We start from the raw sequence: 265,837 nt of genomic DNA, 5'->3' as shown, positions 1-265,837 counted from the left end.
CGCCGGCCCCGGTCCCCGCAGGGCGAGACCCCCGGGCACCCCCGGTCTCGGCGGGGGAGGTTTCAGCACCCAGGACAGCGCCCGGCGCAGAGCGCAGCTCCGCCCGACCAGCCCGGTACGGCACGGCCCGGTCTGGCACGGCTCGGTCTGGCACGGCCCGGTCTGGCACGGCCCGGTACCGCTCAGCCCAGTGTGATCCAGGGCAGCTCAGCACGGCCCCAGCGTCCGCAGATGCAGTGCCGGAGGGGCAGTGCCCGGCGGGTGCGGTGCCCGGAGCTCCGGCTTCACTGACAAGGGCCAGGGCCCATCTGGGGGCAGTTTGAGGGGTTTTAGAAATGTTACGGGAAGAGAAAGGACGCGCGTCCCCACATGCATCCCGATCGCTGTCCTAGACTGTGCAAGATTAGTCTCAAAACGAAAAACCTGGAGCTGGGGTGGGTTGCAAGCTCACGTGCATCCTGAGAGCCTGGCTGGAGTGTGGCTGGTAGCACCAGAGAGAGGTGGAACGGGCACCCTGCTCCTGCCATGAGCAGGATTCCATGGAACGGGTAAGATCCCGATGTCCCTTTGGGTGCACAAATCCTAAGGCCAAACCCACCATTGGCACCAGCACTTGAGCTGCACCTCACAGCGGGTCACAGCATCAGCACCTGTGCAATTCATACACCTCTCCTGAAAAACCTAAAATTCACCAGGGGGCCTGAGGGTGCCAAATTCCTGTCCTCAACACTGGCCTTAGCACCAGGGGAGGCACAGAGCAGACGTCACTCACACGAGAGTATCTGTATGCAACAGAGCAATCAAAAGGATATTATTTTCTCTCTAGATAAACAGAAAAAATTAGATTATTTCAGGTGTTTTCTGCTATGAGATGACAGATGTTGGCTACAAAGAGATTTTTTAAAATTGGATTTGAAAATACTGACTGTATTTCCTCACTCTTCCTTTGGCAGGGCTCCAGAAGAGGGAGTGGGGTTATTCTTCCCATTCCTCTCCAGCAAGGCAGGTCCCTGGCCAGGAGCTGTGCTGCCTCGTACCTGCGTTACTAATCAATAATTAAAAAAAAAAAAAAGTTGTACCTGCTGCAGCATTCGCTGCATGTCAGAATAAAGCCTGGCTCAGAGCAGAGCATTGATCTCTGCCCAAGTTCATTACTCCCTCCGGAGATAAAAGCTGAGGGAAGGAGGGAGCAGCGGTGACAGACAAATGGGTGTCACGGCCATGCCCAGCTGCATTCACAAGTTCCCATGGCTGGTTGGAATCAGAGGGTCCTGCTCTGGGGTGGCAACAGCAGCAGTGGCAAAGAGTCCTGAGGTAAAGCTGCCGGGAGCTGCGGAGCAAACACAGCTCTGTCAGGGAGCAGCTCTGGGCTGGATCCTGACAAAGCAAAAGCATCAGATCTCCCAGAGGCACATGTGGAGGCAGAACCCACCCACTGAAACAAGGAGATTCACATACCAAAGGATGGGGTTCATGAACCCCCCAAATAGGGGGTTCTTGCACTGAAAGACAGCGTTCATGTACTGAAAGAGGGGGTTCATGGACAGGGTCAAGTGCAACAGGAGAAGCAGCAAAGGCCAAGCACTCGTGTGCCCCGCACTTTGGGTGATTGGCCCAGTCTTGTGGCTGCTGTCTGGCCCAGGGTCCATCCTCTGCCATTGGCTAACAAGGAAATAAAAACAAACCCACACTGAAGTGGCAGCTACAGACTGTGGTCCCCCAGACTTGGCACCCCACTTTGAGAGGCACCCACCACAGGCACAGCCAGAGCAGGAGCTGGCGATGTCACCCAGTGGAAACTGCACATCCCAGGCATGGGCAGGGATTCCCGGCTCAAGCCCAGCTCCTGCACCCTGACACGAGGGCAGCACAGCCCCCACTGGAGGCTGAGGCCGTGCAGCTGCACCTCGAGGGCTGAAACTTGCCTGTGCACCATCAGAGATATTTAAATCATGCCAGGAGGAAGCAAAGAGCATAAATTCCTCCTGAAGCTGGGAACACCTCCAGAGGCAGAGCCTGAATTAAGTCCCATTTCCAGCAGATTTTTTGCCATCACAGTGGATGAAAAATGGGTACTGGGGCCGTGCAGGGCCCAGAAGAGAGGGAAGTGCCCGTGCCCACATCTTAAGTGTGCTGGGAAGGTTTGGTTCTCCTGCTCAATTTTAATCCATCAGTGAAGAGGCCTCGGGCAGGTGCTGCCTGCGGGTGCAGCCATGCGGCCCCAAAGAACCCCTGTGTGTCTGACAGGGATATGGGGGAGGTCACTTGCACACAGAGGCAGGAACAGAGCCAGCGGCTCCCGGAGCAGAGCCGGCACCTGCCGCCTAATAAGGTCCCTTATCTGCTCACTCGTTATTGCTCTGAACAGCCGGCGCCTCCCTCACAAGGGCTTCTCTTTCAGCAGAACGGGCCCAGGGACTCGCTCTCGAGGATGAAACACTCCTTATCTCCAGGTTCCTGCACTGCTCAGTCCGGCTCAGGGGGCACTCGGCAGATGGAGGAATCCAGCGGGCACTTCCATGCAGTGAAACCACAAAGATCCCAGTGGCACCGCATCCACGGTGATCACGGCTCGTGCTCCCACAAGGTTTGCATGTGAATTCCCTGGGACACCTATCCATTGGGCAAAGGCAACCTGCAACGCTGGAGGGTGCAGTGGAGCTTGGAAGAGCTGGATGAGGTTGGAAGGGGATGAGAGTCAGCCAGATCAGCAGCACCTCATGAGGCATCAGCCTCAGGGGGACCCCAGACCCTGAGGGGCACAGAGAACATCCCCAGGGACACAGCTCCAACGTGGAGTTGCCCAAGGACATCCAGAATGAAAGCAAGAGCATTGGTTCTTCCTGCTGGCTCCCGAGTGCTGCTCATGCTCATTCCAATGCCAACACCCCATGTTCCCTTTTGACAGCAAAAGCTGCCCAGCAACTGGAAGAAAAAAAAGCTGAAACCCCAAATCCCAGAGCTGCTGAAGCACTAGGGTCTGCCTCATGCATTGTTTTGAAATTCACCTCTTTAAGGGTTCATGTGGGGGCACCCCGAGGCTCAGCACTGAGCTCTCCTGAGGTCCAGGAGCCAACGCTCGAATCTGCGTCTGCCTGGGAGAGTGAATTGGGTTGTTCATCTCTCTGACGGGCAGAATAAACACCCTCCACATTGATACTGAGCTCATTTCTGATACTTGTTTAGAGACTTGACAATTCCTGTATAAAAGGATTTCCTTCCACAGCTGAAGTTTGACATTCCTGCATTATTAGATTATTTGCAAAGGTCTGTGTGCGCTGCAGGAAAACAATGCTCCCGCCAGGCAACATTAGAGCCTGCTCCTCCACAAATCATCCCGGGCGCAGCCAGCCATGGAGGCAGCGCCTGTCGGGATCCCCCGGTGCAGGGAGCAGCCAGGGAGGAGGCGAGTGGGAGCTCAGGTGAGCAAACATAACCCACCCACCCACACTACGGCAGCCACAACAGCATTGAAAATAACAGACCGAGCAGGAGAAGGGTTTTGGGTAAAGGGAACCCTGCTCCAGACACCATCAGCACCATGGGCTCCTTGTGTCACTGCCAGCACAGCCCTTCCCAGCAGCACAACCTGGCTGGGAGAGCAGTGAGAGCATTTCTGGGCAGGGACACGTGGCGTCTTTGTCCCCCCTGCCTGGTTTGGAATGGTCACAGCCCTGTGTCCCTGGCCCCCTACCCTGGGGAGCCCTGGGAGTCCCACCATGATGTGGGAAAGGCAGCAGAAACTCCCCCCAGCATGTGGGGCTTTGGGACTCAAAGGCCTCTGCCCAGAGCAGCCCTCACACAGGGAAGTCTCCAAAGCATAAAATTCAGAATAAAATGACTTGAAAAGAATTATTTCTTCAGAGAACTCAAGCCTGTTTCCACACCATTAACTCCTTCCTCTGCAGAACCCACTGCCAGGTTCCCAATGGAGAGGAACAACATCACAGGTGTCTGTCACTATGGAACAGTTCCCTCTTTCCAAACCATTAAGCACCAAAAAAATTAAATGTAAAAAAACAAACAAACAAAAAAATACCACAAACCAACCAGCCCTTCCCCCTCCAAATAATTTCCTGCCCCAGGAGAAAAGCTTTCCCTGAGAGCAAGGCCTTAAAAGAAAAAAAAAAAATATTAAAAAGAAAATCAATAGTGTAAGTGACTTATTTTGCAGCTGATGGTTTGTCCCCAGTGCTGACAGCCTCTCACTGTATTTAGCACAGCCTCAGTCCCTCCACTGGGATATCAGGAGATGTTCCTCAGCCATGATTTACACTCATTTCTCCCCGTTTAGGGAGGCTCAGCGGGGAGCAGAGCTCAAGATGGATTTGGACACACAGTGAGGACGGTTGGTGCCTGTCTCCTGTGGCCAGGGCGAAGTGCCATCAGCTCCTGCCACTCCCAGCAGGAGGAAACCAGTGCTCCTGCCCTCCCTGATACTGCCAGCACTGCCACCCCCTGCACGGATGGTGTCACCACCCCTCTCCCTCCCTGTTCCCACACCTGCTTCCCCAGGACTCACCCCAGGATTCTCCCAGCCCCAGCCAAACCCAGCCTGGCCTCAGCCCAACCAAACCCCACTGGGGCAAGCACCTCCCTGGAGCAGAGGAATCTGATGACCCCACAGACTGAGAACAGCATCTGCCTCATCCCTTGCTGCTTTCCTGCTTTTAAACCCTGCACTGGTGCTCAGCAGCCTCGTGCAGCTGGTACGGAACCTGGATCGTGCCCTGGCAAAGTCCAGATGTCTGGGTGATGGGCTCATCCCTGCATGCAGTGGCCACTGCCCACAGCTCATCTCAGCCTGGGGCAGCCTTGGGCATCCCCAGGGGTCAGACCTCCCACCACTGCATCCCGGGATTCTGCTGCAGGGGGAAGTGTGAAGCACCCCAGGTGCTCTGCTGAAGAACACCCTCCCAGCTCCTTTCTCCTGGAGGGCAAGTTTCCTGCTTCCCATCACCAGAGTGCCTCATCCATCACGTTCCCTCTAATTACCTTCTCATTTACCTCTTTAGTCAAATCTGTTTACAGTCAGACACAAGAAAACACAGCCCAGGGAGGGGTGCGATGGAGAGGGGTCTCTGTCCCTGCATGTTCCACTGCCCTGGGCAGAGGCTGTCCCGGTACCCTGAGAGCAGAGCAGGCACGGGAGTGTGGCTCAACACGCTCAGGGCTCACAGAGGAGCCAAGGCCACCAGGCTCCTGTCACCCAGTCCCTGCCATCACTCCCAGCAGCCGAGTCCCACAGGTGCTGCATGTGGGCTGTGCCACTCCCACACCCCTTCCCAAAACCCACATTTAGCTCAAAAGCCAACAGTGATGCTGCTGTTCCATGGCCACAGAACCAGCAGGGTTAAACCAGGACACAATTTCCCCTGTCTGCAGCCTATGGATGCTTCCTCAAGGAAATCTGTTATTAGCTCCACCTTTTAATCCTCCCTCAATTACAATAACATCATTCTCCACAACTGCCAAGACTCAGGGTGCCCATCCTCACACCTCCAAGGCTTTTCTGTGCTGCTCAGTATGACAGCACAGAGCTAGCCAGAAGCAGCACATTAAGCTGAATAATTACCTTAATTAATAATAGTGGGCCCAGGTGGGCCCCCCGCCCATCCCAAGGATCAAGGCAGAGGATCCAGTGTTTCCCAGCAGTGGGACATGGGGCTGGGTTGTGGGTGCATGGCAGGGCCTGGTGTGATCATGAGGATCACAACTGACTGGGCTCCTTTGGAGCAGTGGGGCTCTTCCCTCTGAAAGAGCTCGGAAATTAGAAGAGAATAATTCATCATCCACCTTGTAAAAGCCTGACTTGCAGGAACCATCTCTGGGCAAATTCCTCAGCAACATCTGGAGCACCCTCATCCATCACAGGGACAGTGGCTGGGCTGGGTGGGATGCACACTGCCATTTCCTAATCCCACAAATTCCTCCTTCAGCTGGGGAAGACAAAAACACTCACAGCAAGGTGTTCCTGGCTCCCCAGGTGCAGCACCATGGCCCCGAGAACCGTGAGGGACAGTGCAGTGGCGGCACCACGTTCCACGCCCTGCAGAGGGAACACCACCTCACAGGATGTTGCTGAGGCCCAGGCCCCATCACCAGCTGTGCCTGTTCCTTCTCCGGATCCAGGACAGCAGAATGCTGGCAGCTGGAGCAATGCCAGGACCCTTCCCTGCTCCCCAAGGAGTCCAGGGAACCCATACACACCACCACGCTTTTGTTTCCTCCAGCCCCTGTCCCTTGCTGCGAGTGCTTCCAGTGGAATTCACTGGCACAACCCACTGGGGCAGTGACCGACGTTTCACTCCCAGCAGATGCTGCAGGAGGTTTTCCCCATCCGAGAGGAGTCAACTTGGAGCAGGGATCATGCACTGCACACCCACACCAGCTCACCAGCTGTGTATGGAAACGATCACATGTACACACACATGTGGCAAACACAGTGAAATCAGGTTTAAAATGTACACTCAGATTTCTAAACTTACCTTGCCCTTAGGCAGTTTATTGCAGTTTTCTCAAGAATTTCCCTACCCTTTTCTCCCCCAGATACACGGCCCTACTTCTCAGCTGAAGCTGTTCCACATTCACTATGTCCCCCTTCTGCTTTGTCTCAAACCCCTCCCCTTCTCCTCAGCTCCTCCAACACAAGTGCAGTGAGGCAACAGCCAGTCCCCTTCCAGGGAAAACAAGAGACCAGCTCTGACCACAACTTCTGGTATGGAAAGGGAATGATTCCCAGACTCAAGTAAAAACCTAGCCACACCTAAAAGCTAAAGGAAAAACCACCTTTAAGGAAGCAGGTTGAAAACAGAACAAAGACATGAGGGATGTAACAAGTTCTGCACAAAAATACATATTTTTGTGGCTGCTGAAGCCACGACTTCCATGCTGATCCCCTCAACACCAGCGTTCAATAGCGCCAGGCCAGCAGTGTCTGTGCACTCAGGATTGAAGGAAGCCTTTAAGCTTCCCTGACAATGCATTTTTCTTGGAGATAAAAAATGAATGCTGCCAGCATGCAAATCTCTCTAAATTAGGCATGGCCCAGCTTGTGGGAGCCACGATGGTTTGTGATGACAGTCATTAACTCTAGCAGCAGAAAAGAGGATGCAGGAAAATATCCTCTGCTACCTCCTATCCCAGTTGGGAGTCCCGGCTCAGGGAAGTGCCAGAGTCTGGCACAATGACACCCAAAACCACACTGTGGTGCAGAGGGTGATGAGAATGAGCTGTGGTCCCTACCCCTGAGGCAGGCAGGGCTCTCCCTCTGCTCTGGGGACTCACTGCTGCTCCAAGAGCTAAGCTCCCTGTCTAGGAACCACAACACTGGTTTTCTACTGAACAACCACAGCCAAGACCCAAAGCTGACTGCGAAAGGAAGGCGATGAAATTTGGGCATGTCACTGCTTACCTCCCCTCACTCTTAGTTCTGGGTAAAACCCCAACAGACGCATTCCCTCTTTTCCCTCTTCAGCAGGGAACAGGGACCAGCCTGTGCCAGAACCTACTTTCAATTCCCACTCACCTTCAGGAAGATTTACCAAGAATGGCTGATGTGGCCGATTCCTGGATCTCTTCTGCCACTGAGGAAGGGATGAACTGGACACACATCACCACCTCAGCCTCCCAGGTTCCCGTCAGAGCAAGGGTTGTACATTTTCATTAACTGATCAGGCTGGAGTAACTTGCAAACAGTCTCTCCAGCCTTCCTCTCTGCCCTCCCTGCCACACATACATTTGTATTGTTTCACACTGATCCTTGGAAGCTTGATTTAGGGAGAAAAAGGAAAGAAAGAGAGGAACTTCATTCTGGCTTTGTGCTGGGTATGCAGCTGCAGCCCCAGTCCCAGAACACTGCTCAAATAACAAACCAGGAACTAAAAAAAAAGCAAACTATCTTTAATATCTCCCAAATCCCATTTAGAAGCAGTTTCATAGAAACATCACTTTCATCGTGCAATAGAGGCTGGAGGAGGGGCAGAAGGAGGGAGAACTGGTGCCACGTCCTTGTGGGCAGACACAGAGGTGTCTCCCAGCTCCTCAGAAATTCTCCAGCAGATCCAGGATCCTCTTCTGCTCGCTCTCCCGAAACTCCTGGTTCTTCCCGTCCCCGATGTTCTCTGCGTACTCTGCAGGGAGAGAGCAGAGGGACACAGGCTTTGAGTGCAACAGGAACAAACCAAGGGCAACAACTGCAGACACCACAGCACAATCTATACCCACAGACACAGCACACAGCCAAATGGGAATTAATGCAAGCATTGATGGTTTTCCTGCCCATCCTCAGGGTTAAAGCTCTGCATAACAAACACCTACTGACACTCATTAAAGCTTTTGTGGCAGATGGAGGCAGAGAACTCCCTGCTCTGGTCCAAGCAGACACCAGCATCCAGGAGCACCCATTCCCTGGCATGGGAATCATGGCATTATGTCCAGGAAATGCAAACAGTACCATAAATCACTGCAAATCACTGGCTTCCTAGGTCCCTTTGGACACTGAGTGTCATCAGGGAAGGTCAGGCCAGGTCTGTGACAACTGTTAATCATTCACAGCCCTGGGTTTAACCTCCTGCTGTCCAAGCATCCTGAATGAGGATTTTTGTCGAGGAGACCCCAATTCCTCCATCTACCACTGCTTTTAACCACACAGAAGAAAAGTCACCGGTTCAGATTTAACAACAAACCAAACTCCTTGTCATCAGGCAGAGGACACCACACCCTGACCATGGTCTTGCCCATCCATGCACATGGCCAAACACCACAGAACTAAACATTCCCTCTGTAGCTCTCCTTCCTGACATTCATTTGGAGCTGGCAGCTCTCATCCCCTACCAGCTCCCTCCTTCCTGCCACCAGAACCTGCATTTTCAAAGACGGTTTAAAAAGAAAAAATGAAAAGCAGGTTCTGAGCTGCAGAAGCAAGAAGCTGAACAAATCTGAGGAAATCAGGAGCAGGCTGATGGCTAAGACAGCGCTTCCCTGCCTCCGCCTGCTTGCATTCTTTTCCTTCTTCCAAACAAACAGAACAGCTTGTATTCAGCACTGAATGGTAAGTTGCTGTAGAAAGTTTGCTTTAATATTTATACGTTTAGCACTGCTACACGCTCTGAGCTCCATCAAAGACTTTGTTACAGGAGCACTGAAAGCACTGAGGACAGGCAGAAGTTAGCTGATGTGGGAGTCTTCCCTCCTGTGTGCACTCTCTCCATGTAAAAGCAGTAAAGCTCTTTGTCAGGCTTCTGGGAAAAATATTTTTAATATTTATAAACCGCTCCAGTACCTGGAACATGAGCAGGTGGTAACAGTGAGGTTTGCTGCAGGTGAATCTGAGCTGCCCACTGTCCCAGCAAAGGGACCAGCTCAGGACACCTTCCCTCGATGGAGGAGCTGCTCTCCACAGCTCTTACAGGCAGCAGAAAGCTCCTACAAGGACAGATTCCTTGTAGCTCCCTGTGTATGGGCTGATTGCTGCTGGGCAGCCTGGCCCGGCTGCACTGTGTGTGTGCTTTGGCCAAGGGCTGCACCAGGGATCCACAGGCAGGAGACAATCCCAGTGCACAGGAATCCTGGTCCCCTTCCCAGCCAAGGCTGGCACGTAGCTCAGGCTCCCCGTCCCCTCAGGCAGTACCAGAGCATCCCCGGGAGCTGGTGGAGGAGCTGGCTCTGTCCCCAGCAGCCTTTTCCATGCTCCATCAGGGTAAGTGCCTCTGGATCAGCCCCACTGGGTGCAAGTGCTGCAGTTTATTGCAGCCCAAGGGCAACATTTCCCACCTGCACTGGCCTCATCCAGCCCAGGTCAGGGACAGCCACAGTCTCCAAGGCTGGCACAGCCAGCAGCTCTGCCCTCAGCTGTAAGGATGGCCAGACTGCTTGGATGAGGGCTCAAGCAGGGAGCTGCTGAGTGCCACTAATGACACTGCCCTTCCTTTGTGCCAGGAGATCACCCAAACAAAAACAAGACAAAAATTCTTCTTATCTTGTCCAAATGCACAGCATTTCTCCTTCTAAACATCTAGGCTTTATAAGACTAAAGCCCCAGTGACTCCAAGGCAGAATGTTTACTGGGTTATGACAGCTACTAATGCTCATTTGAAGCATTAGCAGCTTGAAGACACCAGATAAAACCCCCAGAACCAGGCTTAAAAAAGTAAATCTCTGACTGAGATTTTATGTATTTACTTTTTTATTTAAAATTCCACTCCACTGAGACTGCTAAAAAAAATTTCAGATGTAAGCTGCCCCTGCCAACAGTTAACCAGAGCTTACACACTGCTGTAGCTACACAAAGGGAAAGGGCCCAAGATTGGTTTCTGCTTCATTAGACAAAATACAATGGTTACAGAACAGTAAAAATCAATCGGGAAATACTGAGGCTTGTAATAGATATTGGAAGCTCCAGAGCTTGCACAGATGGAGGCACCATGAGCCAGACTGAGCTCCATCCTCAGAGCACACTGACCCTTCCTTTGTGCTTACCTGTGCTAACAGGTTCGGGCTGGACTGTGCAGCAGACATTCCACATGCCCAGCTCCCAGCATGTCCACTCACCTGGCACCAGATGTGTCCTGGGGAGGGGCCTCAGCAGGAGCAGCTCTGACAGAGCTCCCGAGGCAGCCAGGGCCAATGGCTAGTCTCTCTGGATCAGTGAGGAACAGGGAGATCTGCCACTCCAGAGCCAAGTATAGCTTCAGAGAGGCCTGTGCCTCACTCAGTTCCCAATGACAGATGGAGACCAGGCACCTCCCCAAGATACAGACACTGCTGCAGTCCCGAACCCAGCCTCCATCCCTAAAACATCTCCATAGCCAAGGCACACACCACTCAGTGTTTTCTTCCAAAGCATAAACTAACTGTCCTGTTGCAAGAAATGCTTGATCTTCCAGAAAAAGGAAGTGTGGGAGGACTGGTCAGCCTGCAGAAATGCATTAATGAGCCTCCCGTTATTCCCTGCCCACTCCTCCCCCTTGAAAGCCCTACCATAAGAAAACAGTCTCGCTTCCTTGCTTGCATCGTAAGTAATTCTGAGCCACCCCAAGGGATCCATCAGCTGTCAGGTTGCCAGAGAAACATGGAGAATATGTAGGCCATAAAAATCAAACTAAAAACTGAGCACCTAATTAGTATGCAAAAATAGAAAATAAAAACTGAACAAGAGCAAAACACTGAACAAAAAGTAAAAATAAACCGATCCTCATCTGTCCTGAGAGCAAGTTGGGAAGTAGCCTGGAAACATTCCAGCCAAGGCTCAAGCTCCTGATCTCTCAGTCACTTGCAAAAGAGACTCGTACAGTTGAGTCCAGTGAAGTTTTGGAAGTCCCTTGCTGACCCCAGCAGCACACTGCAGGGTCCACATCCAAACCCCTGCTCCAACCCCTTTGCTTTCCTGGGAAGCTGTGTCCAGGGAACTGACTCCTTCAGAGAGGCAGGTGAATGTCCCAGGTGTTGCTGCTGTTACAGGCTGGTGAATCTGTGCTGACCACAGATGTGGACATAGGTGTGTAACTACTGAAAAGCTCAAATTTCAGAGCCCAGACTGCAGCTGAGCCCAGTGCTGCTCCTGCCTCCTGGGTCCCACTGCAGGTCTTCACAAGGACCCACTAACAAATTTATCACTGAGGTTTTGACTATTGTCTCTGAAGTCTCTAAAACTGGCAAGTATAGGAGATGGGGAGAGCTGCAGTCAGAGCCCAAACTCTGTACTCATCCCTGCATTATTAACAAGCCAATGTGCCCCTTCAGGCAGGGAATGTGGTGCTGCTGAGAGCATCCAACCCAGCACGACCCTGAGCTTGCAACACCCAATACAACCACGGAGGAAGTTTCACAATGCAAGTCACTGTCTGGGAAAGAAAGAATCGGATGAAATTTTAATGCAGCTGCCCTCCAATTCAGCTTAGTATGTAAATCAACAACCCAGAGCCGTGACTGTGAGGTGTGCAAATCCAGCGAGGTCTGCAGACAACTCCCTCAGAGACCCATGGCCCAGGGCAAGTGTAGGAATCTGAAGGCGGACGTGTGCCATACTCCACACTGGAAAGGGGTGGTTCAGAGGCAGGAATTTTCAAGTATCATAATTAAAATCAGAAAAGACATCCTATGCAGCCCCCCTGCTCACCAGCAGGCATTAACTTGCACTTCGTGGCCAAGGACAAGGGCCAAAGAGATTGCCTATACCTGCAGGTAATCTTACATTGTCAGAAAATCACTCTTAATTTTGTCATGCCAGGCAGCCTTCTGATTCCTTTTTTCCTGCATATGAGAAGGGAGAAAACCAACAGGTTCTACAGGAAATAAGCTGTGTGTACCCGCCAGTGTTGAAGTACAGGCAAGAAAAGCCCAGGAGAACATTGCTGCTCCCAAAGAAAGCAGAAACATTGAAACACATCCCACAGCCCAGTATCCCAGAAATGCTGCCAACCTTCCTCTCCCTCCAGAAGAAAAACAAATTCCTCGCCCCACACTGAAAACAACACAGCCCCTTTGGAGCAGACACACTCCATAAGGAAGCATGTTCTCTGGGCAGCTCTGGTCCCCTGCTGCTCTCACTAAGCCTCTCAGCTCCGAGGGGCCATGGGAAGAGGCTGAGTCCTGCCCTCCTCTCCCTCAGTTCCAGTGGCTGCTGCTGCTGAAGGACAGCAGGCTGCAGAGGAGGGCCACAGCTCAAATAGGCATTGCTCTAATTCACCATGAGCATTAAAAATAACAAGCAGTACTTTAAAACTGGGATTGCAAATCACAACAGCTACATTTTAAAGCTATAGAGGATACTTTAATGCTATAATCCATATTAATCTGACACTAAGAACAAGACAAATACACCACGGGTACTAATATGGTGCAGATGGTAAAGTGCAGGGCCATGTTAATGAAAGATGAGACTCCACTATTCTTCCCTCTAGCAGGCGTGTACACTTCCCTTAAATATTTACTCTCATGTTAATGTCAGCAGTGAATTCCAGCCAGGCTGGAGCTGATGGAAGCGTGAAGTGACGTGCTGTTCTCTGACAGCAGCTACAGCAAGTGTCCTAACTCGGAGGCAAAGCAAAGCATGCCACTAATCAGGGCGATTCCAGCCCTGCCAGGATCTTGGAACACTGCTCAGCTGCTGCCTGGAGATGCTCAGGAAGCCAAGGAGAATTACATGAGAAGGCTCATCCTGCACAGCGATGACCAAGCTGTCCCTGGTAGCGATGAGACACTTGCACAGAGATATCTCTACTCACCCTTCAGGATGTGTCGAACAATTTTAATGGAGCTGCCTCTCATGTTCAGGATCTGGTGGACTCTCTGACGAATCTGATGGGGAGTAGGAAAGAGAAGAAAGAGATCTTCAGTGCAACACAAGTCCATGCACAGCCCCACTTTTTCCCACTTTGAGGGATAAGCAGAGACCTGAGGACCACAAAATCAACTCAGTCTTGGCAGTCCTCACATCTGCTCAGGAACACCCAGGAAGGCACATGGCACAGAAATAAGAAGCCACAGAATGCATTCACAAACCCCAACGTATTCACAGAGGAGGCAGAGATGGCAGCATTTTGCACAGATCAAGAAAAGCTGTAGCTGTGCTTTTGCGAGACCTCCCAAGAGCAGGTCACTTTCCACTGCTCCCTCAGCAATGGCATCAACAGGGCCTTTCCATTTCAAACCTTGACCTTGCTCATATAGATTATATGAATGTAGTGACATCAGCTTCTGTCCCCACTAATGCCCTCCTATCTGCTGCAACTTGATGGAGCTGTATGGACACAAGTGCAATAAACAGGAGGTTTCCTCCAAAAAAGGGAATTAGAGACACAATTACTCAACACAGCAGCATTTGCAAGGATTTAGAGCCTTGTCTGCACCATGAATGGAAACACACATCATCTGCCAACCTTGTACACAGCTTTACCTGGGGAACGTTGGCATTGCAGATCTCTGCCATGATGTAACAGATGAGCTGCAGCACAAAGAGCCCGGCATCCAGACGACGGAGATAGAATTCATCTTCCATGTCATCGTCTATGATCTCTCCTCGACGCACCATGTCCTGTAAAGCCACACAAAGGAAAGGTGTGAGGATTCTCTCAGAGCACTTCCTATTAGGAGTGGCAAAATGTTGGTGGAATTTGTGGTTTCTTAAGAACTGTTTTGTTCCCCCAAACATTATCAGCTATATATTTCTTGCTGAAGAAGTATTTTTAATAATTCATTTAAATTCATAAAACATTTCATTCGGTTTTGAAGAAGTTTTGCCTTTGCTGGTCATGAAGTGTGTCCATCTGCAAGTTAAAATTTTAATTTAAACATACAAATCACATTTCTACATTGAGGGGTGAGAGTGCGTGACTATGGAACAGACCCATGTATCCGTGATTTACAAGTTCTTTGTGAGAATGGAACAAAACCTGCTCTTTTACTGGCCATCTGAGGGTGCTGTTCGGCAGTGCAGAACATGACTCCAGCACACTCAAAGACCTATCTAGCTTCCAGCTTCATAATTGACTGATAGATGAGAAAACACATCTGAAAATCCTGCACAAGGCCAGTTTTTTCATGCCCAGCCAGGCTCTTCCAGCTGTGTTTATAAGGGGTGCTGCCAGGGCAAAGCCGGGCCAGGGTCTTTTAGCCAAAGAACTCTCACTCCCATGGGAATGATGACCCACCATCCATCCTTCCTCTGTATACATGAGTTTCACCAGTGAGAGCTGCCCAGAGGGAGGCCAGAGGAAGAGTGCAAGAGGCCATTCCATTTCTCCAATCCATTTCATTCCATCCCTCATGTCCAGACAGCCCATCTTCTGCAAAACACTGGCAAGAGCTGCCTGGCAGTGAGCTCAGAGCGGCCTCCTCCGAGCTGGCCCCGGGACGTGCCTGCGCTCCATCCTCGTGGGGGCTGACGGGCCCAAACAACTGTGTCACGTGTCACCTCCTGCATTTTGGGATTTGTCTTCTGCTTTCGTTCTTAAACAAAGGAAGCAGCTCATCAGCCCGGCGAGCTCGCTGCAGCTCTGTGATTTATTCCGCAGCCGTCTGGCAGGTGGGCGCACGCCGGCGGAGCAATATTTCCTCATTAGAGCCATCACCTGCGAGCGCCCCGTACCTGCAACGCTCCACAGGACGCGCCTCCTCAGGCACACGTGCTCCAGGCACACGCAAGGTCACCGGCACCAAAGCTGACTGAGGCTGCCAAATGTGGCTGTTCTGTCAAGCCAAGCCCTCGCATCTAATGGTGAGTTGAGAGTTTTAGGCACAAGAAGGAAAATGAGCCCTGTGCAACTCTCCCTGGAGGGGGGCAATGGATGCTCCTTGGACAGAAATCTGATGGAGTGACTTAGACAGCTGATGCCCACTTCCTCTCGAAAGGGAGAGGAAAGCTCAGGTAGCGAAATACTTCTCCTTTCCTCCTAGAAATCCAGTCTGCCAGTAAAAGAACAAGTTTAAAAGCCAGTGCCTTCTTAATTGTGCCGTCAGATCAACTGCTTTGGCTACACTCAGATGTAACACTTTAGCATCAGATCCTGAAGACTCCAACACATGCATGATAGTCATTTACTCCATGTTCTCAAAATCATGGGCACAGGCATGACTGGGCAAAGCCTGCATGTGAGCTCTTGCCAGTAAATAGAAAAATCCAATTTTGTGCAGGGAGTGACTTCCCTCACCCTACATCCCTGCCAAATGGCTCAAATCTGGTCTCTAAAGCTAAACAATGATGAGTCTGGCTAGCAAGAGAGCTGAATAGTGACTGAATTATCGAAAAAAACATTCAAGAAAGACAACACACTCACTCCTGAACCAGCGCTCACACTATGCACTGCACACAGGCTCACTGGCTGCTCTGCTCAACAGTGCTAAATTCCTGAGTAGAAAAACAACCACAGGCCAGGACTCTGAATCTCCAGAGCAAGAAACAAAGGCCGGGTCTGCTCTGTATTCTGATCCGAGCACGGCGATCACAGGAGCTGGATCCAGGCAGCTGCGGTCTTGATTACACAGCGGCGGCAGCTCTAACAGCCCCTCTCGGCAGAGAAGATTATTCTGTGCCAGTAAATTAAGCAGATATGAATTAGAAGACAAGTACAGTTTTAAGGTGCCTTTTCACAGTCCTTTTTTTTTTTCTTAAAACCACAGCCACCCTTTCAGTGCTAATCTGCCTCCAGTACAGTAGCAAGCAGCCCCCTTCCCACTTGGTCTCTCTTTCAAAGCTGTCAGTCGCTAACCTCCAAATGAGCGCTCAGGTGCCATTTCTAATCTGCCAGCAATATGTACTGAGATGCCCCTTGCTGATGGGAGAAGACAGCAGTAAGATGGGCTTCTGTGAAGCTAAAATGAGCTTCTCTCACACTAATGAGGCAGGACTGACAGGCCTCGAGGTGTCAAGTAGAGACTTCAAGCCTAAAGATGCGATGGATGTGCCCGTGCTGTACCGAAGATCACACTGCTCCACACAGGCAGTGGAGGAGATTTCTGCATCCTCCTCCCTCCTCATCTATCACTCACCGCCCAGCATGCACTGCACAGCTGGGCAGAGCAAAAGGAATGGGTACTGATCAAGAACAAAGAACACCTCTAGGATCCTGGTTTTAAATCCTCACCACGTGGAACAGTGAGGCCAATCCAGGTGGGCAGAAATGAGCATGTTTCAAATAGCCATGCACCAAAACAACCACCACAACGTGTCTCTCACTCTGATGGAGCTTCTCCACTTACTACTTTCTGTCTGTAACACTGGGGACAGCCAAGGGATGCAAGATATGTTCAGGAGGGGCCTTCAGACTACAGGCTAAAAGCCACACTCACAGCCATCAGGTCCTGCCCTCAGCACAGCTCCAGGCAATTTGGTCTTTCTACACCAAACTGAAAGGATGGGCTGACACAAATCCCCACCTGTTATGCCCACCTGCGGATACCACGCTCATCCTAGGAGTTCCACCTCTTCCTTTCAAGGAATGGAGTGGCTGAACTGTAGCACAATTAGCATGTAATTTGTAAGTCATTATAGCACAAAGTGTCTGGTGAGAATATTTTATTGAATTAACCTGATGAGCATAATTTTCCGTGGAACTATAAAAATATTAAACTATCTCTTGTCACTTCCTACCATCTTTAGAGATCATCAAGGCTATCGCTGCCACCCATAATTATACCTCATTTTAGAGAGCGGTAAAGGCCACAGGATGTTGCACCATTTCCTACAGAAATAATTAAAGAAACTGAGAGGAGAACGAAGTATTTTCATTAACTAAAAACTCTGAGAAAAGTACTAAGACAGGCATCAGGTGTTGGAGACAACGCACTCACAGACTTTGCCCCTGGGTTTCACATGGCAGTTAGGATAATCACCAAGTTATCACCTCTGAACCCTTCTGAACAGATTTCACTAAAGCAAACAAGGGGGTAACACTGAGAAGGGGCTCAGTGACTCCATCCTGTTTCACAGTCTAGATTAGGGTGCAGATTATTACAACTGTTCCTCCTCAAAACAGCTGGCTTCAGAAATTCCTCCCCTCCCTTCCACCCTCAGCTATTCCCCCACCATCACTGCCGTGGGCTGAAAAACAGGGCTATAAACCAGATCACTAAAATAAGCCAAGCTAAAAGAAATAAAAAGGAGGAGAACTGCAAGAGCAGGAGCTTCTTATGCCAGCTGCACTACTAAAGATAAAGCACTCAGTCATTCCTTGTGTAATCAGCTTTTCACTCCTTGTAATGCAAGACTTACACCAGAATACTCTGTCCATCAGACTTGGATCTCACTCTTTGTCAGCATAGGCTGAACCTGTAAAATCTCACCAAGTATCATTTTTCTATGGGGCAGGGAGAAAAGTGAGCATCTGTATACCAGATTTTTGGGGTACTATGTCCTCTACTTCAAGGGGAAGGTCAAAAGCCCCTCAGTGACAGAGCACAGCTTCTGAAATGTTCATACAATCCACCTCAGTGATTCATGTGCCACAACAAGGAACATTAAAGTGCCCCATAAATCCTGTCACAGTCGGAGAGTGCCGTGATGTGACAGACAGAATGATGGCTTTTGCCTGCTTCTGTGTGGGGAAAATGCTTGAGCCACTTCAGATCTCAGGAGACCCTGAGATCTCCCACTGACCATCTGATGATGCTACAAAATAAAGCAAACCATAATTCTCCAAGAGTGTTCCAAGCTAGGAATGAACTTCAACATCATATTTTATACATGTTGTACCCAGTATGTTGCACCCATGAGATGCTTCTGCCAAATCCTATTATTAGTTCTAATAGCAGGTAAAGAATTGAGGTCCATTTACTCTGGATACAGGAGGAGAATCTGAGGTTCCTTAGTTTTACTTCTCTTGTGCATTAGTAGACACGAATGAGTTAATATTACTAATTGAAGAGCTTCCATAAAAGCTTCTTCACACTCAAATTCTATCCACTCCTGCTTTGTGCTGGATGTTTGCTACAGATGTTAATGTTTGCAGGCTGCTCCAGGGTGTTCCTGGATAAAGGGCACATACCCTCACTCTGCATGTGGTATTTTAGGGCTCTGTACAGCAGGCCCAACACACTACAAGGCTTCAACCAAACAAACACATTCTGGTTTTTGAGTTCTAAAACCCCCACACCAACACATAAAGAATAAATAATTTCTTGCCCTGTTTGAGGAGGAAGGACAGAGCACAGAAGGAAAGCAGGAAAGGGTAAATGCTGTTTTCCTCCAGGCCACCGCTCAGTGGTGATGCTGCCACTGTCCATATGGAGCCGGAGTGCTGGCAGCAAAAGCAGCTCCATTCATCACTCACTCCTGTGCCTCTTTGAGCAGCAGCAGCGCTCTGCTGCCCTCGGAACATTTGGCAGTGCCCGGAGAAGCAGCCTTGGCAGTGGGCAGGCAGCTGTTTGTCGGGGCCTGGTGGGGGGCTGCTGCCCGTGGCACGTGGAGCGCGCGGAGCACGGGACGGCAGCTGCAGCCATTGCTCTCCATCGGCGCTAATCAATCTCACACCCTCCCCAGCACTGATATAGATAATCTTGTGGGAAGCTGGCCAAGCTCACTAACAGCTCTGCAAGCTGCTTCCTGACTCCAGCCGCTTGTTCCCTTTCAAAAGGTCTGTTCCAGCTTCAGTTCCAAGAAAGTGCTGTGCGGTACCAAGGCTCGTGTCACTCACACATTCACTGCTGGTGTGCAGAGAGCACACAGCCCTTGGCTGCACCTCAGCTAACTCATCAACACAGACACTTCCTCGCCGCTGATCACAACTCTACAGACCAGGGTAAGAGGCCTCACACATTATCATGTAATTGTCTCTCTGCATTTCACCTGCTCTCCATCTGCCAAACCAAGCAGGACTGCAGCCAGGTGAAAGTGAAGGCAGATTGAATCACAGACTTAGGTACTTCTAGTAAAATTCACTCTAAGAGACAGCCAGAAGCACTTGTAGAGAAATTCTTGGCCCATTTTATCTGATGTTACCTGGAACTTGGAGAGTGAGGCAATAGGAATTAAGAGGTAACAGCACAGGTATGAGGGCACACCCGAGAATAGTGACTGGCTGAGCCGTAAATCCTGTGCAGATGACATGGCTGTGTAGAGGTGTTACAGACATGACCCAGCAAAACTTAATACATACGTGTTTCTCCCCATCAATCTTCTTATCAGCTGCCTGCATTGCATCCAGGTACTTAAAATACAGTTCCATCAGCCTATCAACCTGCAAGGGCAGAAGAGAGAGATGTAAGCAAGAAAAAAGAACAATGCAATCATCTTTAATCCTTCATGCAATTTTGTTTTCCTCACAGCTTCAGCCTTCACAAAGCAACAGGCAGCTCTGTCCCTCCCAGGAAGCAACGTGTTACAGAAGGAGGGTACAAGTGCTGGTCAGATGAGCATGCTGAGGCTGCAGGCATCTGGATGTAATCCCATATGGGAACACGGTCCCATCAGTGCCAGATAAAAGGCAGCAAACAGACATGTGTCCCCAGCTCACTCTCTGTACTGTGGTCCTCCAGGCTCCTGGTTTCCCCAGTGGACTTGTCTATCTGTGCTGGATGTTCCAGCTCTCCCACTCTCCTCTGAACTGTGTTAGGGCAGCTGAAATCCTATCTAGTAATTATCTACAATTGGTAGAACAGGTTATGAAAAACACCTTTAAAACACACTAATGAGGAATACTAAGGAACCAGTATTTTCCCAGTGGCAGAATTTACAAATCCCTTGGGATCCCCTGGTTTGCAAAAGCTGCTATTTCTTTCCTGCAAAGCTTTGATCTATCCACCACCATGTAAATATTTTGGGAAGAATTTCCCAGAGCAAACATCACTAAAGTGAAACATTCTAGGAGAGGAGTGGGGAATGTTAAATGTGTACCACAGCAACTCCTAAACTCTCTGCAAAAGAGCTTCACCACCACACACACTGGCACATTTCCACGCTGTCCTGATCTCAGAGCCAGCACGATGTAATACTGCATATTGTCTTTTATGGCCAGGTTTCAGCAGAGACACAACCCAGGACAGAATTGCTACTACCATATGCAAGAGCACCAGAAAACAAGAGCACAGGGGATGTGGAGGCCATGCACTAAATGTCCAGTTTTGCAGTTTGTAAATACAATGTGAATGAGAGAACAAAGGTCTGTGACAGCACAAGTCTCTGCAGGCAGGTATGAGGATGGCTTTTCATAACTCAGCGAGTGCACCAGGCACCCTGCCCTGAGCAAGAACCCTCCCAACCTGGCAGCCCAGAGACTGAGACACACATTCAGCACTCACCTTCTCACTGTCATTCTCTGTGAATTTATTCAGTAACCGTGTCCTCTGCTGCCCTCTCAGGTTTCGCAGAAGGGAGGCCAGGATGGAACAGACATGTTCTAGAAATACAAAATGAAAATTGCATGCTGAGATCAGGAAGAGGAGCTTATTTCCCTCTGTAACATGCCGTTAAATTTACTATTAACACCCCAGCGTGTAGCTGTTGATAAGCAGAACCCTGGTTCCTTCCCATCATGGTGAGAGGAGACAGAGCAGTGGTGAGAGCCACAAGACATGTTTGCAGGGAGCACAGATAGCCCCTCATGCTGGCCCAGCCAGTGAGGTCTCCTCCTCCTCTGCCTCAGGGAACTAAAGCAACTTACACAGAGCACAGGTTCCACTCTGGTTTCCTCCCCAGGACGTGCGCCTGCCTGGCGGGACACATGTTTTGGGACCCTCCATCACAGCCTAAAGGCACCACATGCTGCCTCCTCTTTTGGGCCTAAAGGAGTCCTGGCCAAAGCCAGCACCGTCACCCAAATGACCCTCAGGTCACCAAGGCTAGGACAGCTACGAAACAAGAGAGCTGTAGAAAGAATATGCTCCTGCAGAGACTGAAGTGGTATGAGCTAGTGGAAAAATTCTCAAACCAACCACTTTCATTTACAGAAAATCCCATCAATGAATATAAATAGGCCACAACAAACCACAAACGACCAAATAAACATGTTTACAGTCTTCTCAGTTGCACTTGGGCGTCATATTTTTCAGCACAAACCAAGGAGGCAAGTAAAAAGTCAAGGCTGCAAGCACACAGGAGACACCTGTGTCAATGTCCCACCACTCTGAGAGGTGACTGAGCCACTCGCCTTGAGCCCAAGCACAGCAATGCAAAGCAAAGGAGAAGGGCTTGAGTCTCCTTCCCTTTCCAAACCAGCCAGTACTACTTCCCACCTGCAGGTCTGCTTTAAACACAGACCTGGTGAAGACCACCTAGCTTCTCCAAGATGTCCTCATTGTAATCTTGCTGATTAAGACTGATGAAGATCAATGGCCAGAAATGACTTCCTCACTCATGGTGGTGGGGAGCAATGGGGCCTCAAGATTTGGTATTTTCTGAGGGGGAAACGGCGTGCAGAGGAGCGGGATCACCACCTTATTGCTGTCACACCATGCACTTCCCCAGTGCTGCCTAGCCTGAATCCAGGAGCAGCCTTGATCAGTCAGTCCGGCACAAAGAATGAGCAACACCGCTGTGTTTGCTAGGAGCTCCTGCTCCCACTGCCTGGGCCCTGGAAGGTGAAGGCACACAGGCTGCCTGGCCAGGGTGTCTGTGCTCCCTGCTGCACGGATTATCTGCATCCTGCACAAGGGCAGCACGAGGAGAGGCTGCACAGGCGTGCACGCACCCCCCCCATTTCATTAGCTGCTTATAAATGGAGCTTCCTTTTCGAAACAGATTTCTGCCTGAGGTGGTGTCAATTTTTCATGTTCCAAGGAGATTGGGAGCGCTGCCGGCAGGAGGAGCAGGCAGATAACAGGTTTATCGGGTGGCCGCACCGTGTGGCTGCTCCGTCATTCCGACAGGCTAACGGGGGTGAAGGATGGCTCCGGGGGTGTCAGCGCACGCTCTCACTGCACAGAAACTGTTACTCCACAAAAAGCGATGCCAAATTAAGTGTTGACATTAAAAGTATTGTAAAAACCTTCCAGTTCTTGCAAGATCCCATTTTCTTAAGGTGAAAGAAATTCAATAAAATGAAGATTTTTTTTTTTCCCCATATATGCCAACATATGCTCTGCTGGTTTAGGAAGAAGCCAGCATTCTGTATATGTCACACTATTTTTTTCCCCAACCTTTTTTAGGAAGTGTTGACGCAGCATTTTAGTAGCAGTATTCTCACCAATGATCTATCTTCATTGCTTTTTTCCAATATTCCTTTACTAGGAAATGTATTTTAGCCATCATTTTTGCTTTGGTGGTCATATGCAGATATTTATCCATTTTATCAATAAAATCTTTAAAACTACTGACAAGTCTAAAGGAGCTGACACACAGGTTTTGAGAACAAGGTTGTTCTTTCAACATCACTGCAGAAAATCCAGGAAATATTTAGCTGCCTAGCCAAAATGTTCAAATAAATATTTTACAGAGATATTTCTGAACGATCTAAACTGGTTTTTTATCAGCTTCCTGAAAAATAATGTACTAGTATGTTTTATGTCGCACCCCAAAATCAAGGTTATGTCGTAATGCAAGTCCTGGCCCAATAAATAACAACATCCATGGGCAAGGACACTGGCCAAAATGAGGGCAAAGCTTGATGGGATGAGAGGCTGAATCCATGATTCAGTGGATTAAAGTGTTTGCATGGCCATGGAAAGGGAGAAACGCTAACCTTGGGGTGCAGGGTCCCAAGGATGGGGTCTCACCATTTCCCCATGGACTGACCCAATCTCCATCTCACAAATGCAACACTTTAAAAGCCGTAACCACAGTATTTGCTCAGGGTCAGATCTCCTTTGGGAAACGGTGAGTAGCTGATGCTGTTCTGAGCCCCCAGAATGCAGAACCTGCAGCTGCCTGGCTTTAATCTCAGTGCAGACAGAGGCCACCAGCTGCGCACTGCCCCGGGGTGAAGCCACAGGCAGCTTCCCTGCTACGGAATATTCTGGGACCTTCTCCATAAGAATGTAAGACTCAGCCAAAGTCCACATCACCTGCACAAAACACATCACTTCCAAGGAGGACACAGACAAGGCCAGAGGCAGAGGTTGCAGCCGAGCCTCACTTCAAAGAATGACTAAATGTGATTCCTTTGAGAAGCAAACAGCAAACCGAGCCGCACTCAGCACCACATAAGTAACAGGTACCAGCTGGCAGCTACTATGCATCAAGAACAACTTGTTTCATGCAAACATCCCAAAATCCTCTCAATTCATGGATGTGGGAAGATGGGAGGCTTCTCTTTCTCTCATCTGCCAGTAGCACTGCTGCTGCCCCATGGACAGCTCCCCATGATCCCAATCCTGCAGGGCACCATGCCAGACACATCCCTGGCTTTAGGAGGTCATATCCCATGTGCTTCCCGCAGCAGCACCAGGGTCCTGCTTAGCTCAGGATCACCTCAAGCTCTCAGGAGCCTTTCCCTCTCCAGACAGGCACAGAGACTTCAGCATGCAAGCAGTGTTTAAAACACCCTAATTAGATCGATCTTGACTTCAGCTCGGTGTGTTGGAATACAGATTAATCTATTCCATGCCTGGCACTGGCAGCTGCAACAGCAGGAGGTCCTGTCAAATCAAGCTGTAACATTACACTCCTCTGCCTTTATTATCCCCAACCCCACTTTTTTTTTCTTTTTACATCTCATTATAATGGACATCTGCCTGGCAGGGGAGGAAGCTCCACAGTGAGGAAGAGGAGGCAAGCATAATCCTGCAGGAAGGGGACAGCAGGCAGTTCTGGATGCCAGGGACAGCAGCCCGTTGGAGGCCAAGCAGGATGAGCTGGTGAACCCAGCAGCACACATTTAAGAGCCTTCTGTCTTGTAAAGAACGCTTAAGATAAATTGTAGTTTCTAATTAGAAGCAGGAAAATACTAGAAAAAAGCAAGACAGTTCTTTGAGATACTTCTACCCCTCCTACACGCCCAACTCTGGCTTCATGGCTGCTGGGAAACCTGGATGAAGCCACTGGCCCATCCCAGTATTATAGGTGACACTGGGACATGCTATTCCAATGGTGTAGCATCTGATAACTTGACTTGCTTTCATGTGCATTAATAATCTGCATTTCAGAAAAGTAACCCACTCAAGTATCACTGCATTTTGCCAAGAAAAATTTTATCTTAAAACACTGATACAAGCAAGAAACACCAATTTTATGGATGGGTGAAGGGAGGCCTGGGAGGATTGGAAAAGCTCCACATGCAACAGCCCCGGTAAGCTGGATCCAGCATCAAGCTGAACGTAAAACAAAATTCTTTCTATTGACTGAGAAAGTTTATTTTTCTGATGTTCTTGCAACAGAGCACGCTCACTTTAATTGAGATAAATTTAACTCTGTTCTCAGCATCATGGCTCACTCAAATCACAGGTTCCTGTCGGATGGTGATGGTGAAATAACAAATTGGCATAATAAAGCTCTGTTTAAACAGACTGATGCCTTCGTCGGGTGCTCACTCCTCAAGACCACTGGCTGGCAGAGGGTGCTCAGTTAATACCGATAACTCCTTATCAGGCCACGTTTCTGCTGCTGCCTATTCACTTCCCCATGCCCAGGGATCCTGGTTCTGCAGCAGACATTCATTCCAAGGGCACTGCTGCCTTTAGTGCACATCACAAAGGAGTAAAAGTGTATTTACTAAGAAATGGGTTTTGTTGTTGTTTCTAAAGGTAAGGTATAGCTGAGGCTCTCCAAAAGAGGCTTCATTATTGATAGAGGGCAAACAACCAAAATACCCAGGCAACAGGAATTCTCCTTTGGAAATTCGCTGAACTAATTCTCAGGTTATCAAATTAAGCATTCCTAACTAAAACTGACATCTAAGACAAGAGAAGGCATTTAAATGAAGATGAATTGGACAAACATTCTTTTATAGTTCATTACACTCTCCAAGTGAGCAAAACTCGGCTGCAAATAACCATCCTGAGAAAGAGCAGGAGGATATACAGCCTGTCGAGCCAGCTATGATTGCTTCACTACAGACTCTCTAATTTAGGAGGAATTTGTGTTTTCTCCATTTTTAGCTCACTGAGACTGTTCAAGAATTTCAAGCCAGCATCCAACACTGTGACTTGACTGTGCTGAAAGCTACTGCACCCTCATGGACAGGGATGACACCCTGACCCTCAGCTCTGCAACACGAAGGTTTTGGGAATGCAGATAATCATACAGTACCCCCCACATTTCAGAAGTCACAACACTGAAGTGTTATTTAAAATCTTACCCTCTATTTATGCCAAGAACCACCCAGAGCCAGATTCCTGTCCATCCCCTGCAATCACAGACACTAAAGGGACGCCTCTGTTCAACCCACTCACAACACACAACCACGACACGGCACCCCCTACACAGCCAGGCTGGTTCTCCTTCTGGCTGTCCAACACACCTGGGCACTCACATGAGTATTACAGCCCCACAGACAGGAAAACTCTGAGCCATTTCTGTCTTCAGCTGCAAAATATTTCTGGTTTGAGTTGCTTCACTGCCTCAGAAAAAGGGAAATTGCTTCCAACGAGTTTTTTCTCCCAAACCTAATATCCTAATATAATGATCTGTACAAACACAGGCAAAATTCAAGTGTAGATAATGCGTACTCAGTTAGACACCACAGGCCCAATCTTCAGGCTCAGATCATCCATAAAGATGGTTAAGAAATTTTCTCTTTCTTTTTTCCTAATTACATAGTGTACATAAAGCATAAATACGTGCAGTTTGGATTTAAATTGTTCACAGGCTCCCTAGAGTAAAATAATTTTTAAACACTGACAGTGTTTAAAATGTAGCTAACCAGCACTGACACCTTTATGCTAGCATTTAGAAAGGAAGAAATACATTACAGAGAAGTTACTTTTATCAAATTTAATTTGGATTATAAATTTCTGCAATAAATAAATGCTCAGCAAGTCACGTTGAGATTTTTTTTCACCAAGGTATTATTTTGTCACATTCAGAACACTGCCTTAGAGACAATAAAACAAACATGGTTTTATAGACTATCTCTTATGTAAATAGCAACACTGCTATAAAATAAAGACAAGGGGATATTTTCCTGCAACCATCACATACATACAGAAGATTTGGTGCTCTAGAGATTGAGCACTGGATGTCCTGGGAAAGGTGAAGCACCTGGAGCCACAGCAGGTGCCAGGATCCCGAGCCTGGTGGCACTTCAGCCACTGCAGACAAAGGGACAGAGGGACAGGCAGAGCTGTTTGGTACCTCACCCAGTGCTGGAGCATTTTAGCAAGGTTGGTTTTTAGGCAGCTGTAATTAGGCCCCAGGTTTCAGAGTCCACTGAGGATTTCGTGCTTTACAGCACAGCCTGGGGTGCCCACCCCGAGAGCAGCACCCCAGCAGCAACGCAGAGAAGGCGAGCACAGCCCAGCTCCTCAGAGCTGCTTTAAATAAATACTGATGCCACTGCTGCAAAGCCATTCCAGAGAATCCTTTAAAGGAATCTCTTCCTCCATTTGGCATACACATGAAAGCTCTCCCAATAGAAGATTGTTCTAATTAATTTTTAAAAAAACAGATTGAACACAGGATAAAGTTTTTATGAGAAAAGATGACAAGAGCAGACTGAACAGTAGCGTTCTTTTTGATCAATAAACAGAGATAAGCAACAAGCAGCATGTTCCTAGGACCAGAACAGCACAGAGGGAACCAGTTCCATCATGCCACACCTGCACCATTTCCCTTAAAGCCAGAGGCACCCAGGAGCTTGTGCCATGTTCCCCCCAAGGAGCAACTAGTGCATGGTTGGGGCAACACTCAGCAGAGTAAAAGCACACACTGTGCTGCTTACACTGTGTCAGGACCACGGCGTGACAGGCCCCAGGGAACCCTGCTGAACATCTCTATTACCTCCTGTCATTAGAAATTCAGTAACTCACCTGCCCAGTGATGCAAAACAAAGAAAATTGGACTTACTACCACAGCCTTTTAGGGAGAGTTTATTTTAATAGAACTGATTTCTGGACTCATCTTAATGTTCTCCATTTCTTCTGCATGTTAATGAGACAGAGGTGTGATACAAAGCCGGTTTGCATGGATCGCTCCATTTTCCTGAGGGCAGATTGGCTTTTCACACTATCACAGAAATAGTCAGGAACTGACCCTGTCAGGGCTTTCCAGACTAATCCTCACAGCAGCCAGGACTGCACACAGGTATCAACTGCAGTCTCCAGAAGAAGCAGATGAGACAGAGATTAGCTCACTTTCCAAAACTGAAAAATTAAGTCAATGGCATGAGCCACAGACTCAGATCTCTATCCAGAATCTCCTATTCCCACTGAAGCTTTCTCTCAGTAAGAAGAATTAAACAAACCTCACTTCCACATTGCAAATGAAAATTTCAAAACATCCCCTAAATCCATCGAAGTACAACTACATATTTTATTAGATAAACCTGCAATTTTTATTACAAAACCTACAGAAACCAAACCTGTCCCTGCAAGTCCATTACATAAACCCCAGACCACACGACAGCATTTCCCCCTCACTATTATCTACCCAAGACAAACAACACAAGGCAGATAAAGTGATCAGAACTGTCAGCTGGTGCATGAACTGCTCTGGGGCTGGGTGACAGGTGAGCCCCTGCTCTCCACCTGTGCCATGAAAGCAGCCACTGCCACACATATGCCCAGCCCATGCCACTGCCCATTCCTTGTCCTCAGGAGGGAGGACAAACAGATGCCCAGGGAGTTGTCCCCAGTTCAGCAGCTCTGCCAGAGAAAGGAGCTGCTCAGTCCCAGCTGGTGCCTTAGCCAGCACCCAGAGAGCTCTGAAGGAACAGCACCTCCCTCCTGGGCTTGGGAGAACACCTGAGTCCCACCTAAGCTGCCAGGACAGTCCCAAAGCAGGGGATTTGGGTTTAGAGCTCTCATGTTGTTGCTGTTTCCTTCCACTTTCACTTGGTTTGCTGCAAGAGCTCAGGATAGATCCTAGGCATGTCTGAGACCCACTCACACCTCTTCAGCTTTTGACAATATTCACCCTCTGTAGAACTGAGCTGAGCAATCAAATGGCACAAAACCTTAAGCATCACTGGCAGTATTTAAAGTTTCTTCCAAGACAGTCAATGACCAACAAAATGGGAAGGGCAATGTTGCCAGGAGCAGGAGGGACTGACCACTCAGCTCAGCATAAGGTCCCACAGTAATCGCAGCTTTATTCCACAGCAGATCTCTGTTAAAGCAGAGTTTTCCAGGGTAGAGAGTTAAAAAATATAAAAAGAAAAAAAAAGCAACTTCAAAAGCAATGCAGTTTATTTCTGCAATGCCTGATGTTCATCCAGTCACACTTCAGTGCTCAGAGCCATGAAAACACTGCTTTTGAGGTGACATTTGTAGTTGCCTCATTACTCTTTTCAAAAGAGTTTTGCATCAGAGTAAGAGCTTCAAACAACAGACTCTACAGGAGTAAAATAACTTATTAACAGCACATGAAATGGGATCGCCAGGAGCTGCTGATACCAAAACAAGCAGGACAAGTGTGCCCTCAACAGCCAGCTAGCTGTGACAGGGAGCAGCAGGCTGGACATCCAGACCTGAAAGCTGCAGGAGGAGCCCTAAGAAGATGGGTGCTGTGCCTTTCCCTCCTCCCTGCAGGTACTTTTCAGACATTGGCTGTCCATTCACTCCCTCCATGGCAATAAGAAGGATCTGGAAGCACACCCACCTTCATGTTCTTTTTCAGTTGTTCCAACTTTCTTTATCTTTCTGGGTGATTTCATGAAGAGAGGGAAGATGGTTCTCAGCCCAAGGATGTCCACAAACTTGTGACAGTTGTCTGTGCCCTCTGGTCCGATCATGGCGTGGTCCAGCACCTTCAGGGCACTGCTGCGGGAAATCTTCTTCTCTCTGTGAAAAGAAAGAGGCAAATTAAATTGTATAGGGACATGAGGAGCTTTGGAGCACCCTACTTTAAAGAGACAAGGGAAAGGAACACGACAAGGAAAAGATGAAGAGTCCGAGCACAAGCTCTAAGCAAGATTTTTCTTCTAGAAGGCAAAACATTGTATCAACAATAACTCTTTTCAAAACTGTGGCTGAGAATATTGTCTTGGTTATTTCTTTTTTAATGTCCTTTATCTCTTTTTATTTTCTGTTTTTATTTCATTTTATGTATTTTATTGTCATGGTTTTATTTTCTTATTTCTTGGCTACTGAAGAAGGTATTTCTTCACTCCTTTACAAACACTGGCACAAAACAGAAGGGGAGGCTGGGTTGGATACAAAAGGCAAACACTATCACACCAAAAAGATCAGGATTTAGATCTAACAATAGTTTAATTTAATAAAGGAGTAAATTTGGTGAACATAGCTGTGTCATCTATAATGAAACCCCATCACCAGGAACCACACAATGGAAGGAGGCAGACAGACTCTGGGGTCTTCTGCTTTAATGCCAGTTCAGAATGTTGGTGGCAGTAACTCACACCAGTAACACAGGGATGCCCTGAAAATGATCCTCAAAGCTCCCAGAGAGCTGTGGAAAACAACTTCCCTGCAGAGACCCAACTTCATGAGCCCCTAACATCACACAAACTAAAACACCCACACATGAACACCCCAGCCTGAAAGAAAGTGACCCTGCCCAGTGCAGCCACAGGCACTTTCAACCCTGAGGTGGGAGGGCACCGTGTGGAGCTGGACTCTGAGTTTCCTCCACCAGCCAAGGGCTGTGCAGGAGGGTGGTTTGGCACCCCCACACCCCCACTACAGAGAACTAAAAATAAAGTACTCCTTAGGCCAGATGATACCAGAAATGTTTTCAGGGGAAGTAATTGCATATTGATCAGCATTTAGGAAGGCTGCGCAGGGCTGAGCTCTGGAATATTCATTGGGTTTAAGTTCAGGCTTTTAGAGATCAATAGCTGCTTGCCTGGACTGTCTGGAGTTGATTTTATTTGAAATATTTATTCTGCCAGAGGGCAAGTAGTTTATCTTAGTCTCATCTGTGCTTATTGAGGGAACTTTTAGCTGAACACTAATTCACATACAAGCAAACATAAGAATCACCAAATGGGGAGGGGCCTCAGTGTTCATGGGAACTCTGAATTACAACTTCATTCACTGACCATTGTTTTCCTCCTTTTAACACCTTTCCATCTGAGACACTTCTTTTGGTGCACCTATTATTTCAAAAAGAAGAGGTGCTGACATTATTTGGACTTTCCACATTAGCAGAACAGAGCCTCTAACTTTCCAAAATACCAGTAAAAGCAGAACACTAGACTTCCTGGGAAAAGTGTGCATAAAATGGTTCCGTTTAATTAACCAGAACATTTAGTAAAGAGACAGTTCGTGTTTCTAGGGGTCATTAGGAACAGCAGGACAAGAAAACATAAAAAGATTTTAAGAATCATTAAAAAATTTACCCTGAAATAGCTGCAGAAAAGCTTCAGGGAGCCATATGGAGTTGTCTGTTTTCACCTTGTTTTACTGTATAGGAAACAAAAGCTTTTCTTGAGGGTCAAGAAAAGTCCCAGCATAGCTGCAGGACAGAACACTGTGCAGCCCAAGTGATGCAGGTCCCTGTGAGCTCCCTGGGCTGTTATTTGTCTCTGTGCATACACATGCTCCTCAGTTCATGGCTGGGAAAGCCACACAACATTTTCCCTGAGCAAGAGAGAATCTCCCTGACGCATCCCCCGGGAGCGGTGCGGCTGCGTCTCCTCAAACCCAACACAGCTCTACAGCCAAAGCAATAAGCTGCCTGTCAGTGTGCACCAGGGAGCTGACAGGACAAGTCTGTTTTCCTCTATTTTGACCAAACTGCAGTTAGGTTACTAAGGCAAGACTGAGGGATTGAGCACTAAAAAGTACTTCCTGACCTAAAAAGAAAATTTAGTTTAATTCTACGGGACCCTTCTAAACTTTCCGCTGGTGGCTACTTCCTTGATAAACCATCTTGTTTTTTATAAAGATGCTACATAAATATAATAATTAAATAATTATATATAGCCCTGCTCTCATTCTGCTTCCAAATTTCCTCCTTCACTCCTGCTGTCACCAGCTTTATCCCTCTCAACCTGCTCTTCTCCCAGACCCTCTGCTCACCTCCCATGTACCTGCTTGGTGAAGCCCCAATTCCTTCAGGGCCAACTGCAAGTCCCAGACCACAGCATGAATCCAGGACCAGTCTGGCCATGGACATGCACATGAGGCACATCAGCCACATCGGGCTCATTTTCAGGCATTACCGCTGTCTCCCCATAAACCAGAAGTTCACACGATACAACATCACCTTTTGCTGTTGGCCACACATTTTAAGGCTCAGCACAACAGAAGCCATCCTGTTCTCATGACTATCTGTAGGAATATCACGAGCACATTAAATACTCATCGAAAGCTGCTGCAGCTCTCTGCAGGTCTGTGTGCACACAACCATCAATAATGGAACGACTTGGCTGGATGGATCGGGCAGCACCAGACAGAGAATGCAGTGTTCCCTACGACAGTAATGGAGATTCAAGCCTGATATCTTTATTCTCACACAGCTTATCTATCTCACATCATGTCAATACACTTTCAACTTTGCCTATTTGTCCTTTCATCTGCACAGGCTGTGGTACAGTGATTAAACACCTCCAAAGTAAAACCAAAAAATAACAGATCTCTGCGCCCCCAGCCTTCAGAGGATACCAACAGGAGAGAAAAATATTCTGCCTTGTTTGTGGGCAAGGTGGCAAATCACAACTGAATGGCATGTCTGTTCTCTGCTGTTTATCATGAAGGTATCAAGAAGATACAGCTGTGCAGCTCCAAATCACAGCTATCCACATCCACTCCCACTCACATATCACATTCACTATTTACAACAACAGATTGTTGTCACCTAAGTCCCTCTGTCCAAGAAAAACTGAGCACCTGTGAGAGCTTCTAAGCACTTGAACTAGATTAGAAAAGTTTAAAAAAATATAAAATAATCAGCTGTCAGTATAGTACATGCCTGAGGACAGTAGTGACAGAAGCTTATAGAACAAATTCTGTGAATTGTTAGGTTTTTTTCCCACAATCACTCTACCAATCCCACTCAAACCGTAGAATCCACAGATTGAGGCCTTGGAAACGCTGTCCATCAGGCAGAGTTGCTGCTGACAGATCCATCACACTCTGTCCCTCCCAACCCTTTTGCAACTACTGTGGGGGGCAAAATGCAGCCAAGGAGATATTTTCCTCTTGTCATAATTTTCCAGCTCAGATCCTGGTGCAGAGAGTGGTAAACAGTAGAGTCAAAAAATGGGTAAAAAGCTCTTAAAAATCCAAACACTGAGTCCCACCCACATGGCACAAGAACTCCAACTAATTAGTTCTGCAAGGCTGGTTTAGCAGCTTAGGACTCCAGGCAGAGGGAGGCCTCCCTCCTGTTCTTAGTTTTAGAGCTTTTCCTTAATTAGCCTCAAGAAAACCCAGCGTTCCTATTTGAATAATCCACGTTGGGTTATTTATTCAGTTCCCCGCTGCCGCACATTCCCCAGCCCTGAGCTGCAGGAGCTCAGCATTCCTGGCTGGTGTTTGCTAACCCGTCAGCACACAGCCTGGCACGCTGGGGACAGCCAGACAGAGCCCGCTGTGCCCTCCCGCAGCTCTGGGGAGCCAGACAGCCCAATAGACACAACTCGGTGCCAGGCCAGCAAGGAAAAGTGAAGAGAGAGCAGAGAAGCCCCAGAAGTTCAGGGTGTGACAAAGCACAGCACAAGAAATGCAAACTTAGGCCCCATTCACAAAAGTAATTTTTGTATCAGCATCCACAAAAATTCAGCAGCTAGGAGGCTACACAACACAGTGGAGTGTGAACTGGGGAACAAAAGGAAAAACGTTTTCACAAGGGACATCCAAAGGTCCTCTCCTGCCCACACAGAGGTTATTTAAATCCTTAGAGGGTTAGTGGCCTGACCTACAGCATTCTCTCTAGATGAAACATCTGCACTGCCACTTTCCAGCAGCCACTGTGGCAACCCGAGTTCTTAGGAAACTAAGTCAAAGACAAAAAAACGGAGATTCCATGCCTGAGAAGGTCCAAATCACTTACCTGCTGGAAAAAAAATCAAGAGAAGACGGACAGATATCCTAACACAGAAATTTTAAAATAAAACCATAAATATCTAGCCAGAGTAGGTGTTGGCACATCAAAAGCAGGAAGGAAATCACAATATTAATGGAGTACCTTAGCATCAGGTTCATCAGCTGCAGACCCTCACCCTTCAGGAAGCGATCACGATTGGAGCTGAGCATTAGGCAGGAGCAAAGGGAGTCAAAGAGGTTCTCCATCATTTCCTGTTCCTCTGCTGTACTTGGATTGTGCCGTTTAAACACCTGAATGACAAACAAAGCAAAATTACCCCCAAAGGTTGGGCTGTGCTGTTGCAGAACACACGTGAAGAGTTTGTATCAAAAGCTCCAGCACCTGACAGGTGTCAGGCAGTGATCACACAGGTCACTGCTGCATCCTCTCTGTAGCTGCTACCCTTTGCTGCCCTGACTGTGCACCCACAAATGTGCAGCAGCCTGGTGCAGGATTTAAAGGATAATACACAGGCCTCCAAGGGGAAGGGCAAATTCACACTCAGGTATGTGGATAAGCTGATTACCAGAGAATTCCTTTACAATTCATACCTGAGGGTGCTGCAGGCAGCACTACCTGAAGAAATACAGGTGAGCTATGAACACATTACCTTCAGCCAGCTCAAACATGGGCAGCCCTGTCCTTGGAGTAGAGCACACTGAAGATGGACCAATTCCAACCTTGCCTATCTCCTACTTGCCACGAAATGATAATGTAATAATTTAACTTCCGCGTACCTCAGCATTAACATCTTTACAAAAGGGATTAATCTCAGTGACCATGGATGACACACCCCATGGAAGGTATTTGGGGACTATGCTTCACCAAATATGAAGCACTTTTAGGATAGCACCTGCACCCCAGATATTTTCCACTCCTCCCACCCAGCCCAGCAGTCTCCCGATGGAAGAGAGGGCGTGTGGGAATTACTCACAGATAACTGCTGAAGCAGCACATCGATCCCATCCAGCTCCCCAAGCAATTCTCTGTTGTCTAGACGGAGGTGGGGGGAAGGGGGAAAAGAGAGAGAAAAATGAAGCTAACTGTCAGATTTTACAGCCATCTAACACTGATACATCAGCAAACAAAATCAATACAGCCTGACAGAGCACAAAAGCTGCAGAGAAAGAGGGTGGAGGCAAGGGAGCACATGGGGGAGAGCAAAGCGAGCAAAGGTGAGCTGGAGGCAGAAAAGGGCTGCTGTGATCTGAGAGAAGCCTGGATTCTGCCCTCACTGACAGAGACATGGCAGGCACGGCTCACCATCATTATTCTGGAGCAGAATCGCCAGCACCTCACTGCAGTACAGCTTGTTGGCATCAAAAGGCATCTTAGCCTGTGGGGGAAGGAACAAGAAACCCATCAGGGCATGGCCCTCAGCATCTCACTGATTTGAAGAACAAATTAATCAAATCACCAAATGTATGAGCAGCACTTAAAATAAAACACAACTGCAGTAATTCTGCAGTTTTCCTCAGTGACAGAACAGTAACAATTCTGATTCAGGGGTGATGGGAGGTGCATGTGGGCTCATGCAAACAGGCAGAAGCTCCACCGTGACCCTTCACTTGGCCCTACATCCGTAGGTTTGGTCAACTTGGCTCAAAACCCCTAAAACAGTCTCCAGTTGTTTGCCACACAGAATCTCTTTCCTGTGATTATTTTCCACAATGTTACGTGGGTGCATGGCACTTATCCCTGTCTGGAAGTCTGTGCCTGTCAGCAAAACCAGAATTTCAGAACATACATCACAGTAACATTGAATAGTAACTGCCAGAGTTTCGTATGAGAATCAGAGTGTCACAGTCAGAAGAATGTGAGATGGGTTTTGCCTGCACAATCACATAACTTCCATTTCAGATATTCCCTCCATCTTCAAATATGCTAAAGAAGTCACAATGAAACCAAAATGCTGAATTTGAATCCCCCCCCCCAAAAAAAAACCCCAAAACCCTTCATCTACAAAAGCAGACTGAACATTAACCAATCAGATAATAATGGAACCTGGTTTACTGAGGGATTCATAAAATAAAACAAATTTAAAAATCATCAGTTACCAGCTATTTATACTCCACTGCTCAAGAAGGGAAAAAGCAGAAGTCCTAGGCTTAAAACATAGCATTTGTCACCCAGTTTTTTCCCCAAACACACAACTCCCTGCAGCATGATGGACAGTCCTGCCTGTGTGGGGCTGCTGGGCCAATCATCCCACCCTGCTGCCATGGAACAGAGCATGGTGTGCAAGCACCATGCAACACACAGAAACATGGAAAGCAGGAAGACCACAAATGCCACCAAGTATTGCTTTAAATAAAGCTTTTCATTCCAAAGGATCCGCAACCACTCTGCAGAGGACATTATTTACAGCAGCCAGGGGAAACCTCCAAGTGGACCATGGAGGAGAGGGGAAAGTGCTTGGTGCTGTACAGCCCTGCCAGCTTCTGCCATGGGGTGACCAACTGCTGCCCTGCAAATCTTGGGAAACAACATTCTGATCTCCCAAGACTGCACACATGGTCAAACCCTGCTTATGTTTGCAGAATAGAGCTATAAGCTCTCCATCTGAGGCAGCTCTGACAGTCACAATACAATTAATTATAAGACCTGAAATGTTGTCAGGAAACAAATTCATCTACTGTGCTGTGTGCCAGATGTCCTTATCACTGCCCAGACAGAACCCTGATCTTAAAACTTATCCCACAGACATTCCACAGCAGCTCTACCCAGCTGCTGAGATCCTGGGTTAATCCCAAACACCACTGTTAGGGTGAGAGATTCAAGACCAAGCACTGCCAAGAGCCAAAGTACCTGAAGAGGGGTTCATTAGCTCCCCAGAACCCTGTGCAGGCAAGAGAAAGCCCTGCCTGGTCCCACAACCCAAACCCAGGGATAACACAGCCAGGAATACAACAGACACACCCTGCACAAGCTTGGAATGCCGTTGAGCATTCATGTTCTGTGGCACCAAGCAGGGGAATCCTAGTTGGAATTATTTTGCTTTCCCAAGTTTCTCATTCTTTCAGCTGCCACAGCAATTCCAAGGCAGGCAGCAGTACCTACCTGACAAGACTAAAATTAACTTCACTTTTTCTTTTTAAGCAAAGGACATAATTATGTTACTACCTGGAGTGAGAAATTACAGATTACTTTTGCTAACAAGGATGTGAAGTGCACAGAGGGGTACCTGCACTTACACAGCTGATGGAGAATTTCTGGAACTCAGGGGCTTTCTAATCATGCAGACACTTAAGCACGGAAGTGCTAATGCCTTACTGACAGGTTAGAGAACAGCCAGAATTTCTTTGCTGTATTTCCTTTACTATTTCTGTGAGACAGATGAACTATCCATTCCTTTTCTACAGCATTTTCCAGTGAATGTTTAGGCATATTTTCACACAAGACTGAGTTAAACTATGTAACTCACTGCCACAGGATGCAGTGTATAAAAAGCAGCTTTTAATTTAAAAGGCACTTAGTTGAGTTCAAAGCAAAAGCTGCCCTCAGCAGCATTTAAACACAGACATCACTTAAAACTCAAAAAAGTGTTAGAAACACAGGAAGCAAAGGCCATTAAATGGTTAATATTATTGTCCCCTCTCACTGGTCAGCTTTTATACTCCTACAGATCTCACACATAGAAATCCAACATATGGGAATCCAACATGCATGAATCATATGAAAAGATTAAAGAGACAATTTCTACCGCAAGACATTTATAAAGACAAGACCGAAGTGTGTCTCTTTAAACTAAAACTGCCGAGGACACAGACCCTGAACTATAACTTTTTGCCCTTAACTGGGCTTTTACAACACACACACAAGCAAAACTGGCTTTTCTTAAGCTAAATTTTGGGCTAACTGATCTGTAGTAGCAAAGTGGGAAAACAGCTCACCTTCAGCCTCTTGAGCAGCCACTGCATGAGGCCCTGCTGTGCAGCCTCCGTGCACATCTCTGGCCGGAACTCTGCCATGTTCTCCACGATTCCTGAGAAGAAAGACACAGAAAACAGATGGCTTTCCCCACCAAAAGTTCCTAACGTCATGTTTCCAGTCTCTCTCATTCTTACAGTCTTGGGAGATTTACAATCCTGAAGGACTGCAAGGAGTGGGTGATGGTCTGACTGCCAGCAACGGGAACACCCTGCAATGGTTCTGTGCTGTGCAAAGATCAGGGAGCAGAGAGGCAATTATGTCTTTCCATGAACTGCAAATGTTTTACCACCTGAAAGTTAAATATATTGTTAAGACAGAAACAAAGTATAGCTCGCAGATATGCACAAAGTAAATACATGGGCAGTGGAGCACTTTCCTGGAGGTTTTTAAAAGCCGTGTAGATGTGGCACTTTGGGACATGGTTTAGTGGTGGCCTTGGCAGTGCTGGGTTAACAGCTGGACTCAGTGGTCTTAGAGAGCTTTACCAGCCTAAACAGTTCTGTGATTGCCTCTGGTGCAGTGCAGTGGTCCACATACCTGCACCTTCCAACACAACTGGGTTGGGAAGAGGCACCTTTCATGCAGCTATGGGACAAACGACAAACTCTGGCTCCAGGGACGAGTGATTCCAAGCTGTGCTTGAATAAAAGCTGCACCAGATCCTGTACTGCAGTGCTGGCAGTCCAAGGGGAAAAGAGGAAGGGGGGGAAGGAAGGGGAGGGATAACTCACCACCTTTGGTACAAACCACAGAAAGAAGCGAGGGGCTGTGCAGCAGCCACTTACCCAGGGTGTTGTGGACACCATCAGCCTCCTCTTTCACACTTTCATCCAGGCGCTCTAAATTCTGGACCAACAAGGCCACAACCTGGCCCTCCACCTAAATCCCCGGGGTCATGGGAAAGATAAAAAGATAAGAAATAAGACTGAAAAAAATACAAAGGAGAAAGAATGGGTGGAAGGGTTAATAAATAATAAAAAATCAGTGAGCCCTACTGAAATACCCTGCCAGACATGATCTGAAGACATGAACAACCCTGCTGTAAAATCGCGAAGGAATCATCACGTAAATCTGTCGCTATGTTTTTCCTAATTAATGAAACAACTTTTGTGTTTCAGATTAAACAGAAAAGCATCAGGAGGTAAAAATGCACCTTGTTCACAATCTCATTTCCTGAACCAGCCCTCAGAATTCTGAAGCACAAGGCTCACAAACCACTGCAGATGGTAGAACTGTCAGCTCTGTGAGCAGCTCCCCTCCCAGCTGGTCACTGCTGCCTGCCTACACTGCTGCTGGACCTTCCACCTAGCGGGTACAAAAAGCTGACAGAACAATGCTCACACCCACAGATCCAAACCCAAGAGCTGAACAATCACCAGCTGAAATCCTCTGTTTAAATCCTGTCAAGACAAATGCACCAAGTTGACTTCAGTGAGTTAAGGAAAACCAGACAGGGCAAGGGGAGAGTCCCTGAATCACAGAGCTCACACCCGAAATACGCCTTTAAAACTGGAATTGGATAGAGTCCAGCTTGACTCTGGCAAACTTTCCATTGTGGACATGAGCTTGGACCAACAAAATAACATTAAACAAAATAACATTACCAATTCAAACACTCTTAACCAGCTTTGGGCCCAGTCAATATCTGGAAAAAACACAAATACAGGATGCTGTGGAATACAGTGCAACCATCTTCAGATACCCTAGAACCTTTTATCTACTTTCTTTAAAAAAAAAGTAATCTAAAAAGCAGATATCTAAACATTTCTCCCAAGATAGGCCTGACTTGTTTCTTTCAAGGAAGACAATGAAACCTCTAAACATGGCTATTATCAGTGGGCTGGTGACAATGAAAACAGAGAAAGAACTTCACTTGATTTACTACCTCTCCACATATTTTATAGAGAACATCTTCTCTAGCAGCTCCTCTCTCCCATTTCACTCACCCAGAAATCTCTCCACCAAGGCAGAGTAATTAACAACAGCCCAGAGGCCAGCTGGAGAACTGGGCTCTGAGCACCATCATTAACCTTTGGAAGGTAACATTATACTGACTGGACAAGAAGGATTGTAGGAGACAACAGAGCAGCCAAACAAAGCAAACAAAAGAAAACCTGTAATTCCCCATCTTCCAAATTCAACACAATAGTTACAGAACCAGACACAGCCATAGCAACCCTCAAAGGCAGCAATTCACCAGCTCCAAGGTAGGACAGACCTGTAAAACTCATGTTTGGCTGGGCATCACCTCTCTGGAGGGTTTGGTATTCCCCTTCTGCAGCCTGGAAGCAGGAGGCATCCAGCACAAACACCAGGAAAAAGGGAAATCCATCCTTTTCCAAGAGGTCAAGAGGTACTCAGAGAGTTAACTGTGCAGGGAACACTTAATACCAACCAATGCATCTTCTACCCACCTAGGTAATCTTCTGGGTTGGTTCACTCTCTGTGCCAAAAGAATTTACTTCTGGAGCCTCCTCCACCCTTAAAGTTCATTTGCTCTGCTACATGAAAACTTCCAAGTTTTTACTTCTTGTTAAGAAAAAAATCACACTGTCACCAACAGATGCCCCAGTTCAAGACCAGATTTTTGGGCTTGAAACAAGAGCTACTGGGTAGAAGACAACCAGTCTCCTGTTCAAGAGGTGAGACTGAAAGATCACAGCAGCATCACTGTCCTTTGGGTAACAGTCCCTGCCACAAACTTGAGTTTTCCATGGGTGAACGCAGGTCACCCTTTTCTGCAAGAGAGAAGGGAAATGCAAACAAAGCTCCTGTTTTCAATGGGACACTGTCCAAGTCACAAATATTATTACTTCATTCTCCCTCCCTGCACAAAAAAATCTCCCAGCCCACACAGACTTTGCAATATGACAGTGTTCCTTCCAAAAAAGAAGTGGTGCAACAACATGCAAATGGTGCAACTACCCACTCCCCAAACTCCAGCATTTCACTCAAAACACCCATTGTGGTCTCAGGTTCAGAACAGGCTTCTCCTGGCTATCTCCATCATGATGTTGGCAGCACAGACACCCAGAGCTGCAGAAAGCAGGATGGGTCAGTGTTCATTGCTGGGCTGAGGCAGATTTTGAGGCACTGAAATAATCTGGGGTTTCCTACTTACAAGAGCGTCTATGAGGACTTCGGCTCCTTCTTCACTCTCATGGAGAGTATCAATATCAGTCAGCTCTTGCAGCAAGTCAACCACAGCTATGGAAACATGTGCTGGGTGTTAAGGACAACCAACAGGGAGGCAGGCACATTTAGTACCAATAGCAGATGGCTCTTAGGCCAGCCAGTGTGTTCATGACACGACCCCAAAGCAACTGGCAATACATTACCAGTGAGGTGATACAACGCATTACAACCACAGCAGCAGGGCACGGGATACCAGACACAAGAGTACACAGACTACTGCAGCAGACCTTCCCCACAAGCACTAAAATTAGGGAATCCAAACAATTAGGAATGATAAAAAAAAAAGTGATTCTGTGCTTACTGGATCAGGCAATTTTACTTTTTCTTCATGGTAGCTACTTATTTTTTTCAAATCAAACATGCTGGAGTTGGTCTAACGAGGCACCATCCTGCATTGTCAAGACTGAACACAAGCAAAAAGAAATGAGTTATAATAATGTGATTTGGGTATTCTGCTCTCAGTGATAGCCCTGCTAACCTGCATACACACACACCTAACGAGGGCACTGCCAGCAGCAGGAGCATCACCCCCCTCTGCCCAGCCCAATTAGGGCAGCATGCTCCTCAAACTGCAGCCCTCACAGGAACAGCAGAGCTTCTGCCAGCCCAATTTTCACTCATTAACTCTGGGCTGCATAACACACAGCTCCCCTGCCTGCTGCACAGCTCCCTTGTACGACAAGACGTATTCCAGCTCATTAGACCTACTTCCCTATTCTCTCAGACACACTGATCAATCCTGCCTGCGTCCCAGGGGCAGAGCAGGAGACGTGGTTTTCTGCATGTCCTAAATAACCACTCTGTGATGGATCTCTCTCAAGTGCCCGGGCTGACAAACTGGCTCCCAGGTCTCCTATTTGTGCATTTGCTCAGACACACATGCAGCAACAGGAAAAGTATTTTCATCTGTCTTTTCTTAGCAAGGTTCAGCTGTGGGCTGGGGCTGGCTGGAGAGGTGAGTTCTGCAAGAGAGAGCCTGGACCCTCTGCTGACAAGCTGCAGGCAAGTCACCAGCATGTCACCTCAGCTAAGCATCATCTCAGCAGAGTGTCACTGCAGTGACAAAGGCTAATCACAGACTGCACTGCACCAGCAAGAGCAAAACTAGCAAGTCAACAGAAGGAATTCTTACCTTCTCTCTGGCACTCATGGGGCAACTTGCAGAATATTTTGTTCAGCTGTGGGCTCTCACAATAAAAGAGAGACCTCAAAATACTGGGCTTGGGAGAGCAGAGGACTACTGAGATGGTCTGGGGGTTAGTACATGATGGATGTAGAGGACAAATTGAGGGAATGAAGTTTCATCAACTCGTGGGAGAAAAAGCTCAAGGAGGAATCATTTGAAGATTTCTGTTTCTCCTGGGTGCTACAAAGACAACTGAACCAGGTTCTTTTGAGAGTGCACAGCAAAGAACTCTGCTGAGTTCATCATGCAGGGCATTCCTGTCTGGGAAGCTTCTGTTGAGGCCCGCAGTGAGAGTATCAGCTGTCCTATAAAATTTAGGAGACAGTAAAGCAAAGCCTCGCTTGAAGCTTTCATGTCTTTCATTACTAAAATCTTGTTGGTGATCATCTTTCATTCACATGCTTTGTGTAAAACTGTATGAATCACTCAGCAGATTATTTGCTCCCCCTGGACATTGCTTTTGTCTCCTTGCATTAGTCCCTCAAGACACCACATTTAAATCACATCTGAAGAGCCATTTGTTTAGTTCTCTCCTTGAAGAACTCATTTTAAAAATATTTCCCCATTTGTTTTAACAAAACGTCATTAGAAAACTTGAGCTGTATCAATTCAGTTTTATGTCTAGATGCTTCACTTTAATAGTGCTTCTACCCTGTATGTGAGCAGCAGCAGTCTCTGCTTCCAATGGAGCTCAAAACACTTCAGCAGTTTTATAATAAGAAATACAGTTTTCCCAAAATTGCAGTTCTCAGGCCAAATTCCTACCCGTAAACTCACTGACAGGCAAGTTGCAAACCAAATAAAAAGAGTTCACAGTGGAAACCCTGACAAGTCTTTGACAAGGAGCAGTGACCCCAGCACAAAGCTTTCCATGGCTGACAGGACAAAGCAAGCTGTACTCCTGTGCACTTCATCTGGAAAACAGCTCTGCTATCCCAATCAATATTCCCACAATTCCTTTTTTTCCTATGAATGAGAAATTCAGTATAAAAGCACATAGTACAAAAACGTCTGCGGTGTTTGGTATAAAATAAATAATTAAACTACAGTAACCACGAAATTGGTTTTGCACGGGAGGAGCCTCCCCCTGTACAACATAAATTGTTAACAGTTATTTGAGAGCCATTTCCTTGCAGATCTTGGATAAGGGAAGCTGTGGGGTTTACTGTTTTGTAGGGACCAGCATTCACCACATCAAGGTTCTACCTGATGCAAGTCAAAGTACCCAAACACATAAGCAGTGCTCTCTAATATAAACTGGCATGCAATAAAATATTTATGTTTTGGTTTTAGCTTCTGATCACTGCATCCACTTAGAAAGAATGAATTATGAATTCTCAATAGATGGTGCTGTAAAGAAAAGTGCTAAAAAAGAAAACCAAGATCTGTGCATCAGACCACAACATTCAGATTCAGCACTAACAGGCATTTTCACATTGTATATTCCAAAACACCTCAGGAAAGCTGGTAAGTGTTATCTCCTGCTTTACACATAAAGAAGCAAAGAATAAATTACCTTCCTAAGGCCATGGATCAATAAAAATGGAAAAAGGACTGCTTGAGTTCCAGGTCGGCACCCAGTGCCCTTTCCAGGGGGCTTCACTGCTCCCTCCACTCACTAATGTTTTCAGGACACAGACACACAATCTCCCAAGTCATGGAACAATTTTTCAGCTTAATCTGCTATAGAATATTTTACAAGCAAAGCGGGCTAAGCTCTGCTTTTACAGACTGCACAGTGGTGAGCCAGGCATAGTGCCAGCTCCCAGCTGACAGCTAAGCATCAAGGCACTAGGATACTCAAAAAACGACACTGTTTTTGATCAACACTACCAAAATGGGAAACTCTTTCTCAGATGCCCTCAAGAGCTTCAGAGGCACATGGGCCAGGTGCACAAAGGGATTAGGTTCAGTGACACTAGACCTCACTGAGCATGGAAATGGAATTGTCTCAGGATATGTACTTAACCAGAGGGGTCACCCATAGCCTTGAGCTCCACGCACACCAAACTAAAGGTATGGGTACACGAAGATGGCACGTTTACAAACTAAGGCAGGCATGTGGTGAGCTAGTCCAAACAGCTGACAGCCTGACAGCTCAGCTCTCAGCAAGAAGGGATAAAATAGTTTCATTTTCACTGGGGCTATCAGACGAAGTTTGCAGAATCTGAGATTATCGCTGCTAAGCCCAGGCCTTCACTTCTCCTCTGCTGCTCATCTGTTCACACTCTAACACTGACACTCAAAACTAGATGAAAGGGTCATAAAACAAAAAAGGAGAATAACAGCATTGGAAAAAAATCACAATCAATATTACTTGAACAAAGAAGGCTTTCACTGGGAAAAAAATCAAAAAAACAACACATAAATTCAGTGTGGTGGGAAGAAGAGAAAAACATCTACAGGAGCCTGGGAAAGAGGATAAGAGAGATTACAGAAAAGTCTGTAGAAAGCCTCTCCCATGAGAGCTGCTTTAACAACTGAAGGATATCTGTGTTGTCGTGTCCCAGCAGCCCAAGCAGAGACTGCACAGCGTTCAGCTCCACCAGCAGGTGATACAGGCCGGGCATGGTCGCAATCACGTGCATTTCCTGAATGATGTCATTTAAATCCAGTTCTGACTCCATGAACCTGAGGCAAGACAAAAAAGGGTAATAAAAAGGCAAGAAGAGACCACTACCTTCCAGGAGACACCAGGTACGACTTGTCACCCCAGGTGCACATGGCACTGGCATTTCTATCCTCCCTGTCCTACACCTGCCCCTTGAAGTTTAATCCTGTAGCAGGATAAGCATTTCTACTAGATAATTGACATGGAGTAAATAAGCAGATTTGTTCCAATTCTGTAAATCAGTTCTAGAATTTCAAGAAAAAATTAAAATTAAGATGCTGTAGCTACACATGAAAAAACCTGCTTATAAAATAAATTCTGCAGAGCGCTGCACCTTTCCTAGGTAGCACATATTAGTATGTGGGTTGCATGAGTCTGAAGTCCATAAAAATAATCTGGGTAATGGAAAGGACAGCAAACTGGACAAAAAATAATGGCATTGAAGTGTAGGAAGAAATCCTTTAGTGTGAATAACAGAACACCTTGAAGGGAGGAAGAGGCTTCTAGAACACAAACACCCCATGTGGCTCTCCGAGCCCATCCAGCCATTCTGCTCATCACAGCACTGGGTAACATGAAATTATTTTCTCCCCAAGACCTCTGGAAAGCACAACACCTTCACATCAAATGATGGGATGAAACCTTTAATTATTGCTAATCTGGTTTCTGTGCTGCCAGCCATATATTGGCCCCACCACAGACTCAATGAAGCCATTTTTAATTAACAAAGTCAGTTTCAAATAGAATTTAGAAGAACTACAAGGCAATAACTCCTGTTACATAAGCCTTATGTAACTGAAAACATCTCTACGTTCCAGTAATTCATTTAGGGCTTACATCTAAAATCAAAGGAAAAAAAAGTTAAGCATGGTCTTACTTCTCTGGATTGTCAGGAAACTTGATCCGCAACTCCTGGTTTTTGTAGGATCTCTTCTCAAAGGTTAGAATCATCTTCTTCACTGAACTTTCATCCAAAGGTTCCTCCTGACCAAATCAGAAAAGGCAGAGAGGTGAGCTTTGGATGGCTGGAGAAATACCAGCAAATGTGGTGGGACTGTAGCCAGGCCCAGGGCCCTTGGAATTCCAGCCAGTTCTGGAATATCAATGCAGAGAGCTGCCAAACACCTTACACACCATCACTACCCACTCCAGCTTGGACCTTGAGCTATTCTTTTACACCTCTTATTACCTGGCACCACCAGTACATATCGAGGTTTTTTTGCTTCAGACAGAGCAAACCTGCACTCACAGCCTGTGCCCACAGAGAGCTTCTCTGCAGAAGTCCCCTGTGCTATTGCTTTTTGTAAGTCTACATTTAACTGCCCTGAATTTATGTTCTTCCGCATTTTCCTCACTTGGATAAGCTTTCACTGCTATCTTAAAGCCTTTTCCTAAAAAAAAAAAAACAAATCAATATTCTATTCTAGCATTTTCTCTTTATTTTGTAAATGTTCCTAAGGTGTCTCTCAGCTGGAGTTGTATATCTACTGTACAGCAGCAATGTAACCTCAGCTGCCTCCCTGACACCTACAAACATTTTCCTTAGTTTATGATTTTAATGCACTTCTTTTATTAAAAAATTGATGATACAGATTTCCCTGTGTAGCCTCTTCCCTCTCCTCTGTTTGACTGTGTTACAACCACTGTTTAAGACAAGCTCTCAAAACAAAAACCAAACCAGATAACCTCACATCTTAAGCCAAGTTTCGTGTCCATCCCCTGCTCAGGATTAAATCAAGAGTTGCGACTGGTGTTGAAGATTTTTTGGTCAGTGACTCTAAGCAGCAATCTGGTATGAGAGAGAAAACCTCAATTTCTTCAGCAAACTCCATTACAATAACACCAGCTGGAGCCTTTAGTTATTATTGGATTTCCTTCATTCCTTTGCCCAACCTGTCTCATTGCCATCCCACTCATGTCACCACCCCATTCAGCTAATCAATACTACAGTGCCCAAAGCACATTCTTCTTGCAATAGGATTTCAACCCACACATGCTGACACTGCTTCCCTCTATTCTCTTTGATTCTTTGCTTCCTCTAACACATATCACTACAATATCTCCATTAGGATCAGCTTTATATCTTGTATTGAATTTGCATTCAGTATTGCAGTGTCCTACAGATTAGCCTCTTGCCATGAAATTTACTGGGACAAAGCACATTTTAATGGCACTTATATGAACTGCTATCCAAAGTAATAAACAAGAGATTTGAGTTCTAAAGAAAGCTTGGACTTTCAGCCTTTAAAATGTCTGGCTGGGAGGACTCCACTTGACAAAGACGAGGGACTGGCACACTGCAGGAATCCACAAGACTCTACCCAGTCAGAAGGACTCTTGGTTCTGTCGATTCATCCTCCCTGGAGCTCAAATGCTACAGAAATCCTGCATTATCCTTCCTTGCCATCAGCAACAACTGTCATGGCAATAGCTCAACATCAAAAAAAAAGAGGGAGATTCTTAGAGACAGATGCTGGCAGTGCTGTATACAAAGGACAATGATATTTTACAAAGCTACATGATTCTGCAGTGGTGAATATCACTTGTTTTTTTATCAAAGAGGACACGGGCAGCAGGAAGCAAATATCTTCTAGATTTATACCAATCCATGTGTCACATTTATAAAGTGATTTTTTCCCTGGCCCTTGGCAGAAAGGCCAACACAGCATTGGATTTCTGTCTCCAAGGCTTGAAATCATTTACCCTTGACAGCTGCTACCCCCCTCCTCTGACCCAAGACCTTTCTTGTACAGAAGAATGTTTGTTTATTTGCTGCTGCTGCTGCACAGCTACAAAGACGGGAAGAAGCTGCATGGTTGGGGGCACTGATGAGAACAATAGTTAGGAAATTGGTTAGAACACAGAAACTGTTTCCTAAAAATATACTTCAGAAGATGATTTGGGTATTCTCAGACTAAACAGAGATTAGACTTGAAAGCCTTCTCCTTTTTCCCCCCCTTTAAATCTTCAGCTGATGTATTTGAGAAATTTGAAATTAATGAACACCCTACAGGGCAGGAAAGCAAACCCACAAACTGAAGCTGTACGAGCACAGGAAAATCACGTTAAGTCTCACCACCTACATAGTAAGAAATGGCAATCACAGAGAAAGGGTTTGGTGTTTGGTTATTTCCACTGCCTCTCCCAGAGGACTTACTTCCTCATCTTCCTCTTCTCCATCCCTCTCAATTATCTGAAGGAGTTTCTTCTTCTCATCATCAGTTTCTTCCAGGGCAGCAGACTCCTCTTCCCTAGGACGACCATGTTCTCGGGCACTGGCTTGTTTCCGACGTGCTTTGATTTCCTCTTCCTCTTCATCACGGGGTCTTTTTGTCCCTCTGTTAGGCTGAAGTCAGAGAAATAAAAGGTGAATGAATACAAGTGTTTACTGACCCTTGCAAACCAGAATACCAATATTAAAAGCCATACTGTGGAAGTTCTTACAAGTTGTTTAAAAAATTTGCTTTCATGACGCTTAACAACTCTAAAAACTGGAAAGGAAATTAATTTAGTGAAGTGGAACATCACATGAGTAGATAAATGCCTCTGCCAAGAGCTGTGTCAACATCCTACCTTCTTTGATCTATGAACACGATTCATGGGAAAATATCTTCATAGACAGCAAGGACGAGGAGTGCACAGACAAGGAGTGGCCAAACAGCCCTGCTCAGTGGGGCACGGCTGCCCATCAAGGAACCCCAATCTGCTGACTCAGCTGAGACAACTCCCCATTTCACAGCCAGCAGACTGATATGCTCAGCAGAGAGTAGGGAAAGATAATTTTTTACCCACAACATATACAAGATTACATTGAATTCCGGCATGCATCCCATTTCACCCCCATCCTTCTGTCTGAAGTTTGCTGATGTGTAAAAGTAGAATCACCCAACTCAGCTGCATTCAGTATTCAGTCCTAGGCAGGACAAAGAGGACTCTGCAGCTCTGAAGGGGCTTGGCACTGGACTATACAGCACCCAAACCATCATGGTTTGCTTGGAACAACCTATTATTTTATTCCACTATTTCTAGCTGATTGTCAAAATTAAAGGTAATTTGCCAAGGACAAGAAAAAATCCATTAATCCTAATCCCTTGTTTTCATTCAGGCAGAAAGGGATAAAAGCCCTTGCAATAGAAGGAAAAACTTTCCCCTCAAAAATTACATGGACATTAAATTTGGTCTCTCGTATTTTTGAAGGACAACCAAGCTGGAACAGAAGTACTCCATGCTCTATAACTACAGCAAAACAAAGCTTAATTCTTTACTATTTAAAAGGAGTATATATATCAAGAATAATAAAATCATAACAAAAATACTTTTACTTTACGTCACCTGGTAACCTCACTAGGTCTAACATGCATCCATCTTAATTTATAAAACACCACCTGGCAGGCAGCCCCTCCCTTCTGCTCTGTGGGACCCTTTGTCTAAAATGGCAAAACTCACACCAGGCTTCCATGAACACAGGCCCTGCTTTTAACTGACACTGGGATCCTTCTCGTGTTCGATCCAAATAAAGGTGCAGAGGAAATAAGTGACAGTGTCATTCTCCTGTCAGGTCTGGCACGACTGTGAGCATCAAAACAGGGATTTCCAGCTCCCTGGCAGGTTAGGAACTTTTAGGCTGCAGAAGGCAGTAAACCTTCCAGGGTCATAAGGGAATCCCGCTGTGGTTCCAGCTCCGCCACACCATGGCACAGCCCAGGACCAATGACAAGCTGGTAAATGATCTGCTCTGCAGAACATGCTGCTTTCAGGAGATGTAAAAAAATACAAAGCCTCCCCCACGAAGCCCTAAAAAGCACATGAGGAGTTAATTATAGTTAAGAAGCAGGCCAGACAGCAGCCTGGCTGAGATCACCTTGTTTTAAGGGTTACCACCTTGTCACCGCTTTAGGGAAGATGCAGAATCAAGTTTCCCAGACAACACATTAGCACAAATCAAAGCTGTAGCTGCTCGCTCCCAGGCAGACCTGTTCAAGCTCTGTTATCTGTCTCCTTTCTCCCTATATCTTCTGTGCCATTTCCATTATGGATGGTACATTCCTGACTTAAAACTCTCCTAAAGTGCCTCCATGCACTTTTAAAGCAGTTACTCGGCTCATAATTCAATAGCCATGACATGGAAGCATACCCAGACATTCTGTGAAATGAAAAATTTATTTGCTTGGAGGGTTTTGTGGATTGAGGTTTTTTTTAAGCAGATTCCTATTACTTATCTTCTAGGTACATTAAAATATAATTTCACATAGATCCATTTGGAAACAAACGTGTCATTGACAACAACCAATAATTCAAACAACCCTGAGCAACCAGCAATCCACTAAAGGAAAGAACAAGGAAAAGGTGCTCTTTTAAATGACATCATTGAAAGAAAAATCTTCAGTAAATCCATACTCCTCATGGCACAAGGGTCCCTGCCCTTCCTATGCCCTTCCATTCACTCCTCGGTAATACCCAACTCATCCTAAACCACCTTTGACAGATTAATGTCACAAACACAGATACCGCAATTAGTGACATAAATCCTGAAATTTACATCAAAATCTCAACAAGATTTGCCACGGATGTTCCTAACTTGGAATTGGAATCTCATTCCTCACTCTTATTTCTAAACATTAAAAACGGCCAAAGCTCCTGGTGAGTCTGTAGTGTAATGAAAGGCTGAGGGAGCTGGGGGTCAGTCAGATGCAAAGTAATGTGTCATGGGAAGGGACTGCATCCCGGAACAAAACCTAAATTAAAACTGCATCATGAAACCCACCCCATTTCCTCTGAGTACACAATTCTCAAGACCAGAATTTACACCCTTGCTTCCATCTCAATTATTTTACCCTTTTTTGTATTTATGCATTGCTGGGGGAGGCGTCTCTAACACATAGCAGAATCATTATGATAAATCATGGAAGTGCCCCGCGTGCGATCATTAACGCTGCCAGCAGCCTGGCAATAGGCAGTAATTGAATTCCAGGCAAACGCTATTAAGCAGGCATTAAGGCTTTGCCTCTCCTTATTGATGTTATGCAAAACCTCGCTAAGAACGTTGCCGTTCCCAACCAGCACTATTAAAGCTACGAAACCAAGGCCCAAGTGGAACACCTGGGTCCTGCTCATTCCACAAGAGATGCACAGTCATGAACAACTGATTTAAGGCAGGCATTAGTTTCTGTTCATTGATTTTCATCTTGGGCTTGCATTTGTGTTTTCCAAAGGACTGTTACCAACCAGCGAGAATTAAGCCCATAGGTTGCTGCACTGAGCGTGGTGCATTTCGCTCAGCAAACACATAGATTGTGTCCAAACACATTTATTTAACCGATTCCACAGCTTCACACACAAGTGTGAAAGGCACAAGTTCTGCCTTTCTGGTAGGAAAGAGAAAGTTAATCATTTGATAAACAAAATATGGGTTTTTTTACTTAGTTGTGCTAAGGTGAATCTGGCAAGAAGTTGGGATTCATTAGAAAATGCACAAGAAAAGCATTTTTCAATTGTTTTGTTAGCTAAGCTTAATTCTGTTCCTGTTGAATGCAGAGCATTCACAGTAATTTATTCAGTAGGCATTTTCATTTAAATCTAACACTGATAGCACCACACAAAAACCAATGAATACAAAAGGGTTTAAAAAAAGCTACTGTTTATAAAATATGATAAAGTAAACAGAAGCTGGTAATTGGAAAGGAAGAATTATCTCTCCCTTTCTCTCCTAGTCCTCCTGTACTGGTTGTGTCAGTTAGCTGACATTCCCTAACCTGACACTGCTTGGGGCCAAGCCTTCGGGTACAGACTTTCTCCAGACACACCTGACACAGGTCCTGGTCTGTGCACAGCCAGGTAAGGCTGAGCCTGCCCTCGGTGTGGGCGGCAGGAGCAGCACCTGCCGCATGTGCCACGCAGGACAGGGAAACAACATCCTAAATCAAAGCACAATAATCTGCCAGCACCCCTGGGCTCCCTCCAAGCAGTGATTGCACATTAATATCAGGGTTAAGTACCCCACAAGATTGAAACACACATTTTTCAGAATCCTGATTGCTTCTGCCTTCGCCAAACATAAGGAAGGTTTAGAGAGGTCTCAGTAGTTTCATATTACTCAGGAAATACTCAGGAGTTTCATATTACTAAGGTATCTGTTTTGTAAGTAACCTCGTTAACTGTGAAGCTCACAAATTATTTGTTAATGAAATCTGAAATAAATCTTCATAAATGATGCAGCTTCTTCTGTGCCCACATCCCAGCCCGCTCCAAGGAGCCACTCAGAAAGCAGCACAGCAGCTGTCAGTCTGGGATCCTAAAAACAAGCCCAAATCTCCAGAGGAATCTTCAATAACCTCCTAATTTTGTTTCCAGTGTTTGTGATAAACCAGGCTACCATCAATCTCAGTTTTCCATGCTTTTTCTTCCTGAGGCGTGACACACAGCACTTCTAAATGGTGCAGGATCTGAGTGCTAAAAACTGGAAGAACTGGTACCCCAGGAAAATCAGAAATCTCAGACACTCAAGAGCTCCAAAATCACACACACTGAGGCAAATGCAATGACAGGTGCACACTGTACCCACGTGGATGCATATTATTAATTTCAGAGGGAATGAACCCTTGTGCCTTCCAGCCTCCCTTGTGAGGCCCTGAACCACCCAAGGAGCTCATCAGGGAGGTGCAGGACAGGGATCTTTCTTGATACACTCTGGTTTGGTGGCCAAATACAACACATTGGGAAGTAAACTAGAGATTCAGTCCCACCCTGTGAGAGCACCAAGACAGCTCTGGCAGCATGAGGCCATACTCCCAGGAGCAGAGTATCCCAAGGGATGAGGCAGACAGCTGAGCCGATGTCAGCTCCTTGTTTTACCCGCCGGCAGGAGGAGCTTCTGGGGTAATAATGATGTAAGCAGTCAACAACCAGCTCAGCTGAGCTGCCCCTACCATCAGATGCATCCATTACGTTGCAAATTGACAGTAAATTATCCATACCAGCAGTAGAAATGATGATTGCCTCCATGGATACCCGGAGATCCATCCCTGTACGCACCGCACTCAACCCCGACAGAGAACGGGGAGATCGCTCAGCACAATGAAGTCAGATCTCACCCCATTAGTTACGGCTTCTTCTGCTATTTGATTTTACTAACATTCCATTAAAAAATTAGCAGTTTGTAATGATCACTCACTGTGATGAAATCTGCCTTTAATTAGAATTCAAATAATCTCCCTTATTCCCTCCCAAGACAACTGAAAGAGGAGTCTGAATAGCCCCGGAGTTGGCTTTGTCCTCCTAATTACCCTCTGTAATCAGAGACCAAACATGGAGGATCTGGGCAAACAGCAGCAATATTTAATCATCACTTTAGACCATCTGCAACTGTTTTGCAGTAACACGTAAAGTTTATGGATTCCTGAGCTTTGTATAAACGGCCAGGTGCTGTTTAATTGTATTTTTTGTTGCAAGAGGTTTCTTTTCCCATTCTGGCAGACACTTGATGCTGAATTGGTGGCATGGTGCCTGCAGTCTTCCACGCCAAGTTTGGCTCTGAGGGAGAACATCTTCTTGTCAAAGCAAGGGCACAGATTACACATTTAGAGGAGAAAATTCAAAACAGTGTAAGAGAAAAGCAATTATTTTAGGTTGTGCTGAGGGAGGCTGAGAAGACCAACTCATTTGCAGCAAGAGATTAAAATCAGAGAGCTGAGGCACCACACCACCTCCCCGACAGCCGGTGCCACCCCTGCAGCGAGGACAACCAAGGAGACCTTGAGCCAGCCCACACCTCAGCCCAGAGGAGGGAGGCTCCCAAATCCAGGGCTGGAGTGGGCCAGGAGCTGCTGGGCGAGCTGCCAAGCCACCCTACCTGAAGGCAGAGCCTGACCCAAAGGATGGGAGGCAGCAAAATCTGCTGTTTCCAACTATTTCCCCCCACCTCTCAGCCAGAAATGCCCTCACAGAAGGGAATCTCATTTTCTCAGAATCAGAACTATTTGCCTGCCTTCTGCTCCTCCTCTTCTTTCACCTGTACTCACCACTGTACCCAGTTCTGCAGGTCTGAATTCAGCACCACTGAATTCCAATGCTCACTCTGAAGCATCACCTCAGCTAGTGACACAAGAACCACCTGCATTCAGGTGAAAGCCCAGGAGAGCACAGAGCTAAGAGAAATCCTTCAGAAACTATTTCAGCAGGTGGTTGAAAGCTGCAGAATGTTTTTCCCCACAAATAAGAACAATTCCAGCAGCAAGAAGTGAAATTAAAATTTAGATACCCTGCAGCTAAACAGCATTTCTGTACCTCAACAGAATACAGCCCCCACTGTCACAAGCAATCACTCCCTCGCCATGTGGAAAGCTCATCCAAGGGAAAGCTGTACAAAATCCAAGTGAGCAAAGCAAAGTGGATGGACTCCAGAATGGAGGGAATCCTGTGAGTTCACATTCTCGGAGCAAGAGAAAAACCAACTAACAAAACCCCAAACCTGGTTAAAAAATGACAAAGTTCAATCAGGTTTACCTCTCTGTGCCTTAACCTGCATCCCAGACATGTAAGGGATGACAATGCTAACCCCCAGCTGGGGTGGAGAAGGCCAAAGAATCAAAGGAATGTAAGAAATGAAAATTCTAATTCGATGTTGAGAAATTGCATTTTAAAAAGGCAGAGAAATACAGAAGTGGAACAGATCTCAGAGCAGCAGGGCTCTGCTGTTGGATGCAGCAGGATGCTTGAGACAGAGCAATCCACACAAAGAAACATCCTGGAGATTATCAAGGAGAACTTCAGTGGAGCTCTCAAAGACAGACTCCTCTCACAGCCATGCCTCAGACACTTCAATACCATTGGGAAAATTGCTGAGAAACTTCCCAAACCCAACAGCAACTTTCCCTTTTTCCCTGAGCATCTCCAAACAACATATTCCCAAAGAACAAACATGGAGTGAACAGCAAGACACTCCCTTCACCTTTGTGCCTCACAGAATGAGGGACACAAGGATGGCACCGAGTCCCATAAGGAATCCCGTGCTCTCAGCTCAGGAGCAGACCTGGCCACACTTACACGGCTGATGATGTCTTGGGGTGTCTTCCTCACCCAGGCAAACCCCACGGCTGCACCTGGGCTGAGAACTGAAGCAAAGCCCAACACTATCCCAGCCAAGGCATCAAAACGTTATTGCAACCCGTACCTTCATTCCCTGATCCACAGGGAACACCCTAAATCTGCTCCTGGGACAGTAAATCAACACACCTGGTACCTGCACACAACGAGCAATCAATGACCATAGGGCAAGAGGAAGAAAACGCTCCGAGTAAACGAAAAAGTCTTCCTTTTACAAGGAAAACTTTTAAAAAATATTTTGATAAAAAATGAAATAAAATGGGTTTTGTCATAAAACAGGGAGGGAAAGACATGGTAGAACAGCCATGGAACGAGCTCAGGCTTCGCTCCAGGCACAGGCAGGCACCCATCTGCCCATCTGTGGCCGAAACAACACCGGCAAAGCCGCGGTCCCGCGGAGCTCCCGGTAACCGGGTCCCACCGGGCACAGCTGCTCCGAAGAGGGGGAGAGACCCCCAAAACTGATGGCCACTTTAACCAGGCCCCGTGCGAGAGCACCGAGTGCGGCCGGGCAGGCTCCGCACGGCGGTCGCCCCAGGCCCGCGGCCGCACCGGAGCCGGAGCAGCATCGCTGCCGCCGCAACGGGGCCACGAACGAGGGCACCTCCGCGCTGACAGCCGGAGCGCAGGGGACCGCGACACCCCCAGCACGGCCCAGCCTCCCGAGCTCACCTGGTAGCTGAGCAGCTCCCCCACGTCCATCGCACCCACCGGGCCCCGCCACCGCGAACCTGTCGCAAACCACCGGGGCCGCGCGACACCCGCCGTAAGGCAGGGAGCGCAGGCCTGGAGGCGGGGCGCCACACTGCCGGAAAGCGAGGCGAGGAGGGGGCCGTGCCGGAAAGGGAGAGGTGGGAGGCGCCACACTGCCGGAAAGCAGCGCGGGGCTGTCGCGAACGGGGGCGGGTAGAGGGGAGCGACCCCCGCCCCACGGTGCGAGCGGCGCTGGGGCCGCCCCCGGCCCCCGGGGGTCCCAGGGCAGAGCTCGGGGACCTTCCGCCCGGCCCCCGGTGCCCCTTGGTACGGGGCAGGGAGAGGACGAGACCCCCGCGATGTACCCCCGGTGACAGGGGGACCGTCCCTGCCACGGGCGAAGTGGGGACCGGGGGTCCCGTCCCCGCTGTGCCCCGCGAGCCGGGGGCTGCTGGCACCGAGGGGGGGACGCGGCCCCCAGCAGAGCCCCCCGGGGACGCTGAGGAGCAGCGTTTTCTCGTGACGCTTTTTCCACAACCTTCTGAAAACGCTTCCCGGGCTGAGCCGCGCTCGGGAATGCAGGAGGCTGTTGGCAGCGTTTATTGACAACACAATTCTATTTATACCCGGCGTCATTAACCGCTGTCACCTTGAAAACAGGCCAATAACTGGGCTCTGAGTGCGGCAGCAGCGACGTGACGGCCCCTCTGTCTGCTGAGGTCGTGACAAATCGCTCTGTGATTCCACAAGATGCACAACCCCAGACAGACTGAGGCATTTCTCAATTTAACAAATATGAATAATTAGGAGAGAGTCAACTCGGCCAAAATCCTACTGAATTTATTTCAACTAGGCTTTAAAAACCAGTTTTGAGCTAAAAGAATTTTTCATACCAATCGCAGCTATTACACAGTTATCTCAGCAGGAGTCTGGTTTGAGAACACTCAGAAAATTAAAAAAATATATAATGTTTTTGAAGGAGTCCCTCACATCCCCCATTGTTTCAAGAAAATATAGGAGGTCGGTCATGGCAAAATTAACTCAACAAATCTGCATGTTAAAGATGAGATAAATAAAAGATAATTATTAGCTCATCCGGCTTTGCGGTATTGAGTGTTCAGATAATTCCCCAGCTGTGAAACCACCACATTTGGAGACCCTCGGGGGGTACTGGCACATACTGGGCACAGGATTCAGCTACTGGGAAGCCTGACCCCCATCCAGGGAAAACCACAACGAGCAGGTGTAGCACACACGGAGAGCAGTGGGGACAAGAACGGACCATCCACAGACACACACCGAGCATGACGCCCTGCTCCTGCCCCGAGCCTTCTCCTCCACCTCATTGCCCCTGAGTGGAACAGCTCTACGAGGAGCTGGGGGAAGGAAAAGGGAAAAATCTCCAATGAAGAGAGGAGCCCCAACCGGAGCACATCGAGTGAGGTCAGCGCCTTTGCCTCGAGCTTCTTGTAAAACAAAGAGATAGAAAATGTTCAACTCACCTCCCTGACAGGACTCAAAGGCCAGGGGGAACACTCAAAAAAAAAACAAAAGCAGGAATTTGAGGAGCCGAGGCACTGCATTGCTGCCTGGGAAACCCAATTCTCATCCAGTCAGTATTGAATCCGGGCAGGATTCAATAACGGAGTTTTTATCCAATAAGGTGAGTCAGAGCACAGGGACAAAATATTGAATTAAAAAAGCGAAACCAGAAGCAAAATCAAAATACTAGAAAAATTCTCAAGGAAATAAATGAAGGATGGAGACAAGCAGCTGCCCTGGGTGCTGGGTGCTGCATGGGGCTGGCACCAGCCTCTCCCAGGTGGAACAAGCAACAAAGCTGGGTGAGGGGCTGAAGGCTCTGGATAGGGTGGAGCAAACCTTGGGACCTGGCTTGGTCAGAAGAGCAAGGACTCCAGAAATCCTGGCTACCTGTTCCCAGGCACCCACCTTCCACGGGGGATGGGGTGCCACCCTCGGGGCTGACCATGTCCCCAGGCCTTTCCTGACGCTTTTCCCTGGATGGGCACAGAAGAGCCGGGACCCAGCAACAGCCGCGGATGAGGAGAAGCCCCAGCCACTGCAACGGTGCCCACATGGAAACACCAGTGCCTCATCCCAGCATAGCAGGGCTGCAGGGGATGCTCAGAACCGCATCTGGGAGCAGCGGTGGGAGGAGGAGGAGAGGAGGAGAATCCTGGCTTAATTTTATTCCGAGTTCAGGTTTCAACCCAGATGCCTCAAGATCTAATTCCGAATAAATAATTGTACTGAGTAACCCAGGTCCCCCGGTGATTAACTAAACACACTGAGGCTCGCTGAAATTGAATTAGTGGTGTGCACTCAGCCGTTATTACCCTCCCCACGTCATGAATATTAATGAGGGGTTATTAAGAAATGTAAATGATGCCTCAGGGGGTTGGGAGCACAGGGGGTGCAGGGCCGTGCGGGCTGATATGACAAACCATTAGGAAAACAGCCTGATTGAAGCCACTTTTTAATTATGTCAGATCTCGCTCTTTGGCGGGTGCAGCCACGTTTCCGGATGCTTTCGTCTTTATTAAAATGAGAAAAAGGGAACAAGTCAGAGCTGGAATGGGAAATGAGCCTTTGCATAGGGGAAGATTCAGCCACCCAACAGCCTGGCATGTGGGGGTGACTGGGTCCTGCACCCCAGAGGGTCCCCACCTGACTCAGCTCTGGCCAGGACACCCCTATGCTGCCAGAGGGGGACACTGGCATCCCCACAGCACCTGCACCCCGGCCCTGGACCCCCACAGCCCCCAGGTCCCCCACCACGGCCCAGCTGCCTGCAGCCCTTTCCCGCGGTTCAGCCTCGCTGGGCAGCGGAGCGACTGCCATAGGCTCATGCATTTTAACAGGCTCTCACAGGGCTCCCCGCGCCGGAATGGGAGCTGACAGGGCCAGCTGAGTTAATCAGAGTGGATAATGGAGGGAAAGAGAGAAATCTCAGCCCAAATTGCTGCAGAAATCATGAGCAGGGACTCAAAACCATCGAATTAAGCTGGGACGATGGTTAAAGGGGAAGGCAGCGCTTCTCCCAGCCTGGTGTCCCACCGAAGCAGGAAAGGAAAATTACCACAGAACCCCTGTCCTCCCACAGAGGGCAGGGGCCACCAAACATTGAGGAGACCCTGTTCCACAGGAGAAATGTGCCACTGGCACTGGGACAGGCATCTCGGTCCAGCCAGTGCTGCAGCATCAGTGGTTCACACATAAAACAAAGTGGGCCAGGGGCTGTTCTTGGAGGGCAACATCAGATCAGATGCTTTGTTGTGGTGACAAGTATGGCACAAGCCTGGACCTGCTCCTGGTCCTGCTGTGGTCACCATCCCAACGCTCACTCCCCTCCATGGTGTCTGTGTTCACCCTCCGTGAGTATCAAAACCGGGTGCCTGGACAGGGCTGAGCCGCCGGCAAGGGAACAATGGGCATCTCTTGGAATCAAAACCCATCCCTGAGACCTGCCGGCATCGCCGCGGTGTCACCGCAGACAGATGGAACAGGCTGGGATGGGCACGCACACGGAGTTCGTTGGGATTCAGGTCTCTCCGCCCTGATAGCTTCATAACACCAGGCTGCCGCTTAATTGCACCCGCAAGTGTTGGAATTACTGAAGGGTAAAATGCAAATGGTGTAACCTTTCCAGAGCTCACCCGGCACTGCTGTGCCGGCTCTGCGCTGAAGGGAGCTGCCTGCATCCCTTCCCGCTGCTTAATTGCTCAAAAGCTGCCGGGCGATGCCTTCCCCAGGCCCCAGGAGGGAGAGAACAGGCTCCTCGTCAGGGTTGCATGCTGGCTCCCCAGAGCTGGAGGCACTGGAGGTGCCGGGGAAGCCCTGAGAGCTGCCCCCACCCCAGACCATGACACCCACTCCAGCCCCACAGCACTGTAACCAGCTGAGCGGGGGCTGTGAAGGTTGAGCGTGGAGCAAAACACAGCCTATGCCCTCCATCTTCAGTGCCACCTTCCCACCTTGAAAGCCTGCGACAGCTCCTGGCCAGGGTAGCTGCTATCTTGGTCCTGGGGTCCCGTGATGCTGGATGCCAGGGCAGAGCACTGGCTGAGCCCGCAGCACGGCAGGAGCTGGAGGGGTGCAGTGCCAGCAGGGGAACCCAGCTGTGGTACTATGGTTAATGAGATTTTCATGAACCCGCGAATCATTTGGTGGGAGGGGTGGGGACAGGCCCGGGTAATTAAAGGTTGCTGACCTGTGAAATTAGGCTGTAAGAAGTCAGGCACGGAGCCACGGGTAGATGGGGCTGGAGAGGGGAGGGAAGAGGAAGGTGCAACGGGAGAGGGTGGCTGTGGTCAGGCTCTCTTGCTCCTCACCCATGCCGGTGCCACTCACTGTCCTGGTACAGCTGGAGCCTGGGTGCTGAAGCAGCACCTTATTTATGGCTCTACTTCCCTGAGTTAAACTCCACAAAGTGTGACAATCAAAATTAAAGATTTCTGCAGAAAGGCAGCCTAGGGGAAATCACTGCTGCGGCCAGTGGAGATTTCCCAACGGTGACTTTTAAATTAAAGGAGAAAAAAATTTCTTTAATTTGGCAGCATGCATGGGATGCAGCTCACTGGGCACGTTATTATCCAGTTCAGCAAATACTCCCAGAATTCACTCGTGCTCCAAATTAACAATCTATCTCTGAGGCTGTACATCCCCACCTGTGCCAGCATCAACCTGCACTGGGGGTCTGTGTCCCAGCCAGGACTGGAAGTGCCCGATCACCCCAGAGCTAAGTCCTGGCAGCTGCCCCCTCCCCACACAACCTGGTTTTTCTGCCCGGGCTGGAGCATGTCCCCGGTGTAGGAGCTGCCCAAGGCCATGAGGAATGGTTGTGCAGAGGGTGCAGGCAGATGTGGCCCTGCCTGCCCTGGCACAGCTCTTCCCCTCCCTCTCCCCCCGCCCCTTCAGGATGAAGCAATGAAATTATTTTTCTACTTGAGTAGTTTTCAATTTAGATTAAGAAAAATCTGCGCTCCGTTAACAACGCCGCAGTAAATCACACGCGGGCAGCACGGCGCGGCTGCAGCCCCATCGCTTATCGCCTGCAAACCTTTTTTCATGTTGACAGGCTCCGAGTGTGACATTGAGCAGGGCAGCAGCAGCCTGGCAGGGACACTGCCCAGGGTGGGGGACCCCCACCTGGCACTCCATCTCAGGCAGTGCACAGGGCAGGCAGACACCCCAGGAAGGATCAGGCTCACCACCATAGCATCCAATCCCTGCCAGTCCCAGCGTGGCTTGACAGCACACTGGGGTCACACCAAGTGCCCACTGCCAGTGCCACTCAGTACTCCAGCACCTCACCAAACCCTTGCTCTTGCCCGTCACCCAACACAGCTGTGACAGAGCCATTGCTGGCTGCTCTGTGGCCACACCAGGAGCAGGTCCCTCATGCTCAGCACTGCCACCATCCTCGTGCCAGCACCATCAAAAGGAGCATTTGACAGAAAACAAACCTTTTTTTTTCCCTCTGGTTCTTGCAGTCGTTTATCGCCGGCGTGGGGCAGGCGGAGCTGTCAGCGCCTGAACCTCACTCATCCGTTTAACCTTGGGGGAAGAAACACATTTGTGCCGGATAACGTGCATCAGATGATGGCACCAGGAGCGCCTGTAGCTGCTGCGCCTGATGGATGGGCTACAGGGGCCTCGCCTGACCTGTGCTTGTATGTTATCTGCATTGCTGTGGGAGGCTTTTCATCATGCCGACAGCTCCGGCAGCACCAGCCTGGCAGGAGCGACTCACCGGGAATGGCTGTGGGCACTGCGGCCATGGCTGTACTGGCATCGTGGCACCTGAGGCAGCGAGCCACTGTGCCAGAGGACACGTGTCAGGCTGTGCCCATGCCAGATGCCTGGCCGCGGTGGGGCTGGAGGGACGGGGAGAGCAGAGCTGGTGCCTGCCATGCTGAGGGGACAGAGGACACCCTCACTGCTGGCAGTGCCACCAGGCCAGCTGAAGGGAGAGGCCAAGCTGCTGCACTTGTCCTTTGGGTGACATTTTGCCAACAAGGGGTCCTGTGACAGTGACAGAGAGGGCACCGTGCTGGGCAGCCCGGAGCCCCAGTGACGGATGAGCGCTGCCAAGTGCCGGCACAAAAGCCATTTGGTGTAGGGAAATGATAGATGCTAACACTAATTTTAAGCACAGGCAGCCGAATTCCTCTAGACAGTCTTGGCACTCAGGATTTAGGGCACAGCTGCTGGGTTCAGATAAGGTGCGAAATCAGCCCAGCGTGCAGGGTGTTACTTGGTAATGAATGGCCGGTGATGGATGGGGGTGGCTCAGTGCTATAACCTCCACATTTGGAGCCTTTCAAATCTCTTGCCATCAATCCTGGTCACTGCCAGGCACCAGGAGGAGGAGCCAAAAACTGGCAGTGGGCCACACCGTGCTGGGTGGGCACCATGGCTTGGATTCCCCCTGCACCACTGGCAGGAATACTGGAGGGGTCTGGGAACAGATCCTGCCCAAGCTGGAGCAGTTACAGCTGGTTTCTCCAGTACCACCAACAGCATGACCACACTCACCACCTCTCCTTCCTCACACCATAGAGCATCACCAGCTGTTTCCATGTGCCAGCAGCAACCTGGTAAGGAAGGGGATGGTGAGGCATCCTGCCCTCCATGGGGACATCCCTGCTCACACGGCACTGCCATGGTGAGCAGCCTCAGGCCCACGTGGACAGCGCAGGGACAGCGCCAGCCAAAATATTTATGGTGAAAGTGATGCTGGAAATGGCAAATGCTGTGCTTGTCTGTAGCATTTAATCTTTCCTCTGACCTTATAAAAAAAATCTATTTGTGTTGAGATTTTAAATTCACTTCCTAAATCATTCACTACAGGCTTCACACTGTATTAATTCCTCCTCAAGCAAATGAGTTTGGTATTTGTTCTTTTCCGGTACTGCCAAAGCCAGAGTGCCAGAAGGATGGGTGCCATGCCCCCCCTCAGACCTGCTGCCTGTGCCCCAGCCTGTGCTCTGTCCCCCCTGCACCTCTGTGAGCAATGTCCTGTGAACACACTCACCCCCATACACCTTTGAAGGGGTCCCATCTCCTCCAGCTCACAGGAGAGCTCTGAGCAGGATGGTCACTGCTGCCACCTCCCAGGAGAAGGAAGAATCAGAGGTGGAGGTGAAGGCCAGGGTCTCCACAGAGCAGCAGCACCCCAGGTGCGTTCTTGCCTTGCAGGTCAGGGACTGCCTTGTGTCCGGGGGACATGTGGCACTGCTGCAGCTGGAACAGAGCTTCCAGAGGAGCATGCCGGCACAGAGCCATTAATCCAGAGGCACTGTCTGCCAGGGTGAGGCACAGGCAGTCCTAGTATTGAGCAAATCACTGGGAATGCAAACCAGGCACACCTGGAGAAATACATCAACGAATTACTGCTGGTGAGGGTCACAGGGTGTTCCTAGCTCACACACTGCACCTGGGCCCCTCTTCTCCTTGGATCTAAGGGGAGACGTTAATTTTGTGCCATGGGGTTTATCAGTCCCTGTGCAATGAGCATGAGCAGGGTGAGTGGACAACCTGCTGCTGATTTATTGCCCTGGAAATGCTTAATTTAGGCAATGTGTTTAAAGGAACTAATTAGAATTGTATTAATATTTATGGACCGTGTGGAGAAGCTGATAGCTGCTATTGGAGGGTATTAGCTGTTATCTTACACTAGGCAGGACTGTGATGTTTGGAGGCAACTTTAATGGTGGTGAAAGCAGCCGAGGTCTTGCCAGCAGACAGTGACAGCAGCCCACCTGTCACTGCATGGACAAACCATGCTGGAATTAAAAACTGCTCACATGGTCCCCCTGAACAGCAGAGCATCCCCCTGGCATCCCTCCACAGGGATGGGAGCCCCTGCTCTTCCAACCCCCTGGAGCAGCACCACAGTCTCCATGCTGGACACAATGCTCCCAGTCCTGTTGCTGCCAGTGCTCCCATCCATCCAGCCAGGAGCAGGGGGCCGGGAAGGGCCCGAGGGACAGACAGCCCCAGCAGTCCCTGGCTCATCCATAACCAGCTCCCTGCCCGCGCCTGACCTCTCACTATAGCAAAGTTCACATCAATTTTCCTTCCCCTCATTTGTCTGTAAACCATGAAGAAAAATCACCGCTGTCTGCCTGCATCAGGCTGCTGCCGTGATGTATGGCTGTAATAAAATCCCCATTTTGGGAGGCCGCCTTCTCGTGCCGCCAGCCAGGCGCCACGCGTGGCCATGCCACCAGCCAGGTGCCACGCGTGGCACAGAGCCGCGAGCAGCCAGCACCAGCCCAGCCCAGACCCTTGCATCTTGTCTTGGCTTCACTGCATTATGGATAGGAGCTATTAGAGGTGCTATGGAGCAGCAGTCCCTGTGGGTGTTCAGGCAGCCAGTGCTGTTAACCCCAAGAGCCAGACTGTGAGGGACAGCTCAAGGCGGGGCTGAGTGGGGCTGGAGCGGGCAGTACACTGCCTGTGTGGGGCACCCTCCTCACCCTGAGCTGGGGGACAGCTGTGCTCCTGGCTGATCTCCCTCAGCTCCCCAAGCTGTAGGAACAGGGTGCTGGGGATGCCTCCCCCACACAGGAACTTTCATGTCCGCACCCAGAAGCAGCCACGGTGCCAGCTAGGGAGCACATGGGCAGGGACACCTTCCACTGGACCACGTTGCTGCAAGCCCTATCCATCTTGGCCTTGAACACTGCCAGGGATGAGGCAGCCACAGCTTCTCTGGACAGCCTGTTCCAGTTCCTCAGTGCCCTCACAGGGAAAAATTCCTTCCTAATCTCTAATCTAACCCTGTCCTCTGTCAGTGGGAAGCCATTCCCCCTTGTTCTGTCACTCCACGCCCTTGTTCAAAGTCCCTCTCTAGCTCTCTTGGAGCATTTTTAGGCTCTGGAAGGTGTCATAAGGTCTCCACGGAGCCTTCTCTTCCCCAGGCTGAGCACTCCCAGCTCTCCCAGCCTGGCTCCAGGGCAGTGGTGCTCCAGCCCTCGGAGCATCTCCGTGACCTCCCCTGGACCAGCAGCTCCACATTCTTAGGCTGGGTCGCCCCCGAGGACGGGGACGGGGCGGTGCTGCCGAAGCCGGCAGAGCCCGGCCCCGCTCCCGGTGCGCTCCGGCGGAGCAACAGCCTCCTCTGCCGGCCGCCGCGCGGGATCGGCGCCGGGACCAGGACGGGACCGGCCCCCGAGCCGGGACACACGGCGGGAGGGGACCGGGGGAGCCGCCAGAAGCACCGGCACCGCTGGGAGGAGCTGCGGGAGGGAGGTGGGTGCAGGTGGGGAGGGGGCTGCCCACACCAGGGGGTCCATTCCCCACAGCCCAGCGGCGGAGGGCACGCCAGGCTCACACTGCCATGTGCCGCACGACTGGCACGGGCCATCGCTGATGTCGCTCCACGCCGTGACGCATCGGGCACACGGCAGCCGGGGCAGGAGGAGTGCAAGGTCCCCCGCAGAGCCCAGGGCTGCCAGCACCAGCCAAAGGGCCAGGGCTGCTAGGGAGAGACAGGTGACTCCCACACCGCCACCACGGCACTGCGGCACACGCCACATCGGGCCAAAGGTGTCACCCAAAGGGACCCCATGCATGTGACCAGGCTGCTCTCAAAGCCCCTGGTTCCTGCTCATGTTTCCTTTTGCTTCAGACCCAGAGTTCTGGCAGTAACAAATGCATTCGGCTGCTCGGAACAGGGGTGACGCACACAGGAATTTCCAAGTGGGGAAGTACGATCGTTGAGCTGTAAAATCCTGCATGAGGCCACAGAGGTCACATTGGCCTCAGCACAGATGCCTGCATCCTGGCAGGCTGGCCGTGTCACAACTTACCGGGCAGGGAGTGTCCCTGCTGTCCCTTCACACACACTGGGACCCAAGCTGAGGCCATTCTCCAGCTCCAGCACGGGACAAGTTTCTTCCACCAGCCCCTTAAAAATCCTGATCCTGTCCCTCTCCACCCACTGCAGCCCCGGCTGTCCCCTGTGCCTTGCTGCAGCCCTGCTCTGCCCAACTTGTCGGCAGCCCCTGCAAGTGCCCTTTGCCATTCAGTGAGGCACAGAGAGCTGTGCCTGCATGGCCACGGTTCAACAATGAGAGGAGCCACAGAACAGCCCCCTGGCAGGGCTGCAGTGCCCTGACCATGCCCCTGTCTGCATGGGATGGGATGCAGGAAGCAGAGGTCCTGCTTGGCAGGGTCTCAGACACAGCAGTGGCAGCACCATGGGGTCCCCAAGAGCAGGGAGCACACCTCACCCTTGGCATGGTCACCCTTCACGTGCTCAGCTGGCCTCCCTGTGACCTCCCCACACCTTTGACCTTGGGCATCCCAGGGTCACCTCTCACCAATCTGGGAGTATGGGGAGGTGAGAGGCAGCCCCAGTGCTGACCCCGCCACAGCACCCATCTGCTGGGACATGTCTGCAGCCAGCGACGTGTCGGCACCGAGCCACCAGCCTGTCCCCACGGAGGAATGGTGCTCAGCGACGGGTGCACCCAGCCTTGTGTCTCATGGAGGCTTCCCACGCTCTGCTCCCCCTGAGGCCATGCTTGCCCGTGAGGACCCAGCTAGCTGACCCCTGAGGCTCCACAGGCAGATGCGGCATGATGCAGGCACCAGGCCAGGACTGGGGCAGGCAGGCGCTGGCTCTCTGGGGTGGGCGCAGCTCAATGGACCCACAGCTGCTCTGTCCCAAAACACCCCAGTGACACACTGCCAGGACAGCAGCTCCCAGGGGAACATCCTCCTGGGCAGTCCCCTCTGGGTTCCTATCCCACAAACTCATCTAATTGTCATGGCTGGGCAGTTCTGGGCTCCCCATGGCTGTGGGGTGACCCCAGCCCATGGCCTCATTTCCCTTTCCCTATGAGGGTGCTGAGAGTCATTCCCCCTGCTTCAGCCTGGTTGCCAGGGCTGAACAAGGCCAGGTAAATCATTTCTCAGGCCGTCACTGCCTCGGGCACAACTGTGACACACAGCAGCAGTGAGTGTTTTGGCACACAAAGGTTGTGTGCAGGGCCCCTCCCCGGCCCCATACAGATATAAACCCTGCCGACCCGCACTGCCCATCCATACCTGTGGCATTCACCAACATGAAGACCACCATCATTTTGCTCCTGGGCATCCTGGCCCTGTGTGCCCAGCTGCAGGCAGTCCCTGTGGCTGCCGGGAGCAAAGGTGAGTGCTGGGGGGCTTGGGGTGGATGCCTTCTGCTAGCCCTTGGAGCACTGCCCGGCTGTTTGCGGCTGGGGTCTCACTGGAACCCAGTGGATGAGCAGATAGGAGCAATCCCACAGCACAGAGCCAGGCACATCCCAGGCTCTGGAGCATCTGTGCACCACTGAAGCTGCGGCTGTGCCACAGAGCAGGGCCACCGAGGTGTGCGCCGCAGGGTCAGTGTGGGCGGGGGGGGCTCGGCAGTGGCAGGATGTGGCAGGATGTAGCAGGAGCCCTTGGCAGGTGCGCAGCTGGACCTGAGGGGCCATGCACCAATCCATGCCCATGGTGTTGGGACCCTGTGCTGCTGACTGCGGGGCCCAGCGTCTCCAGAGGATGGGGTGTCCCTCTCTATCCCTGAACTTGCTGTCCCTGCTCTGTGCCAGCCGTGGGAGGCTGGCTCATTGCTCGGGGGCACCTCAGTGTGCCCCTTTTAATCATTGACCACGTTCCCTCAGCAGTCAGGAGACGTGACTCCAGTACTTTTCCGGCTGCCATGGAGGAGCCACGGTCACCCGTGAGGCTTGGGTGCAGCCACTGTGACCAGGCTCAGTGGTGGAGGGCACAGCTCCCAAGGGATGCAGCAGAGAAGAGCCTTTGGGGTCAGGCTTGGGGCTGCTGATCCCATGTGCTCAGCCAGGATCCTCCCTGGCCATAGGGACAGCTGGCAGGCCGCTGTACTCCCCACAGCCATCCTCAGCCTCTGCCGAGGAAGCACCTGGCAGAGCCAGGGTGGGGACACCCATATCCCAAATGCCATACACTGGGGACAGGAGCCAAAGCATTCCTGTCTCCCAGAAGGCGATGCCAACTGCGTGGGCTGGAGCTGCTGGCCCAGCTGCCAGCTCGCTCAGTGCCTCTCCAGGTGCTCCGGCTGGCTGGGGGCAGCTTCAGCTGGATTGTCCCCTCAGCAGCCAGCTGGGCACCTTGGAGCTGGGGCACAACTGTGGGCAAACCCACTGGCGCTCACACTGCTCCGCCCAGCTCAGTTTCCCCTGTTGTTTCCCCATGTCCTTCCATGAGCCTTCCATTTCTGGGCTCCCTTCTACTCCCATCCAGCTGCTCTTGTGCATCCTGGCTGCTGGCAACCACCCTCACAGCCTCCCAGTGCTGACTGCTCACTGCCAGCACCAAAGTCACCCCACACTAGGGTCACCCCATGCTGGGGCAGAGCTGTCACACGGTCAGACCAGGATGATGACCCTCAAAGACAGCACCAGCACAGGGTCACAGCCCAGCCACAGTGGGACACCAGTGACCCTGGTTGGCCATTGTGGGTCTGGCAGCAGTGCTGCTGCTCTAGAGAAGCTGCTGCTGGGTCCAGGTGGGCTCTGTCCCTGTGCGACACAGGCAGGTATGGTGCAGGTCTCTCCCCTCCATCCTGGTGGGCAGTGTGCTCACCTCCCAGCTGTTACCTCCCCCATCCCACTCTGGCCGACACAGCACTATGCTCCACTCCTGGTGCAGGGGCCACTGGGCTGCAACATGGTTGTTTCCATTCCTGGCATCCCGATGTTGGCCCTGGGTTAAATCCCAGTCCAGCCCAGTGGGGGCCACTATGGGAGCATCCCAGCCAGCCTGAGCATGGCCAGGTCCCGGCAGCTCCCCAGCAGGTCCCCATCCTGGAGGGCACAGGCGCAAGGGCTGCCTTGATGATCCCCCTGGCACCCCAGGCCTCTGCCCAATCCCCGTGTGTCACTCCCACTGCCCACAGCGGTGACATGAGGTGCGGCAATGGGGCAGGCGGCTGAGCCGTCAGCGCCGGCTCCTGTTCCTGCATAAACACCTGGGCAGGGAGGAGACCACAGGCAAAGGCAAACAGTTACTGATTTACTGCCACGCCACCGTGCCACATTGTTGACTGTGGGGTTAAATTACCTGGAGACGGACCCCGGCAGAGCCGCGCCAGCTCGTGACTCAGGCCAGGATCATGTCTCGGCCCCATGAACCCTTGGCCCATGCAAATTTGCAGGATGCTCCAGCCCGGAGCTGGGGCTGCTTCTGCCAGCAGCAAGGGCACATTACCAGGAACAGGGCAGGTTTCCTCTTCCTGCAGGAGGATGTGGAGGAGATGGGTGCTGGCAGACTGGCAAACGCTGATGTGAGCAGGGCAGCCACGCCAAGTGGGCGAGCTGGGCCCATTCAAACCATCCCCAGCTTGACATTGCCAGGGGCAGTGGAGTGTCCTGACCCACCAGACGTGCCATGGGAAGGGTATCCCAGACAGGCCGAAGGGACTGGGGTTTTACAGCCCCAATACCATTGTGCCCTGGAGCACTGGGAGTGCATGTCACTGGCTCACTCCCTGACAGCCACTTGCACAAATGGTGTTTTCGGCTGGTCCATCCGCATCCCCAGTGCTGTGGGAGGCTGTGAGGATGGCAGGGTCTGTGGGACAGGGCTGTGGCCAGGCAGGAGCTCCAGTGGCTGCGGGGAGGTGCAGGGCAGCCCTGGGGGAGGGCGCCTGCCCAAGGCACAGGCAGCCTGGAGGACCCTTCAGTTGAGGAGCAAGAGCTGGAAGAGAACAGTGTCTGGAACAGGAGCAGGAGCTGGGTGAGCAGTTGTAGAGCTGAGCCACAGCCCTGTCTGCATTGCTGGTTCCTCCCAGCCTCGGGGTACCAGCGACCCAGGCCAGGGGCTCCATTCAAGCTCATGGCTGTGGCCGTGGCAGTGCAGGGTGAGTCGGAGCAGGGACGGGTCATGCCCTGTCCCTGCTGCACTCACGCCTGCCTCGCTCCGTGCGAGCGGTACCATTTCATTCCCACGGCCGATCCCCACGCAGGGCCGTGGCGACCCAGCGCCCCGGTGGGCTCCGTGTGGGGCTGTCTGGGGTGCGGGGGCCGTGGCCAGGGGTGCTTGGGCTGCTGTTCCTGCCGGGCGAGTTCTCAGCATGGCCGCCCAGTCTGCTCGAGGCTCCCCCTCCCTGGTCGGCAGCCAGCAGCCGTAGATACCTGATACTCGGGTTGTGCAAGCGCGAAGGGGGAGCCTGGCCCTGCCCGGCCCTTGGGAGCCACCCGGAAGGCCGAGCCCGCCGGCCCCACCTGGAGAGGAGCTTAAAGGCCGGCCGGGCGGCCACAGCGCAGCCGCTTCCTGCACCATGCCCACGGCCCGCAGCGTCCTCATCTTGGCGGGGCTCCTGGCTCTCTGGGCAGAGCTGCCGGCAGCATCCGCCCAGAATGACACCAGTGAGTATGAGCGCATGGCCCAGCTCGGCTCGTCACGGCACGCCCGGCGAGCGGCCAGCATCCCTCCCTCCCAGCCCCAGGGCAGCCGGCGTGGGAGCCGGGGCGAGCACCAGCCTGTGCCCAGCGCGGTTGGGCTCGGCAGCATCCCTGGAGCCAGCCCTGGGGCCGGGGCAGCATCTCCCGGAAAGGGACGCAGCCCTCGCCCTGCCCGGCCGCCCCCCGCCTGCCCACGCCCCCACCTTTGCCTTGCAGCAAAAGCCGGCGTGTGCCCGAGCCCGGCGATGGATGCGGTGAACTGCACGGTGGGGTGCCAGTCCGATGGCGACTGCGAGAGCACCCTCAAGTGCTGCCCGGCAGCCTGCGGCAAGGCCTGCCAGAAGCCTGACGGTAACACTCCTTCCTGCTCCTGCCCGTGCTGCCCAGAGCCGGTGCCACTGCCACGAGCCAGCAGCCCATCCCAGCCGGCAGTACTGGTGCTCCAGGGTGCAGTGGTTGCCACAGGCCTGGGTGCCCAATGTGTGTCCGGCTGCAGCGCGGGGATCGGGGGCTGCATGGGAGCCCAGCATGCTCGGGGTGTGCTCCTGCTGGGCTATGCTCACGCCTTCCTCCTCTCAGCGATGCAGGGGCTGAGTGAACACCCCCAAATGATGCTGGGGCTTGGCTAGAGGGTGGGGGTCTGCACCACTTCCCACTGCAGCTTCTCAACCTTGTGGGCGGCTGCCAGCCCAGGATGTGGGCACTGCTCTGTGCTGAGCACACTCACCACAACAGTCCTTCTGGAGAGTGACCCAAGGAGATGGGTGCAGGAGTTGGAATCCACAGCTGCAGACACATGGATGTGCCCTAGAGGCTCCAGTGCCTCCATGGCTGCCTGTGGGACAGTGCTGGTTTGGCTGCACCACAGTGGAGGGCAGAATGGTGCAGAGCCAGAGCTCAGTGCCCATGGCAGGCAGTGGGACAGCGGAGCAGGGGCCCCGCACTGCCAGGCAAAGGCTGTTTGGGGGGCACATGATCCTGTCTGAGGCCTAGGCTGAGCCCCCATGCCATGAAGAAACAGCCAGAGCCATCCAGGGCAGTTGTAGAGGACAGCAGGGCCAAGGCCTTCATCACGTCTGCACGTGGCACCTGTGCCAGCCACGTGTCCCTGAGCGGGAACACTGGGCATAGGGGCTGTTGGGGACCACCATGCCATGTGGCCTCCCTGATGTGTCCCCATCAGGTCCAGCTGGCAAGGAGTGCCAGCAAGCAGAGCTATTGGATATGGGAAATACCAGGTACCATGGTGGTCCCTCCTCCATGGCAGATAGGGGCCAGGGCCATGCTCGCAGCTTTGGGAGCTGCAGGGTGGGCCCTGCCCACCATGGCAGGGCCAGCAGGTCTCAGCCATGTCCCTTTGCCTTTCAGAGAAGCCTGGCACCTGCCCACCCGTCAACCCGGGCATCCCCATGCTGGGCGTCTGTACCAACCAGTGCAAGACTGATGCCAACTGCTCTGGAATCCAGAAGTGTTGCAGGAATGGCTGCGGCAAGGTCTCCTGTGTGACGCCCATCCACTGAGGTCAGTTGGGTGCATCCCAGCCCCAGGGATCCCACAGCACCGCAGCACGGCACCCATGCACCCATCCCACTCACAGCTTCTGCTCCTTTGCAGGTGCAGCTGCCTCCTGCCAGCCCAGCCACAGGGAAGCTGCTGCCCGATCCCCATCCCACATGCCCTGGTCCTGGCCCTGCACCATCCCCCCGGCTTGGAGCCTTCAGCCTCAGTTTCCTCCCTGGGGTTCCCTGCTCGGGCTAGCCCCCTGCACTCTCACCAATAAAGCAGCTTCTCCCTGTCACGCCGTGGCTGCCTCTCCATCCTGCACCATGGCTGCCTCTCTTCCATGCTGTGGCCCCCTCTCCATCACAAGCCGTGGCTGCCTCTCCATCCTATGCCAGGGGTGCCTGGAAGGGCTCCAGACAAGCAGCAGCATTGACTGACTCTGTCATGCCTCCAAGGGTCCCCAGCCTGTGCCCTGCCTGAGGCTGTCCCATGGGTCCACAGCCCCAGCTGTCCCTGCACACTGGCTCCTCCACCTTGGCTCCTCCACCATGCTTGGAGCACAGCTGTCAAAGTGCAGCTGTGTCCGTGTCCCGTCAGAGCAGAGGTGCTCTCTGCTCCACGCTCTGCAATGGCCAGGGGACAAACAGGCTACATTGTGTGCCCGTACACAAGCATCACCCAAACTCCTCCTTGCCTCCACCTTCCCAGCCTGGCCATGGCACCCTGCCCACAGCAGAAGCCTGAAGGAGCTTTGGGCAGTGCAACCCACATGCCCTGGTCCCATGCCTGTCCCTGCCACATCCCTCCCCGCCTGCTCAAAGCTGGACTCCTGCTCCTGTCCTAATTTCCCCTGGCACTTTGTGATCTCCACTGGTCTCCAGGGGCCCTGTTCCTTCCAAAGCTGCCTGCTCCTGCTCCCAGCCCCTGGGATTGGAGCATGTCCCTCCTGCCTGAGAGGGGCTGGCACCCCCAGAGCCCTTGCCCATGGCAGGGGACAGAACAGAGCCATCCCCCAGGACTGAGTGAGCCCCACACCCTGCCCAGCACTGCCCAGTGTCTGGTGCTGGTTCCCCCTCTCTCTGTGGTGTAGGTGCAGGCTGTGCACGCCAGCACAGCACCACAGTTCCACAGCAGCTCTCCCTGCTCCACATATGCCAGGAGGGATCCAGTGGACACTGAAGACTGGGGCAGAACACTGCTCCTGTGTCCCATCCATGCTCGCAATGGTGGGGCTCTGGGAATGCTGCTTGCCCTTGGCCCAGCTGCTCACAGGTCACCAGTGACCTGGAAAAGGAGCTGCGGAGGATGCGTCAGCCATGGGCCACAAGCCCAGCACTCTCCCGGGAGTCTCCCCCAAGCTGAATTGTTCATGCCCAGCACTCCCACAGTCCCGAAACTGCCACCATGAGAAGGAGCAGCTTGGCTTGGCCAGCCCCCATTCCAGCAGGGTTTAAATCCCAGCCCATCACCCAGAAGCACATCAGTTGCAGCGCGATGCTGGGCCACTGCACCCTTCTTCTGCTGCTCCTCGCCCTGGCCCAGCAGCACAGGCCTGGGGACCAGGGCACTGCCCTCACCTTCCCTGCATCCCCACACCAGGCCCTGCAGGGACACTGGACCCCCACTGCCCCTCCCAAAGCAGGAGAGTGCCCAGCGGGGATGAGCGGAGCCCCTTGGCCCCCCAGACTGTACTGCATCTCCGACCATGGCTGCCCTGGTGCTGAGAAGTGCTGCCAGATTGGGAAGGTCTGGACCTGCCTCCTGCCCACCACAGGTACCGCTGCTCACTCCAAGGGATGCCAGCACAAGGATCGGGCAACGGGTGGGATGTGGGCTGGTGCCTGTGTTGGTGCCCCAGAGTGAGCCCTGCTCCCTGGGACACAGCTGCATGGAGCATCTCCCTCTGCAGAGAGCCCGGGCTACTGCCCCCATGCTGGCAGTGCCATCGGGCCAAGCTGTGGGACAAGATGTCACAACGACACCACATGCCACTCGGGGAAGAAGTGCTGCACCCGCGGCTGCTGCACCCGCTGCGTGCTTGCTGAGCCAGGTGAGGTGTCCTGGAGATCCCCACGCCAGGCTGAGGATGCCCTGGGACAGCCCCAGGGGTCCACAGCCCCTGTCGCACTGTAGGGGAGCCATGGGCAGTGGGGCCAGGCTGGCTGCATGCCAAACCCTGCGCCTTCCCTGCAGCCAAACCCGGGTTCTGCCCACGGAAGCGTGCCCAGAGGAGAGCTGCCGCCTGCCCCAACCGCTGCACTGATGACCGGGACTGCCCTGGGGAACTCAAGTGCTGTTTCTCTGGCTGTGGGCTGGCCTGCACCCCTCCGGACACAGGTACAGCTCTGCCGGCCCTCTCTGATCCCCATGTTCAGCCCACCAAGGCACTGGTGCTAGCCCAGCTCCCCCCTGGCAGAGCCCAGCATGAGCCCGGCCGTAGCTCTGGACAAGCCACAGCAGCTGTGCCTGGCCGAGTGTGCAGCTGGTGGCATCCATCCAGGCCCCAGGGAGCGTGTGCCGCTGGCTGCGGCTCCTGGTGCCACACGCCTGCCTTGGGCACAGCCCCAGCCCTCATGAGCCCCTTGCCAAAGCTGGCCCTCAGGGTGCTGTGGGAAGGGATCCCCATGCCCAGCTCCTCTGTGATGGGTGGGAGATGGCCCCGAGTGGGTGAAAGGCTGAACCCCCTCCTGGCCCTCCCTCCTGCACCCCCCTCAGACTGTGTGCTGCTGCAACCAGAGCAAGGGGTGTCCTTCACCACTCCAGCTACCAGCTGGCATCCCATATTGAGCTGTGACTGGTCTCACTGGGTGAGACTGGTGTGGGTGTGAAGCTGGTGGCTGAGGCCATCATGGTGCTCTGGGAAGGAAGATGGAGGCACAGGACAGAAACAGGATGGAGACGGAGGCTGTGCCAGGAGAGGGGCTGGGGACAGAATCCTGGCACAGACTCCTCACTGTCACAGCAAAGCCTGGCGTGTGCCCCATGGTGCTGCGGGGCTCTTTGGGGCCCTGCCTGGAGCTGTGTGACACCGACAGTGACTGCATTGGGGACAACAAGTGCTGCACCACTGGCTGTGGACACATCTGCAAACCACCCAGTAAGGGTAAACCATCGGCACCCTGTGCAGCCAAGACCCCTGCGCCTCCTCCCTACCCTGTCACCATGACCCTCCCGGGGGCAATGGGAAGCTGGGGGCCAAGCTGCTGTCCGATGGGGCAGGAGCTGGGTGAGGAGCTCATCCCTGCATGCAGGGCAGCTCCGCCATCCTGGAGGAGTGCCCTGAGCCCCTCACCCCTTCCTCTCTCTGAATATGCCAGCGTGGCCAGGTCTCTGTCCCCCTGCAGCAGAGGGTGATCAGGCAGCCGAGTGCCTCCTCCTGTGCCTGCAGGACAAGGATTGTCCCCTTGGCCAGATGTGCTGCCTGCAGGGCTGCAGCCGGCTCTGTGTCCGCCCACTGAGAGGTACAGCCCCCACACAGCCTGCTGCCTCCTGGGCCCAGCCTGGAGGGGACAGAGTGGGACCGAGGGTGTGAGCACCACAGGGCCCCCCATCCCTCATCCCCCATCCTCACTGACTCCCTCACTTGCCTCTTCCAGGTACAGTGTAGTCGTGGCCAGGAAGGGCTGCACCAGAAGCTGCCATTTCAGGCTCATCCCACACCCCACTGCCATTGCACCCATGGGCTGAGCAGAGGTGCTGATGTCCCCCACACCTATCCCTGCGCTGAACCCTCTGCACTGGCAGGATGGCACCAGCATCGACTCCACTGCTTCTGGTCAGGGTCCCTGGCACCCCCAGCCATGCCATTAAGGGCTGCATACTGCCTGCATGGCCAAGATTCCTGGCAACCCTGCATGAGGCGAAATCCCACATCCACATGACCCAAGCTGCTCCACAGCCCTGAGACAGAATAAACCATCCCACAGCCACGTGTGCTCTGGGTCACCATCCCTGTTCTGTGCTCTGGTTCTCAGGGGCGCTGGCAGCCTGGGCTGCGTGCAGGCAGGGAGGTGCAGGCAGCCATCCCTGCACGAAGGCGCTGCCCCAGGGCAGGGAGAGGGTCCTGGTTCCGTGCAGGTGACTTCCAGCCATCGTCGTTCCATGGTAACCATCCTGCTGGGCCTGGGGGCTGCATGATGTCCCCTCGGCAGTCGTGGACTGGAGAACCAGTTCCCTCAGATTCCTTGTGCCAAGGAAGGGCTCATTTGCATCCCAGAGTGTGAAAACCTGGTGGGAAAAGCAGTCACGGGTCAGGACAGATGGAGCACCCAGACAAGGAAGGGGGCAGGGAGCATCACCCACCTGCCAGGGTCCACAGCAGGACCTGCTTACTCATGATGCTGGATCCCAAGCAGTGCCGTGCACAGAAGCTACACCTGGCTGGGGGGCACCACCATGGCAGTAGAGCTGCGAGAACCCCTTGCGCTGCTCCCACTGCCGTGCCAAGCCATGGGGTCTATCAGCAGTCCCCTGGATATCAGCAGTCCCCACTCCAGGGAGTAGAGAGGTGAGTGAGGCTGGAAGGACACCCAGAGAGGGAGTGGCAGCCAGCTGCAGCAGGGATGGGGCAGTGCAACATGGGGGACAGCAGTGTCTGACCCCATCTGGCCTCCCCAGCCCCACAGGTCGCCCTGACCCCAAAGCAGGGCTTGGGCAGAGATAAGCAGGATGGCTGGCGGGGCGCCGGCAGGTTCTGGGAACTGCCCCTCCTCCTGCCCCTCCTGCCCACAGCACAACCAGCTGCCACAGCAGCTCAGCTTCAGCCGCCCTGGCACTTCAGGCATCCCTACCACAGACTTTAAACCAAGCCCCAGCTCAGCTCCAGACATGCACATCCCCGGCAGCACCATGAGCCCAGGAGTTTTCCTTCTCCTGGGCCTCCTCATCCTCAGGACAGAGCCAAGCGCAGCACCAGAGAAGGGCGGTGAGTACCAGGAGTCAAACGCGCAGCTGCCAACCACAGGCAGCCTGGGAGCAGCTCCTTGCATCCCAGCCTCCGTGTCCCTGCCATGTCCCCATATGCTGGCAAGGACCATGTCCCAGCTGGCTGCAGCACCTGCACCACAGCCCTGCTGCCTGGGGGACCCTGCTCCCACCCCAGGGTGCAGGGGCATGTGTGCATGCCCTTACCCCCGTGGGCACCCTCTGCACCCCACGGGCACAACAACTGTCAGCTCCCAGGGGAATCACATGCAGCAGGGTCCGGGCTGCATCCTGGCACAGACCCCTGCTGCCAGCACCCCGCCGTGGGATAATGCCTGGAGCAGTGGTGCCCAGCTGCGTTGTGGCTCTGCCCACACCTAGACCACAGCCGGTGCCTCTTTGTTTGAACCAAGCAGCTGCTGTTTGCAGTGAAACTCCGGCAGCGTCTGTTTGCAGCCCAAACACCCGGCCCCGCCGCAGCCGAGCGGGCTCTTGGCACAGGCGGCTCCCGCCGCAGCCCCAGCTGGCAGCAGGAGCCGGGCACAGGCACCAGCTGGAGCTCGCCTGTACCGGAGGCAGGGCTATCCCAATTTTCACAGCATGACCAAGAGGAGCACGGGGTGCCAGGACAGGAGGAGGAGAAGAAGGAAGAGGAAGAGACAGCAGCAGTGAGGAGTGTGCTGCTTGCAGTGAGGAAGCCCGCGGCAGCAGCATGCTCAGGAATAAATCCTGACCTCCAGCTGGTGCTGGCTCGGTGCTGGCTTCACCCCGACAGGGCCAGTGACACTCCTCGTGGCACTTGCTGCCCTGCAAGGGCACACATGAGCCTGTGCCATGCCACACTATGCCGTGCCATGACACTGTGCCACACTGTGCTGTGCCATGCAGGTCTCGATGAGGGGGCCCAGCAGCCCCAGGCCATGATGCAGAGAAGTCTCCATCCCCTGCGGCTGCAGTCCCTGCTCCAGTTCCCTGTCCCCTGCAGAGAGACCCACATCCTGCTTCTCCAGGGATGGAGGATGAGGGGCTCTGGCACTATCCTGACATTGCCATTCCACCGCAGGGGACACCCAGAAACCAGGGAGGTGTCCACGGGACTTCATGCGCTGCTTGCGCCTGGAGTCCCCACTCTGTGCCAACGACTCCAGCTGCCCCGCTGAGCTCAAGTGCTGCCCCTGGGAGTGCCGGCTGCGCTGCATCCTCCCGGCAGAAGGTACGGCACCGCGGTACAGCCGCTGACACCACCTCTGTCCCGGGGCAGCTGGCACCCTTTTCCCTGTCCCATTCCCTGTGCAATCCCCATTGCTATGGTCCAGCTCCCTGCGCGCTGCTAGCAGCCTCCTGACCGCCGCTGGGATGTGCAGAAGGCTCTGGGATGGGACACAGGAAGGGGTCCAGCCAGGGGGAGGCAGAGGGGTCTGGCAGGGGCAGGTTTCCCGGTGCTGCCCTAGGACACTGCAGTGCAGCCTCACCTCTCGGCCCCTCGGCGCTGCAGAGAAGCCCGGTGCCTGCCCGGCAGCAGCCCCTGAGCGGCTCATCGCCCCCTGCTCCTTCCCCTGCCTGGAGGACAAGGACTGCCTGGGAGCGCAGAAGTGCTGCCCGCTGGGCTGCGGCTCTGCCTGCCTGGAGCCGGCGCAGGGTGAGGACTCGGCGGGGAGGCTGGGAGCTCTGGCTCGCCCCAGGGACCCTGTGTGCCGTAGTTGTCTCCCTGACGCCCTGGCCACTGGGGCAGCACACGCAGCTTCCCCTGCTCCGGCAGCTTCTGGCAGCTGCCCGGAAAACCCAACGCCGGGACGTGGCCGCAGGCACCAGGAACTTGTGGGTCATGGCAGGAGCCAGGGACCCCCGGGGCAGGCAGGGCGGCCAGTGGGGAATGCTGAATCGTCACACCCATTCTACCCTGCCAGACCAGCCCAAGCCCAGCGAGGGCCCCACGGTGCAGCCAGGACCGTTCCGGGAGCGGTGCCGAGGCGACGGCGACTGCCCCGACGCGCAGAAATGCTGCAACAGCAGCTGTGGCCACCAGTGCCTGCCGGGAGTGCCGGCCGGTGAGGCAGGATGGGACAGGATGGGCAGTGCGGGCGGGGACATGGCTCAGAGACCGGGAATGATGCCGTGGGGCAGCAGCCACCATGGCACAGAGCTGTGGCACAAACGGGACCTCCCACCCCATGCTTGCCAGGGTGGCTCTGCCGGGCCTGGGGTGGGGACAAACTGCACAGCTCCCAGGTGGGCACTGGAGTGGGGAGGGGACAGTGAGACCACCCTCTGGTGAGGCCACCATCCTGCTCTGATCCTGCTCCACGGTGCAGAGGACACCAGCCCTGCCCCGGCCACTCAACGGCCGCTGCTGCACCAGTGGGGATGTCTCCAGGACCAGGACTGTCCCCCATCCCACGTCTGCTGTCACCAGCTGTGCAGCCGGCACTGTGTGGCAAACAGTCAAGGTGAGGGGGCCGGGAGCCACCCCAAAGGTTCAACAGCCCCACGTGCCCTGGTCCCCACGGCTGTGTCTCCAAGCAGTGGCACTGCAGCCAGTCCACACCGTGCCTGCAGGGAAGGACGGATTCTGCCCAGTCCGTGCCGGGCTGTTCCCCAGTTACGACTGCAGAGCCCAGTGCTGGCACGACGGCGAGTGTCCCCGCGAGGAGAAGTGCTGCCTGCATGGCTGTGACTATGTCTGCCTGCCCCCATCCCGAGGTGCCAGATACGGGCAGGGGTGTCCCCCAGCTCCAGGGACTGGGAGACTGGGTGGGGAAGACCCGCTATTGCTGCTTGCACCCCCAGCCCCACTGCCTCCTGCCTCCAGAAAAACCAGGTATTTGCCCGCTGGCTGAGGAGGCTCCGCTGGCCATGACCCCGTGTGGCACCACCTGCAGCAAGGACTGGCAGTGCCCGGGGGCTGAGAAGTGCTGCAGCAGCAGCAGATGTGGCCACGTGTGCTCAGCCCCCGAACCAGGTGAGGAGACGGTCGCCAGAACAGCGATTCCACCAGGAATGCTGTCAAAGCTCCTGGGTGCAGGATGCGGGACTGTGCTACCCCGAGGGTAGTTGTCAGGGCACCCCGAGGCTGCAGGAAAGGAGGTGCCTGCAACACAGGGTGGTCCCTCCTCCCGCTGTCTCTTCCTGCCCCTCTCAGACAAACCCGGTGAGTGCCCAAAGGTGAGGCCAGAACGCACATCGGAGCCGTGCACGGAGATGGACTCCTGCACCCACGACAGGGACTGTTCCCGGCAGGAGAAGTGCTGCTTCTCTGGCTGCGCCATGCGCTGCACCCGTCCTGCCCGAGGTGAGCGTGGCAGCCCGGCCACCAGCCCAGGGAAGTGACGTGAGAGCAGGGCTGGGACCTCCACCCTCACCTGGGTCCCCTCCTCTGGTAGAGCACCCCGGGGAGTGCCCCCGGGCAGAGCCGTGCTGGGATCCGCGGCGCCGGCGCGGGAGCCAGTGCCTGGATGACAGCGTCTGCCGACGAGAGGAGAAGTGCTGTGACACCGGCTGCGGCTGGGAGTGCGTGGCCGTGCCCAGAGGTAATGGGCACAGCCTGTTTGGGGGGAGCTAGCCCCTGCCCCCCAAGGGCAGCGAGGTGACGGCGAGTTGGTTGCTGTGCCCCTGCAGACAGTGGGGACAGAGCTGATGGCCGGTGTGTAGAGGAGTGCCAGGCTGATTCACAGTGTCCCCGGGGACAGCGGTGCACCAGCATCGGCTGTGGCCATGTCTGCATGGACATCCCCGGAGGTGAGAACCAGCCAGGCCCTCCGGGAGCCATGTGGGGCTGCCCTGGGGTGCCCCCTGGTGAGGTGCCCCAGGCCAGATGCCCCCCAGCTGGATGATTACCTTGCAGGCAGAGTGGGAGTGTGCCCCATCCCCAGGGAGGGAGTCACATGCTTGGACCTGTGCAACTTCGACGAGGAGTGTCCCTGGGGCCACAAGTGCTGCAGTAACGGCTGTGGCCACGTCTGCATGCCAGCCTCGCTGCCAGGTCAGCCCCTCACACCTGCCCAGCCCAGCAGGGACAGAGCCCAGGTCCCCTTGGCACCCACTCCCGGGGCATCCTGACCCTTCCTCCCCAATGAGGATCCCTCACCATGACCGCACTGGAACCCTGAGCTGGGTCTGCCAAGGCAGCTGTACCTGTGGGGATGTCACACACTCCAGGGATATGATCTGCCCCCATCCTTCTTTCCATGCATCCCCCTCTTTCTGTGCAAGTGATGAGCACACACAGCCTCAGCTCAGAGTCAGCAGGTGACCATCCTCCCCTGCCCACAGAGCGTGGCACCGTGGCTGTGCCCTGGCACGATGCTGAGCGGTGCTCGGAGGAGTGCGAGGCCGACTCGCAGTGTCCCTGGGGACAGAGGTGCACCCACACCTCCTGCGGCCGTGTCTGCGTGGACACTCCTGGAGGTGAGGCACAGGAAACCCAGGTGTTGCCCCAGGAGACATGGGGTGGCCCAGCTGGGTGGCCCGCAGCAGGGTGCTCTGCCCTGCAGGCAGAGGTGGAGCATGCCCCATGCCTGGGGGCCGTGGGACCTTCCTGGATCTGTGCAGCCTCGATGAGGAGTGTCCCTGGGGCCGTAAGTGCTGCAGCAACAGCTGCGGCCACATCTGCACGCGGATGCCTGGTGATAAGGAGGCCTATGGCCACTGTGATGGGGCCAGTACCTGGGCTAACATCAGGTCATGCAGGGTGCCAGCTGACCTGTATGAAGGGCACAGCCTTCAGCATGCTCCCAGCTCAGCATCACTGTGAGGCCAGTTCCCGCTGCTGCCCCATTGCTCTGTTCCCAGAAGATGCATTTGCAGGGCGAGGGGATCTGAAGTGATGTGGAGCAGGATGGAGTTCTCATGGAGCTGGCCAGCATGGCTGCAATCATGGCCACTGGCCCCTCACTCCTGCAGTCTCATTGCTCCCTAAAAGCACATCCTCCTTTTCAGATGCTGCGTGATGAGAGAGCAGCTCCTCTGCAGCAGGAAGATGCCTTCATTAGGGGACATGGGACAGTCATGGGCCCCAGCTGGCCTGTCCCCTCCTCACCACCTCCAGCAATAAAGTGTGTGCTTGGCTGCCCCCAGCTGCCCCATGTGGTCCTAGAGTGGCCTTGAAATCACCTGAGGCCCCTAGCACCAGGAGGTTCAGCCAGAGTTGGTGCCACAGGGCCAGTGAAGGGGTGCAGACACAGACCTGGGTCAGGGCGAGATGGGGACAGGCACCACCCCAGGCATCCATCGAGGTGGGAGCTGTTCTTCCTCCATTCAGTGGCTTCAGCTCCCAGCCAGGTCATGTTGGCAGCTTGAAGGCAGGGTTGGGCTAGGAGCTCATCTGTGGCAATGGGAGCTGCAAGGTGGTGGCCGGGTGAGCCCTGCCATGCCGTGCTGCTGGAGGCACCCACCGCCCAGTCCCCATGAGGAAGGAGTGCCCAGAGGGACGGGCACTGACTGCTCCTGCCAGCACACACAGGAAGGACCAGACCCAGACGTGCTCATCCAGGGACCTGTCCTTGTATTGTCACAGTCCAAGGAGAGGGACAGGCTCCTCAGGTCAGGCACCATGCATAGGAGGGGGCATCCATGCTGGCATGGGCACATGTCCCTGAACTTAGGCCAGTGAGCATCCCAGGCAAGCCACAGCCCCCAGCATGGCCACCCTGGCCCACAGGCCTCATTGCCACCAGCCCCACGAGGAATGTCTCCCTGTGGGGATGGGGATGCGGCCACCAGCAGCAGCTTCCCCCAGGCAGGGGCTGTGCAGAGGCCACCACTTCCCAGGCCAGCACTACCAGGCACCTGGAACTGAGAGATGGGGCATCAGGAGAGGGGCCAGGAGCAGCCGCCATCTGTGGCCCACGGCCCACAGCGCATTGCTAGTTACTGAGGTGGGAACAGGCCTGGAAGCACTCGCCCTTGGTCTCGAAGTTGTTCCTGTTGCCGCCGCAGCCGCCGTAGATGAACTCCTCGCACTGCTGGCTGGAGGCATTGAAGAAGAAGCGGCGGAAGAGCGCCTTGCAGTTCCCACAGACTGAGGGCAGGTAGCAGAAGTCTGCATGATCCAAAGGCGACAGGCTGAGTCAGGGCAGGGTGGGGACACCACCACGCTCAGCGTTCTCAGGCCCTCAGAAAGCTCTGCACAGTTCTGGTTCCTTCTTACTGCCATACCCTTTGTGCCAGCACACAGCTCTGAACCCACCTGCCCATGGCCCCACACACCAGCAGCTTCCCCATAGCACAGTGGGGTGACCCCCAGGGTCTGCAAGACCCAGCAAGAGCTCAGGAGCACCCCAGGGACCTCCCTTCCCAGTTTGCTATCCCAAGTGAGCCAACACCCCTCTTGTCACCCACTCCTGTGTGTGCCACGCTGCCACTCCAGAGCCCCACCACCACAGCACTGAGCCCTCACCCAACACTGGCTCCTGGCATGTGTAGCCACACTTGCTGGGACAGCACTTGGTGACTCCACGGCAGTCGGCATCGCTGGTGCAGTGCGAACAGGAGGCACCCGTGTGGCAGGAGCCACAGTCCTTGTCCAGCAGGTCCTCCACCTCTGGGATGTGGTAGCAGTACCCAGGCTTTGCTGCAGGACACAGTGGCCAGGACGCTGGTGAGACGCACAGAGCAGGGGCCTCAGCAGCCCCCAGCGCCCTGGGGTCAGACCTCAGCCTCCCACAGCCCCACACTTGTGTGCACCTGGCAGCACACAGGGCAGTGGGAAGCACTGGGCAACAGCGGCACCCCGAGCATCCCCATTCCCAGTCCATGACCCAGCTACACTCACTCATCCCCAGCTTCTCTCGTCCAGTTGCGTGCGGGGCCGGGCTGGACCGCTTGGCAAGGGGGAGCAGGGCAGCCAGGAGGAGAAGGCAGCCAGGCGGCAGCTCCATGGTGCCCTGGATGGCCGGGTCTGGCCCCGGGTGTGGTGGGCTGGGATTTAAGGTGCGCGGGTGGGGCGGAGGGAGCAGGGCTGGTGCCTAAAACCAGCTAATTCCTGCCATGCAGGTAACGAGCCACACCCAGGTAGGGCCTGGTCTCCCTGGTGGCATCCTGGCCACAGCCCTCGATCTGGGGGGACCGGTAGGACGGGACAGCTGTCCCGGCACAGCCCTCGGGGAGCCCAGCTGGGTGGCAGCAGCATGCCCAGGCTGGGCTGGGGACACCACCAGCGACTGCCGCAGCCTCCTGGGGGCAAGCATGTGTTGGGGACAGACATGGGAGGGTTGGCACTTGCCTCTCCGTTGCCAGGGATCATGACAGTGCCATGCCAGGGCATGGAAAGCTGCCAGCTCTGGTGCAGCCGTCAGCCAGGGAAGGGCTGGGGCACCGTTCTCCCTGTGCTTCCTGTGGTGAAAGTCCTGGGGAAAGGCTGTGCCAGAGCTGTATCCCTTCCCTTTGCCCCATGCTCCCTCATGCCCGACAGAGAGCATCCCGGGCAGGATGGGCCCACGCACAGGGCTGAGCCTGTGGGTACCACCTCGCCGCCTACCATTGTGGCTGTGCAAGGCAGGTCCCGCTGGACGGTGATTCTCCCGCCCATTCCCATCCTGTAGACACCTCTGTCCCTTTGCCGCCTCCTTCATCACCCTCGCTCGGTTTGGGGCCGTCCCCTTCACCCGCCCCCTCCCGGAGAACACCAGTGCGGAGCTGTGTCCTGTGCCCTCCGGCAGCCCCCTGCTCCCGGCAGCAGGTCGGGGTCCAGCGGCTGCATCGTGCCTGGGTGGCCTTTGGGGATGGGACACGGCTCGCAGCCCTCTCAGCTTCCAGCGCAGGGCTCCGGGCGCTGAGCCGGGCGGCACCCGCCGGTACTCGTGGGCGGGCGTGGGGTGAAACCTGCCAAAAGGAGGGAGAAACAGATTAAGATGTTCCCATTCAGCAAGAATAATTGTCTTCCTAATTACTGTCGTAATTACTGTCCCAAGGGGGAAGCGGAGGGCGAGGAAAGCTCCGTTGGGAGGGGCCGGGAAAGCCGGAGTCGGGGTGGGGTTTGGAGGGCGGTGCCACCCCCCGCCCGCGCCCCCCGCCCACGCCCCACCGCAGCTTTTCCTGCCTGTTCTCCGAAGGCCCAGGATGAGGTCCTGGCGGCGTCCCCGGCACGGGACACGGTGACGTGGCCAGTCCTGAGCAGGGGTGGAAGCAAAGCCGGAGAGAGGTGCCGAGGCGGTCGGGGGTGCGGAGTCAGGGTGGGCAATGGGAGAGATACCCTTGCGCAGGGACTTGGCGGCCGCCCTCGATGGCCACAGCGCCAAAATCCGCCGGGGCTGAATCTTTCCCGCTATCTCCCCGGGGAATCGCAGCGGCCGGGTGATCACTGGACTGACTGATGGCGTCTTCCAAAGCAGCCCCGCCTGCCCCTGCACCGGCAGCAACACCATGGCCAGGCTGGGACACCACCACGGCGGATGCAGGGACAGTCCCAGGGATGATGGGGGGCTGCTCCCAGGTAGATGTTGAGGTTTCACATGACAGAAAACCACTCCCAGAGGAGGACCTGTGTCGTACCCCCTTGTCCTGCCCTGACACCAGGGACCCGCAGGGTGAGCAATGAGTGCAGCCGTGAGGGCAGAGCCACCAGCCAGACTTCCTCTATGGGAAAGTAGTGACCGGGGTACCCAGGAACACCCAGGGATGCGGCACCTCCCAGGGCGGGCACCCAGCAGGGACAGGGACAGGGACAGAGACAGAGGCGGCGCTCTGCCACCGGGGTGATGTTCCCGGCCAGGCCAGGGCGCACGGCAGGAGAGGTGCCGAGGGGCAGAGCCGGAGCACGGGGAGCGTGGACTGCACACGCATTCACACGTGTCCACACCTGGCTCCCACGTATGCACACACACGCTCACACACGTGCAGAGTGCGCGGAGCCCTCCTGCCTCTCCCAGGGACGGGCGCTCCCGGAAGGGACTGTCAGGGAAAGTCCCGGCAGCTCCGGTGCCGTCCTTGCAACACTTTGCAATGTCCAGTGCAGCCAATCCCATGGAAGGGGCAGAGGCAGCTGGAGCACCGTGTAACGGGAATCTGAGCACCCACTCTGCCTCCGGCGAGCACACGGGACCCGTTGCTCCAGCCCTGCAGTCCTGGCACCCACACAGAGCCCCCGCGCCCCTGTCCCCAGCATCAGGACTCCATGGCCCTGGGCTTTTCCTGGCCGCCAGGTGTTGGGCCAGCTGGGCAGCAGCTGGCCAAGAGATGCAGGGCTGAGGGGCCGGTGGCAGCGTGGGGCTGTGGACCGTGTCCGGTCACAGGACGTCCCTCAGGAACCAGCGATTGTTCCCAGAGGCAGAACAATGCCCGGAGAGCTGCCAGGGCACCACGGGCTGCTCCACAGCGCCCGGCCCGGGGAGCCTCCTCCACTGATTCACCAGGCCAGCCCCAAGCGGGATCCCCCGGGCCCTTGCTGCTGCCTGCCCCGTACCTGTCTCCTGCAGTGGGAAGTTGCATTGGCTGCTCTTGTCTCGGGCCTGCACAGAGCCCAGCACCAAGCAGCAGCACTTGCCTCCCCTGAGGTTTGTCCGGCAGCAGCTGCCCGCGGGAGGGAGGGGACGGGAGGGTTCACGCTCGGATGGAGCGTGTCAGGTGCTGGGGCATGGGCCAGGTCATGAGCACCAACCTTCTGGCCCAGGAGGATTTAAACCCCTGCCTATGCCCAGAGAGGCAACCCTCATGCTGCCCATCCATGCCATGCGGCTGCTGTCGCTGCTCCTGCTCCTGGGGCTCTGCTGCCTCTGGGCCCGGCTGGTCTCCCCAGGTGAGTGCGGGTGGGCACGGGTGGGCACGGGTGGGGGATGCGGGAGCCAGTGGAACAGTGCTGCAGGAGGATGTGCAGCCATGGGCACACAGACCACTGTGACCATGGCTGGGAGTGCAGCATCCCACCTGTGCCATTCCCCCTGTGTCTTTGCATGCTGCAGAAGTGACCAGCAAACCCCCCACAGCTCCCTGGGAGAGCTGTCCAGGGTCTCTGGAGCCCTCACTCCCAGGGCCCCGCTGTGGGGCTGACAGATGTGCCCAGTCATGCTACAGAATGAGGGCCTGAGCATGGATTACCTGTCTTTCTCAGAATTCACCTAGCCCCCACCTGGACCTGGACCAAGGACCCAGTCTGTGCAGCCAACCTGCACCAGACAGCCAAACAACAGCTGGACAGATGGACAGCCAGCCATGGAGGGCTCCATCAGCTGCTGGATAATCACCCAGCCTCCCAATCCCACCTCAGCACGCCCAGCTCTGTGCTTCCCATGGTGGTCTCCATGCCACCCACCCCCCAGTAAACCCAGTCTGTGATGAACAATGTCTGGCTCCTGCTGCATCTGTCTCCTCACAAGCCCCCGCCTGCTTCTGAGGGACCTTCAGTCCCTGTGGGAGGGATGGGATCCCTGGCCTCATGGCTCCTGTTCAAGCTTTCAGAGGATGCTGGGGGCCTTAGGCATGGAGCAACTTGCCCTGGGGAGCCTCAGGGAGCTGGGGCCACAGACCAGGAGGTTTCCCCAGGTCCAGAACTGCTCTGTGGGTCCTGGGTGGGTGCCTGGCTGGGGCTGTCTCTGGGAGTCCCCCACAGGGAACAGAAGCATGTTGCTGTGTAGAGGGCCCTGCTGAGCCCACCCTGGGCAGGAGCAGCGCCAGAGCCTCCTTATGCCGGAACAGGGCTGGGGCAGCCACAATGACCTGGCTGTGCCAGGCACTGACCAAGGACAGCTTGTCACACCCAGCCAGTGACCGTTGTGGGGTTTATTAGGAAAGAGAAGGTCCTGCCCAAAACACCGCTGGTGCCCAAGACCAGCCCTGGTAGGGAGGCAGAGGAAGAGGCCCCTGCACCCACACACTGTGGGCTCTCCTCACCTCCATGTTCCTTGTACGCCTTGTGGCATCAGTCAACAAGTGTAATCACTGTCACCAGAACCATCACTGTAACCATCATCATCATATCATCATTGGCATTAAAGAAATTTTTGACACCACGCTCTCATCTCCATCAGATAAATTTATTGGCACAGATCAATCACAAAGTCTGGTAGCTTGAGCTGGAGCCTCAAAAGGAGGACCCCAAACAAAGAAATCTCTGGGCAATTATACCCTTATAACATAAACTCCCCATCCCTCATGTCTAGACCAAGAGTATTGTTAGGCTCTGGGGTCTTCTCACTCTTCATTGCCTCACTGTGGCATTTCCAAGTGATTGCCACGTGGTCATTTTCACACCCTCTAAGGTCAGTTTTGGTGGGGGTTTCACTCAGTTCTGTGGTCCATGTTATAATATGTTTGTTACAGTTCATACACCATGATCTATGGGCTGTCCATGCCAGTTATTAATTCTTAAGTAATATTGAAGCTACAGTTTTGTCTGTTTTATTATTAATGTTCACATTGTCAGCCCTGGGTTTCACTATTCTGTCTTTTACCTACAACACACCCAGTATGGTTCAAATAAAGTTCAACTTGCCCCTAACAAGTCCAGCTACTGACGTCAAACAAGCTCTTAGCTATTTTCAAATAATAGAAAAATTTCAACAGTCATGATCACCACAGCTGTCATCACCGTTGTCATCATCATCATCATCATCATCATCATCATCACTGCCATCATTGTCGTTGCCATCATCCACCTCACTGTCACTGTGGTCACATCCAGGATTCTTTCCCTCCTCAGGCTTCTCTGGCTTCCCCCCAATCTCTGGCTTCTCCCTCAGCACAGGTTTTCCCCAGCTGCCAGCATCCCACCAGCCACTGACTCCCCATCAGTCTCTGGCTTCTACTCAGCTGCCAGCATCCCACCAGCCACTGGCCTTTTCCCTGGCTGCCAGCATCCCACCAGCCACTGGCCTTTTCCCTGGCTGCCAGCATCCCACCAGCCACTGGCCTCTTCCCTGGCTGCCAGCATCCCACCAGCCACTGGCCTTTTCCCTGGCTGCCAGCATCCCACCAGCCACTGGCCTCTTCCCCGGCTGCCAGCATCCCACCAGCCACTGGCCTTCTCCCCATCTCTGGCTTCTCCCCCTGTCCATGTTTCTCCCCAGATGCTGGCTTCCCACCAGTCTGCAGCTTCTCTCCAGTCTCCAGCTTTGCTACAACCTCTGGCTTTTCCCTAGTCACAGTCTTCCCTCACATTCTGGGGTTTCCTTCCCTTAACTGGGTATCTTGCCAGGGGAATTACTATAAACATTCAGCAAATGTTTACACTCCTGTGGGAGTTTGTTAAAGGTATATTGTCCCTTGCCAAGGAAATGCAAATTTCTGTTTATCCTCCTCTAATAAGGGGGCTAAAAAGGACACATCTTTCATATCCCGTGCTGCCATCCATGGGTGTGTGGCTGCAGAAATCCCATTCTGTGCTGCAGCAGAAGTTGGGTATTGTGGTACATTAGTGATTGTCGAATCAGGAAGTGCAGGTGCTCCACAGAGCACACACACTGCAGCCTCCTGATTTCAGGGTTAGGGTTGGCATTTGAGCCCAAGGACCATACCCTGCCAAACAGCAGACACCAGGTTTGGCCCTTCAGAACACCAAAACCCAAATGTTTCCATTGTGATCTCTAACTGCAAAGCAAGTGGCTGACATACACTTCATGCCAACACGTGCTTCTTGCCCAGGGGCCATGAATTAACCTGGGTGGTTTGGCATTTGGTGCTTGTTCTGTTTATTCTGGTAACTTTAATTCTTTGCTGACCAGGTTGAAAACCCAACAATGTTCTGTTGTGTTAAAATTGAATCTCGTGCTCCCATGTCTGTTAAAAATTTCATTGATTTTTTATGAGATCAAATTGCATCAGAATGTCTGGACCATTATCATGTCTGCATTAATAGGATTTCACTTGCCAGATTTCAGTCTGGCCTGGCTTACAGCCATACTGCTCTTGCAAATCAGTCATCTAAATCAAATCAATGGGGTTAGTTTGGAGTATAATTTCCCACTTTATCCCAAGGTCCACTGGTTTCTTCTGTTTCTATAATGAGTCTGGTTTCATATTCAGGGGGATTTAAAGGAAACCAAGAATCTTCTTTGCCAGGTTCACTATGGTCAGGGCTACCCCAAATGTTTCCAATCTCATTCTTCAGGGGATAACAGTTAGTTTTCTAATCTATACAAGGTCAGGGGAACAGGGAGTCCACATAAACGTAATCTCCATCTTTTCTTCTGACTTTTATTTTTTCTCCTTTTCTTCCTGTAGCTTTCCTTCCTGTTTATGCAGCTTCTCAATTTTGAAACACAATAATAATACAGCTGCTTTCTAGCCTTATATTTCTCCCTCAGATCTTGTTTCTCTCTACTATGGTTTTCCCTATCCTAATAGGAAGCTTCTATGCAGGTGTGCAATATTTTACAAAAAATTCCTTTGGTCTTTTAATCTTTTATACAGTCCCTGGCCACCTTTAGCTTTTCCTCCACAGGTCTCCAATCATGCCAGTTTTCATCATGTGGAGCACAAATTTAAAAGAAAATCATTGAGCACATTGCTCTGCATCTTCCCTCAGCCCTGGCATGTTAGTAGCTCACAACACTAAATCTCCTGTAATCCAGGGCCAATGGATAGAAGTTAAAACAATTGTTGGCTGCCCATTTATAGCAATACTCACATAATTTGTCCAGATCAGATTGGGACAGTTGCAGGTGAAGTAGCAGTGAGCATAGAAAGCAAAGTGGCAGGAGCAGGAACAGCAACAGACAGTGGGAGATATTTTTCAGTGGGCACAAAGGGAGGAGCAGGGTCTGGGCTAGAATTTACCTCAGGATGTTATCATGTACCAGTCCCACTCCCGAGATGCTGCTTTTCCCAAGCTCAGTTATCCCATACATATCAATAGTCCATCTGCCCTGTGTATCAGTCCTATAATCTATGTTGTAGGCAAAACAAAACAGTCTCTTTGAGAGCCCTCTCTGTGGGCCACACTTCTGCAGGTTTTGCCCCGGCACATCAAGTAATATATGGCCATTCCTCCTGGCATAATATCACTATGGGCTTTAGAGATCAGTTAGAAGTGCTGACTTGTGTCTTCTCCCAGTTCTGCAATACCTCAGCTAAGTGCATCCCCTTCTTTATGCCAGGTACATTTCTCATCTTTCCCAAAACCCACGAAACTCAAACTTGTAGAAGGCAGGACTTGAACCTCCTTTAGAGATTTGACACTCACTACTCATTCCTTCCTTACTCCAGAGCTCCTGGGTGAAACCACCCACTGCTGAAAATTTGGGTATATGGAGCTTAGAAGAAAATGGGCAAGTGACCGAGTGCCCCATTTGGGTTGCAAAGCTGTTAAGGAAATTTTTGACACTAAGCTCTCATGTCCACCAGATACATTTATTGGCACAGATCAATCACAAAATCTGGTAGCCCGAGTTGGGTGCCACAAAAGAGGGACCCAAAAATCTCTGAAAATCCCTGGGCAATTATACCCTTACAAACTAAAATCTCCACCCCCTGTAATCAGCACTGTTTCATTGTCATTGGAGTGATCATTTCCATTGTCATTGGAGTCACCATCTTCACTGCTATTGGAATTGTCACTGCAGATGTCATCATCACCATCTCCATTGATATTGGAATTTTCATTGTCATTGAAGTCACCATCTTTATTGCTATTGGGATTGTCACCATTGACACCATCATCACCATCTTCATTGCGATTGGAATTTTCATCGACACCATCATCACCATCATCACTGTCATTGTCATCATGATCATGGTCATTGCCATTGCAAAGCTGATTTTTATTACCATCATCACCATCATAGTCATCGGCTACGACGGCTACGGCCATTGTTGCCATCATCACCAGTTTCATGGCTATTGGAGACACCAGTTTCGTCGCTATTGGAGACACCAGTTTCATCACTATTGGAGACACCAGTTTCGTCGCTATTGGAGACACCAGTTTCATCCCTGGTGGAGACACCAGCTTCATTGCTATTGGAGACACCAGTTTCATCACTATTGGAGACACCAGTTTCATCGCTATTGGAGACACCAGTTTCATCGCTATTGGAGACACCAGTTTCATCCCTGGTGGAGACACCAGCTTCATTGCTATTGGAGACACCAGTTTCATCACTGTTGGAGACACCAGTTTCATCGCTGTTGGAGACACCAGTTTCATCACTATTGGAGACACCAGCTTCATCCCTGGTGGAGACACCAGCTTCATTGCTATTGGAGACACCAGTTTCATCACTGTTGGAGACACCAGTTTCATCGCTGTTGGAGATGTTGTTGTCATTGTCGTCATTGTCGTCAGGCACCATGCTGGACTCTTTCCCAGGCTCAAGGAGCAGGGCGCTTCCCAGCAGTCCTGGTGGCGGCCACCCAGCTGGAGCTACTGCACGGAACTCTGTAGGAGAGCAGAAAGCACCAGCATCAGCACAAGCATGCTGGCCTCCCATCCACTGCTCCCACCCAGCGGCCCAGTTTACCACGATGCTGTGCTGTCTTCTGCTCTGCAGCTTTTCCTGGTGGGTTTTCAGGGCTCTGCCTGACCCCTGCTGCCCTCAAGGCTGAGGCAACTCGGCCCAAGGCCACGCTGGTGCCTCCCAGCTCATGGCAGTGTCATGGTGGGGCTGGTGCCTGAGGGGCCCTCCTGAGCACCTCTGCCCTGGGGCCAGCAGCCACCCATCGTTCCAGTTGCACTGGGGAGTCAGGGAGAGATGGCACTGTGCCACAGCCCACTGTGGCACTGCGGCGAGCCCCACATTGCCCGGGCTCATCCCACCCTGCTCCTACCACAGCTTCCCTGGCCCTCACAAGGCAGCAACCTGGCACCTACCAGCACCTGCAAAGCACCTGTGATTCTGTGAAAATAAGAAAAAATATTCTTAAATGTTCTTCCCACCCACCCATACTTGCCTGCAACGGGTGCTGCCTGCAGCTGTGCCCAAAGGGCGAGGAGCCCCAGCAGGAGGATGCTTCGTGTCATGCTGATGAATTCTATGTCCAGGGCTGCGCCAACCGGCAATTTAAAGTGCCTCGCAGGCAGCCCGGGTCCAGGAATGGGAGGAGGCAGCTCACAGGTCACTTCAGGAACCTCCCACATTTGGCTATCATTCTGTTTACCGAAGAACCACTCCAGCTCCACCCACAGCCAAGGCAAGAGCAGGATCCAGAGTTGGCTGCACTCCAAGGAGGACAGCACAAGGACTGCAGGAGGGAAGGGGAAACCAGGACTGCACAGAGGCAGATTCTTCACTGCTGCTCTCAAGAGTAATCCTTACAGTGACCTTTATCAACAGCAGTGGCCCCAGCACCGGGCTCTGCCCCAGTGCTGGGCTCTGCTGCAGGCAGGAGCCTGTCCTGGCCCTGCCATTCTGGATGGAACAAGAACAGGGCAAGAGCACCTGGCAGCAGCACCAGGAGCTCCCTCCTTGCACATGCAAAATGCCCTTCATTCAAGGCTGCTGTTTCACACGTGAGACTGTTGGCAGATTTTTGTAGGTCAAATATTCAAGGCTTCATTTGAGCACCTGTTTCTGAACCATCCCATTCCCAAGCAGAGTGCTCCAGCTCTTTCAGTGTTCCTACTGTCAGTTGCCAGATTTAGGCACGCAAATGAATGAGCTCAAAGTCTCCAGAGCAAGTTAAAGCTGTCCCCCAGCCCCATGGTCCTCCTGCTTCGTGGCCTCCCCAGGACCCCCCTTGTCACAGGGCAGCCCCACGCAGCTCAGCACTGTGGGCAAAGTCAGAGCTCAGTGTGTCCTTCCCCCAGACCAACTAGACTCCATCAGCATGGCCTCCATGCAGCTTTTGGGAACTTCTGAAGATGAATTGCAGGATTTAGTGTCCATGCATGAGAGCCCCACTAATTTGCACATGAGCATTCAATAACCACATGAATTCACAATGGGAGTGCACAGTTACTGCATGCACAAACACCTAATTAGTTACTGTCCAAGTGAACATCTGCTCCAAAGAAACAGTGCTGCACTACAATGGACCTCTCTGGAGGAAAAAGTCTTGGGACTTCAAGCACAGGAGCTCATGCAAGCTGCAGAGAGCACAGGAACCTGTCTTCCAACTGCCAGCCAAACTGCTGGCCTTCACCAGACACCCACAGTCAGAGTAAATGAAAATTAGATGCCCTGCCACATTGCCTTCCCTTTCCTCTGCATGTGATCTCAGGGTAAAGACTTATTGAATATGTTTGAGACAGCAGATTAAGCTTAATTAAGATCCAATTCTGTCAGTGCTAACCCATTTACACCAAGTTATTCTCCAGTCACCCAGGAGTGCTAGTTGGAATCTAATTTTCCAATTTTTTCCTTCTCTTTTTAATTATTTCTTTATGAGTTACACACAAACCAATGTGCAATCAATAGGATAGGAGAACTTAAGGACTGGTCTGCCCAGGACACATCAGCACCAGGCACAAATGGGTTGGAGTTTCTGGATAACAGACAAAGTTTAAATCTGCAACTGTGTGGTGAGTGAAATAATTGGTTTGAGCTTGACATTATTACTACAACTCTAAGCTGGCACTTGACAGGAGCACTGGAAAAGCAAAGTCATGCTCAAAGAGCTTTCCATCAACATCACGTCAAGATGATGCAGGGACAGTGCAAGGGAAGGAGCACAGCTCTGCACAAATCTCCACAAATCTGTGTGGGAAGAGGGCTCATGGCAAGAAAAATGCTTTAAGTACAGGTTTATTCTTCTCCTCCTGCTGTGACTCAAGGTGGACGCAATTCCTTCACGAACCACCCATGCCCACCAGAGCTCTGGTGCTCCATACCTCACGCTGCCTGGCGGAACCCGACAGCCCGGTGCTTATTGCGCGTTGCTGTGGCTGTTAATCACCACCAAGCCGGACACCCCAGAGCAGGCAGTGCTGGCCAGCCGGTGTCAGCAGCGCCAACTCCCTTCCACGCACCTGGCAAACCATCTGGAACAACCTGAGGGATCGCAGGCCTCCTTCCAACCTCAGGAGTGCCACAACGGAGAGCTCAGCACTGCCGCTGTCCCCGTGCTTGCCTGGTGGTTTCTCCTTTTGGGAACAACACCATAATTTTTAGCAGACTATAATCCTGGATAACATTTAGGGAACTAATGGAGGAGAATGTCTGACAAGCAAATTGCTCTGATGAAATAAACACCTAAGGACACTGAGGGTCAGAGGGACTTGTCCAAAGTCTCCCAGAGAATCAAACAGGAACGTGGGTAACCTCAGCTGTGAACCAGCTGTTTTTGCCTGGCAGACATGCACCTACAACACAGATCCATGGAAAAATTACCATTAAAAACCAAGGCCTGGAGGACACCCAAACAAGGCATTTCATCAGTTAGATTTAGGTGATCCCTGACAGATGTTGTTCTGACACACTCTTAAAAGATATCCCTGTCCCTGCAAAAGCGATGACTCCTTCATTGAGAATTTGTTCCAGGATTTAAGTCTTCTTGTTAATTGGAAAGCTTTCCAAAGATCTGATCCCAGCCTCACTTGAATCAAATAAACACAAGGGACAACTTGTCCATCAAGGTGGTACAGAACGCAAGCCAGTCTCACAGATTAACAGTATCAGTCTCCTCACTGTTCCCTGAGAGTTCCTACAGCTGCAGTTATTCTTCCCCTCCTCTGCTCAATGTCCAATTTTTGTTGCTGACAATTTGGAGCAACCAAAATAAGTGCACAAGCAGCCCAGTGCTGCTGATAATGAGGTTATGTCGATGTTGATGGTGACTCGGTTGGCTCCACATCCGCCACTGGGCTTGTCTAACAAACCAAAGCTTACTCTGGGCTGGTGCAGCCCCGGCCAAAGCAGCAGGAAGGGGACAAGGGCAGAAGCCTCTTCCAGCATGTGAGCCCATGAGTCAGCAGCCTCTGCTCCCACAGCCACTCCAGGCTTCCATGGGAGCCCAGTGTGGTCACTGCTAAGCCAACAGCTACAGCAGGAGAGTCACACTGAGGGGACACAGCCACAGGCTGCAGTGACAGGTGCTGAGAGACACCAGCACATCCTCTGGAAGCACCACCACAGCCCCCAGAACATTGGCACTTGGGATCAGAATGATTTAGGTTGGAAAAGACCTCTGAGGTCATTGAGTCCAACCTTTGACCGATCACCACCTTGTCAATGAGAGCATGGCTCCAAGTGCCGCATCCACTCATTCCTTGAACACAAATGAAACAAGACGAACAATCTGCCAAAGCTGGTGGGAAAGAGATCCCACTTTCCTCCACAGCGCGGCTCAGGGCTGCCCCACTGGCACAAAGGACAGGGACAGCACTTGGAGATGGCTGCAGGAGCACAGCCCTGCTCTGCACAGCGACACCCACCCTGCGCTCTGGCAAATCCCCTTTGCTTGGTTCATCTCACTGAATCATCTTGGAATGAGGAAGAATGTTACTAGCAAAAGAGTAAATGGTTCATCAATGCAAATTGTTAGCCAGCTGATTCAACAGAAAAGCTTCTCTTTGACCACAACATGGGGTAAGATTATCTAGAAAACGACAGAGAAGTTGTTTTGACTATTCTGCACACATCAGACAAGATGAAGAAATGCTGTTTTGGGCTGTTTGCTCAGAGAAACAATGAGATTCCAGAAAGATGAATGGTGGAAAATTACACGAGGAACACACAGATCATGGAAAGACCGGCATTCACACTCCAGCTGCAGGTACTCGGGTCGCAGGGGCAGAGGCCACATGTGTCCAGCTCCACCCGCGACAGGTCCTCCTCTGGGTGGGACAGGGTGAGTTTAAGACTGTGGGACTTAGGATGCTCTGCCTCGCCCTCCGGGACTGCCCAGCCCCGGGGAAACGGCGGGGACACCCGGGGGCTGCGGCCCGCGCTCCGGCCACACCTTCAGGGCGGGCATCGTGTGAGCCCAGGGCTCTCCGAGCACACACCGGCTGTTCCCCCGGGCCTCCTCCTCCCCGCTGCCGGCTCGGCCCGGCCCTATTGCCCCGGTACCGCGTCACATCCGTCGGGGCCCGATGATGCGGCCGCGGGATCCCTGCGCATCCGGCCGCTCGCACCGGGGCCGGGAGCGGGGCCATGGGCGCCGCCCGCGATGCGGAGCAGCAGCCGGGTCCGCCGGGCGAGGAGGGCCCGGGCGACACTGAGGAGCAGCTGGTCAGCACGGTGAGGCGGGGGCCGGGCCGGGCCGGGCCGGGCGGGCAGCGGGAAGCGGGCGGCGGCGGGGCCGCGGCTGACGCGTGTGTCCCGCAGAGCCCCTGGAACATCATGATCAAGCACCGGCAGGTGCAGCGGCGCGGGCGGCGCTCCCAGATGACCACCAGGTACGGCGGGACCGGGATGGGCGGCCAGGATGGAGGGGGAGGGTGGAACAGCGGGACCGGGATGGGCACCGGGCGGAGCGAGGATCGGGTTAGACCGGGCCGGGGCAGGGGGTCCCACGCACCCCGCCTGACCCCTGCACCCGCAGCTTCACGGACCCGAGCGTGTCCATGGACCTGCTGCGCGCTGTGCTGCAGCCCAGCATCAACGAGGAGATCCGGGGCGTCTTCAACAAGTACATGAAGGTGAGCGCTGGGGGCAGGTGGCAGCAGCACATGGGGTGCGTGGGGACAGCTCGGCTGCCACTGAGGCCATCCCGCCTCTCTGTGGGAGCTGAGCCGACACTGCCTGGCTGCGCAGGCTGTCACCCTCTCCTGCCTTTTCCTCTCCAGTTCTTCCAGACAGCAGCAATCAATGTGCGTGATAACGTTGGGGAGGAGGTGGACCCGGAGCAGCTCATCCAGGAGACCTGTAGGAGCTGCCTGGAGCAGGTGCGCACTGGCGAGGGGTTTCTAGGATGCCCCCAAGCAAAGCAGCCTGGCAAGGATGTGTCCCTCTTAAGAGCTTTGCTGGCACTGTGAGGGGACATCCGCAGCCCTTGTGTGGCTGCTGTGCTGGGATTCATTCTCACTGGGAAAAGGGGAGCAGTCAGGGCTGGGCAGCTCATGCTTCTTCTTCTCAGTGCTGCTGTGGGAACATGGCACGCAGCTGTAGCTCCCACAGAAACTGGCTCCCAGCCCCAGTCAGAGGGTCCTGCCAGGGTAGGGCAGGATTTTTTCCTTTCACATCTTGCTTATCTGCCAGTTCCCCAGAATTTATCATGCTCAGATTGTGCTTTTGCATCTGGCTGTCTGTGGAAGCATGGCCTGGTAGCACTCCAAAAGCAAAGCTGTTGCAGGGCTTTTAGGTGGATGTGTTGGGGGGGGTGGGGAGGGTTGCTGGTGGGACCCTCTCTGAGCCCAGAATCCATGGAACCTTCTTTGTCTTCCTGCAGGCCAAACTGTTGTTCTCTGATGGCAAAAAGGTGGTTCCCAGGTTGCCCCATGAGCAGGCAGTGCCAAAGGTAATTGTTGTGATTGTACACAGAGGTTTAAATGACTTGTGAGAGCTGGGAGAAGAAGAGTTGGAGTCACTTTGTTCTCTGACTCCTTTTGGCCACCAGTCCAGTAGTGCAGAGGCAGAGTGGGAGATGTTGGGCTTGAAGGGAATGCAGGGCAAGGAGAATCCCAGGTATGGGTGCTGCTTGTTGCAGTTCAGTGCTGCTCACAGAGGTGGGCTGGGGTCAGCATTCACCTGGCCAGGTAGGGAGAAGAGCCCTGCTCATCCCACTGCCCTTCCTCTTCCAGCGTGCCCGACAGATGGATGAGGAGCTGAGCCGTCGAGGAAGCCCCATTCCAAAAAAGGTAGGATGGTTTTCCCCACAAGAGATTTTATGTTTTGGGAAGCTTGGTCCTCATCCCTGGCCATTCCCATGGTATGAGTGCATGGAGGTGCACAGGCAGCCTTTGTGGGGCATTGGAGGTGCTCACTGTGGTCCCAGGCAGTGTTTCTGCCTGTGACAAAAGGAGCAGCTCCCTGGGAGACGGAGGGTTGCTGAGAGGGTTCCCTCAGCCAGCACAACTGAGTCACAGAAGGGTTTCTTCCATGCAGAGAAAGGGGCGGCCTCCAGGACAGAGCCTGTCAAATGACCGCGGAGTTTCAGGCATGGCAGCGTGAGTACAAACCCTGAGCTAGAGCCCCGGTTTTTGGAGGGCAGGAGGAATGAGGCTGCCTGTGGCAAGACAGAAACCCCACAGACTCCTCTCCTGCAGAGAGATGATGGGAGTTCTGGGTGTGGGCAGAAGCAGGGTTAGGTTCAGCTGTTCCTCCCAGGAGGCAAAGACCTTTGAAGAAGGGGTTTTAAACAGGCCCAAAGGGGTGAAAAGGTCCAGATGGACCACCTAAAGTGAGTGGTGAGACACGGGGAATGGTGGGATCTGGGCAGCCAGGAGAGGAGACGTGCAGCAAAGCTGAGGGTCCAAAGCTGCGCACTGTGGGGGAACGGAGGGATGTGAACAAGGGTGGGTCTGGAAGGGCTTGGGCTCAGTCCCTGCTGCAGGTGGTAACTAAGCTAGTCCCACTGGGATTCATTCTTGATGTGTTTTCTCTCCCCTCAGGTGGAAGCTCAAAGTCTCTGAGCCTGTGAAAAGGGATGGACCAAAGGTATTGGCTGTCTGACACTGCTGGGCTCCCCCTCTCCTCCCCTTTGCTTGCACCAGCAGAGCCCTGCAGCTGCAGGAGTGCAGGACAGTGTGGGCTGTGCTCTGCCCTGACGGGGCCCTGGGCAGGGGTGGAGCAAGAAGAGGAAGCGAAGTGCCCGGAGGCCTCAGCTGGTCTCCCCAGGCACTGTAGCCTGTAGCCCTGCGGCATGGTGCCGCTGAGGGAGACCTGAGGAGACCAGGAGTAGCCAGGAGAATCCCACAAGTGTTTCCCACGGGGGAAACTGCTTAGATCAGCCCAGACGGAACGTAATGTTCCTCCCCTGCGGAAGGCTGGAGGTCTGTGGCCAGCTCCCTCCCTCCCAGTCTGGAGGCAGCTCCAAGGTTCCCTGTCAGAGAGCCGAGGTCTGTGGAGCATGGCCAGCACCAACTTCCTTTCTAATGTTGCCCCTTTTCCAATTGCTCTGTAGTGGGATCCATCCCGACTGACTGAAACCACAACCTTTGTGCTGGGATCTCGAGCAAACAAGTAAGGAATGGCCCTGTTGATGGAGGGTGGTGTCCCCAGGCAGGAGCCCGTGACACTCCTCCCGTCACTTCGCTTCTCTGCCTCGAAAGCAGTAGGAAGGGCTTGGGGAGGAGAGGGGTTGTCCCTGTGCCACTGCAGCTGCCCTCCCCACAACCCTAACACCCCTCATGTTCCTCTTGCAGAGCTCTCGGGATGGGAGGAACAAGAGGGCGACTCTACATCAAGCATCCCCACCTCTTTAAGGTCAGGTGCCACAGCTGGATGGTTTCCCACGGGAATCGGGAGCGTGTGCTTCAGCTCCCTTGTTTACTTCCTCCCTGTGCCCTTGTTTGTTATCTCGGAGCACGCTCCCAAGGTCTGGCTAGCACATGGAACACGAGCCAGTCGTGTCACGTGCCCACCGAAGTGTCGGGTTTGCCAGCGCCAGGGCTGAGGCTGGAGCAGGGCAGGCGGAGCAGGGGGCAGAGCAGAGCGGGGCACAGCATCCTGGAGGAGGGGGCTTTTAGGGAAGGGTCTGTCACCCGTGCTCAGCTCGGTCCTTGCTGCTTTATTGCAGTACGCAGCCGACCCGCAGGATAAGCACTGGCTGACAGAGCAGCAGCACATGAGGGCCATTGGGGGCAAGATGGTGAGTACGGCCGGGCACAGGGCCCACCGCAGGGCCAGCACGGGCGGAGGAGCCGTGGGACAGGCGGCGGTGGCAGGAGGATAGGCAGGGTGCGGGGACACAGCGCTGCCAAGGTCCATCCCCTGCCCACAGGACTGGGGTGCAGGCCAGGGGGCACAGCTGGCTCCCACGGGGACAGTGCTGGCTGGGGTGTGGCACTGCCCCGGCCACCCCTCGCAGGCACCCTGAGGTGTCCCCCGCCTTGTGCCACAGGCCTACCTCCTCATCGAAGAGGACATTCGGGATTTGGCTGCCAGTGAGGATTACAGGTGAGGACTGAAGCAGACATTCTGAAGGTGCTGCCGTGCCTGGGGCCACTTCCCTGGGGACCCCTACCGTGTCCCCCCTCACTGCTGCATTGCCCAGGGGTCCTGTGCTGGAGGGACATGGCACATGGGGGGCTCAGTTATGTTTGGGGTTTGGTGCCCGGGGACCATGTTATGCAACTAAGGTTTGGACTTGGTGTTGTTTGGGGGTCCATGGTAGGTTTGGGCTCAGTGCTGATTGAGATCCATGGTGGGTTTGGTAGGTCTGGGCTTGGTACTGACGGGTGCCAAGGGACATGGTGGGTTTGGGGTCAGCAGTGGGTGCTGGAGTCCCTCCACCTCACCCTCCTTCCTCCCCAGGGACTCTGTTGATCTGCGGCTGGAAGAGCTAAAGCCCTTCATCCCTCCAGCCTGGATGACTGAGAAGATGCAGAAGCACATGGAGACGCTTCGCCGCGGGGGGGACGTGCCGCCCCCCGAGGACCCCCCCGAGCCCTGAGGCCCCCAATAAAGCCGCTTCATTCCCACCTCGCCGCCTCCTGGACTCTGCGGACGGGCGTGGCTGGCCCTTTAAGGGCCTGCGGGACCCGCGGCTCCGCCCCTCGCGGGGCAGTGGCCAATCACAGCGCTGTACGTCATTGGCTGGCGGTCAATCAGCAGCCGCTGGCCGTTACCGTGGGAGCTGCATCTTCGGCGGGCGCTGATTGGCCGGCTCGAACCGGGCTGCGCGCTGATTGGTGGAGGGGCCGCACGCGGAAATATTCAAACGGGGCGCGGGAGCGGGCGGGGCCGTGCGGGACGAGCGTACCGGAGAGCGCCCGGGATCGGGGCTGCGACCGAGCCGCTCCTGCACCGGAGAGTACCTGCGACCGAGCCGCTCCTGCACCGAAGAGGGGCTGGGACCGAGCCGCTCCTGGACCGGAGAGCGTTTGAGACGGGGGTTGGGATCGGGCTTACCGCCGCTGCACGGGAGAGCCCGTTCGGCGCTGGGGAGCCCCGCTAGGGGAGCCCGGACGGCCGCTCGGCACCGGGAGAGCTGCAGCGGGGCCCGAGTCCTGCCCCGAGCACGACTGCGGGAGGGAGGGAGCGAGCGGAGCCCGGTGCGGCGCCACCCGGGAGCGGGAGCCGCGTCCAGCCCGTGACCCGCCGGCAGCGGCGGCCGCAGACCGGTGCGTCGGTCCGTGCCCCCGGAGCCGTCATGGCCTCACAGAACGCCGACCCCGCCGCCGTGTCCAGCGCAGCCGCCCGCAAAGCGGCCGAGACCGGGGCCACGGCGGCCCGCGGCGCGGTGGGGAAAAGGTGAGCGGGGCCGGGGCTGCGGACGGGGGCTGCCCCGGTGAGCCGGCCGGTAACGTGCGCTTTCCCCGCAGGCTGCAGCAAGAACTGATGGCGCTGATGGTGAGTGGGATCCCGCAGCCGAGTCGGGGATTGGGATATCCTGGGACCAAGCCGGGGGTTGGGAATCCCGAAGGCTCCTGGGGCTGAACTGGGGCGAGGGGCGGGGGCGGTCTCGGTGTGTCCCGGGCCGCCCTGACGTGCTGCCCCCGCAGATGTCCGGTGACAAAGGCATTTCCGCCTTCCCCGAGTCCGATAACCTCTTCAAGTGGATCGGGACCATTGACGGCGCCGCCGGGACGGTGAGAGGCGAGATCCCGGTCTGGGGTGGGGTCTTGACCCTGCCCCACCTTCCTCCCTTCACCTGAGGCTGGTCCCAGCCCTCCACTTCCCCTGCGCCTCTTCTTCCCCGAGGCTTCCCCCTACCTCTGGGGCTACGGCCCCCCCCGACTCCTGTCCCCCTCATCTCCCGCCCCTAGCCCTACGAGGAGCTTCGGTACAAGCTGTCGCTAGAGTTCCCCAGCGGGTACCCCTACACAGCACCCACCGTGCGCTTCCTGACCCCCTGCTACCACCCCAACGTTGACACGCAGGGCAACATCTGCCTCGACATCCTCAAGGAAAAATGGTCAGCGCTGTATGATGTCCGCACCATCCTGCTCTCTGTACAGAGCCTGCTGGCAGGTGGGTCTCATAGACAAACTGCTGTGGAGTGCTGGGGAAAGGGGTGGTGGGGATTCCCAACCCAGATCAGGGCTCAAGGGTGTCCAGGTCACCCCACCAGCTGACCCAGCCCCTGTTTCTAGAGCCAAATATCGAGAGCCCTCTGAACACACATGCTGCCGAGCTCTGGAAGAACCAAGTCGGTGAGTACCTGGAACAGAACCCTCCTGCCCCCTCCCCACTGGGATGGGCAGCAGCGCAGCCCCCAGTGTATGTCTGGCCCCACAGCTGCCCTGGCAGCTGCCTCGGGACCCTTGGCACCATGTTCCCCCTCTCTCCTCAGCGTACAAGAAGTATGTGCGGGAGACATACAACAAGCAGACCAAGAGCCAGGAGACCTGACTGTCACCACCACCCCCCAACATACCCACTCCCTCCCGGCCATCCCCTGTGTTCTGTATCATAGGCTGTTTTTAAATTAATGTCGCAGTCCGAGCCACGGTTAATGTATAAATAAATGCACGTTTATAAGTTCTGCAGGGGATTCTGTGGCAGCCTGGCACACCTCACGTGCCCAGAGGCCCCTCTGCGAGTGTGGGCAGGGAGGGTGGAAGGCACACTGACCCCTGTGGAATAACAGGGGCTTTATCAATATTTGGGGGCTTGGAGTGGTCCCATTGCCTCCTCAGGGTGGAAGCAGCCCCCACCATCAACTGCAAAGGCAGGGGTTGAGGACTGTAGGGGTACACAGGGGCTCTGTCCCCCTGCTCTGTGACAGGGGTGCCACTTCTGCTGCTATCTCCTGCCCCCCCCAGCTCACAGCACCCCACAGCAGTGCCCAGCACAGCGGCCTCCCCAAGCTGCTCTCGCTATGGTGCCATCTGTCCCTGCCGGCTGTGTGGTCTCCGTGGCTTCCACTGTCCATGGCGGAACGTTGGCTCCACTCTCCATCTCTGCCAACGTGGTCCTCACCTGCTCAATCTCCTCCTCCAAGCACTGGGCTCTCGGGGACTGTGTGGGACCCCCTCCTCGCCGGCTGGGCAGCACCCAGCCCCCCAGCCCAGTGCGCAGTGGGGCAACACCACCCCCTTGCGCAGAGAAGAGCTGGCAGAGGTGCTGGGCTCTGTACAGGTCCTGCAGGAAGAGCTCCAGGGCAGAGAGGAAGAGCACCCACAGCCGCTCCAGCTCCTGCCGCTCCAGAGGGCTCGCTGGGGCCCGCCGCAGCCCCGCCAGCAGCACCTGCCGCAGCCCTGTGGGGTAGGCATGCTGAGCTGGGGTGGCTCTGGAGCCCCTCCTTGGCCCCAGTGTGGGTGCAGAGGTTCCCCGTGGCTGCTGCCCAGTTCCCTCCTTACCCGTGCTGAGCTCACAGGCCTCTGCGCTCCTCCTGCGTCGCTCCTCGCGCAGCCGAGGGCTGTCGCTGCTCCCCCCAAGCTGCAGCACCAGCTGCCGGTGTCCGGCCGTGGCCTTGCAGAAGGCAGCCTGGGCTGTGGCACACGTTCCCACTGCCCCCCGCCCACGGCACGCATCCCTTCTGCCTGGTGCCATTACACCCCGTGAAAACAGGGCAGGGTCAGGGTGTCCGCTGGCTCTCCAGGGGTCTCGGCTGCCTTGTGGCACAGTGCTGTGCTGCGGGTATGTGACAGCTCTGAGCTGTGTCTTGGTCCCATGGTCCCACCCACTCTGGCTGGGGCCTGTACCCCGCCTCATCCCCTGTGCTGTGCTCCACCCCAGCTGGTCCCCAGGGAGCTGTGATGCCCAGCAGGCTGGCACAGCCTCTTCAGAGAGAGACAGAGAGACAAGTGTCATGTTTCCCCTGTAGGGAGGGGGCTGCTCCTGCCCTTCCACCTTATAGCCAGGTCCTCTGGGTGGGAGATGTGGGCCCTAGTGTAGGGCAAGGCAGTGTGTGGTTCTCTAGAACCCCTGTGGTCCCACAGCCCTGCCCTAGAGCAGGACCCTCGGGGCTGGAGCTGTGCTCCCTCACCCTCTGGCATGTGAACAAGCTGCTCTGCATGGAAACTCTGAGCTCAGCGCTGGCTCCTGCCCAAGAGCCCGTGGGAACCACAACTCTGTGCTGCCCCTGCAGCACTGCTCTGTGGCACGAGCCCGCCCACACTCCCTCCCTGGGGAGCAAAGCAGGGGCACATTGCCACAGCCCCCTCCCTGAGTTCCCTCCCCCCCCCCCCCCCCGAGTCCCCCTGTGAAGTTCTGCACCAGCAGCTCAAGCCTTTCCTCTTTAATTGAGGCTCGAATCAAAGCCACAGGTGAGAGATGGGAGGAAAAGCTCAGCCGCCGATGGTGAGATGGGACTGGGCCCCTGGCATGGAGCAAGGTCCCAGCCAGTGCTGAGGGCCAGGTGCTGTGGAGCTGCTGCTCCCTGGGCAGCTGGGGAGCAGGGCTCGGTGCAGCAGCCAGCCCAAGGAATGTCTGGTCCCTTACTGCACACCCTCCATCATCTTCAGGAACTCTGCAAGAGAGTAGCAGCCTCAGCCCATGGCCCTGCCTGGGTGCACAGCATGGGTGCTTGGCTGGGGCCATGGCTCACCATCAAAGTCGATGCGCCCATCATTGTTCTTGTCTGAGTCCTTCATCATGTCCTCTATGTCCTCATCAGTGACAGGCTCCCCAGTGGCTCTCAGGATCTCACCCAGCTCCTCAATGTCAATGAACCCATCCGCATTCCTGCAGGAGGGTGAGGGAGGGATGGGACCTCACTTGCCCCGCAGACAGGATGGGCCACTTTGCCCCACCCCCCCCCCCACTCACCGGTCAAAGACTCGGAAGCAGTTGGCCAACTCCTCCTCAGACTTGCCTTTGGCATCCTCTTTCATCTGGCGCACCATCATGACCAGGAACTCCTCGAAGTCGATGGTGCCGCTGCCTGCGGGGAGGAAGCAAAGCCTGAGTCAGGCTGCCTGCCCAGAGCCCAGTACCTACCCCTGCCAACCACCACCAAGGGCTGCTCACCATCCTCATCCACCTCCTCAATGATGGCATCCAACTCCTCTTTGGTGGGGTTCTGGCCCAGCATCCTCATCACCGTCCCCAGCTCCTTGGTGCTGATGTCTCCACCACCGTCAGCATCAAACATGTCAAAGGCGGCTTTGAACTCTGTGGAGAGAGAGGTCAGGGCCAGGCAGTGGGGTGGAACCAGGCCCTGCACCATGGCCATGTCTGGACCCTCTCCCTGCTGTCCCCACACTCACCCGCAATCATCTCCTCGCTGAGGAAGGCGCGGGCTTCTGCCTGCTGGTCCGTCTGCAAGGCAAGGGAGAGGTGTCACCATGCCACCCATGTCAGGCCAGAGACCGCTCACACAGCATGGCCCAACAGTGCCTGGCTGTGGGAAGAGCCTTTGCCCTGCTGCAGGACGATCCTCTGCTGGCACAAGCCACAGATACCAGCAACCCCTACAGTTCTAGCGCCTTCCAGGCATCCATGAGCACGGTGGGCTGCAGGGAGCTGCCTGCCCAAGTCCCCCACTATCTGGGGGGCTCCATTTTGCAGGGGTCATGGTCCCTGTGTGCAGCCTTGGCATCCTAGGCATGCAGTGCTATTTTTGGGATCTCCTCAGCTCCCCTTGTAGGGATCGTTGGGGCTACAGCCGTGGCACCTGTCAACCCCGATCGAGTTTCTCCTGGAGGCGCAGGCCGGACGTGGAGCCGGCAGTAACATTGTGTCGCATGACCCAGCACTCGGCTTTCAGCCACCCCCTGCCACCACTGCCTCTGTGCAGCCCTGAGCTCCAAACAGGCACCTGCACCCCCCTGGCAGCCACACGGTCACCCTCAGTTCTGTCCTACAGGGACCCTGCACCACCCAGCACTTCCCTGCCCTCACCACCATGGTCAGCCCACCACTGGGGACCATCTCCCTGCTGCCCTCTGCAGAGGCACCTCCAGATCCCCCTGGTGCCTCCTGCCTGGTCAGGTCTTGTTCCGGCACACAGCACATGGCACACAGCACACAAGAGCTCTTACCATCTTGGGAATTTATGGTGCTTCCCACCCCCGGAGAATCACCAGCTCCTGCAGCAGGAACTCCCAGAAGCTTCGTGGTGCCCCTGGCACCCCAATTTGTAGTGTGTCCTCTGTGGGATGTGCCTCCAGCTACTGCCCCCTGGCCCCCGCAGCCTATCAGCGCCCTGACAGCACCCAGCCCCTCTCACTGGCAACTGGTGCCTTTACCTAATTTAGCCAAAGCTTTATTGACCAAGGGCTAGGATTAACGTGGGGCTGAGGCTGGGATGGAAATTCAAGCCCTTCAGGAGGGACACTGAAGCCGTGGCAGGAGTGCGGCTCTGCCCACCCCCAACACCCCCATCCAAGGCAACTCAGCAATGAGGGGGTTAAAAATAGCCCTGGAGCCGTCAGCATCACCCGGGTAAGGGGGCCAGGGTCCCCCTGCACAAGGGGCATGGACCATCATCCACTGCCCCCTGAAAACGCAGCCCTTCCTGGGGCAAGCTCCCAATACCAAGCTGGTTTTTCCTGGTGCAGCGTCCCCCCTGCACCCCCATTTTCTGCTGCAGGGGCCCAGGCAGAGCAGTGCTGCAGCCCACTGCCCCAGATAAGGAAGGGGTCCTCAGGGGGACCTGAGGCACAAAGTCCCTGGAGACATCTGGAGCACGAGCCCCATGGTTTGGGGTCCCCAGTGCTGTTGGCACCTGGGTCCGGAAATGGCTCCATCTTTTCGTGCTTCTAAGGAGCGGGAATGATGCCCAGTGCCACCTCGAAGGCTCAGTTCTCACACTCGCAGCCCATGCCAGCCACTGCTGCCAGGGCCGGCTGGGGCTGATGGCTCTGGGGATGCACTGGCCAAGTGGCCTGTGCTCTATGGTGCTCGGAGCCTCAGGGCTGCAGTGGGGTCAGGGTGACAGATCCCTGCCCCATAAGGTCCCAGTGCCAGGGACACACAGGGGTTTCCTGGCTCCTGGTTTTGCCAGGACCCACATTCCCCAGGTGGGAACTGGGAACAACACAAGTCCAGCCCCTAGTGCATCCCACCCTATCCAGGGAAGCTCAGGGGTCCTGTCTGAGCCTGGGTGGGGTGCAAGGTGCTGGAACAGGGTACAGTGAGCAAGCAGGGCAGAGTGATGGCAGCAGCTGGGCTGGTTCTTCGATATTTATAGACATTCCCAAGCAAGAGGTGAGGAGTGAGAAGGCAGGCACTAAAAAAGGCCGGGCAAGTGCTGGGCGTCCAGTCTGGCCATGGGGCACATGGCGAGGCCGACTGAGGCCAGGGTAGCAGGGTGCCAAGGTGGCCCAGGGGACATCCCAGTGGGATTGGGAGCCTGAGTCTGGGGTACCAGAATACACGGGTGTTGGGGAACCTGGCTGTCAGGGTACAGCGGTGCCACGGCATTGGGGTATCAAGACCCTGGGACACCACAGTGCCGGGCACCGCAGTGTGGGGCTCCCGTGGCCCCAGGGCAGATATCCGGGGCTCAGCCCGACCAGGACATTCCGGACAGGGGACAGAGGAGCAGACACCGGGAAGGGCCGGGTCAGTTCCCGGGCAGAGTCTGCGGACAGCGCCGGGCTGAGCCCTGACCCTGATCCGAGAGTCCCGAGCGGTGCTGCAGGGACCGATCCCGATTTCGGCCGTGCCGGGCAGCGCCGGTAGAGCCTATCCCGATGGTGCCGGGCAGTGCCGCAGGCGCCGACCCCGATCCCGATCCCGGCCGTGCCGGGCGGTGCCGACTCCACCGCCCCGATCCGGGTTCCCGGCGGAGGCGGAGCCGCGCAGGGAGGATCCCGGGACGAGCCGTGGCGGAGCGGCCATCGCTCGGCACCACCCGGCTCGGCTCGGCCCGGCCCGGGGCAGCGTGAACAGACCGGGTCGGGGGCGGCACCGGGAGGGTGTCCCGGGGCCGCGCTGTCCCCGCGCGGGGCCGGGCCGCGGTGGGCAGCCCCCGGCCCCCCCCGTGTCGCGGTGCCGGCCCGGACCCCCCGGCAGCGATGGCCGCCCGCATCCTGCACCGGCTGCGGCACGCGCTGGCGGGCGAGGGCGGCCGGGAGGAGCCGGCGGGCGGCGGCGAGGCCGAGGACTGCCCGGAGAGCTCGGAGCTGGAGGACGACACCGAGGGGCTGTCGACGCGCCTCAGCGGCACCCTGAGCTTCACCAGCCACGAGGACGAGGAGGAGGAGGAGGAGGGGGACGGAGCTAGCGAGGAGCTGGAGGAGCCGCCGCAGGCGCCGGGGGCGGCAGCAGGCACGGAGGACGGAGGCAGGTGCTGGGGCGGTGAGCTGGGGGGACTGGGGTGACTCCAGGGACTCTCATGCGATGGTGGCGTCCGGCAGCCCGACAGATGTCAGAGCCCTATCCCTATGGAGGGCACTGATACCCCTCTCCCGGCACAGAGTGGGTCTCTGCGGCGGAGCGTCCCGGCGGCAGCCTGCTGACCCGGCAGCTGCAGGAGCTGTGGCGGAGGTCGCGGGGCAGCCTGGCACCGCAGCGGCTGCTCTTCGAGGTCACCAGCGCCAGCGTGGTCAGCGAGCGCTCTTCCAAGTACGTGGTGAGTGAGCCCGGCGCGGCTGGGCGGGCACGGGGTGGGTACGAGTCCTGCTTTCCCCGGGGCAGGCAGGGATCCCACGGGGCTGGCGCTTATTTTTTTCTCTTTCCCCGTGCTGCTCGGATGGTGCTGGCGGCTCAGACGAGCCTCAGGTAACTATTGCTGATGGGTGCTGTGGCTGCAGCAGCCCAGTTCACTCCCTTCTGTCCGGGCAAACTCCCCCAGGCCCTTTGTGGCCGCAAAGCCGGCTGTGCCGGTGCTGGGAGCAGCGTGCCCACAGCACTGCCTGACACCTGCCTCCCCCGCAGCTCTACACCATCTACCTGATCCGCTCTGGCCAGTTTGACAAGGCCCCTGCCACCATCGCCCGGCGCTACTCGGACTTTGAGCAGCTGAATCGCCGCCTGCGCTGCCGCTTCAGCTGTGACATGGCCAGCGTTGCCTTCCCCAGGAAGAGGCTGCGTCGGAACTTCACTGCTGAGACCATTGCTAAGAGGAGCCGAGCCTTCGAGCAGTTCCTGTCCCATCTGCACTCCATCGATGAGATCCGCCGCTCTCCTGAGTTCCTCGAGTTCTTCTTCCTGCCGGACCTGCAGGCCGCGCAGCGCCTGACCTGCACTGGCATGTACCGCGAGGCCCTGGCCACCTGGGCCAACGCCTACAGGCTGCAGGACCGGCTGGGGGTCTGCAGCTCCGGCCGCTTCCTGCTGACACTGGCTGGGCTGGCCGTCTGCCACCAGGAGCTGGACCAGCTCAGTGAAGCCCATGGCTGCTGCGAGCAGGCGCTGCAGCTGCTGGAGGCTCAGGGCAGCCACCCTCTCCTGGGACCCTTCCTGCAGGCCCACATCCACCTGGCCTGGAAGGTGGGCAAGGACAAGCGGCGCTCAGAGGCCCGGCTGCAGGACCTGTGGGAAGCTGGGCTGCCCGTGCAGCAGCAGCCTTCCCTGAAAGAATGTCTGATCAAGGAGCCTCTGGAATGAGCAGCCTGTGCTCACATGGGCAGGAGGGCAGGGGCTGTGGGGGGCTCACACCTCTGGCAGCTGGGAACAGTGAGGGCAATGCCGTGGGTGGGAATGGGGCAAGGGAGCAGCGCCACAGTCCCATGGGCAGCACAGCCCATGCTTGGAGCTGCCTCCTAAATGCACTTTCTCTGTGGTTAGTCTGTCTTGCGAGGCCAGGGATTCACGGGGGTCCACCACCCACACTGGTGCTGCCAGAAGCTGCTCCCCCTCTGCAGAGGATCCTGGAGTGGCTGAGACTTTAGCTGGGATGTACTGGCACCTTGCAAGGGAACGGGAAGGCTTCTGGCAGGGTCCAGGGCTCTTGCAGGGAACTTCCCATGAAACTTACATAATAGAAAGGACTTTATTAAATAAAGTCTTGGCAGGAAGAAGAGCAAGGTCCTGCTATGTCTGTTCAGCCCCACTACCCCAGGGCACCATCAGTGGGAGGTCTCAAGCCTCCACACAGAGGTGGGAGCTGCCTCATCCCCTTCTCCTGGCTCCCAGCTGGGCCCAAGCCTAGTCCTAGGAAAGAGCCCAAGGACAAGGAAAAGCAGCAACTGAGGCGCCAGGGCACAAGCAGTGCAGAAGTGAGAACAGGAAGTAATGCACACCAAAGCAGCACCTGCCTCTCCTCTGACCCAGCCTGCGGTGAGGGCAGAGCAGATCCACTGTGCCCCTGGCACTGCCCCCCCTCAGGCAAGCATAGTCACGGTCCAAGGGGACAAACTCCAGGGACGGAGTCCAGCTCTTCACCCAATGGCTTTATTTCAAGGTGGGTGAAGGGTAGCTGATGGCAGCGTGTGGTTATATGCTGTACAGCTAGCAGCTGGTTGCAGCGATGCTCTGTTGGTCACTGTCTGTCACAGACACTTCTGTCACCAGGACTCCTGCAGTGCTGGATCCCACCTGGTCTCCTTCCTGTTCCTGTCCAGGTCTTGTCTTGATCACAGGATCCCTCTCTCGGCATGTCTCCTCAGTTAGAGCTTGCTCTGGTTTGGTGTCTCTTCCACCCTGATGACACCTTCCTGTGTGCAGGTGACAGCCAGGACCCCGTCCCTGCGCCACAGCCGTCCCTGCACCAAGCCCCGGCACGCACCTGCAGAGAGGGATTGTAAGACTGCAGCCCACTGCCCCCAGGACAGGCAGGGCTGGCCTTGGCCATGAAGGTCTCCCAGAAACGCACTAAGGACTTACCAGCCCAGGGGCTCTCACACTCGTACAGCATCCAGTGGTCAGCTCTGAAGGGTGCGTGGAACCACATGGAATGGTCAAGGGACACCATGAACTTGATGCGGTACTGCCGGTGCGGGAGCAGGGCCGTGCCCAGGAAGGCGTAGTCAGAGATGTAAGCAGCCACGCAGCAGTGCACCTTCATGTCAGTCTCCCCTGCAGAGCAACCAGAGCTGCCCATCCCGTGGGGGCCCATGGGACACGCCTGGGGTGCAGCGCAAGGCAGAGCCTCAGAGACTCCTCTCTCCAGGAGCCAGCTGCCAAGCACAGCTGAGATTCTTCCAGACCCACTCCTTTTGCCATGCCATGCCACAGCATGGCTCGTGGCATCACCTCTTCATCCATACCTGTGTTACAGCCTTGAAGTGCCAAGGCTGGGGCACAGGCAGCCCCCGAATCACAGTCCTCCCAGCCCACTCTGTCGTAACAGTGCTCCACAGTGTGAGCTGCTGCTTTAGCCCTTGGATTGGGAGACACCTGGACCCAGCAGGACCCACCTATGTAGCCTCGTGCTCGCACCCAGAAGAGCAGCTTCGGCTCCTGTGGCTCTGAGCTGAACATATCTGGTGGGTTCACGGGTTTAATGTCAATCGGCACATCTTCAGCTTGGATCTTGGTGAGATGCTTCCTGTATCTCTCGGCCAAGTTAGGATTCCTGCAGCCCAGCATAGAGAAGCGAGGTTAATGCCAAGCAGGCGGGTTGCAGGACATCCTACTGGCAGCAGCTCCAGATTAAGGAGACAAGAGAAACACACAGAAAGACAAGAGGGGCACAGCTCCTGTCATGTCCTGCTCCTCTGTTCCCCTCCTAGGCATATTTGGGAACTCCTCAGACAGTCCTCTCCTGCACCTCCCTATGCTCCAGGCAGAGAGGGGTGTTGCCAGCATGTCCCTTACACCCCACTCACTGCAGGAACTTCTGGATGAGCTCCTCCTGTGTCAGCAGCTCCTCGGGGGGCGGCACGGCCGGCATGGTGAACTGGTGCTGCACTGGGCTTGCCTGGGAGAGCTGGAAGGAGGCCTGGCAGGTGAAGATCGGCTTTCCATGCTGGATGGCCTTTACGGAGCGAACGGAGAAGCTCTTCCCTGTACGGGTCCGCTCCACCTCGTACAGCACCGGCACCTTGGGGTCCCCTAGGACAGGAATGGGACTTTCTGCCACTAGGCCACGGAGCACCACGCACAGAGGAGACCTGTCCTGCGGGGGCCGAGCCCGGCGGTGCCGCCCACATCCTCCCTGCTTTGCTGGGGCCGGGATGACGGCGCCTGCTCACTCCTGCTCACTTCCCCAGCCCCCCAGCCACTGCCGGGTTCCTCCCGAACCCCTGCATCCCGTCCCCGCCGCCCGGTTCCCCGGGCGCACCTGCCCGCACGAAGTAGCAGTGCAGCGAGTGCACCTGCTCGTCGCGGCTCACGGCGCGGGCGGCCGCCACCAGCGCCTGCCCCACGATCTGCCCGCCGAAGAGGCGCTGCGTGGCGGGCACCCAGTGGTGCCGGCCCCTGCGGAGAGAAGGCGGCCGCGGTGAGGGTGGTGGCGGAGGGGGAGGCGGCCCGGTCCCGCCGCCCCCGCGCCCGTGCGCACCTGAAGAGGTTGACCTCCAGCCGCTCCAGGTTCAGCACGCTGGTGATCAGCACGCTGCGCAGGTCTCCGGGCGGCGGCGACCCGGATCCCGGCCCCGCTCCTGCCCCGCCGGCGCCGCCCGCAGCCCCCATCACCTCCGCGACCCGGGACCGGCACCGCGACCCGACCCGCACGGCGAACCAGGAAGCACCGCCCACCCGCGGGGCGCGGACCGCCATGTGATTGGGCGATAGAGCCGTCAGTCACCCTTGTATTGTCAGAATTCTCTGGGCTGGTTGGTTCCCCTTCTGTCAATACGAAGAACAGGGCGCTGATTGGCCAAGATCAGGGTGTGGGCGGTGCCCGGGTGGTTTAACGGGGGCGGCGGGCTGGGCTTGGGCCGGTCCTGGGGGCTCGGAGGCGGCGGCCGGGCGGAGAGCGGCCGGGCGTCCCCCCGCGTCCATCCCTCGCCATGGAGCTGGGCGCCCGCTTCCTCTCCTACAAGGGCTGCCTCTACGGGCTGTGGAGCTGCGTCCCGGCGCGCAGCCACAACCGGCAGCACGGCACCGCTGTCCGACAGGACGTCAGGTAAGGCCCGCCCGCCGCGTCCGGCTGGAGCTCGCAGCAGCCCCTGTGGCAGGGCCGTGCGCCTGGGGTCCCCCGGTGTAGCACCGCCAGACACCGTGGAGCCGCCTGTTGGGCCCAGCCCAGCGCTGCCCCGGGGCACAGGCCCTGTCCTGTACCTGGCTTTGATAACCGGGCTGATCCCGGTAGTGTGATGCCCCGGTACCGGGATGCTGCCGGCTGTGCCACACACTTGCTGTGTCCACTGTACAGCTCCTGCCCTTTTCAGCTCAAGTATCAAGACTCCAATCATCGGCATCTGCAGCATTCTTCAGCTGTCCTTACCTCACTGCAGTGGAAAGGTGATATCAGGTTTCCCTCTGGGAGCACTTGATTCCACAGCCTTCACTTCTCCAAGCGGGTGTAGTGACGCCGTTTCCTTTCCATCTTAGCTGGTGGATCTGCTTGTGTGCACAAAGGCTGCAAGGTCACTCACTAGTTACACAACTGCTCCCTTTGCCCTTTTAAAATGTAACTTGCCTTCTTTAAATACAATTTAACCTCCTTCCTTGAAGCTTTTCTTGTCACATTCTAGCCTGCTCCTCCAGAGTTGCAGAACCGTGTGGTTTAGGGGTTAAGGCACAAACACATGGGTATCAAATTCTCATCATTGTCTTTGCTGTTTGTGGAGAGCAGAAGCAGAGGTGCTGTTGGGAGCAAGGTGCTGTTGGGGTTGCTCTGTTGTGTCTGGTCATGGCTATTGTAACTCTCTGTTCCTTTGTTTCTCCTTTGAGCTTTCTTACCCCAGACCTGAGCAGCCAGCCTGCGTATCTGAGCGGCAAGTGTGGGTTTGTGTGGCCACTAATTGAACACAGAATTGCACACAAGAAAAGGCAAAACTAAATGCTGGCAGCCTGCACCACCTTTGCTTCCCCCATGAATGCTTTCTTAACGTTTGCAGGTTCATACAGGTGAAGTTTGGAGGTGCCCAGATCCAAAAATACAGTGAGAAGAGAAAAAATAATCATCCCAGCTTGTGCCCAGCCTATTTTGTGCTGCAGTACAAGGAGGGCATAGACCAGCTCGTGATCAGTGAGGTGAACAACCACCATGCCCACACATGCACAGGGTGTTCCACTAGACAGCACCGTGACAAAGCCGCATTGGAAGCGGCAGATCGGGGACACCAAAAGTGGTGCCATGGCGAGCAAGGACTCACACATGGCCATGGGACACCGGTGGATAGTGTGCCCTGCTCCAAGCACGGCTCCCACACTCCCTGAGGCACCAGAGGAGAGCGCCTCAACCTCAGTGCTCATCAGGGTGGGTCAAGGTGATGAAAACTTCCTTGTGAGAGGACCAGGGCTTGCTGGCCTCCATCAGCGCAGAGAGTGCCTGTGGCCAGGACAGGCTGAGCTTCCACACCAGTGTGGTGAAGTGCTTCTTCAAGCAGTTCCTGAGAGTCTCCTCCTGTGCCGGGCAAGGGAGGACACGTCCTTTACGCTTTCCTTGTGTAGAGCGAGGAGTGAGGGGAGAGAGCGGTGCACTTGTTGCTGAAGAGAGAGACATGAGAGACGGTCCGGTCGCTGAGCCTCGAGCAGGTGATGGAGGGAGGAGGGGGAGACAGCCAGGCAGGAACCGGTGCCCGCAGGCCCCTCTGGGTAGCGGCCACACCGAGGGGCGCTCCCGGCGTCCCCGGCCCGGTGCGATGCACAGCGGCCGCTGCGGGCGGCGCCCCAGCGCTCCGGTGCCGCCGCGGCGGGCGGTGCCGAGTGCCGTGGGAGGGTGCACCGCGCCGTGATTGGCGCGGGCGGGGCAGGCGGCGGCGGAGCGCGGCAGGGACCGGGACGCGCCGCGATGTCCCCGCCGGTAGCGGCAGCCCGGAGCGGGCCCGCGCTGCCGGCCCAAGCCGCGCTGGTCCGCGCCTTCCCGGTGGCCGCGGTGCAGCTCTCCGCGTTCCCCGTCTGCAAGTGGCTGCAGCAGCTATGCCTGGAGCTCCACACCGAGTGCCTGGCCGTGACCGTCGCCAGGAAGGCCACGGGTGCAGGCACTAAGAGCCACCGGCAGGAGCTGCTCGCCGTCCTGAGAGACCTCATCACGCCGGACTTGCTGCCTCAGCTCCACCTTCACTGGCTGCTCGGGGATGGGATTTGGGCCACGCACAGGGAGAGCAGTGACTGCTTCATGGAGCTGGAGCTTGTCATCCAGGGGTTTAGCCAGATTTTTAGTGCTGGGCTCTCTCTGGATAGCTGCATCACTACCGTGGCCCAGCACTATAAAGAGTGTGTTTCTAAGATCCCTCCTGATGGCTTGACATTCTCTGCTCCCCATCCTGATCACTGTGCTGCTCAGGCAGCTCCCCAAAGTCTGCCTACTTCAGACTTGCCTCTTGCCCCTCTGGTGTGCCAGGGTAAAACATCCCAGAGCGCTGGCCAGGCTTCCCCCACTGTGGCAGCAGCTCAGCAGAAGCAGCAGCCCGTGTCAGCCTCTCTTGCAGCTGTTGAGAGTCGTGATTATTCTCCAGAGTCCACCAGCAGCCCTGCAGCTCCCTGAGGCCCTTCAGTGTCAGCCTGAAACACTTCATGCTTTTCTCCAGAGTGAGCCCGCAAGCTCTCAGTCTTTGTTAGATCCTGTCTCATGTGGTGAAACTGGAGGCCACAGAAACCTCAGAGAATGATAGCGAGGATGAGATTACCCAGAGGACTGAAGAAGGCATCAGGCAATCTTTGAGTGACATTTGCACGGAGGCTGCTGCCAGGCTGTGCCTGACTGAGATGGCAATGGTTCAAAAGTCCATGCAGCTGATTGGCACTGGGTAGGACACGCCCAGTGTACAGATCCTGGAGGATGCCCACCCTGTGGGCATCCTCCAGGAAGGCCCAAGCAGCTACACTTGCTACTTCAACCAGGCCTTCCAGCTGCCCTGCTGGCACATCTTGGCTGTGCTGCTGAATTCAAACAGGAAGCCCTTGCAGAGGGAGATGCTCAGCAGAGCATGGGAGAGGGGATGTGATCATCAGGCTGGATGAGACAGTGCTCATGCCCTTTTGGAGGTCCCAAAGAGGTCCTGGAACAAGTCTTTGGATATATCCCTGGTGGTGTCCTTCCTCATGGCAGAAATCAGCCAGCTCCCTGCCACAGTAGTGAGGAGTTTGAGCACAAGCACAGGACTCTGTGGGAGCTGGCTGACAGCTGGATCTGGCCCTACACTGAGTTGAAGCTCTAGCACTGAGTGGGAGCTGAGCTAGGCGCTTCCACTGTGTCCTGTGTTGCACCTTCATTCCCCTCAGCCTATCGTTTCCTCGGTGTGCAAGAGGCAGTTTGGGTCCTTGATCTGCTGAGCAAGCATCACCTCTTGCACAGGGCAGCAGAGGAACTGGATTGGGAGCTCCTGATCCTGCAGGAAGGGTAACAGTCGCTGACCTGGCTAACAGCTGTGGCCAGGAGCCAGCGCTGGGTGGTGCGATGTGGGAGGTCCTGGTATCGTAGAATCTGCTGAGTTGGAAGGGACCCATCAGGATCGAGTCCAACTCCCAGTCCTGTGCAGGACACCACAAAAATCCCACCATGTACCTGAGAACATTGTCCAGACCTTTCCTGAACTCAGACAGGTTTGGTGCCGTGACCACTGCCCAGGGGAGCCTGTTCTGTGCTCAAACACCCTTTAGGTGAAAAACCTTCTGATATCTGACTTCAATCTCCCCTGACTCAGCTTTATACCATTTCCTCAGGTCGTGTCACTGGTCATGACAGTGAAGAGATCAGTACCTGCCCCTCTGCTTCCTCTCATGAGGATGCTGAAGATGCCAATGAGGTCTTCTCTGAGTTTCCTCTTCTCCAGGATGGACAAACCAAGTTACTTCAAGTGTGTCTCATAAGCTTCCCCTTCACTCCCACCACCATCTTCACGGGCTCCTCTGAACGCTCTCTAATAGCTCAATGTCTTTTTTATATTGTTGTGCCAAAACTTCCCCCAGGACTCAAGATGAGGCTGCACAAGTGCAGGGCAGAGCAGGACGATCCCTTCCCTTGCTGTCAATGCTGTGCCTGATGCATCCCAGAACAGGGTTGGCTCTCCCAGCTGCCAAGGGCACTGTTGACTCATACTCAACTTGCCATTGACCAGGACGCCCAGGTCCCTTTCCACAGTGCTGGTCTCCAGTTTCTTGTTCCCCTGTCTATATATACAACCTGGGTTGCCCTGTACCAGGTGCAGAATCTGTCACTTGCTCTTGTTAAACTTCACACAGTTGGTGATTGCCCATCTCTCCAATTTGTCAAGGTCTCAAGGTCCTCAGCAGGGCCTCTCTGCCGTTGATGGAGTCGACAGTTCCTCCCAAATTAGTGTTGTCAGCACTAAATATTAGTATATAACTTAGTATTCCTTAAAGTCCTGTGTCCAAGTCATTAATGAAGATGTTGAAGAGAATTGGGCCAAGGATGAAGCCCTACGGAACCCCACTGGTGACTGGACACCAGCCTGATGTCACCCCATTCACTATAACTCTTTGTGCCCAAGCTGTGAGCCAGTTGCTCACCTGTTGTGTAACAGGGTTATTCAGCTGCAAGCCGGACACTTTGTCTAAAAGAATACTGGGACAGACAGTATCAAAAGCTTTGCTGAAGTCCAAAAATATTACATCTACTGGCTTTCCTTGGTCAACTAGATGTTGTAGAAGGAAATCACTTTCAACAAGCAGGACTTTCCCCTCATGAAGCCATGGTGGCTGTGACTGGTGACTGTGTTCTCCTCCAGGTGTTTCTCAATACATCCCAGAATGATCTTTTTCATTATTTTACTGGTCACTGAAGTGAGACTGTAGCTTCCAGGGTTCTCCTTCTTGCCCTTCTTTGAAATCAGGACAACATTTCCTAGGTTCCAGTCATGGGGGACCTCTCCAGATTCCCAAGACCGCTCAAAAATCATCGAGAATCTATGTGATGACATCAGTCAGCTCTTTGAAGTTTCTCAAATTAATCCCATAAGGGCCCAAAGATTTGTAGCCATCTAGGTATAATAGCATGTGACAAAACTATTTCATCTGTGGCCAGCATCTGCAGATCCTTGCAGCATCCATTTGTGAGGTGTTGTGCAACAAAGCCAATAAATCACCCTTGTGTGGTTTGGGAGCTGAGTCTGTCCCTGTGCCAGCGGCAGCCACCCCTCCCTGCCCAGGCAACAGGGCATGGGAAGTCAGGCAGGGCTTTGGGCAGTGCTCCTTGGTCGTGTCTCACCGTCGTGCCCCAGGTGGCAGGAGGTGGCAGCTCCTGAGGGTGGCAATCCCACTGTGCTGCAGCCCGCTGTAGAGCAGGGGTGTTGTTTATCTGGTTGCAGCAGCTGCTCTCAATTCCTCAAGGAAGAGGAACCCGCCCTCATGTGCGGGGGTCACTGCCGGGCAGATAACACTGCAGGGAGGTGGGGAGCAAAGGCTTCATGCAAGGGTGGGGGAGGGAAAGCAGGCTGGAGTGTAAACTCCCTGGTCCGTGGGCGCTGCTCTGGAGTGGGTGAGTTCCCCAGTCCCATCACAGCCAGATGAGCTCCAGCCCCAGCAGCTCCCAGCCTGTTGTTGGGACATAGCAGGGAATGTCAGAGACTTTGCTCTGTTGCTGTGGTTTGGTCACTGTCCATGTTTTCCCCATTTAGCAATTCCTTCATTAACACTTTGATGTTGATGGAGTTGGCTGTCGCTGCGGGCTGGGGATTTCCTTTGAGCAAGAGTTTTGTAACATGATCTGATACTATCGAGCCTCCAACTAAATATAGCATCCTGTTTCTTTAAAACACCTTTTTGTAAGCTTAGAGCTGCTTGTTTCCCCTTTGGTGGTGCTGTGGAAGAGGCCTCGAAGGCTTTGCCAGCCCTTTCATCTTTCTGGCTCCCGTGGGCACCCCTGTGATTTTCAGAAACCTCTACCCCCAAGCCTGTTCCTCTGCACAGCTCCCCTCCAGCCTGGCATAGGGACTGGAGGATGCCGGCTGCCATCCCCACCAGCCAGCAGATGAAAGGTCTGGCTGAGGGCACAGAGCCGAGGGCATGGAGCTCCAAGTCAGGATGGCTGGGCCCCGCACCAGGTCACTGTGACTGGCTCTGTGGCCACAGACACGTGCCCAAGCAACGGCTGCTGCCAGCGCTGCTCTCTGGGTGCTCCAGTGTCTGACTCGTCCCCCTCCAAGCTGAACACACAGGAAATAACTCATCATTCTCTGGGTAAACATCTTTCCCAAGAGTGAAACTGCCCAGCCGGGATGAGCGTCCGGCTGTAATTTACCTCCACGTGAGTGCTGTGCTGTGCCCTCCCACGCTCCACTCACCCCAGCACTCACTCTGATCCACTGACAGTCCCAGTGTAATTCCAGGGCTGGGGACACATCCTGAGCCCCACAGGGCTGTGGCCTGTGCTTCCTTCCTCACTGGTGGGGGAACTGCTCCCACAAGGGGTTGCTGAAGCACAGGGGGGTCTCAGCCCCGCAAGCCTCCTTTCACAGACTCTTGTCTGGAAGCACTTTATTGCTCTCTCTGACCCACATCATACCCCTCTACCCACGCTCTGGGCATGCCACACCATCAGTGTGGGGAAAATCCCAACCCCACTTTGCCCTGCTCTTATGTCAGCCCTTCAGCAGCACGTGCTGGGGCGACTGGGCAGGGAGAGGCACAAAGCCTGCTGGGCAGCCATCACTGGGTGGCTGTTGATGTGGGGGGCAGCCCAGCGGCACCCTCGATACCTCACTCATGTTGGCAGAAGCTCTTGAGCAGCGGGGGAAGGTCCAGGCCATCGATGGCCAGGCGGTGCACAATGTGTTTCTGGATAACCAGCCGGCACAGCGTCTGCAGGGAAGGAACTGGAAGAGAACAGAGAAAGTAGCTGAGCCGGGCAAGTTGGCAGTGAGGCTGAGCACAGAGGGGTGGAGGAGCTGGCGGAGCTTCTCGGAGGCACTGTGGTTAAAGGCAGTGGTGGGTGAGTTTGTTCTGTGGCATCGTCCTTGCCCTGGGTTCCAATTGGCTGTGCGGGGGCTGGTGCCAGGCTGCTCTGGCAGGGCTGGAAGCTCAAGGGCCCCAGGCAGCAAAACTCTTCCCATTATTAGGAGGAAGGCTGGGAGACAGTTATGTGCCCAAGCTGCGTGTGACTGTGCCTGGTTTGCATTTCTTTCTCTGGTGGCTGTCAAGCAACTCCAGGGGCTCACACACCCATGCTGTGCTTCCTTTCCATCCCACTCCCTTGGTCTGCCTGCACTGGTCCCAGCACCAGGCGGTTGGGTGGGTGCCTGTAGGCTGGGGCTGCTCTGCCTGCAGAGACAATGCCTGCTGTGCCTTTGGGGCAGACCACCGTGAGAACTGTCCCCTTGGGCACCTGCACAGAATCTGCCTGGTTCCTGCTCCTGTGACACAAACCCCATAGGATTCCACTTCCCAGAGCCTCAGGTGGCTCAGCAGTGTGGGTACTGTCTGCTGCAGCCAGCACTCTCCTCAGGTGTTAAACCAGGGAAAATACCAGGTTCCAGCCATGGGACAGAAGCAGCTGCTCTTGACACCAGCAGGCGAAGCAGTGGCTCCTGGTGCTGGGGGCAGCTGATTCTCTGGCTCTAGCTCTTCTTCTGGCTCTGTCTCACCTGATCCATCTCCTGATTTTTCCAGCGTGGTGCTAATTAGCACTCATTATCCTGGTCCCTCCCAGCAAGCCAAGGGACAAGGGATAATGCCCAGGCTCTGATAGCATCACAGGGTGTCTGTGCAGGGAACTCGTGTCTGGGGCACGTGGCAGGTGCGTGGGCGCAGTGTGCTGAGCCGTGGTGGATGTAGGTGGATGTTTTGGTGCCAGGGCAGGATCTTGGTTGGCTCTGGCTGCCATGTGCTGTAGGCAAGGCTGGGCACGGCGAGGCCTCACAGCCGTGGGGCAGCCCCAAACATCCACCCCCATCACTCTGCTTGGGAAGAGTGGCCAGGGGGGCTCTGCCTGACTGCTGCTGCCGCTGAGGATCTCTCCCCTGGCCCTGGCACAGCCACCATGGCAGGGCTTTTGGCAGACACTTCCCATCAGCAGTACTGTGGATCTCTCCTGTGATCCACAAGGACTAGAGGCTTTCCTGTGCCTTCTTACCCCCTGTATCCCTCTGTCCGGTGGCACACTCCAATATTCTCACTGTTGGCGAATATGGGATGACCCCACTAGAGCTCCCCCACTCCTGGCCCACGCAGCACGTGCCGCAAGAAGGAGCATAGGTACCTACAGCCATAATCCACCGGGATGACCCGAACACTCTTGGTGGAGGCAAAGACATCGATGACGGCGTAGAGCGGGCGGGTGGTGGGCAGGCCCCTGGCGCTCGGCCCCATGTCCTCGCCGTTGATGACGATGTGCATGTCGGCAGTGCCGTCAGGCTGCGGGGCATACAGCACCCCGATGCGGCTGCGCCGGGCGGTCGCGGGCAGCACGTTCATCTTGTACAGGTCGTCCAGGATGTGGCTGTAGCGGCCAGGCCGGCTGCGCCCCACCAGCGTGTCACGGGGGATGCGCACCCGCGCGACCAGCAGGAAGGGCTCCCAGGGACGCCCCCGCGTCTGTGCCTCCTCCCCCTCCAACACCACGCGGTTGTGGCTCCGGGTAATGGCGAACACCCAGGTGTCCCCCATGTTGACCAGGTCCGGCAGCGAGTACTCGGGCACTACCTCCAGGCTCTGGGGGTCGTGGGCCGTCAGCCCCACGCGCAGGTGCCCGCACCAGCCCAGCTCCTTCTCCTCAATCTCCACCAGGAAGATCTGCCCGGGTGCCAGAGGCTCCTGGCTGAAGCAGAGCCCGTTGGCGAAGCTCTCCACCCGTGTGGCTTGCGTGTGTGAGGCATCCAGGCGAATGTTGGTGCCGTGGATGTGGTGGAAGCGTGCAGCAAGCCGGCACCGGGCGGCCATTGCTGCCGGAGCTATTTTTAACTGTCCCTGTCACAGCTGCTGCGAGGTGGTGACAACCCGGTTGGGAGGGACAACCAGAGGGCTCGGGGGGGTTCTAGCACCATGGGGGAGGTCGGGGCGGCCCTGTGGCTGCTGGGCACAACCGGGCCCAAACCAGCCCCACAGACATTCCACGCTGGACTGTCCAGTGCTGCCACCTGGGCCAGGGTGCCTGGCTGTGCCCAGTGGTGCCCAGTGGTACCAGCTGTACCCAGCAGCGGCCAGTGATCAGCACACGGTGATGACTGGCAGTGCCTGGTGATGCCCGGTTTTACCCAGCGGTGCTGGGTGGCACCCAGCTGTGTCCGGTGGTGCCTGGCAGTGCCCGGTGGTACCCAGCTGTACCGGCTATACCCAGCAGTGCCCGGTACCCAGCTGTAACCGCTGGTGCCCGGTAGTGACCACCGGCGCACCGCACCCCCCGCCGGCTGCCCCCGTGGTGCGGGGGCTCCGTCGGTGCCCCTCCCACTGTCCCGGTCCCGGTCCCGGCCCGGGGCCGCTCCCACGTGCGCAGGCGGGGCCGGGCCGGGGCCGGCCGGCCCTGAGCGCTGATTGGCCGCCGCCGGGCCCCGCCCCGCTTACGTCAGCGCCGCAGGTCATATGGGCGCGTGTCATGTGCCCGCCGCCACCGCCGCCGGGGAGCGCCGCGCCGGGAGCGGCCGCGGTCAGCGCCACCGGGGGGCACCGGGATGGGACCGGGGGGGACGGGGTGGAGAGACCGGGACCGGCGCCAGGGCAGCCGACCGGGCCGGGCCGGGGGTCAGCCCCGAGTGGGGGTCCGGGCCGGGGCAGCCGAGCCGGGGCGCTCGCGGGGCGCTGCCGCGGCCGTTCCTGGCCGACAGCGCCCTGACGGTCCCTTCCGCCCACCGCAGATGGGGCCGGTGTTGCTGTCGCTTCTGCTGCTGCTGGGGTTGGGCTGGGCCGCCCCCCCGGACCACGAGGTGACGTACCTGCCCGGGCTGTCCAAGCAGCCCTCCTTCCGCCACTTCTCGGGCTACCTCTGCGCCGGGCCGGGCAAGTACCTGCACTACTGGTACGTGGGACTGCGCCCGGCGATGGGGGGGCATCGGCCGGCACCAGGCACTCACGGCTGCACGTCCACAGGTTCGTGGAGGCCCAGAGCAATCCCCAGAGCAGCCCCCTGGTGCTGTGGCTGAACGGGGGCCCTGGCTGCAGCTCCATGGAGGGCTTCCTCAAGGAGCATGGCCCCTTCCTGGTTAGTAGTCACTGCTGTCCCGCGGCCCGGGGAGTCAGGGGATGACCGGCTGCGTGGCACGAGCCATCCCGCTGTGCCCTGTACTGCTTTGCCCATCAGTCACCACCTTCTTCCTCAGATCCAGCCCGATGGGGTCACACTGAAGTACAATGAATACGCGTGGAACAAGGTACAGGCACAGGCACTGCTTCCCTTTGTGGCTGCGAGAAGGGGTGGCCCTGAGCCAGTTCCTCGGAACTGCCCTTTCCACGGAGCCGACCCTTCTGCTGCTCCCCTCCCACCCAACACACCCTCCTCTCGAGTCTGCTGTTGAGCAGTGCAGGAATGTGGCCACCCCAGTGCAGCCCTGGGGCGGGCCAGGCTCCTGTGGGTGCTGCCCTGGGCGAGGCCAGCAGTCCTTGGCCTCACTGAGCCAGAAGAGGGTCTCCCCTGATCGCCGGCTCCTCTGCTGTCCTCGCAGATTGCCAACATCCTCTATGTGGAGTCTCCTGCTGGTGTTGGCTTCTCATACTCCGATGACAAGAAGTATGGCACAAATGACACGGAGGCGAGTGACTGGGGTGCAGGGAGAGCCCTGCTGCCCTGCCTGCCCGCTCCTGGGCATGGGTGCAGCCTCACCACCTGACCATGCCACCTTCTCCCTGCAGGTTGCTCACAACAATTACCTGGCACTGAAGGACTTCCTCCGGCTCTTCCCTGAGTACTCCAAGAACGATCTCTTCCTCACAGGGGAGAGCTATGGAGGGGTCTACATCCCCACACTGGCAGAGTGGGTGATGCAGGACCCCAGCCTCAACCTGAAGGTGGGCAGCTTGGCTCTGCCCAGCTGGGTAGCAGAGGGCTTGGCACAGCTTGAGGGGCCCTCAAGCAGTGCTGCGGTGGGGACCAGCCAGGATGTAGGGCAGGCCTGGCCTTGCAGCCTTTCATCTCTTCCTGAGGTTCTGGCAGCAGTTACTGGTGAACGTGTCTGTCCCTGCTGCCGGGGGAGCGTCCTCAGGCACCCCCGACCCTCCCTGTTCCCTCTGCAGAGTAAACAGTTCCACATCTGCTTCCTGCCTGTGGCTGCTGTGCTGTGACTGCCCTGCAGGGAGCTGGAACACAACAGGGTTGTTTTCTTCTTGCCGCACAGGGAATCGCTGTGGGAAACGGCCTCTCATCTTACGAGATCAATGACAACTCCCTGGTTTACTTTGCCTATTACCACGGGCTGCTGGGGACCGAGTAAGAGCAGAGGGAATGCTGGATCCCTGTACAAGCAGGATAAGTGCACAGATGAGGCTGGGGCTGTCTGCATTGGTAGTGTTGGGACAAGGGCAGCACCTGGCCTGCTCTGGGCCAGCAGCTGAGCTGTGGAGGTGGCCCCTTGTCCCAGGCAGCTCCCATGGGTGCATTTGTTTGTGGGATACAGAGGGTACAGGGCCAAGCTGTGTGCCTTGTGGCCGCTGGACAGAGAGCTGCAGGGCAGCTGTCATTCGGTGTTGCCACCTGCTCCAAGTCATCCTGGTCTCTGCCCACAGGTTGTGGAAAGACCTGCAGGCCTTCTGTTGCTCCCAGGGGAAGTGCAACTTCCATGACAACTCCAACCTGAACTGCACGCTCAAGGTGAGGGGAGCCAGAGCCCCCAGACGTGTGCCGAGCAGCATGTGCCTCGCTCAGGGTGGGCCTACAGTTCCATGAGGGTCCTGCTGAGTCCCAAACCCTTCTTGTGGCTCTTTGCAGATGGGGGAGATGATTCAGATTGTAGAGGAGTCTGGCCTCAATATCTACAACCTCTATGCCCCATGTGATGGAGGTGTCCCAGGGAGCATGAGGTGAGAGTGGCCCCAGGGAAAATGGTTCCACAGGCAGCAGCTCGCTTTGGTCGCACTGGCACAGAGGAACATGGTGGGCTGGGGAGGGGGCCCCTCTGAGACAGATGGATGGTGTCTGGCTGCTGCCAAGGACTCCCCCCAGGAGGGCCCTGAACCCTTGTTCCCCAAGGTTTTCAGTCTGTCCTCGTACTTGCTCTGGCTACAGGTACGAGGGTGATTATCTCATCACACATGACCTGGGCAACTCCTTCATCCGGATGCCACTGAGGTTCTCTTGGCGGCAGGTGAGCTGAGGTGCCCATGCTACTGGGCTGTGAGCAACCTCTGTCCAGCCAGTTGTGCTGCTGTGGGCAGGAGGGGAAGAAAGTAGCTGCTCCATGGGGCAGGTGCTGCTGTGACAGCGACTCTCACAACTCTCCCAGAACCTGTTCCGGATGCCAGTAGCCCGAAAGAAGGTCCGGATGGACCCACCCTGCACCAACTCCACAGCCCCTAGCATGTATCTGAACTCCCCCGAGGTGCGGAAGGCTCTGCACATCTCCCCTGAGGCCCCAGAGTGGCAGGTGTGCAGGTGAGCAAGCTGTGGGTGGGGAGGGACTGCTCTGAGAAGGAGCAGACATGATGCCAGTGCTTCCTCCACAGCTTCGACGTGAACCGCAGCTACAAGCGCCTGTACATGCAGATGAATGAGCAGTACCTCAAGCTGCTTGGAGCCACGGTGTGTGCAGGGAAACCTATGGATCCTGGGAGTGTCTCTGCCAGCCCAGCCTCCTACCTGGCTGGGGCTGCTGCCCTGCCAACAGCTCACTCTCTGTCTGCTACACAGAAATACCGGATCCTGGTGTACAATGGGGACGTCGACATGGCTTGCAACTTCCTTGGGGATGAGTGGTTTGTGGATTCCCTGTGCCAGAAGGTAAATGGGCAGGGCTGGGGCCAGGCTGGTCACTGGCTCCAGACTAGGTGCTGTGGCAGGAGCATGGGCAGGGCCAGCCCCGGGCACTGAAGGCACTGCTGCTACTCCCAGGTGCAGGTGGCTCGCCGGCCCTGGCTCTACACTGAAAACGGCGAGAACCAGATCGGTGGCTTCGTGAAGGAATTCACCAACATCGCTTTTCTCACTGTCAAGGTAGGGCTGGGAGCCAGGGATAGGACTGTGGGCGGGTGTGCTGGACACAAAGGCTGCAGTCAGGGTGGGGTGGTGCTGGCTGGGCTGTGGCAGCATCCTAGCCCCACTGACCACCACTGCCCCTTTCCTACAGGGAGCTGGCCACATGGTGCCCACAGACCGGCCGCTTGCTGCCTTCACCATGTTCTGCCGCTTCATTAAGAACCAGCCTTACTAAGAGCTGCAGAGGTAGCTCCAGCTGCTCTCACCACCCCACCTGCCCTCACTGCCAGCACCTTGCACAGCCTGTCTTTGCTGCTGCTCGGCTATACCATGGACCTTTCACACCTGCAGCCTTCCCCCCCGGCTGAACGGGGCTGACTGCCATGGGTGGGGGGCATGGGCTGGGGGCCTATCCTGGGGGCTCTGGCCTTGTGGGAGAGGCGTGCACCTGCTGCAGCCACCCCCTCCCTTTTGACTTCCTGTTTTGCCTCCTCCCTGTCTGCGGTGGCAGCTGCTTCCCTCCCAGGCAGGGAGCAATCCCCAGCACTTCCTCTCGGCCCCACACGCACACGGCCTGAGCAGGCTATGAGAAGCAGCAGTGGGGGGCAGCTGGGGCCTGCTCACCTCTACCTTGCTCCCACCACCTCTGCTCCCACTGAAGGAGACTTACCACCACTACCACAACAATCCCACTGCCAGGGCACGCAGTGCTTCAGGAACTCGCAATAAACTCTGACCAAGGTGGTTCTGCTCCTCCTCACACCTCTGTGCCAGCCCCTGCTTCGATTTCCTCTGCTCTCTGAGGAGCACCAGTGAGTGCCAACACCCTGTGCCAGGGAGCCCTGGGCTCTGTGAGCTGTGCCCTGTTTGCAGGGGTCCCTGCATCCTGGAAACAAGTGACCCGCCTAAGCGACAGCAGCACAGTCACTCTGAGCCCTTTGGCACTGCACTCAGCTGCGTCTGCTCCCAATGACCTGCGCTGGGCAGCAGCACTGGCTGCCTCCTTTCCATCTCCCCAGCATGGACATGTCCTCCAAGCAATGAGGCCATGTGGTTGGAGTCAGGTGGTTTATTAGTGTAATGAGCAGGGGTGCAGCAGGGGTTCCCAGAGCACTCTCTCCACCTTGCTGCGCCCCACCAGGGCCTGGATGCCCTGACGATGTGCTGGTGGTACCAGGGAAGCTGCTTCCTACCTACAGTCTACGGGTCCAGCCCAGGATCTGCCCTTGGTCCAGGGAGGAGAACTAGAGCGAGCTGGGGTCCCGGCTGGGTTCTGCAGGCCGGGAGCTGGAGTAGGCAGCAGCAGTGGGCAGCGGGCGGTATTTCTCAATCACCTCCCGCAGCCCCTTGGAGAAGTGGAGATCAGCTCCCACTGTGAGGAATCCCTGCAGAGGGAAGAGGGTCAGTGCACAGCTGGAGGTGACAATGCCCTTCCCAGCAGGACATGGAGGCACACGCTATCCCATCCCACCACGTACTGCATGGTTGGTGACCACCTCCCTGGTGAAGTCCATGCCTTCGGGCAGTGGGATCTGCACCCCCTTCTTTGTTCTCTCTGCAGAGAGGGAGAGCTAGGATGAAGCTGAGCCCTGCTGTGCCCCTGCCCACACTCCCAGTTGTGTGGGAGCAGCAGTCCCTACCGTTAATGATGGGCATGATGGTCAGCTGCAGCAGGGTCTTCAGCGGGGCCTGCAGTGAGAACAGCTGTGGGAAAGGAGCTGGGGTCAGCGTAGCAGCAGAGCTGGCAGCCAGGGCAGGGAGGGCTGGAAGTGGGGATCCTGAATGGACAGCTTCTCCCCAGCCCACCCCATGCTGTGGCTGCATGTAAGGGATCCCAGGCCATCACCATGCTCTCACCGCCAGCGACTCCAACGCCGACTGCTTGGAATAGATGCGAAACCTGGACAGAAGGAAGCAATTGTGAGTAGGGTGTGGAGGGGACTCTCCCCATGCCCCCATGGGACGCCAGCCGTACCGTCGTAGGTCCAGCTGCACACGCAGTGCTTTCCCTTGCAGAAACACCTTGGCACTCAGCTTGGTTTCCTGGGGAGGGAGAGGGCTGACTCACAGCAGGCAGAGGACAACCAGGCCAGCTGCTCCTCTCATCCCCTAGGCCCAGTGTCCCTCTGCTCGGTGACACCAGTGCCTTATAACACAGGATGGGGGACACTGCTCCTGTATGCACTGGGGTGACTGCACAAGGAACCCCAGCCCCTCCCCTCACCATGGCCATGCTGGAGAGCTGGACAGGTGGGCGGTCCGGGGGCACCAGTGAGATGTTCAGGAAGGCAGAGACAGAGACTGAGGTCCCCGAGGGTTTGATGGTGCAGCGGGGGGGAGCAGAAACCTGCAGCACGAGCCGTAGCGGAGCATCCACGGAGGGGCTCTGGGGAAGGTAGGTGAGCTGGAGGCAGGGAGCAGGGCAGGGCCGTGCTCTGCCCTGGGGCTCCATTGTGCCTTCCACCCTCTATGGGGGCTCCTCACCAGCATGAAGATTGTCCCAAAGAACGTGGCTCTCAGCAAGACCTCCAGGTCCTTGGGCACCTGTGGAGAGCACAAACCACTGGAGGGGGAGCGAGCCACTGCTGTGGGTCTCAGCAAAGCTGCCCCCTGGATGGCACCTCTTCTGCACTCTTGACAGAGCCCACCCCTCCCTCCTGCCTGCACACCACAGTCCTTGTGTCTGGTGCTTATTACCTTCTCCCCCTGGAGCTCAATGGTCAGCACTCCTGCTTGGAAGTACGAGTGCATGGCTGAGTCGAAGAAGTACTCAGAGAAGGCAACATAAACCATGCGTTCAGTCTCCTTGATCACCGGCTCCACCGCGTGGTTCTCCAGCTCCTGGTCCTCTCTCACCCGGGGGAAGAACATGCCCTGGACCAAGAGTAGGAGAGGTTCCCACAGCCACACAGCAGCCCATCCCACCTGCTCTATGGAGCCCAACGTGCCTGCTGGCAGAGCCTTTCCCACAGGGATGGGGAAGAGCCAGCAAGGCAGGACCCAGTGTTCACCTTGAAGTCGAGGTCAAGAGTCTCAGTGGAGACAGATGGATCCCGTAGGAGGGAGTAGTCAATCCCAATGTGCTCATCCACATAGTTCCTCACTGCCAGGGAAGATGTGGTGGTGTGACTAAGCCTGGAGCTGCCTGGCAGCCCGATGCCCTGCCCTGTCTGCCCTACAGTGAATGGGATCCAGTCCCTTTCCCAGGGCAACACACACCAGGCACTGTGTCCAGCAAAGAGTTCAGCAGCACCAGGCTGGCATGCTCCAGGGATGGGCAGATCTGCAAGGCAAGGAGCCAGGCTGAGGGGAATCACTCCCAGGACTGGATGAGGAGCTGCAAAGGCAGGACAAGGTTCAGCCCCACAGGCTCCATCGCCTGTCTGCACTCAGCTGTACCTGCTGGCTGAGGAGGAAGCGCATCCCCGTGACGATAAAGGTGCTCAGGAACTCGTAGACCTTCCTGGAGGACACAAGAGTGGCTCTGCACTGTCTGTTCTCTCTGTGACTCCATGCCCATTTCAGCACACAGCTGGGCAGAGGAAGCACTGAGGGTGTGGGAAGGGGGTCAGGGAGCCAGGCACAGGCAGAGGGGTCAGGTGTACCTGAGTGTGCCAGAGAAGCCGGCATGCATTCTGGCTATGGAGGCGTTGCAGGTCATATTGGAGATCTTGAGGCGCCCAGCCTCATCCTTGGCCAGCTGGAGCACCGTGTAGATATAGACACCATCCGCAGAGGCATTGATGGACCCAATGTCATAGCTGGAAGCCAGGAAAGCAGATGAGAGGAGCACACAGCTCCTGCCAGCTGCAGGACAGCAAGGCACCTGTGGCACCCAGCAGGCACAGCTGTGGGGTGAGCTAGCACCCCAGACAGCAGGAGGGGGAGGCAGCTCACAAGAACCAGTAGAGCAGCTGCCTGCGGAAGCGTAGGCTAATGGAAGCATTGTTGATATTGAAGACAAGGTGCTGCTGGGGCTGGAAGTTCAGGTCTGAAAAGGCCAGCTGCAGGTCTGTCACCTTGACCCTGCAGGGAAAGGATAGGGCTGGTTAGACAGACAGATGGACATGGGAAGCCATGGGCAGCAGGCAGCACTCACTGGCTGATGTTGTACTGGAACTGCCCCTCATTCCCATGCAGGTCCGACACCGTGATGTTCTGCAGCTCCTGCTCCACAAAGCGCAGCCCCTCTTGCTTCACTGCGGGGAAAAACGAGGCTGGGTTGGGACGTGCCCTCCCGGCAGCATGGCCCCTGACAGCCCCCACTCTTTCCTGGCCGCCCCATGGGGGGCAGTGTAGGCAGAGCCCTACACAAGCACAGACTCGGGAGGGTGTCCAGCCTCCCTCTTTCCCAGAATGTGAGATCCTGGCCGGCCCCTTACCCAGGTCCAGCCCCTTGGAAGTAATCCGGATCTTGCAGCCAGGAGGGCTGTGCGAGGCTGTGACCAGCGAGGGCAGGAGGAGGAGAAGGAGGCAGCTGCCAGCAGCCATCTCGCACCTGGAGGCAGAGAGCAGGGTCAGCATGGACTGGCTTGGGGACGTGCACGAGTGTCAGCACGGACGGGCCAGGGGCACTCCCGGCTAGCCTGGAAGGGAAGCAGCTGCTGTCCAACCTGCCCGGGGCTGGGGATAGCTCCAAGGAACTCCCCACGGCTCCACTGTTCTCCCTGAAACCCCCCAATGCTGCCCAGGTCCCCTTAGCCCAAAATCCCTGGACCCATGAGGGGCATGGCCCCCACCCCAGGGTGCTGTGCACAAGCCCCAGCACTGGCCCTGCGGAGCCCGAGGGTCCCACATCTGGAAACACCCACTCCAGCCCTCCCCCCGCCCTGAACACACCCCGCTCCCCAAACCGCAGGGACAGGCGCCAGCCCTGTGTGTGCTGCTGCAGCGGGGAGCCTCAGCACTTCGCAGAGGAGCGAGCCCTTGCCCGTGGGGCCGTCCCACAACCCTCACAGCCCCCCGAGATGTGCCGCATATCCCCAGACTGGTTTGAGACGGGAGCTGGAGCCTGTCCATCCCTCAGCAACAGGCAGAGCTGCCTGCGAGGCTGTGAGATGGGACGGGACTTCCCCGCAGCTTCCCCCAGTTCTCTGAAAGAAGAGGATGGGGGACCCCCTCCCCGGGGCTGTGTGACGGGACGGGGCTCCCCCACAGCGTTTTCCTCCACTTCTATGAAGGGAGAGGATGCGGGACCCCCTTCCCCGGGGCCCGAAGCCACCGTCCTGCCCAGAGGCTGGGGGGTTTCTCCACACAATGCCGGCTCAGTTCGGGTACTTACAGCGAGGCTTGTCCTCGGCTCCCGACGTGGGGAAGCTGAATCACGTGAAGGCAGAAGGGAGGGAGAACACCACCAACTCCAAGACTTTCTTTTGAGCTGGCTGAGGTTTCCCTGCCTTTATATAGCCCCCAGCTGCCACTCCTTGCGGGCCCACAGCTGGGAGGAGACAGCGGGACAGACGGACGGACGGGGAGGATGCAGGTCTGTGTCCCGCCGAGCCCGGCTGGCTGCCAGCACCGGCACAGACAGCGGCTCGCTTGGCCACCCCAGCTTCAGGCTGGACACGAAGGCTTCCTCCCCCCGAAAACACCGCTCCCTGCGTCCTGCACACGCAGCCACGGCCGTGGATCTCTCCGGCACCCCCCGTGCGAGGGGCACATGTGCAAACGGCGTCCAGGAGGGCCTGTGGTATTGGGGACCCCCAATCTGTGTTATGAAGCCTCTGCCAGTGCTGAGCTACCCCAGCTCCAGCGCAGACTCCACGGCCCCGGGCCGGGGGTGCTTCTGGGGGCTGATTCGTGCCCATCTATAACATGAACCTGAGCAGAGAAGCTGCCGAGGCTGTGGACCCTCAGGGCTGCCCCCACAGCCTCTGACCCCAAGCCAGGCAGCACTGGCTCCGCAGATGCCTCTGGATGTCCTTGCCCCGTGTGTTACCGGCAGCTTGGCTGGCACCAGGGTTGCAGTGCCGAGATGGACACTGCCAGACTGTCCCCATCAGCACCCACGCTGCCGTCCTGCTCCCATCACGGCAGGGATGGGTAACTCCTCAGCCCGGGACTCCCTCCTGAAATCCTGCCTGGTCGAGCCATGCCGAGGGACTGCCCCTGCCCTCACCACCCCCCGCGGCCACTTGAGCTGCCTCGCTCCAAGGCTGGAATTTCACTGTCCCTTCACAGAGTCCTCTCTGCCCTCAGGGGTCGGTCTGAGCCGGCCCTTTGTGCCCCGGACGGTTATCGGTGTCCTGGGCAGCGGAGCCGGGCTGCTGGAAGCCCAAAACGGGAGCCTCAGTGCTTACACAGCACTTATCCCACCAGAACTGCTGCGCCAGCGTTAACTCATTAAACTGACCCCGGCGCTCCCGGAGCAGAGGGCAGGACTCCGGGAGATGGGAAACCCCTTGGAAAGCTGGGCAGCAGGGATATCCCAGAGGAAAAGGGCAGGAGAGGCTTCCGTCCCGTCTTCACCGGGGGCCGTAGGCCAGCACCGGCCATCGGCTACTCAGGGAGGTGGGGCCGAACCAGGACGGGTGCTCTGCTGGGTGGACGCGCCAGGAGCTCCGCCGGCTGCGAGAGGGTCTTGCGGTCCCCAGGGACTCCCCAGTAACAGCCGTGTCCCCCTTCCCCGTCCCGTGTCATCCTGCAGCACGCGCTGTGCAGCAGCAGCCACGGGGCAAGGGAGCGACCCCAGCGACCATCAGGCTGTGCCCAGCGCTGCACCGCGTCCTTCGCTGCCAGCGCCCGCCGCCTGGCACCAGGACCCACGGGCCAGGGAACGGCCACGGCAACACTGCGGAGAGGGACGTGCCAGCGCTGTGCCCGAAGGACCGCTGGGACAGGCAGCGGCTGCCAGGGCCGGCCCGGGTTGAAACGCAGCAGGAGCGACCGCTGTGCCCGGCGGGCGGCGGAAGCCCCGCGCCCGTACATCAATGCAGCCCCCCCGGCCTAGCCGCCGCCCCACCCCGGCGCCGCCGCTCTTCAAAGGCGCTTTGGCGGCGACCGCTGCTGCCGCGCCCTGTCAGTGCCGGGAACCGCCCGCGGCGGGTGAGAGGGCGGGGCCGGTCCGCACTAAGCGGCTCCGCGACAGCGCGGGCGGGACGGCGGCCACTCCGCACCCACCGCGGGGCGGTGCCCACCACAAAGATGGCGCCGGGCAGGCGGGGCGACAGCGCAGCCTTTGCGCATGCGTTATGCGTCTCCCCCGAGCGCGGGCTCTGCTCCGCGCATGCGCTCCACACCCGCGGCCCCGGCGCAAGATGGCGGCGGCGGGGCGGGAGAGGCGGAGGTGGGGCGGCGGCGGTGGCAGACGCAGCGGTGCCCGGTGCCTGCAGCCCCTGGCCTCACGCCCAGGTAAGCGGCGCAACCGCGTGGCCGCGGCCTGCCGTGCAGGAGGAGGCGACGGGGGCGGGCAGCGGCAGCGGGCGGGCGGCGGAGGGGAGGCGGCGCAGGCCCGCAGCCGCCATCTTAGAGCGCGGCCGCCGCTGCCGCCGCGCTCCCGCCGCCGCGCCCCCGCTGTGCCCTCGCCGCGCCTGCGCGTCCCGCGGCCCCTCCCCGCGGCGCCGTAACGGGCTCCTGTCTCCGCAGCCGCCCCCGCGGGCCAGGCGCGGGACGCCCCGCTATGAGGATGCGGCCCCGGCGCGCCAGCGGCGAGCACGGAGCGACGGCCACGCGTCCCGCCAGGCAGCCCGCCACCGTAAGTACCCGCCCGGCCGGCCGCCGCCCCGCTTAGGCCGCGCCCCCGGACCTCTCCCGGCCAGACTGCAGAGTTGTCGCCGCCGCCGCCTCCGCTCCGCACTCGCTGGGCGCCCGTGGCCGCCCGCCGGTCCCGGCCCGCCGCGCCGAGGAGCTCCGTGCCGTCTTCGCCGCCGGCAGGGCAGCCCCAGGAGGTTCCCGGCCGTTTCCCCGCGCAGACACGGTGCCCCGGTCCCCAGTGCCCGTGCTGCCCCGGGAGCGCTGCGCTGCTCAGCCCCGGGCCCGCCGGCCGGCGCTCGAGAAGGGGATGGGTACCGATGGGGGAGGCGGTGGCCTGGCTCCCAACCTCCTGGAGCAGCCGTGGTTCTGGAATGGGGGAGAACCGCGGAGTTGTCCCGGGGGGCTGTCGCTGATCTCCTTTGTCTGCATTTGCTGCTGTCTTGTACAAAATCCTACCTCGGTGAAATGGAAACAAATACCGGTCCTGTTTGCTGTACTTCTTTACTCTGTGTCTCCTTCCCCCTTGTGTGGTCTCTGGTTGTGCTGCTGCTCTAGGTTGTAAGCTCTCTGGGCAGGGACAGCGTTGTACCGTGTTTGTGAAGCACTGTATGCATTGCCATGGTGTATAAAAACATACCGTAATCACCATAAAATGCTTCCTCTGGATCCCTGTCACTGTCTAAGTCCCAGTGTAGTTACATAAAAGTAGAGTGGCTTCTGCCAGGATTCCTGTTAGTTTGGCTGTTTCCTTTTCCCAGGCCTTAAGGGTACTTGGATTTAATACTTGTTAACACTGATCAAGTGATAAAGCTGCTTGGCTACTTCCACCATTCCAGTTTATCCATAAATGGGAGGAGGCAGAGCCAGTGACCCTATCTGACAGCTCTTTTGAGTGATGGGTGATGAAAAACACTGGCAGGTCTCTGGAGCTGGCATGTGCCATCCAAGCTCCGTGCCCAGCGCTGTCTCTGAATCCTGACATACATCACTTTGGGAGCTCTGGTCCCCCCAGTACACATCAGTTCACTCCAGCATGTGCTCTGTGTAACGTGCAGGATAGCAGCAGCTGCATGTGCAAGTGTAGCTTTAGTTTGAGGAGGAGGGACTAAACATCCTTCAGAGGCTCCCGCACTCCTACCTTGCAGCCCCTCGGGCCCCAGGGTCCCTGTACCCACTGGCTGACACAAGCCTGAGCTGCTGCTGCTGGCCCAGCTCACCTTGGCACCTTTGTGAAGTGACTGTAAGGGCATGGTGGGGTTGGAGTTCAGGAGGGAGTGTGAGATTGCACAACGCTCACCTGCTGAGGCCGTTAAAGGTCCCATGTTGCATCCTGGGCTCTGCAGCAGGCACGGGACGTTATTTCCCTGCCCTAGAGCAGAGACCCAAACTCCAGGTGTCTCCACAGTGTTCCACACTTTCCCTTATGTACCCTGCCTGGAAGGATGGGAACATCTTCCGAGGGGCTGAACGGGTCAAGTTCCTCAGTGCTGATCTCACAGCCGATGCTGTGGGCAGCTGAGCTACTGAGCACTTGCTCTTGACCACTGTTTGCTCCTGCCATTCTCTTCCACTGAAGTAGCCAGTGGGCTTTGTGCACAGGAAGGGCAGTGAAGGTAACTAAATCCAACTGACTTAGCCCACAAAAATCCAGAGTTTTTATTGAAGAGCTGCTGTACGTGGCTCCTGCTGGCAGGTACTGTGGTGCTCAGGTGAAGAGCACGCTGTGCACAGCATTGTGCTGCTGCCGCCCTGACTGTGCTGGTGTGTGCTGTCGGGTGTCTCCAAAGCCTGAATATAGTTAAGTGTCTGAGGTAGCTGGGAATTATGTAAAATGCCTTGTTTCCCCCAGTTCATTGCCAGTGTGTTTTGGGCTGCCAAAGAAGAGCAATCTGCAGCACTGTTTCAGAAACTTCCCCAGGGGAAGAGTGGTGACTAAGAGAGGAAAAGCCTGGCTGTTTCTCTCCAGCTGGCAACATTAAATTATGATTAAGAGGAGCTTTATTGTTCCAACAGAACTTCTTTTGCATAACTGTTGTTATGCAGATGAAAAAGCAGCAAGGGCTGAAACAGCTGGCTGAGGCCCTGCTTGTGGGACTAGGACATGTTGGCCTGGGACATGCAGAGGGTGATAATTCAGGAGCTCCCAACTCCCAGCCTGTGGTTTTCTGAACCACAGAAGTTGTTCCTGAACCTCCAGGGCTATTTTATATAGCAGAATTTTTTTTTTAATTAAAGCCTTTTGTTGAAATGATGTGCAGTTATGTGTGTGTGAGTTGACTTAAACTGTCTCTGAGGATAACAGATCAGACATGGCCAGTGGTATTGGTGTAGCAGAAGGTGGCACATAATCACAGAGGAGTGTATGTTAATTTTTACAATCTGATGCCCCACTCTTTGGGGAGAGCTAACTGAAGAGGGAGTATTTTGAATGCTGGCCTGAAGAACACCCTGGTTAACCCCATTTAACACTGAGCATTCCTCATAGCTAGTCGTGTCCAGGATAACAGGTGTTTTTCAGAGCTGAGGTGCTGTTTGTGTGTACTGGTTCAATTCCTGTTTTATTGTCAGAATAAGCTTGTACTGCTACATCTGAGTGCACCAAGCAGATCTGGGACCTTTCCTGCTGTAACATTGGATGTTACTCTGTTTTTTCTAGTGTGGTTGCTGAGAAATGGCCAATGAGAATCACAGAAGCCCTGCGGAGGAAGCATCTCTCATGAGTCACTCACCTGGCACCTCCAACCAGAGCCAGCCCAGCTCCCCCAAACCCATGCGCCTGGTACAGGACCTGCCAGGTACCGACTCTGCCTTTGGGAATTCTGCAGGGCCCTGGCAGCAAGGAGGGGGTGAAGCGAGGCTGGCGGGGAACAATGTGTGTTTCAGAGTGTGCTGTGACAGTGCTGGGCACCTGCAGGGCAGGGCTGTCATGCAGGATGCTCCTCTCCTGACTCTCACTGTCCTCAGATGAGCTGGTGCAGGCTGGCTGGGAGAAGTGCTGGAGCAAGCGGGAGAACCGCCCGTACTACTTCAACCGCTTCACGAACCAGTCTCTGTGGGAAATGCCTGTGCTGGGACAGCACGATGTCATCGTAAGTGCGCACTCACCTTGGGGGGCTGTGCCAGGACTGGGGTGTTCATGGTCTATAGACCTCAGATTACAGGTGTGGGAGGGTCTTCTGTGCCTTCAGAGCTCCTTGCTCAGTCCATTGTCTGGCGTGATTCTGGGGAAGTGTTCCTGTGTCAGGTGCCTGTCAGGTGATGCTGTTCCAGGCGTCATGCACCGCTCAAAGAACACTCAGCGTGGGGGATTTGTGATGAGTTTTTCTCATTAAAGTCTTAAAAAAAGGCATATAGGCACAGATCTAGAAGAGAATCTTTCAGCTTTGTGCAGGTGTGACTAGTGGTGTCCTTATTTCCATCCACATGGGAGCCAGGAGCAGTGCAATGGGAAGTTAAGAGCTTTCCTCCTTCTTTTGGGCCGCTGCGGTGGCAGCGGGGGAGCTGACGTGTGCTGTTGTTGTTTGGACTCTCATAGTCAGACCCTCTGGGACTGAACGCAGCTCCAATGCCACTGGAAGGTGGGGTGGCAGATGCTTCTGTGGAGAGCAAGCAGAGGAGGAGGAGGTTCTCCGAGGAGGTTCCACCAAGTGGCAACAGTGTGAAGAAGCCCAAGGTGGGTGTGGTGCTCTGAGACTAATGTGTGCAGCCTGAAACCAAAGGGGGCTGGAGAGCTCACGGCGGTCTCCCGCGTCTGTTCTGGTGTGGGACTGTTTGGTTCATTGGGCTGCTGCTCCTTTACCTGTCTCTCTGGTGTAGTAATTCACATTTCACGCACACAGGCGGATGTCCCAGGGAACCCAGCTGCTCAGCCAGTCCCCAGCTCTCCCAGTATTCCAGGAACCTCTGTTTTGAAGGCATGGTGTGTTTCACCTGAAGACAAACAGCAGGCAGCTCTTCTACGACCAACTGAGTGAGTTGTCTCCATTTGTCTTCTGTTCCTTTCTCAGCGGAGTGTTAGAGACACACAGGTTTCCAGATATCTTTGAGGAACCTGAGGATAAATCACTGCCAGGAGTCTTGATAATTTGGTTTCCTGGCTGGTGAAACAATCCAAAAAACATCTTTAGAATATTTGATAATTAGCCAATGATCTGGTTATCCTGATGACATTTGCTTCTGCCACAGAGTATACTGGGACCTGGATATTCAGACAAACGCCGTGATTAAGCAGAGAGCACCATCGGAAGTGCTTTCTCCCCACCCTGAGGTGGAGCTGCTCAGGTCCCAGCTCATTCTCAAGCTGCGGCAGCATTACCGAGAGCTCTGCCAGCAGCGAGAAGGTGAGTTTCTGTTGGACTCCCTTGATTTCCTTCTCAGTCCTGCAGTGCTGTGGTGATCTGCCTTTTGTTTTATGCCTGTCTAGTCCTTGTGTTCTCTTTTTGTGATGGTTATACTCTGTGATGTTGTTGGTTAATTGATTGTGTGATGATCCTTATCAGAGCTACTGGGCATTTCTGTGTTGTATTGATTAGACCCTTCTGTGCATCTTCAGGGATTGACCCCCCGAGGGAGTCATTCAATCGCTGGATGTTGGAGAGGAAGGTGGTTGATAAAGGGACAGATCCTCTTTTACCGAGTGACTGCGAGCCAGTAGTGTCTCCTTCCATGTTCAGAGAGATCATGAATGACATTCCCATCAGGTACTGTTCACAGACAGGATACCTTGGCTGGGATGGTTCTGGGTCAGTCTGGTGCGGTGATTTACCTGCCATGGTTCTGCTCCCGTGCTTGCCTTTGGCTAACGAAGTGATTGGATGCTGGTGAAGGAAAGCTGGGGAACTGAACCTGGCCTCCACGCCTTTGTGATACTCATGCATATGAATTTAACTTCAGGTTATCCAGAATCAAGTTCCGGGAGGAAGCCAAGAGGCTGCTCTTCAAGTATGCTGAGGCTGCGAAACGACTGATTGAATCCAGGTGGGAGCTCCTCTCGCAGTGCTGTCACGTTCAGAAAAGACAAAAGAGCTATAGGGGCTGCTCATCCTGCCCTATCCAGCACTGGTCATAAGGTTATTGAGGAAGAGCAAAGTTAGGAACATACAGAAGAAAAACAGTGGTGCTGGAGCCATCTTTTGATAGTGACATTACTGTAAAATGTAATACTGGGAAGCTGAATGTGTGTGGAGACAATGAAGTACTGGGTATGGAATGTCTTCTGTTATCCCTGAGATAAAATCAGGAGTGCTTGGGCACTCACTGTTGTTGCAAAGCAACGAGCTTAGAGTGGTATTTTGTATACAAGGTAGGGTTTTTCTGACCAGTTCTGGAGACAGAACTGGGGAAGATTGTGGGGAGAACCTTGTGGGGAAAACGAAAAGCTTGTAAACAGGGTAGTTTTCTCAGAGTCACAAGCCCCTAGGAGTACTTGAAAGCTACAGGCAATATCAAAATGGTCCATTGCCATGACAAATAAAGGCTTTGTGGGCCTCTCCTGTTGCAGAGAGACAGCAGCCAGCAACACCAAGTTTTGGAGAGGGCGTGGCAGTCCATAGTCATGCAAACTTCTGGAAGCGCTTTCCAGAGAACGGGAGGGGAGTGACAGGGATGGGCCTTGAGGAAGTATCAGTGTCTACATTCCCCACTGACAAAACTTTGGAGGGGGGTGGAATATCTTCCACAGTGCAGCCGTGAGTTAAATTTTGCCTCTCTGTTTTTGCAGGAGTGCTTCCCCAGACAGCAGAAAGGTGGTGAAGTGGAATGTGGAGGACACCTTCAGCTGGCTGCGACGGGACCATTCTGCCTCCAAGGAGGACTACATGGTCAGTGTCCCGCTGATAGGGGGCTGGGCACAGGGAGCTGGGGAGGAGACACGTGGGGACAGGTACAGGTCCTTCTGGAGACAGCTGCCATTGCTTCCTCTCGCTGTGTGCCATGGGAGAGCAGCCTGGAGACACTGAGCACCCCTGGAGAGCCAGTGGTGGCCGTGTGAGAGACTCTGGTTCTCTGTTTCCCCAGGACCGCCTGGAGCACTTACGCAAACAGTGTGGGCCCCATGTGTCTGCTGCAGCCAAGGACTCTGTCGAAGGCATCTGCAGTAAAATTTACTACATATCCCTGGAATATGTCAAGCGCATCCGGGAGAAGCATCTTGCCATACTCAAAGAGAACAATATCTCTGGTACGCAGCCAGCTTTGAAGAGCTGTAGAGCTACAGCACTGCAATTAAAGGCCCTGTGCTCTGGACTGTCCCTGTTCAGAGGGTGTTACCTGTTGGGAGGATAGCTCTGTCTCCAAAAGTCAGAAAGTCTGTGTTTCAAAGTAAGAAGCAGCCGGTCCAGCATAGGCCTCAGCTGTCAGTCACAGTGTCTGTGCAGTGAGAGGCTGTTTTCCATCAGGTGCTGTGCCCAGCTGTAACATCAAATACTATAAATAATGTGATTTGCCAGGATGATGTAGCTTGTTAGGAGCAAGTCACACTGAGCAGGGCATTTGTTAATTTCTCTGAACCCTGCTTTTTTGCTCTGCTGTTTCATGAATTCTTGGGGACAGCTGACACCCCCTTAGTAATGCTGAGTGTTCTCCCTTTATTCTCATTTGCCACATTTCTTGTGTTCTGAGCACCTTTCTGCACCCTTCTGCCTCCCAGTTTCTCACTGTGCACCCTTTCCTGGCAGAGAGTTCATGTTCCTTGATCTTTTTTGTGTTCTTTTTTCCTAGTTCACATCTGTACATCTGCCTCTAGTTACCTTTTCATTCCTCTGTGGGATCTGCTTCTTTCTTTACCACTGTCTGTAGTCCTTTTCCATTTTGGGTCCTGGCTCTCCTCGTACTCCTTTCAGGTCCCAATGTCTGCCTTTTGCCATTGTATTTGATGCTTGTCTTCCAACCCCACTAAGTCAGGGATTCCTTACAGCTAATCTGTGAGCTCTCCCTGAAGCCGAGGCGATGAATAACCACAAGGTGGAGGGAGATTCCTTTGCCTCCTGCATTTGGCAGCCTGGGAATTTTTATTGTGCTTTGGATGAGTTTGGGGCAAACTGAAATAAGAAACAGTAGCAACAAAAAGAGTGTTTTTGTGTGTTTGGAACATGCCTCAGGATGCTGGGGTGGCTGTGTGCTGTCTGCAGTTCTGCTGGGTTAGAGGTGGAGAAATGCTTTCAAGTGGGTCCTCTCTGTGCTCTGGCAGTTGGAGACGGAATTAATTTGGGGAATCAGCTTTGAACCTAGGTAGCTGCCTACGAAATCTGTGAGGGACCACCATGGTGGTTTTTTGGGTGGACCACCCTGCTCTTCAGCCATGTTTGGGTCACTGTGTCTTTCGAGGTGGACTGCAGAGTGGTCCTGAATACCCTTGGCTTCTCACAGGCTGCCTTTCTGTTCATTCTCCATAGCTGAGGTAGAAGCTCCTGAGGTCCAGGACAGGCTGGTGTACTGCTACCCCGTGAGACTGGCCATCCCCTCCCCGCCGCTCCCCAGCGTGGAGATGCACATGGAGAACAACGTGGCATGTGTGCGGTACAAGGGGGAGATGGTGAAAGTGAGCCGCAACTACTTCAGCAAGCTGGTAAGGGCTGGGCACTGAGGCTGCTGCCCCTCAGGGCAGGGTCATCTCCATGTGCTCTGAGGGCAGGGCTGGGCCGAGGATGGCCAACTGACCCTGCAGGGCTGTTGGACACTGCCATGGGCATGAGGACATGTACTCTCACCTTAGCTGGGATCAGGCTCTGCTGGGAGTATTTCCCAGGTTTTGGGTGTGTGCTCTCAATAAGTGTGCTGCCAGAACATTGCACTCAAACCAAAGCAACCCTTGCTGAGAGACACATGCTGGTGTGGTGGTTCATTCATTTCATGATAGTGACAAGCTGGTGGCTCGTGCAGTGACAGCAGATGTGCTGACAACTCCCTGCAGAGCCCACCTGCTCCTCAGCTTCCCTCTCCCTGTCACAATATGTGTGTATCACCGTGGCTTGGCTGTTCCTGGTGTCTTCAATATCTGGGCTTTCTCTTCCAGTGGCTTCTCTATCGGTACAGCTGCATCGATGACTCGGGCTTTGAAAAGTTCCTGCCCAGGGTTTGGTGCCTTCTCCGTCGATACCAGGTACGGTCTCACGGCAGCTGTACATTAGAAAGCATTGGCAGCACTGGGAACTTGTCTTTGCTCTGGGAAAGGGCCATAGCCTTGGGAGCCTGGAGTAGCACAGGGTTTAGACTGGATCTGTAGTCTGCTTACGCTATGCTGAGGTAGGACTGTGTTCTGGGGAGCGGTTGTGGTCTTGACACGAGACCTCAGTGTGGGTAATGATTTTTGTGAAGGAAACCTTCAGTAGCTCTTGACTCTGAGGGGCAGCTAAAGGCTCACTTGGGTACAAGAAAAAGCTGATGGTTTTGTGGGGTCAGAGTTGGATAAAATCTCTAAAGAGCATTCTTGGGTACATGCAGGGACCTATATCAATTTGAGAAAGGATGAGGGGGCCCTGCATACCTACAGGAGTGGGTGCATGGACATGTGGCCCTGGGTCTGTGGTCAGTGAAGGGAGCAGCAGGAACAGCAAGAGCAGGCATGGCTCACTGGGGTTTGCTCTCCTCAGATGATGTTCGGTGTGGGGCTGTACGAAGGGACTGGTCTGCAAGGGGCACTTCCCGTGCACATCTTTGAAGCCCTCCACAAGCTCTTTGGAGTGAGTTTTGAATGCTTTGCCTCGCCCCTGAATTGCTATTTTAAACAGTACTGTTCAGCCTTCTTGGACACAGACGGGTATTTTGGATCCAGGGGGTGAGTATTATGTTCCCTTGCTCTGTGTGGGTGTGGGTGCATGCCCGTGAGATGACTCAGGATGAGCTGATGGGGATCTTTGCCTCTTTCTCCAGCCCGTGCCTGGATTTCTTCCCTATAAGCGGCTCTTTTGAGGCAAATCCTCCATTCTGTGAGGAGCTGATGGATGCCATGGTCTCTCACTTTGAGGTATGTCTGCTCACCAGTGGGGTTGTTTGGGATGGAGCTCTGCCATCCATCCTCTGCTCCACACCACTCCTGCGCCCTGAGGGCAGGGGCAGAGGACAGTGACAGCTGGGCACTGCTCTTGAAGCAGCATTTCCTTTCTGTAGGACTCATTAAACACGTCATTGCTCAGCCAGTGCTGAGATTGTTCCTTTTCTTCTTGCACTAGAAACTGCTGGAGAGCTCCAGCGAGCCGCTCTCCTTTATTGTCTTCATCCCTGAGTGGCGGGACCCCCCCACGCCAGCCCTGACCCGCATGGAGCAGAGCAAGTTCAAGCGACACCAGCTCATCCTGCCGGCCTTCGATCACGAGTACCGCAGCGGGTCCCAGCACGTCTGCAAAAAGTAGGCTTTGTTCTCAGATCCTTCTGGGAACACGGCTCTGAAGCTGTGTGACAGAAATATCCTCTCCCAAGCTGAAACCAGTGGGAAGCAGGGAGCAGTCAAGGACAAGCACAGTGCATCATCACCCTGGGTGTTTAGGATGGGCAGACAGCATGGTGAATTCAACGTCTGTGTAATGACTGCTAACTTTAGCTTGTGAGAGGTGTATGCCTTGGGCAGGAGTCCAGCTGGAACAGGTCACACCTGTGGTGCTGATCCGTGCCTCTGCCAGCCCTCAGGCCTGGTAGCTGCCTGTGCTGCAGCAGCTGGATGTCACTGGGAGAGCAGAGGCAAAGGGCAGCGGGGACTTGATCCCCAGCGGGGCCAGCTGGCCTCTGCTCTGCTGCTGAGGCAACAAGTTTGAGCAACAGCTTGTTTAAGCAACAGGTGCCTGAACACTGAAGTTCTCACCTGCTTAGGACTGATGCCTCCCTGTGCTGAGTCTGCTCTGCAGGGACAGCAAGGTTCCAGCACATGCGTGTACTGGTAGAGGGTGATGGGGCTCTGCAGCATCAGTGCTTCTTCCCTCTGTGAAAGCTCAGGAGCCTCTACTGTACTCAGAACTGCCTGAGGCTGCACTGTGCCTCCCTTCTCACAATAATGAGAGAAAGGACAGGACAAATGCTTGACCTAGTGATGGCAGGAAGAGGAGGAGCAGGTGTCGATGGCTTTGGGCAGGGGCCAGGGGAGGTGCTGATGCCTGTGCTCTTCCCTTGCAGGGAGGAGATGTACTACAAGGCTGTGCACAACACAGCCGTTCTCTTCCTGCAGAACAGCGCCGGCTTTGCCAAGTGGGAGCCCACGCCAGAGCGGTTGCAGGAGCTCGTTGCAGCCTACAAGCATTCGGGCCGGACCCTCAGCTCCTCGTCTTCCTCCTCCTCATCCTCATCCTCCTCCTCCTCCTCCACAGCGGACAAAGAGCGGGAGCTGGGCCGAGACCAGAGCAGCAGCCGAGAGACTAATCCCAACTAAGGCAGAGGTGCGAGGCAGCAGGGAAGGTGCCGGTGGCCCCGGGGGAGGCTGGCCGGGGCAGCAGAGACTGCTGGCTGCGCAGCACCGGCCCGGGACTCCTGTGCAGCAGCTCCATGGCACCTGCTCTCCTCTGCGAACTGCACGCCAGCCCCCAGGAGCCGGGAGCGCCCGGCGGCCGGTGGGAGAGGAGGCTCAGCCGTGGCCCTCACCAGGGGCAAGGGAGCCCAGTGTGGCGCGGCAGGAGGAGCCGGCAGCTCCGCAACGCCGGAGTGCCGAGGGAAGGGGCAGCCAGAGCTGGGACGCGCGCGGGCAGAAGGACGGCGGAACAGATGGAGGGATGGATGGCAAGCGCGAGTGCTGGGCGCTGAGCGCCGCAGCCGGAGGGGCCCCGGCAGGAGAGGGACGGGCAGAGCCCGGGGGCTCCTGCGGCCGGACTGGCCCCAGCACGGCTCAGTGTCCATAGTGTAAATAGTTCTGTCTGTGGCGCCCACGCTCCTCGTGGGGCTGCTCCCATCGCATCTGTGTTTCTTTCTCATGTGTGAGTCCCGTGTTCGCTGACATTGTGTCCCAGAGAGGGGAGGAGCAGAGGAGAAGAGTTTCTTTGGTGTGTAAAGATGTCTTTGCAGCTGTTTTGTAGTCGTCGTGGTTTTTATGCGGAGCCTCCGGGCTTTATTTAACCTCCTTGGGTTTTGTTTTGTAAGGATTAATTTAACACAGCTAACCATTTTATTACTTTTATCAAGAAGAGCAAAGTCTATTTTTGATTTCTGTTTCCTAGTTCTTAGGAACATTAAAACCAGCATACAGCTCTGCTTGTGTCCATAACTTTCCTTCTTTGGCGTCTGGGGTCTGTGTTCACCCCTCTCTGGTCTCTGCCTGGGTGGAAGGCAGAAAAATGTTGCTGTTTGGTTTTCCAGAATCATCTGGCATCTGCCCCCTTCCAGGCAGCCCTGCCCTCCTGCTGAGTTTTGTTTGAGCTGCTGAAGCAGCCTGACCACCCCCTGCTCCAGTGAGGTTTTGGTGCTCTCCCATTGGAGATGTGCAGGGAAGTTCAGTGCCTTTGGACTCCTTGGGGTGCCACAGCACTGCTGGTGCTGGACCATTGTCAGTGCCACAGTAGCACCGGTGCTGCAGCAGTGCTGGTGACAGTGCCACAGCAGTGACAGTGCCACTCCGAGGCGGGCAGGAATTGCCCAGCCCCAGATGCTGCCTGCTCCCAGAGGTTTCACAGCTCTCCAGAGATGCTTTCAGTGGGGCAAGGAGATCGTTAATGTCCTTTAAGTCAGGGCAATTGGGAATGTCAGCTGTGAAAGTGGCAGTTTGTAAAGCCTTTTTTTCCCTTTTAATCATTGTTTTTGAGCCAAGACTGCCTGCTCCCGAGGCACAGGTGAGCAGAGATGTGCTGATGCTGGGAGTGTCCCTAAACCGCTCCTTGGTCAGTCAGTGCACATGAGCCCTTTGCCTGCACCCTCAGGTGAGTTACCTGGTTAAGTATCCAGTGGCCGTGGTCTTACAGGGGACATGTAAACGACATCAGTGGCCAGAATCCCGGTGACATGGGCTGCTTTTGGAGTCTCCTTTATCCTAACAGAGCAAGAGATGGTGGACAGGGCATATCAAGTTGACACTGGGGGCATTTCAAGGGCAGATAACCAGGACTAGGTCAGGCTGTGCAAGGGGCTGTGGTGCGAGAGGCAGCTGTGGGAGTAGTGGATGGTATGGGCAGGACTGGGGGGAATGAGGCACACCAGGAGCTGGAGCCCTCACATAAAAGCTCCATCAGAGTGTACCAAACCTGGACGATTTGAACTAAAGCCCTCACTACCATTGTCCCTGTGGTGGGCAGTGCTGCTTCTCTCTTGTCTGGGGGGAAGGAGGGGGTCCCTGAGTGCTTTTGTCCCCCTGGGGCTGTTGTAAACGCTCTGTGAGGGCAGCAGCTGGGGGTGGATTTGACCGGCCTTGGGAGGCACAACCTGCAGCGTGGGATGTGCAGGGGGCTTGGCTGTACCCAGCCTGAACCTGTCAGGTGCTGTGTCCCCCAAGTGTCCTCGGCTCGGCTCCCCGGGAATGCCGCTACCGCAGGCCCCACGCCGGGAAGGAGCATCCTCAGGGCTGACCGTGAGCGGAGAACCCTGGAGTACCGAGAGCCGCACCGATCCCCCACCAAAACCCGCACCGCCCACCGCATCGACCCCTGCGCCTACCCCTCGCAGCCCGGCGAGGATGCTCCGCGGGGCCCCAGCACGGCCCGTCCGAGCTCCCCCCCCCCCCGTTCCCCGTTACCGGGCCAACGCCGCGGCGCTGCCGGCGGCCCCTGCGCCGCGCTCGCCCCCGCAGCGCGGCGGGCAGCGCCCCGCGCCTCCCCCCATGGGGCTGCCGGGCCCTCGTCCGCCGCCGCGGAGCCCACCGGTGCCACCGAGCCCGCCGGGGCCGCGGCTCGACCCGCCGCTGTGTCCCCGCCGGGAGCCGCGGCGCGGAGCGCAGGTACGGGAGAGGATGCGGTGCGGGCCGGGAGCGGGGGCGGGGAGTACGGACCGAGAGCTGCTCGCCCTGGGAGCCGGAGCGGGGTGAGGGGTGGGGGGTCCCCGCCGCCGGCAGAGCCGGCGTCCGGAGCCGTCCCCGCCCCGGGGCCCCAGAGAGCCCGCACGCACCGTGAGGGCCAAAGATGTGTCCGGGAGCTGCCCTCCCGCCGGTGCCGGCCCCTGGGAACGATTTTTCCCCCCGCAAAGCAGGGGCCGGGATGACGGCGAGTCCCAGCGTCGGTGGCACCAGCCGGGGGTTGGAGTCGGGCTCGGGGAGGGGACCGTCGCCACCACTCTGCTCTCCCTGCCCCTCTTTCCTACCGAGCCCCGGGGACTGACCGGGACAATGACCGTGGGGTGCAGAGGAGCTGGGACCCCACGTGTGGGAGGCAGCGGGCCGGGGATCTGCCCTCAGCCCTGGCTGACAGCGGTGCCCTCTCCCTGCAGCCCGGGCAGCCCCCAGCAGCCCGCGAGGAGCATGGCCCAGCCACAGAGAGAACTGGGGTCCCCGCCGGTGGCACCCCCGTCCCCCGAGCTGGAGTGCCAGATCTGCTACAGCCGCTTCGACGCCCGTGCCCGCAGGCCCAAGCTGCTCCGCTGCGGCCACCGCCTCTGTGCCCGCTGCCTGCGCAGGATTGTTCCCCCGGGGGACGCTTTAACCCCCCAGCTCCGTTGCCCCTTCTGCCGCCAGCACAGCCCAGTGCCGGGCGGGGACGTGCAGCAGCTGCAGGATGATGGTGAGGCGCTGGCACTGCTGACAGGTGCTGAACGGGCCAAGAAACGGGGTCCACCCCGATCTCCTGAGGTGCTCCTCTGCCCCAGTGTGCTGGAGCCCGCATCCAGCCCCGACTGCCTGGTTGTCACCATCCTGGAGGTGCCAGAGGATGTGGCCCCACCGGAGAGCCTGGGCAGGCTGGAAGTGGTGCGGCTGTACCGCCCCACCAGCCTGGGTGCACTGCCCTGCCACGGCCCTGGGCAGAAGTGGCGCTCCTGGGGGTGGCGAGCCATCCCCCGCTTCATCCTGGGCGTCCTCTGCCTCCTCTACTTCAGCTCCCTGCCCTTCGGCATCTACCTCCTGCTCATCGAGCACCACAGCCTGGGCATCATCCTGGTCAGCCTTGTGCCCTCCACCCTCCTTCTCTGCATTGTCTACAGCCTCTGCCAGTGCCTGTGCCTGGAGGTCTTTGGGTTCCCCCACTCCTGACCCTGCACGGCCAACCCCTGTGCCTGAGCCAGGGAGGATTTGGGTTCCTTGGAACATTGTCCCTTGAGGTACAGGTATCCTCTGACCCACAGCATGCTCTGCCTGGACCATGGGGAGAAGCTCAGTGCCTGGTGCCTTCCCATGCAGAACAGCACTGGCTTTTCCATGTGGGTGCTCACACTGGAGTGGCTGTAGAAGCTCGTTGCAGCCTACAAGCATTTGGGCCAGACCCTCAGCTCCTCATCCTCCTCCTCCACAGCAGAAAAAGAGCAGGAGCTGGGACACCAATTCCAACTGAGGAAGCGCGAGTGCTGGGCGCTGAGCGCCGCAGCCGGAGGGGCCCCGGCAGGAGAGGGACGGGCAGAGCCCGGAGGCTCCTGCGGCCGGACTGGCCCCAGCACGGCTCCGTGTCCATAGTGTAAATAGTTCTGTCTGTGGCGCCCACGCTCCTCGTGGGGCTGCTCCCATCGCATCTGTGTTTCTTTCTCATGTGTGAGTCCCGTGTTCGCTGACATTGTGTCCCAGAGAGGGGAGGAGCAGAGGAGAAGAGTTTCTTTGGTGTGTAAAGATGTCTTTGCAGCTGTTTTGTTGTCATTGTGGGTTTTTTGCAGAGCCTTCGGGCTTTATTTAACCTCCTTGGGTTTTGTTTTGTAAGGATTAATTTAACACCACTAACCATTTTATTACCTTTATCAAGAAGAGCAAAGTCTATTTTTGATCTCTGCCTTGGATCTGCCCTGCTCCCCAGGGACTGCTCTCAGCAGCACTGCCAGTGAAGTTACCCACATCTCTGCCCACCCCTGCATCCCTACCAGCATCCCCAGTTACATCAGGCATCCCTGCTGGCATCCCCCACCGGCATCCCCCACCAGCATCCCCACTGCAGACAGACAACACCAGGAGACCCAAGACAGAGTCATGTTTATTACTGTGCTGTGTTCCTCCCCACCCACATCTCCCACTCTCCTTGGCCAGGCAGCTGCTGGGTCCCATGGCTGTCTCTCCTGCCATGCCCTTGGGGACAGGACGCGATTTTCCCAGTCCTACACCTGCTCCAGCACCACTGGCACCTTCAGGGGACACCTGTTCTTGCTGGGGGGAGATTCCAGCATCTCTGCCACACTCCAGATCTTGGGTTTCTCGGGCTGCTTGCCCTGTCCAGGGCCTGTCCTCACCTCGGGGCTGCCCCCACACCCATCCTGCACGGGGCTGGAACTGGGAATGGGGACAGCAGCCGATGGGACCCCCTCGCCCTCGCTGTCCTCACCATCTGAGGCACTGCGTGTGGCCCAGCTTGCCTTGTTCTCCTTCTTGAGGCGCCGGCGGGCATTGGCGAACCAGGTGGAGACCTGGGTGAGGCTCATCCGGCTGACCACGGCCAGCATCACCTTCTCCCCCTTGCTGGGATAGGGGTTCCTGGGGTGTCGCGCCAGCCAGGCCTTCAGTGCCCCGGTGCTCTCCCGCGCTGCCGCCGCCTTCGCCCGCCCCGGCTCCGTGGGCAGCCCCAGTGGCACCTCATAGGGGGCTGAGACCTGGAGGGGCAGAGGGGTGTCAGGGTGGGACGGGGGGGGAGCATCACAGCCAGAGGAGAGGGGCTGTGGGATGTCAGGGCTCGGCCCTTTGTGTGTGGGAGGGCAGAGCTGTATCCTGCCTGTCGTCTTCCTATCCTGTGTGCACCCAAAGTGCCAGGTGCGGGGGGGGGGGGGGGGGGGGCAGGGAAATGCTGGGGACGGGCAGGGGACTCGGGACCAGTCCCGGTTCCAACCACCCCACACAGTCCCATCCTGGTCCTGGGAGAGCCCCACATCCCGTTCCTCCCCCAGAGCTGCAGCGCGGCACTTACCAGGGGTGTCAGGAGGCTGAGAGGGGGTGGCAGGAGGCTGTACCCGGCCAGAATGGGACAGGGGCAGGAGTAGGGGCAGGGCAGTAAGGCTTGGGGTGGCCCCCGCAGGGTCCCCCAAGGCCCCCCACAGTCCCCCAGCTCTTGTCCTGGGCTCTTCTTGCCCCGAGGTGCTGCCATACTGCAGGAGAGGAGCCGGGTAGCTGCTCCCCGGTGTTTTATAGCTGCTGGGGTCCGCAGTGACTGACAGCTGATTAGGGGGTATTAGCACCCACGAGAGCGGCAGCAGGATCTGGGGCACCTGATATCCCCCCCTTCCCCAGCTACTGTTGGGCAGGGACTGGCAGGGACCGTCCTCCTCGCCTGCCTGCCACCAGCCAGAGCCCTGGTCCCTCCCAGCCCCCCAGCTATGCACAGCCTACACAGCCCCCAGGGATGGGGTACAACAGCACCCCGGGGCTGGTGCATGGGGCCCACCGTGAGCCCCACGGCCACCCACAGCCACAAGCACACAGCACACCTGGGGTTTTACTGCAGTTCTGAGAGCTGTGTCCCATCTACGACCCCAGCCCTGACACGGGGCTGTGGTTGGCAGAGCCCCCTATGCTGTGGAGGGGCGGCTTGGAGGGCTAGGGACTGGTGGAAGAACTATAGCCTGGTGGGAGGACAGCAACCCTTGCTGCTCCTCCTCTGGCTTGGCCAAGCCCCAGCACTGCCATGCCTGTCGCTGGATTCCCGGCAGCAGTGGCAAAGAGGAAGGGTCCTGCAGCCCCATGGATAGTGGGGATCCCTGCAGGCACTGGGGGGTTTCTGTGGCTGGCACAGTGGGGGCAGTGGGTGGGCAAGGCAGTGGTGGGCAGCTGTGCAAGGGGCCCTGAGAGCCCGCGACCCCCTGAGCCGCCTGCTCCTGCTGCCACGCCTCCCTGCTAAGACTGGGATTATCCCACAGGTTGTATCCGTCGTTAAATACCGACTAATAACGCTCTCAGGATATTAAATATGTAACAAACCCGCTTAGCGCTGGCCAGGACAGGAAAGCGAAGGTCACCGGTGCTAATGAGCCCGGCCACATCCCTGGCTCCCTGCAGGCCCCTGGTGACAGCAGAAGGTCCCAGGGCTGAGGTGCCAGCGCCCAGAGGTCCCAAGCCCCTGCGTTACCCCATGGCCAGAGCCCCAGCAGCACCTGGAGCTCCCAACATGCAGCAGCCAGAGCTCTGGTCCCATCCATCCTACCGTGGGCTGGTCTTGTGCTCTGGACAGCCACAGGTGCGAAAGCCTCAAGCCAGCCAGGACACTGGTGCTGCTGGTTGGGACCAGCCCTGGCCACGGCCCCGCAGTGGCCCCATAACCTTGTCCCCACGGGACTCCTCCAGCCCCAGCCCTAATCAGCACCGTGGATCTGCTTGATTAGATAATGGGGCTGTAATCTAGGAAAGCGCCTGCGGATTGCGCGCAGCACCCTGACCCTGCACAGCACAGCTGGAGAGGGAGGGCCACGGCCAGCCGCCGGCACAGCGGGCGGACACAGCTGGACACCGACCGAGCCGCAGCCGGGCAGGCACAGCCGCGCACCAGCACTACCGGGCACGGGCAGGGCTGGTGCGAAGGCAGCGGGACAGAGCTACGGCCAGGACAGAGCGCAGCTGGGAGAGCCACGTCAGCCGCAGCCAACTGTGGGGAGGTGCGGGGCCACCCACACCCCACTGCCCGGGTGGTCGGGGGGACGTCCCACAGCAGCCCCGGCGCCAACGCCGTACCCTGCATGAGGGCACGGAGAGCCCAGCAGAGACCACCCCGCCCCGGGCCCGCAGCCGCGGGGCTCAGGCGGCACAGAGGCTCTCACCGAGCCAAGGGTGGTTCCCGGCCTTTTTCCCCTCCGCGATAATCAGTTTAATGCAGGAGCAGAGAACTAAAACTCTGCGATTAGCTGTTATAATCGCATGTAAATAGGCCCAGACAAGCCGCTCAGGAGGGCGCTGTGTGGCTCGGGACAGAGTTACACGGGATTTAGGCTGTTTACCACTCGATTAATTTCATGACTCCAGCCCCAAGCCCACCACTGTCCCAGCTGCCCGGCTCGCTTCCCAGGAGTCAAGGTCACTCGGGCGGGAAGCAGTTGATAGCCCAGGGCATCTGCCAGCAGCGACCGGCCCAGCACAGCGCTGGGCTCCAGGACTCCTGTGCCTCAGCCCCAGGCCTGGGCTGAGAAGGCTGGGCTATCCCATCCCTGTCTCCTGGTGTCTGGACCCCCAGGCAGGCACACACACGGGTCTCCATCCCTTTTTATTCATAAGCATAGTCAAAGCTCGAGAATGTCACAGCTGAACCCCTCCCACAACCACCAACGGACCAACACAAGAGTCCATCCCTCTTCAGAAGAAAAATAGAGCATCTTCCACCTCGTCCTCGGGTTCCTCCAGTCCAGAGCCCTGCTGCTGCCTGCCTGCAGGCTGGAGATGCCACAGGACTGGCTGCTGGCAAACTAGGAGCACTGGCCCCATGGCTGCAGGAGCAGTGGCTGTGGCTGCACACACCTCGCCTCTGACATTGCACCACACAGTTGTGCCCAGCCCTATGGCCTCCCCAGGATCCTCATGTGCTGGGCAGATGGTGATCCATGGCTGCCCACAAGGACCGTTCAGGAAAAGGGATTTCAGACCATCAAGTGCAACAGGCAAAGAGACAGTCCACACAAGGGCTGCCCCCGTGGCTGCTGAGCAGTCTCTGGGGGAATGTGCAGGACCCCCACGGCGCGGGGCCGAGTGGCAGCGTGTCCGTGGTCGTGTCTGTGCCGCCGTGGCTCAGGCGTGTCCTTCGCAGCCCCGGCACGATAAGGCAACTGCTGGCTGGGGCGGCTGCTGCCGGTGCGGCCGCCTGCCCAGCACGGTGCGGCCCTGGCCCGGTGCTAGTCCGACAGCGTGATGACATCGTAGTGGATGCCCGGCTGCAGCTGCTGGATCTGCTCGGCTGCTGCCTCGGTGGTGAAGACGCCCTGTGCCTGGGCCATCGCCGCATCCGCCACTGCTGCAGGGGAGGGGGGTCAGTGCTGCCTCGGACCGAGGGCAGGGGGAGCTGGTGGCTACTCAGGGCTCCCCTCCATGTTCCTCACCTGTCCCCGGGGAAGGGACAAAAGGCCCCCCTGCCCATGTGGGGCTCCAGTTAACCCTGTTCCAGAACTGACAGGCTGGGACCAGCAAAGGTCTGCCCTTGGACACCATGACTGGCAGCAAAACAGCGATCCAGCCTGGTCTTCCCATCCCTCCCACCAAGGGCTGCTGCATGGCTCCCTGCCAACAGCAACAACAGCACAGGCAAGACTGGCACCCCCAAACCCTGGGAGGACTGGCCCTTTTGGCACAGGGCCCTGCTACTACCTGAGACGGCTGAGTGTGCTGCTGCTTCCAGCTGTGCCTGGGTGATAAGCTGCTGCTCAGGTGACACAGGCATGTACTGGATCTACAGAGGGGAAAACAGGGAATCCCTGAGGGGAGGGTTCCTCCTGGAGCTGCTCCAGCCATGGTTGCTGCACTCAGGCACCAGCCCACGAGCTCCCTCTATTTCACATATCCCTCTCCAACTGCAGGCTCAGGGCCCACCCTCCAGTTCCCACCACCACACGTGGCTCCTTACCTGAGACTCTGGGAGGAACTGGCCGCCCTGCTCGTACTGGATGTGGGTAATCTGACCGTCCTGTACCTGGTGACAAACAGTGAGGCTGCGGCAGGGTCTGTAGGTGTCCAGGCCTCCAACAAGGCTGTGACCCAAACAGACTGAGCAAGAGGGAGCAGGAGGGGGCCCAGCCTCACACATGACAGCCCATGGAGCCCCACCCACCATGTGATGGGAGCAGACACTCTGAAGCTCACCTGGATGTGATGTCCCTCTGGGACAACAACATACTCTTGGGGAAGCAAGTGCGGGACGCCTTCCTGGGCAATAATGTACTGAACCTGCAAACATGGGAATTCAGACCCAGAAAAAGGTCACCACCCCAGTGCCTTCAGCTCTCTCTATGGAGCCCTGCTCTCCCCACTGCTGCCAGCTCTTCCCACCGGGCAGTCTCCCATCCATGGGCCATGTCCCCTTACCTGGTTGTCAGCAGTCACTAAGTGCTGTACTGTCTGTCCATCAGCAGTCGTGATCTCCTGGATGTAGGCTGCCTCCTCCTGCAATGTCAGCAAGTGCCCGGTCTGGTCAGGGGGGCTGGGCCTGACCACATTCCCCCAGGAGGCCCCCACAGTGTGGGGAGTGGCCACACAGGACAGGAGGTTGAGGCCGAGGGACCCAACTCACCTGGCTGGTGACGCCCTGCTCCTGTGCGACAAGGATGTGCTCCTGCCCCAGAGCCTGCTGCAGCCGCTCGGGAGCCAGCACAGCCTGGCCAGCCTGCAGAGCCGCTGCAAGACAGAGAGAGAGCTGGTGAGGATGCTGCTGGGGACATGCCAGGGCTGCCAATGGCCCCGCTCCCCAGTGGCCACTGGCTGGCACCTGGCCCAGTGAAAAGCACGGGGTAGTCTCTGGGCTCTGCTCACACAAGGTCAGAACTAAACCACTATGGGCAGAAAACACCCTCCACGTCAGATGCTCAACTCTGCTTCCAGCGTGAGCTGCTCCCACATGCACCGATCTACCAGGATCTGCCTGGAGGGAACACAGGCCCCCTCATTCTATGCAGCTGTCCGTGCCCAGCCCCTTGGTCTCTGTCTCCACTAGCAATCCCAACCATGGCAGAATCCTCCTGGCCCTTCAGCCCCACCTGACCCACAAGCTGGGTGAATCCCACATGGGGCTCCAGATGCAGGACACCCACAGGTCAGCCCTGGTCCCAGGGACATGTCTTACTGTGTAGGGTGGCCAGGGTGTCCTCGTCACTGTTCAGGATGATGGTCTGCTGGGCAGCAGCTGGCCCTGGCCTTTTGCCCTCTGAGCTGTGCAAACGCTGCATGTGGAACTTGAGGTGCCCATTACGGTTGAACCTACAGAGAGGCAGAGTGAGGTGGAGTGTGCACAGGACCCTGTGCTCTCTGCAGGCTACGGGCAGCACAGGCACATCCTAAAATATGGCCTGTCCCCTCTCCCAGCATGTTCCCATCTGTGGCCAGGGACTGAACCCTCCCATGCAGAAGTTCCTTGGCGACAAAGCTGGGTCCACCTGCAGCAGACCCCATTCCCAAGAGCACTGTCCCCTCTAATGGGCTGATTCTCGGGAAGGTCTGGGGAAGCTCTGCCAAGATTCTATCTCCTCTTGAGCCTTGTAGAGCCCTGTGGGATTTCCCAAAGCAGGAACAGCCCAGCTGCATCACTCACCTCTGCCCACAGACCTGGCAGGCGAAGGGCTTCTCGTTGGTGTGGGTCAGCATGTGCCTGCGCAGGTCCTTCTTGTTCTTGGAGGCGAAGCTGCAGTGGGGGCACTTGTGTGGCCGGAGGTTGGCATGTTGAACCATGTGGCTCTAGGGCAGGAGGACACGTGCTGAGTGAGAAACCCCCGTTTCTCCAAATCCCTTGTTCCCAAGGCTGCTCTGCACCAGGAAACTTACCCGGACCTCTGGCCAGAGGGTGGCAGTGAAGGGACAGTCGGGACACTTGAAGGTGCTGGGCCCAATGTGGGCTCTCTTGTGACTCTCCATCTCCGCTCTCCCTGTGAACATGGCTGTGCAAATCTTGCATGAAAACTTTTTGGCTGTGGAAATCTTGCATGAGAGCTTCTTCGCTGTGGAAACCTTGCATGTGAGCTTCTTGGCCATGCCTTGGATTGCAGGCCACTTGACCTTTGGGGATGAGACTTCCTGCCCCTCTGAAGCTGGGGATGAGTCCTTCTGGAGCTGCCTGGCGACACACTGCACCAGGGGCCACTTGACACTGGCAGGCTGTGCCTCCTGGCCCTCCGTGGGTGAGGAAAAGGCAGCATCCCCACTGAGGGGCTGCAAGAGAAACACCAGTCACACCTGCGCACACTGCTGCTTGGGATGGGGAGAAGGCTCAGATCCTTACCTCCATGGTCTGGAACTGGCTCCCTGGGACACCAGATGACATGATGTAGTGATTGCTATGGTCCTTCAGAGCCTCCTCTGTCATCACAGCTCCACTCACCACGACTGCGTGGGAGGTCTCCACAGGGCTCTCCTCCTCACTGCTGGAGAGTACAGGGTCAGGGAGGATCTGCCTCCTCCTGCTCACCACTAAAGCCTCCTCACTGGAGGCCGGAAGCGCCTCCACCTCCCCACTCCTCCCATACAGCTGACCTGTACAGCGTGGTGGGAGCCTGGATCTCCTCACTGATGGGTGCGATGATGCTGTACTCTGCTGTTCCGCTGAAGGGGATGGTGATCTGCTGCAGCTCTGAGCCACTCAGGCTTGCTTCCCCGTAAGCCTCCTGCACAAGTGTCTGCCCGGGCTCTGCCATGTGCAGCATCACCAACTTTTGCTGCTGCTCTTTGGAGTCCACCTTTGCCTCCTCCTCCTGCGTCTGCAGCTCACAGGGGCCTGGTGTCTCTTCTGGGTCATCTGGCTTCACCACTGCCACCTGTGCAATACAGCAGCTCAGCCAAGGGGGCAAAGCTCTGCAAGACACCCCTGCAACAAAACAGGGCTGGGAAGCCTCCCTGTGCCAGCCCCCAGCAGGCCTGGCTTCCCTTGACCCTGCCCACCTGCAGTGAGCCGGTGGCCAGCTCCCGCTGGGCACTCATGTTCAGCAGGAGATCCAGGGCCGTCTGCGTGGCCAGCTCTGCTGATCCAGCCACATCTAGGGGGTTGGATAGGGAGGGTCAGGCAGGAGCTCACTAATATCCTCCCCATCCCACCCCCTTCCCAAGAGCTCACTCACCTTGTTCATAGATGATGGTGGCCCCTTCTAGCGAACCCTGTGAGAGAACAGAGGGCTCTGCACCTGCAACAGCCTGGACCGTGTGGCAGGTGATGGGGCCAAGAGGTGCCTGTGTGAGAGAGGGAGCTGACAGCACAGTGGGCAGTGAGCACCAGGAGGAGCTGGGGCCAGGCACGGCACTCACCGGTGGGCTGGCCCCTGACTCAGCCGGTGCCTGCACCTGGCTGTGCTGCTGCTTCAGCTCCTCGATCTGCTGCAGGGTGAAGAAGGGGCGGCGGCGGCAGGGCGGCTCCTCGGGGTGCCTCTGTGCCCACTCCTCGAAGGAGTCGGCGTGGCGGCACTGCACGTGCAGGCGCAGATTCTTCTTGTGCTTGGTGGTGAAGTGACAGAACTCGCAAGCGAACGGTTTCCCTCCTGCAGGGCCCGGGAGGGGGAGTCAGGCAGAGGGTCCCCAGGGGATGGCAGAGAGAGCAGGCAGACTCTGACTGTCTCTGGGAGAACGGGGGATGCAGGGTATCAGTCAAACAGCTCCTCTCACCTGTGTGCTTGACTGCCATGTGCGAGACTAGGAAGTCCTCCCGGAAGGTGGAATACTTGCAGACGCTGCACTTGTAGGGCTTGTCGTTCATGTGCGACAGCTGATGGTTCAGCAGCACCTTCTTGTCCTCGCAGACATAGTCACAGAACTCACACTTGAACCTGCCAGGACAAAGCCTCCTGTCACACCTGCTGATGGGGAGTGGGACACGGGCTCTGCCTAGGCATGCTGGGCTCCTACCTGCGGTTGGCGATGGCCTGGATGTGCGTCAGCAGGTGCATCTTGAAGGTGTAACGCTTCTTAAAGGACTTCCCACACTGTGGTGAAAGAAAGCAAAGCAGCGCTCGCCTCCTGCCCTGCCTCACCCACTGCCAGCCCCTCCCCAGGCTGTGTCCCCCTCACCTTGTCACACATGTGTGGTTTCTCTGTACTGTGTGTCTTCATGTGCTGCGTAAGCCTCTTCTGCATGGGGTAGACACGATTGCAGACGGGGCACGGGAAGGAGTTCAGCTTTGGTGGCTGGATGGAGAGCATAAAGATGAGATCACCTGGATGAGGTCACCAGTTTCTTTACCCTCTCCCCACTGCAGGACCTGGGTTGTCTTTCCTCAAGAGATCCAGGAACAATGCCCTCAACAAGGCACCGAGGTTTTGTGGAAGACCCAGATGTGCCTCTTCCCATATAACAGTGCTGAGATTCAAGCCAACAGAGTATTCAAACTCACCGGATCAGCTCTCTTCTTCCTGAAAAATAAGTAAGAAAAGCCCCTTGCGTCAGCTACACCCTAAGTCCAAGCTGCCTTATACCTAGACACCAAAACTCTCCATTTTGGAAAGGGTCAGGGGACGGGGCAGTCACGGCCACCCTCCCAGAGCAGGAAGAACAGTGTCAGTGCTGTTCAGTCCCCAGGACTGTGCTGCCCTCACCTGTCCCGGCTGTGCACTGTGGAGTGCCGAATGACATCCTTCTTGTACACGCTGGTATAATTGCACTCCTCGCACTTGTAGGGCTTGCTGCCCACATGGTTGAACATGTGCTCCTGTGAGAGGCAGAACAGGGCCATGAAACCAGGGGCTACCAGGCTCCTTGTAGGTTCAGGGCAGGGCAGATGAAGCTCACCTTGAGGGAGGACCAGCGCCGGGAGCGGTAGCTGCACTGAAGACACTTGAAGAGCTGCGGGTCATTGGCCTCGTGTGAGTTGACATGGAAGCGCAGGTCATCGTGTGTGAGGAACCGCGAGCCACAGATCCGACACAGGTAGGGCCGCATCAGGGGCTTGGGGGACTTGTAGTAATACCTGTAGAAACAGGAACAGGGCTCAGAGCTGCGGTGGCAAACGGGCTGGACCGGCCCTGGGCACAGGCCAGAGGGCCCAGCACACCCCTCACCTGTGCCCCATGTACTTGCGGTATTTCTTGCCCAGGAAGCGGCGTGAGGGCCGCCCGCGCCGCCGGGGGATGACATCTGCCTCCTCAGCACCAGTGTTGGAGGAAGGGTCCTTGTTCTCTGAGTCGGACTGGCTGATGCTGGGCTCTGCAAGGCTCTCACCAGTCCCATTCTCCATGCCGGAAGAACTGGCTGCTTCCGAGTTCTGCAGCTCCTGGTTTGGTGTGCTTTGGGACGTCACCAAGGGCTCCACCTCCCCTCCTGTTCCACAGAACACAGCACAGCTCCGTCAGATTCCCGCTGCGGCTCCAGGAGCTTGTGTGCCACTCCCTGCTCCACCTCTGAATGGGGCTGCTGCCTCCTGCCTCCCTCACCTTCCAGCATGTCCTGAGGCATATCCTCCAGACGAAGCAGCTTGCGGGGTCTCCCTGGGCGTCGACGTGGCCTCTCCTCACTGGATGTGGAGACAGTGCGGCCGTACTTGGGCTGTCGTCCCCGGGGCTCATCCTCAGCTGGGTTGTAGTCACTGTCCTCTGCAGGCAAGTGACCCAAAACATCAGAGACTAGGAAAAGACTAAGCTATGTAAGATGTGGGGATGGCAAGTCCTACCTTCAGGATCATCAATAGCACCAGCATCCATAATATCATCATCTTCTTCTTCTGGGGCCTCATCCTCAGTCTTTGGAGCAGCTCCCACCTTTCGTGGTCGTCCTTTCTTCAAAGCCAGAGCTGAACCCACTGCCACAGAGAACAGGGTGAAAGCTCTTTACCAGACTGTGTGCCAGAACAGACCCTTATGCTCCAGCTCCTCTCTTGTTTCTTCCCTGGAGAGAGCAGAGCCTATCTGCAGTGAGATGAATTTCCCTCAGCCCTTGGCACACACCTGGCTGGAAGTGACGCTCTTTCATGTGGTTAATCAGTGTTTTCTTAGAGACACTCTTGTACTGACACATCTTGCACTTGAACTGCTGCACCACCACCACTTCCATCATCTCTTCCAGGGTCTCCAAGTCTGGCTGGTCCAGCTCCTCCCCACCATCTGCCTCTTGGGCTCGGTCTGGCTGTGCAGGCAGCTCCAGCACTTCCAACTGCTCGGAAGGCTCTGAAGGGCCGGGCTGGTCAAGGCACGTGGAGGTAGGTCCATCAGCAACAGCTTCTATCGCCAAGCTATTGGCTAGAGCAGAAGTGGCCATCTGGGACACCATGGGGGCACCTGAAACGCCAAAATCCACTCAGCCAAGCGGCAGACCCTCACCTGCATCCAAGGCTGCACCCGTACAGGGGGCACAGGGCCGAACACAAGCTCAGGAACAGGCTCCCAACAGGACTGTGGTACAGGCACCATGGCTGATGCAGCTGGGACACCCACTCCAGGCCACACTCAAGTGGCACAAGGCTCAGAGGCAGAGCTGGCCACCATGGACAGCCCAGGGAGCTCCCTCACCATCATCGGGGCCTTGTAGAATGAGGTACTGCGTGGTCTCTGCCCTTCCATCCTCTGCGCTGGTCACGGCGATGCAGCCTGGCAGGGAGAGGAGAGCAGAGTGGTGACTGCCAGATCCAGGGGCTGTAGAGTCACTGGGGTTCCCTGGGGCTCTCACAGTTCAGACAGAAGCCGTAAGGTGCGAGGAGGGTCTGGCTCTGGGCATGGAACCTGCCCTGGCCTGAAGGAGCAGCTAGACAGAAGGAAGGCTATCCAGCAATACAAGCTCCTCCCCAAACCCTCCAGTCACTGCAGCAAGGCATGAAGAGAACCCTAGTTGGACTCAATGATCTTAGAGGTTTCTTCCAGCCTTAATGATTCCATGTCCATATTTCCCCCACCTCCTGAGGTCTGGTGCAGTGGCAGCTCCCTCCCCAGCCCACCAAGCCATCTCCACATGGGAGCACACACTCACTCTGGATGATGTCAGGCCCGATTGTGGACTCAATGATTTTGTCAATGGCAGAACCCAGGTCCGAGGAGGTGGATGCAGTGGAGTCTGACACAACTGTGGCTCCATCGGTGATGACACTGGAGTGGACCAGGACTTGTGGGGACTCTGACACCATGATGGACTGGCTCACAGTGGAGACGCTGGAGACCAAGGTGGATTGGGCAATAGAGGATGAGTCTGGCAGGTAAATCCTTGGAATGGCATCTGTGCTGGAGCTGCTCTCTGAGACCTCTTCCTGGCAGATAAAAAGAGTCCAGAAGAGCTCAGATGAAACATCTTTGCCAGGCCAAGCCCTTGGAGCAGCCAGCTTATGCAAATGACCAGGCGTATCACTGCAAAACTCCCAGGAAAGGGATCAGAGCAAGTCTTTTAGTACTGACAAAAACCTGGACCTCCACGGCTGCTCTTGCTACGAAGGGGAGTTCTGCTCCTCAGCCTGACAAGCAGATGCCGGACCAGAGGTATAACAGTGTCTGCCCAGGCCGCAGAGCTCAGCTTGTCAAAAATGTCTACAGAAACCCCCAGGAAGCAGAACAACAGCTGCCCTCCCTGCCACCCCATCCTTCCCACCAGCGCCTACCAAGGAGACCCCGCTGCTGTCGGAGCTCTGCCCCACGCCGGAGTCATCGGCTCGGGAGAGGAGCCCGGGCCCCGCGGCGGCATCGCTGCTGTCCGCTGACACGGCCTCCGAGCTCCCGACGCCCAGCCCGCTTTCGGTGGGCTCCTCCCGCGCCGCCTGCGGGGTCGCGTCGCTGCTGCTCTCCACCGCATTTTCCTCCATGCCCGCCCTGCCGGGGCCCGCTACGCTCGACCTGCGGGAGGACCGCCGCCGTCAGGGCCGCCGCCCGCTTCCCGCTGTCCCCCTCCACCGCGGGGGTCCGCGCTGGGCGGGCTCGGGGCCCCGCAGCCGCCGCGGGCCCATTCCCGGGGGTCCCGAGAACCCTCCCGGGGGTCCCGGCGCCACCTGGCGCCCCCGGTCCCGTCATGCCCCGCGGCCCCGCCCGGCGCTCGGCCGCCATCTTGCCGCGGGGTCCCCCCCGCCGCCTCCGCGCGCGCGCACACGACGGGGCGGCCCCGGTGCCGCCGGGGCGGGGGAGACGCCGCCACGCCGGGGCAAGGGGGTCTCGCCGCCGCCGCCCGCCCGCCGACCCGAGCCCTCACCCGGCCTGCCGCGGCCCCGCCACGCCCCCGCCGGAGCCGGCACCACGGCGGCCGCCATGCCCCCCCGCCCTCTTGCCGCGCAGCGATACGGCCGCGCTGGCCCCGCGCCGGGACTACTTACCGGCGCCCAGCCCCTGCTCCGCCTGCAGCGCTCGCCGTGGCGGAGACACGCTCCTCGCCCCGGCCGCCGCCTCAGGCGCCTTCCGGCCCCGCCCGCCCCCCGCGCGAGGGGAGAGGCCTCGGCGCCCCGCCGGGGACTACTTTCCCCGCGGAAGGGTCGGCGGTGGTGAGACCCTGCGTCATGGCGTCAGGAAGCGGCGCCCGGGCCCTGAGCGTCGGCGTCGCGCCGGGTTGCGCTGATCACGTGACGGGAAGGCGGAAGTGGCCGCGGGGCTGGGCTGGGAGCGGGGCTGGCTGGAGTGGTCGGTGCGGTCGCACCGTTCTCTCCGCTCGCTCCGTTTCCCGCCCGGCCCGGCTCGGCTCGGCTCGGCTCGACCCGGTAGCGCGTTCCCCCACCTGCGGTCCGCACCTTGGGTGGACCGTGCAGCCCCGGCGCTCCGGCTCCCGTTCCTTAGCCCGCGGTGGGCGCTGCAACCGGCATGCCTCTGCTGATGGGGGCTGGGGCCGCCCATCCCCTTCCCTTCGAGGCCCGGGGCCTTGCCGCGTTCGGCCCCGGCGGCGGACCAGCCTGAGGCTGCTGAGCACTTTCCCCCTCGGTCTCTGGCGGGCAACGGCACCTACTGTCCGTTTGTTCCTTGAAGCCGAACTTGCCTCTTTCGATGGCAGCTCTGCGTCTGAGCAGTAGCCACCTTCTGATGGGCTCTCGCTCACCAAGTTCTGTCCCCCGGGATGGCTTCCCCCCACTCCAGATGGCGACGGGCACCCGATCTGGCTGCTGGCAGCACCTCCGGCTCCCACGCTTGGGGTGCACAGCTCTGGGGGGCTGCTCTGGCCTCACCGGGCGCTCCCAGAGCGCTGCAGGCAATGGGGCATTGCTGGCACCTTCTGATGCCACAGCATTCCCTGCAGGGATGCACTCGGACCTTGCTGCTGTCCCAGCTCCCTGTAGCACTGCTGATCGCGGTGCTGTTCCACATCCTCCAGCTGAGCTCAGCTGTGCATGGCCTGGGCTTGGCCTCTGTTCCCTGGTGATGGCTTTAACAAACCCTCAGGTGGCTCCTTGTTCCCACTGATAGTTTGTCATGTTGCAGTGCCCCATTGAGAACGGCTCTATCCCGTTTATTTTCTGGAATAAACTCAGCTGTGTTGTGCCTGTGCGCTGCTGGGGCTGGGCCATGCTGGGCTGGCTCTGGGTCCCTGTGGAAGGGACACGGGGTGAGGGGGGGGCTCTGCATCCCACCCGGATCCGGGGCCACTCAGACCAAGCCAGCCCGCAGTGCAGGTCGGGGCAGGCAGTGCCATGGTGTCACTGCCAGGACGGTCGGTCCGGAGCCGCTGCTGACATGGTGCCAGCTGCAGGAGAACAGACAGCGTCTCGTCTGGCGCAGTCTGCGAGCATGGACGTAGCCTGCCAGAAATCCGAGCCGATGGGTGCTGGGCTGGATCAGCACTCTGGATCAGTACTCTGCAGCGTCTGGCTGTGGTGCCCCTGCTCCTGGACGAGGCAGGCGGTGCCTGGGTCCCGCCCCCACAGCCCGGGGCTCTTCCTTGGGGCTCTAGGGGTCCCTTGTGTCCTGCCCCAGGTGAGAGTTCCCGGAGGCACCATGTGCCCGGCAGAAGCAGTAGAGGAGCTGCACCGCCAGCTGCTGCGTGTGCACCTTCCGGCTCTTTTTCAAGCTTAATTAAATGCATCCTTGAAAGGTTTATGCCCTCATCCATCATGGGCAGACAGCAGCGGTGAGAGCCATCCCCGGGCTGGCTGTGTGAGCTCTGCTGCCGCAGCGCTGCTGCCAGTGCCTCAGGGCTGAGTCCCCACATGCGCCCGGCTGCTGCCGTCGCTGTCACGTCAGAAACCCAGAAAGACCAAGGGCTTGAGCTTTTTTCTCCCACCACTGCTTTTTAAAGCAGCCCTGTGTAGCTCAGTGGGGGAAGTGGAGCTGGGGAGGATGGGAGGGAGGTGCTCCTATGCCTGATGTCCCCTCTCCATAGTTCTGTAGCTCACACCGGTAGAGCCCAGCACTGCCTGTGACCGGCTCTGTGTAGGTTTGGAATGCCCTTGTGCTCCCTGTTGGGGGAAGCCCCGTGTTTCTGTTGGGGATGGGGAGTGGTGTCAGAGGAACCCCTGTCACAAGCTGCCTGCCAGGTAGAGGAAGCAGGATGGATTTGTGTCAGACGAGCAGGTTTCCTCTTTTTGCCTTCAGTCAGCTGCTGTGTGAGACAAGTGAAGGGTTTTCCCAAGGGGTTGTGGCTGCAGGGTAAAACAGCCTGAGCTCCGGGGGCCTCAGGGGCTCATACAAACCCTCCTGGTTCTGGCTCGGCTGATGGAAAGTTGCATCAAGCTTCCCTCTCACCCTGGAGAGGTGCCCCATGTCCTCTGTCTCGGTGAATTGTCCTAGCAGAGCTTTGCTGTGATGGGTAACCTGCTATTTTTAAAAGTGCTGCGTGCCCCCAAGCGGGGTGAGCAGGGGATTTCCAGAGCAGGCAGAGCACGGCTCCCGTCCTTGGTTCCGGAGGCACAGCTCCTTGCTGGTAATTCTCTACTGTTGTGCCCCCAAGCCTGAAATCACTTCAGAGCCAAAGAAAACACAAAGAAATCTCAGCAAGAGGCTTAAGAGCATCCAAAAATGGCTGCAACACGTGTTGGATGTGTGTCCGAATACCTTAGCGGGGGGAGCAGCAGGTTAAAGGCCTTTTGGGAACGGGCTGAGGAGACAACACAGCGCTTGTGCCTGGAGGACAAAGCTCAGGCTCGGGCGGAGTAGGAGGCTGGTTTTATCAGGCTGCTTGATGAGCTGCACCGACAGGCTGTCCCAGGCCGTGGGAGGTTTCCCAGCTCCCTACTCTTCAGCCTGGATGCGGCGCTGGGAAGGAGCTACAGCCTGACAAGCTGCCGTTCAGGCGGGGTGAGCACACGATGATGGGTGACCCTGGTCAGGGACCTTGCTGGTGCCCCGTGGCCACACCGGGCTGCCCCCTCCCCGGTACAATTTGCTGAGCTGCCGAGCGGGCTTGTCCCGCCCCCACAATGGGTTCTGCATGAGCTCATGGCCCCCGTCACTGTCCCAAAATAGGAGATGGTTGCGCTGAGCACAGTGCCCAAGGCAGAGCCTCAGCCTCCCCCCGCTGCAACCCAAACCCTGGACTTCCACTGCCAGTGATTTTGTCATCCGCGCTGTTTGTTCCTCCTTGTTTTCTTTTTTCAAAGAAAACATTGTTGCGATGTTTGTGTAGCTGCAGGGCACGAATCCACATCAAGGCTTGTATTTATATCCCACCTGGGAAGGGCAGTTGCATCAGCACATTTTGTAAAACGTTGAGCAAAGCAGCCCTTGCTGCAGGAAATGGTTTTTCTTCACACCAGATTGCCTCACCACTCTGTGCCTTCCCAGCAATGCCGGCTCCTGGAGAAGGCTCCTGGGGCACTCCTGGGGGATCGCTCCATGCCAGGGTGGCCGTGAGAGCTGGGATAGCTTCCTGCTAGGCACTGCCTCGGCCCCTCTGCCCTGTGCCAGGGTGGTGCTTCTGTGGCGAGCAGCCTCCCCCGGTGCTGGCTGTTCCTGCTGGGATCCCCATTTCCCAGAGCGCTGGCGTGAGTGGGAGTGCCATAGGATAATGCCTGTGTTCTGTGGCCACCAAAGCTGTGGCTGAACCCGTGACCTCAGCCATAATGCCACCCTTGGGCTCAGGCGGGGCACTCCCGGGACAGGCAGGAGCCACTCCCCGCAGAGGAGCTCGTGGAAGTTGATGATGAGACCATTCAAAACCTCACACTGTCCCCTGGCAGGGGGCAGCTCACTGGCCCTTGCTGCTGGTGGCTGTGCCTTGGGCATGGAGGGGCTCTCCTGGTGTGTCCTGGTGCCTCTTGTGCCATCAGTGCCTGCCTTGACCGCAAGACAGAGCGACAACAGCACCGAGCTGTGCGTTCCCTCTCCCATACGTCTTGTCCCACACCCAGGTCAGCGCCATGGCTGCCATTCCTGAAAGTTTTTGGGGAATAACAACAGCCTTTCCAGGATGTGCTTGGATGTAAACAGCTGGCTCCTTTGCGCCTGCCAGAACTGCTGCTGCTGCTGCTGCTGTTTTTTTTCCCCTTCTGGAGGGATCCTGTGGCTTCCTTCCCAGACCCTGAGACCTTGGAGCCACGGTCCAAGGCCACCAGCTTCCACCCTCTCCCGTGCTGCTGATTCATCACTGCTGGTTAGTTAAAAAATGGTAATCAGCAAATTACTGAAATATAAGTAAAATAAACAAGGTGGGAAGAGAACTGTGTGTGTGTAGCAGGGCCCCAAAGGCCTCGGGTGTGCGATGTGCTGGGCTCTTTCTGTCGTCTGCACTCATCCCCTGCACAAACTGTGCCTGGACAAGTGCTCCTGGGGCAGGGAGTCAGTACCTGGTGCTGCAGGGGGTCAGAACTGGCTGGGTCCTGACCCTGCCAGTCCTGCATCCCTGCCCCTGGCTGGTCCTGCGAGGCTGCTCTGCTCAGTCCCCCTCGCTCCAGCCCCTCAATGGGAGGGGGTCACTACACCCCAGCGCAGAGCAGGCAGGCTCTGGGGCTGCTCCCCACCCTGTGGGGGCATGGCAGCTCCCACAGGTCTGCTGGTTCTTGCCTGGGTGCTCTCCAGCTCCTCTCGTCCCTGGGCAACACGGCAGCTCTGTCCATCCTGGTGTTCATTCAGCCCAGGGTCTGCCTTCCTCCGCTCACACGATGCCCAGTTTTGAAAGGTCTCAGGTCGTGTGGCCGGGGCAGCTCCTGGCGGACAGCCAGGCTGTGTGCCATTCCTGGGCTGCCTGGGCTTTGTCCATATGCCTGTGTTGACAACTGAGCTGCTCTGAGTTAATTTGGCAGCAAATGCTGGAACAGTTGTCAAATGTTTTACTGAAATCCGAACGTGTTGCATCCACCGCCCTTCCTTCTGCTTTGCGCAGTTTACAATTAAATACCACCAGTTTTGCCCATATTCCACCTTCCACAAACCCCCGCTCCTTATTCCCAAGCCGCTCCATTGCTGACAGCCATGGATTCCTGGTAGTGCACTGTCCCCTTGCACCCAGTCAGGTTCCCCATCATTGTCACAATTGCTGCTCTTCCTGTTTTAGCAGGCAGCTGCTGTGCCCGTGTCACCGCCGGGAACAAAGCGCTGCCCACCTGTCCTGTGCCATAGTGCTGATGGTTCACAGCGGCAGCTGTGCCCCCCAGAGCTGGCAGCCACCCAGCTTTGTCCTGCCCCGCTCCCCTCCCAGCTCCTCCCTCACTCCCGTGGTGCACAGGAGATGCTTCCATGGAGCTGATCCAGCAGGTCACCCTAGAGCAGATGCTGAGGGGATGATGGCCATGAGGCTGCCCATGGATATCCCTTCCCAAATGCTCCCCAGGTGACCTGGACGCTGTGCCCCTCTCACCTGTCTGAATGCCCTGTGGTCCTGCTCCCAGCAGGTGGGAAAGTTTGGTAGAACAAAGGTTGGTCAAAGCTGGAGGCAGAAGCTGAGGCAGGAGAAGGGTCAAGGGATGGGATGGAGTTTACAGCAAAGGAAGTCCTGAAGCACAAGAGCCCTGCGATGTTTGGAGCAGGCTGCTGGTGGCCTTAGTGTGAGGTGTGCCACAGTGCCAGCTGTCAGCCTCAGTGCCTGGTGAATGGAGCTCTGGGTGGGATTCCTGCTCCAGCATCCCAGTGGGACCCCAACAGATGTGGGGGGTTCCCAGGATGGACATGGAGGGGGATGTCCCAGCCCAATACAGGGAGGTGACTGTGCCGCCCACCTGGATACCGGGAGTCGGTGTGGCAGGCCAGGGATCCGTCATGTGTGGTTTGCAGCTGGGGTGGGTGGTGACACAGCAGCACTGGTTTCAGCGCCTGCAGGGAGGAGTGAGCCGCCGGTGACAGCGGCCACGTCATCCTCACCCAGACAAGAGGTGTGGGAGCCACAGCATCAGCCTGGGGGCAGCGGGGCTGGGCAGCAGTGGGACTAAGGGGTAAGGGGCGGGGGGAGGCAGGACACCAGAGAAGCAGGGGTGAAGGGTTGGCAAGAGGCTGATGCCAAGGGGTGGGGAGTTCCCCAGGTGGGGCAAGGGGCAGCCAAGGAGCTGAGCAGGTGCGTCCACAGAGCTTGGGGCAGGCAGGGAAGTGATGCAGGGCCAGAGACTGGTGGTGCTGGAGAGCTACGGGTCCGCAGCACGCAGGGTGGTTTGCCAGGAAGGGTCCTGGGCCCAGCTGGAGACTGCAATCGCAGCCCACGCAGGCCCCAGTGCTGGGGAGGAGATACGGGAAGTGTGTGCAGGAATGTTGTTTCTGTCTGGAGCCCTTGAGCAGGAGTGATGGGGCTCCAAGCCTCTGATGCAGAGCTGCTCCCTGTGTCCTGTCCTGCTCCCACGCCAAGTGTCCCCACGCTCCGGTCACTGCATACCACAGACTGGTGCTGGCCAGGGCAGCCGGTGCTGGGGTGTCAGCTCTGCTCCCTGGGCATGGGGTGCCGCAGAGCCCATGGGACAGGAGCAGGGATGGGTTTGGGGCACTGTAGCTCAGGGCAGTGGGGCTGGTGGCTGCCTGGCTCAGTTAGAGGCACGCAGTAATGCCCTGCCCACTGCTCAGGGTGTCTGGCTGTGCCATGGTGGCCATGGCACTGGCTCTCCCTGTGGCTTCTGCCGAGTCCAAGTGCTCCCTTCCCTCTGCCCAGGTCGTGTTCCCAGTGCAACCAGCACTTGCTTTCCCCGATCCAGTGCTGTCTCACCCGCACAAGACGCTGACTCTCTCGCACCCCACTTCCCCCTGCCACCACACTCCTGCTTGTGCTGGTAGGGCACCTGATGCCTGTCCTTTGCTCCTGTGTCCCCCTGCTTGCCTCTATGGAGGGAATAGAACTAGGGGGTGTCTAGGGGCCCTGGCTCCATTCAATCCCCCCAAACCTCACTACTGGCCCAGCCAGCGCCTCCCAGCAGACCTGCAGCCTCTCAGTGGTGCCACTGTGTCCTGTCAGCCTCTGTCCTGGGCAGGGATCTAGGCAGGCACCAGTCCCCTTTGAGGTCCTGGACCAATTTCTCACAGAGGGTCTACATGAGAGTGGCTGTGAGTAAGGGTGTATGAAGGGGCTGCGGTGGCTCTTCCTTCCCCTTTCAGCAGCGACGGTGGTGACCGGCAGCCTCGTGGCTTGGGCAGTGTCTGGGATGGAGGATGTCTGCGTGGGTTTTTCCATCTCACTCCTTTCTCAGGGGCTCTGGGAGTGACAAAGGCCATGGGCAGCCTGGGCTGGGCACAGCTCCTGGAGTCTCTGCCATCCACAGCCCTCTTCTGCCTATGGCACTGCCCCTGTCCCCACCGCCCTCCTCTCTTTCCCACCAGCTGCAGTGGCTGCCCCAAACCTCCCTCCACACATGCACTCTCTGAGGAACCTGTGCCTTGACCCATCTCCCAGACATGAGCTGATTGAGGCTGCCTTGCACAGGGTTCATGCCAGCAGCAATGAGCCCATCCCACACAATTCCCTGCTTGGCACAGAGGCTGCCAGCACTGCCAGACACGGGGGTTTCCCTGCTGCCCTGGCCCTGCTCCCTGACGAGCCTCCAGAGAGTCACCAGAAAATCCCCCGGGATAGTTCCAGGAGGAAACTGGTGAGCGGGGCCATGAGTCAGTGGGAGCGGCCAGGCTGGGGGCAGAGCTGCGGCCGGCAACCCCCGCTGGGGCTCCCACTGCCCAGCTCGAGGGCTTGCTGGGACTGAGGCACAGTGGGGCATTGGCCCTCATCTCCTTCTGCCAACACTTGCTCCGAGGCCCCACTCCCCTCCCAGCCCCATCTCTGCCAGCGCTACTCTGTTCTGCTGGGCCATGGCTCTGCCCACAGGCTGCCACAGGCAGCATGATGCCATGGTGTGGCCATGGCAGAGTGCCCAGGCTGTTGGAAGTGCAGCTTCTGCATGTGGTGGAAATGAGGGATGGGAATAGCATGGGGAAGGCTAAGGGATCTGCCACAGTTGCAGGGAGACCGGAGCTGGATCTGACTCTCTGACTACACCCCTGAGCTGGAGTCAGACGTCTCCTTGCTGGGGCTTCCCTGCAAGTGCATCCTGCCAGCAGTTATTTAGCACCCAGCTCCCACAACAGCTCTGTGCTGTTGGGCTGAGGTCCTGGCAACCTGGACAGTGGAGCAGCGCCTGCTGCCTAAATGCCTCAGGAGCCACCAGCTTCAACGGGCTCTTGGAGTACCTCTTGGGGTTCTTCTTGCCTTGGCTGCCAGCCAGACAGGGAGCACAGAGAGCCACTGCCTCCTGCCTGGCAAAGAGCTGGGCCATAACAGGTACAAGGAGGGCAGGCTGGACCCTGTGGGAGGGGGCTGTAGGGTCACCTGGATGCAGGGTCCCGGGGCTGTGTCCCATCATTAAGGGATGTTTGTCACACAGGGCACAGGATGGCGGCTGCTTGTGAAACAGTTTCCTGTACCAGGGAACGGGGGCTGCTCTTGCAGGGCTGTGGTGGGGGGAATGAGGCAACCCCCTGATTTCTCACTATTGCTTCCTCCCAGCTTAGCTCACGCTGCCCGTGAGTTTCTTGTGCCCAGCCAGCTGTGGCCCTGAGATGCATCCCACCAGCACAGGGCACCTGGCAGGTGGTACTGCCCCAGGGATGAGCCCTCCCTTGGGCGTGGGGTTTCCTCTTCAAGAGCAGAGGGAGCACAGCCCCAACCTCTCACTGTCCCCAGCTGTGCAGGGTACCACCATAACCTGCTTGTCCTTTGGCTCTGCCAGGAGCTGCTGGCTTGGCTCCGCCAGAGCTGGGGTGATGCTGGGAGGAGGTGGCTGCTGAGACACAGTCTGGTGCAGTTGGGAGCCAGGAGGACAGGCACAAACAGCACTGGGGTGAACAGGAGGATCCTCCTGATGAAGCCAGCTGGGGACCCCTTGGGCTCATGGGGTTTGTGAGGGCTGGGGCCAGTGATCTCTTCTGGGACCTGTGTCTCAGACAGCCTCGCTGGGCTGCACCAGTCCTCCCTCCCCCCCGCTGACGCTGCGCCTTGTTCTCTGCCATCTGTTTTCCCCTCGCTCCTCATCCCTGTTTGCTTTCCCCTTCATTGCTATCATTCCCACAAGCGTCGGCACTTTGGGAGAAGCAGGAAAACACCATCCCATGGCAAGGTCTGTGCTGTGCTGGGTGGGAACCTGAGTCAGCAGCACCCTGCAGAGCAGGGCAGCAAGGATAGAGCACCCCTAATGTCCCAGGGCCCCAGGTGGAGCATTCCCGTGCCCAGAGCTGCTCCTGGGCAGGCACTGCCCCTGGTCCCAGGGGTCTCCGCCATTCGACTGCTGGCATGTGGGCTTAGAGGTACTGTGGGGTGAGGAGCCATGGGCATCTCCAGTACTGAAAACACTCTGACCCACTGGGGTGATGCAGCTGTGGTGGGGAAGGATGCAGAGTCCTGGTGAGGGTCCAAGCTCCCAAATCCCAGGAGGTTCCAGGTGCTGGGGCTCAGGTGGAGGTTCCACTGCTATCTGCCCCCATGCCCACCTACACCCTCGTGGGTCTGGGTCCAGCACCATCAGCCCTTGGCCAGCAAAGCTCAGCGTTAGCCGGTGTGATGACACAGCTACAGGGTCCTGAGTGCTCGGCTGGCCTCCAGTGATGCCCTGCTGTCCCCACAGCTACCATGGTCCTGGGGCCAGCAGGGCAGTGCCTGTGCAGGGCAGCCCCAGGGTGGCCATGCAATGCTGTGGCCCAGTGCAGCTGCCCAGCCACTCTCCTTCTTCCTGTCCTCTCGTGGCTGCGGCATGCAGCGTGTTTAGTAAACAAGGTGATGAAACAGTTAAGGCAGAGATGGAGTGTGCGTTTCGTCACCGTGGGAAGGGAGAAGGGAGCGTGAGTCGGCGCTGAGGGGTCTGAGGGTGACTCACTGCCTTCCCACCCCATAAATAGGATCGGGTAGCCCGGCGGCACCCAGAGCAGAGAGCGGGGACCAGCACAGCCACATCCCTCCTGTCACCGCCGAACCATGGCACTCCTCCTGGCCCCGCTTGTCGTCGGGCTGCTGGCCGTCTCCTGCTGTGCGGCCCCTCTCCAGGGCAAGCCTCAGGCGGTTGTCACCTTCCCCGGGGACCTGATCAGCACCCTGCCGGATCTACAGCTGGCAGAGGTGAGGGGAGCATGGCCCCGTGGTGCCCTTCTGGCACCCAGGACCCCAAGGGGCTCCCAGGCTGGCAGTGAGGGGCTGCAGGCAGAGCTTGAGAGCTGTCTGTCTCCTTGAGCTCAGGGAGGTACCCAGGCTGAAATGGGTGCCCGGGGCTACCAGAGCCCCCTCCTGCCTCACTCATCCCCCCGTCTGCCTTCCCTCCACAGCGCTACCTGCAGAGGTTCGGCTACACCACGGAGGCAGAGGCTAAAATTGGTGGCAGGCACGTGTCCCTGGGCAAGGCACTGCTCAAGATGCAGAAGCAGCTGGGCCTGGAGGAGACGGGGGAGCTGGATGCCGCCACACTGGAGGCCATGCGAGCCCCCCGCTGCGGCGTCCCTGATGTGGGAACCTTCCTTACCTTTGAGGGGGACCTCAAGTGGGACCACATGGACCTGACTTACCGGTGAGTCTGCTCTGGAGATGAACCCTTGTGTCCCCAGGGTGATGGTCCCAGGAGAATGGAGAGCCTGAGCGACCAGGAGGGTAGCAGGCCCTGCTCAGCCCTTGTCCGGGCTTGGTGCTGCCTGTACAGCTGGGTCCCAGTGCTGCCAGGGCCAAGCTGACACAGCAGCACATCTGCTCCCTGGTGCCCAGAAGAGCATCTGAGCCCTGGGTGAGCTCAAAGGGGGTGGTGGCTGCTATCCCGTCTGGGGGTGGGAGTCTGTTCCTGCCCAGAACAGGGTCACTCCTGCATGAAGAGGGAACCTGGCAGCACTGACCCCCTGCCTCCCTGGCAGGGTGATAAACTACTCCCCCGACCTGGACCGTGCTGTGATCGATGATGCCTTTAGACGGGCGTTCCAAGTGTGGAGCGATGTGACCCCTCTCACCTTCACCCAGATATACAGCGGCGAGGCAGACATCATGATCATGTTTGGCAGCCAAGGTGATGTCCTATGGGCCAGCAGGGAATGAGGAGGGGGCTGGTGACACACCCTGCCTGTGGGATCCTCACCCCATGTCTCCTTGGGCCGTGCCCAGGATCCCCCTGCCCCCACAAGTGCAGGAGGTGTGCAGGGCTTGGGCATCCGTGTGCATGCTGGGGATGTGAGGGCTCCTCTGACAGGGCCAGCTGAGAGTGCTTGTTCCTGCAGAGCATGGAGACGGGTACCCCTTCGACGGCAAGGATGGCCTCCTGGCCCACGCCTTTCCCCCAGGCCAGGGCATCCAGGGTGATGCCCACTTTGACGACGATGAGTTCTGGACACTGGGAACCGGCTTAGGTAAGGGCAGGGTGTGGCGGATTGGGGGGGGGTCTGATGGTGCCAACCCCAGCCCAAGCACTGAGCCACCCCTCTCTGAGCAGTGGTGAAGACCCGCCACGGGAATGCCAATGGAGCCGAATGCCACTTCCCCTTCATCTTTGAGGGCCGCTCCTACTCCCGGTGCACCACGGAGGGGCGCAAGGATGGGCTGCCCTGGTGTGCCACCACCCCCAACTATGACCAGGACAAGAAATACGGCTTCTGCCCCAGCGAGCGTGAGTAGTGGCAACCGTAACCCCTGCCCAGCCCTGCAGTGCCTGGGGCCCTCCTCACTCTCCTTCACCCCACAGTCCTCTACACCAATGGTGGCAACAGCGATGGAGCCCCCTGCGTCTTCCCCTTCATCTTTGATGGCACCTCCTACGATACCTGTACCACAGATGGGCGCTCCGATGGCTACCGCTGGTGTGCCACCACCTCCAGCTTCGACCAGGACAAGAAATACGGCTTCTGCCCCAACCGAGGTGCCAGCAGGGAGGGGGGCATGCAGGGGAGGGGGCACACAGGGTGGGCACATGAGGGATCTGAGGGTTATCCCAGGTTCTGGCCAGTGCAGCCAGGGGCCAGGGACAGCCTCACTGACGCTTCGCTGCAGACACGGCGGTGATCGGCGGCAACTCCCAGGGGGACCCGTGCGTCTTTCCCTTCACCTTCCTGGGGCAGTCCTACAGCACCTGCACCAGCGAGGGCCGGCAGGACGGCAAGCTCTGGTGTGCCACCACTAGCAACTATGACACCGACAAGAAGTGGGGCTTCTGCCCTGACAGAGGTACTGGCCCCTCTGCCTGCACTCCCCCTTTGTGCCTCCCAGACCCGTGCCATATTGTCACACTTCTTGCAGGGGTCACAGTCTCTGGACAGCGTGTGCTGTCCTGTTGTGCCCCGACAGGCACTTAGGCCAGTGCTTTCCCCCAGGTTACAGCATCTTCCTGGTGGCTGCCCATGAGTTTGGACACTCACTGGGGCTGGACCACTCCAGTGTGCGTGAGGCCCTGATGTACCCCATGTACAGTTACATCCAGGACTTCCAGCTGCACCCCGATGATGTCCAGGGCATCCAGTACCTCTACGGTGAGCAGCTGCAGTGCAGCTGGGCACATTGGGTGTCCTGCAGCACCAGGCTGGCTCCAGCCTCACACCCTCCCTCGTATTCACTCAGGTCGTGGCTCTGGCCCTAAGCCCACTGCACCTGCACCTGCTCCCACTGAGGAGCCCCAGCCCGTGCCCACAGAGGAGACCCAGCCCGTGCCCACAGAGGAGACCCAACCCATGCCCACAGAGGAGACCCAACCCATGCCCACAGAGGCTGGCAGCACCTCCACCACTGAGGAGGAGGAGGAGGAGATGCCAGAGCCCACAGCTGGACCCATTCCTGTGGACCCAAGCCGGGATGCCTGCATGGAGAAGAACTTCGATGCTGTCACAGAGATCAATGGGGAGCTGTACTTCTTCAAGGACGGGTGAGTGGCAGCATCCAGCACCTCCTGCCCTGGTGAGCTGGGGTGTGGGAGAGCACAGGGATGTGGGACACGTAGGCTGTGTCAGACTGAGGTGATCAGGACAGCTGATCTTCCCCACCAGGAAATACTGGACCTACTCATCCTTCTGGAAATCGGGCATCCAGGGTGCCTTCTCTGTTGCTGATACCTGGCCTGGCCTCCCGGACACTATCGATGCTGTTTTCCAGGACTTGCTCACCAAGAGGGTCTTCTTCTTTGCCGGTGAGCTCTGTCCCCTCTGCCCTCAGCCCGGTCCCATGGGCAGTGGGAGGAGCCTGGTGAAGCCTGGGAGCCCTCAGGGCTGTCTGACAGCCCCATTATCTCCCACCGCAGGTCGGCAGTTCTGGGTGTTTTCTGGGAAGAGTGTGCTGGGCCCCCGGGGGATCGAGAAGTTGGGTATAGGGAAGGAAGCCGGCCGCATCTCGGGGGCCCTGCAGCGGGGCCGCGGCAAAGTGCTGCTCTTCAGCGGGGAGAGCTACTGGAGGTGAGCAGGACTGGAGAGCAGCAGCGCCTGCCCGAGCCCAGGGACTGGGAGGGGGGTTCCCAGCAGCCCTGAGCACGGCTCTGCTCTCCCACAGGCTGGATGTGAAGGTCCAGAGGGTGGACAAGGGCTACCCCCGTGCCACCGACGATGTCTTCACTGGTGTCCCCCTTGATGCACGCAACGTGTTCCTCTACCAAGGTGAGCAGACCCTGGTGGGTGGGCGCTGTGTGTTCAGGCCTGGGCTACCTGAGCCTCTCGTGGCATTGCTCCAGTTCCTGGCCTGGGATGCTCGGGTGTGTGGGGAATGGCCCCGGGACAGGACATGCCATCAGCCCCAGTGGGTGCTTGTGGTGGAGCTGGCAGGGCACCAGCAGGGTGCAGGGTGCCATGTGCCTGTGCTGCTTGAGCAGCCACCGGGATGGGTCTTTGGCCAAACTCCTGCTGACCCTCCATTCCCTCTGCCCCTCTCCTTGCCCAGGCAAGTATCACTTCTGCCGGGGCAGCTTCTACTGGAGGATGACACCGCGCTACCAGGTGGACCGAGTGGGCTACGTCAAGTATGACATCCTGCAGTGTCCCCAGCACTGAAGGCCTGACCAGCCACCGTCTCTGCCAGTGCTGCTCCCAACCTGCGGGCTCCTGTCTCATAATGGGCTGACCCCTGGGAGCCTTGTGGCTGTGGGTAGCCCCAGATGAGGTCACCATCTTCCTGGAAGAAAGGGGTAGGGGGTCCTGGGGTCACCCCCTGGGAGCTGCCCAGCCTGGGGAGCCCCAGCTGGGGAGAAGGACTCTTGCCACTGCTGGCATTTTGCCACCCCTGCCAGCGCCAGCTCCACTGCACAGAGGTGTTTGCCTGGTGCAAACCGCACATGGATTTGAGACAAATTTGTCTTTTTCCTGAGCCAACGATGCCAGGTCAGGCTGAGCCCCACTGGGAGCTGGTGCCTGGGGACACACCAGGGCGGGATGTGGGGCTCTGCCTCCTCCTGCCCACTCTGCCAACCACCCCCTCTGCCAATTGCCTGCCCATTTGTAATAAAGACAATTCTTTGGACATAGCCTCGAGTGCTCTATCAGCTATTGGGGCCATGGTTTGGAGAACCTCCATATGCTGGGGACATCATCCTCCCCCGGTCCGGGGTTGCCAGCACCAGTTGGGAAGGGGGCACTGGATGGGGGGCTGTCACCAAGTCCCCCTTTGCTAAGGGCTCTGGATCCTGCAGGGACACAGTCCAACGGGGGAGGATGTCCCTTGGTCCCAACGTTGTCCACCACCAGCCCTACGCCAGGCGCAGCACCACCCCTTCCCGATCCCCCGACCTCCTCAGCCCTGGCTTCACATAATCCTCCACCCAATGCCCTCCCCTGCCCTCCGACTTTGCACCGCGATAAGGAGCGGACGGTTGTCACCGCGTGTGACCGGGACACAGCGTGTGACCGGACTCCCCACTGCAGCCGAGACCTCGCCGCGGGCTGGCCCCGCATTTTCTCCCGGCCCCGGTCTGTCCCTGCGTGGCCACAGAGCCCAGCGGCAGGGCCAGGGCCGACATCGTGCCCGGGGATGCCCGGGTCTGCGGCAGGGTGGGGCGGCCGCAGCTCCGGGGCTGTAATTAGCTGTAATTAGCGGCCACGGCTCCGGACAGGGCGGGGGCAAAGCGCGGCCCCAACCCCTCCCGTCCCGTTGGGGCACGGTCCCAGCCCCCCCAGTTCGGCGGCGGCTGCGGGACCGACCGGGCGCGGCGGAGCGGTCCCGTCCCGTCGAGTCGAGCCGGTCCGGGCCGAACGGAGCCGAGCGGAGCGGGGCCGAGCCGATCCACTCGGACTGGAGCCAGCCCTGCGGCCGCGGGGGCGGCGCGGCGGGCGGTGCCGCGGGCACTAGGACCCCGGTCAGCGCCCGGCGGGGCCGCGCTTAGCGACCGCCGGGGCCGGAGCCACTTGTGGCGACGACGGGGCCATGAGCGGGCGGTTCACCGTCACCGGCGGCGGGGGTGAGCGCCGGGGGCAAGGGGGGCCCGGGGGGGCTCCGGAGGCGGGACACGGGCCGCGACGAAGATCCGCGGGGCAGGACAGGGTCCGCGGGGAGGGTGCGCGGGGAGGGCCGGGCCGTCGGGGCACCGCGGGGGGTGCGGAGCCACGGTCGGTCTGGCCCCTCGGAGGCGGTGCAGACCCTCGGAGTAGGGATGGCACGGAGCTGCGGGATCCGGGAAATGAGAGGTGCAGATCAGGGAGTGGGGCTCAGCTGCCCGGGCAGGACTCCTTGTCCCAGACTCTTCCCTGGGGCCACCTCCGCTCCTCAGGGAGCTCCAGTGTTCCGTCCCCATCCCGGGGGCTGTTGGAGCGAGGCCCTGCTGCTGCCGGACCGGCAGCGGGATGGAGCGGGGTTACGGCTGTGGGTGCGAGGTCCCATACTGCTAGCCAGGGAGCCCTGGTGGAGGGTGGCTGCTGCCGGGCCGGGGCAAGGGTGTGGGGAGGGCAGGCTGTGGCCAGCCTGCGGAAGCAGCAGTGCCCACTGGGCTGCCATGGGCACAGGCGCTGGAGCCGGCAGCCATCGCCTCGTGGTGCCCAGGGGACGTGGCGGTGGAGCTTTGCTGTCACCAGAGCCGTATCGATCCCAGAAAACCGGCCGACGGCAGCACCGTGCTGCTGGAGCTGTGACCTTGCACCCTCGGCGAAGGGCGCGGGTAGGAGGCGCGAGCAGCCGGACGGACACCGCGACACCCAGGCTGGGCTGTGCCTCCCTCAGTGGGCTCTGGCCTTTGGGGCCCTGTCGAGGATCACGCTGTCGTGGGTGATGTAGGGCTGGATCTGGTGACGAGGGGATGCAGGGCCACTTGTCACTCTGTGGCAGCTGGTCCAGCTGGGCCTGGCCTGTGGGCTGTGTTGGGGCAGAGTGGACAGTGATGAGCCAGGGCTGTGGCTGAATTCTGGGGCCCTCCAGGAACAGCTCCTCAGTTTGGCAGCCAGTCTGCTGGTGGGGGGCTGCGGGGAGCTGGGATGGGCATGCTGAGAGGCCACGGTGGGAATAAGGGACACATCCTTCTGTCTGAGCTGTGACCTTGTGCCCTCCCAGAGGACAGCCAGTGGCTGGTCCTGCTGGAGGTGCCCCTGTCTCATGGGGTGATCACGGCCGTGGCAGGGTCTGTACTTAGGGCTTGGCAGCGTTCAGGGATTCCTCACAACCCACATTGCTCCACAGCACGGGGTCCGTGGATCCTGCCTCGCGGGGAGATGGATGGGAGGGGGTGCGTAGGGCTGGCAGCTGCAGGACTGTCAGGGGCCGCACATGGCAGGCGGGAGCTCTGGACAGCGGTGGTTCCGGGAAGGCCTCGGCCCTGGGCGAGCGCTCGGTGCTGCTGGCCGCATGTCAGTGTCACGCGTGGGGCACAGAGTGACGGAGATCCTGGGGACCTGGGAGCGAGAGCCGCAGCCGGCCGTGCTGCCAGTGCCGGTGCGGTGCGGGAACCCCGGGCCAGCTGGAAGGCCCCTGCTCGTCTGTGAGCTGGTGCCGTGCTCAGGCCACCTTGTGGCTCCCGGGGCCGCCCTTTAGGAAGGCCCTGCCCGGGAGCGGCCCCAGGCGGGTGGCGCTGAGGAGGGATCTCAGCCCCTGGGCAGGGGCGGCGGAGGCAAGGGACCGCCCGGTGCCGGGCAGGGTACGGATAGCACGCCGCCTCGGGGGCCCCGGGGCCGGGCGGAGGTCACTGCTGCAGTACGGCCGGATCCGGGGCTTGGCCGGGAAATGGAGCCCGTGCGGGCGGCGGCGGGGGCGGACGGGGCTGCGCAGGGTCTTGGCGAGGTCTGTGCGGGGTCCGTGCGGGCGGCGGCGGGGGCGGACAGGGCTGCGCGGGGCCCGGGTGCCGCCAGGGGGCGATAACGGGACGGGCCGGCTCCGGTGGGGGTGTGCCCGGCCCCGCCCCGCCCGGCCCCGCCCCCGGGACTCGCCGGTGCCGCTGTCCCGCGGGGACCGGGTCCCGCCGCGAGCGCAACGCGGGCCGGACCCCGCGGGACCGGGGGTCGATGTGCTCCATCTGGGACCCACCGTGGGGCCGGGTGTCCGCCGGGGAGGTGCACGTGGGACTGCTCCCCCCGTGCCCGGTGCGCTGCCCGTGGAGCAGCCGCCGCTGCCCGAGAGGGCACCGGGTCATCCCCACGGCGGAACCCCTCTGTGTCCCGAGCGGTCGGGCTCGGCAGCAGTAGCCATGGCAACCAACCAGTTAAGGAGCCTCTCTCGTTGCCATGGAAACCGGTCCCGGTGTCACCCTTGCCACGACTCCCGGTGCTGAGGGGGTTCAGCTGCTCTCTCGGCCCCCCTGGGGGCTGTGGGGTCATGGGGCTGTGGCCATAAGCCATGGACATGGCTCTGTGGGGCAGTTGTGTGAGGCTGACCCCCGGTGTGAGGTGACACCCTGAAGGGGGCTGGGGTAGAGTAGGGACCCCACCAGCCCCGGCTGCACCCCCATGCAGGGGCCCTGCCCAGAGGGGCCACGATACAAGGGTGGGGGCAGGGCCCCCACTTGAAGCACCGTGCACAGAGGGGTACATGTGAGGGACAGGGGCTGCTAAGGAGGCTCCCCCAGACCCCTGTCTCCCCCAGCCCCCTCACAGGCACCCAGGTTTGTGGCAGACTGGGTGCCCTTGGGGTATCATTACAAGTGCCAAGGGTCTGCACGGTGTAGAGGCTGATGATATGGGGGGTTGGGATGCTACCATGGGGCTGGAGCAGCCAAAGCCCCATTTGCTGCCTGCAGCAGCTTCCCAAGGAATCTCCATGCCACTGAACCCACCACAGGTGCTTTGGTGGGGTGCCAGAGTGGAGGTCCTTGCACAGGCTGTGGGGTTGAGTGAGGAGTGCCATGTGGGGCACAGGACACTCCACTGCCTGCTCAGCTGATCCTGAACCCAAACCCTCCTGGCAGCAGCTGGCAAGTGGCCATGCAGCTGCTCCACGGCCATCACTGGGCCCTCTGGCCCTGGCTCAGCAGCGGCTGCCTGGTGTCCCCGGGGTACTGCGACTGGCACAGGGCTGCTTGGGGGGTGTCGCCAGGAGCGGGGCCTGGTGGAAAGAGGCTGCTTCTGCCGCTGATCCCTGTGCCAGGCTGCCCAGCCGCCCACTGCTGTGGCCCTGCTGCTGGCAAGACATCTGGGCAAGGGCAGCTGGGGACGCTGCGCCAGCTGCATGCTGTGCTGGGTTTGTGTGACGCAGGAGCTCACAGCCTTGCCCCATGGCCTCTGCCAGCCCTGCCCCACTGCTGCCCTTCTGCTCTCAGCCTCAGGCAGCTGCAGTGGCTCCTGTGCTCCCCTCCCAGCCCTACAGGACACTGTACCTCCCTCCGTGTCCTGTCCCGCCACTGGAGCTGGTGTCAAGTCCCAGCTGGTGCCCGTGTCAGCTCTGGGCTCTGCTTTTGTCCCATGCTGGAGGCAGGGCCCTGACCTGTCTGGATGGGAAAGAACAAGACCACTCCATCCTGCCAAGCTGCTAGAGGATGTGTTGCCCCTGGGTTCATGGGGCTGTCAGGGCAGATTGGTGAGGGCACACTGTGATGGACACTCCCCTCCCCCCCCCCCCCCCACTACAACATTTGGCATCACTGCCCTTCTGCCCTGTTGCACCTCCATCCTCTTGGGGTCTCTCCCACCCCAGCTCTTCTTTTCCTTGGGAGCTGCTTGTCCTTATGCCCTCAAGCCCTGAGCGCAGGGTGTCCCATCCTGGCAGGATGCAGATGGGCAGGCTGCTGACAGTGCCCAGGGATCACAGCAGGCAGTGCAGTGTGCTGACCGGCATCTCCACAGCACAGCCGCCCTCGCTGCCTGAGCGGCACGCTGCCAGGCTGCCCGCTCCCTGCCCTCAGGAGGTTTCCCAGTGACTCCAGCACGTGTCTGTCTCCTGGGAGGTTTGACCGCTGCTGGTAATAGGACAGGCAAGAGCTGTGTGGCCAGCAGCCAGGATTCTGGCCCTGGGAATGTCTGTGAGAATGGCTCCCCACACCCAGGCTCTACGCAGAGGGGTCTGGGGCATTCTCGGGAGCCTCTGCAGGGGTACAGGACACTTTGCAGGGATGCTTCTTGGCTTGGCTGCTCTCCGTCGTCATTCCTGGGCAGCCTCTTGCAGTTAAGTGGGGCACTGATGCTCTGCCTGGCCTGGTGCCAGGACCCTGCCTGCTACTCGGACTCAGGGGCCACTTGCAGTTGATCCCCCACTCCACGGCCAGGGAAAAGCATCTCTTCCTCTTTCCCCATGCCCTTGCGCTGCCTGCAGCAGGACTGCAAGCAGCGCAAGGGCATGGACGATGCCCATACCATGCCAGACCTCTCTCCTTTCAACACACTACACCAGATACCTCACTCCTGGACATTTGGGCCAGGGTTAAGGTCAGTGTTCTGCTGGGATATCAAGTCCCCTCAGTCTCCTCTGCCTCAAAAACACCCTCAGTTTGTCCCCCCATGCTGGTGGGACCCTGCGCACAGGCTAAGCCAATGCAGTCTTGATAGCGTAGCCCCCTGTGCTGCCGTCAAATCCCAACCCCTGAAATGGAGCCATAATCCAGGGATTAGGGGATTAGTGGTCTTTCACGTGCTCCCTCCCCCGCATCTGTTTTAGTAGGAAAATCCCTCTTGTGCCGAGCCCATGCTCTGTGGCCTCTTGCAAAAAAACACCCTCTGGTGCTTGGCACTCACCATGGCTGGCTGGACCCTGGCCCACTGCCCTTCTGCCCAGCCACAGTCTCCTTAGGGGGGTCGGGGAGGCCCTCTGCTAACCCCCCAGACCCACACGGGATGGTGGGGTTTTGTCCAGCACATCCTGTCTGCAGCCCCTTCCTTCCAGTCGCAACCCTTGGGAGTGGGCCAGCCCCTTGCTCCAGCACTGGCTCCTGCTCAGGGCTGAGGGATGCAGGTGTGAGGGGTTGGTGCTGCTGCAGCTGAACAGGGGCAGCCCCGTGTGGTGACTGCCACACATCATCCTGGGTGGGGAGCTGCCCACCCTGAACTGCCCACCCTGAACTGCCCATCCTCCCTGCAGCCATCCTGTGCCACTTGCCACGGAGCTGGGGCTGTGCTGGTGCAGCTCCCCAGGGATGCCAGGTCCCGGGGTCCTGGCTGCAGCCATAGGGCAGGGATCAATGCTGCCTGCTGGGTTGGGGTAAGGGGTCTGAGCCTCTCTCCTGGCAGCAGGGTCAGGCTGGGGAGCATCCGCGCTGCGGAGCAGCTGGCTCCGCACCAGGAGAAAGTAAACAATTAATTACAGCCGTCAAGAAGTAACGGAGGCCAGCGGGCTGTCATGATCTCAGCCTGTGCCGGAGGAGATGCCGGGAGCTGCAGCCAGCTCCGGCTGGGGGATCCTCCCGGATTAAGTGCATGAGAGAACAGGGGGCTGCAAGCAGCCCTGCAGAGTCCTTCAACAACCCCAGCTGGAGAATGGCGTGTGCCCCTGGCCCTGTGGGTGATAGCTGCAAGAGCTGGGGCCTCCATAAGTGGCACAGGGCCTGGGGGTTTCGGCCCCATTGCAACCCTTCTCCAGGTCTGAGAAGGTTGTTACGGGTGTGATCCTGGTCCCCTGGGCACCAGGGGAGGTTACATCAAGCCTACTCCCCTCTGCAGGCAGCATTCCCTGTGCTGCAGGTCATCTGGGCAGAGCAGGGTCAATCACCTCTGCCATCCCCCCAGCCCCACTGTGGGGTGGTCTGGACGTCCTCCCCTCCACGGGTGCCCTGGATAGTCCTGGTGCTGGGGCAGGGGTCTCCACCCACGGCTGGGACCCTGACACCCGCAGAGGGGTCCCCTGCATGACGTGGTGCTGCGCACCCGGGAGCCGCCCCCACCCGGGAGCCGCCCGTCGCGGGGCAGAGGCCACCCGGACAGGGGCTGCCTTGATCCCGGGCCTCAGCCGCCTCTGGGGATGCGTCGGTCCCGCAGGCACAGGTTCTGCCCCACTGTACACCCCGAGTGTGTTCCCGGTCCCGAGGCTGCGCCGGGGTCCGGTGCGGGAGCTGGTGTGAGGTGCGGGGGCTGGCGACGGATGCGGGGCCGGTGCGGAGTGCGGGGGCTGGAGGCGGGGTTCGGGGCCGGGGCGGGTGCGGGGTCGGTGCGGTTGCGGGGCCGTCCCGTCCCGTCCCGCCCGCGCCAGCCGGGCCCGCAGCGCTGCCCTAGTTCCCCCCCACGCCTGGCGCAGCCGGGAGGCGGCCCCGCTCTGCTCGCTCGTCTTTGTGCCCCCCCGCGCCGCCGCGTCCCCCCTCCCTGCCGCGGCGGGGGCAATGCCTCCCGCATACGTGATGAAGCGGGCGGCCGGGCTGGGCTCCGCCGGCAGCAGCCTTGAGCCGTGAGCCCGGGCGCCTCCGCACTGCAGCCCCCTCCCACCGGCGCGGGGGGCGGCGCGGGGACGCGGCTGCTGCGGAGCGAGAGCTCCAGCTCCGGCGGCAGCGAGCGGCCGCGGCACCGGCGCCATGCTGAACAACCTGACCGACTGCGAGGACGGCGACGGCGGCGCCAGCCAAGGTGAGGCACCGGCATCGGCACCGACGAGCGGGACAGCGGGACAGCCCGGGGCGGCCGCCCCCGCCGGGCCGGGGATCGGCGCCGGCGCGGGGCAGAAGCGGCGCGGAGCCGGGGACCACGAGGGATGGGGGTGCCCTGCCGCGGGGCAGGCGGGCGGCACCGGCACCGGCCGCGACGGCGGCTCTCGGCCCGCGGCCCCGCGGGGCTGCGGCGGGCGGTGCGGGGACGCTCCCGCTCCCGGCGCCTCCGCGCAGCCCCGGCCGCACTCCCGCTGCTGCGGCAGCCTCGGGAAGCGGCGGTGCGGTCGAGCCGTGCGGGGCTCACCGAGGAGCCTCCTCCCGGGCGGGGGCTGCTTGCTGTGCTCCGAGCGACCCTGTGGGGCCGGCCCCGCCGCTTCCCGGACAGCCCCCGCCAGTCGCCGCACCAGTCCCTCTCCCGCCCGCCCAGGACCCCCGCAAGGGTCCCCGCGCCCAACTGCCGGCCCCCCACCCCTGCCTCCCGCATCTCCGCTGCAGCCCCCCCAGCCCTCCCTGCTGCCGCCCCCCATCTCCGGCTGCCGCCCCCCCATCTCTCCATATCGCCTCTCTCACCCCCGCTGCCCTCCCCCCCATTCCCCTCCTCTGCCGCCCCCCCATCTCCGGCAGCCGCCTCCCCATCCCGGGCAGCCGCCCCCCGCTCCCTTCTCCCCTCCCGCCCCCCCGTCCCTGCCCCCCGCCCCCCGGGGCCGCCGCCGCTGTCCACGGTGCTGAAGCGGCCGCCCGGGCCCTGCTCCGGGGCCGCCGGAGCCGTTCGTCCCGGGGCCGAGCCCAGCCGACCCGAAGCGAGCCCAGCTGAGCCAAAGCGAACCCTGTCGTGCCGAGTCGAGCCGGTCCGGTCCGGCCCAGTCCGCGCCGCGCCGTGCCCCGTCCCGCTGCAGCCCTGGCGCAGCCCCGGCGCAGGGCCGCTGTTCGCCGCGGGCGAGGGGCCGCTCGGCCCCGCAGCGGCCCTGTCACTGCTGGCGCTTCGGCCTCAGCCCCTCCCGGCACCCGGCACTGCCAAGCTGTGTGAGGGTCCCCGTTCCCCCCGGGGCCACGTCCAGCACCAGACAGCCGGGTAGCACAGGCCCCGTTCTTGTGGGTGTTCCTGCCGGGTATAGGGATGGGCTGCAGCCAGGGCGATGCGATGTGTGCCCAGAAGGACTTGCTTTGCCCCTCTGACCCTCCCAGACCCCTCCAAGTCCCTTCTCCAGGCCCCCTTGTGGGGTCTTCCAAAGCCCCAGCCGGGAGCACATGGCTGGCTATGGTAGCGATTGTCCCGGCTGCCCACAGTGGGGCTCTGGGTACAGCCAGAGACAGGCTCTGTGTATTCCTCTGCTCTTCCGACCCCAGGCTGTTTATTTTCTTGTTTATTTGCGGCTCTGCTCAAGGTCAGGGCTGGCAGGAGACTTTTGGGGGCACCTTGCTGGGCTGGGGTTGTCGCACTGGCCCCCGGCCGTGCCCTTCCCTCGGCACTTGCCCTCCTCTTGCCCTCTGCAGCACCAGGATCTCTCCCACTCACCGATTTCCATCGCAGCAGTGCCGGCGGCATGGCAGCAGGCAGTTCTGCCATGCTGGGGTCTGGCAGGAGGGCTGGACACAGTGCCACTACAGATGGACCAGGCAGACTGTCCCTGGAGCTGAGCCTGGCGAGATGATGCCCTGTGGGACAGCGGATGAAGGGCTGGAGAAACCAGGGGCCTGGGTGGCTTGGGGGAGCAGGGATTGTCTGTAGGAAGGGGCTCAGTAGAACTCCCTACACCCATGACAAGGGTGGTTGCGGTGAGGGGGATGGGTTGTCCCCCCATGACAAGGGTCAGCTGAACTTCCATCACGAGTTCTGTCTTCAGGGAGCACGGAAAATCCAGTGGGTGGCAAAGCTGTTGCATGCCAGTGGGCCCCCTCCGCATGTCCTGGCTGCTCCAGTGCTGGCTGTCCAGCAACTTGCCGAGCCCAGCACAACCACTGAAGCCCTGGGTGCCACTTAGGCCTTATTTCTCAGAAAGGTCAGCAGTGTCCCCACTCAAGCCGTGCCCTGGACAGTATGCACGAGCCTCATGACAATGGCTGGAAGGGCTCCAGCCCCAGCAACCCAACGGGGGCTGGACCAGCACAGACCCTCTGGGGAGATGGTGGGAGCGGGGAGCAGGCAGGGCTGCTGCCTGCAGTGTCCGGGCTGGCAGCTTGCACTGCTCTGGTTCGGATGTTGGGATGTCAGCCGCAGCCCCACTGCAGGGTGCCATGCCGACACCCAGCCCGGGGGCACCGGGATGCCTGGGGAGGGCAGATACAGAGCCAGGAGCTTTGCTGGAACTTGTGTCCACGGCCATTTCCAAGACAGGGCTTGGACTGTCGGAGAATCTGGGAAGCTGTTTAAATGCAGCCAGCCAAAACGCCTGTGCTGGAAATCCTGCGCTGCAGGGCCGGCTGATCAAAGGGAGGATAATCCTGGGTTTAGGAAGGAAGAGGATAGGTCTGAAGTAGCAGTTGGTCCAATTTGGGTCAGGCAGTGAAGGAATCCAGCCCAAAAGGCCACTGGGTGTGCTTGCTGGCTGGAGGGGGAAAGCGCAGCCCTGGGATGGGGGGAGCATCCCACTCCACCATCCCACCCCTGACCCCCACCCCCGACCCCCACCCCCTGCTCCCCTGCCACACTGCAGCTGGAGCCGGCTCTGCCATGACACTGCCAGCACGAGCCAGCACTGCTCTGATGATCAGTGGTCTCTGCCTCAGTGGGGCTGCAAGGGCTGTGTGGCCCCTCCAAAGGTCGCCCTCCCCAGGGCAGCTGTCAGACACCCTTGCGCAGGGTAGAAGGAAGCCGGGTGGGCGCAGAGATGCCACTGCCATAAGAATACCTTGGCCATTCCCATCTGCCTTAGGCGCCCCAGGCCAACAGCCCAGGGCCAGGCAGTGGGTGTACAGCCAAGTCCCCTTGATAGCCGGAGGTGACAGAACAGCAGCGTGGCCTCCTTGGCCAGCAGCTCCTGCAAAACGGCAGCAGCTGGGGACATCAGCCAGGGCCACGTGCTCGCCCATGTGCTCGCTGGGTTGCTGGGGTCACCCTGGGGTGCCCCTTGCCGCAGGCAGAGCCCCGAGAGTCCAGGTGTCCTGTGGCAAAAGTCAAGGTGTCCTGTGTACCTCCAGGGGAGCCCCAGGGCACCCCTAGTGCCATGAGCAGCCATCGAATCACTGCTGCTCCAGGGCTGCGGGGACCGGAGTCGGGGGTGGCACAGGGGATTCCGGAGCTGCCAGCAGCCCTGTGCAGGAGCGCAGACGGAGGCACGGAGAGCTGTGAGGTTGGGGCTACCCCCGCCACGGCCCCTCTCACCCACTGCACCTCCTGGCCAGTGCCGCAGCCCTAGTGCCCGGTGTTCCTAGCTGGGGCTCACTGTGCTCTGGATGCTGCGGAGGGGACGGGCCGGCCGTGGTCGGGCAGGACCGGGTAGCAACCCCGGCAGCAGTTCTGGTTAATTAGCCCGTGGGGGGTGGCTGCTGGGGCTCCCCCAGCCAGTGCTCAGTGCCCTGTGCCGTGTAAAGCGATTAGGGAGGATTTGGGATAAGGGACATGACGCTTCCCAACCCAATTTAGGGCTAAGTAAAAGGCCATTAGAAGATCAAATTGTGGATGGCGCTTCTGTCTGAGCGCTGCCCTGGGGGGGCTCCGAGGGTGCAGTGACAGTCCTTTGGCGCTGCCGAGTTGGCTCTGGGCTGCCCCGGGCAGGCAGGTTGGTGGAAGCCCTGCTGAGAGTGGGGCTGCGCGATGCCCGCGGCGGGGCTGCGGGTTCCTGCCAGCGATCCCGCCGCCAGCCCTTCCAGCCGCCGCAGCAAATTAAAAGGCCGATTCATGTTGAGCGATCCCTGGGGAGGGGGGCGGCTGAGCGCCGGGATCGAAGCCTGGCACGGCTCGGCTCTGCTCCGCTCACAACTGTCTCTCCCGGCTGGGCCGCTGGCCTTGGTGCTGCTAGCCCCGTCCAGCGCTCCGGCCCCGCTCTGCTCTGTCCTGACTGCGCTGGGGGAGCGGGTCAGGGGCATGTGGCAGGGCAGGGGGAGGCCCATGGGCGTTGGTGGGACTGGCAATGTCCCACGTGTCCCCAGGGCCAGGAGGCAGCATCCCATTTGTGCCGCCGGGCAGGGCTGGCCGTGGCGGTGGCAGGTGAGGGACGGGTGCATTGCTGCTGCCCGCCCTGCTTGCCCTGCCTGCCCCTGCCTGCCCTGCCTGCCCTGCCTGCCCTGCCTGCCCCTGCCTTCAGACCACGGGTCTGAGGCTGCTACCGAGGAGAGGCTGCACCAGCCCCGCTGCGGCAAAATGGTCTCCGTCAGGAGCAGGAGCAGAAGCGGGAGCGCTTTGTCACCTGGGACCCTGCGCCCTCGTGATTAACTCCTTCCAGTCTGTGGGGCTGGAGCGACGTGGGAGGCTGAGGGTCTCCCCGAGCCGTGCTGCATCCTCATGTTCACCAGCCCGGGGCCTCTCCCAGTGCTGTTCCTCGCAGCAGCATCACCAGGCGAGGGGCTCCTGCGCCACGGGCCAGCCCCAGGAGCCTGGGTGATGTCAGCACGGGCCGTGGCCCCGGCGTGAGGAGCGCTGGCCAGAGGTGGGGGTGGAGGGACTGCGAGCTGTGGGTGCTGTTGTGGTGCCATGGGTTGGAGCGTGGGCACCCCAGGGTGCTGCTGGCGCCTGTCGTATGGAGCCGAGCAGGGCCAGTCCCGTGGGGTCGTGGTGGGCTGGGGCCGGGGGTCCGGCCGTGCCATCCATCAGGCTCCGTGGGGCGCGAGTGCCATGTGGGGCCAGCGTCCGGCTGCCTCCGCCGTTACATAAGAGCGGGAGCCGAGGCGGCCGTGGCTCGCCGTTGCCATGGAAACCTGCACGGTGATGTCGTCGGCTGGGTACCAGGCGGTGAGACGAGGCCCCCGCGGGCTCCGTTCTCCCGGAGGGGTCCCAGAGCCTTGCCACGTTTTGAGCACGTCTCCCTGCCAAACTGCCCGTGTCCCCCGATGCCACCCAGCCCTAAGGGGGTGGTGGGCTCCAGCCACCCCTGCTCCTGCTCCCTTGTGTCGCCACACTGGGGATGGCCACAGCATCAGCCTGGAGGGTGTCCTGTCAGTGTGGTGGACATTTCACATCAGTGTGGTCCCCAGAGCTGGTGCAGGTGGGCAAGAGCTGTGGTGAGTGGGTGGGTGCCAGCCCACACCACTGCTGTTACCTAATGAGAGCAGGATTCTTTGGGGCTTTAGATCAAACACAGAGCAAGGAGCACATGAGGTCCGTGTTGAGACCTGTTGTGGGAGATACAGGGCAGGGCACATGCCGGTGGTGTAACCTGGGGTCCAAGGGGACTTTGGAGTGAAGCTCCTGGGACCTGTGGGCTAGGGTGTCCCAGTGCCACTGCCATGGCCATTCCTGCACAGGGGGAACCTGCAAACTGTGCCTTGGTGTTTGGCTGTGCCCTTAGGGACAGTGCTGCCCTGCTGCCCCATGCTGGAGGAGCCATGGGATGGTGGGAGTTGGGGGGCAGCCCGCAGGTCAGTGTCACCTGTAGCACTTGAGACTTCACCTCCTGGTCAGCCAGGAGCACCATGTCTGCCAGGGAATTGCAGATGGTGAATCACCACTGCACGCGGGCTTCCAGGATCCCAAATATGAGTCAACTGCCAGGAGAATGGTGGCCTTCAAAGGACCGGGATGCTCCAAATGGTCACAGGGTCTGTCTTGGGGGTGCCACCATGGGTGGGTGACTACACTGCTAGGGCACCATCCCTCTGCCCCGGGGCACTCATCGGCTCCATGCTGAAGGATGGTGGAGGGGGCAGTTCTCTCCCTGCCCCCAAAGTGTGGAGCTGGTCTGTGACCCTGCCCATGTGGGCAGCCTGCCCAGCAGTGCGGTGGCCAATGGCAGTGTGACTGCTCTGGCTGCAGGGCCGTGGTGGTGGGATGGGTGTGTGGCAGGGAGCCTCTCTCCGCCCACTGAGGGCTGGGGACTAGCCCAGGTTTCCCTGTGCCATGGGTGCCATTGCCCCCTCAGCTGCTCTGCCCAGCACTGTGTCCTTTGGCTCCTGGCCCCCATGCTCTGGTCCCCCTCTGCTCTGGGCCCTCTCTTGGAGCTGTGCTGCTCCAGCAGCACCATCCTCACTGCTGCTCCATTTCCAGCTTGATTTATTTCTGCTGCTCTGCAGCTCAGCTGTTTTCATCGCTATTAAGCATCTCCAGGTTTCTTCTGCACTAGGTCATTAATGCAGTGAGTGCTTGTGGCCCCTATCCTGGTAGTTCTGTGGGCCCTGCACTGCTGTGGGTGGCTCCACTGCCCCAGGCATCACCTGCCCTCAGTGGTGTCACCTCCGGATGCCTTCCCACCCTGTGGCCCCCACTCCTGTGGTGTGTGTCTGGGAGCAGAACCAGACACCTGGCCACTTGCCCCACTCCCCGGCATTGTGCCGGGACCATCCCCTCTGCGCTGGTGCTGATCAGCCGTCCAGATCCTGCCCCTGCAGACGCAGCGCTGAGGGCAGTCCCAGCGCGCTCACCCGTGGGCACCCCGTGCCGTGAGTTATTGCTGCCAGCCATCCTGCTGGAGGGTTCCCCTGGATCCACTCCGCTCGCCTCACTGTGTGGATGCGCTCTGGCGGGTCCGCACATCAGCACGGCTGGGCAGGGCAGCGTGTGGCTCCTGGGGACGGCAGCCCCTGCACGTGTGAGGTGTGGGAGGTGATGCTGGTGGCTGGGATGCCGGCCTGCCATTGCCTGTGCTGGGACTGGGCATGAACATGGTGCCCACAGCTCCGGCAGCTCTCCTGCAGGAGGCACGGGCAGCCATGACCCCTCACAGTGGTGACCCTGTGGGGTGGGCAGGGCAGGGCTGCCTGACTGACTCAGTGGTGTCTCCACAGGCGATGGCAATCCCAAGGAGAGCAGTCCCTTCATCAACAGCACGGACCTGGAGAAGGGCAAGGAATACGATGGCAAGAACATGGCCCTCTTCGAGGTAGGGCAGGCAGGCAGTGGGGCAGGGGGAGGGGGCTGAGCTGGGCAGCTGTCCCATACAGCCGACCTGCACCCTAGGCACTGGGACATGCCAGAGCTCCAGGCCAGGGTTGCCACACTGCCAAAGCCATTCCTGGAGGGGCAGGCAGTGGGGTAGCATCTGGTGAGGTCTCCTGGGGTTGTCTGGGGTCCCAAGGGACTGTCCTCATGACTCGGGCTCTGCTCTCCACAGGAGGAGATGGACACAAGCCCTATGGTCTCGTCACTGCTGAGTGGACTGGCCAACTACACCAACCTGCCACAGGGCAGCCGGGAGCATGAGGAGGCTGAGAACAATGATGGAGGCAAGAAAAAGCCAGTGCAGGTGAGGACTTAGGAGGGAGCTAACCCTCCCTCTCCAGCCCTTGCCTGTGTAGTGCCAGGCCACAGACTACCCTGGGAACAGGGGACTCCTTGGCCTCAGCCAGGGGCAGTTTCACCCTGGGTTCCTGGCTGCTTTGTGGGAGGAGTGGGACCTGTTGCTCCCCTGCCAGCCAGGCCCCTGAGCCCTGATAACTGCTGTTCCCTCAACAGGCCCCACGGATGGGCACCTTCATGGGTGTCTACCTGCCCTGCCTCCAGAACATCTTTGGGGTCATCCTCTTCCTGCGTCTCACCTGGGTGGTGGGGATCGCTGGCATCATGGAGTCATTCTGCATGGTCTTCCTCTGCTGCTCCTGCGTGAGTTTTGGAGCCAGATGAGCCTTCACCATGGCCTGGGGGTCACCAGTCTGGCTGGCTGGACTATGGAGAAGTGCACTAGCTGCCAGCCCACCATGCCGTGCCCCAGCTTCTGCCCCTGCCCTAGCTCCTGCCCCACTTAGAGCAAAGAGAAGCCTTCAGCTTCCCAAAGGAATCAGCACTGGAATGGGGCTCACATGGTGACCCAGATTATAGCTGCCATGTAGGGGGATGTGCTGGGGGTCCCCTGCTCTGGCCCCACACTGTGCTGCAGAGAGCCACCTCACCAGGACAGTCACCCGAAGGCAGAGGTTGGGAAGGCTGGTCTTGTCCAGTGTCCTGGGCAGCCTGAGCCCCCCTGCCCCCCTGCAGTGCTGCCAGCCTCTCCAAGGGGCTCAGCCCTCTCAGCTGTGCTGCCAGCCAACAGCCCTGCCTGCCCACCTACCCATACATCTATCCATCCGTCCTCCCTGGGCATCCCTGCCCCGTGGCACATCTCAGTGTGGCCCCAGGGAGCCCCATGTCCTAGCATGGCCCCAGCTCTCCCTTCCACTCCCCTATCCCTCTGCCCAGCTCCGCCGGCTGCCCACACTGTGTTTCTTCCTGCAGACGATGCTGACGGCCATTTCCATGAGTGCAATCGCTACCAACGGTGTGGTGCCAGGTAGAGCCAAGCCCGCGTCTATGCGTGTGCCACGTGTGCGGGCAGCTGGTCCCTGCCGGGTGGGGTGCCTGCAGGGGCTTTTCCCAGGCTTTTCCCGGGGGCCGCCAGCCGCTCCCCAGCCTTCTGCCACCAGCCCGCGCGGGATCCCCACGGCCCGGGGGAGCGCAGTGCTGGAGCCGCCACCCGTCCCCAAAGCCGCGAGGTGCAGATGGCAGCGAGAGCCGCCAGCCGCGGCTCCTCCCTCCGCCAGACTGGAGAGGCCGCGGGGAGCCGGGAGACGCACGGAAGGAGGATGGGAGCGGGGCGCGATGGGTGCCACGGGCTGGGTGGCGGGGTGGGCTCTGCCACCGCCGGACACAGGGATGCTGCTGTGTGTGGGCTCTGCCCCCCGGGAGGCACCACGGGCTCTGGCCGGTGGGTGCCCCGGCTGCCTCCCCCAGAACACGCCAGCCCTGCAGAGCCCTGGGGAGCCGTGAGCTGCGCCAGGCTGGGCACGGCACTGACAGCTCAACACGGGGTGTAATTAAAGCTATTTATCATCCTGCTGCCGCAGCGGGACCATCGATCCTGGCAGCCCTGCTCTAAGGGCTCCTCTGGGAGGATGGAGCAGGGCATGGTCCCTGGGGCTACAGCTCCTGTCTGGTGTCCAGGGAACACCTGTGCCATTGGCCATTGCACCTGGCTGCAGGGCTCCTGGGGAATGACTCTGCCAGTGTGGTCATTCCTGCTGCTCTGCATCTTGCTCAATGCTGGAGCAGGGCCTATGGCTATCCTGGCTCCAGTCTGCCCTCTGGGATACCTGGCAGGGCTGAGGGTGTCACTGGGGTCTGGCTGGGACCCACTTTTGCTCTCTCTGACAGCGGGTGGCTCCTACTACATGATCTCACGCTCCCTGGGACCTGAGTTTGGTGGGGCCGTGGGGCTCTGCTTCTACCTGGGCACCACCTTTGCTGGTGCCATGTACATCCTGGGCACCATTGAAATCCTGCTGGTAGGTACCTAGTCCTTGCCTTGTGCAGTGCCAAGGGCTCAGGTCCTGGCAGGGCAGGGGGTCTGAGGACCCTTCCTTGGGGTCCCCTCTGCAGGCTGTTAGCCAGGCAGTGATGCCACAACTCTTTTCCAGGCCTACATCTTCCCGGCCATGGCCATCTTCAAGGCAGAGGACGCCAGCGGGGAGGCAGCTGCAATGCTCAACAACATGCGTGTGTACGGCACCTGTGTGCTGACCTGCATGGCCACCGTTGTGTTCGTGGGCGTCAAGTATGTCAACAAATTTGCCCTAGTCTTCCTGGGCTGTGTCATCCTCTCCATCCTCGCCATCTATGCTGGTGTCATCAAATCGGCCTTCGACCCACCAAGCTTCCCGTGAGTACGGGGTCCTGCAGGGCTGCAGCAGGGCTGGGGCGTGCAGATGCGCAGCTGAGTGCCTGTGTCTCCCCAGGATCTGCCTCCTGGGCAACAGAACCCTCTCACGCCATGGCTTTGACCTCTGCACCAAGATGGTGGTGGAGGGGAATGAGACAGTTGGCTCCAAGCTCTGGGAGCTTTTCTGCACCTCCCGCTTCCTCAATGCCACCTGCGACGAGTACTTCACCATGAACAACGTCACTGAGATCGAGGGCATCCCCGGCGCTGCCAGCGGCCTCATCCAAGGTGAGCACAGGCAGACAGAGGCATGAGAACACGGGCATGGGCATGAAGGCATGGGACTGGAAGCATGGAGAAGGAAGTGCAGGGGAGCTGTGGTGGGGCAGTGGCTCTGCCTGCTGGGCAGCTCCGCCAGCAGGGCTGGTGGAGGTGTGCTGTGGGAGGCTGCCCTGAGCAGGATTCCTCAGCCATGCCAGGTGTTGTGGGGGCAAACAGTGCTGGGTCCAGGTGAGAGGGCATGTGGGTGATCCCTGCTGGGGGCTGCTCTGCCCCTGAGGCACAGTGAGCTGTGCTCGTGCTGTGCCAGGCAGTGGGACCGACTCCTGCACTGGGTGACAGAGCAGGGCACTGCAGCCACCCGCATGCAGCCTGTGTCAGCCAACGGGGTGGCTCAGAATGATGCCCAAAGGCTGGGGATGAATAAATCCTCCCTCTGCTTCCTCTTGGCCTTTGGAAAGGCTGGTATTGATCTGAGGTTTTGAGAGAAGCGATCACCCCTTGGGGCCACTTAGCTGCTCTGGCTACAGCCCTGCTGGGAGAATGGCCAGGACCGCAGAAAGATGCGTGAATTTGCTGGGAGGAGCCACTTGTGACCCGTTTTTCCGGAGATGCTGGTACATCTGCCAGGTGCTCACGCTCAGCAGTGGGTGGCAGAGGCTGATGCTGTGTGCCACATTCAGAGTGTGTTTGCAGACCCCCATGCCAGAGTGATTGTCAGGAGTCAGGAGAGCAGCAGAGCCACAAGCAGGATCAGTCCTTCCTGGTGGCTGCGAGGCTGCCCCAGCCATCCTTCCCTGGTGTCTGCATGGACACAGGCATGGGAGCTCAGACTTGGCTAAGCACGTGGTGCTCAGGGCTGCAGCTGTGACCGTGGTTAGTGGAGTGCAGTTGCAGGGTGTTTGGGAGCCTCCTGATGGTATCCTACGCTGAGGTCTTTTGGGACAGATAATGAGTTCCTGGCTGCTGGGTGGAACCTGCTCCTGCTGGCAATGGTACTGCTGGGGACGGGGTGCAGACCCCCACCCATCCAGCTGGTCTCTCTCAGGGCAACAGGCAGCAAACACTCCGGCATTGGGGGCATTGGGACAGAGCCAGGACCCCACTCTGGGCTGGCTAGTGGTGAGGGTGACTGGGCCAGCAGCATCTTGAGATCGGTGGCACAGTTTAGCCCTGACAGAGATGACTGGACCTTGCTGTGCCCCAGGTGAGGGATCTCCCTGTGGGGACAAACATAGCTTTCTGGGAGGATGAGACAGGCAAGGCCAACAGGGTTGCCAGCCTCATCTGTCACCTGTGAGTAGCCATGAAGGGGGCTCAGTGCCAGGGGCTGAGGACTGGTGCCTGCAGGCCCCTTTGCCCCTCTCAGCAGCCCCCTGGCAGTGACACGCCAAGGGCAGTTGCCTCTGCCCGCCCTGCCCGGTGCTGGCTGCTCTCCACTGCTCCAGTTTCTGCTCGTGATCTGCAGCCAAGGCAGCACACGGAGGGACACTAAACCTGTTACATCAGCCCCGCACTCATAATCCCATCAAAAACATTATCAAGTTACTTTGACACGATCCACCTCCCTTAAACCTGTGTTGATCAGCATTAATTATATTACCCTCTTAATTATTTGCTACTGCAATCCCATGTCAGCTGCTCCAGTATGTTGTGGGAACACTGCCAGCAGCAGCACGGACCTGCTCTTGTTGCCCACCTGCACTGCCACCCTCACCCTCTGGATGCCCGTGGTCCTGTCTGCTGGCTGAGCTGGCTGCTCAGTGAGGCCGGGGAAGGGGAGGGAGAGCCAGACCCGCCCCCCCGGCTCCATCCCTGTGGGATGGGGATGCTGTGCTGGGTATGGGGGCTTGTGGGCATCTCATGCCGGTGGCACTGCCCGCCCTTCTCCCTCCTCACAGAGAACCTCTGGAGCTCATACCTGACCAAGGGCGTGATCGTGGAGAAGCGAGGGCTGCCCTCAGTGAGCTCCCCCGACACCCCAGTGGACATGGACCAGCCCTACGTCTTCAGCGACATGACGTCCTACTTCACCCTGCTCGTCGGCATCTACTTCCCCTCAGTCACAGGTGGGAGTCGCCGCCGGCCCCGCTCCGTGCCCCGGGCACACCGGGCACGTGCCGCCGGGCGTGCTCGGCGGAGCCCCACGTGTGCCACCCCCGCGGTGGGTGCGGCGGTGACAGCGGCGTCGCGGGGGCGGCTGGTCCCCATCGCCTCCCACGCAGCCGCCCGCGCTCCAGATCTGACGGTGCCGCCCGGTGCGCGCTGACGTCCCGCCGCTTTGGTATTTTTAGCTCTCCGGGGGCAGAGGAGCCCCCCCGCCCCAGTCCCGCTGCGGAGCCGAGCGGGGCGTAGCCTCCGGGGCTCCCCTGCAGCTCCGCCGGGGCCAAGGCCGGCGGGATCCCCCCCCCGGGCTGCCCCGGGCATGGCGAGCTCTGGAGGGTCCCGCGCTGCGGGGTCCCCGGCAGCCGCTCAGCCTCCGCTGCACTCCCTCCCGCTGCCCATTCAGCAGCAGGTCCCGGTTTCTGCAGGACGCCTGTCCCCCGGTGCCGGGGGCTGTGGGGTCCTGCCTCGGCTGCTGCTGCGGCCGGAGCACGGGTCATCCCTCGGGCTGTGTTGAACCCGCCGGTGCAGCCGTGTCCCTGCGTGACCTCCTGCCCTCCCAGAGCAGCGTCGGGGCTGGACCCTGTCCCTACCCCTGCGGCAGCCACCGTCCCAGCTTGAGCTAATTAAGGGCTAATGAGACGAGGCACTTGAGAGCTTTTGAGCCTAATCCTTGAGTGGCCTCAGACTGCGGTTTGGGGTAGGCGGGGCAGTACTGGGGGGATGAGAAGAGCAGGCTGGGGGCCCCACGCCGCAGCAGCACCTTCTCCGCGCTGTCCATCACGTCTGCTTCCCATCCTGGCTCACACCGAGCCGTGCCCTGCTGTGCCCAGGGCTCATACGGTGCCTGGCATGAGGTTTATCTGGGACTGGTATGAGCTGTAGCTCTGCTCCCCCTGACACCATCCCCTCTTTCCCCAGGCATCATGGCTGGCTCCAACCGCTCTGGAGACCTGCGGGATGCCCAGAAGTCCATCCCCACGGGCACCATCCTGGCCATTGCCACCACCTCTGCCGTCTGTATCCTTCAGGGCTTGCCTGAGCCTGGGCTGTGGGGCTGAGGACGGGTGGGCTCGCTCTGCAGGGCTGATCTGCTTGGGTGCTTCACTGGGCTGGGACAGGGTCCCAGCACCCCACTGGCTGGGCAGGCAGGACGCTGCATCCTCCTGGCTCTCCTTGACCACCTGGCAGATATCAGCTCCGTTGTCCTCTTTGGAGCATGCATCGAGGGGGTTGTCCTGCGTGACAAGTGAGTGTCCCAAGGCTATGTGGGGCATGGGGAGAGTCTGGCAGCCCCCTGGAACAGGCTGGGGCAAGGCAGCCCCAGGGGAAGGCAGAGGTGTGGGGAAGGCTGCAACCAGGACACACTGGGCAGACAGGGTGGCATTGGAGGGTTCATGGGTGTCACTGGGCAGGGGGGCCTGGAGCTTGTAACAGGCACTGGGGGCTTGTGTGCACCCCGACCGTCCACGTTTTGCTGCATTCCTCCTGCTCCGACGCTGCAGGCAGCCACTTGTTTGTCAATAGGCAGGGCTGCCTGTGCTCCTGCCTATCTGGGGCAGCCCTGCTCACCGCACGTGGCAGGTGACACTTCTGGGTCGCCAGCACCAACACAAACAGGATCCAACTGCATGCATCATCACTGCCCTCCTGGCACAGGGAGGAGGAGTCCTGTCCCACACCTGTCCTTGTCCTTGTCTATGCTTACGGGTACAGGGATGAGGACAGACCCCTGGCAACCTCTGACTCTGCTCCCTTGCTCACCCCCAGGGGGGCGGGCCCTTCCCCGGTTGTGTCACATCCCCCCAAAGTGGTGTCGTGTGGGGGGCTGGGTTGTGCCACTGTGGTGCTGGTGCTTTCGGGGCTCAGTCATGGGACGGAAGCGCAGGTGATGCTGATGCCCTGCAGGTTTGGTGAGGCCGTCAACGGGAACCTGGTGGTTGGCACCCTGGCGTGGCCATCCCCGTGGGTCATTGTCATCGGCTCGTTCTTCTCCACCTGTGGGGCTGGGTTGCAGAGTCTCACCGGAGCCCCCCGCCTCCTGCAAGCCATCTCCAGGGACGGGATCGTACCCTTCCTCAGGGTAGGTGTACCCTGAGCCCGGTGCGGGCTGCAGATGCCACCAGCACGAGTGACCGGTGGGAACCCACGCTGCCTCCTCCCGGCACCGATGCGGCCGGAGCAGCCCCGCTTCCCTGCCCTCATCCCGCCGGCACCGGCGCGGCGGTGGGCGGCCGTGGTGGCTCTGGCTGCGGTATCGGTGGGAGGAGAGTGTCGGGAAAGGTCAGGATCCCCTCCCCCCCGCTGCCGTGCCGCTTCATATTTTATCTGCTCTCTGAAGACGCGTTCCCACAACCTCATCTCTCCAAATCCAACCCGACAGCTCCCCCCAGGGAAGAGCGGGCTAATTTTATCCTCCCTCTTTCTCCTTGCCAGCCCCAGCCCGAGCTCTCACTCGCGCCGCCCGTACCCTCTAATGCGTCCGGACACGCGCCCCCGGCCCCCTCCCCGGACCCCCCCGCGCCCCCATAGCCGCAGGAGGGGCCACTCTCCCCCGGCAGCCTGTCCGTCCCAGGCACAGGGTGCCCGACTCTGCGCTGGCTGTGGCCAGGCTGTGAGCTGGGACTGGTCCGTGGTGGGGGTACAGGGGCTGCTGCGCTGGGTGTGGGGACAGCGACGGGATCTGTACTGTCAGCAGGAGCCAGTCCTGCTAGCCCTGGGACTGCTGCCCTGGCAGGAACCAGCATGGGACATGTGCCAGCTCATGGCACCCGGTGTTCCCAGTCCCTGTTCCCGCCAGGGCTGGGTATACGGGAGGGTCCAGTCTCATCGGGCTGCACTAAGTACCCTTGCCCAGGGCTACAGGGCACTGCGGAGCCTGACACGCCCTTCTCCCCCCATTTCCAGGTCTTCGGCCACGGCAAAGCCAACGGGGAGCCGACATGGGCCCTGCTGCTCACAGCCTGCATCTGCGAGATCGGGATCCTGATCGCCTCCCTGGACGAGGTGGCTCCCATCCTCTCCATGTAGGCAGCGTGCTGTCAACCCGCACCTTCACAAGCAGCGGGTGGCGTGTGTGGGTTTCTGCTCCTCAGGGTGGGGGGACACACCTGCTGCCCTGGGCCCTGCCTGGGAAGAGGGGGGCCCTGCGGGGACTCTGGGGTCCCGTCCTGGCCAGCACTGAGACTTGGTTACTCTGTGACACTGCTTCTCTGTCCATCAGCAGAGCCCGCTCCAGCACTGGCCACCCCAGGGCCAGGAGGTGTGGAGACCTCAGTTCCTCACAGTGCACCCACTCAGCCTCCTATTCTCTTCTGCAGGTTCTTCCTCATGTGCTACATGTTTGTCAACCTGGCGTGTGCGGTGCAAACGCTGCTGCGGACGCCCAACTGGCGGCCCCGCTTCCGCTACTACCACTGGTGAGCCAGCTGGGATGGGGCAGGACAGGGACACCCCAGGACACCCTGGTGTGGGGACCCCAGGGCACGCTGACAGCTCTGTGCTCTCTGCAGGACCCTGTCCTTCCTGGGCATGAGCCTGTGCCTGGCGCTGATGTTCATCTGCTCCTGGTACTACGCGCTGGTGGCCATGCTGATCGCTGGCCTCATCTACAAATACATCGAGTACCGCGGGTAAGGGAGGCCGTGGCGCCGCAGGTCCTAGCCAGCCCCCCATGGCCACATGGCCTCTCAGTGTGGCTTCTCAGCTCCCCGAGGCTGCTTGTCCCAGGATGCTCCAGGGTGCCAGTGTGGTGCTCTAGGGCCAGAGCCATGGGCATCCCTTATGTGCTGCCGGTTCCTGCAGGGCAGAGAAGGAGTGGGGTGATGGGATCCGGGGCCTGTCCCTGAGTGCAGCCCGCTACGCCCTGCTGCGGTTGGAGGAAGGGCCCCCGCACACCAAGAACTGGAGGTGAGGCTGGGCAGGGAGATGGGGATCTGAGGGTGCTGGGGCAGGGACCAGCTGGATGTGGGCACTGACTACAGGACCCTCCTTCTAGGCCGCAGCTGCTGGTCCTGGTCCGCGGGGATCAGGAGCAGAATGTGGTGCACCCGCAGCTCCTGTCCTTCACATCACAGCTCAAGGCTGGGAAGGGCCTCACTATCGTGGCTTCTGTGTTAGAAGGGACCTTCCTGGACAACCACCCTCAGGCGCAGAGGGCGGAGGAGGTGAGACCTGCCTGCACCGAGATGGGCTGTGCCAGCAGCAGGTGCTCCTGGTCCCCACGTGCCCAGGGTTGTGTCTGCCCCATGGCCAGGGCTGGTGGCCCCAAATGGCCCAGAGAGCTTCGGAGTGGCATCAGGCAGAGCCTGAGGACTCCATGCTTCACTGGTGCTCAGAGCACTGCAGGGACCTCCAGACCCCTCCTCCCCTCCAAGATACCAGAGATGCTGGCACCAGCCAAGCAGTGGTCCCAGTCCTGGCCAGCTGTTGCAGGACTTGGCACAGCATGGCACATCACAGCACAGCGTGGTGCCCACCCAGGGGCTGCTGTGCTGCTGGGCTGAGCGGACTCCACAGCCTCGACCCTCCCCACGGTCTCTGTGGCCCTGGTGCCAGGCAGGGTGGGAGAGGAGCCTTTCCCCGCCAGAGCGAGAGCACTCCCCACCCCCCGCACCCGCGGGGCGGCACATTAATGAGATTAAACCCTCGGAAGCAAACAGTTTCTCTCCCATGCAGACATGTTATAATTTCTCTGAGTAAATAACTCTAATTGCTGCTCCACCGCCCGTCAGAGCCCTGGCACAAGAACACCCTCCACTCTGCACGGTGCAGAGCCGTGTGCCAGCTCTGTGCACCACTGGGTATCACCCCCCCTGGCCCAGAGCCACCAGCCTGCCATGGGGCATGGAGACCCAGGCACCCTGCCAGGACCTGCACCCCACAGCCTGCACTTCACAGCCCTGTACCCCATACTCTGCACCCCGCATTCTGCACCCTGTACCCTACACCCTACACCCTGCACCTCATCTGGCCTGGGCTGGACCACTGCTGGGCCTGGCGGCTGCTGTGCCCATGATCCATGCCTGTCCCCAAGGCCCTGGGATCTCTGACTTCCCTCTCCCTTGCAGTCCATCCGACGCCTGATGGAAGCGGAGAAGGTGAAGGGCTTTTGTCAGGTGGTGATCTCCTCTAACCTGCGGGATGGCATGTCCCACCTCATCCAGTCCAGCGGGCTGGGGGGGCTGCAGCACAACACAGTGCTGGTGGGCTGGCCCCGCAGCTGGCGCCAGAAGGAGGACCACCAGACCTGGAGGAACTTCATTGGTAGGCACCGTGGAGGGCGGGTGCTGCTGGGCTTGGAGGGCTGCAAGCTGCCCTGGCTGACGTGGCCCTTCCCCTCCCAGAGTTGGTGCGAGAGACCACAGCTGGGCACCTGGCCTTGCTGGTGGCCAAGAATGTTGCCATGTTTCCGGGCAACCAGGAGCGGTTTTCGGAGGGCCACATCGATGTCTGGTGGATTGTCCACGATGGGGGGATGCTGATGCTGCTGCCCTTCCTCCTGCGGCAGCACAAGGTAGGCTGGGCCCTGCAGTGCAGGGCTGGGGCTTGGGCTGCGGCCGTCCCTGTCGAGCCGTGCCCAAACCTCCCCCTTCCCTTGCAGGTGTGGCGTAAGTGCAAGATGCGCATCTTCACGGTGGCACAGATGGATGACAACAGCATCCAGATGAAGAAGGACCTGACCACGTTCCTGTACCACCTGCGCATCACCGCAGAGGTGGAGGTGGTGGAGATGGTGAGTACTGGGAGGGGCACGTGCAGCAGTCAGGGATGCTGTGCATGGGAGAGCCAGACAGACCTTGACATGGGGGACACAGCACCACGGAGGGACACAGCACCACGGGGACATGCTGGGACGTGCTGGGCCATGCTGGGAGCAGTCAGTACAGTTTACCCTGCCCCAAATTTCTCCTGTTTCCCCCACAGCATGAGAGTGACATCTCTGCCTACACCTATGAGAAGACACTGGTGATGGAGCAGCGTTCCCAGATCCTCAAACAAATGCACCTCACCAAGAATGAGCGGGAGCGGGAGGTGAGCCTGCAGGACAGGCTGGGTGGGCTCTGACCCCTGTGGTGGCTCTGATGTGAACTGAGCTGCCCTGCAGCTCTGTGTGCTTGTCCTGCTGGAGAGCTGGGCTTCAGGCTAGGCTCTGCCCAGCCAAGCCCTCTTGTGCCCCACTCCCTTGGCTGACCCCTCCCACACAGATCCAGAGCATCACAGATGAGTCCCGTGGCTCCATCCGGCGCAAGAACCCGGCCAACACGCGCCTGCGTCTGAACGTCCCCGAGGAACAGGCTGCTGATGGCGAGGAGAAGCCAGAGGAGGAGGTGAGGAGTTGTACCAAGACAGGGTCAGGGAGGTAGTTGGCCCTAGGCCCTGCCCACCATTCCCCTCTTCTGTCTGCAGGTCCAACTAATCCACGACAAGAATGCCACCACCTTCTCCAGCAGCTCCCAGTCCCCTGGTGATGAGGTGGAGGCAGCCCCTGAGAAGGTGCATCTCACCTGGACCAAGGAGAAGTCTGTTGCTGAGAAGAACAAGAGCAAGAGCCCTGTCAGCCCTGAGGGCATCAAGGACTTCTTCAACATGAAGCCGTACGGCCCCCCATGCTGCCACGTTCTCCCACCCATGCCCTGTGTCCCTGGCTGCCCCTGCCCGCCCCAGCCAGGAGGGTGCAGGCAGGGCCTTGGCAGCACCAGCTTGATCCTTGCCCTGAGGAGTGGTCAGGCAGTCTGGGCGCTCTGAGTGCGCCCTTGCAGAGGGGCTGGGGGCAAGTGGGGAGGGCTTCCTGTGCAGAACTGTGTTGGCAAGGGATGGGTGCCCATGCTGGGTGTGCTGCAGGGAGTGGGGGTGCACACCTGGTGTTCACCACCTTTCTCTCTCTCTCTCTCTCTCTCTCTCTCTTTCTCTCTCCGACCCCATCATGCTCCTGGCAGGGAGTGGGAGAACCTGTAAGTCTGGGTTTGGCTGGGTGCCGGGGCTGGAGTGGAGGGAGCTGGGTGTGCTCATGGGGCAGCGTGATGGGAGCCGTTGGGGTTGCCCCTGTGCAGGAGGGCGGCTCAGTGAGCTGTGACAGCTGCAGTGCCAGACAGTTCACCCGAGCAGGCTGTGGCTGCCGGCCCCGTGCACTGCCCGCACCACACGCTCCTCGTCTGCCCTGTTATGCTGCCAGCAGCTCCCTGTGAGCCTCGGCTCAGGCACCCACGGTGACACTAATGCCAACTGCTCCTGCTCGCTCCCACGTGGCCTGGCCCTGAGCAGACGTAGTTGCCACTGCCTGTGGGCACTGTGTGTGGCCCTGTGGCTCATGGCCACTGGTGCAGGCTCAGAGTCACCAGCGCTGTGCCTGGCAAAGTTTGCTGCACCCCGAGTTTGTGCTGCAGCCCAGCCTGGACTGCTCTAGGGCAAGAGGCCAGGGTGCCCTGTTGCCCCTTGGGCCTGGTGTGGGGCTGGAGGCCAACTGTGCCCATCCCGTGCCCACACGTGCTGTCACCCACAGGAACCAGTCCAATGTGCGAAGGATGCACACAGCTGTGAAGCTCAATGAGGTGATTGTGAAGAAGTCCCAGGATGCCAAGCTGGTCCTGCTGAACATGCCAGGGCCTCCCCGTAACCGGAAAGGGGATGAGAACTGTATCCTTCCTATGGGGCCGTCCGTCAAAACCCCTCTATGCCGGGGGGACCAGGGTCCACATCTTCCCCAAAACTGGTGGGTCTTTTAGGTGAATGCCAAGAGGCACAGGTCTAGTTCCTGAGCTTGGACCCCCGCACACCTCCTGCTTCTGGCCGGGTCCAGCAGTTGTCATTCGCACCAGCCTGCCCCTCTGGCACCTGGTGGGGCCACATGACATTGCACCTACACCCATGAGTGCAATGGCACATGACAGGGGCCCGGGCAGAGGTCTGTGGGGCTCAGCCATCTGCTGGCTCAGCCACCATCCCCATCGCACAGCACCAGCATGAGTGGGGTCCCCTGGCCCCTTGGCTTGGGACTGCCGCACCAGCTCCTGGCTCTGGTGTGGAGGTGTCAATGCTGCAGGCTCAGCTGGGGCTGCACAGGTATGGCACAGGGCTGTCCCCATGTTCCAGTGTGGAGTCTGTCCTCCTTGACAGCTGTGCAGACATGGAGTTCCTGGAGGTGCTGACGGAGCATCTGGACCGAGTGCTCCTGGTGCGTGGTGGGGGCCGGGAGGTCATCACCATCTACTCCTGAAAGATGGCGCGAGAGAGGTTTGTCTGCACACTGAGAGCCCCGCCACCCCTTTGCATCGTGCTCCCGGAGGGGAGGAGGGAAGGCCGGATGGCAGCCGGTGCGCAGAACCTTCACCTGGCTTTGGCCGTGCCCCTGATCTCTCCATTCGAACTGCAGCACCAGATCTTCCGGGAGCATCCAGCACCAGAGCAGCTGTTCCTCATTGCAACACCACAGCACTGCTGTCCTTGTTTATATATAAATATATACAGTGAACCGCGGACTGAGCACCAGAGCTCGGCGCTGCCGCCACCGCCCGCCCTGGCAGGGCCAGCCCCGCCGCCAGCCCCGGCACTGCCGCTGCAACGCCTGGCCGGGCAGGAGGGCGGCTGTGCCGAGACGGACCTTGGCCCCACCGTGCTGCTACTCCTGCACAGACTCGGCTGGATGCGCCTGTGCCCCGTGCCCGCCGCCTGCGCCGTGCCTCCCTGCGAGGCGCTGGGAGAAGAGAGAGGCCCCCATCACGCTCCCCTCGCCGGACGCTCCTCTCCGCACATCCAGCACCGCCCGAGGCTGCCTCCCACGGCGCTGCACCCCTGCTGCCCCTCACCGCCATGGACCCGGACAGCCCCACCTCGCCGCTGCCTCGGCACCGTCGTCTCTGGAGGCCGCTGAGCTTGTGGAGATGCAGCACGATGGTTTGGAGGAGGCAGAGGGTGGGGGGCGGCTGTGAGGGGTCAGGTGCTGGAGCACAGCAAGGCCGTGAGAGCAAGAGCCCTGACCTAGGGTGGTTGCGGGTGTTCCGTGTCCCCCCTGCCTGACTCCAGGCTCTCTCTTCCCTCACGCTCTCCAGGTGCGCCAGTCGCGGTGCGGAGCTGCGGTGTCGGGAGCCGCATGTGCAGCGTGAGCCGGGGCTTCTCTCGGCGGCTGGAGCCGCATGGGTGCTGGGGACCCCCGAGGCACCAGTGCCTGCTCCTGCCTGGCACAGGGGTGTCCCGGACCCCCACCCTGCTCCCCCGCCGCACTAAACTGGGGGCTCTCAGGGCCCGGCACCAGCCAGCCCGGCTGGCCCCAGCGCCTGCACATATGTCTGGGTCCCCCCCGCTGCACTCCCTGCTGCTCCCCAGGGCTTCGCTGCTAACCCAGCCCTGGCCCCGGCTCCAGGCAGTCGCAGATGCTGCCGGGGGCTGTAGGACAGTCTGGATCTGTGTGTATTTTTAACATATGCAAAGGCTGTTTGCTAATCTGACCAGCAAGACCTCACAGTGAGGTGGGGGCTGTAGGGGTCCCACCGCCCCCCGGCATCATGACACTCTCTGACCCGGCTGGCCAGGGCAGCCCAGGCACCAGCCACACCACAGCCGTCAGCCCCTGCTCGGGCAACAGAGCCCCCGGGGCAGATCAAACACCTCTTATCTTTGGCAGCAGCTGCAGGGTCGCCCCCGCCGCCGTTCCCCCCCCCCCCCCCCCCCCCAGCATCTCTCATAGAAGAGAAACTGAGGCGCTTTTAACAAATGTGAACGGTTCCAGGAACCACGCAGGAAGCGGTGCGAGGGCAGCAGGGTGCCGCTGGCGCCCGCCCCAGCCCCATGTACATAGTGTACATAATACAGTACGTGTATTTTTAAAGTGATCATATTTATGTTAATAGAACCAGATGAAGTCTATATATAGAGATCTATATCTATTCTGAGAGATGCAGGGCTCTGCTAGCACCAGGCCGCAGGGACGGGGAGCTGAGCCGGGCTGCTCCTGCACAAACCAGGAGCCCATCCGTTGCACCGAGTGCTCCAGAGTGGTGGTGGAGGCTGCAGCCTTCCCCGGCCACCAGCAGCCCCTGGGAAAGGGCCAGGTCGCAGGTTCATTCTCTTCTCAATTTAGCTTATTAAGAGTTTTCAGGGAAAAGAAGTCACAGACTTTTCTGAACTTGTTTCACAGCAGATTTGAGCTTCCACTCAAAGTGCAGCCTGCTAAGAGTTGCCCTCTCCCGGCAGCGCTGGCGGCTTTGTGCCAGCCTGGGCCCTGGGGCAACAATTTGTCCCCGGCCAGAGCTGAGCCCTTGTGCTGAAGCACTCGCCCCCTCCGCCCCTCCAGATGCTCCCCAGTGCCGCTCTGCACTGCAGGAGGTGCGGAGGGAGCGGGTGCTGCTACAGCATCCCCGCGGGTGTCCATCCAGGCAGCAGCTGCCTCCTGCCTGGCATGGGCAGCCCTGACTGGTCCCAGCTCCTTGCCCACCTGACTCCCTGCCAACCTTGACTCCTGCCTCCCTGAGAACAGGAAACCCCTCCCCGGCACCAGCCACTCCAGCCCGTGTTCCCTTTCAGAGCACCTCTACTCCAGGTCCAGGCCAAAGCTATTTGGGGATGCTTGGATAAAAAGCGGTGGGTTTTTTGATGTTGGATTTTTTTGCTATAAGATACTACTTGGACACACTCCTAGACCAAAACCAAGCCCCAGCTGCACATCTGTGCCTGCTCATACCTTGCTCCTACATTTCCATCACTCCCGAAGTGCCTCCCTTCTCTCCAGAGCAGTCCCAGTCACAGCCAGACTTTCTGCCAGGGTAGCTTGGCTGCCTGTGTGGCTGCTGGTCTGTGTCACAGATGCTGCTGTGGAAGCCGGTCCCACAGGCATGGGGAGCTCAGCATTTACATGGGGACTGTCAGGCTGAGCTGAGACCTGGCTTCAGCACAGGAGCTCAGGGCTGACGAATTGTGCAGACGCACAGGGCAGCACTCTCCAGTCCTGCTGCTGCCTCAGCAGCCTGGGAGCTGTGGGAAGAGCAGGTAGGGGTCTGCAAGTGAAAAGTTCCTTTAGTTTTGGGAAGGGCAGCCCATGTGAACCAGGATTTGCCAGTGTCTAGCTGCTCTGCCCCTTGGAGCTGGCCCTATACCACCACACACAAGCTGATGGGCTGTTTCCAGCCTCCCAAAATTATTTGAGGCACTTCAGCAGCAGCGGGGGAGGCACAGCAGCCTGCCCACACAGCTCATGTGTTAGCACCATGTTGTTGGGCCTCGAGCACTTGCCAGCTGCTCTGCCTCTTCACAAGATGCCACTTGCTCCCTGCAGTCGCCCTCTAATTGCAGCTTGGCTGCTGCCCCCTGTGCTGCTGGGCCTGAGGCAGAGAGCATGGTCCCCTCCTGCCCTGGCACATGGCGCAGGGCAGAGGGCAGAGGGCAGAGGCAGGTTATACACAGCCTCTGCCAAGGCTGCAGACAGCAACCACCCTTGCAGCATCAGGGAGAGGCTCCTCCGTTGGCCGTAGGTACAGGGCAGCCAGGAATGACGTTTGCAGAGCAGTGGTGAGAGCAGCCAGGGCACATTTCTGACAGGTTTGCTTCATCCCCCCAGCATCACCAGTGGATCCCGTTCCCCTCAGCACCACTTCCACCCTGACGGCAAAGGCATGGTCCCGGCTCTCCCAGGGAGCAGGAAGGCCATTCCTTTCCATCACTACTGCTGAAAAAAGGTGTTCCCCTTCCCCATCCTTCAGCAAGAGCAGGGGCACAGCTCTGGAGAGTCAGGGCTGCTCCCATACCCCTGCCAGGCAGTTTGGCTGTGGCAAGACAGGAGCTGGTTTCCACAGTGTGTCCCCTCGCCGTCGGCTGGAGAGGGCCAGTTTTAGCAGACAGCACTGCATGTTAGTTTACAAACCCAGCCCTGCACGTTTGGCCTCTGTGAGTGTTCAGTTTCCCCATGGAGCACCCTTCTGCCGCTCCACCGTGGTGAAGACAGTGTCCTCCTCTGGTAGACATGCAAGTTCCTCCTTGGCACATGTGCAGACACGGTCCGGTTTTTGTTCCAGACAGGAAGGTCTTGACCCCCCAGTTTGTTTTACAGGCAGGCTGCTGCTGGAGCAGCACTGAGCAGCACAACCCATGGGAGGGTGGGCTGGAGTGTGGCCACAGCAGGCAGGGAGTGTTCGGCCAGCACACAGCGCTGGTGGCATGTGCTCCAGTCCCTGCTGCAGGAGGGCCAAGCAGCCCTGGCCCCTGTGAGTGGCAGTGGGCAGCTCAGGTCACTGTGGAGGGCAGCTCAGGTCGCTGTGGCCACCACGCAGCACAGACAGCAAGCCACAGGGCAGCAGGGACAGGAGGCACAGGCAGAGTCCAGCCTGGACGGGTGCTGGTCCATGGCTGGATGAGAGGAAGGACAAGAGACTGCACAAGGGCAAGAGCTGCACTAGAAGAGTCAAGACCCTCCTCTGTGTAGCAGGACTAAAAACTAGCAGAAAGACCGAAAGGTCTGAGATTTGCTGGTTACAACACTTTTTGTGCTACATGTGCAATATATTTGTTATGAATGTTATCACAAAGTCGGTTCATTCAATACTCTTTTAATCACTGTAGCTAGATGTTCTCTGTCCATTCAAGTGACTTTTATTCGAGTGCAATATTTCAATAGACATGTAGTGACCTAGAATGCTTTGTGTTTTAGAGAATCTGTGTGCAGAGCAATGCAATTAAGTTTAAAACCTTGTAAATAAAACAGGTTGCAAACCAAAAAAAAAAACCCTATTAGGCTTGCATTTAATTTCTGTGTGTGTTTCAGTGTTGTGCATTAGGCCGCCTCGGTGCAGACCCCGTGTTCTCTGTGCAGGTGTTCATGGAGGAGTGGCTCCTCAGCTGTTGAATGCTCCCTGTTACTGCTTTACTGCTTTACCTGTATTCATTTTTCTAGACTCCTGTCTGCACAAAATGCAATAAATGATTTTATTACACCCTTCACTACTTGCACGGGGACTTTTCACTTGCTTCCAGGTCTTCACAGCTACTTTGCACCATTTCCATAACACGTCCTAACTCTGACAGGGTGCAGATTGCAGAGGAAGCAAAGCACAAGGAGAGGAACAGCCTCTCTGAAGGGATGCAGTTCCCACATTTCACCTCACAAAGATTTCCAGTCACCCCAGCAAAAGTGTTCTACCTGGCTGCAGGATGGTAGAGGTGGAGAAAGGGATCTAACAGGAGAGACAGCACACAGACACTGCTGTCCAGACTCAGGCTGTGGGATGATGGCAGCATGGAGCCATGGGATGCCAGTGCTGAAGACACAGGGACTTGCAGCCCTGACCTCACACTGGCTGTGGCACTGATCCAGACCTGTCCCTCCCACCACGTGTCACCAGAGAGGTTCTGGACACCTCACATTGGCCGTGCCACACCACAACTCCCGGCCTGAGACTACCCCAGTGCTGTACAAGAGTCAGGACCTGTGAGGTCCACACACATTCTGCTCAGCATCCAGTGTGGAGCTGCCAGCAGAGCTTATCCAGGAGAGGAGAGTAACAGCAAACACAGTGGAATGATGTATTCTGGAAGTACTCAAGTGTAAAAAAATGCAACAAGTAATTTTTCTGGCCTTTTATTAGAAAGTAATGTCCTCTTGTTAACAGCACAGAGATAAAAGAAATGCTACAACACAAACAACCTGGGACAAACAAAGTCCTCTGCTTCAATCCACTGCTTTCTTAGTGTCTCTTGGTTCCCTGCAGGAAGCCCACAGACTCCAAGAAGGCCATGACAGGGAGGACCACACAGTTAAGTGATGTTTTGTGTTCTGGTATCAAAGTATGTTCCCAGTTAAAAACATGGGGAGGAATCACTGCCTGATTTACACTCCACTGTCTGCTGCAGCTACTAAAGTGTTGAAAAAACATTTAAAATTATGGTATCAAATCTTGGCACTGCCTCTCCTCCTCAGATGGACCGAACATCCATCAACAGCAATGAGATGTCTGATAGAGCAGCACCGCCCCCAATACCTGGTGACAGGTATTCCCAGAGAGAGCCAGCAGCATATCAGCATGGCTGCAACTAAGCTACACTAACAACCGTGCCAAAGATTGTAAGAAAAGGAAATTTACACGCCAAATTTACCAGCTTGATCTTAACACTGATTACTCAGGGTAGGAAAATTGACAGACCATTTAAAATCTCTGCCTTGGCTGGCAGTTCTTGCATTGCAGATGTGTGCTCAGCCCACAGCTGCCAGTCTCTGTGAGTGGGCTGAGGTGAGGAACACCAGCCTCCCTGCCTGGACAGGGCAGGCCAGCTGCGGACGGACCGCGCAGTCCTGGTTACTGAGGAGTGGTCAGGCATGTGCTTCGTGATTTTGGCTGCCAGCACTATCACTGGACTTCCCAAATGGCTTATATGCCATTAAAAGAAGGGGTGGAAAAAAAAAAAGGAATCCAAAGAAAAATAGTGCCCATTCCACAGTGGTGGGTGTCTAAGGCCCATCAGTATGCTGCTCTGTTCAGTCCCCTAATTCCTCAAAACCGACAATCCAAAACTACACTGAGACCAATCACTGAGCCCAGACTGCACCTCAATGGGAAGGTGCACCAGGTGCTGGGAGTAAGGAAAATGCAGCAGGATCAATAAGTGCGGCAGCTTCTGGGATGGGACAAGACAACCAATGATCCAACACAGTTCAGCACATCGTGCTGTGGAGAAAACTGAGCATTCTGCTCCAAACATTGCTAACCAGACGAAGGAGAGGGAGGGCAGCGCCAGCAACCGTTGGCAGCAATGCTGCAGGGGGTACGCTCTCGCCAGAGTGGAGAGGACATGCATATCCAGGGCATCTGTCCCGGGTCAAGGATGGGAGACTCCTTAAACAGCTATAAGTATGGAATGGCAAAGGGAAGGGGAATGGGCCCAACAGCTCAGCTCTAATAGTGTCGCTGGTAGGCACCCATCGGTTGCTGGGCTGAGGACCCTGCTCGCCCCTGGGCCACGGTTTGGCTCACAAGGTGGGAGAGTGCAGGACCACTCTGGATAAGGGTGTCCAAAGCTTTCTGTACACTGGGGTTGTCAAAGTTGATACCAGAAGACACCGGCCTTTGGGCAGGCACATTGCCAGGCGCAGGGAGGCGGGTTTGGTGCTGACCAAAGAGCGGCTGAGGTTGTGGAGGAGCCCCAGGTCTCGGACCTGCATTTCTCGAAGGGCCTGGGAGAGCAGGAATCTGCGTGTTTGGAGTCTGCAATCTTTGCTGAGGCTGGTTTAAATTTCCAGCATTCATCTGTGCTGGCCGGGGCTGCCCGCCGGCCAGGTTAGCAAAGTTCTGGTTGGGAGTGCTGCCCGAAGAGCCTGTGGAGGCTGTGGGACCACTGTTTGCCACGGCAGCTGCTGCCACCGCCGCCGCCCCACTGTTGAAGAGACTGAGGATTTTTGCTTGAAGCTCCTGTTGAGGAGTAGAAGAGGACACTGGAACAGAGGGAGTAGAGACCAGAGGCTGTGAACCTTGATGAGCCTGAGAACTTGGAAGGTTGGACTGACTACCCAGTGATGATCCTGAAGGTGCCCCCAAAGGCTGTCTTGACATGGGTGCTGGGAAAGAAAGGAAAGAAGGTTAAAGCTCTGCAAATGCCTTTGAAGGGACATCTGAAGAAAACTAATGAAACAGCTCCCAAAGATGCAACATCGGTGAACATCCACCCTCAGATTGGAGCTGCACAGCTCTGGGAACCCAAACCACTCTGCAGAACTGAGTGTAGCAGCCCAACCAGTTACGGCAGTCCTGCTGTTGCCCTGAGAGAATCCAGTATAAAAGGTCTTCCACATGAAAACTCTGAATTTGTCTCATGACATGCAAGGACACGTCCATCTCAGTAAAATGAGGTGCCGCATGAGGATATTATGCTCCCAAACTCCTCTGCAGTCCCAGGACTCTTTTCCTGTCCCAGCCCTGAGGGCCACAAACCACATGATAAACCCTGTCTGCGACTGAGGCACTCACCCTGCAGAGGTTCAGTGCTGCCCCGCAGCAACCGTTCCTTCCGGTCTCTCAGGTAATTAATGACTTTATCCATCTCCTCAGCAGTCACATAGCGATTGTCTGCCAGCAGGTTCAAGAGAGTTTGGATCCCGGGAGGGTGACCTCCTCTGACACCCTCCTCCATGGGGGGTGGGCGCTCCCGCTCCTGCAGAACAGCTTCGTCTGCCATCTTGGCAGCCTGCCGGGCGATCTCCTCCCGCTCCTTCTCCCGGGACTCTGTCTTGTAGCGCTCGTAATTTCTTGCCACCAGCACCATGGCATCAGCCTGGGGCATGTTGCGGTGTTCTGCATGAAGGAAGAAATGTTCTGAGTGACCCAAAGTGACCCTGACAGAGGTGCTGTTCCTCCTGCCTGCCAGCACAGCCCAGTCAGCGTCAGGCACTGCTCGGGGAGTGTGTGTGCAGGCACATGGGAACAGTTACATTTCCAAAGGCCAAAGAAGGCCCACGGCTATCACCCAGCAAGGCCAGCCATTCCTTCCACAGCTGAGGGCTCTAAGCAGTCATCCCATCAGCCCAGAAATGTCCTTCTTGTCTCTCACCAGTGAAAAGGAAAGCAGCTCCCTCTACCTCTCACATAAATCCTTGGTGCTCCGAGATGAGACGGTCCCAGTCATTTTACTGCTAAACACTTGGACAGATCCAAAACTTGCCCTCTGAAGGCTGTATGCTTCCCAGAAAAGGACAGCCATGGGAATAGTTTTGTTTCTGTACTGCCAGTGCCTTAACATCTCCTGTGCACACGTAGCTGTGGAGGGAGCAGCACTGGCTCAGTGTCACATGGTGCTCACATTCACCACTCTGAGGCAATAAGCAGCAATCAAATGCTTCTGTGATACAATGAGTAATGAGCAATTCCAGTGGTGAGTTTTGAGGTCATTATTTCCACCTCCCAAAGCACACACCTGAACATTCACCTGAACACAGATTTAAACTGGGAAATCAAAAGAGCCTTTACCTTCCCAAAAGTGCCCAAAGCTCTGGGCAGGGTCCTTTTTACAGATGCAGAACAACAAATCCTGCAAGCCTTTTCCTCCTAACAGGAAACTTGGGTTCATTTTAACATTAGGCTTTGTACAAGTTGTGAAGCACTTCCCTGAAACAAACATGCAGGCAAAGGTGGCCACGAACGGTTGAAGTGAGCATATTTAATCTCTGGAATGAGCTGTGGATGAGCTAAAGACTGGGGTTCCCATCAGGTCTGATACACTGGCAGATCCAGTGATGAAAAGAAGCTTTGGCCTCCTGCCAAAGGTTTAACAGGTGTTAAAGCAAAAGAGTTAAGAGTTAAAACTAAGAGCAGTGGGAAGCCTCGTGATAGTGTGTGTGAGCTGTGTGTCAGCAGGAAATGAGGGAACTCTCCTATCATATCTGCATCTGATGTTAAAAAGCTCGGCTTCTCCAGTCAGTGAGCACACACCAAACACTGACTGTGCACTCAGACATTTCCTCTCCCAGATGAACTCACAGAACATTACTTGGGAACACAGTAAGGGAGAAACAACCTTTGAAAGCTCAGCTGTCATCAAACCAGTCACCTGTGTTGACAGATTACATGAACAGGCCTATGATGAGAGCAACAGCTGCTTTCCCCAATCACATTCTGACAAGGCATTTTTAGTACCTACACCCACCCTCATGCAACAACTAAGTCACACCCTGCGGCGATGCAGAGTGATGTGACAAGTGTAAAGGTGCTAAGAAGGTGGAGCCTGTATACCCAAACACTCTGTTGTTCTATTTTTTCATAACTCTTCCCAGTTTCATTATCAAATCTCTACTTTTACCAAATCCTTATCAAATCACATTTGATTTTAAAACCTGTCCTTTCATTTGTCACATTCCCAACAGGCTCTTTCTGAGAGCAACAAGTGGTAGAGTGAGTTGGGCTGGTATTACTGAGATCTCCCAGAGCAGCGCAGCCCTGGGGTCCATGACTTGCCCTGAGATGCAAAGGCTGGCAGTGTTAGGAGCCAAGAACGCAGCCGAGATTCCCTCTTGGCAGGAATTAGACATTCCTTTTGACATGGGGAAAATAGAGTATTACGGAAGCTTGTAAATAATGATATTCACATTTATGACATGGTGTCAAGTCATTAATAACTACTTATATGACAGCAAGGATGAACTTTGTCCTGTGTGGTTCTGCCGGAAAGATAAGTTCAGAATGACCACACAGTTCCAGCCTACTGAGACCTCAGTACCTTGTGGGGTGCCAAACATGATGTTAACAGTGCAAGAACGGTGAACTTGATGCTGCTGGGTGATGACAATGGCAAAAGGAGACCCTCCTCTGCTCACATCGTCCAGGGCTTGCGTCAGTGACATCTCTGTGTTGAGGAAGATCAGGTCCACTACCATGCCCAGATCCCGCACCTTCCGCCCCACTGACTCCGCGTACTCCCTACCACAAAGCAAAGCCAGCAGTTTAACAAGTCAGTCACACACAGAAACAGAAACCTTGGCACTTGCACCCTTTCCACTGTCTCAGATTTGCTTTTCTGATTACTTGCCCAGTTTCATGGTGTTTACCAGGACAGTACTAAAGAAATCCCATTATAGCAATATAAAAGCCCTCATTCTGATCTGAATCAGTCATTTCAGTTCAGCTGAAATAAATTACAAATCAAGCCTTAGCTTAGCTGAGAAACACTGTTTGCAAAGAGATTTACACTATTACAAATTTGTTTACACATAAATGTGCTTCAACTGAATTCATTAGGGGAAGAAATTTATGCCAGGAGAAGTCCAAGGGGTACAGAGCAGAGGAGCCAACCTAGGGAACTCATTTACTCCTGCTTTGTTAAGTATCACACGTGCCTCATTCCTTATTGGCCTGCTCTTTTCTACTAGCTGCTTTCTGCTCTAACCCACTGCCAACACAGCATCTCCAGATCCACTGCTCCTGTACACCCTGCTACAGACTTCCCCTTCCAAGCACAAACCACAGCTCACAAGGCTGAGCTTAAATTACCAAGGGTGTTTTTTAAGCTTACTGCACTTAGAACCAAACCTGCAATACAGACTGCACAAAAAGCCTGAGGAATTCTGTCTGTGTGCACCCACACCTCAAGAAAGAGGGTAATTTTACTGTCTTTGGAGGCAAAGTCTCTAAGTCTGTAAGAGACAACAACTGTCCCCTCTTCAACCATCTTTTTAAGAGCTTCCAAGTAAAATGATTGTATCTAAGGCATTCAGGAGTCATCTTTCAACAGGTGCATAGCAGGTGATATGCAGTAAATACCCAAGATTTATGAGCAGGCTCCAACTCTTAAGGCTTGTAGCTGTTACAACCAAAATGATTCTTGGGACATTAAGCTGATCCTCTGACACAAAAAAATTCTTCTTGTGTCAAGCACAACAACTTGTGGTCTATTAGAATATCTTCCAAAGACTTTTAGCCACCAGGGGATAAAGTATCTAAAATTTCCTCTCAAGATTAGTTCCAATAGGTAATCAAATCCATCAGAAGTTTATTTCTAGTTTCACTGCTTCTGCTGTTCCCATTTCCTGCTCCGTTTTCTACCAGCAGATGAGGCAAGCGCCAGCTGTCTCTTTCTGCCCCACATGTACAGCAAAGTAAAGAAAAGCAACTCCTGCTATTTTCCCTGAAGGGTGAAGGAGACAGCTTTAACATCCCCCCGACAAACATTTTCCCCAGATTACAAGCCATATCTGTGATTTATTTACATATTTCCTTTCTTTAGCATATTTAATTGTAAAGATACAGACATCAGACTGGTGACATTGTTACAGCCCTCTACTACTGTGCCAGGTGTACCTCCTGTTCCCAAAAGAGTGCCTACCCCGTTAACTCATTAAGTGCTCAGACAGCCAGGTGATATCACCCTGGTTACTACTTATACCTGCTTTCCATTCCGTCCACAACTGCCTTCAGCAGTGATTTTGTATTTCTTGCACATTGGACTAAAGCAATGACTGGTGTCTGGCCTAGGAACCAATCTGGCAGGAACTCTGAACGAACACCCCCCAATCCACCCTGACCCCCGCTCTGTACTGTCAACTGGTTGGCACATATTCCTAAGTTCCATATCATGCTATCCAGGAAAAATAAGTACAGGCCCCTACAACCAGTTGTAATCGTAGGCTTATATGGAGAGTACATATAAAAGTATCAGGAGAAGGTATAGCAATAGATTACAAGGCAGAAATACAAGCAAAGCACAAGATACATTTCCTCATCTCATCAACATATATACCCAGAAGAAAAAGGGGAGCGGTAGCTTTCTGGAGACTCTAAAGCCACGCTCCTCAAGAGCAACCTTTAAGACAAACAGCCTCAAGGCAGGACTAAGTTTAAATCCATTCTCTTCTACCATGCAATAATAAAACTGATAATAACTATTTTCTTACTTTGTCTGTTTATTCACCACTATCACAGAACAATCCACGGGTCTCTCTGCATCAAAACGTCTCTTGATTTCCTCATAGTACTGACGGTACAGCTCCTCCCGGCGCCGCTCCTCGCGCTTCAGGCGGTCTGAAATGAGCCGCAGGGACAGAAGGAGTGACATCCTTCAGACCTGCTCAGAGCACCAGAGAGCACCACAACTGTAGCACTCCTGCACCCTCCCTTTGAAGCGGTACAGGTACTCACCCTCCGGCTCCTTGTAGCGGTCGTAGTAGGAGTCGTCCTTGCGCCGATAGTAGTCCTCGAGGCGCAGGTAACGGTCGTAAGATTCATCTCGTCTGCAACATTCAGAAGCAGCACAGGGTTTCCTCCAGCACAGTCTCAGGCAGCAACTTTGGCCAAGGCATCACACACAGACCTCCCCCAAGTTTAATTTCTGAGGTACCCATCCGCTCCCCACAGGACACGAAGCAGCACCCAACTGTCCCCAGCCAGGGTGATTTGCTTAAACACCTGACACCACTCAAACAATTGTGGCAGAAATGCCATAAAAACATCATTTTGGCAAATAGGATCCTGCAGAGTTTACCTGTACAGAGGGTCCCGAGAATCTCTCATATCCCGTGGATCCCTCACATCTCGTGCATTCCTCATATCCCGCGGATCCCTGTATCGATCATACAGTGGCTCTCGTGGGTCGCGAAGATCTCTAACATCACGTGGGTCCCTCAAGTCCCTTGGATCCCTGATATCCCGTGGGTCTCGCAGGTCCCGTGGGTCCCTGTGGTCTCTGGTATCACGCATGTCTCTAGCTCGAATGTCTCGAGTGTCTCTGGCATCTCGCCCGTTCCTGCCATCCCTGCCATCTCTGGGGTCTCTCCGTGGGCTCCCCCGAAGAGGGGAGCGGTCACGCCTGGCATCTCGGCCATCCCCGTAGGCATATTGCTCTCTGAGGAAAACACCAGGGAAATTCCATTAGCCTGCTAACAACACGAGTACAGTTACCCCTAGATCTCTTACCTGAGGTGCCAAAGTGACCTTTCACAGCAGCTGCATCCTCCCTCCTATCCCACAACAACAAAAATTGACCAAAAGTCGTATTTTTGAAGCAGTCTGGAGAAGGTTCTTAATTCTAATATTCAGCACAGCCAAACAAGACCCAGAAAGCTCCTTAATGGAGCATCACTAAGTGTAGAGCACCTGTCAATGAAGTGAACGAGCACTTCAGAAACCATCATTTCAAGGCCTCTGACCTCCAACATCAGCCATAGCTCATCTATCAATCATGTCTGGCAAATTCTTTGAGCGAATTTAAGGTGATGTAGGCTAATACCCACAAATATGTGATAGCCAGGAGTGTTCAAGGGATCCATTAAATTCACTCATCAATGACAGCAGAACACTTGAAGTAACATTATCGGCACAGGATTAAAAAAGGAGTAGCTTATGAGCAAAGCCATTGCAGGTTCCATGTTGTGGTTGGGTTTGTGCTGCTGACAGAAAGCAAAGACAGGTATAGCCTTGTCCTGGACTTGAGGGATAGTTTCTGTAGAAAGCCAGTCTTGTGTTGATAATGGCCCATGTTAAGAGGATACTAAACCCAACCAGCACTACATCCTCGGTGGCCACAAAAGGCTTCTCTGTTGGTTCTGAATGATCCATCTCATTCAGACTTTGTATTGCAGTCTTGAGAGGGAAGGAAGAATAATGCTCCAGTCTTCATCTTTTCCCAAAGTAGTGGGGTTTTTTCCAGGTTGCATTCTGTTTTCCAGAGAAGACCATAACTTCACCGTAGTCAAAACCAAACATTAAAAAAAATCTTGCAGAGAAACTAAGGAGCTCCATGTGTTTGGACTGGTTTTGCCCCAAAATATTGACAACCATCAGGAAAAAACCCCAGCTTTTAAAATCTTTTTATTTCCCATACTTGACATGACTTTTACAGTCCTCAAACAACCTAATCTAATTTATGAAAGATAAGCAGAACCTAAGTCTGCATCCACTGCAGTGCAGTCACATAGTGATCACCTGGAGAGAATGAGCTGGATGAGACCAAGTTTGGTGTCAGGCAGAGCAACAGGAATGAGACGGAAGAGCAGAGTCTGTGCAAGGATTCTGGTGTCAGACACCCAGCTGTGCTGGGAACACCTAACAGTGCTGGCATCCTCTGTTGGCATGTCAGGTACAAAGCAGGTTTTGGGAGAAATTAAGAGATGCCACCAAGAGCACACACAGGCTCCTCCTCAAAGTGACATAGTGAATTTGCAGACAACCAGGTGTAAACTCCTTTAGCCTCCTGGACATATAAATCCACTTTTTGTTTGTGACCTGCATTGAAACCACATCCTGTGAGAGACACATCATAGCCCCCTTCCCCCAAAACCTACAATGAACAATGGCAGAAGCTCAGGGGAAACTTCTGACTTGCTCTAATGGATATTGAATCACTGAACTTTCCATAGCTGTGAGACCATTTAGCAAAACAACCAGATGCAGGGGCATTGTTTGGCATATGACATTTATTCCAGCTGGAGTGGGGGTGACCAGAACAGGCCACGTTCATTATCCGCAGAGATAAATAGATCCGGAATGAACAACGCACAACTGCGACAGAAGTAGAGACGTGGCACAGGTACCCTCAGCTGTTGTGCCTGCACGGCTTCCCTGCTCGAGGGAGACAGCAGCACAAAGGAAAAGCTTCCACCTTCTTCTTCCACACCTCAGTCACCATGGTCCGACTCCTGCAGCATCAGCACCACCACCTGCATCTGCTGGGGACTCGGCCCTGCTGGCCCAGCACTGCTGCGTGCGGTGCAGCGTGGGGCTCTGCAGCACTGCCATTGGCAGCTGTTGTTCCCAGGCCACAGTGTGGTCCAGAGTCCATCGTCCACAGCCATGCCCAGGACTTGATGACCGTGACCCCATTGCCGCCTGTGCCCACAGTGCTGCTTGGGACCTGGTGCTAACCACATGGGATGGCCACAGTGTATGCAGTGCCAGCTGAAATCCAGTGCCTATCACAGCGGCACCAAAGCCTTCGGATGCTGTCCGGTCCACAACCTGGGGCTCACAGCACCACAGCTCATGCACCTCCAGTGCTCCTTAGGACTGTGGCACAGGCACTTGCTCTTGCACACAGCCAGGATGGCACAGGTTGCAATGCCCATGGCATCAGTGCCTGCTGTTTGTCCTTCTGCAGTGTGGTCCGAGGACCAACGCTCATGGTACAGATGCCTGCCCCTCACCCCTGCAGTATTGGTGGTACTGAGGCCAAAGATGTGCCATCAGTACCTGCTGCTCACATACTCCCAGGGTACTCCCACCAGCATCGAGCATACCCCAGGCCCAAAACTTGCTGCATCTGCCACAGGAATCCCAGCACTTCCTGGGCCTGATGCCCACACACTGGTCTCTGCAAGCACATTTGGCCCTGTGTAGGGTAAGTGCAGCATGTAGAAGTCCCTGATGGTTCAAGAATTGCAGCTGCTCATTCTCCAGGCTTTTTTTTTTTTTTGGTGTAGGTGTCTTGCTAGTTGCACTTTTTTCTCATTTTTGGTAATTTAACAGGTCAAGTTAGTAAAGCACACCAGATGTGGGACCTCGATTACCTTCAAGTCCAACAAGCACCACGGCTTTTCATGGAAAGCTTTACAGCAGAGGCACACAGGGTGGATGCCATGTACCAAGCTGCACTGGAGCATGTGTTTGTGTGCTTCCTAATGATGCTGTGGAAAGGAAACTGAAGTCATCTTCCTGTGACAGGCCAATCCATACCTTCTCCCCTTGCCTGTGGCTGCCCACACAGAGGAGATGAAGGAGCTGAACGTGCTGTGCCCACTGAGGGGTGGGAAGCCAGAAGCTGGAGGGTACATCAGTGACTGCACAGAGTGGGCTGGCTCCAGGCACTGATAACACAACCACATGGGCAGACAGGACCGCGCAAGAGGTGTTTGCTCTGTCTTGTGTGTCGCTCAAGCGATCTTTTCCAGTCTCATCGCAGCATTGGAAGCTTTCAACATCAGAAGAGGCAAGACCCCAAAATTCTCTGCAGCAGAGCACTGGAAACGTTGCAGCCCCTTGGCATTCTCTAGATATGCCTCGGCTTCTCTGATCCTTGGAGGCAGGAGCAAACATCAAGTGCATTCTTCCTCCCAAGTCTCTTACAGCCTGTGCTGCAAAACCAAATGCGGGGCTGCAGTAACGGCAGCAGACACAAGAGTTTCCCTCGTGCCTCCCAAGGTGCCAGAGCCAAAAGGGCTCTCAGAAGTGGAGTGGCCACTTTCCTGCTGGAGCATCACTGCTTGACTGGGGAAGTGGCAGTAGGGAAGAGACACAGACATTTAGCACAGGCCGCTGGGCTCATGCCCTGAAGGCCTGAATTCCTAGTATAACTCACTGCTTCCAGGTACTTTACCTTCGTGTCGGACTGGACCTTGATGAAGCCTTATTCATATTTCTTCTTTCCACTGCTTTATTAATATCTGTAAAGAATAATCAACCCATCTGTTCAATGCTATGAAACAAAAAAAAGATCATCAGAACAATTCAAATGAAAGCAACTTAAGCTCAACAACATCCAGATGGTGCAAGGAAATCCATTCAGCAGAGAGACATTGTCACTTTGACAATTTTTTATTAAGTTTAGATAGTACAACATAATGAAAATTTCATGGATTTCTCTGACTTCAAAATAGGGTGGACATCTTGGGTGAAGTTTTAACCCTGCATGTTCAGGCCTACATCCAGACTCTTTCTTCCATAAGAGAATCTCTTTCTTCTGCAGTCTATGAGCAAGCAGAAAGCGACTCATGGACTCTAGGAGAAAAAGCAGAGTCTGAAAACCTCCGAGAAAGGAATGATGGCCAGCACAGTCTTAAGATCACAGCCAGTCCTGTTCAGCGGAGCATGCTGGTACCCTTGTCAGAAATAATCCAAGGGTTCTCAAAGGGACACGTGCAACTGCCTTCCAAAGGACTGCTGCAGTGTTAAGGTGCACAGCCCCCACCACTGACAAACGGATCCGGGAGCCTGGAACACAGGCTCCTTATGAAGTCAACATGGTGCATTCAAAACACCACTGTTAATGGGATACAAACTGAGGCAACAGATCAGAAATTTGAAAATTGGTTGGCTTCTGCGCATCTCCGTGAAAAACACCATGAAGGGAAATACCAAGAAGTAAGAGAGCTGAAGAAACAGAATCTTGTCCTCAACCAGCAAAAGTGAAGTTGCCCAGATCTATCAGGGACCCACACTGTTCTCAAAGCCTCCCATGACAGCTGACTGGAGATTAAATAATGCACTGGAGGGGGGCAAGAGCAAACACATAAGTGACTTTTGACATTTTACTGAGAACCTTTTAAGGAAAAGAACCCAAACCTAGGCTCTATCTGCTCCCCCAGAATCTATCAACAATTAACATTTCTGATGAGTTATTTGCATTAACTACTTTCAAAGCTCTTGCATAAGAATATAAACATGCCATGATGTCTTTAGGCACACTCAGTCTTAGTATCTTCTGTAACATCCCAAACTATCCTTCATTATTTTCAAGATTAAAATTGTAATTAAAGGATCAGGTCTAATTTTTGTTCTTGATGTCAATCAAGCAGCATGTTGCCTCTCTGTGGGGACAGAGAAGCAAGTGCAATCTGAACATTACCTACAACTGCAGCATAACACCGCTCACAGGACCCCAGAGCACCTCTCCAGGATCACACACAGCTGCAGGGTCTACTGTTACAAACTACATCGGAAGGACATTTATTCTCGAAATGGTTTTGCTACTAAAGATACGAAAACACTTCCGTGCATTTGTGGAAATACTTGTATAATGCTACACTGGAGTTAAACTCTCCCAAAACTTTTTACCTTATTGTGTTACTAACGATTGTACTTACTACTAAGGCTGCATAACTGAAGTAACTGTTCTCTCTGCATTTCTTTTTTAGTTGATAATTTTTCCCCTTAAAGTCAAGTGTTATCTTTAAGCAAGACACTAGCTGCTTTCTTTGGTTTAAGATTATTTTTATTTTCTGTTTTAAGATGCCATTGAAGAAACCTATTATGATTTTTACACTTAGTATCATACATTTCTTTCAAATTAAAAATGTATTTAAACCTGCACAAAAATATTTTACTAGAAGAAAAAAAAAACTTTGACAGGGATCCTTCTCTTGTGCAAAATGAACACATTTAGTAACATTTTATTGAATGCCAACAGCATTTACAAGTTAAGTATTTGAACACTGACAAAACTTCGGGAAAAAAAAGCCCAAATAAAAAGTCTTCTGTCCTGTAGGATTTTGAGATGACAGAGCCACTGTAATCACACAGTTTAACCTTCTGAACAAACACAGGTGACAGGAACTTCTGGAATCACAATCCTATCTCAAGTGCAGCAGTGGCACTGAACTAGTGCTTATCTTTTAGCAAAACATCCAATTCCAATTTAAAAGTCTTCAGAGCACAGAAACCACCACAGGTCCAATAAATTACTCCAGAAGCCAATTACTCTGCTGTTAGAGAAAAGACTTTATTCACATTTAAGGCATTGTCGCACCTGTTCCTACTACACTAAAACTCCCTGATCTCCAGGTCTGTCTGTAACACACAGATCACATCACTCCTTTCTCTTGAGGTTTTTACTAGGGCTCATTTCTTTAATTCTAAACCTCTGTCAGGTTTTTCCAAGGCTTTTCCAATTCAGCATTATCCTTTTTGAACCAGGCATACCAAAACTGAGCACTCTTCCAGCAGCAAAATCCCACAGGTACCAAAGCCTCCCTACTTGCCCACCTGTGTTTAGCACAGCCGAGGATGACCAAAGCACTCTGGCAGGGTGCAGACCTTCCCTGTCAGCTTCACTTAAAGCTCAGGTCTGTCTGCATCCAGGATAGGAAGTCCAGGTCCTTTCACCATCAGTGAGTCAATCATCACTATTTCATCCTCTTTTTAAAACATGTTTTTCTCTCCAAGTCACTTATAAAAGCACTGTATGGCCAGGACCCAGTTTTTCTAGACCACCACTCAAAGCACTGAGAAATTCCATCTATCTTACATCTACTCCATTCTAGATTCTAAATCCATTTAACTCTGTTGTTTTTAACTGTTCTCGTTTCTTATCAAATCAAACACCTTACAGCAGTCTGTACATCAACACTGCTGCTTCCAGCCCTAGAGCTTGCAATACCATAACAGTAACTAAGACAGGATTTATTTTGATGGACATTAGTCAATTGCCTTCTCACCAGTGTCAGGTGAAAGAATCCCTTTGTTCCCAGGCACTGATGCCAGGCTCATCCCATTTACCCTGCCTATTGGCTCACCTGCAGCACTCTACTAGCTACCTGGAAACTCCCTAGTTTTCCAAGGCTTGTGGAAAAACACCAGTAACAGACTAGGCAGGTCAGCATTTCACTGAGCCTTACCGCTGTTAATTCTTTTGAGAGATCTGGTTTTGATAGCTGCAGTTTTACTCTTTTTGGTTTTGCTAATGAAATGGAAATTATATTAAACACACCTCCTGCCTCTCCAAAAACAGACAGCAGAAACATTAACTGGTCTTCTCCAGTTAGAAATTTTATCATTGCCAGTCAGTTACCCTTAGCTTCTAAAACAGCCAAAGTTGCTCTTATTTAAGCCTCTACACTTGGATAATGCTGGACATCATTTCTTCTTGTATCCTTCTACCCTTCTTGTCTATTTGCCTTCATTTCCATCTTCAGGCTCTTATTTGTTACTGTACATACACCTTCCCACAGGTTACTATTTATTCCTCCTGTCATTCTTTTTAAAGTCAAACTGTTTTTCTTCAAATTATCACAGGCTTACTTTGAAAGTAATTTTTTTCCTTGCATTTAAAATATTACTCGTGGATTTCTAACCATTCATTTCCGTTTAAGTCTGCTCCCAGCACATTTAGCAGAATTATCTTCATCTTTATGAAAATATCCTTTTTAAAGCACCCAGTATTTATAGCACTGCTTAAAGGCTGGCTCCACTTGTGCAAAAATCCCTGCTAAGTTTACTTAGCCAACCAGCTGCTAAGTGCTGTGACCAATTCCTTTGAGTATGTCAAGATGAAGCCCAGTTTTGGTTTACAAACGTTATTAAACTCTGTGCTAGAGGTTTCAATGATCCCTTTCCAAGGCTTACTTGTTGCACAGTTTCTTACACAGGCTAACAGAGCTTTCCAAATACTAACACATAAAAATTCAGGGTAAGACCCAGGCAGCAAGGTGAACCACACTGCAGGTGAAGCACACAGCAGGAACTCAGGAGGCAAATACATACTGAGTAAGGTGATTGAGACTAAGGCCAGACAAGTGTCACATCGTGACCTTTCCAGAGGGCTTTAAAACAACAGCACTCTTTCTCCCGAACGCATGCTGGGGTCAGGAGAGCGCGGAGCAGTTTTCCTTACCTAATCTATACCCTTTATAAAGGCGACCCTTCTCACCGTCCAGAGCGGCCTGGACATCTTCTAGACGGTCATACTGCACGAACCCATAGCCATGGTACATGCTGAGGGCTGCAAGAGTTAACAGCAGGGCAAGACCAGTTACAACCACAGACAGTGCTGACCCACACCCAGCCATTGCTAACCCCACCAGCTGTGCTCTACCCAGAAACCACTATGCAAGCTTCCTGGGAAAATCAAATCCACCAGGATCAAAATGCAGAGCTCAAAGACTCTGATCAAGTTCTTTCTAACAAGGCAGTGACCAAAATACAGCCCATGAAGTGACCAAGATTTAATTAAGAGGCTACGGAGTCACTTGAAAGAGTATTGTGACATCACACTGAGAGCTAAAAGCTAAAACATAGCTCATATATCTGCATTACGTTTGAGCTGTACTGAAGGAATCACTTTTCCAGAGAAAATGCAGGCAGAGGAAATTATCATTAAAAGGTCACTATTTAGGAACAACATTGGTCACTCCTCTCATCATCATCAAATAGCATTTGACAAGCATGAAGCAATATTTCTCACTGAAATCCCTGCCACAAAAAGGCATAAGATAATATACTAACCCCTGATTTTGCCATATTTTGAAAATATCTCTTCCATTTCTTCACGAGTCATGTGGTCTGTGGGCAAATTGCCGACAAAAAGTCTTCTCTCTAAATCCTGAGGATTGGTGCTGTTAGTGAAGTCGCTCTGTTTGATGCTATTGCTCTTGCGTCCTCGAGCCATTTTGCTTTCGTTCCAAATCCAACTCTTCGCAAAAAAAAAAAATGGCCATGCATATAATTTCAATCCATGACATTAAAATTAAACTGGAACAAGATTAAACTTAACAGCTTTGCAGACTAGAAGCCAACTGGGTCTGCTTGACGCAAACTTCACTCCAGAGAAATCTTAATACGAGGGACACAGAGGTCAGGCAAAAACACTCACTGCAGCATTTTGGTCGAGCTTTTCTGTAATACTGAAAGGTAGCAAACCTAATTCTTTTGCAGATAGGTTTTAATGGTTTAACTCCAAACTAAGATACAAATAAAACTAATTTTCCACTAAAATGCCTTAATTTTAAGCTTTTCAACACACCCATTGTTGTCACATCTAGTTCTTCAATCCACTGATAAGAAGTGTTGAAATTTATGCAATATTTTAATAAGCGGAAAGGAAACACTCATTGCAACATTGCATAACAGCACCCAAATATTCCAGTAGGGCTTGGAATGAGGCATCAGGAAATACTGCTGAAATACTCCCAAGTGACCATACCTGGATCACTTCACTACATGTGAAATCTCAGCTTTCCAGTCCCAGAAAGCACAGTTTCTCATCTGCATCTCTATTAGACAGCATATCCTTGTCCCCATGGAGATGTCAGCTCCCACAGCAGGCGGGTCCATAGCTGGGAATTTAACCACCCCCAGGTAAATGCTGCACCCTTCCCCACCTTCCCCATGCAGCAAAAGCACATTCCCTTAGCCCACACCCCTGCACACAGCTGGAGCAGTCAGCCACATTCACTGCACAAACTCACCCAAACAAGTGAAAAAAAGCCACCCCAGCAAACAAAAAATAACATAACACTGCCAAAGCTAACAAAAAACACCATCCCCGTGATTCTGACTCTCTGGTTTAAAATTCACCATTAGATAAAGCTTAAAGAAATTAATAACACTGAAACTTTCAAGGTGAACTTAAAAGTTTGAAAACTATTTAATAAAGTTGTTCTGCTTCCTAAACATTCACCTACAGGAATGCAGGATGGGATTTTCTGTTTGTAACATGCAAGAAGCCTGCAAAAAGAAAGATGATGAAATTGAGTGTATCAACAGAAACTTCTCCTTTTAATCATGCAATGCCTACAACCAACACACGCCCTAGCAGTACCCTAGAGTACATACAATTTAAAAGCAATCTCTAAATAAATAAATGTAAAAAAAAAGATAAGACGGCTCTATATAAATACTTTTGCAACACTTAACTGGCATGAAAAATAAATCTACTCCAGATTTGAGACATAAAATGTATTTATTTATCCTTTGAAGATCAATCAACTTCACATTTGTATCACTTTTCCCCCTTTTTAGGAAACCCTGTGGAGATGGGAGGCAGGGAACACTTTCCTATCTAATGAACTTTTTAAAATTAACTGGAGTGAGGAAAAAACCCAACACACAAACCAAAATCCAACAAAATTAATCTCCTTTATCATATTTGCCCCAATCCCTCTGCAAGTTTGTCCGCATACATACACAGAGTTTCATCTTCCCCATGAGAAGCACCAAGAAAACCAACATTTTTTACATGGAAGCAGTGGACTTCCATTACTGCAGCTCAAGTTCTCATCAGTTGAGGGTGGAGAAGCTTTCAAAATTCCCTCAAAATGATAAAGTGGCAATAAAACATGGAAGGTACAATCTAAACCAAGTTCCCATTCGGAGCAGGATGCAGTGGTCATGGCTTTCTCCAGTCTGGCTCCAAGCACCACCAGGGAAGGAGATGGGAACACAGAGCCCCTGTGCAGGTTGTCTCCAGATGCCACAGACACACACAGCAAACAGGTGTCAAATAGGCCTGTAACTGCTGGCAGGACACCTCACTTTCAGTATAAAAAGATTTAAGAAATTCCCTTTTGTCTTGCTGAGGGGTGGGGATAGCTGGGGGTGTCTGAGAAAGAGGCTGCAAGAACTTTCTACATTAAGAAAAACAGAGAGTTTTTTTCCCACTTCTAAACAATCAGTAAATCCCAAACAGAGGAGTTACTCCAGAACTCTCATCTAAGATCATTCACTGCCTCTTACCGTTTTCCACTAGGCAGATTACATAGTTAAGGGCTGTTTAGTGATCATAAGACCAGAACAAATGAATGTTGTCCCACCTCTGGGCATGCTACATCAGGAGAAAGCCTAATTCCCACATTAAGTCTTGTTGTATGAATGCAGCCAGAGAGGCACCGGGACAGTTTAAAAGTGCCAATTCCCCGCGCAGTTACTGTGGGTCCTACGACAGAACAGCCCACGGCACCTCATGAGCCAACAAATCCTCTGGAAATTAATTAAAGCCACAACTCTCTAAAAATCTTATATTTAAAACCAGAGTTGTTTATTAATAGCGCTACAGCTTCAGGAAGCAAGATTCTGCTAGAGTGCGATATTGAAACTAATTTGCCACAAGCGAAACACAACGCAAGTCTCCAAGAAGTTCGGGGGCAAAGCAGAAAGAGCCGGCACCGAGAGCACAACAGCCAGCACGGAAGGCAGAGGTGCCAAGGAGTTTCCCTCGGAGCAGACACGCGCCCTCCCAAAAGCCGGGAGGGTCCTCCTGGGGCAGCGCTGGCACCGCTCGTCCGGCCCCCCGCACCTGGGCAGACGCGGTGCCGCCCACACGGTAACCCGGGGAGCGCCTCCGCTTTCCTCCCGCCGGCAGAACGCGCCCCGCGCCGCCCTTGCCCCGGGCCCCCGCTCACCCCGGGCAGCTCCTGGGCCCGCGGGGAGGGACCCCCGGCCGGGAGCTTCGTCGGCGGCCGCCGCTCCCACCCGTGCCTCCCCCACCTCCGCCCGGGCCTGGGCGCTGCCAGCGCCGCTCAACCTGCGCACCGGCTACTCCGGGAGTGCGGAGCAGCCCCATTGAGCCCCACCGAATCCCGGTGGTCCCGCGCTGCCCGGACGCGAGGCGGAGGCGCGGCCCGCCCGCAGGCCGCGAGGCACGCCCGGCCCGGCCCCAGCCGAGGGCCGGGAGGGATCGGGCCCTCCGCGGGGCTCGCTGCCGTAAGCCTCTCGCGCGGGCGCTCCGCGTACCGGGGCCGCGGACCCGCAGACTCACCGCCGGTCCCGGCCTGGACCCGGTGCCCCGTCAGGCCGCCGCCGCCGCCAGGACAAAGGCGCCACCCGCCGCTACCGCACGGCGCCGTCGCAAAGAGGAGGAGGGGGGAGAACGGTCGCTATGGCGACGTACAGCACTTTACGGTGCGGCAGCCTACCGCCATGCCTGCCGAGGCAAAGGCCACTTGCCCTGGCTCCCGGCATGCCCCACGGTACGGCACCGCAAGGCAGGCCGGGAGTTGTAGTGCCGAAGAGGCCAGGCGGCCGCTGGGTGGCGCTATCGGACCTCACGCGGGGGAGGCGGCGGGATCGGGATCAGGATCAGGATCAGGATCAGGATCAGACTCTGATAGGGACAGGGATCAGGATCAGACTGTGACAGGGACCGGGATCGGGATCAGAGCGGGATCGGGATTGGGGTCGGGATCGGCATCAGGCTGCTGTTGGGACCGGAGTCGAGGTCGGGATCAGACCGGGACCGGATATGTGTCAGGATCAGGACCGGGGTGGGGATCAGACCGGGACAGGGACCGGAATCGGGGTCGGGATCAGACTGGGACCCGTGTAGGGGTATGGATCAGACCCAGACCGGGGCAGCGATTGGGATCAGACCTGGACGGGGACCGGAGTTTGGATCAGTACCGGCATCGGGATCAGACCGGACCCGGGGCCAGGGCCAGGACCGGAGTGCCCCTGCCCCGTTCAAGGGGCGGTGTCCCGGTGCTGCGCCGCCAGCCCCGGAGCCGCCCCGAGCAGCAGCTGTCCCGATACGCTGTCCCGCTGTCCCAGTAGCGGGACCGGGGGCTCTCGTATGGGCTCCCGCCTGAGCAGCTCCTGCCGACCGGGAGGACCGGGCCCCCGCTGCCTCCCGGGAGCAAGAGGCGCTCACAGCCCGTGGCCACAGGAGACCCTGCTCAGGCAGTGCCCGGCGCCGCGGGGATTTCCCAGGCCGGGCCCGCGGGAGTCGGGCCCAGAAATCCCCTTCCCGCCGCGGCTGCCCCCTCTGCCCTCGAGATTCCCCAGGGACCCTTCGTGCTCCCGAGTGAGTCAGTTCTGGGAAGTGACATTGGGCTGGGGAATCCAGAGCACTGGGTTCCCAATTCTCGCTGCCCGCGGGGAGCACGCTGCCCTTCTCTCCGGGAGCAGCTGTGACCTGGCGATAGCCGATTGTGGCCACCAGCCTCCGGCTGGGGCCGAGGCCGTGACCGGGGAGGCGGCTGCTGCGGTGTGTCCTCTCAGGCATCGCGGCAGTGTGGGCACAATGTGGCCGCGGAGGACGGGGCGGCAGTGCCGTAAGTGACCGGGGCACCGAGGGGTGCTGAGGAGCCACCGTTCGCTGCCCAGCCACCGCAATGCCAAGGGGAGCCCAGGGAACGTCTCCGGAGCGGGCAGGGATCCTGGAAATTCCCTAGAGGTTACTGGGAACCTCTCTGGGGAACTGAGACGGAGGTACAGCGAGGCCTCAGCACTGTTGCCCCTTCCCCCTTCAGGGCTGACGTGTCTGCGGGGACACTCCGCAGAGGCCAGGGCTCGTGGCGGCTATGGGGGCTCTCCAGGGTTGCAGCCAGAGGGGCTCTCCAGGGCGATAGCTCAGGGACTCTTAAAGGCTAAAAAAAAAAAAACAAATCAGAAAACCTCTCTGAGCTGCTGTCGGAAAGAAGAAGTGAAACCTGGAGCTCCTGCCGGGGGGCTGCACGGGCGCACCCCTCCCCGCGGACCGCGGCCAACCCCTCTCCCTGCTCCTGTCTGTGGCCGTTACCCCGGGCCGGGGGTCCCGGCTGGGGCAGCGCCTGCCCGCAGGCCGGGCGGGCAGCGCGGGGCTCGGGGGGGCCGGCGGAGAGCTGTCCCCAGCCGGGGCCGGTGGGGAAGCCCCGGGGCGGGCGGCCCGACGCCCCTTCCTGGGCGGGAACGGACCGAGGCGTTCTTAGGAGGGCGGCGGCGACGGCCGGGGCGCAGAGAAATGAACCGGCTGGGGCTTTTGGGACTGCTCTGCGCGGCGCTGCTGGGCGTGAGTGGGGCCGGGATCGGGCCATGGATTGGGAGCGGGACAGGGGCAGAGGCTGAGGGGATCCCTCCATCCCTGTGTCTGTGTCCCGCCGGGCTTTCCGGGAAGGAGCACGGTCCGGCCGCTCCGGCCCTTCCCCTCGGCGCAGCCGTCCCCCTCCGGGGAGCCCCGGGGCTGGGCGCGGGTGGCGTTGGCGGGACCCGGCAGCGATGCCCGGTCGGGTCCCTCGGTCCGGTCTCCTGGGACCGCGCCAGGGCGGAGGAGCTGTCTGGACTGCCCGGATCCTCTCCAGGTCTTCTACCCACGCGCTTTCGCTTTCCACCGATGGCGCGGGCCCGGCAGCCCAGCCGCGCCCTGCTGGCCCGGGGGTCCCCACGGGCGGGGACGGGCAGCGGCGAGCCCCGGGGCCCTCGGCCGGGACCCTCAGTCGGGCGGGTGTCGGCAGCCGGTTCCAGCGCCTCTTTCACTTCTCCTCGGTTCCATGGGGGCGGGTGTGACGGCTGGGACGGCCCCGCGGCCTCATCGCTGTCTCCGAGCCGGGGCTGATCGAGGTGCCCACGGGGGTGGGCAGCGCCCGGCCGTGCTGGCTGCTCATCCATGGCACCCTCGGCCCGGGCCTTTCTTCCCCGCTCTCTGCCGGAGCCCCCGTCCCGCTCCCCAGGATGGCCAGGCTCGGGCGGATCTGCCAGGAGCTGCCGGGCTACTTGGGATGGGCAGCGAGGGGCTGGCTCTGTGAGAGGAACGGTGCTCCGGGTGCCCTCCTGCATCCTGTCTGGCCCGAGAGCTCATTCCCTGCCTCCTTTTTACCCTTCCCTGTGCAGCTAGTCCCCTGCCAGGAGGAGCAAGGGCAGGCTCTGGCAAAGCTTGCATAGGTAATGCGCTTGGCTGGGGCTTTCCTGTCCCTCAGGGATGATGTGTCAGCCTTGGGAAGGGGCTGCCAGTGCTCTGGGCGTGAAAGCTTGGTGAACGCTGCTCCCTCTGTGTGAGGCTGCAGTACTGTTGGCAGGGGCACAGGGTGCAATCACCTTATGGTAGGAAATCTGGGGAAATGTGGAGCAACTCTACCAGAATCACTGCCACCCCACTTCAAAGACAGCAGTGATGGCATCAGGCAGCGTGGGTGGCTGCTGTGGTCTGTGGTTAGTGGAGGTGTGGGAAGAGTGGTGTGAGGAAGCCCTCACTTCAGGGTGCAGCGTCTGTGGAAGCGTGGTGGTGTGGGACCGTTGGATATGAATTCACAGGTCTTATTTCTTCCAGTGCTGGGAGCCTGGTGATGCCTTAACATGCTTTGATAAGCAGTATATGTACAAGGGCAGATGCTGCAACCGGTGTCAGCCAGGTATGGAAACCCTTTCCTGGGGACCTCGCAGCTGGGCTGTGCCAGGACCTACTGCCTGGCCACAGCGGGGCAAGCTCTGCTCGGTGTGACTGAGCCCCTCCACCCCATTGACAGCAATGCTGACAGCTTCACCTCCCTGTGTCATCTCAGTGATAGAGCAACTGGGACCTTGTGGGTGCTCTAGGGCACCCCCTGGACCTCACCAAACGTGCCGCAGCTCTCTTGGGACTGTTTGTGCTCTTGCAGCTGCAGGACCCCATGGCAAAGGCAGCTTTGCAGGGAGAGTGCTGCCACTGGCAGTAGCAAATTGTGATGGTGTTTGCCACCTCCTGCTGTCACTGTCAGGTCATCTCCCAGTCCCTGAAGTGCTGGAGTGGCCCCACAGCCCTCCCTCCCTTGCAATGTTTGTAGTCATCAGGCAAGCTGGCTCCTTCAGCCTTGGATACCATGCAGAATGCTGCAGCAATCCTGGCATCTACAGCTGCCAGCATTCCCCTGTCCTGCTGGCAGAGGTGCTGTCTGGAGAGAGGGAAAGCCCCCTTGCCCCTTCCTCACCAGCCTCTATTGCAGGGAAAAAGCTGGTCTCTGAGTGCAATGAAACAGAAGACTCTGTCTGTGCCCCCTGTGAGAGCGGGCACTATCAGTCAAGCTGGACCAAGGAGAAGCACTGTGCTCCTCAGGATATCTGTGCAAGCAGTAAGTGCTCCCTGTGCCCACTGACCCCAACCTGTGGGGACTGGGGGGACTGGCTTCCCTGCCCAATGTCTCAGCTTGCCCATGTTCCCTCTGCCCAGATGCTGGCCTCACTGTGAAGATGCAAGGAAATGCAACACACAACACGGTGTGCCAGTGCCAGGCCGGCATGCACTGCTCTGACATCAGCTGCCAGACCTGTGTGGAGAACCAGCCTTGCCAGCTTGGCTCTGGCTTCGTGGCAGGTAAGTCTGACAAGCTGTTCCCACTCAACAGGACTGATGCCCTGTCAGCACCAACCTCAGGGCATGGGGGCTCCCCGTGGCGTGGTGCCCCCTGGCAGGGCTTTGGGAGAGCCATGCTGTTGCCACAGGGCGTGCTGCACACCTTTCCTCTGCAGCCCCTTGCCCCCTCAGGCACTCACGCCCCACAGCCTCTACTGACCTTCCTGCCACCTCTGCTTCTCTTCAGCCAAGGCCATGAACCGGATGTCATCCCCCTGTGAACCCTGTGCAGAAGGCACCTTCTCCAACGTCTCTTCTAAAACGGAGCCGTGCTATCCCTGGACAAGGTATTGTCTGAGTACACGTCCTTCCACCAGCCCCAGTGAGCACATCCTCTGCTGCCAGTTTCCTTGGTGGCCTTGGGGACTGGACAGCTGGGCTGGCCTCTGAGGGATACAGCATCTGGCTGGTGTAGGGCCAGAGTGAGAGGAACAGAGCTAGGAGCATGGTGAGGTCCAGGGCAGCACTGACTGAGGTCGAGGCAGACATCCAGGCACTTGTGTCTGTCCCTCAGTATGTGCACAGACTGCTTGTCCCTTCAGGGGTGTCCATGTTGTCATCCATGCTGGAAGCAAGGGATCAGGATCTATGGGGATGCCCCATGCCCTGTTTAGGTTCTCCCTCCCAGTGCTCTCTGTAGCTGTAGTCATCAGCCAAAGCACAAGCCCTCTCCATGGGGAGTTTTGCTTTGAGGATGCCATGAACTGGCAGGTCATCCCTGTCTTTAGAAAGCTGCTTGAGGGTTAATTGCAGTTCCTGGTAGAAACATGAGCCTTATTTCCAAGCTGAATTAGTCTTGCTTCAGCTGCCAGCCATTGGATTTCACTTTGCTTTTATCCATGCCCAGAAATTACTTCCCCACAGAGCCACTTGTAGCCTATCTGAGCTTTTCTGTCACAGCTACAGTGCTCAAGCCCTGGGGCCTTCCCTGACTGGGCAGGTCTGCTCCCTCCTGTGCCTTGTCCCTAAACTTGTTCCCATCCTCAGCAGTTTCAGCAACTTCAGGCGAAGCTCCTGGGTTGGTACCCTGCTGTGTTCCTGCTGTCTGCATCATTCTGTCAGTGGGGGTCCCCCTGCTCACCCTGCTGGAGCTCAGCGGGCTCAGAGCAGGATGTGTTTTGGGGCAGCTCGGGTGCCTGCCCAGCCCCAACTATTCCCTGAACTCGGGTTACTGCTGTGGTTACATGGTCTTGTTCTTCCCTGCAGTTGTGAGGAAAAGGGGCTGGTGATGAAGGTGAAAGGGACGAACTCCTCGGATGTGATCTGCGGTAAGTGCCTGGTGCCCAGGGCTGATGCGGTGCAAAGCAGAGACCCCCCAGGGCTCCAGCTCCTGCAGCACTCAGAAAAGCTGGCCTGGTCCATGGTGTCTTTGGGAGAGGAAGGTCTGAGTGCGTGGCCAGTGTGATGCCTTCGTGTCCCTTCGTCTCTATGAGGGATCCCTGTGGGGCTGGAACAGAGCACTCTGTGTTATGCTGGGTGTCCCGTGGGTGCCTCACTGACCCCATCTTCTCCCACAGAGTCGAGCAGGCGCTCCTCGCTGTCAGTGCTGATCCCCATCACGGCTGCAGTCGTCACGTGCCTCGTGGGTGTCTGCATTTACTGCCTGGTCCACACAGGTGAGGGGCTAAAGCGCAGGAAGTGCTGACTTGGCTGAGGGAGGGAGAACCTTGGCCAGAGGGGGCCGTAAAGGGCTGAGGGGCTGAGCCAGGGAGGACAGCAGCAGCTCTGCTGGGAGTGGGGAAGCCCCTCTGGGGACATCACCAGGAAAGGGTTCACTGAGCCCTGCTCTGTCTTTGGGAGCAGGTGTGTTGGCACTGCTGCAGCCCGAGTTGGGTCAGCTCTTGGGGGACAGTGCTGGTGCCCCACGAGTCCATTCTAGCTCCCACTGTTAGGCCCAACCTGTCAGCAGCAGCAGGCATAATGTGAGCTGCAGGACCTGTGCAGCAGCACCAGCCCTGGTTCTGACCCCAGGAAGCTCCCTGCAGGGCAGGAGCACTTGCCCCTGAACATTGCCTTCTCTGTCCCTCTTTCCATCCAGATTCCAGGCGACGGGTGCCAAAGGAGGTGAGTCTACCAGAGCCCCCTCCAGCAGTGGGTTGGGTGGGTTGGGATCCCTCCAGGGCACAGCTGGGGATGTGCCAGCAGCAGAGCAGGGGCTGTGGCTTTGCAATGCAGGAGGGGTGGGGGCTGAACTAGGCTGCCTGGTTGGGGCAGGACAAGGGCTGGGGCAACCCAAGGGTGCTGCTGGCAAGTGCTGAGCATTTGGGAGGGACCCATACTCTGGCCTACACAGGAGTGTAGCAGGAACCTGTGGAAAGACATGGGTGCTGAGCGGGGGGATGTAGCTGCTTGCCCCTGACCCCTGCCCCTGTGCAGATAGAGGCTGGGGAGCCCGGAGAGAACCCAGATACCCAGCAGCCCACGGAGCAGGATGAGAATGTCTTGCCTGTGCAGGAGACCCTACTCAGGGGCCAGCCTGTGGCCCAGGAAGATGGCAAGGAGAGCCGCATCTCGGAGCAGGAGATGCTGTGAAGGCACAGGGCACTGCCTCCAACAGGAACACAGACTGAGGACAGCACCATCTCCTCTGTCCCCTCTCCAGCTGGGGAGGAAATCTGGCATCTGGCCTGCCTGCAAATGATGTGATGCTGCAGTGGACCATGGCACAACCACCCCATGGGAATACCACCACAACTCCTGGTCTGGTCACCTGCACAGGGCTGCTCTGGTGGAGCAAGGCTTGGCTGCCCGCATGGGGACATGCAACAGAACCCCATCCTGCTTCCTGCCCAGGTGCTGCAATGGAGCCCAGCTGCTCAGTGGCTGCTCGCCTGCTGAGCCCTGGCAGAACCCGGTGCATCCCCTGGCCACAGCAGTGTCACTGCTGACAGGAAGACCCCAGCACAGAGCCCGGTCTCCCTGAGTGCTGGAGAAGCCAGGGGTGGGAATGGGAGGGCTGCTGGTGTGAGACCACCACGGCAGACCTCAGTCACCTGTCTGAGGCGCTGTGGAAGCGCTGCCTGTGCTGGAGCAGGGCCCGGTGCTGGCACCCGGATAGGGCACCCCGTCCCGGCCCCGGCCCCCCATGCCGCCCAGCGCTGCCGGGCTCCGTGGCACGAACAAAGGCAGGACCGGCGGGCCCACGGCTCTGCTGTGGGACAGGGGCCGGGGATGGCGGCGGCGGGCCCGGAGCGCAGACACCGGCGTGCGGCGGCCGGGAGATGGTGCTGCGGGACCGGCGCGGGCTGCGCGGGGCGGGACCGGCACCGCCCGCCCCGCCCCGTCCCGCCCCGCGTAGGCTCCGGGTGGGCACGGGGGGCCCTGCCCAAGGGGTTGCCCAGCGCGGGGCCCCCTCCCGCGGTTCCCCCACACACCCACCCGTACGTGCGGGAGCGGCCGCGCTCCGTCACCCTCCACCCACGCTGGCGAAACCCTGTGATTAAACGGGATTGATTATCTGGCCCCTGTGCGTGAGCAACCCAGAGCCCCCGGTGCCCCCGGGACCGGCGCTCCCAGCTCTGATGTTCCGGGAAGGATGCTTTGGGAATGGGCGGGTGCTCCCAAGGCAGAGGCTCCCAGCGGAGGAGGGAGGGAAGAGCCGCTACCAGCTGTGCTGACCCGCACCGTGGCCCCAAGCCCTCCCCAGCACACCCTGGCTGGGCCCGTTCCCGTGCATGCGCGTCCCCTGTGGCTGCCCTCACTGACCCCCACAGCAGGAGCTGCCCCCAGCATAGCCGTGCCCTCCCCGTGTCCCACGCCAGAGGAGATGGAGGATGCGGGCAGGGCTGCCTGCAGCAGGTAGCTCCATGCCCCGCGCCTCTGGGCCTCTGCTCTGGCAGTAAAACGCACAGGTGGGGTCCATCCCACTGCAGGGTGGCGGTGCGGGGTGCTGGGGTGTAGCAGTGGAGTCACCACTTGCTCCAAAGCACTGGTGTGGGGCTGCAGTGGCCCTGAGCCCACTGCAGACTTTAGGTACTGGGAGCAGCCTCAGCCTGTGACCCACCACTACCTGAACACAGGCAGCATGGCATGAGAAAGGCTATAAATCCCAGAGCAGGAGCAGCTGGAGCATGGAGCAACTTTGCCTGTACAGGCAGTGGCACATTATTTAATGCTCCTCTTAAAACCTAATGTTAGGTTTAATAAGGGAGATAAAAATATGGCAGCAGCTTTCCCTCCTCTCAGGACTTGGCACTCCCGGCAGTGCTGGTGGGATGGTCCCAGGCTGGGCAGCATTCCCTTGGCACCAGCCCAGAGAACACCCAGTTCTGGGGCCAGATGTGATCCCACTCCGGTGGAGGAGAAGGCTGGTGTTATGTGGGCCACAGATGCAAAGCCTTTGGCCCCAAACATTAAGCCTTTGGCCCCAAACATTAAGCCTTTGGCCCCAGATGGTTTCCAAAGGACTGTCTCCCCAAGATGGCAGGCTGATCTCTCTGGGGCCATGTCCCCACTTCCCCCAACGCTGACCCTTCCCTGCTGGCACACAGCATGTGCAGTGCCTGCTTCCGTGTGTCACACATGTACCATCTCATTAGTGCGTCTGTCCCCCAAAGTGAGAAGGGAGAGTGTGTGAGGCCTAATTGAATGTAACTAATTATTCACTCTGCAAATGCTCTGTTTAAATGGGATTGTGAGGGACAGAATTACTCATTCTGAAAAGGGGAGAGAAAGAGAGAAAGACAGAGATAAAACAAATAGAGGCGGATGCTGGAGCTGCAGCTCGCTCTCTCTCCCCAGAATACCAATTACCGGATGAAGTGATTGTATAAATCTTTACCGAGTGAACGGACTGTACTAGTCACTTACTCCTGTCCTCTTATTATGAGGAAGCAGTGAAAAATCATCCCACTCTCCAGTTAAGGGTTCCCAGTCACTGTCTTGGGCAATATCTCACCAGCTGGAGAGCTCACCCTGGGGCTTTCCCAGGGTGGAGGTCGCATTGAGACAGGGCTGAGCACTTGGCAGGAGCCCACACCCCTCCTTCACCCCCAGTGCTGGGGAGGAGCAGTGGCTGTGCGTGCGCTGGGAAGGTGCAGGACTTCTGCCCCAGGAGGAGCCAAGCAATGCCATGGAGCACCCTGGAACATGGGGAGACGTGGGCTGGTCAAGGGCCCCAGTGTCACACATGTGACAGGTCACCTAGGGACCCCGATGCCTGGTGCAGTAGCACTCCAGGTCTTGAGCCCTCAGCTTCCTTGTTCTTCCCTTCTGTGAGTCCAGCCCTGCCAGGGCCCTGATCTCCTCCACTGGCTCCTGCAGTGCTCACTAAACAGGGAGAACATGGTGCTTCCCAGCCTCTTCCCACGCTGCAGTCAATGTTTCTCACTCAAGGTGTCTCTGCTCCACTGGTTGCCGAAATGCACTCATTTGCAGAGACCTCCATCACTCTTGCCTGCCATGTCTTTTAATCCCAGATCCCTCCAAACACTCACATTTCTGTTCTCGGTAGTGGTGTGGGATGGGAGAGGAGGTCCTGGCCATGCGGAACAGGGAAAGCTGACGGAGTCCGCCTGCACCCTGCCGTCAGTGGGGAGCACCCACACCCTGGGTGAGGATGAGGTGGTGAGGACCCATACTCCCTGCAGGCAACCCTGGACCCATGTCACCACGAGGGATCCAGCACGCCAGGGGCTCGTTTACAGGGACAAAGACCACCTGGTCTCCACATCCTGCAGCCAGAAAGAGAGGCACCCTGGGGCCCTGCAGGTGCTATTCCAGAGAAGCCACTGGAGTTGTGTGGTGGATTCACTGGGAGAAAAGAGGCTGGGCACATGTCAGTGAGGAGAGGGTAAAACTTCCAGTCTGTCCTGCCTTGTCCTGGTTAGGGATTTGATTGTTGCCAGCAGCAAGTTTCCATGCACTGGAGATGTGCGTGTGTGGGTGTGAGGGAAAGATAACATCATCATCGTCATAACAAATGCAGTTGTGCAGCTCCATTCTCTGCTTATTGGCTTTCTTCTCTTTATCTATAAATAATTGCGGGGACACAATAGACTTTTAAGTCTGCCAAAGAGTTTGTCTCCCTCCAGCAACTGTATTGCTACAGTGCTGCCACCTTATCTGCTTGTAGAAAGATGAGGGTGGGAAAAATATTTACTGTCAGGGATATTTGTCATCTGCAAATTACCTCTGCCTACAGTTTGCAGCAGGGATGGGACTGATGGCACCGATCTGTACTGTGGGAGTGTGAGCACAGGGAGTCTCCACACTGCCCCAGACCCACCTGAGCCTCATCCCATTAGCTGGTGGGGCGGGCAGCAGCGAGCCAGGAAATCCACCGTGTGTGCAAAGCCATGCCACAGGGATGAGGGATACAGCTGATGATGCTGAACAAGGTGGCCAGCAAGTGGCTTGACACAGAGGATCACCTTGATGGAACTGGGACATTAGGCTCAGAGGTTTGCCAAGTTTCCAGCCCCTCCCCAAGCAGAGGCCTGCACCCACAGGCTGTGCAGCAGCCCCCAGCACAGCAGCCCCACACACTGACCACCGTGAGAGCCCCAGGCCTCACTGTTCTCCTGCAAAGGCCAAAAGTGCTGGACACTCCACCACTGAGTACCCAACATCGCTGCCAGCCTCACTCTGCCTGCTCCTGCCAGCCCCACCAGGCTCACTCGCTGCTGGAATTCCTCACATCCTGCAGCCCAGAGGCCTTTGCACAGCACTTATCACTGCAGTATCCAAGAACTGATCTAATTGATGTGACACCAATTATTCCTGTATCACTAAATGCAGAATTAATGCATCTGTGTGTACAAACCTCCTAGACCCTGACCATGAAATTATGACTTTGACATGAAAGGAGATAGAGCTGGGAGCACCATCTCTCATCTGAGCTCTCATCATTGCAGCTCTGGCCAGCCCTGCTGAGACACCTCCCTGATGGCCACACAGACTACGCAGGATCCTTGCATCATCCAGCTGGCTGCATGGAGAGCTGGGGCTTTTGGCTCTTTGCAGACTGGGCTGCAGCCATGGTGGTCCCACACAGCCATGCCAACCCAGGCAGCACCAGCCCAGAAGTGAGTGCTGGCAGAGCTGCCATGGCTATTGTGACAGCCAGCCCAGCAAGCTGCGTGCTCTGCAGGGCAGTGCAAAGCCATTTCTGGGCTGCTCAGCACAGCCTATGCAGACTGAAAAGCTCTTGGCTTGGGCATGGACTGGTGCTGGGAAAAGCCATGCATTGCACTTGAAATTTTACTGTGAAATTAGGCTTTGCCTGGACATGCAGGGCTTGGCACAAGCAGAAGTTTGTATTTTGTAAATTGCTTTCTACAATCAATTAAAGGAAAGAGATGGCTGTGGCCAGAGGTGGCACATGAGATGGCTCCAGGTTGGGGCTGGTTCAGGAGCCCTGCCATACAGCTCCAGCAGCAGTCCCAGCCCCAAGGGAGCAGCCTCAGAATGGGGAGATAGCGAGGCTGGGCAGAGCTCACCTGTTGGAAAAGGAAGTGGGCAGCTGTGAGGGGGGAGGACGGCCCCCATCAGGGGCTGCTGCCTCTGTGCCCACACTGCCCACTGGGGTGAAGGGCTTCTTGCCGTCCCACTACGCCTGCTTGCCTTGGCACCCCACTTGTAGCCATGGTCACTGCCACACACTCCAGCTTGGGATGCACCAGCCACCATCAGAACCGTGTCCCACCACTGCTCCATATGCCCTCCTTGTGCCTCTGGCATGTCCCACAGCAGGGGTTTGTGGGGCATGGCCCCACAGTGTTCAGCACATGGCAGCTGCCCCCAGGCCGCACACCATGGTGCCAGCACTGCTGCAGGGCAGCAGAACAGAGCGGTACCATGTGAGCTGGGGCTGCAGTGAGGCACAGCCAACATGGCAAAGCTCTGGTACCCTTCTCCATCACATTTGGGTACAGCATGGTGAGCACAGCGCTTGTCAGGCTGCTCGGATGGCGAAGGGCTTGCCCTGGTTCTGGTTTGCTCAATGTTTTCATTAAGGACCTGGATGATGGAATAGAGAAAGTGCTTATTAAATTTGCAGATGACACGAAGCTGGGAGGGACTACAAGTATCTTGGAGGACAGGATTAGAATTCAAAATGATCTTGACAAATTGGAGAAATGGACTGGAAAAAATAGGATGAAATTCAACAGGGACAAGTGCAAGGCAGTACGCCGAGCAGGGGAACAATCAGCTGTGCAAACACAAGCAGGGCCAGTGGCATGGAGCCCAGACGGGCATGAGGCCACACAGGCACGGGGCAGGCACAGGGCAGGCACGGGGCAGGCAGGAGGCATGCTGTCTGCTCACTCTGAGCTGGGGGAGTAGGGCCATGAGGAAGCAGGAGGAATGGATGGAGGGAATGACAGAAACCTCTGTTGGCCCCAAGCACAGACTGACCCCTTGGAGCTGTGCCATTGGCTCCCCTGCAGTCCCACACACCCCTCCCACCTGGCCAGGAGCTACAGTGAGATCCAGCAGCATCAGCCCCTGTACACTTAAGGTGCGTGGCTGAGCAGAGGTTCCCTGCTAGGCTTCTCCATCCCCTGCCTTTGCCAGCTCAGAGCCCGGGCGCACACTGCCCTGCGATGCCCCAGGGAGATGCCCCTATGCCAGCTCCAAAAGATGCTCAGCCTTTCCTACAGAGCACCACTGAGGCAGATCCCCAGCTGCTGGCACAGCTTAGCACCAGGGGCCAAACCACCATCACATGTGCAGGAAGCTTTGCTCCAAAGGCACTTCCCATGCCTGGGGCTCAGCTGGAGGTCTGTCCGCAGCCCCCTGCCCCACAGCACACACCCCTGCAGAGATCCCCTGGAGCCCTCCAGCCGCCTTCCCTTCGCTCCGGCAATTAGAGCTCCAGCCAGCCCCCTCCGAGCCTGTGCAAACACCGAGGCTCATTTAAATAAATTAAGAAGACATAATAAATCAAAGGGAAATGAGGGGCTGTGCCTGGGGGCAGGGGAGTCACTCGAGTTTAATTACATTGGCAAGCCTCTCGCAGCAAAAGCACAGCAAGTCCCAGATGTGTCAAGCACAGATGTGCAGGAATGTGCAGAGCTTGGTGGCAGGGCTGGCGGCACCACCCTGACGCCTGTGCCCGGCACAGCACCGGTTCCAGTGAGTCAGGAAGTGAGGCACGTGCTGGCAGAGATGGGTCCTGGGCACTCGCCACTCCAGGGCACCTGGGCAGCGGTACCCATGTGGGCAGATGGCATCCTGGCAGTGCAGCACGGGCAGCACCTAGTGCCACATAGGACATGCTGGGGCAGCCTGCAAAGCCCTGTCTGCCCCATTCCCAGCCCCCTGCCGTTTGCTGTCCCTGTGACCACCCAGAGCCACCAAGTCAGGCTGAGGCTCAGGGAGTAGCACTGGCACCACGACATCCCTCTGCCACACAGGGGATTTACAGCCCGTCCCCTGTTGTTTAAGAACTCTCGCTCACGGCTGCATGAGGGACTCCAAATAGAGCTTTGTGTAGAGGCGGCAAATTTATGACACTGGCTCTGAATCCCCAGTCAGATCAGGGGCCAATTCGTCTTCCCAGGGCTGAGGATGAAATTAAATTATTGTAAAATAAATCTGTAAAAATGATGAAAAGACCATCACCCGTCGGCAAGGGCGGGGTGCAGAGAACCCACGCGTGGCCGTGACGGATGGGGCTCACCAAGTGATAAAGCGCCCGGGACCTGGGAGCTCAGGGATTTCTGCTGTAATCTCACTAAAGAGATGTTGTTTACAGGAAAAAGGATATTTGGGGGAGGAAATTGCATTTCAAGGTTAAAGGAAAAAAAATGGAGCAAATCTCCCAGGGAGCCACTTATGTGTGAGATGGCAGCAGACAGAGACAGGTGTGGGTGCGAGGGAGCAGCCAGGGTGGGATGAGGTGGGAGGCCGTGCCAGGCACACACATGTGCCAAGGGCCAGGTCCCCTGCCTGGCCTCACCATCAGTCCAGGCAGCCCAGAACTGGGCAGCGATTGCCCAGGCTCACAACAAGGGAGGCCAACTGGGCTGGTGGGTCCAGGACAACCTGAGGGGGCCGAGGGTCCCTGTGGATGCTACCAGCCCACCCTGACGGAGAAGCTGCTGCCACACTGCTGCTCCCCAGCCCTGGTGCTGTCCTGTCCCACCACAGAGGTGCCTCATCAGCCCGATAATGGCAAGCCCTCACTGCTTCCTGTGAGGAGCCCTGCAGGGGCCTGAGTGGCCCCCATCAGATGCTTCAGGGCAAGAGGCATGTGCCCTGCACAGGGGCTTGCAGCTTCCACGTTTCAGTCTTATCCCACAAGATGGATGCTGGAGAGAGATTTTTTCCCAGCGATGAGTGGAAAAAATAATGACTTCAGCTTACAGTGCACTGGCTGGCCATTTAACAATAGGCCATTAGCATGGCTCAGCATGGGGAAGGGATTTATTTAGGGGACACAGTTGCAAAGACAAACCAGCACCAGGTGCTTAATAGCGTATCAGAGGTATCGGAGTGTTGCAGTGCTCAGAAAATGCAGCTGTGGGAGTTCAAAGACTTTATCCTTCATGTCTGTGAAATCCCAAAATACCAGCAGATATTTCTCAACTCTGCTCCAAGTACAAAAGCTGCTCAGGGAAAGCAATGGGTCTGCAAGGGCAGCAGCTCCTACCACAGCCACCCTGGCTACCCCAGCACTGCCAGGACTGGCTTCTGCTGGCACAGACTATACCTGTGTCCTCACACCCACCCAGGGCCACTTGCAAGGCCTGTTAAACCTCGGGACTTCCCTCTGTCCCTGGCAAAGGCATCTTGAGTATGACACAGGGGAGGGACATGTTCCACAGTCCTGGGAAAGCCCAGTCCTCCCATCCCAGGCTGGGTTGGGCTCTGACATGAACCTCTCTAGCTCATCCCCAATGCTTGTGCCATTGCCCAGAGCAGCTCTGAAGCATCAGCAGGCTTTGCCTGAGCCCTCACTGTGCCTTGGTGGCCCGGCCAGGCACTGTCATCCACCAGAAACCTCCTCACTCCTGCAAGCACCATGGGTCAGCCACAGCTCCAACCCCTGTCCTGCCATCACCACCAGGGCAGCACAATGATCGCCAACATGTCCCTGCCCATGGATGGACACAGACTTCCTGACAGCAGGGATGGGTGCCAGGCAAATCCCCTCATGCCTGTGAGTGCTGCCCCAAGAGCACTCACTGCAAAGCCCACCAGTGCACCCCAGTACATCCCAGTGCATCCCACATCCCAGCCAGGGGTCGCATGGCTGAGACCCCTTGCACTGCTGTAGTGGAGCCAGAGAAAGGGCCTTTGGTGGACCCAGAGCCTGCATGGCGTGTGGGGCCCTGCTGTGTGCCAAGTGTGGCGAGGGGTCCCATGGCAGCAGGAGGGGCCAGGGGCAGGAGCTGGCGGCCGCCCCACGCAGGAGGCACGGCAGCAGTGTGCCGAGGTGGAAGTAAAGAGTTACTGAGCAAGCAGACGTTCAATAATTCATGGTCACTGAACTGTAACAGGAACAACGACAAATAATAATACAGGAAAATGGGGAAAAACCTGAAATCATTAGGCCAATGGTTCAAGCATGAAGAGCGCGTGCTGAGGGAGAGGGGTGCAGTCACGCCATGCCTGGGTGCAGGGGTTGGTGCCAGCTGCACTGTGACACTCTGCCCCCAGCCTGGCACCCTGGCCCAAGGGCTCCAATGGTGCCGCTGCCCCATGGGGGCTGTTCCAGGGATGTGCCCAGCCCAGGGGAGGCTGAGCTGTGCCACGTGCCAGCCCTCAGTGCCCTCCAAGCCTGGTCGGCATGCAGGGAGCTTGTTCACGTGTCTAAGAGGCAGGGAAGGCAGATTTGCTCTCCCTAATTATAATTAGTGATGCTTGCCATGGGAGTTTGCAAACATGGTTTAATTAGAGCAGCCGGGCTCCCTCCACATGCTGCACCCTCCCTGGGGTCAAGGACAGAGTGGAGTGAGGGAAGCAGGAGTTGGGGAATGCTTGGCAGAGTTTGGCTGCTGGGCCCACACAAGATTTATCCCTTCTCTTTGCCCACAGCCATGGGCCAGGAGGCTGTCAGTGCTTGGCTTAGTTTAGCTCAACTTGTCTCAGCTGGCAGGGATCACCCTGTGTCCCTGTATGCACCCTCTCCCCAGGTTCTGGCACCATCAGGATTGCCTGCTGCTCCTGGGGACAGGAGGACACCTGTGCACAGTGACTCAGCCAGAGGCCAACAGACTCTGAGCTGGGAAATTTAATCTACAGCTACAAGAAAGGGCTGTGGAGTCTCTGGATGCATGAGGCTGCAGCTTCTGTCAAGAAGAAAAATAGGAAAGGGGCATAGGGAATTAGACAAAGGCCATGAAGCAGAGAGGGAGGGTTGGGTGAATTCAGGGGGAGCAGGCAGTGGCTGGTGCAGCCCCAGAACGGGCTGATGGCCAAAAGTCCTTGGTCCCCAAAGCCCTGCAGAACTGGGACCAGGATGGTGAGAGACATCAGTGAGTGCCAGGAAGGGATGTGTGTGAGGGAGAACAAGCCCCTGGTAGTCTGAACCTCTGGATGCAGCCAAGACAAGCCCTGCCTAAGTTGCCCTATTGATGCCTTTTCCTGGTCTTAAAATCAAGAGTCATACACGATTAGAAGGGGAAAAGGGATTTTACCTTGGTATTTATTTTAAGGATCCTTAGGTGTACACGTCCAGGTCATATGCATTGAGATGCACCCCGCCAAGTTTGTGTCCCCCCAACCTCTGGTATAACATTATAGGTCTTACTAATTAGCAGATCTATCAAAGATTCCCCAATGAGAGGCTCAAGTGAGCCCCCCTCCCCAAGGAGCCTTCCCCTGGATGGTTCTATCTTGGTTTACAGAATGTGTTCTAGAGAGGACCTTGGGGTCTTGGGCACAATGATCCCTAGCTACAAAGCTTCTAAAATGTTGAGTCTCTCAGCTTGACAAACAAGTCCAAGAATGTAGGGAAAAAGCACTAGGAATACAGAAGTTGTAAAAAGGTATAACAGGGGTATAAAAGAAAAGGCAAAAACATCCTGGCATCACTATGACCGACCAGGTTATCTGGAGGGATGAATTTGAGATGAATGAGAGCATCCTGAGCTCAAGGACAGTCAGCTGTGGTGGCTGTACAGCAGCAGGCAGTGTGTCCGTGCAGGCTGAGCCACGGAGACGACACCTGGAGTCGGCAGCGTGGAAATCAGTGACCTGGTCAGAGCTCCCTGCACGGCACTGGAGAACCTGGATGACTAATTGCCATTGTCACCACACCTAATTAGGAGGCTGGCCACAGCCAGCTGGAAACTGTAGGTGTTAATTCTTTCTGGCGGGGGTGGTGTCCCGTCCAGAGGGGCTCCTGCCACCCAGCCTATCCAGGGCAGCTCCCATCGGCCCTGGCACTGTGTCCCCGTCCTCACCCTGCCCTGCATATCCAACATCCATTGGCGGGGCACACCCTACCTGGGCACTGGCCGGACACCCCCTCCCCGGAGCCGCACCGAGGGGACACAGCTGGGGCGCTTTGCAGGGAGAGGCTGGGGCGGTCCTGTCGCTCCGGGGTCAGGTGCGATGGCGAGGCCGCGCGACCGCTGTGGCTCGGAGCGGAGCTCGGTGTCTGGGTGACAGGTTTACAAATCACCACTGCTGCGTGCAGAGGGAGCTTGGTTGCCTCGGCATTCATCCCCGCGCTAATTGCTGCCTCCCCGAGGAACCCGATCCATCTCGCTGTAATTGACAAAAGGCAATTAAAAAGCAGTTGTGAATAAAGGGGGACATCTCCGGAGGGCCTGGCAGGAAAGATTTAGGTGCTTTGCTCCCTGGTGCTTTGGAGATGTTCCGGTGGCGTGGCCGGGCAGCGATGCTCGGGGCGATGCTCGGGGCGGCTGTACCCCCGCCTGCCCTGTGCCCAGCCCGGGCGCTCTGCCCGGCTCCCAGATCAGCCCTTTGCTCACCCGCGTTTCTCCCTGCCCTGCCAGCTTCAGGACCATCTGCTTGCCCCATGGTTGATCACCAGACAGACCTGGAGACCCATCCAGCTGCAGGTTCTTCGGACACCTTCCTGGGAGCAGGGTCCTGCATCCACGTGGGGCCAAAGCCAGCCCCCTGCAGAGAGCCTATCCCCGGGGCTCCCCTCAAGCCCGTGGAACTGGGAGAGCCCCAGCATCTTCCCCTGCTGGGAACTGTGGGTTCATGGGGAGTGGAGGGCAAAACCACACCACGGGAGTGCCATGGGAGCGCCCTGGCCCTGCTGTCTGCGCTGCCACCGAGCACGGCCTTGCAGGAGACAAAGGGCAATCAGCAGCGAGTGGCACAGCGAGTGGCACAGAGAGTGGCACAGCGAGTGGCACGGAGCTGGGCGTGAAGAGCAGCTGATTGAGGAAGAGATGCGTCAGCTGCCTCTTGTGCACAGCAATCTCCTGATTGAGGAGAGCAGCAGGTGCGAGTGCTGCCAGCTCACCTGCAGAGAGGAGCTCTTCCTGCCGAGGTGGAAGGGAGGACAGCGGGGAGGGCAGGGGGGATGTGAGATGGTGTGTGTCCTGTGTCCCTGCACTGCAGAGCCCTGTATCCCCCCACAGCAGAGCCCTTTGTCCCCAAATGGCAGTGCCCTGTGTCCCTGCAGGCATTTCTCTACCAAGGGCCGGGCAGGTTTGCCCCAGCCTAGCAGGGACAGTCCACCTGGGGACAAGGGCCAGGCAGCCCCATGGGCAGCAGCAGGCAGGGGCACTGTGCTGCGGTCTCCAGCTTTGGGGCAGTGCCTGTCAGCAGGGCAAGCTGTGCCCACCTTGACCAGTGCCAGCTGCTGATGCTGCCAGGAGCCAGCCTGTGGCATGGCAGAGCTGCCTTTTTGCCTGCTACTTGCTTGGGTCAGGGCTCAAGAGCTGCCCAGGGAGAAGCATAAAGAGGCAAAATGCCTGGGGTGTGGCTCAGGCAGTCCCAGCCCCTCCACTTGCCCCAGAACCTGCACCAGCACTGGCTGCATGACTCCTGTTGAAAGAATCCCACCTGCCTGTGGTCCACGGGGGGCAAAGGGTCAGAGCTGCTCTGTCCCAGGGGTGGCTGCCATGGGGCATGAGACTTTGGTGGGGCTGCCATTTCCAGAGGTGGCAGATGGCAGGATGTGCTGATGCTGGGATGTTTTTCGCCATCTGTTGGGTCTAATTGACTTCCTGCAGAAGTTCTTAAAAAAAATTAAACCAGTTGCAAGAAGAAAATTGTTAATTAAAAGGCCTTTTGATTAGATAGACAAATATTTACCAATTATGACTGACCCCCGGCCACTCTCTTTTTTGTTTGCAAACTCCACAATCAGCAGTTATCTCAGCAATTACGCCTGTGCCAGTGACTCCCTCGTGTAATGCCTCCCCCGGGGGGGGTCCCTGAGTGGTGGGGAGGCCAGTGAGAGGAGGGGGCCCAGTACTCACAAGGAAGGGGTGAGCTGCCCACTGTGCCTGGGCATGGCCACGCACCACCCCACCCACACCCCGCTGGTGTTACAGGTGCCCCGTTCTGGCCATGGTGGTTTTTGGTGGCAGCATCCTCTCCTGGGTCTGGTGCCTGTCCCCAGGCAGGCAATTTAGGCTCATGCCACACCGTAACCTGAGGGAACATGACTCCCAGCAGAAAAGCTGTTTGTGTTTTTGGGTGAGACTGAGCACACAGCAGGGCTTCCGGCTGACCCCAGTGCCTTGGGACAGGGACACCCTATGCCCAGAGGCTGCAGGACAGGGAACATGTGTCTGTCCTTGTGTTTGCCCATCTCATGCCAGTGGGTCCTGGAAAAATCCCATTGCCCACGAAGGGGCCAGGCCAATGTGACCACAGCCTGTGGCACACCAGTTCCCCTCTCTGCAGAGGGCACTGGTGCGGTCACACTGCACCAAGGGATGTGCTGGGAGGGAGTCTCGAGGTGCAGCACCAGCCACACACTCCCAGGGCAGGACGTGGGTTTTAATGTGGTACAAAATTGATGGATGATTCTGAGCAAGTGAATGTTCAGTGTAAATTACCCATGTTAGGCTCCAATCCGTGGCTAATTCATTAGACACACGTTTCTACACAAAAATAAAAAGCCTTCTGCATGCATTGTTCACCAAATGCTCTGAAAAAAAGATGTGGGGAGGCGAGGTAGTCTCTTGACCCACTGTTGAGGTTAAATCCTAATTCTCAGCCTCTCTGCTCCTGCTGCCAGGAGTGGGAACAGCTCCAGCTCAGCCTTTCAGGGAAGTGCTGCCAGCGCCTGCCTGCCCCAGAGCTGGCTCGGCCGTGGGGCTCAGAACCCCTCAGAGCATGGAGGCGATGGAGATGAGTGCACAGCATGGCACTGAGAGCACTGGCTGCCAGCTCTTCAGGGAGAACAAACCCTGGGCATCAGACCCGGCAGAGTGCCAGGATGGCTGTGAAGGCACATTCCCATGATGTAGCACCATTGAGAGTCTTATTAATGGAGTGGGAAGGCTAATTGTGATTAAAGTAACAGCGGTGCTAAACAGATAATTCTGCCCTGAACGGCAAGATAGATTTTTTTAAAAAATGAATGAAAAAGGAAAAGATAGAGTAACCAATCTTTAAAAATACAGAGATCAGTAAGTGAGGATTCATTTTTTTTATTAGCACAGGGCTCTCGGGGGAGGCATGTGTCTGCATCCCCAGTGCCCGAGACTGCTCAGCTCATAATAAATGGCACACTGGTGATGCTGGGCCTGCCCGCTGCATTGCCATGGCTACTGCACTCTGCCTCTGCAGAAACTAAATATTGAACAGAGAGCAGGTGTGCCAAGGATCCCATCCCTCCCACATCACTAGCACCATCCCTGTGGGCAGCTGGTCCCCCAGGAGGGAGAGGTTGGCCGGGGACCACAGGTCAGTCTAGGTGGCGACCATCCCAGTCCCAGCCTTCTGGCTTCAGGAGCCTTGATACCTGAGCCAAGGGCAGGCACAGGCCAAGCCTTGGGCAATGGGATCAGCAGGGACCCTTCTCCAGGGAACTTAAAATTACTGCCTGAATGGAGCAGCACTCCTTTCCTCACCAACTGCTGCAAGGAGAGCCCAGACAGGACCAACACTCTGCAGGCTGTCGGAGCAGGACCCTTCCAGAACCAGGGATCCTCATCCCTGCACTGGCCACAGAGAATATGTGACAGGGACATCCCATGTCCAGCCTCCCTGCAGGGCTTGGCTCCTGATTTCAGCAGATCCCAGGACCCAGGAACCCAGCAGACACCCTGTGGCTCCTTCTCCCTGCAGTGACTGGCGCAGGAGGCAGCAGGAAGGAGCGTACATATCAGGATGCTGGAGGTTATTGCTTTCATTAATAGCTGTGTGAGAGTGCTTGAGGTGAGCCAGGCAGGAGCAGAGCCCACGTCTCAGAACTGCTCCTGCCTGCTAACAGCCTTCGCCTCCCTTTTGCATTCCAAGGGCTCCCCAGGGCCAGTCTCTGCCCAGCGGCTACCAGACTTCTGCTCCTGGGTGCCCCTGGGTGTTTTGCACCCCACTGCTCTCCCACCCCCACTGTGCATTTCTGCTCACCCCTCTAAATATTCTAATACTGTAAAAGATCCATCAGAAACCTTCCACTCCAGAGGGATATATATTATCTAAATTTGATAAGACAACTTAATTTCTCTCCGTGTCTGTTACTGGCGATAAAACTGGGAGACTTTTATGACCCGGAGTCCTCTGTAAGATTGTCAGGAACTTATTATACAAGGTATAACTGGATTTCTCTCCACAGATGGCTCGCAGCCATGAGCTGTAACGCAATTCTGCAGCACATTTGGTAGAATAAATGCAAAGAGCTTGTTACAGGGAGTTAGATAAGAGAGACGGGAACACGGCTCTCGCAGGCTAATTCAGCATCTGATCTGCCTTTTTCTCACTGTGAAGGACGACTTGGAAAAGTGCATTTCACACTGAGGAAGGAGCCAAGCCCTTCCCAGAGCCACCTGGGATTGGTGCAGCAGCCAGCACGGTGCACTAAGAGGGACGGGACCCAGCGTGTCACGGCAGAGCTGCTGCCCTGGCCCTTTGTGCATGCCACTGCTGTGTCCCCAGCACCAGCAGGTGCCTTGCCACGTGGCACGAGGGCCAGCAGGTCCCTCTCAGAAGCCCTCATGGCAGGCTCATCCGTTATAGTTATCACACAGCCCATTCAGGCTCTGACCAGATAAAGACTGGTGATTTTTTATTTACTGATTTTTTATTTCAGCATCCTGCAGGCAGGATGCCATGCAGCACACTCATTTATCTCAATTTGCTCCCTCCCACCTCCCATCCCTAATTTTTCAGCAGAGCCTTGGAGGTGAAAGCCTTATCTCTGTAGCTCTCCTGCACATGGAAAGCAATCATGGCCTCTCCTTGTAGGGGCCCTGGTGGGGCTATTTGCTGTTGGGGCAGTAGCTTTGTGGACTGGAAATGAGACAAATCTCTCTGCAGCTGCTCATGGCCCTGGGCTGGGGTAGATCCTGCACTGCTGTGTGGGGCTGCAGTGGGGCTCACGTGTGGGGCTGCAAGAGCTCCCGGTCATGCGTCGGCTCTCCAGTGACCATCCCCAAACAAGAAATGCTTTCCCAAGCTCAGACCATGTTAGAGCAAATGGGAATTGCTGAAAACCATCAGGTGGTGACAGCATGTTCCTCTTGTAGCACCCATTCCCCTGCAGTCCCACTGGCTGCAATCCCTGGAGTGGGCAGAGCAGACCTGTGCACCTTCCTGCAGGCAGCACCCCGGTGTTACACTGTCCCCAGAGTGGAGGTTTGCCTGTGCCCTGCCTGTCCCTGCACCACTGCCAGAGCCCCTACAACCATTGGATAAAACAGAGCTGCTCCCTGGCCCTTGGGCCCCAGGGAATGGCAGAGTCAGGAGCCCAGCTTGGGGCAGAGGCTGCAGCCCAGCATGGCCACATTAATGCTGGGCAAAACATGTTGTTATGTGCATCAGGTTTTGTAATGGAACATGTTTAAAATTCAATAGAAAGAAAGATTAAAAAATAAGTTTCTTATCTAGAGGAGCCATAGAGCCAGTGAGGAAATTATGAATGTCTCGTTGTCCAAGGTTAAAGAGTGAGAGCTGAGGCATGAAAAGGCAGGAGATAAGATGAAATGTTTTCTGTTCAAATGAATGGGCTTCACTCTGCTCCCTAATAAACGATCAGTGTCAATATGACAAATTAATTCTGCATTGAGCTCCACTCAGGGCTCAATGTGTGCAGGGTGAGGAGGGTCCCAGCCACAGCCTCCACTGCCAGACCTGTGCCAGGGGCCAAGCCAGCCCTGCACAATCTACTGCTCCGGGAGGGTGGTGCAGGAGAGGCCCCATGTCCCTGGCTCTGCTTCCCCTCTCCACAAGGAGGGGATGGGATACCCCAAGCCCCAGCTGTGTGCTGCAGCCACCTGTGGGCTGGGCTCCAACTGGGAGTACTTTAGCCATGGGCAGAGAGGGGACCACTCAGGACCCCAAGGACAAGGGGACAGGGATGACGCATCCTGGACTGGCAGCTGCGGCGGCTGCAGCAGAGCTGTGCCAGCACGAGGAGCTGCTGGCAGAGCAGCCAGGTGACCCCACGGAAGAGACTGGACCTTTTAAAAGAGACAGTGACAAATGAAGCTCCGTTCCACTTGAGGCACAGAGGAAGGGGACAGGAAGGTGCTTCCAGGAGCTGCAAGCTGAAGGTCTCCCAGGAGCCAGATGAAGCTGCCATGGGGCAAGGGGGGTCCAGGAGGGGACAGTGCAGGACAGGAAGGTGCAAGAAGGGTGGGACAGTGGATGTGGCACCTGATGGACAGTGCCAGAGGTGCAGACAGTGCTGGGAGGAGAGGGCAGGGAGGAGCTGACCCCACTCTGGGAGCAGGGTACCTGTGGATGATGCTCCTCAGCACTGTGGTACATACCTGGGGCTATGCCAGCCCTGGCCAGGGTGGCCCAGCCAGACCCACTGTGGTCCTGGCAAAGCCCCCACACCAGTAAGTGATGCTGTTGATGGGGACTTGTTTTCCACTGCAGAGCAGGAACCCAGGGAGGGGAACATTGTTCCTCAGGGTAGGATCCAGGCTGTCTGGCCAGGCAAAGCCCGATGAACCAGCCACTAGCCCTGACACTTTCAAGGCACCATTCCTGCCAGAGAGCAGCCTCCAGCCAAGCCCTGGAGCTGCACCACACAGGGCAGGAGAAAGCCAGCCGTGCCAGGCCAGCAGGTGCCAGCGGAGGCAGGGCCGTAACAGCAGCTGTTATTACCCACAGGAGATCCTTAGTGCAAGACATACTCCTGCAGAAGACAAATCACAGCCGACACACAACACTGTTACTCTGTGTTTATCTCCAGCTGCCTGAGGGCAAGAGCAGGTGAAGTTACAGGAAATGTGGGGTGTCTGGAGCTTAGCATTGCTGCAGCCCTGGGGGGATCCACAGCCCTGTCTGCACTGGAATCACTCACAGCCAGCCTCTGTCCAACTGGCCAGGCACAGGCAGCGACAGAGCAGAGCCCTTGAGCTGGGGAGGCATCTTCATCACTACTGTGGGGCTGGATTTGCTTCTCTTAGTGCTCCTGCGTTGGAACCCAGGTGTCCAAGGAGGGTTCCCTTGCCATCGGGCTGCCCTGGCCCCAGCACCGTGGCTGGCATGGGAACGGGGCAGTGCAGCAGCCAGGCTGTAGGACCTGCTCTGGGAAGGGTTAACAGCCTTCCACACTGACACTGGAGCTGGAATGGAAAGAGTATCTCAACAGCTGAGATTAAAACAAGAAAATGAGTATAGAAATTATGTTTGTTAAAGCGAAATAGCTAATATAATCCTCAAAGGATTTTTCCTTTTGACTTAAAAAAAAATCTAATATCTTCATTTCCATACCTTTTTTAAGCTAATTTGTGGAAAATTAAAATGGTGAACCCACAAAGGCTGCAGTTTAATTGAATCTTGCATCAGCCCTTGGTGAGCAGTCTCTCTTGGATTCCTTGATTAGTTCCCTCCATTAAATCATTTTTGCATCGTTTAGCTGAGATACTGTCTTCTGGCGGGTCTGGGACTCAGGGACCTGGATAACTTAGTCTCCATCTGAGCAGATGTAAAATGACACGCCATGCTCTGGAGAACTGTCTTATTTGGCCTCCTGTATCCGTGGGACTCGCTCCTGTGCCTTGCTGCCAGGGCAGACAGCAGGCATGGGCTGCCCTCAGCACCAGGCCTGGCTGGGGCACAGCACATCCCCAGACACCAGGCACAGCTTCAGGGACTGGAGTGAGCTCGGTGGTGGCAGGATGGGGAGCAGAGGGAGCAGTGCTTGGCACTAGACAGCTTAGAGTGGCTGCACTCACCTGGCTGTGGGAGACGTGGGGTGCAGTAGGGACCACAGTGTGACATCCTGGCAGGGGCAGTCCTTCCTCTCTGCCTACCTGGAATGCCCTGAGCATGTGCTGCAGGCACCAGCCCTGGTGGAGCACCAGTCCTCAGCATGGGCAAGCACACAGGATGTGGCCTCAGTGCTGGCAACCACTGAAGTTCTCCCTCTCTCTGCTGAATCCCCTCTTTTTAAGTGTGGATCAATTATACCAATCATGGATGGCTCTTAATTTGGAGCATTTACAGCCTCCCTGTCCCATGGCACAACATGACAGGGACAGGGCCACTCAGTCTCTCTGGAGGCACTGGCAGCAGCTACACACCAGGACAGCTGGGCTGGCTCTGGGCCCGGTGAACCGTGTTCCAGCCCTGCCAGTCTCCTGACCCCGTTGCACTCAGACTGGTGGGTGCTGGATGAGCTCTCCCTTCTACATCCCCTGTGTAACTCTGGCACCCCTCACTGCCCCAACAGTGGCACAAGAGTGTTCTGATGGCCTTGTCAGGCTATCATGTCCCGTAGATTAAAACAGATTTATATAAAGTCCTTTTCACCCCATTAGATTACTCTGGATTAACCTTGATCTCAGTAATAGATGCTATAAATGTAAGTCCCACTCAGGGGGATTTTATCCATATGTTCTTGGAAGGCAGAAGTAGATAAATTCTTAGAGAAGGTCTTACTGAGCGATTAGAAAGATTTAACCTCTTCAGAGCCAGCTGGAGCTGCGTGCCCCTCTGCAGGGCGAGTGCTCAGCCCCACCTCCTCAGGCAGTGTCCCCCAGACCCACCACCCCCAGACCTACGCTGTCTCTCAGGGGTGGGGACACAGCATGTTGTGCTATGTGACCTGACACCCTGCTGCTGCATGGGGCTGCTCTGTAGAGCCTGGACTCTGCACCCACCCAAGAGTTCCCCTGCAGTCATCTGGAGAGGCTAGTGGCCACCAACACCTGAGCTGTGCTCATGAGCTCTGCATGGCCCCTTCAGAGCCAAGGGCTGCCTGATGCTGCTGCCCTTGATTTGTGGCCTGTGCTTTCCTTGAGAGCTTTGCGCTTTTCCATCAACAGAAGGGCCAAGCCTGTTGGGCAGAGTCAGCTGCAGCCCTTCAGTGTTTTGTGGCTGAGAAACAGTTAATGCAAGGAGGGATGAAGGCAGGACAAGGAAATTCAAGCAGCTGTTCCAGCGGAGGAGGGAGGGAGCCAGCACATTGCACTACCCAGCACACGTAGGTGTGGCCTGAAGGGGTGGCAGCAACCAAAATTAATTCCCCATCCCCTCCTGCTGCTGATATTAAATTGCTCTAAGCGCAGGCTGGAGCCAGAGCCAAGCTCAGCTCTTCCAGGAGTCTGACCAGCAAGTTGCCTTCTGCTTGCTGATGAGAGAAGCACCTAATGGAGGAAGAAGAATTTGGCACTGGGCTGGGCTGCAGAGAACTGTCCCTGCTGGAAGCCGCTGTGATCATGCAGCCCGTGCAGGAGAGAGGAACAGGCTGTTGACAGCAGACACAGGAATGAAGAGGAGTCAGCTCTGTGGAGGAGGGCGGTGCTGCAGAGCCACGACATTCAGGGTGCTCTGTGAACACTCCCGGGGTTCCCTGGTGGGGGCTGCAGTGCTGCAGCAGGTTGGAGCTGGTGGAAGGGTTTGACTTCAGCATTAATCACTGACTGCCTATCAGGCTCCTGGCAGGGCTGGGCAGTGGCAGGAAGGGGCTGCAGTTTCACCTGTTCACTCCCGACCCAAGGTGCTTTTCCTTGCTGGGGCATGAGGAGACAGCCCTGATGGACACAGCCCTCTCAGAGCTGCCCACCCCGCAGGTTGCACGGGCAGCCTGGACTGCAAATCTGTACTGCAAGGGCACCACTCCCTGGGCTGGGGGGAGGCAGGGAGGTTACCCAGACCGGCTTGCACACATGGTGGATGTACAGGAGGACCTACACTATTAGCAAAGTTTGATGCAAATATGCGTGGTCAGCAGGTCCCTGCGGCCGGGGCTGTACCTGATGAGCTGAGGCACAGGGAGAGACAAGCCAATCCAGCTGGCATGAGCAGAGCTCTCTTCAAGGCAGCAGGCACAGGGGATGCAGGGTCAATACTGCATCCCCTGCCCTCAAGGGCTGGTGTGTTCATTACTGCAGTGACCTTGCTGCCCTCCTCCCACCAGTAGCCACAGCCACACATATCCCCAGGGAGGGGAAGCCCCATGTCCCTTGCATCAGCCAGGACCCACACTCCTTCCTGGCTCTGCGCCTCATGCAACAGGAGACATTTCCTGTGCTGGCTCTGCAGGGCCATGTCCTTCCCATATACCACAGGGCCCCTGACCAGGATCTTTGAACAATGACTTTTACCATGGGAAGAAGCACCAGCCAAGTGATTGCTCCTCATAACCATCAGTGGGACCCGGGCTGATGCCAGCAGCTGTGGAAGGCATCACTGTCAGCAGTCTGCCCTGACCTGCTGCACAGCACTGCGGCACTGGCCCTGCCTTAGTGTTGCTGCCACTGTGAATCTGCAGAGCACCTGTGTGCAGCGCAGCAGGCACCCTGTTCCCTGTCCTGAGGCATGACTCTCTGGAGGGTGGCTCTGCGGGCTGTGCCGAACTCCATCTCTCTTCCCTGCTGACCCAGATACTTTGCATGCACAGCTGAGCCTGCCCCTGACTCTGCCCACACCCCTTGTACTGCCAGCCTGCCCAGATCCCTGCTCTTCCTGGCTCAGGAGCCTCCTTCACGCTGCCACTTGCTGGGCCTCTCCTCAGAATGTGGCTGCCATGGCTACAATTTACAAAGGGCTGGGGCGTGCCAACTCCTGTGTGGAGCTGGTGAGAGCCCCCTGGGCTCTTGAGACACCCCAATCCACTGGTGCTGACAAAGCAGGGTGGCTATGGGCAGCACAGGTGCTACCTGGATCCCAGCTCGCAGGGAGCAGCTGGAGCAGAACAAGCACAGAAGCAGCCTCCTTCCTGCACCACCACTGGGGCACCAGCCACGGGGAGCACAGGGAGCCCTGGCCATGCACACCACGGTCCCAGCCTGGGCTCTCCCCAGCCACTGCTGCAAGGTGCTGGGGTTTGTCCTGCTGTGCCCCCCCTCCCAGGGGGCCAGGAGGTCTTACCGAGACGTACAGAAATTCTGCCTGCTGCCATGAGCTGTCACCTCTGATTCTGCTGAATATTTAAAAACCGCCTGAATCTGAAGTGACAAATCCATCATTGACCATCTGCCACTCTGCACGGTCACCCTGCAGCAGTCCCTGACATTTCCAGCTCTGCCCTGACACGAGCCAGTAACTCGGAGATGGAAGGCATCAGCCTCAGCAGGCTGACAGGCGCTGCCCCCCGCCCGCCCCAGGCCCCTCGGCAGCCCACGCACAGGGACAGCCGGGTACAGGGCCCCTCCTGCCCTTCCCTGGCACAGACTCGGTGTCCGTCTGCTGCCGCCGCCGAGCACACGGCTCCACGCATGCTGACCCCTCCGCCAGCACAGTCTGGGGGACAGAGCCAACGGGACACCCTGCTGAGGGCACAGCCATCCCCAAAGCTGGCTGTGAGCATCCCCCTGCCATCCCTCAGAGAGGTGCTGTCCCTGGGGACAGGGATTGCTGGCAGCCCCATGGGCAGCACTGAGCCCCCCTGCACCTGTACCAGAGGTTCCCCCAGCAGAGCTGAGCGAGTGGGGCTCCATTGGGGGGCCCAGAAGCCTGTCCCTTCCTGGGGCTGCACAGGAGTCCTCGCCACATCGCCATGGCCAGGCGGGGCAGCCAGGCTGCCTCATCCCCTGCACAAGGGATAGGGCAGATGACTGCTTGGGCATGAGAGACAGCCCGTTCCTGGGCCCCCTCCTATTCCTTGACTGTGCCTGTCCTATGTACACCAGGCAGGACAGCGTGGGATAGGATGGTGCAGGAAACAGGCTGCTTTGAGGCAGTCATTCCCAAAAGAAGTGCACGTGTTCATTGCCACATATCCCCTTGGCAGCACAACTGCACTCTGCTTGGCTGTGGCTGGTTCTGCAAGGTGAGTCCACGCTCAGCCACCCCTCCCTGCCCCACAGGGACCAGTCAGGGGGTCCCCCTCTAAGAGGTGGTCTTCCCTATGGCTGCTCCCCATACAGGATGCACCCCATACAGGATGCATACAGGATGCAGGAGGAGTGTTACAACTACCCACTTTCCAGCAAGGCTGCTGCACCCTTCACACCTGGTTTGGGGACCTGTGGGTGGCACTGCTCGTTTGGACACTGAGCCAGTGGCAGTTCAGGCTCCAGCATGGAGCAGGGGAGGCCCAGGAGCTCTTCTGGAGAAAAGGATGCTCTGGGAAGGCAGCATGGCTCTTATACTTTGTGGCCCCAAGAAGGGCCAACAGCTCCTGTCTGCAGAGCTGCTCCTGGCAGCTCTCCATAGAGGAACTGTACTAGCAAGGCCACAGAACTCCCCACCAGCTCTCCTGTGTCCACAGCAGCTCAAGGGGAAGGTTGTGGGGCCAGGTGCCAGGAGACCCCACGGGGGATGCTGTGGGCCATGGCCCTACACCTCCCGTTTGGCTCAGACCCGAGCAGAGACAGCCGGGCTGCGGGAGAGCTCCCGCCAGCCATTCGCTCCGTACTTGTAGCTGGCACAGAGCTGCAATTTACAATCAACCTGCTGTTTGAGCTAATTGTGCTGTAATTGCTGAGCTGTGCTCCCTCCTGTTTCACCAGTGAGCGGCAGTTCTCACACTTCTCTTGGCAAGCTGGCCCATCCACGGTCAGCCCCGGCGCTCTGCTCGCATGCTTCCACCCCAGCCATGCCCCAGGCAGAGGCAGCTTTCCTCCCACTCCTCTGCCAGCAAACACCACCCCGTGCTTGGCAGCTGCTGGTCTCTCTACAAGCCCTCACTGGAAGCAGCTGCCAGAGGGCACAGGATGACCAGGACCACGGTGCCGTGGTACACGTGGATGGGCAGGCATCTTGCCAATGTTTCCTTTAGATTGGATAAAACGTGGGCAATCAGAGGAGCAGAGCAGGCTGTGCCTGGGTTCGGGGAGCGGCTGGATAGGGCCTGGGGTCCCATTGTCCCGTTTCGAGGCAATGAGCTGATGAGCACTAGGGAAAGGAGGTGCCAGGTCATCAATTGTAATTAAGGGACACTGTCACTGGCGAGGTTGGGCTGGTTCCCAGCAGCTCCTGTCACTCCCCCGTGCTGACACCGCAAAACTTGTACATCCTCTGTGCTATTTAAAAATCCCGTCTTTAATAACTCGGAGACATCAGGAACCTGGACGACAGGCACAGGGGGATGTCAGACACCAAGGGGACAAGCACAAGGGGAAGCAATTCCCTGGGGAGCAGGGCGTGCTGCAGGTAGTCCCAGCCCCACGTGAACAGGCGGGCTCCGGGCTCAGTGTCCCCTCCAGGCTCAGAGCCCCCGGGCTTGGTGCCCCGGGGCTTGGTGCCCTCCGCTGTGCCCTGGGGTGGCCCCCGGGACTGGTGCAGGGTCGTGGTGGGGCAGAGCTGGCAGAACTGCAGGCAGCACCGCAGGCAGCACCGCAAGCTCTCGCCGCTGCAGGCGGCGTGCGCGCAATCAGCGCTAATCAGGTCGCTCGCTAATTGCGGGGCCTCCCGCAGGGTGGAGAGGGCTGGGGGGCGCGGAGGGGGGCGGTCCCGCCCTCCCCATCCCTTCTCCTGTCCGGAGCAGGTGTCACATCTCCTGTCAAAGGCATCTATGGAGAGTGGGTGTTAAACACTCACAAAGGTGTTGGGATTCTTTCAAGTGAGAAGGGTTTGAAAAGGCAATTTTTCTGAGAAAATTTGTCCCTCTTCACATCCCAACAGTTTTTCTCCAAGGACACTGTACCACTGTGTTTTTCCCACAAAGAGTCACTTGTAGTCCCAGAAGTGGGCAGCCTCATCCTGCTTGCCTGGTGTCCATCCTGGCTGCCTGGTGTCCCCACGGGATTCCCTGCTGGGAGGCAGAGGAGGTCGGCTCGGCACTGACCCTCCTGGCAGGGAGTCCTGCCCAGCACACCTGGCTTGGCAGGATGTCTGCAGCTTGTCCTCATCATGGGTTTGTGCCTTCAAACCCATCCCCACCTGACAGGCTGGGGCCTAAGTAAATTCCCACCATAATCACACTGAGAGCTATCAAACTATCTAATTTAATTTCTTTGTGAAAATAAATAGCTAAAGTGGCCCTAGGTACATGCATAAATACTTCAGCTTTATGTTGGGCCTGTTATTACTTCTCCCAGCTCGTGCAGTTGTAATGCACACTTAATAAGTACATATTTATTGCATGTCTCGTCCTGGTGGAAGAGTAGGGAATTTTTGCTGAATAAGCAGGAAAACAGCTTAGTCTGTAATAAAAAAGGGAGGGAGTTAAACAAAAATATGCTGGGTAATTAATGATTGGGCTTTGAATGGCCATAATTTTTTATTAAGCAAGTATGCAAATATGGCGTAAGTGGCTGTGTTAGTATTCAATGGCTTTTTTTCAAATATTGATGGCTGATCTCTGGTAGCACTGTCTCTCTTTTCTTCCTGCCTGTGTGCAGGATGATGAGCTAACGTGAGCATTCCTACATGTCCATGTGGGAATTTGGGAGCACGGACCCAGGGAGGTGTGCTGCTCCTGTGCAGCCCTGGCCAGCTCCGTTGGTCCACACACCCACTCATCTCCCTCCTGCCTGCTGCCAGCCACTGGCTTGGTCTCTGCTGCTTTCTTTGCCTCCCCGATCCGTTTGTTGCACGCTTCATTAATCCTGATAAATGTGTGGGTTAGTGCTGGGAGAAGCAGCTCCAGGGATGCTGCCTCCATGGAGCTCCCTGCGCTCCGCTCCCGCTCCAAAAGGTCGGTGCTGGCACCCATCAGGCAGCCCCTCCACCAGCCCTGGGACAGTGTCCTGCTGTGCAGCTGGCACCTGTGGCTGCAGAGCAGGGAGAGCAGGGGACAGGCACAGGGAAAGGGATAATGGGCCCCAGCCCTGTGGAGCAGATATGTCCCATGCAGAGCTGCTCTGTCCTCAAGCACCCAGCACCGCAGCCATGCAAGCCAGGATGGGCATGCAGGCGATGTAAAGTTACTGAGCTGTGGTCAAACCATCACTCCTCTAGGTACCAGCAACTGCTGTGCCCTGTGCAGACCCTGAGTCACAGCGGGGCAGCACGAGGGGTGACACAGGCTCCATGAGTAGCTGGCTGCCCCTTCTCTATGAGGAGGGTCCCAAGGGTGCATGTGGCTGTCCTGGGGCTGCAGAGGCAGGAGGGGATATGGCAGCACTGTGGGTGTCCCAGCCACACGGCCAATCAAGATTTTGGAGCTGTTGATGCTGTGACACAAGGGAGCCCTGGAGATCCCGGGGGCTGCCCATGGAGAGCACTGGGAGGTGACTCCCTGAATGAGTCCTGCTGCTCTGTGGTCAGAGAAGTTGGCTTGGTGGAGCAGTTTTTGACATGCCACACGAGCAGACCCTGAGTCCCTCTTCCCATCAGAGCAGCAAGGCAGGGAAAGACACCAGCCAGTGAGGACAGCCAGGCTGCAGGATGTGACAGGGCCATGGCAATGCTGGCAAACAGCAAGCTGATCTTCCCATTAGCCCTCATTAGCACGTGGCTAAAAGACAACACGAATTTAAATTAAGAAGACATCACAATGGTCCCAACTGTGTTACCGCTGTGCTTGGGAAGAGCCCGACAGCTGCTATTTAATACACCTTCATGATCTGTCAGGGCACACACGCTCTGCACAGCGCAGCGTCTGCCTCAGCACACACATGCTTCTGCATGGCTGCACACCTCCACACGCAGACAGCACCTGCCTCTGCACGTGCCCAGGGCCCTGTGCATGTGTGTGCTGGGGCAGGACAGCCATGCTCAGTCCTGCTGTCCAGGACGTGTCCCTGGGGCAGGAGATGGTTCCTCCATCACCAGAACACCTTGCTGTGTCTCCATGTGTGTCTCTGTGCTGGGCAATGGGTGAGCTCCTGGTTGCCTTCGTGTGTGGCCATGACACACCTCTCTTGCACTGTGCACTCCTGAGCCTAGGGAGCCAGAAGGAGCCTGTGGAGCTGAAGAGCATCCAGGGTCAGGCTGATGGGTGCGAGCTGCCAGGGGAATGGCGTCAATCCGGGGTTGCTGCTCCCAGCATGGCAAAGTGGGATATCAGCACTCCATATTTACACTGCACATTCCCAGCGTGATGCCTGCTAATGACTCCCACTGGCACGGGGGAGCTGGTGGCTGTCATAAGAAGGAAGGAAAGAAAATCTTGTTTGTGGGCATGAAGGGAGCCAGACCGTGTGATGGGAGCTGTAGGGGGCTGATGCTGAAGGTGTGAGCTTGCCCCTCTCAACAGGGACAGAGCAACCTGCTGGTGTCCCACAGGGGTGTCCCACAGGGGTGTCCCACATGCCTATCCCACATGGGTGAGACTTGCCTGCAAGCTCATCTGCCAGCCCACAGCTCATTCCTGATGGCCTGCAGGAGCCCAGATCAAAGATTGCACCTGCCCTTTGTGCCAGGACTTGCAGAAGGGCTGGAGTGGTCTGACTGGTGAACAGAATGGGTGGCAGGTACTACACCATGGTGGGACTCACACCAGCTCCTACCAGCTTTGCCAGGTGAGTGAGGAAAGCTGTGCTGAGGGACAGATTGTGCTTCCAAGGCCACAGTAGCAACAAGCATTCTCAGCCATGGATTGTGAATTTCCCACACATTTAGTGACAGTATTGGAAATGCATTTGAGTACATTAAGCTATTTCAGATAGCATTAACTGTGCTGGCCATGTGCTGTCACAGCGAGACCTGCAGGTGCTGCCCTGGGCAGCTCTGGAAACTTCAGCAGATTGGGAAGTGGTGGGCACTGACAGCCAGGAACTGCTCCTGAGTCACTGAGATCACTGGGCTCCTCTGCCCATGTGCCAGGTTCTCCCCACACATCCATACGTGGCAGTACCCCAGGCAGGAGCCAGGCACTGCTCATGGCCCATAAAGGCAAGGTCTGGAGCCTGATGGTCTGCACTCACCTCGCTGCAGGGAGCAGCCCAAACCCCAGCCCTGGGAGGATGGCCTGCCAATGCAGCAGGGAAATTAGTGCGGGGACAAGGCTCAGGTGCCCCTTCATGTCTAAGATTGTGAGTGGGACAATGAGAGGTCATCTCCCAGGGCCCCCTCACTGGAGGAGCAGAAAGCTGCAGCACAGAGCTCAGGGCAGACCTGCTGCCTCAATTATTTATAGGTACCATGGGTAGAACATGTTTTAATGACATTTGTGCTGGAGCTCAGCAGTGCGGATCCGCACAGAGCCAAAAGGAATATGTCAGAGGCTTTATGGCCGGTAAAAGCAGAGTGTCAATCACAGTGGCATGCTCACCTCAGCCCCTGGATCCGCTCCCCCTGCCCTGCGGAGAGCCTGCTGCCTTGATGGATTGATGGGCAAACCCAAAGACACACCGGCATAAGTCACCGGGCTTTTTTTATGGGTAAATCACAAGTAATAAGCTTTCTCAGTAGAATTAGAATGACATCCTGGAAAATTATGCTCTGGTTTTACAGCATATGATGGAAAGACAACAGACTCGTTGGAAGGGGATGCCTGTCCAACCATCAGGCAGCCATGGCTCGAGGCTGGGCACAGATGAAGCAAGCCTGGCAGGTACAAACTTGAGCAGGATATGAGAGGGACAGGAGAGACCTGGGAATGTGATCTCTGCTGGACTCCACCAGCTCCGCACGTAAGACCCATCCCGGCCCCCAAAGGCCCTGGATGCTGGCTGGGTGCTGCTGTGCATGGGCAGTGCTGGCTGTGTGCAGCCCTGGATGGGACAGCCTGGCAAGGAGCACAACTGCCTCTGGATCCCAGCGATGTCTGTGGTGACAGGAAAGGGATGCGTCTCTGCCTAACCTTGTAATCTTGCAGCCAACTTCTCTCTGCAGCTGGTGGGCTAGGGGTCCACAGGTCAGGGCCCTGGCAACCAGACCTGGAAGCAGATCCGATTCCAAATCAAGCCATCTGGACACAACACGCTCCTGCACCTCCAGCGGCTTCCCAGAGAAGAACCTAGGACACAGAGCTGCGATGCTGAAGCACCTCCAGCTCACCAGTGTGTTTGACAGCATCTCTTGTGCTGGGATTTAAAGACAATTGGTCCTTGTGTCCAGGACCAGTGTGTCTCTTTGCATTTCTGCTCGCAGAGTGTCATTTTCTTCAGAAAATGCTCTTTTGCAATTACCGTGAATTACACATGAAAAGCAAGCGACCACATATCGATTGGAGCCCAAGAAAAGCACCAGAGCCATTTAGAGTAGATTAACTTTTTCTGGAAAACGGTTTCACAGTTATTTAAAAAGATTAATCAGTTCATTTTAGGTCATTTACCATTGTTTCTATGGCCTAGCCTGGAATATCCCTCTCTCCATTGTGGACAGAGCCGATGCCTTCTCCAGAGGAGGAGTGCCAGGAGGAGGAAGGAGGGGTGCAAGCAGACTGTGCTGCTCCCTGTGGCACAGCAGGTGCTGCACCATTGCTGCCTCAGGGCAGGGCACAGGGGAACCCTCCTCAGCCAACCCAAATACCTGCCTGCTCCATGCCAGGTGCAGCCAAAGAACAGGAGAGCAGCATTCCTGGGATACATCCTGGGTTATCGCTTGTGCACCCTCACTCTCCTCCTGCTCCCTATGCCAGCACGTTGCAGGCAGAGCAGGCTCCTGCCCTGGAGTATTTCAAAGCATTTTTTTCCTCAGGAAGAAAGCATTGAAGTCAAATGGCTCCTGTGGTGGAATACTTCCCAAATGTCAACACAATCTGTGCTACATTACGGGTAAATGTGATAATCTTAACGCCTGGCTTCTTAATGTCAGTGGCACTGAAGTCTGATGGATTGACAGCCAGCCAGAATGACACGCAGTCATAGCTGATAAGGGCTCTCTCCGGGGAAATCACAGCTTTTTAAAGATGTTGGCAGCTACGAGCAAGTACCTTTTTATTTAAAAGGATTACAAGCATTGATTGCACTTCCTGTTTTCTTTTTATCACATTCCTGCACCAAGTGAAGCTTGTGCTGCGAGCTGAGCTTTTCAGACAATTATTCTGGAATAATGAAGGCGTGTCATGTTGCCTGTAATGAGTGTTTTCAATGCCTAATTTGCGTGCAGTGTGAAGGGATTTCAACAGCTGCCTGGCTCCTGGCTAAAGGTGAGTGACTCCTGACCGCGGTGGAGGCTGCTGTGGACTGGCTCTGCCGGGGTGGATGGCAACGCGTGCTTCCCCCAGCAGAAGAGGGATTAAAACTCCATGAATTACCGTGGTTCAAACACAAGCTAAGGGGATGTGTTCTGCTTAGAAATGGCTGGTGGCTGTTCCCCCAGTGAACAGCTGGACCAATTCATGCTCACCTGAGCATCTCCTCCACAGCAGCGAGGGAAAGAGATGAAAAATGGATGTCTATAAACCTGCAGTGTAGCTGGACAGGGCAGTTAACAACCCCAAGCCACAAACACTTGCTGTCACTGACTACAGATGAGGGATGTCTAAGAATCACCACTTGGCCTCCCAAGCACGGCCGATGGGCACACACAGCATCAGCAGAGGTGGGTGGATGGTGTAACTCACCACAGCCCAGAGGAGGCAAACCCCAAGGCACTAGGCTCCTGCTCCTGCTTTTACCCTTTCTTGCTGCCCGATGTCATGATGTTAAATGCCAGATTTGACCCCTCCCAACTGGGTTCCAGTGTTGGGGAGGGCAGGTGGGATGGGCCATGGGAAAGCCAGGGCTGTGTGATTGCTGTGTGGGGAGCCCTGGTTGTGCTTTGCTGTGTATCCCAGCTACTTCAGATCTGCTGACCCATGCTGGATTCATCTTTGCAAAGTCCAAGGTGCTTCCCTAAAAATTTGAAGAACACTCATTAAATCCACACTCATTTGGAAAGGGATTGTGAGGCTGGAAAAAGCCCAGGCTGGGATGTGTGCGTGACAGATGATGGCCAGCCTGGCTGCTCAGCATGGCACCAGCATCCCAAGAGGACATAGTCCCACTGGCAGCATGAACACCAGCTCTTCACCACACTGCCCTGGCTGCTCAGCAAGGTGAGGGGTGGTTTCAGCCCTACTGACTGCCCAGAAGCACAATTCCAGGGCCAAGT

The 265,837-nt window shown here is 56.7% G+C and overlaps 23 protein-coding genes across 48 annotated transcripts; 13 read left to right on the top strand and 10 right to left on the bottom strand.

Annotated features, from left to right (window-relative positions):
• Positions 1-7,883: 7,883 nt before the first annotated feature.
• CTNNBL1 (catenin beta like 1) lies at positions 7,884-55,335 on the bottom strand. Its single transcript, XM_069033988.1, has 16 exons — positions 55,213-55,335; positions 47,597-47,785; positions 45,317-45,423; positions 44,320-44,459; positions 40,569-40,666; positions 38,233-38,326; positions 37,408-37,499; positions 34,778-34,850; positions 34,449-34,507; positions 33,617-33,765; positions 29,123-29,304; positions 20,734-20,831; positions 19,593-19,673; positions 13,898-14,035; positions 13,227-13,299; positions 7,884-8,132 (listed from the first exon to the last, which is right to left on the bottom strand). Exons 1-16 carry the CDS (start codon positions 55,240-55,242, stop codon positions 8,044-8,046), a joined length of 1,692 nt encoding a protein of 563 aa, XP_068890089.1. The 5' UTR covers positions 55,243-55,335; the 3' UTR covers positions 7,884-8,043.
• Positions 55,336-66,274: 10,939 nt separating this feature from the next.
• LOC138120861 (WAP four-disulfide core domain protein 2-like) lies at positions 66,275-71,475 on the top strand. Of its 2 annotated transcripts, none has more exons than XM_069033908.1 (4): positions 66,275-66,417; positions 69,894-70,028; positions 71,046-71,198; positions 71,292-71,475. In XM_069033908.1, exons 1-3 carry the CDS (start codon positions 66,333-66,335, stop codon positions 71,195-71,197), a joined length of 372 nt encoding a protein of 123 aa, XP_068890009.1. In that variant the 5' UTR covers positions 66,275-66,332; the 3' UTR covers position 71,198; positions 71,292-71,475. The 2 variants fall into 2 exon arrangements, with proteins under 2 accessions (XP_068890009.1, XP_068890008.1); XM_069033907.1 differs by lacking the exon at positions 66,275-66,417 and adding an exon at positions 66,440-69,641.
• Positions 71,476-71,569: 94 nt separating this feature from the next.
• LOC138120858 (perlwapin-like) lies at positions 71,570-75,130 on the top strand. 3 transcript variants are annotated; one of them, XM_069033904.1, is made up of 6 exons: positions 71,570-72,954; positions 73,090-73,230; positions 73,374-73,517; positions 74,143-74,277; positions 74,498-74,641; positions 74,777-75,130. In XM_069033904.1, exons 1-6 carry the CDS (start codon positions 72,585-72,587, stop codon positions 74,785-74,787), a joined length of 945 nt encoding a protein of 314 aa, XP_068890005.1. In that variant the 5' UTR covers positions 71,570-72,584; the 3' UTR covers positions 74,788-75,130. The 3 variants fall into 3 exon arrangements, with proteins under 3 accessions (XP_068890005.1, XP_068890004.1, XP_068890006.1); XM_069033903.1 differs by having other exon boundaries at positions 74,143-74,283; XM_069033905.1 differs by lacking the exons at positions 74,498-74,641; positions 74,777-75,130 and having other exon boundaries at positions 73,896-74,491.
• A 488-nt stretch (positions 75,131-75,618) lies between these two features.
• LOC138120857 (balbiani ring protein 3-like) lies at positions 75,619-81,194 on the top strand. The gene is made up of 14 exons (XM_069033902.1): positions 75,619-75,687; positions 75,912-76,104; positions 77,167-77,316; positions 77,599-77,742; positions 78,011-78,151; positions 78,416-78,550; positions 78,660-78,803; positions 78,913-79,062; positions 79,243-79,392; positions 79,484-79,630; positions 79,719-79,838; positions 79,945-80,082; positions 80,373-80,507; positions 81,039-81,194. The coding sequence occupies exons 2-14, from the start codon at positions 76,008-76,010 to the stop codon at positions 81,047-81,049; spliced, it is 1,662 nt and encodes a 553-aa protein (XP_068890003.1). The 5' UTR covers positions 75,619-75,687; positions 75,912-76,007; the 3' UTR covers positions 81,050-81,194.
• Positions 81,195-81,321: 127 nt separating this feature from the next.
• SPINT4 (serine peptidase inhibitor, Kunitz type 4) lies at positions 81,322-82,982 on the bottom strand. Its single transcript, XM_069033906.1, has 3 exons — positions 82,873-82,982; positions 82,498-82,671; positions 81,322-82,140 (listed from the first exon to the last, which is right to left on the bottom strand). The coding sequence occupies exons 1-3, from the start codon at positions 82,976-82,978 to the stop codon at positions 81,965-81,967; spliced, it is 456 nt and encodes a 151-aa protein (XP_068890007.1). The 5' UTR covers positions 82,979-82,982; the 3' UTR covers positions 81,322-81,964.
• Positions 82,983-90,373: 7,391 nt separating this feature from the next.
• Positions 90,374-92,390, bottom strand: LOC138120997 (uncharacterized). The gene is made up of 2 exons (XM_069034150.1): positions 91,920-92,390; positions 90,374-91,407 (listed from the first exon to the last, which is right to left on the bottom strand). Exon 2 carries the CDS (start codon positions 91,303-91,305, stop codon positions 90,478-90,480), a length of 828 nt encoding a protein of 275 aa, XP_068890251.1. The 5' UTR covers positions 91,306-91,407; positions 91,920-92,390; the 3' UTR covers positions 90,374-90,477.
• Positions 92,391-95,977: 3,587 nt separating this feature from the next.
• Positions 95,978-100,491, top strand: DNTTIP1 (deoxynucleotidyltransferase terminal interacting protein 1). 2 transcript variants are annotated; one of them, XM_069034250.1, is made up of 13 exons: positions 95,979-96,148; positions 96,236-96,306; positions 96,453-96,549; positions 96,697-96,795; positions 97,299-97,367; positions 97,651-97,707; positions 97,955-98,016; positions 98,461-98,506; positions 98,973-99,031; positions 99,214-99,274; positions 99,588-99,659; positions 99,912-99,967; positions 100,325-100,491. In XM_069034250.1, exons 1-13 carry the CDS (start codon positions 96,062-96,064, stop codon positions 100,461-100,463), a joined length of 975 nt encoding a protein of 324 aa, XP_068890351.1. In that variant the 5' UTR covers positions 95,979-96,061; the 3' UTR covers positions 100,464-100,491. The 2 variants fall into 2 exon arrangements, with proteins under 2 accessions (XP_068890352.1, XP_068890351.1); XM_069034251.1 differs by lacking the exon at positions 99,588-99,659 and having other exon boundaries at positions 95,978-96,148.
• A 253-nt stretch (positions 100,492-100,744) lies between these two features.
• Positions 100,745-102,497, top strand: UBE2C (ubiquitin conjugating enzyme E2 C). Its single transcript, XM_069034253.1, has 6 exons — positions 100,745-101,263; positions 101,335-101,362; positions 101,515-101,601; positions 101,779-101,983; positions 102,106-102,165; positions 102,306-102,497. The coding sequence occupies exons 1-6, from the start codon at positions 101,163-101,165 to the stop codon at positions 102,362-102,364; spliced, it is 540 nt and encodes a 179-aa protein (XP_068890354.1). The 5' UTR covers positions 100,745-101,162; the 3' UTR covers positions 102,365-102,497.
• Positions 102,498-102,582: 85 nt separating this feature from the next.
• LOC138121063 (regulator of G-protein signaling 9-binding protein-like) lies at positions 102,583-103,694 on the bottom strand. Its single transcript, XM_069034252.1, has 2 exons — positions 103,315-103,694; positions 102,583-103,212 (listed from the first exon to the last, which is right to left on the bottom strand). The coding sequence occupies exons 1-2, from the start codon at positions 103,667-103,669 to the stop codon at positions 102,779-102,781; spliced, it is 789 nt and encodes a 262-aa protein (XP_068890353.1). The 5' UTR covers positions 103,670-103,694; the 3' UTR covers positions 102,583-102,778.
• A 486-nt stretch (positions 103,695-104,180) lies between these two features.
• On the bottom strand, positions 104,181-113,263 carry TNNC2 (troponin C2, fast skeletal type). 2 transcript variants are annotated; one of them, XM_069034340.1, is made up of 6 exons: positions 113,178-113,263; positions 105,166-105,217; positions 104,927-105,070; positions 104,726-104,840; positions 104,505-104,641; positions 104,181-104,426 (listed from the first exon to the last, which is right to left on the bottom strand). In XM_069034340.1, the coding sequence occupies exons 2-6, from the start codon at positions 105,173-105,175 to the stop codon at positions 104,395-104,397; spliced, it is 438 nt and encodes a 145-aa protein (XP_068890441.1). In that variant the 5' UTR covers positions 105,176-105,217; positions 113,178-113,263; the 3' UTR covers positions 104,181-104,394. The 2 variants fall into 2 exon arrangements, with proteins under 2 accessions (XP_068890441.1, XP_068890440.1); XM_069034339.1 differs by lacking the exon at positions 113,178-113,263 and adding an exon at positions 105,940-106,008.
• SNX21 (sorting nexin family member 21) lies at positions 107,709-109,868 on the top strand. Of its 2 annotated transcripts, none has more exons than XM_069034334.1 (3): positions 107,709-108,187; positions 108,322-108,476; positions 108,782-109,868. In XM_069034334.1, the coding sequence occupies exons 1-3, from the start codon at positions 107,920-107,922 to the stop codon at positions 109,451-109,453; spliced, it is 1,095 nt and encodes a 364-aa protein (XP_068890435.1). In that variant the 5' UTR covers positions 107,709-107,919; the 3' UTR covers positions 109,454-109,868. The 2 variants fall into 2 exon arrangements, with proteins under 2 accessions (XP_068890435.1, XP_068890436.1); XM_069034335.1 differs by having other exon boundaries at positions 107,709-108,191; positions 108,322-108,469.
• Positions 110,224-113,266, bottom strand: ACOT8 (acyl-CoA thioesterase 8). Its single transcript, XM_069034336.1, has 7 exons — positions 113,178-113,266; positions 112,290-112,576; positions 112,071-112,207; positions 111,616-111,841; positions 111,205-111,362; positions 110,672-110,863; positions 110,224-110,573 (listed from the first exon to the last, which is right to left on the bottom strand). The coding sequence occupies exons 2-7, from the start codon at positions 112,505-112,507 to the stop codon at positions 110,455-110,457; spliced, it is 1,050 nt and encodes a 349-aa protein (XP_068890437.1). The 5' UTR covers positions 112,508-112,576; positions 113,178-113,266; the 3' UTR covers positions 110,224-110,454.
• On the top strand, positions 112,664-117,962 carry ZSWIM1 (zinc finger SWIM-type containing 1). 4 transcript variants are annotated; one of them, XR_011156088.1, is made up of 2 exons: positions 112,664-112,856; positions 116,564-117,962. XR_011156088.1 is itself a non-coding variant. In XM_069034338.1 (2 exons), exon 2 carries the CDS (start codon positions 114,690-114,692, stop codon positions 115,383-115,385), a length of 696 nt encoding a protein of 231 aa, XP_068890439.1. In that variant the 5' UTR covers positions 112,664-112,856; positions 113,794-114,689; the 3' UTR covers positions 115,386-116,555. The 4 variants fall into 4 exon arrangements, 1 of the variants encoding a protein (XP_068890439.1); XR_011156087.1 differs by lacking the exon at positions 116,564-117,962 and adding an exon at positions 113,122-113,406; XR_011156089.1 differs by lacking the exon at positions 116,564-117,962 and adding an exon at positions 113,106-113,406.
• Positions 117,963-119,240: 1,278 nt separating this feature from the next.
• NEURL2 (neuralized E3 ubiquitin protein ligase 2) lies at positions 119,241-122,257 on the bottom strand. Its single transcript, XM_069034337.1, has 2 exons — positions 121,060-122,257; positions 119,241-119,673 (listed from the first exon to the last, which is right to left on the bottom strand). Exons 1-2 carry the CDS (start codon positions 121,733-121,735, stop codon positions 119,558-119,560), a joined length of 792 nt encoding a protein of 263 aa, XP_068890438.1. The 5' UTR covers positions 121,736-122,257; the 3' UTR covers positions 119,241-119,557.
• Positions 122,258-122,367: 110 nt separating this feature from the next.
• CTSA (cathepsin A) lies at positions 122,368-126,674 on the top strand. The gene is made up of 15 exons (XM_069034332.1): positions 122,368-122,438; positions 122,647-122,807; positions 122,879-122,990; positions 123,109-123,159; positions 123,451-123,537; positions 123,638-123,793; positions 124,120-124,211; positions 124,508-124,592; positions 124,710-124,801; positions 125,007-125,085; positions 125,224-125,372; positions 125,444-125,519; positions 125,628-125,717; positions 125,829-125,930; positions 126,064-126,674. The coding sequence occupies exons 1-15, from the start codon at positions 122,388-122,390 to the stop codon at positions 126,145-126,147; spliced, it is 1,467 nt and encodes a 488-aa protein (XP_068890433.1). The 5' UTR covers positions 122,368-122,387; the 3' UTR covers positions 126,148-126,674.
• A 97-nt stretch (positions 126,675-126,771) lies between these two features.
• Positions 126,772-131,335, bottom strand: PLTP (phospholipid transfer protein). Its single transcript, XM_069034331.1, has 16 exons — positions 131,194-131,335; positions 130,295-130,410; positions 130,012-130,111; positions 129,810-129,938; positions 129,518-129,673; positions 129,312-129,375; positions 129,132-129,195; positions 128,924-129,015; positions 128,610-128,786; positions 128,397-128,456; positions 128,137-128,298; positions 127,888-127,955; positions 127,770-127,812; positions 127,553-127,616; positions 127,391-127,467; positions 126,772-127,297 (listed from the first exon to the last, which is right to left on the bottom strand). Exons 2-16 carry the CDS (start codon positions 130,401-130,403, stop codon positions 127,157-127,159), a joined length of 1,506 nt encoding a protein of 501 aa, XP_068890432.1. The 5' UTR covers positions 130,404-130,410; positions 131,194-131,335; the 3' UTR covers positions 126,772-127,156.
• Positions 131,336-133,156: 1,821 nt separating this feature from the next.
• PCIF1 (phosphorylated CTD interacting factor 1) lies at positions 133,157-144,770 on the top strand. 2 transcript variants are annotated; one of them, XM_069034005.1, is made up of 17 exons: positions 133,157-133,262; positions 133,497-133,605; positions 136,261-136,399; positions 136,569-136,693; positions 137,140-137,277; positions 137,444-137,574; positions 137,790-137,944; positions 138,157-138,304; positions 138,498-138,581; positions 139,324-139,423; positions 139,620-139,782; positions 140,996-141,168; positions 141,616-141,702; positions 142,193-142,377; positions 142,473-142,566; positions 142,772-142,947; positions 143,706-144,770. In XM_069034005.1, exons 3-17 carry the CDS (start codon positions 136,276-136,278, stop codon positions 143,956-143,958), a joined length of 2,136 nt encoding a protein of 711 aa, XP_068890106.1. In that variant the 5' UTR covers positions 133,157-133,262; positions 133,497-133,605; positions 136,261-136,275; the 3' UTR covers positions 143,959-144,770. The 2 variants fall into 2 exon arrangements, with proteins under 2 accessions (XP_068890106.1, XP_068890107.1); XM_069034006.1 differs by lacking the exon at positions 133,497-133,605.
• Positions 144,771-146,958: 2,188 nt separating this feature from the next.
• On the top strand, positions 146,959-147,684 carry LOC138120816 (E3 ubiquitin-protein ligase RNF182-like). Its single transcript, XM_069033795.1, has one exon. The coding sequence runs from the start codon at positions 146,959-146,961 to the stop codon at positions 147,682-147,684; it is 726 nt and encodes a 241-aa protein (XP_068889896.1).
• Positions 147,685-151,792: 4,108 nt separating this feature from the next.
• ZNF335 (zinc finger protein 335) lies at positions 151,793-161,656 on the bottom strand. 7 transcript variants are annotated; one of them, XM_069034041.1, is made up of 28 exons: positions 161,493-161,656; positions 160,791-161,022; positions 160,172-160,445; positions 159,718-159,795; positions 159,157-159,486; positions 158,883-159,011; positions 158,647-158,805; positions 158,275-158,533; positions 158,006-158,183; positions 157,813-157,925; positions 157,611-157,629; positions 157,288-157,404; positions 157,126-157,202; positions 156,886-157,046; positions 156,532-156,761; positions 156,348-156,456; positions 156,172-156,266; positions 155,767-156,047; positions 155,516-155,657; positions 155,062-155,445; positions 154,832-154,974; positions 154,367-154,500; positions 153,818-153,921; positions 153,613-153,690; positions 153,391-153,474; positions 153,155-153,220; positions 152,899-152,980; positions 151,793-152,548 (listed from the first exon to the last, which is right to left on the bottom strand). In XM_069034041.1, exons 2-28 carry the CDS (start codon positions 160,989-160,991, stop codon positions 152,430-152,432), a joined length of 4,146 nt encoding a protein of 1,381 aa, XP_068890142.1. In that variant the 5' UTR covers positions 160,992-161,022; positions 161,493-161,656; the 3' UTR covers positions 151,793-152,429. The 7 variants fall into 7 exon arrangements, with proteins under 7 accessions (XP_068890142.1, XP_068890143.1, XP_068890145.1 ...); XM_069034042.1 differs by lacking the exon at positions 161,493-161,656 and adding an exon at positions 161,372-161,435; XM_069034044.1 differs by lacking the exon at positions 161,493-161,656 and having other exon boundaries at positions 151,793-152,545; positions 160,791-161,217.
• A 9,771-nt stretch (positions 161,657-171,427) lies between these two features.
• On the top strand, positions 171,428-176,096 carry MMP9 (matrix metallopeptidase 9). The gene is made up of 13 exons (XM_069034395.1): positions 171,428-171,604; positions 171,808-172,046; positions 172,381-172,529; positions 172,738-172,866; positions 172,950-173,123; positions 173,199-173,372; positions 173,504-173,677; positions 173,824-173,979; positions 174,068-174,368; positions 174,490-174,629; positions 174,741-174,891; positions 174,986-175,089; positions 175,370-176,096. Exons 1-13 carry the CDS (start codon positions 171,464-171,466, stop codon positions 175,477-175,479), a joined length of 2,142 nt encoding a protein of 713 aa, XP_068890496.1. The 5' UTR covers positions 171,428-171,463; the 3' UTR covers positions 175,480-176,096.
• Positions 176,097-176,783: 687 nt separating this feature from the next.
• Positions 176,784-205,150, top strand: SLC12A5 (solute carrier family 12 member 5). The gene is made up of 27 exons (XM_069034039.1): positions 176,784-176,879; positions 190,275-190,369; positions 190,601-190,732; positions 190,942-191,088; positions 191,698-191,752; positions 192,613-192,743; positions 192,876-193,117; positions 193,194-193,405; positions 195,298-195,465; positions 196,421-196,519; positions 196,691-196,748; positions 197,408-197,582; positions 198,407-198,525; positions 198,820-198,918; positions 199,012-199,131; positions 199,304-199,408; positions 199,497-199,665; positions 200,569-200,764; positions 200,845-201,014; positions 201,102-201,233; positions 201,425-201,532; positions 201,706-201,828; positions 201,908-202,095; positions 202,438-202,452; positions 203,001-203,134; positions 203,623-203,731; positions 203,871-205,150. Exons 1-26 carry the CDS (start codon positions 176,846-176,848, stop codon positions 203,712-203,714), a joined length of 3,318 nt encoding a protein of 1,105 aa, XP_068890140.1. The 5' UTR covers positions 176,784-176,845; the 3' UTR covers positions 203,715-203,731; positions 203,871-205,150.
• Positions 205,151-209,044: 3,894 nt separating this feature from the next.
• NCOA5 (nuclear receptor coactivator 5) lies at positions 209,045-228,320 on the bottom strand. 7 transcript variants are annotated; one of them, XM_069033866.1, is made up of 10 exons: positions 228,112-228,320; positions 224,887-225,073; positions 224,276-224,383; positions 220,265-220,331; positions 216,440-216,799; positions 216,097-216,188; positions 215,853-215,979; positions 213,683-213,882; positions 211,441-211,764; positions 209,045-211,031 (listed from the first exon to the last, which is right to left on the bottom strand). In XM_069033866.1, the coding sequence occupies exons 2-10, from the start codon at positions 225,047-225,049 to the stop codon at positions 210,373-210,375; spliced, it is 2,100 nt and encodes a 699-aa protein (XP_068889967.1). In that variant the 5' UTR covers positions 225,050-225,073; positions 228,112-228,320; the 3' UTR covers positions 209,045-210,372. The 7 variants fall into 7 exon arrangements, with proteins under 7 accessions (XP_068889967.1, XP_068889966.1, XP_068889969.1 ...); XM_069033865.1 differs by having other exon boundaries at positions 228,137-228,320; XM_069033868.1 differs by lacking the exon at positions 228,112-228,320 and adding an exon at positions 226,065-226,082.
• A 1,206-nt stretch (positions 228,321-229,526) lies between these two features.
• On the top strand, positions 229,527-235,912 carry CD40 (CD40 molecule). Of its 4 annotated transcripts, none has more exons than XM_069033993.1 (9): positions 229,527-229,584; positions 231,398-231,479; positions 232,050-232,175; positions 232,274-232,417; positions 232,644-232,743; positions 233,663-233,724; positions 233,974-234,072; positions 234,495-234,520; positions 234,833-235,906. In XM_069033993.1, exons 2-9 carry the CDS (start codon positions 231,443-231,445, stop codon positions 234,986-234,988), a joined length of 750 nt encoding a protein of 249 aa, XP_068890094.1. In that variant the 5' UTR covers positions 229,527-229,584; positions 231,398-231,442; the 3' UTR covers positions 234,989-235,906. The 4 variants fall into 4 exon arrangements, with proteins under 4 accessions (XP_068890094.1, XP_068890092.1, XP_068890090.1 ...); XM_069033991.1 differs by lacking the exon at positions 229,527-229,584 and adding an exon at positions 230,050-230,143 and having other exon boundaries at positions 234,911-235,912; XM_069033989.1 differs by lacking the exon at positions 229,527-229,584 and adding an exon at positions 230,050-230,143 and having other exon boundaries at positions 234,833-235,908.
• Positions 235,913-265,837: the final 29,925 nt, after the last annotated feature.

This window comes from Aphelocoma coerulescens, chromosome 20, assembly GCF_041296385.1.
Source record: "Aphelocoma coerulescens isolate FSJ_1873_10779 chromosome 20, UR_Acoe_1.0, whole genome shotgun sequence".
In the NCBI taxonomy this organism is placed as follows: Eukaryota; Metazoa; Chordata; class Aves; order Passeriformes; family Corvidae; genus Aphelocoma; species Aphelocoma coerulescens.
This window is presented reverse-complemented; position numbering and strand designations above follow the sequence as displayed.

Coding starts and splice junctions, on each gene's coding strand:
- CTNNBL1 (XM_069033988.1), bottom strand. CDS start 55,242: ATGGACGTGGGGGAGCTGCTCAGCTACCAG. Junction 37,500..38,232: donor TGGTGTCCACAACACCCTGG/GTAAGTGGCTGC, acceptor CTTTCTTCTCAG/GAATCGTGGAGAACATGGCA. Junction 29,305..33,616: donor CTGATGAACCTGATGCTAAG/GTACTCCATTAA, acceptor TTCTTTTCACAG/AGAGAAGAAGATTTCCCGCA.
- LOC138120861 (XM_069033907.1), top strand. CDS start 69,554: ATGCCCACGGCCCGCAGCGTCCTCATCTTGGCGGGGCTCCTGGCTCTC. Junction 69,642..69,893: donor ATCCGCCCAGAATGACACCA/GTGAGTATGAGC, acceptor TTTGCCTTGCAG/CAAAAGCCGGCGTGTGCCCG. Junction 70,029..71,045: donor GGCCTGCCAGAAGCCTGACG/GTAACACTCCTT, acceptor TTTGCCTTTCAG/AGAAGCCTGGCACCTGCCCA.
- LOC138120858 (XM_069033903.1), top strand. CDS start 72,585: ATGAGAAGGAGCAGCTTGGCTTGGCCAGCCCCCATTCCAGCAGGGTTT. Junction 73,518..74,142: donor CTGCACCCCTCCGGACACAG/GTACAGCTCTGC, acceptor TCACTGTCACAG/CAAAGCCTGGCGTGTGCCCC. Junction 74,284..74,497: donor CTGCAAACCACCCAGTAAGG/GTAAACCATCGG, acceptor TGAATATGCCAG/CGTGGCCAGGTCTCTGTCCC.
- LOC138120857 (XM_069033902.1), top strand. CDS start 76,008: ATGCACATCCCCGGCAGCACCATGAGCCCAGGAGTTTTCCTTCTCCTG. Junction 79,631..79,718: donor GTGCGTGGCCGTGCCCAGAG/GTAATGGGCACA, acceptor GTGCCCCTGCAG/ACAGTGGGGACAGAGCTGAT. Junction 79,839..79,944: donor CTGCATGGACATCCCCGGAG/GTGAGAACCAGC, acceptor ATTACCTTGCAG/GCAGAGTGGGAGTGTGCCCC.
- SPINT4 (XM_069033906.1), bottom strand. CDS start 82,978: ATGGAGCTGCCGCCTGGCTGCCTTCTCCTCCTGGCTGCCCTGCTCCCC. Junction 82,672..82,872: donor ACGAGAGAAGCTGGGGATGA/GTGAGTGTAGCT, acceptor TGTGTCCTGCAG/CAAAGCCTGGGTACTGCTAC. Junction 82,141..82,497: donor ATGCCAGGAGCCAGTGTTGG/GTGAGGGCTCAG, acceptor TGGATCATGCAG/ACTTCTGCTACCTGCCCTCA.
- LOC138120997 (XM_069034150.1), bottom strand. CDS start 91,305: ATGACGACAATGACAACAACATCTCCAACAGCGATGAAACTGGTGTCT.
- DNTTIP1 (XM_069034250.1), top strand. CDS start 96,062: ATGGGCGCCGCCCGCGATGCGGAGCAGCAGCCGGGTCCGCCGGGCGAG. Junction 99,032..99,213: donor CTGGGATCTCGAGCAAACAA/GTAAGGAATGGC, acceptor TTCCTCTTGCAG/AGCTCTCGGGATGGGAGGAA. Junction 99,968..100,324: donor GCTGCCAGTGAGGATTACAG/GTGAGGACTGAA, acceptor CTTCCTCCCCAG/GGACTCTGTTGATCTGCGGC.
- UBE2C (XM_069034253.1), top strand. CDS start 101,163: ATGGCCTCACAGAACGCCGACCCCGCCGCCGTGTCCAGCGCAGCCGCC. Junction 101,264..101,334: donor CGCGGCGCGGTGGGGAAAAG/GTGAGCGGGGCC, acceptor CTTTCCCCGCAG/GCTGCAGCAAGAACTGATGG. Junction 102,166..102,305: donor GCTCTGGAAGAACCAAGTCG/GTGAGTACCTGG, acceptor CTCTCTCCTCAG/CGTACAAGAAGTATGTGCGG.
- LOC138121063 (XM_069034252.1), bottom strand. CDS start 103,669: ATGAGGCGGGGTACAGGCCCCAGCCAGAGTGGGTGGGACCATGGGACC. Junction 103,213..103,314: donor GGCCTGTGAGCTCAGCACGG/GTAAGGAGGGAA, acceptor CCTACCCCACAG/GGCTGCGGCAGGTGCTGCTG.
- TNNC2 (XM_069034339.1), bottom strand. Junction 104,841..104,926: donor TGAGGAGGTGGATGAGGATG/GTGAGCAGCCCT, acceptor TCCTCCCCGCAG/GCAGCGGCACCATCGACTTC. Junction 104,427..104,504: donor TGGGCGCATCGACTTTGATG/GTGAGCCATGGC, acceptor ACTCTCTTGCAG/AGTTCCTGAAGATGATGGAG.
- SNX21 (XM_069034334.1), top strand. CDS start 107,920: ATGGCCGCCCGCATCCTGCACCGGCTGCGGCACGCGCTGGCGGGCGAG. Junction 108,188..108,321: donor AGCAGGCACGGAGGACGGAG/GCAGGTGCTGGG, acceptor CTCCCGGCACAG/AGTGGGTCTCTGCGGCGGAG. Junction 108,477..108,781: donor AGCGCTCTTCCAAGTACGTG/GTGAGTGAGCCC, acceptor CCTCCCCCGCAG/CTCTACACCATCTACCTGAT.
- ACOT8 (XM_069034336.1), bottom strand. CDS start 112,507: ATGGCGGTCCGCGCCCCGCGGGTGGGCGGTGCTTCCTGGTTCGCCGTG. Junction 112,208..112,289: donor CTGGAGGTCAACCTCTTCAG/GTGCGCACGGGC, acceptor TTCTCTCCGCAG/GGGCCGGCACCACTGGGTGC. Junction 110,864..111,204: donor GCGAGCACGAGGCTACATAG/GTGGGTCCTGCT, acceptor GTTGCTCTGCAG/GGGAGACTGACATGAAGGTG.
- ZSWIM1 (XM_069034338.1), top strand. CDS start 114,690: ATGTCCCCGCCGGTAGCGGCAGCCCGGAGCGGGCCCGCGCTGCCGGCC.
- NEURL2 (XM_069034337.1), bottom strand. CDS start 121,735: ATGGCCGCCCGGTGCCGGCTTGCTGCACGCTTCCACCACATCCACGGC. Junction 119,674..121,059: donor CATCCCGGTGGATTATGGCT/GTAGGTACCTAT, acceptor GTTCTCTTCCAG/TTCCTTCCCTGCAGACGCTG.
- CTSA (XM_069034332.1), top strand. CDS start 122,388: ATGTGCCCGCCGCCACCGCCGCCGGGGAGCGCCGCGCCGGGAGCGGCC. Junction 122,991..123,108: donor AGGAGCATGGCCCCTTCCTG/GTTAGTAGTCAC, acceptor CTTCTTCCTCAG/ATCCAGCCCGATGGGGTCAC. Junction 125,718..125,828: donor TGGATTCCCTGTGCCAGAAG/GTAAATGGGCAG, acceptor TGCTACTCCCAG/GTGCAGGTGGCTCGCCGGCC.
- PLTP (XM_069034331.1), bottom strand. CDS start 130,403: ATGGCTGCTGGCAGCTGCCTCCTTCTCCTCCTCCTGCCCTCGCTGGTC. Junction 128,787..128,923: donor CTCTTGACCTCGACTTCAAG/GTGAACACTGGG, acceptor CTCTTGGTCCAG/GGCATGTTCTTCCCCCGGGT. Junction 127,468..127,552: donor CATCATGCCCATCATTAACG/GTAGGGACTGCT, acceptor CCCTCTCTGCAG/AGAGAACAAAGAAGGGGGTG.
- PCIF1 (XM_069034006.1), top strand. CDS start 136,276: ATGGCCAATGAGAATCACAGAAGCCCTGCGGAGGAAGCATCTCTCATG. Junction 139,424..139,619: donor CCTCCAAGGAGGACTACATG/GTCAGTGTCCCG, acceptor CTGTTTCCCCAG/GACCGCCTGGAGCACTTACG. Junction 142,378..142,472: donor GGGTATTTTGGATCCAGGGG/GTGAGTATTATG, acceptor CTCTTTCTCCAG/CCCGTGCCTGGATTTCTTCC.
- LOC138120816 (XM_069033795.1), top strand. CDS start 146,959: ATGGCCCAGCCACAGAGAGAACTGGGGTCCCCGCCGGTGGCACCCCCG.
- ZNF335 (XM_069034041.1), bottom strand. CDS start 160,991: ATGGAGGAAAATGCGGTGGAGAGCAGCAGCGACGCGACCCCGCAGGCG. Junction 159,796..160,171: donor CGGGCCTGACATCATCCAGA/GTGAGTGTGTGC, acceptor TCTCCCTGCCAG/GCTGCATCGCCGTGACCAGC. Junction 152,981..153,154: donor AGTTCCTCCCAGAGTCTCAG/GTAAGGAGCCAC, acceptor TCCCCTCTGTAG/ATCCAGTACATGCCTGTGTC.
- MMP9 (XM_069034395.1), top strand. CDS start 171,464: ATGGCACTCCTCCTGGCCCCGCTTGTCGTCGGGCTGCTGGCCGTCTCC. Junction 173,124..173,198: donor CGGCTTCTGCCCCAGCGAGC/GTGAGTAGTGGC, acceptor TTCACCCCACAG/TCCTCTACACCAATGGTGGC. Junction 173,678..173,823: donor GGGCTTCTGCCCTGACAGAG/GTACTGGCCCCT, acceptor GCTTTCCCCCAG/GTTACAGCATCTTCCTGGTG.
- SLC12A5 (XM_069034039.1), top strand. CDS start 176,846: ATGAGCGGGCGGTTCACCGTCACCGGCGGCGGGG. Junction 197,583..198,406: donor GGATCGTACCCTTCCTCAGG/GTAGGTGTACCC, acceptor CCCCATTTCCAG/GTCTTCGGCCACGGCAAAGC. Junction 203,135..203,622: donor CCGGAAAGGGGATGAGAACT/GTATCCTTCCTA, acceptor ACAGCTGTGCAG/ACATGGAGTTCCTGGAGGTG.
- NCOA5 (XM_069033866.1), bottom strand. CDS start 225,049: ATGGCTCGAGGACGCAAGAGCAATAGCATCAAACAGAGCGACTTCACT. Junction 215,980..216,096: donor CCGCTACAAGGAGCCGGAGG/GTGAGTACCTGT, acceptor GGCTCATTTCAG/ACCGCCTGAAGCGCGAGGAG. Junction 213,883..215,852: donor GTGGTGAATAAACAGACAAA/GTAAGAAAATAG, acceptor GCTTTGTGGTAG/GGAGTACGCGGAGTCAGTGG.
- CD40 (XM_069033989.1), top strand. CDS start 230,096: ATGAACCGGCTGGGGCTTTTGGGACTGCTCTGCGCGGCGCTGCTGGGC. Junction 232,176..232,273: donor TCAGGATATCTGTGCAAGCA/GTAAGTGCTCCC, acceptor CCCTCTGCCCAG/ATGCTGGCCTCACTGTGAAG. Junction 233,725..233,973: donor CTCCTCGGATGTGATCTGCG/GTAAGTGCCTGG, acceptor CTTCTCCCACAG/AGTCGAGCAGGCGCTCCTCG.